Source organism: Pteropus medius, unplaced genomic scaffold, assembly GCF_902729225.1.
Source record: "Pteropus medius unplaced genomic scaffold, Ma_sr-lr_union100, whole genome shotgun sequence".
In the NCBI taxonomy this organism is placed as follows: Eukaryota; Metazoa; Chordata; class Mammalia; order Chiroptera; family Pteropodidae; genus Pteropus; species Pteropus medius.
Window position 1 is genome coordinate 2,081 of NW_024343578.1, and position 288,358 is coordinate 290,438.

A 288,358-nucleotide genomic window follows, 5' to 3' on the forward strand; every position below is an offset into this window, starting at 1 on the left:
CAGTGGATGCCTTCCACAGTACTGCCAAAGGACACGCTGGGGAAAGGGTGCCCCAGGCATGGGACACTGCCCAGAGCACACCCAGGCTGCAAGTTGGCAAGAGCAGAGTTCTCATCTCCAGAACACACTTCCTGATAAGATTGTCAGGTATGTCCCAGCAATTTGCTAATAACACAGATATACTACAGGCGCTTATGTGAATGTCTCAAATTTGTTTTAAAGAACTGATGCTTCCAGGTTAGCCTTTTCGTAATGTTACCCTCACTCACTTGTACCACCATCCCGAATGGGAATGAGGGGCTGGATCACAGCTGAGCATCGGGCTGTAGGCCCCATGGGGTGAGTGTAGCCAGCCTGCTTATGCCATGTGCGGTGGGAGGGAGAAGGGTAGGAAGGTTCCTCAGTTTGCTTTCTGCAACTCCCCTTTTCACGAGCTCTACAGGCATAAAGGGCTGGTGCCCTAGTGAGCTTGGGAGAAGCCACTTACTCTGTGGCTTTCCAGGATCCTGAAAGTGCATGGTGCTATTTCAAAGACTCTGAGAAGTCCTGCACTAAGGAAACTTGTTTACTCTTGACCCAGCACTTCTAAAACAGAGTGTGGAGTTGTTCCTTCTCTAAGAGTGTTTAGATGTTTCTGCAGTAAAAGGCTTCTAAGTTAACGCTAGTTTTGTCTGCTTTTGTTTCTCGTAAAGAAACTAGGAGCTGTAACATTAATTCATTTATTCGTGCAGCAAACACCCAGTGAAAGAAACAGATGATTGTTATTACGCTTTCCAGTGTTCAGTCAGCACTCCTTTGGTTCTAGGCACTGTGGCCCTGCCCTCCTAAAGGCCCTGTCTGGTCCCCACCCCACAGGGGTCTTTCCTTGAACCCCGCTTCTGCCCCTGGGCCCAAGGGCTCCTCTTAGCTAATACCACCCTTTCTCCAAACATCCCAGCCTGGGACTTCAAGGCCTCTCCTAGGTGCCCTCGGGGTACAAGTCCCCCATTCACACTCTGAACCTAGTCCTGGATGCCAGTGGGAGAAGGTGGAAGGTGACCTCAGGCTGACCTGTACTTTTTTTCCCCTGAGTCTCTGGGGACAGAGCCCCCCTTCACTGCATGGTCTATTGCTTACTTTGGTGGTGGCTGCTTCGTGTGAGGCATTGACGAGTCATTTGTCATGGCTTTTAGCCTTTGAGTGAGGCCAGCCCCAATGGCGGGGTTTGGGGCTCTATTGAGGGTATGTACATTGTGCCTTTAGAAAGCTTCAGAATTTGCAGGTTTTGTATCCTGAAGTAGGGTTTGGGGATTCAGTGGCATGGGTCCTCTTGGAGATTAAAATAGAGTTTAGAGTTCCCTCTGGTGGAACTATAACACTGTGTACTATGTTTATAGTACCCCTGGTTCCCTTCTGTCAAGACTCCTGGTCCTTGGAGACCAAGCATCGATGCTTCCTCCTCCAGGAAGCCTTCCCCTGACAGTCCAGGCAGGCTCCTGCAGTGCCCTTCCACCTCTATCTATATTTGCCTTTTGTGGTACTTTGTGAGCCAGGCCAGTGGGGACTCATGGGGTGGGAACCCCACCCCAGAATACTTTGCAGCTGCCAGGGCCTGTACCTTGGGGTGGGCCGAGCTCAGTGCCGCCCTTTCTCATTTGCAGGTTTTGGGGGCTACACGTCTTCTTGGACATAGTATGACTGAGAATCGAGTGAGGAAAGGCCATGAAGGTAGGAAGGATTGTTGCTTCAGTCATTATGATCCAGGGGGCAGGTGGCCCCTCAGCTTTCCCTGTCCTAGTTGCTTCCCGGCCTGCCAGCCTTTCTCTCCTCCCTGCCCAGACAAGGGGACAGATCTTAAAGTTTTTTTGACTGATAGTGCAGTCTTGCCTTATTTGTGCCTCCCTTTGGGCTCTGTGCTAGGAGGAATAATGAACAGATTGTAGGTTTCTTGAGGCAGGGGCAGTAGCATCTGATCTGCTAGATCTGGTAATACGTGGTAGGAGCTGAGTGATGGGGGCTTGGTTGGGACAGCAGAAAGTAGATGGAGAGAGAAAGAACAGGGGATGATTAAAGCCTCTGCTTCCAGGCTCAGCTCGGTGTTTGTCCGTATCAGGCTTCACCTCCTCCAGGAATTCTGTCTTGCTTTTGCTTTCCAAGTTCGATTAGGTGCCTAGTGGTTCCAGAACAACCCATGCTTCTTTCCACTGGTGCATTTCCCATGTTTCCCCCATTGTCCTCCTTGCTGCTTTTCTGTTGTGTTTTTCCTTGTTGCGTTCTCAGGGAGCTGAGAGCACCTAGAAGGCCAGGTCACTGCGGCTTATTCATTGTGTCCGCAGCCTTGGTGCCGGGCACACAGTAGGTGCTCAGTAAATGTGGAATGAATGAGTGATGGCCAGAGGAGCCAAATATGGCAGCAGATCCAAGGCAGTTGTGGGAACAAGAGGTGGGAGGAGGGGCAAATGCTCCATTAGTGAGGAACAGACAGACGCTGAGGGAGAGGGCATAGGATGGCTTTGGGGCCTGGTGGGATGCACGAGGCAGTGGGCTGGGAAGACCTGACCATCCATTAGGGCGGGGAGAGGGTGAAAATTCGGAGCTGTCTCCCTTCTATTAGAGCCTATTAGGACTTGTTTGGGAAGAGAGTTGTTCAGGGAGACAGGCGACTGTGCAGGATGAGAGGGGCCCTATGGGGCAGCTAAGCTCCGGTTCCATTAACATCCGCGTGGAGGTGAAATGGAGGTTATTAGGTGTCTCCGAAACTGCTGTCTCCTTTGTTTTTGAAGTTTGCTGCCTGATTTTCTTTTGGTGTGTGCCAGCGTGGGCCCGAGGAGACACGGGGTTTAAGATGGGAGATGTTGATGCAGAGAGAGTTTGGAATTTAAAAAGCAGCAGAAAAAGTACTCCTGGAATTCAGACAGCATTTGTCACAGTGATAATGCCTGTTTTCCAAACAAAAGTCCCTCTGTGGCAAGGTCTTGGGACGTCTGGGTCTCCTTCCCAGCTCCTCTCTCGCGTGGCTGGGTGGTGTTTACTTACATCAGGACACGGAGGGTTCACGGGCTCCTGCTGGCAAGGCCGGGCTGGGGTGAATTATTCCTGCTGTTCCTCAGCTCGTCTGGAGCCGGCTGACCCCTCCTGACCTCGTAGCCTTCAGTCCAGCTGTGGCGCCTCAGTCTGGACACATCAGTCTCTCCAGGAAACACGTGGCCAGCATGTCGCTTCCGCCCCCCAGGCATGTGAAAGGTAGTCAGCATGACCTCGCGGGCCCCAACAAACACGTGCCCACATGACGGGGATGCAGAGTACTGGGTGCCCCTTGGCCTCTGACCCCAGGCTCCTCACCTGGAGAGGAATATGGTTCCTGCAGTTTAGAGAGGATTCAGGAAGGAGCCCTGGGGTAGAATGGCATGGAGGCTGCCCTCGGCAGAGAAGAAGAGACAGTGGTTGGGAGGGACCACACCTCAGGAATGGGAGAGGACCCCCTGTAGTGTGAAGAGAGTTCATCATAACTATGAGAAAGCCAAGGAGGTGGTGCGGGCAGGGGAGGAGCATGTCTATGCTCAGCTGGCCTGCTGGAATCCTGGCTCTGCTCTCAAAACCTTTGTCCTCAGTTTCTGCACCTGTAAATGGGGGATATTATCATGCCCACTTGCAGGGTGATTTTTATGAGTTACTTAGATAACATGACATGACAGAGTTGACATCTAAAAATAACCAGTGACCATTCTCATTATATTATTGTATGGATAGATTCTAAAAACTTCTAGTGAAATTCCAGGGCTGGTTCTAGAGGTTTTACTCATAAGAACGTGCTGCGTGGGGCCTGTTCCCAGAGTTTTGGGGCCACTGAGTGGGAGCCCTGACTGAAGGCGTTTTGGCATTTGCTCATCCATAAGAAGGTAGTGCAGTTGGAGGGAAACCCGAGTGGAAAGAACTTGGCCTTCAGAGTCAGACCGAGGCCTCCCCCCTGGAAATTGGGCACCTGGCTTTCAGTCCCCTCATTTGTCCAGTGAGTGTGATCACGCTCATCTCTCGGGGGCTTTGCAAGAATGAGATGTGGGTTCTACCTAAGGCCTGCTGTCTTTTCCTTTCGTCTGCAGGGTGTTCTGTGCTTGCCCGCCTTCCAGGCCACGGGCCTGGGGCTCTGTGGGGCAGTCCGATCTGGCTACTTAGAGCTGACTTTCTCTGAGGGACTGAGCCTGGCACCCCTGAGGAGGTAGCCATTGCACAGTGGGCTCAGAACTTTTCCAAGTATGAGTAGAGCACGAAGCTAGGTCCTCTGAGCAGGGCGCAGAGCACAGGGGAGACTGTCAGCCTATACCCCACCGCTGTCTGGCGCCTGGGGCCAAGCACGTTCAGCAGCGATGTTTTTATCCATGCTCAGCCTCTGAGGAGCCAAACCCCCTCTCCTTGTCTGCTGCTGGTGAGAGGGTCAAACAATTATGGGTCTCCTCATTTCCAAACCCATTGGGAAATTAAGTCGCATCTCCATCAGAGTACTATTAGTAATTTTCAAGAAAGAAGTAATTGAAAAGAAAGTTTTTAATACCCTCACCAAATTGGCATGGGGGCATGGGAGCCAAGGGGGCTTCTCCCCACCTCACCCATGGACCCTCTGCCCTATGCCCTGCTGGCCCTCTCTCCAGCAGCCCCCTCCTGGCCGTGACCCCTGGCTTGGGTCACCCCACTTCACCTAAGCTCTACAGCCCTGGCCCCCACTCAGGGAGCTGTGTGACCTTCAAGTGCTTCTCTGCTCTAGAAGAGGAGATTGTCCAGTACCACTTTTGTGGACTTTAGGAGGTGTGAGGGAGGCAATATCTAGGAAGTGCTGGGCCCTGGCTCAGGCACATCAAAAGACTTAATGCCTAGTGGCTGTCATCCTCCTGCTGAGGCTAGTATCACTGCCATTCGTTGCTGCCTCTGTCGTGCTGCTGTGTGCTCCTCAGGGCTCAGTCCATGCCCATCCTGACATTCCTGGAACCTAGAGCTATCCAGACTCTTCTCTAATCTCTTTACTCCAGTCTGAACCATGTACTTGGCACATTTTTTTTAAAAATTAAAAGCTGCAGCATCAGTGGTGGTAGAATAACAATATTATTTTGATATTACTCACATCTCCTTTGAGCATGGACTCTGCCAGCCTCTGTGCTCAGCGCTCCCGTGCATTCTTCCATCCACTTCTCATAGCTGCCTTTGCAGTGGATGCATTTATCCCCACTTTACAGAGGAGGACCCTGAGGCTCAGAGAGGTGAAGGCCTACCGAGCTTAGCATGTGGGGGCTCTCCGTGATAGGGTTGGGTGCTGTTGTTGGGCCTGTTTCACTGCACGTAAGAAGACGTGTGTTTAGGCTGCTGGAGGATGGAGACCAGGAGACCTGCCTCTTCACCCTCAGCCACTGCTGTGAACAGATGGGCTCCGTCTATGCAGTGACTTGTTGAGCAATGAGGGAACCTGCCCTCCCCTGTCTTTGGACTCAGGCCAACCTGGTCACTTAGCTGCGTGACCTGAGCACTCTGTCACTCCGTGTCCCTCTATGCCTCAGTTTCCTTCCATATGGCATGGAGATCCTCTAGGCTTGTCATGAAGTTGAAATAACACTAGCAGTTTGGATGATGCTTTGGCATGGGAGAGTTCTGAGTGGCAACTGCCACCAGGAGGCCCAGTGGCCCCTTCCTCATCCCTGGGAGGGTGGGGCTCTCCCTTGTTCAGAGGCATGGAGGCCAGCAGATCTGTCAGCCCCTCCTCTGCCTGCTGACTGTGGCTAGAAGAGATCATCCCTTGCATAGGGACCCACAGATCCTGCTCAGGCCTATGGCCAGTGTGCCAGGACATCAGGGCCTCCACAGAGGCCTCCCACACACATATGCTGGGCCCAGTGGCTGCAGCCTCTCATGCCCAGCCCATTCTGCTTTGCCTGGATAGGCCTGGCTCTGGGGAGGAGGCGGGGCTCTGGAAAGGTGGGCCAGGGACATTTGACAGATGGGTAATGTACCTGGGGAGCTGAGCAGGCATCCCCATTCTTTTAGCCATTTATTCAGTCAGGAAATTTGAGAGCTTCTTCTAGGCTGGTGGGCCTTATCCTTATGGCTTCTCAGTGATGAGATATAACAAGGTTCCTCACTGAGAAGTGACCCAACAGTACGACACTCTGTGACAGAAAGTACCTCTTCTCTCTCCCAGAGGCCACCGCCTGCCTGCCCCCAGGGTCCACTCTGACTTTGGGTCCCTACATGGCACTCAGCTTGGTGTTTGGTGCTGGTACCCATAGCCAGTGTTGATCGAATGAACAGGTGGATCCATGGATGGAGGAATGAAGGAAAATCAGGAGAGGCTCCTGGGCCTTTTCACTCAGCACTGCGAGCTTCCTCAGTAACCTGGACAAAAACAAGCATACACCCCACTTGTTGGTGAGCCCATACCCAGTGCTGGGCAACCAGTGCTGCCTGAGTCCAGTGGGCACTTCCTGCTGTAGAGCAAAAGATTCTAGGACTCACTGGATGCCTGGGGCCTAGGGGCACCTCAGAACTTCAGGGCCCATTGCATTTGGCCCCATCTCTGGGAACCTGTCTCTGCAAGAGTCCCCTACAGGCCCTAGAAACCTGGCCCAGCCCTTCCAGCCACTGGGGGATCACCCAAGCTTGTGTTGGGTGACTCAAGTTTAATACCAAGATCTGCTGCTGCCAAGGCAGTTGTAAACCATGTGGACTCTGAACTCTGGAGCGCACCTTCTAGGAAATGATTTCCCTGAGGCAGAGGAGGCAAGCTCAGAGATTTGCCCCTGCCTGGGTGTGTACATACGAGCAAGTACATGTGTGTACTGCTGTGTGAGAGTTTGTGTGTGTATATGGTGTGCATGTTGTCTGTGGCAGTGTTATTGTGTCATTGTGCATGCATCTGTGTGTGAGTGCATTTCTGATTGTGCATGGATTTTAAGTACATAGGAGTGTGTGGAAGTTTGAGTGCATAAATACCGTGTGCGCACGGCACGAGTGCACGTGAGTGCACAGCCTCTAGCAGTCCACATGGCTGGACAGGTCCTGGCTGATGAGTGGGTGCCTGTGGTTCCTGCAGGAGAGGGAGCTGCCTGGAGTAGCTGATTTGAAATGAGCTTGGCCCGGGTCTTAGAAACCGGGGAGGGTGGGTGCTCAAGACTTGGCTAGAAGCCCTGAGAGCTTGTCCTTTGATATTTGATCTCTTGGTGGGGCTTGACTGATTTGCTAGGAGCACTACTGGTGTCTGTGAGTCACTGGGGCCCTGTAACCCAATGCCAGTGCAGGGGCTTTTCTTTCTCTGGGTTGGGAGCCTCTACTGCCCACTCCCAGCCCCAAGTTGTCTGAGAATGGAGCTGAGAACATTTTCTATGCCTTTCCAATTCAAGCAGGCTCTGCTGCCCAGGCCATGGTCCTTGTGGTCTGACTCCAGGCACCACTCACTCTGTATTCTCGTTGGGGCCAAATTTACATAGAATACATTGTTTGGTGTCCCCTGGAATTATGCAACTTTGTGGTTCCATATGCGGTTCCATGACCCTTGACTTCCATGTTCCCAGCCCCTGCCCTGCAAACACTCATCATTTGTGCTCCTGATCACCAGCTTCCCATTGGTGCTCACGACTTCATTCTCTCCGGGCCTTTACCTGGCCAACTCCTCCTGGAATGCCTTCTCCACCCCACCACCTCCCCCTCCACGCCCCACCTCAGGTCCTCATGGGCACAGATCCAGTGTCGGTGATGGTTTACCTGTCTGTCTTAATTTGACCAGGGGGAGGCACTAGGAATGGAGAGCAGCCTTTACTTGGGTCTGGGCCAGGTTTCTGGTTCAGATATAAAGGCACCCGAGAGTGTTTGTGAATGACGGAGCAACACCAGGAAAGTTCCCGACACTTGGAATATCTGGAGGGTGGCAATGTGCTGCCCGCTTCCTGGTGGGCAGATTTGAGGCAGGAATGGTACAAGGTGGGACCTGGGTCCAAATTCTGCTTGTCCCTCTTCTGCTCTGTGGTCTAAGGCAATGCCGTGAACCTCTGGGAACCCTCGGTCACCTCATCATGAAAACGATGGGGCTAGGAGCCTTCAGAGTGTGGTGTGCGTCAGGAAAGGTCACTCTTGGAATCTACTCAGCAGTGTGCTGGGTGCCTGGTGAGTGTTCTATAAAAATAAAAATAACAACAACAACAACCACCACCACCACCACAACAACTGTAGCTGTGCCGGATTGGATGGAAAGAGACCTCCTCTGTGAGCCCACCACACCAGTGCACATCCCGTAGACACCAAGTCTGATTTAACTCTCTGGAGCCCAGACGCTGGTTATGACTTCCATCTCTGCCATGCCTGCCCAGGCCCAGAGCCCACCAGGAACCCTTGTTTTGCCTGGCCGCATGTGGCTCTGTGGCAGCAAATCAGAGAGTCTTTTGGAAAGCATGCCTGAATGAACACAAAAGGGCAGCCATCTGATCCTGACAAGGAGTGCCACTGATGGGCTCTGCGTGAGTCCTGGCTCCACGAGGTCTCCATGTGTGCTCTGAGTGAGAAGGCAGGCGGATGCAGAGGGTGGTGGTTTCCAGCCTCCAGACCAGCCCTCAGGCAGAGTGTTGGCTCCTGCACTGCTCCTCTCAGCGTGCATTGGCCACTCAGTGAATGTTAATGGGTGCCTCGATGTTCAGTGCTCTGCTAGACTCAGGAGATGGAGCTGTGCAGTGGACAGCACTGGACTCGAGCTGACTCTTGCTTTGCCCCACACCAGCTCTGTGACCTTGGGGAGATGGTGCCATATTTCTGAGCCTGGGCTTTCATGTTTGTAAGATGACCAGATCAGGCTGGGTATTTTCTAAGGGACCTTCCTTCTAACTTTGAGTCCTGTGAATCCAAGGGGTAAGTCAAGGGTCTTTCCCTTTCTCAAAGATGTTTGTATTCTCCTCGAGAAGACAGGATGTGTGCTGCTGGAAGCCATGTGCTCTGGAATAACTGCGTGTAGCTCACATGGCGACTCTGTCTGGGAGACTGAGTCTTTGGGCGGGTGCTGGGCCATCGTGGGGAGCCTTCTGCCCACCCCAGCGGTAAGCAGCCTGATGCAGACCTTCTGTGCAGTCAGCTGCTCAGCCAAGCACCCAGTCTTCTTCCTTCCAGAGGGCCTGCTGGGCTTCCTGGCCAGGCCTTCTCAGAGTTAGGAGCGAGGAAGCCATGTGGACCATGGCCACATGGCCAGAGTGGACCATATGTCCCTGTGGCCCTGCTCACCTCCCTCCCCGTTGTTTGCTCCTGGAGGAGGGCCTCCACGTTGTTTAGGGACTGCACACTCATATTTATACCTCTGGTGCTTGGATTTTTACACTGTCTCTTTCCTGCTTTCCCTGCTGTCCGGCCACCCTTGTTTCAAAATAGCGAATGTGTCAAATGCTCTGTGGTAATGCCACTCCCTTGCTTAGACACTTCATTGCCCCCATACACAGATGAAAGGGGGTTTGCCTCCCTGTAAGGACAGTTTGATCGAAAGAAGCTCTCTGATGTTCTACATGAGAAGGACCCCAAGGACTGCTGGGAGAATGTGCTGTGATTGATTAGCAATGTCTGCCACTGCCCAGGACAGGGGTTGGTACTGTTGGTCTTGTGCAAACCTTAGTATGGGATAATGTTCAAATTCTCTGTCAACACCCAAGGCCTCCCTCCTCTGGGGATGGCTTCCCTTCCCTTTCCCACTCCTTTCCCAGCTCACAGAGACTCACGTTCTGTTCTACAGTTAAGTGCCGTCCTTTATTTTTGACTTCCGCAAAGCAAAGCTTTCTGAGGGTACAGACCACATGCAGTTTAGTACCACAGGAGCTGGTGTGGTGCCTAGCACCCAGGGTGTACTTAGTAAATGAGCAAGTGTTTTACTGGAGACAAGTGGCCAGTTTCAGGCTGAGCTGCAGGAAAGAGCCGTCCTGAGTGCCCCAAGGCTCAGCACAGCGGAGTCTCCCAGCTCTGGGTACCTAACACCTGGTGCTTGATGGGGAGAGGACATTAATATCTTCTGCTGTGGACAAATGATATAGGGTATATTTTTATTAATTATAAATAAATAATCCATGCACTAAGTAATAATATGGAAAGTTTAGGAAAGTATAAGTGAAGAAGGACACTGCCATCAATCAGGCAACTAAGGGTGACAGGTACTTTTCCTTCCAGGACCTTTCCTCCAGTTATGATATCTTACTGCATTTGCCACTTTGCATCCTGGATTTCTTTCACTTGGTATTTTAACATGATCCCTTTTCATGGTATTAAATAAGTCTGTAAATATTATTTCAATGGCGAATATTTTATCATTTGGACATGCGGTGATTGCTTAACCAGCCTCGTATTTTGGATCTTTTGGATTGTTTTCACTATTTTGGCATTCTGCATTTTCCTGTGACATGCAGCTTTGTAGGTAACAGCTGTCAAAGTCTCCCTGTGGGGTAGATTACTCAAAGTGGAATAAGTAGGTCAGAGTGGAAACTCTGATAAGGCCTGAATAAAGTGTCTGTCTTAGGGTACTTTTGGGGAAAAGGTGAGAGAGATGGTTTTAGAGTATAGACCCATAGAGTCGGTTATAGAGTTAGGATATCAGTGTTCCCAAGGGCAGGAGACTTTCTGAGACTCTGCTTTTCTGAAAAAGGCAAGGTAAAGCCTGCAGCTTGTGTAGGAAGGAATTATGTATGGCTTTGCATCGCCTGTGGTGATAGTTCCGGCAGAGGATGCTGCTTGTCAAATGGGAAAGTCAATGTGTCTCATTCGGGCTGCTCAGCTTGACATGCTGACCGGTTCCCTTCTCCTGCTTCCAGATGTTGTGCCAGCCCCCTACTGGTGTCTGCTGCTGCCCTCAACCCTAGCAGGGTGCCCTCTGTGTCAGGTGGGATGTTGGTTGGTGCTAAAGAGATGATGAACACCACTCATTCATTGTGTATCCTCTGGGAGCTTCCCATACACAGTACTTGCCTTCAGGTAGCTCCTAGTTGGCATGGGGTTGGGGGAAGGGGCTGCATCAGCAGAACTGCACATGCAGGGCCATGAATACTGTGATGCTGGAGGCGCAGTTTGGGGCTCAAAGTGGGGCTTCTGCCTTCGTGGAGAAGAGGATGAGTTTGGGCTGGGTGGGTGTTGGAGGACCATTGGGGTTTGCTGGGGCTGGGCTTCTGACCAGAGGGGCCTCACCTTCCTTCTTTCTTCGCCTCCTGCCCCATTCTTCCCTCTTTTCTTCCCTCCCTCCCATCATCTACCACCCTTCACTTATAAGCGTCCTAATTTTGAGGTGACTGGCAGCCTCACTGGTACTTCTAAATGATCTAAATCTAAATCTGACGATTTAGAAGAGCATCATAAGCTCCACTGACATTGAGTATAGGCTTAGGGCTCCCCTTCTGTCTGACCAGCTCTTAACCTTTAGCCAGCCTATACCAGGCCCTCAAGAATTATCTGAGAAATAGGAGTGAAAGGTGCGTTAGTGAGAAATTTGGCAACTGTCGGGTGCATTTGAGGTAAAAACTATACCTCTTTTTTTTTTTTTATAACGGCTTTACTGAGATACACTTCACATATCATAAAACTCTTTTAAGTGTACAATTCAGTGATTTTTAGAATATTCACAAAGTTGTACAATCATCACCACCATGTAATTTTAGAACATTTTCATCACCCCCCCCAAAAAAAACCCAGGCCCAGTTAGCAGTCACTCTCCTTTCCCTGGCAACCACTAATCCACTTTCTAAGATGATACCTTTTAGTGTGTATTTATTTGCAGAAATTCCTAGATGAATGGTCAAGTATCGATAACCCTTAGGTCAGTCCTATACTGTGTTTTAAAACTCAGGAAACAAAATGAAAAAAACTCTATCCCTGATTCTGTTGAAAGTCTAGTACACTGGACCCTCACCTTTGCATGGGAAGGGGCAGCAGCCAAGGTGGAGCAGTGGCCACTGCCTTCCATAGTGGACCTGTGGCCTCCAGTTTGCCAAAGTTCTTACTGCTCTCTGTTGTTGCCTTTGGCCCTGCATGATCCTGGAGGCACAGGAATTGGCCTTCCTTCTCCTAGTCCTTTGCCCCCTCCAGCAGATGGCACATTGTCAGCTATCTGACCTTTCCACTTTAGACCCTATTCCACCCACTGCTCACCATCAGGTCTCCCATGAGAATTCACCTAATTCTTGCCAGGTGTAAAAGCTCTTTTCCTAGCGGTGGGTCTGTGTGGGAGGTGCAAGAACCATCCTCCACACCCAGCTCTATGCCTGGAAATGCCGACCCCTCGCCAGGACTGGCAGGCACTGGCACGTGGGTGTGCCAGGACCTAGCTGTCCTGCCAGCTTCCCTGCCTGCCACCTCACCTCCCTTTCCATGACAGGTCTTCCACTCCGTGCTAATTTAAGCTTTGTGTAGACATGAGCCTGCTCGCCATCTCAAGCCGTTTAACCTGCTGTGATTGAAGCTGTGGCAATTAAATTTTAATTGAGATGCACGCTGCTTAAGCAGACATAAGACAGCTACAGCTATTGCTAATTAATTTTCTTCCAAAATGACAACATTTAATAATTACGCTCCGTGACGCTCGTGTTATTTATATACTCTACCTCTCCCGGTGCTGTTCAGTGGTTTCCAGCCAGAGGTGGTTGGTGGTGTTCTCATGCATGCCTGCCATGACGGCTTCACTTGTGAACAGAAGGTTATGCTCCACAAATGGGCAAAATGCAATTCATGGTGCTTGGAGGAGCGGGCTGGTGTCCGCCTCAGGAGTGGGAGCACCTTGCTCCCCTGTACACTCCCAGCAGAGTGCCCAGGGTCTCTCACCGGCTTCTCTGATCCTCTGAGGCTGGAGAGCAAAAAGGGTGAGAGCCTGCCATCTGGAATATCCCATAGCCCTGGGTTGTAAGTGTCAACTTTGGCAAGTTGCCTCAGCTGCCTCACCTGCGAAGTGGGAATAATCGTCCCTCCATGAGACTGGACAGGTCATATATGCCACGCTGGCACATGGCATGGCCCCAGTGAGTGCAGGCTGTGCTGTGGTTGAGATGGGGCATGCTGGCCCATGGAATAACAGACCTGACCCTCCTCCTGGGCTCCTGTCACTTTGTGTTCCATGGCCCATAACCCCTGCATCTTTAATGTTCTCACCCAAGCAGGTATAAACTTCTGTCCTTGGCTCAGCTCTGCTTCGTGGCTAGGACTGTCCTGTCAGCAAGACAGGGCTCCAGCAAGCCCTCTGAGATGGGGGCCGAACTGAGTGCTGGTTTTCCAGCAATGGCAGCTCCTATACCCAGGCCACCCCCATCAGGTGCCCAGGCAGGGTGGAGGATGGTATGGTTGTGGGGTGGGGAGAGAAGGAAATAGCATCGAGTGCCTACTGGGCACTAGTCTTGACACATGTGGACACATTGAATCTTCCCAATTCAGGTTACGTTATACACAATTTCCAAATGGGAAAAAAGGCTCAGAAACGTTGCATTATACGGCTCGTAAGAGGAACTATTTGCCTTGGAATCCAGTCTGTCTGACTGCAAGCCTGACTCCTACTCTGTAGCCTGAGGCCCTGAGGAGGGGACCAGGTGGGGTCAGCCTTTGAGAAGGTTGGACAGGTACGTGGGATTGGGGGTCATGGTTTCTAGAACCCAGGGCTCTGGGCCAGGACAATCTCTGTGGGTCGTGGAGATGCCGGTGAAAGCTGGGGTGCCACTCCTAAGAAACATCCTGGCGGTCATGTGCATGTGTTGTGACCCAGTTATGGGGTTCCCTCATCTGCCTCCTGAGGCACTTGGCATGCTAGGATGTCAGCCATGCTCTTTGCCCTTTCTGGGATGGGAAAGGCCCTGGAGGCCTGCGGCTAAGTCCCATGGGCTCACCTGACACAGGGGGTATGGCGAAGAGGGCTGGGGGATTTGGGACTGGGCAGTCAGGTGGCATGAGGCAGGTCGGAGTAGGCTCTAGACCCCAACCCCTTTCATTTCCTTGTCTTTGCTTCTACCCTGAGCCCTGGATGGGCTGGGCAGAGAGGGCCAGGGCTGTGAGTAGGAGGTGAATTCTGGTCCAGCCTTGCTGTACTGCTTCAGGAACGTGTGTTACCTCTCTCAGCTATAGGTCCTCATCTATAAGATGAGGGATTGGGTGAGAAGCTCTCTCCATAGGTCCCTTCAGTTGAAAAATATTAGGCAGCGAGCCGGGAGTGTGACGTTGAAGACAGAGGGAGTCACGGGGCCAGATGACGGAGTCGTGAGCCCAGTGTGTTCTAGACTAGGAGAGAGATTCGTGTATTTACTGCTTCAGAAAACTTGAAGGAGGCCTCTTGTGTGAGCCCGCCCAGCCAAGGAGTCTGTGCTGAGGGTTCAGAAGTGACCAAGACACAGTCCTGGCCCCAGGGTGCTTTTCTGGGAAAGTTGGTCCCCAGTCAGGCTCCCAGGTGTATGTCTACTGGAGGCCTGCCTGCTACCTGCTGGCTTCCCAATGAAGGCTGATGGGAGTGGGGAGAGCCCTGGCCTACCTGCTCGCCCCAGCGTGTTTGGTGGCTAGAATTTTTCCTCTGGGTTCCCAGCAGACTCCTGGCCCGTTGTAGGCCCGGAGCCTCTTCCCATGTCCTAGACATGCTTGTGTGAGGTTGGGGAGTGGATTCTGATGGGTGTTGGGTGAGTCTTGATGTTGGAAACAGGCTGGGTCCTGTGAGCGAGAGAGTGGGAAGCAGAGGGTGTGGCCGGAGTCCTGGACTTACCACTGGGCTTCGATCCTCCATCCAGCCTGCCTCCGTGTGAGCAGGAAGCTGTGAGGTCCAGAGGAAGTGGTCGGGTGTGGGGGCTGCAGAGGCCTGGGGCTGACAGGGTGGAGGCATCTTGGCTGGCTTTCTCCCCACAGGGGCCAGAAGGGCTGGTGGGAGGTATACAGGCAGGTTCTAACTGGTTGGGGCCTCTGGGGCTATGTAGGAGGCTGGGGCCTGGGGTCTGTATCAGGGGCCCTGAGCAAAGACAGGACTCCTCTGCCCAGAGCCAGGGCTTCTACCTCCTCTCATAGCCAGAAGGCTTTCTCCTCCAGAGGGACCCCATGCTGCCTCCTCCCCAGCAGTGAGCAGAAGCACTGTTGTTGTCAGGGAGGGACTGGGACATCCAACCCTGGGGACAGCACTGTCAGTGTTGTGTATGTGTGTACGTGTGCGTGTGTGTATATAAGTGGGGATGTGTGAGTGTAAAGGAGTGTGACTTCCTGAGTGGGTGAGTGAGTGTATATCAGTATGTGAGCATGAGACAATGTGTGAGTGTGAATGAACGTGTGCCTGTGAGTCTGTGTGAGTGTGTAAGTGACAGTGCGAGTGTATAAGCATGTTTGGGAGTTTATCAGTGTGTGTTTGAGTGAATGCGAGAGCAGAAGTTTGCATGTGAGTTATAGATTGTGTAAGTGAGAATGTGTGAGGCAGTGTGTGTGGGGGGTGAGTGAGCACTGGAATGAGATGAAGGAAGGGGGAGATTCGCACAGTTGCCTCAGTGCTTGTGGCCCAGTGCCTGTCGTGGGTTTGGGGCTGCTGGTACGTGTCCCACAGGGTGTGTCTGAGATGGGTCAGGGGCCGGGAGGCACTCTGGGATCTGCTGGGCCGTGCCCCCACCATGTGGACCCACAGACCTGTGCCTTGCACAGCCTGGGGAAGAACGAGGCAGGGGTGCGAGGCAGAGGCGCCCAGCAGCAGCAGGAGATAAAACCTGTTGGTCTTGGCAGACATTTCCTCCAAGTGGACACCCTGCATGGGGCAGTAGTGGTGAGTGTATCTGGGTGTAGATTGGGGTGTGTGAGCCCGATATGGACACAGTGGAGACTCCTGAGGTACAGAAGCTGCTGGGGAGCCATGGGCGGCAGACAGCTCCCACCAGTGGAGCCCGGGCTTGGCCAGGAGTGCCAGAAGCGCTGAATATCGGCTTGGCCTCAAGCAGCGGCTGGCATGGTTCTAATGGTGCAAGACTCAGAGGTGGGAAGGTCTCCAGGTGCCCACTGCAAACAGAGCTGCCACCACCACCCCACCAATGGGCTCTCCTCCTCCCATACCTCATGGCCTCCAGAGCGAGACTTCCCCTGTTGAGTGAAAGATCCCTCTAAGGGCTTGGTCTTCAAAGCCAGGGCTGTGAAGTTGCCCCTGTCCTGGCCTCCTCCCGGGTCGTGAGGTGCTCATTTCTTTGGCAGACCTTCGGGCTCCTGGTTGCTCCTCAGTCTCTCAGAACTTACAATTATCCAGTCACAACAGCACCTCTCCTGTGACTCAGGCCGTCCCCTTATCGGTCCTAATTCAATCTTTGCAGTTCATGGGTCGCCCACACAGACGGAGAAAATAATTCGGGGAGCGAAGTGAGTTGTCTGCCAGGTTCCCAGGACAGGTGACGTAAGTGCTGGGCCAAGTCCTGGTCTCTGTGGTCCCTCTCAGGGAAGGTGGTTACAGCACCAGTGAAAGGCCCAGGCCTGGCACTCTGCTCAGGTTCTGAGGGGTCTGGGAGTAGATGGGTGGGGACCCAGATTGTACATGTGACCAGTGGGATGGGGTCAGGGGATTAAGTCACCTCGGGACATGTCTACCTGTGTTTAGTGGGAATACAGCAAGCTGGTGGCATGGCCAGGTGGGCCTTCTGCAGGGGGCTTCCAGGTGAGATGCTGGAGAGCCTGGCATCCCTCACCACACAAGGCCTCTGGCCTGCTTATCCTCCTTTTGGGAGCTGTCACAGGGAAGCTACCAGGTACGGCGGGAAACACCAGAGGCTTTGTGAGATATGCTCCTGGTTATGCCAGTGGAAGAGTTAGGATGAACCAGAGGAGGGGCATAGCCCTAGGTCCAGAACCAGGTCTGGGCACCTGGGGCCACCAGCCTTGCCTGAGCTGGTGGATACTTCAGGGGAAATGGAAGATGGAGAATCCGCGTTAAGAGGCCCCAGAGTGACTGTACCCGAAGCCAGGCTCTCAGGGCAGCAGAAGGCACAGGGAAGAGCGTAAACTCCCCCTCCTCACACACGCTTGCCACTCCCTGGGTAAAATAAGAGCGAAGGCACTGTCTGCTGTGCGCCAGCATGTGCCAGCGCTGTGTGAGTACTATATGCGCTGGCTGTGTAAGTTACTCGCAGACATACAGACAGACATACCTCCACCCTATGAAATCAGTACCGTTTTTCTTCCATTTTACAAATCAGGGAACTGTAGTTCAGGAAAGTGAGCCATTTTCTGAAGGTTCTATCTAGAAAGGCTGGCTAGTCCAATAGTCTCCTAAGACAAATTATGACCTGTGAATCCTATTGGCCATGGGTCTTGCCCAGGGGTGAGATCCCCACCAAGGCTGAGCAGTGGGGCCAGGACCTTCTACAGCCAGTTCCTGGCTTAGCAGGCTTCTTGGGCAGCCTTGAAAACTGCAGGCATTGAGGTCTAGCACACTGGTGCTTGGGAGAAAAGTGCCATAAAGTCTGAACACTGGACTTGGAGAAGGCATTGGGACTGACTAACCCGGAACCATGCCTGGGCCATCTGGAGCCATTGCCTGGAGGGCCCAGGCCCAATGTGTCTGCCATTCTCCCTGCCCATCAAGAAGATTTAGACTTTTGTGGTTCAGTCACAATCATGGCTCACACTCACTGAGGGCTTTCTCTGTGCTGGGTATATCATGTCTATTATCGCCATGTCCATTATCTAACTCACTGTTTACATGGGGAAAACGGACACACAGAGAAGTTAATTAGCTTGCCCATGGCACACAGCAAATAAGGGGCAGGACTGTGTTAGACTCTCAGGCAGCCTGAGCCCTAATCCTCGCTCTTAACCACTCTGTAGTCCTGCCTCCCCAGGCCGGGACCTGCCCCTCATGCTCTGTTCTCCTTACCAAACCTTGCGGAGGTCCGAAAGTGTAGATATATGTGAGTGTGTTTGAGTGGGGGTGTGTGTTTGTGTCATGGGTGTGCTTGTGTTTAGGGAAACAGGGAAGGAAAACAACACATGCATCTCTTCTCAGCCCAGTAGACATCACTGCATGGTGAAGGAATGTGGATTCAGCCAAACATTTTTTTTCTTCATAGTACGTAAACACTTGGATTTCTTAGTTCTCGGAAAGGCTTCTATTACTCAGGCCTTACTTAGCAGTTATCACTGAAAGGGGAAGTCTGGTGTGAAAACACACACACACACACACACACACATGCACACACACACACACACAGACATTCACACACACACATGCATACGCGGACACCCTTTAACAGCTGGAAGGACGGTCCTTGAATTCAGATGAGGCAGACGTGTTGAGACCAAGTTCTGGTTGCTGGGCTCCGGCTAGGAGATTGGAAGCCACGCCAGCCACATGCTGTCTCCTGTTCTTTCCTTTTGATAAGCAGAGACAGCCATCTCTATGACACACAGTGCCCTGGCTGTCTGTCCCATTGCTGGATGTGAAGGAAGTAAGGAGGAGGAAAGAAAGGAATAATAGAAAGAGTAAGAGATAAGGGAGAAGGTAAAGACACATCACAGACAAATGACAGCTCAAGGCAGACCCTGTGGAGGTCTTTCCAGGGGTAGCTGCTATTCACTCTACTTCCCCTGAAGGAGTAGGAAGTTTCTAGCAGGCAAGTGGTGTGGGATCTGAGAGGATAATGGGATGAAGGGAGGCCCAGGTACCCCATGGAACAGATAGTATCACTGTCAACTACAGACAGAAAACTACAGCTCTGGGAGATTAAGCCTCCTGCCAGGGTCTCTCAGCTGATGGCAGTGCCTGTCCTGGGAGCCTCATCTGCCTGACACCAGCCAAGCTGTCACCTCTCAGTAGGAGGACACTGTTCCTTTGGTCCAGGCACCCACAACCCTCTCAGATGGTCTCCATTAGGGGAGCGAGCCTCTAATGCATGCTTTTGAGTGGGGAGTGAGACTTCAGCACTCTGGATATTAGATGACCCTGCCCTTCCTTCAGCAGAGGTTACAATGACAGTGACTTGCTGGTAGACTTGCCTTCCAGCCCACCCTCACAGCCCATGCCTCTTTCAGGGTTCAGAAACTGCAAGGTCAGGGGCTTCACCCAGTACAGGTAAAGTAGGGGCTTGTGCAGGACCTAAGAGCCATCTGGAATGTGCCATTGGTTTGCCAATGATCACATTGATCATATAGCTCCTTTGCTTAAAGGCCTTCATTGGCTCCCCAGTTCCCTCAGAATAAAACCCATACTCCTGGCCTGGCACAGCCTCTCTCTCCCTGTGGCCCTGCTCTTCTCTTCAGCTGTCCCCTGCCACCTGCACATCTCGACACCCAGTCTCACCTTTCCCAGCCGCAGCCTGTCAGCTTTGCTGTGAGTGCCCTGAGGGCAGTCTCCACGGGTGGCAGGTTCCAAGGATCCTCTTTGTGTCCCCAAGACCTGGCCCACAGACCCAGAAATGTGCCGAGAACAGAGCTGGCAGCCAGGCCTTGGCTTCTTCCTGGTTCTTCTCCAGTGTCCTGTGAGCCAAGCCCATGGGGTTAGTGGTCTAGCTCTGCTGGAGGCTTGTCTCTCAGCCCCTGATTTCCTTAGCACTGGCTTCCTCTCCCTAGTCCTGCTCTGCTCGGTATTCTCCTTCGCTTGGGACCTAGTATGTAAACCCCAGCTCGCAGAGGCTTGGAAGTTGTCTCATCTGACATGCACATGTTAGAGATGTGGAAACCAAGGCTCTGAGAGGGAGGTAGATTCTCCAGGCAGTTCATAGCAGAGAAGGCTCACAGAGCCCAGTTCCCCTGTCCCAGTTGAAGGCCTGTGTCAAGCTCTTTGGAGGGTTTCTGATGCATTTCTGGGCAACACAATCTCCGGAGGCTATCGCCGTGACCCCTATCCCACCTCTTCCCAGAGTGGTCAGGCTGTTGGCTGCATTGTGGCGTCCCCAGCTGTCTTGGGTCCTGGAGCTGGCTCACCTTCTGCCCTGAGGCACCCAAGTCCTGAGTGGCTTCAACGTGTCACTCACATGTCTCTTGCACTTGGCATAAGCTTCTCTTTGCACAGTTTCCTCATCTGGAAAAGGAGACACTAGCTGTGCCCCCTTTGGGCTGTCGGGAAAATGAGATGAGAGGATAGAAGGTAAGCGCCCAGCAGAAGCTAGGTGTTCAGGGGCTGCCACTGGCCTGGCCTCCCCCAACCTGCCCGCCGTCATTGGGGGTCAGTCTGTTGCATGGGGAGGAATGCCTGTGGTAAATGGCCTGCGAAGAGGTGGACTCCTCAGAAGAACAGGGCTGGGGCTTTGGAGCCAAACCCGACCATGCTGCCACTATCTCTGTGACTCTGGGCCATAACCGTTAGCCTCTAAAATGGGGATCATAATAGTACCATCCTCACAGGAAGTCGAAATGCAAAGGAGGTTGACATGAGATGACATAGGAGGGACTCCTGTGGGAAGTGGCCCACTAGGTATTTAACCCTCCACCTCAGTTTTCCTCTAGATATCTCAAAGATGTCATTTTAACTAAGCCTCGTGGAACTGGAGAAACAGACCCCAGACAGATAGCCTCTTAGCGGTGGCATTTCAGACACTGAGGAGGAGTTAAAGAAAGACGGTGGCCTATTGGAAGGAGCACTCATGCTTGCATCAGGAGTTCTGGGTTTGTGTGTGACGTCACTTCAGCACGTGGATGGAGCTCTCTGAGTACAGCTTTTCCCTCTGAAGGGTATATGGCATCTGCCTTGCAGGTGCCCGGTAGCTACGGACGGATGGACACTTGGTCACTGGAGGCAAGAACAGCGCTCTCAGCTTTATTATTGGGGGCTCTCCTTCCACTCCTAATGATTCTGCCATTCTGCGAGGAGTGTGAATGCATTCCTAGAAGTCATTATTTTTCTTGGGGTTCCCTCATCTGGTTTGGGAGAGGTGATAAAGCATGTCCAGTCCCCTTTCAGGAAGGAAGCAGATGTTTTTTTCCTTCATGTCAGCTCCTGCTTTCTCTTCCCCAAATCATCTCCACTCTTGCCTTTTCTGAATCTTCTGCTTCCTTTCTGAGCCTTCCACATCTGTCACTCTGTGGCCATTCTCTCTCCTGGAAACAAGGAGGGGAAGGTGGACAGGGGCCCACAGGGCCCGCCTCCACCTCGGAGAGTCTCGCACAGGCCCTCCCAGACCTGGTTGCGCTATAGCCCTCATGAGGCCTGGATCCTAGGCAGGGGTGGTTCAGAGGCACTGGCCCTGGTGCTCTGGCCAAGCAAAAGGAAGAATAAAACAGCATAATTCTCAGCTTTTAAGCATTTTCTCTGGGGATGACTAGAGTCAGCCTTGGTGGGAGGGGCGGTGTGGAAGGAGTGGTTATCCATTCACGTTGTGGGGAGACTGACGTTTTGAGAGCTTTTTGAAAATATTTTCGATAATTTAAATTTGGTGCTCTCCAAGATTTGGGGCCAGCCTGGGCCAAGGCCTCTGGGCTACAGCCTCATCAGGAGGGGATCCGCCAGCCCAGTTTCCTGGCCTCCAAAGGGGAGGGTCCTCACTTAGGATGTGGAATCATCCCTGCTGGATGCTGGACCCAGTGGGGGCTGTGGAAGCTGGTCAGACCAAGGGCTGCATCTCCACTGCCTCACTTCTCTCAGTCTTGGCTTCTGCTCTGAAAAGAGGGAGGTGGTGACAGTTCGGAGTGAAATTGGAGGGAGGAGAGCTTGCTCTGGTGGGCGCTGAAGGGAGGGGTCTGCTCTGTGGGCTGTCGAGTCGGGTGGGCCACCTTCCTCCTTCGCCCTGCTGGGGTCGGTGACCTGGGAGCGGCGACCCCCATTCCAAGGCCTGGGGGGCTCCCCTGAGAACTGGCAGAGGACACGGTCACTTTTTCCTATACCAGTTTCCTTAATGGCCAGAAGCAAGGCTAGACTTGTAGTTTCTCCTGTTATTTTCTCTACAGTCATTAATAAATAGCATTTTAATGGAAAAAACAGTATAAACTTTTACATTAAAGATCATTGCCAAAACCCTGCATTATCCCAAATCCCGTCATACTAACAAGAGCTTTTTTAACCCTATAAATTGTCTTCCCCATGCACATATGTTCTCCTTATTTTAATTATAATGTGCATTCTGCATTGTTTTATTTTTACTTACCTTTCATGTTAAATATTTCTGTATTTCTACGTCTTCATAACAGTGACCTAAAATAGCTGCAGTACTGTCCCATTGTGTTGCTGTAATACTGATATATTACATGTGATTTCCCTCCTGTTAATATGGATATTGCTGCCGGGATTTGCAAGTGTAGCTATTCCTGCAATGAACATTCCGTCTCGCTGTCCCTTCTGACTTGTGACAGTATCAGTGAGACAGGCTGGGGACTTAGCAGATGGTGGCGGGTTTCCGGTAGTCATTTGGGTAGTTGGAGTTCTGCTCTCTGGTTCATTCTAAAACCAGACCATCTCCTTTGGTTTATGCCTGTTGTGTCTGAAGTGCTGTACTCGTGCATTCATTTGTAATAATCCTGGAATATAATTTTTAGCTCCATTTTCCACTTAGAAATTCTGAAGTGTGCGGAAGCTGAGTCGCTTTGCCTGCAGTTTCCAGCAAGAGGCCAATCCAGGCCTCAGATTCAGTATTTCATCATACTGCCTCTCCTTATAGCAAAAGATAGTGAGCTCCCCATCCCTGGGGGTTATTCAAGCAGAACTCGGATGACAAAGTGTCTTGAATACTCTAGATCAACATTTCTCAACCGTGGCACCTTCGATATTTTGGCTGAGTAAGCCTCTGTTGTGGAGGCTGTCCTGGTTGTTGTAGGGTGTCCAACAGCATCCCTGGTCTCTGCCCACCAGTTGCTAGTAGCACAATCTGGAAACAATAAAAAAATGTTCTAACATTGCCAAATGTCTTCTTGGGGCAAATTTGCCACTCAGTTGAAAATAGCTGCTGTAGAGGATTCTTGAGTAGGATGAGAGGTTGACTTCTGGATGGATCTCTTAGGATCTCTGGGACCTCCATGAGGACCCTGCCTGATGGGATCCTTTGGTGAACTGTGTCCCCGTCAGCAGGTGGTTTACTGTGTGTAGTGACATCGTGGACAGAGGCACTGGATCCAGGAGCTGGAGAACTGCCTCTTCGAATGGGCAGACTTGAAGTTGGGGAGCAAAGCCTTGCAATCATTAGATGTGCCCTGGATGGGGGAAGCCCAGCTCCCAGTAATGACTGAAGGTGACAGTCGGTGACCAGGGGGCACCTAAACCTGTTAACCCCTTCTGTGGCTTCTCGCTAGTTTGGAGGACTCCATTTGAGGAAGTCCTGTGTCACCATGGCCTGTCACATGGGAAGGGGACATCCGTGAGCACCTTCCCAGGGACAGTCTTGGTTGGGGAGCCCAGAAGCAGGGCTCACCTGTGGCACCCCCATCACAAGTCAGACCTGCAGGGGAGTGGCAGGAAGACTGTGACCTGCAGGGCTGGGGCTGCGGCTGCGGCTGCGGCTGCGTGTCCACTCAGGCTTTAGAGAGTACTCATTTCCTCTCCGGAAGCCTTCCAAAGGCCCAAGGAACAAAGGGGCTTGCTTGAGTGTGTCTTGGAGAGCTTCATCGAAAGGAGGGAAGGACAACCAGCAGCACACACTACAAAGCCACTTAATTTTGCATATGGTGTCATGCCAAGAAACGCTGAAGTGCAGGAACAAGCAGAGAGACGTGTTCCTTTTATCAGGAGGGTGTGGACCTGCAGTTAGAGCCAAGGACAGCCATCAGCAAAAAGGTTGTGGGTTGTTGGCACTCCGTCCCCTCAGTTTCTCCCTTTACTCCCCTCCCTCCTCCTCCCTCTACTTAGGGAAAGGAACCTTTAATGCGATAACCACTTAAGGCCTGACCTTATTCTAGGGTAGTTTGCATTTTAATAGGCTGTTCTTGAAAACTAAAAAGTTTCAAAGAAGTGACTCTCTAATGGTAGAATTTCAGATAATGAGTAGGGATTATTTTTTTTAGCCATTGAGTTCTGTCTGGCACCTTCTAAGATATGAGCAACCAGCTAGGCTGCTCTCTTTTTGTTAGGTTCTCAGAGTCAATTAAATAACCGTTACTTGCTATCTACTGTGTGGCAGCCACTAGCGGGCATGGTGTGGGGACAGTCCAGGAGACAACTTATTCAGAACACTGGGTTCACTCTGATGACTCTCACCGAATGCATTTTTATGGGACATCGACTATGTGACTGGTGGTGTGTCGGGATGGGAGTGGCCCAGGGCGCAGATGGTTATGTGGATTTTAAAGGTCTCCCTGAAGGCTGTGCTGTGGACACCCAGGCTGACGTGGAGCCTGCAGGAGCACCATACCAGCATGGGGTGGGAGCGCTGGGAAACATTCATGGGGCAGGTGACACCAGCCTTAGCTTTAAAGGTGTAAGCAGGAGTTCATCAGGGAGGGGTAGGGGGACAGGTGTTTCTGGGGGAGTCTGAGCACACAGAGGCCTTCAAGTAGTGTCTGGGGGTCGCAGGCTTCTGGACCTACCCCTGTGTAGAGGGCGAGATGTGAGTTGGTGGCATTGAGGCCAAGGAGGCAGGGAGGACCCAGGCCTTGGGGGTTTGCTGTGCCCAGGTGTGAGTTTGGATATTTTCTCATAGACACTGGGGACCACCAAGGGTGAATGCTCATTTTCAGCTGGACACTGACCTCCAAGACTCAGAGCCACAAGGCCTCTCGCTTGCCCTGCCTCTTGCTTGCTGCCCAGACACTGCCCTCCATCTGCTGTGGTCCCCTCTGCTTTAGCAGACCATTCTGGACATGACATGTCCTCATTTGGAAAATGCTATTCACCCCTTCCTCCAAGAAGCCTTCCCTGACCTCCCTCAGGCTAGCCGAGGTCCCCTACAGCTCCCTGAGCTTAATTCTCTATTAGGAAGCTTATTCTGAGTCATCATTGTTTATTTCTCTTGCCGACTGTCTCCCTCCTTGGGCTGGGAGCTCTGGGAGAGTAGTGATGTGTTTAATTCACCTCTGACGTCAAGGTGGCAGTCGTAGGCTTAGCAGACAGTAGGCCCTCAGGAATGTGTGCCACCTGAAGGAAGAATGCTTGATCCAAGTCATGGAGCCCTTAGAACTTCCCCAGCCTCTCCTAGAGGAAGATGCCCAGGCTACAGCTAACCCGCACAGGGCTAGGTTGGGTGTCAGGTTACTAGGCTTGGGGGCCCAGACACCTGGTTTAGGCTAGGTCAGTGACTGCCAGGAGACAGGAAGGGCATATGAGGGCACATGGGCTTCTGGGCACATAAGAAAAAGAGCGAGGCCTGAGGGAAGCTGGACTGTGCAGGGTTGAGGCTCACCAGGGGACAGCTTAGCAGGCAGGCCTGGAGTACCCTTCTCCCACCTCATGCCAGCCAAAGGCAGGACACTCCTATTGGCTTCACTCACCAGGGTGGTTCTGGCCATTGGTTGCTGGCGAAGTTCGAGTAAAGAAGCCTGGCAAAGGCACAGACAGAAGGGCTGGGTGTGGGCATCACCTGGAAGGTGTGGGGAGAGCCGTAGCTGGGCAAGTCAGAGCAGGGTGCTGCACAAACCGAACCAGGATGCTAGGCCACCCACAGGCCTAGTTCACCCTAGAGCCTTGAGAGGCAGAGCAGCAGCCCCGAATCTGCAGGCAGCCCTCCCCACCCCTGCCCTGCCTCTACCCCAGGCTCAGCACCACCCATGAAGAGGGTGACCTCAGACCTTGGAGATTATTGGTGCTCAGTATACAGTTGCTGGATCATGGATGCAGGTGGCTTGAGTCCATTTGCTTGGATCCTGTCTGTGCTCCCCACATGCCAGAATTCCCGCTTCTACTAATTCTGACATGACACGCACTCCCTGGGGGTCTGGGCTGCTCATGTCACAGGTGGGGTACTGAGCACAGAGATGGGGAATACCTTCCTAGATTTGCACATTGAGTCAGGATGCAGTTGCTGCTGGGTGGTGGGGTGGTAATGTGGTCAGCTGAGATCAGTTGGCTGAGGCACAAACTAGTAAGAAGCTTGGGGAGCAGCCCCTTGGCAAGGGACTGCTCTTTATCTGAACGGGATGGCCGAGGGCTGGACGAGATGACTTCTGGAGGTCTCCTCGAGAGACCCTTTTCTGGTGCTAGACTCTCAGATCAGGGGAGAAGATCGAAGTGGTTAGGAAGACGTAGTTTTGAGCTCTAGAGTGGTTCTTTGCAAGGCAGCCTCATGATCTCAAGGGTCCTTAGCAGAGTTGAAGCAGAGAACTCAAACCAAGGTTTTCTCACCTTTGGGTGGGCTCAGTGAGTCCCAGAGCACACCCTGAGTTCTGAGGGGCAGCAGTGGAGGAGGGGGAGCCTCTGCTCCTTGCAGCAACCCAGAACTGCCTCCGCTGCCCAGATGGGGTCCAGACTGCCCAGCCCCCTCTTCAGAAGAGCCTCTGTGATTTGGGTCACTTGTGCCAAGATGTTTGAAGAAGATTTGATTTGGGTCTTCAAGCCTCTACTTCCTACCTGGGCAAAGGCGTGGGTCCCTATGATCCCCGAGAGGCTGCGGTCTGGGTGATGACCGGAAGGGTTTGGGAAACCCACTTACCTGCACCATGCCTTTGACTCTCAAAAGTTACTCCCCAGGCCGCATTTCCGCTAGCCTTTTTGAGAGCCTAGTGGCTTAAAGTGCATCTTTTAAGCAACAAGCACTTGAGTTTTTATTATCTTGAAAATGGTGGGTGCCTACAGCACAATAGGCGCTCAGTAATTTATAAACTTGAGTATAAGTACTGCGTATAGCAATCTTTGCTCTCAAGGAATTTACATTTTAAGGGAAGGGCTGCATTCATATACCAGTAGCAATTTTACTCTGAAGACCTTCTTCATAGTAGTGCTGGCAACCCCTGCCTGAGGCAGACATTATGACTTGATTACAGCACCCCGCTCCAAGCCAGCCTATGCTCATCCTCTTTCTGGCCCTCAGACCACCCCCCCACCCCCAACCCCTTGTCCAGAATGCTAATCGTCACAGGAGCCATCCTGACCTTGTGGGGATGGGGGCTTGAGGGGAGGTTAAGAGGAGAGGAGGATTGTAGGCTTAAGAGTCAGAGAGCATTTGTGCAGAGTCATCAAATGATGACTGAGCCTGTGTCTGGGTCGAGCGTAATAGGGACCAGACATGTAAGCAGGTACTTTACAGTGCTGTGGAGCTTGACCTCAGGGGGCTTGAGATGGGACTACCCCTAACCTGGCCCCGTGGGAAGGTCAGCAAGGAGGGCTTTGGGAAAATTTCATTGCAGGCAGAGGGAACAGTGTGACTACAGTGGGTGACATGTTAAAGAGCATGCTTGGGTAGGGAATTGGGTGGGCCTAGGATGGGGGGAGTGAGCCTGGCGGGGCAGGTGGGGGCAGATCCCAAGGTGAGATTTGGACCTCATTCTGTAGGCACATCCCTGTTTTTCTTGTTCTTTTTTTCCCCTCAGAGCCTCCTTAGGGATTTTCTCCACTCACTGGGCCTCTGTCCTTACTCCTCTCCCACCTCCCCAGTCTTGGATTAAGGGGCCCCTTGCAGGGGCCTTGGTGCCCCAGTTCCTGTGTGCCAAGCCTGTTCCCGGCCATGCCTTGCCCAGCCCTGGGCCCCTGCCGAGGCCTTCCCACTGCAGCCTACCCAGGGCGGTCTGTTTTCCCTCCTTGGGGCAGAGGCGAAGCTTGTTTTTCCTCCCCGCTCAGGAATCGCGCCTCAGAAACACACAATGCAGCTGTTAAAATATCTGGGTCTGGCTGGGCAGCCACACAGTGGCCCCTTGTTCGCCTCGCAGAAGGCGGCCTCCTGGAGGAGCCAAGCTGGGAGCGTGCCGCTGCTGGAAGTGTGCTGGTGCAGGGGTGGGGGTGGGAGGGTCAGGAGACCTCAACCTTGGGGGCTTCTGCAGCTTTGGGACTCTCCAAGGAGGAAGGGGATGGACAGTGGGCATTGCGATTGAGCAGGATGGCATGTTCCAAAAAGGTACTAACCTGAGACTTTCCACTTTAAACTCCAGTCAGAGGCACTTGAGTGGTTGGGGGAGGGGCAGGAAGGAAATTGGAGAGGAAGGGGCTGTGACAGGCCAAATTGTCCAGTCTCCAGCAGGCCTCCTGTTGTTGAGGTGGCCCCCCAGCACTGCCTGGGACAGGTCTTCTTGCCCCAGTGGGCAGGCAGGTGGCAGTCTTGCCCAGGCTGCATCAATGATAATGTTGGAGCTTGGCACTAGTTCGTGCCAGGCCTGAGCTTTCAGTCCTCGCCATTGTCATCCCCATAGTACAGATGAGGAAACCGAGGCTCTGGGAGAAGTTGGTTCTTGTGGACTACTCTAGAAGGAGCTGGAATTAGAATGTGGGCCTTCATTCTCTCCAGAGTCTGCACTCACCATGCTCCCTCGGAAGATGCCAGCTGCTGACGTGCCAGGAGTGTTGTAACATTTCAGAAGCAGCACCAAGGAGCTCTGAATAAAACTCTGGGAGGGAAGGCATTAGGGCAGGCTTGCTGGGTTTTAAAGCATGGCTTCCTTGGGTAGAGCAGAGATGAAAGAATGTTCTGGGCAGTAAAGCATGGGGCTGCAAAGGTAGGAAGGATGAGATGGCCTAGTGTTTTCAGGGAAAAAACCTGAGTACAAGCGAATGGAAGTCATGATGCCATCCAAAGTGTCAATCACGATGTAGCTCTTACGTACACTCCTAGAAAAAAAAAAATGCATCCTACCCAGCTCTAGCCTTCCTGATACCCATCTCCTCTTATCTGGGGCTGCCTGCTGCAGGAAGGCCTGCATTTCCCATCGGGCCAAGCTGGCTGCTGTTCCGGCCCAGCAATTCAGTGAATTAGGGTTAATTATGTTTTCCTGCACACCAGCAAGCCCAGGGGCTGGGCAAATGTGGAAGTTTTATACATTCAGGGAGTGATAAAGAAGCAGGTCTCGCCACAGCAGGAGGGTGAGGGTTTTGCCCCCACCTTCCAGGCCTCTTGTCTGAAGCTCCTGGAAGCACCTGGAAGTAGCTTGGATTGTGAGAGCCAGGAGGCTGTGTTGTGCTGCAGAAGCATGTCCAAGACCAGGAGACGAGGAGGTGCATTCTTTCTAAACCTCAGTCTCCCCCAGCCTGCTCTTCCCTGAGACCCTGTCAGCCTCACAGCTCCCCTTGAACTTGGTGTATCTCTCAGTCTATTCTCCCTGTGGGAACACTCTTTTTCTCCTTCCAGAATATTCCAAGGGTACATGCTCATGCATCCCTTCCCGTAGAGTACCCTTCCCTTGCCTCTGCAGGCCAAGTTCAGGGGTCTTTTATTCCCTGTCCTGAAGCCACGGGGCAGATCAGATAGTCATCTGGAAGCTCCTTTGGACCTTTGCAGTCAGTAGCCCTCACTCACTGAGCTCCCATGGGCATAAAGTCTCTGCTACTTATTTGATATTTAGCATATACTGCTCTAGCCTTCGATGAACTCTATAAACTGTATCTTTTGACACCCCTATAATATTCCTTGCATGTGGGCAGGCATCTGTATACTTAAAGAATTTGGTCGTGGTGGAAAATGTAGAAAATGTATGAGCTTCAAATCCAATGGACCTGCATTGGAACACCAGCACTGCCACATGTTAGTTCTGTGACTTTGGGTGGGTTGCTTACTCTTTCTGGGCTTGTTTTACTATAAAGTTAGGATCATGATTTTGGCCCTTTGGGGTGGTAATGATGGCAGGCAGTGTGACATGAGGAGAGGAGCCGGCCTGATGTGGGCACCTACAGGTGCTTAAAGATTCTGATCTTTTCTTTTTCTGATAATGAAGCTCCCAGTCCCAGGAAGGGGGCATCCAAGGAATGATGGAGCCATCTGAGGGGACCCTTCTTCTGAGTCGTATAGGATTAAAGGCCCCACATGGTATACCATGGAGAGTGTCAGAAGAACTCCGTTCTTTTCTGAAATTGTCTCCCTTCATCGTCCACACTGGTCAGCAGGCGGGCAGTAGGCCAGTGCCAAGCCCACGCAGAGACAGGAGTTTGAGTCGGGGAAGGAGTGGCTACTGTGTGCCAGGGCCTCATTCACTAGCTGCATCTGAGGTTCCCGATTACCTCGGAAGGGAGCATAAACCACCCCATCACTGTCCACGGGCTGAGGGTGGCTCGTACCTCATAGCCTGGCCTTCTTCCCCATATGTGACGAGGCCAGGATCCCAAAGATCTTCTACAGGCACTAGTTCCCCTCCTGAATTTTCCTCCTCCCCGGTGGCTGTAGGAATGGCCAGGGTTGCACAAGGGGGGGCCAGCCGAGGCTGGAGCTGTGTGGTTCCCCTCTTAGTGTTGGGTCACCAGAAGAGAGAGGGGCCAGGGGACAAGGCTGTGACAGGGCTGCTCTCCTCACCCCACTCTGGTGGTGGGAGGTCAGTTACAGGTTGAGAGCCCTGCCTGGCCCCAGGCCTTGAGCCCCTTGTTATCGCCTGGATTTCCTCGGAGTGGGTGTGCCGCTGGGCCCCGGGTGCAGCCGTCTCACGTAGGCCTTGGTTTCACCTATGGAGCCAAGGCAGGTGGACAGAGAAGTTGGAAACAGGTGCAGCCTGGGGCTGCGTGCAGCCCCACACAGGCCCGTGTAGCCTGCAGAAGCCTTGGACTTCCAGCTGGAAACTGGCCCAGCTGGAGAACAGTGCCTGCCTGCAGAGGTTCTCCTCACTGGCCAACTCTGGGTCAAACTCTGCCAGTGTTTGGGGGGCTGCTGCTGTGATATGTGTTAATGACTGTGTTGGGAAGGTTGACTGTCTTCTCAACCACCCTGGGAGGTCAGGAGGATGCTCCATGTTATAGGGGGCGAAATGGAGGCTCAGAGAGGGGAAGGAACATGGCCAAAGACATACAGCTGATGTGGACTGCACTGGTCCTAGCATAAACATGTCTCTCACTTGGGAGAATAAAATATATACATATTTAAAAATAGAATTATTTTGTCCCAGTCATGAAGGGCAAGCAGACCATCCCTAGCTTAATGTACCCCAGGGCTACATTACCTCACCCACTTCCCTTTCTCAGATGGAAGAGAGAGTGTCAATTATGATCCAGGCAGAGCAGTGGGGCTGAGCCAAAGCACATGTCTGGCGCCCTCATGCCTTCGACACAGGGAGTCACACGGCGCACCCCACCCCGCCCCCTGCAGCTTTTATGTGCTGGCCTTTGCACTGCGATGTTGGAGCCGTAGGTCAGGAGCACCCTTTAAAATGTCCATGCTACAGATGCCAACATCAAGGTGATGAGAGATGAAATGATTGGCACTTGGTTACTTAGGAAGGATACAGGATGAGCCGTTGGGACCTTGGGGCCAGCAGAGAGATTGAGAAAGAGAGAGAGAGAGAGGGAGGGAATCCTGCTCTGTTTTCATGAGGTTATAATTATCATTACCTTTAATCTGTGTTGTGTTGGCAATGTGTTTCACTCTGGGAACTTTTCACATGTTTTATTTCATTTGATCTTAAAAATAATTCTGTGATCAAGGCAGGGCAGATATTTATCTCTAGTGTATGTGTGTGTGTGTATCTTTGTACACATACATGTGCATGTGAGTGTGTGCATCTCTTATGTAACTGTGCATATATACACATGTGTCTATGTATGTATGGTATGTGACCATGTATGCATGTGTGATAGTGTGTATGTGTGCCCAAGAGCACACCCGTGACTGTATCATGTGAGCTTGTGTGTATGATCTGAGTGTGTGTGCATGTGCATGCACATGTGTGGCTGTGTATATGGTTGTATGTTCTATGTGCTCTGTGCGTGCCATGCATGCCTGTGCATATGGGGCTTGGGCACACGTGCCACATTGCTGAGAACTGAGAGGAGGAGGTGAGAATACCATGGCCCCAGCGTATCTGGAATTGCTGGGAGGCGAGGTTTCATCTGTCTCCTGGAGATTGATTTCGCCCTGGGAAGATGCTCTAATTCCTGTGACTCACTCATTAGAGGAGTTCAAAGCAACCAGGTGGCGGGGGGTGTCTGCGATTGCAGGTTTCAGAGTGGTTCTCTTATTCTGCTCTGATAATTAATTTATTCTTCAAGTCAGTTTTTTTTTTTTTTTTTATCAGAGTTCTTAACCTTTTCCGTGCCATGGACCCATCCTCAGAATAATGCAGTAAATACCTAGAATAAAATATGTAGGATTACAAAAGAAACCAGTTGTACTGACTATGGTGATGAAATGTTAAAGGCACCAGTGCAGTGCTGTGGTAACACATGTGCTTATGTGCTGGTACAGCTGGCAAGGTCAGGGGCTCTGATGACGACCTTTCATGCAACGCTGTGGTGAGCAGAGCCATTTCTGTGATACGGCGTGGACACATCTGTGACTTGTGCTCATGGCAGGCTCACAGGCACTGTGGCTTAATGCCCACATTCATGCCTGAAGGAGACAGCAACTTCCAGTTCCAAGTGAATGAAGATAAAAATGTATTTTTTTCCATTCAAGTTATATAGACTTGCTGTAATTGGAACTTATAAATTATTTGTTCCATATGGGGGTGTCTGGAAATGACCTTATGAGCACCTCATGCAGTTTTTCTTAAACCTGCCTGTGTATCAGAAATACTCATGGGACTTTAAAAAAAAGTGGCTATTTTGTTCCCCACCCTCCATCTAGATCCATAGAATCAGAATCTCCAAGAGAAGGCCCAGGAATGCCTCCAGAGGTTCATGGTGCTGCCGGTGCCCCCAGGGGTGCCAAGGCCCAGAAGGGCAGGCGACTTGTGCGTAGTTCTCTGATGGAGAGGGGGCTCCTGCTGGCTCTGGGTCCATGCTTCTCCTTCCCTAAGTAGAGACCCAGAAGTGTGATCATGTCTCCTCTTGTGAGTTTGGATGTGCTAGAGCAGTGTGAGTGTCCTAAGTAAAGTTGGAGTGCTGACTCTCCTCCCCCCGGAAGTCCCCTTCTGTCCTGCAGCCTTTTGTGGAGTCTGTGGGAAATACCCTGCATAGACCATCAGACCCCCCAGCTGAGGTCTGAGAACCCTGAGCCCAGACCCCCTGCTGTCCCCAGGTGGCCTCTGGGGGCCCAGGTAAGGCTGTCAAGGAGGCTGAGACATCTGCCTCTGATCAGTGGAACTTCAGAGAGTGAAAGTGGCTGCCTGGGACCCTTGGCGCCTGGTGTTTACCCAGAAATTGCACTAATCCTGCTAATTCCTATGATTTACACAGCCTCTTGGGTCTGTCTGCTGCCTTCTTCCCCTGGGAGGGGAGGGGTGGGGAGGGCAGTGGCTGATCTGTAGAATATGAAGCCTGTGGCGTGGGGGCATTGCAGGGGCCTTCCCTGGCTGGGTCAGCTCCCCTCAGGCCTTCACGGAACCCCAGGTGCTTCCGTGTGCACATCTGTTCCTGGGCTGCAGAAAGCAATCTGGGTAGTGGGAATCTGAATAAATACCCTTCCTCACCATACTCTGTTTACCTGGTCCTCTGGTGGCCTTGCCTTGAGACTTCGGAGTAGTAGTATGGCCAAGGACCTGGCCCTAGACCTAGCCTTTCCCTCTGTGGAAACTGGCCTCAGGCAGCTCACTTCCTCTTCTATAAGAATCCTCTCTAAGGGATGCTGACATCACTCTGACAGCACAACAGGGCAGGGTGGCGATGTCGGCATGAGGGAGCTGCAGCTGTATTCCCCAGGAACACCCACAGCCTTTTTTCACTCTTCTTCCCAGTCTCGTCTTGTCCCTTAACAGAAATTGACACAGTCCCTTCCTGACCATCTTTCTTTCCTTAGTATCCCTAATGCTAAAGTCTTAGGGTTCTGAATTGTTGGCCTCAGTTTCCTTATCTGCATTTGAGGACACCTCCCAGGAGTCTGGGTTTGGTCACATGTGCCAACCCTGTGGGGGTGCCTTGAGTCCTCTGCTTGTTTCTCATCCATTGAGCCCCATGCCCTCCAAATGCAGGCTGGTTCCCTGTGCCACCTCATCCCATCAGCAGGGGGCCTGAGCACCTTCTCAGCTGGGCCTGGGGACCAAGGATTGCATGGCTCAGCCCTCCCTGGAGGGGTCCCAGTTGAGCAGGGAGCCAGATGGGTGCATAGCAGATTATGACCAAGCTGTGCAAGAGGTGCCGTGATGGTGGGGGCGAGTCCAAACTCAGGGGAAAGACACCCAATTCATTTGGGGGCGGGTGTGGAGCCTACCCAGCTCCCAGCCTAGTGCAATGTGAGGCATGAAGCTGCTTGTCTGTAAAGAATTAAGGAATAAAAGTGAATGAATGTACAACTGCACGCTCCTCCCCTGCCCAACCCCGATAAGCCTCAGCAGACAGATGCCACCTGCAGGGCCATGGTGCTTGTAAGCAGCCCCAGACAGAGCTTCAGCTTTTGGCCAGCCCTTGGCTTGGTGGTCTGCGTACACCAATCTCACTGCCTTGGGTATGGCACTAGGACAAGGCCATGCCAAATCCTGCTTCTGGGGCTTCCTGGGCCCCTAGCACAGTGTACCCCATAAATGAAGAGTCCAACACTCAATTACTTCAATGCCTACCAGGGGATTCTGGGGCAAGTCCCTTTGTACTGCAGGATCCTCACTGGAGGGACAGCTCACTCTGATGCTCCAGGGTACACATTTGGGGCCAGACAGCCTGAGTTCAAGGCCTGAGTATCTTTGGGCAAGTTACTCAGCCTCTCTGAGCATTGATATCTTCCTCTAGAAAATATTGTGAGGATTAAATGATATCACATTGGTAAAGTATTTGGCACCTGGTAAACGCTTATTAAAGTTTTGTTGTTCCAGCTGATATTTTGATTTTTGTTTTTACTCGTAAATTCAAGGTGTGTTTCAAAGTTAGGCCTAAATTCCTTCACCTGAGCTCTTGGGAGGAAAACTCAGGCTGTTCACAGAATCACTTGTATTTCTAAGAGCTGTGATGTCCTGCCACAAAGGTCCTCTTGTAGCTCTCTTTGACAGGCATTCCTGAGCAGTTGTTTTATGCCAGCCTGAGTGGGGAGCAGCTCCTGACCTGGAGGTGATAACGAATGCAATAAGGGGGTGTCTGGTTGCTGCAGGGGTCCGGAAGTGGGAGTGACCATTACTGGAGGAGAGCGGAGGGCTTCCTGGAGGAGGTGACATCCGAATGGCATCTTGAAGGAAGTGTAGGAATCCATCATACACGGAAAGGGCAAAGGGTCACTGGTGGGTGGCATGACTTGAGCAGAAGCCCTGGGAGCATACAAGGGAGCTCGTGTGAAGAGGAGGTGGGAAGAGGAGGCCACAGGTAGACACAGGAAGACTTTACCTGAAGGCCAAGGGGGCTCAGCAAGGCCTTGGTCAGGGGAGGGATGCAGCGAGATGTGGTTTTGAGGAAGCTGCCTGGCTGTTGAGCAGAGAACTACCTGGAGGAGAACCATAAGTGGTGCAGAAGTTACCCAGGACCCACCCAGAAGGGAAGAATACCTGGTACAGAGCAGCCAGCTGGGAGAGGCAGAACTGGTGAGGTGCTTTGGGGGTAAACTGTTGGCAGTTGCCGCCGATCAGATGTGGGGGGAGAATGGGGGAAAGAGGAAGGTGACCCAAAGGTGCAGCTCAAGTAGCTGGGAGGGAGATTAGTTCCCATGGCCAGGCTAAGGGAGCAGAGAAGATGGAGCAGGTCTGGGCTATTCAAAGAGTCTTAAAAAACAGATTATACAAATAGGCTTTAAGGATCAGGCAATGATTCCTGAATCTTGAGGCCAAAGGAAACCCCGTAACTTGTCAAAATCCTCAAGAAGACTTCTCTGTCCCACATCTGCCTTGGCTTTTCCAGAGACAGAGTTTTGAAGATTGTGGAAAGAGTATGGGCCAGTGTGTGCAGACAAAACTGGGAGGTTCAGAACTTGGGCTGTTCGCTTGGCTGGCCAGCAGGACTGTGGACCGTGTTTCATATATCACACCTATCATTCTCATGGACTCCAGCTTTCTACTTGGAAGGACACCAGAGTACTGTGCTAATTTAGTAAAATGAGATTCTGGGGCCTACAGATGTAGATTTAACCTTGAGGGCCCTGGGATAGAAGTGATCACTGCCTTTGGTTCCTGTCACGCTGCGATCCACAAGTTCTCTGCCGGAGCATTCCCTTCCCACAGGCACGAAAATGCATCTACTTCCCCTCTGAAACAGCCACCACAGACCTCCTTGACTCTCTCCAGTCATTGCTCCCCATTTTTTTTTTTGTTGCTTCTTTCGTAGCAAAGATTCCTGAGAGAGAGCCTCTGTTTCCACTTTCTTCCCACTCTCTCCCTGACCCCCACCCAGGCCCTAGTCACCACTATGTGACTACACCATCTCAGCTCTCAGACCTCATCTTCTCAGTCTCTAGTAGCTTGTGATGGAGCTGATTGTTCCTCTTCTTTAAGGCATTTCTTTCTTGCGTTGGCTTCCAGGACCCCCACACTCTCCTGGTGCGTGTTTTCTTTTTCCTCCTCTCCTCCCCTCATTGGCCTTTCCTGCTCACTCTCCTTGGTTGGTTTCTCCTCTTTTTTTCTGACCTGAAAATGTTGGAATGCCCCTGTGGCTGCCATTTTCCCATCTCTAGCTTCCACCCCCTGAGCTCTAACCTGCAGTTCAGCAGTTTCTGCACGTCTTAATCGGCATCTCGAACTTAACATGGCCCAAACCGAGCTCCTGATTTCTGCCCTCGGATCTACTTCTCACCCACTGTGCTCCATCTCCGCAAATGGCACCACCATCCATGCATCCAGGTGCTCAGTCAAAATTAGGAGCCATCTTTGACATCTTCCTTCTTTTAAAAAAAAAGTCTTTCAAATTTCTGCTCTGTAATGTTTGATACACTTTCTGAATTAGCAGTATCTGCAAGTGAGGAAGCGTATCAGTGAAACGCTTGCCGTGACCCACCACCAGCTGGAGACGGAGTGTTGCCCGTGCCCTGCGTCTCCGGGTGCTCCTCCCTCAATCATGACGACTCCTCTTTCCATCACAGCCCACATCCAAGCCCTAGCAAGTTCTGTCAGCTCTTCTTTCAGAGTGCGTCCACGTTCCACCACTGCCCCTTACCCGAGCCACCATCGTACCTCCCTGGGTCACTGCAGTAGTGCCTCTTCCCCCCAAATCCATTTTCCTCACAACAGCAGAACAACCCCTTTACACTGAGTGGTGTCATGTCCCCTCTTCACTCAAAACCCTCCCGGGCCACCCAACTCCTTGCTGCTCCTCAAATAAGCCAGCCTTCTCCCAACTGGGCTTCTGCCCTCTGGCTGCCCTGGGCCTCCTGAGACCTTCCTGTGGTGTGTGGCATCCTATCTTGACCTCAACGAGGCGAGCCCCTCCCCCACTGCTCAAACTTGCCACTCTTTTTTCTCTTCCATGCTACTTCTCACTAACTGAAACTGAATATACATTTATTTCCTCCCTTATTTATTATCTATCTTTTAAGTAGAATGTAAACTCCGTGGGTTGTATCTTCAGCACCAGGCACGATGCCTGCTACCTAATAGGGACTTAAGACTCTATTGACATGCAAGTGAATAAATTATGAAAAACGTGTTGAATGAAGGAGTGCATGAACATACACATGAATAAATGAAAGATGGAGGCTGGTGAGCAGGGAAGGGACAGGAAAACGATGGCTTTTCTTTTAGGACCCTTAGTCGTTTTCACTCTATTTTATCTTTCTGTGATACCTACTTGGAGAAGCCTGTGATTCTCACTTCATTTCTCAATGCCGTTCTTTTTGCTACTCACCACTCACAGCAGTAGGAACTTGTTGCTTAGGTTTTTAAAAATCTGGAGTAAAAGATAATGAAAATGCGCAGCTGTTGTCCGTGAGGTCGTTCAAAAGACCAGATGAATCTCAGAACTAATAATTCTCAAAATTAATTAAACCCTCCTTCCCAATTATGAGAGAATTGAGTTGGTTGCTTCAGCCACACACGGCGGCGGGGAATCTGGGTCGGCGTTCCCGGCTGGGTCTGGGGGCAGCGTTGGTGAGTGTCTTTGTCTTCTCCTTAGGGCTGCCACCCAGGACTATGAGCGGCTAAGATGGAGACGTCCACGTCAGCCACTGCCGCGGAGAAGAAAGAAGCCGAAAGTGGGATCCTGGAGGGCGCTGCGTTCCCCGACCCGGGCAGGAAGGCCTCTGCTCTGGCGGTGGCTACGGTGGCGGCGGCGGCGGCGGCAGCTGCCCAAGGAGGTACTTTCCGTTTTGCACACTTGGTGGGCAGCAGGGGTCTTTTTCATTAGCCCGTTAGGATTTAATTGGACTGGTGGCCGATGTCATCGGGCAAGCATGCTGGGTTTATGGGGGGTGAAGGGGAGGGCGCCCCTGCTCTAGGGGATCCCGGGCACTGTGACGGATGCTTGCGGGTTTTCCCAGAGGTCTGGTCACCTCCAACCTCCAGGTTCCCCAGGGTTGGCCTGGCTCAGACTCCAGCAGGAGGGTCTGAGAGCTGGAGAGGGAAGGGAAGCGAAGGGAGGCGTGGTGGCTGGCACGTTCGATCGGCACATCTGAGATGTTCCAGAGACACTGCTTCTTGCCTCTGGCCCGCCAGGGACTATTTTGGAAAGTAATTGTCTCCTGATCCCTTTTGGCTGTAATTAAAGGGTCAGGTACAGAATTTAGTATCCTTAGGTGAATTTCTGGCCAACTTAATTATAACAGAAGGACTACACTGAGCCACAGCCTCTCATTTTACTGCCCCAAAGAGAAATACTCTACGGTTTCCACTGGTCTGTGCCAGCAACCCGGTGGGAAAGTTTGGCGGGAAGGCGAGACCTCCCCTTGTGTCTGCGCAGTCCATCTGGAGGCCACAAAACTATTTCTGTCTCTGAGGAGTGGAGAGACTTAGATTTCTTTTCTTTCTCTTTTTATTCAAGTGCATTTAGTCATGCCCTGTTGCTCTTGCTGTCTGAGCACAGTCCCGGGAGCAGCGGGAAATCGCCTTGCCTTGGGTGGGGCGAGTGTGTGAGCGTGGGCGCCATCTCATCCTTTGATGTGAACAGAGATCACGGTAGGGGGCTATTCAAGTGCACAGCGCCATTCAGTAAGTCGGGCGGGGCTAAGGTTCTGCGCTTCTAACCAGTGCCCATGATGCAGGTGCTGCTGCTGTCCACAGGCCGTGCTAGGCACAGCTTGGGGCCAGAGCCCAGGGAATTGGAATGACACTCAGACTGGGTAGGAGTCGGTGTCTCCCAAAGTGAACTAGAGGACCTCTAGTTCGTTGTTGCCACATTTATTTTTATTCCCCGCTGTGATTCTCAGTCAGAGGTCATTATCAGGCTGTGTGGCCCAGGTCAGGAGAGGGATATCCAAGGCCGACCTTGTGCTTCCGCAGGGAGGCAGGCGTTTGATTTCCTGACCTGGGTGACACCTCTTGACCCCTGTCCTGCTTGAAGGCAGGCTCTTTGGGTCTACTCTCTGAGGAAGAGTGAGCGGCGGGTAGAAGAAGGAGCCAAAGCCCAGTGTGGTGTCCCACGAAGGGTGGTGTCAAGACCCAGACATGAGGGGAGGGGAGGCCAGGGGTAGGAGTCTAGTCCTCGCTTGGCTGTGTCTGCACATGGTCTGTTCCTTCCCCTGGGTCAGGGCCTACGCTAGCCTGTGGCAACTCCTCAAGCTGTCTCTCTGCCTGACACACAGATGCATGAGCGTTTAGGCCCGAGGGAGCTCCGGCAAGCTGGCTCAGTGTGTCTCTGGCTCTGGCCTGCCCCAGGCCCTCAGCTGTTTCTACCTGGGCCTGGGTCTGTCTCTCTGGAACCACCAGTGGATCATGAACTGCCACATGGTGCAATTTACTGCTGTGTCATTGTAGCAGAGAACAGACTTAGGCAGTAATTAGATAGTAATTGGGGGCGGAGGGGAAGCCCCTCTAGCATCACACCTGTTTGTCACCAGTGGTGCGATAATGACAGAGGCTTGAGGGGTTCTCGATCTAGGGAAGGGGTGTGGACAGTGGGCCTAAACTTGGAGTGTAGCAGCTCCGTGGAGGCATTCATCCTGCTCCACCCCATTCCTACTCTCACCCATGTGTGCTGTCTTGCCCATTCCCACAGGCCTCCGTCCCCTCATTGCCCGCCCTAGTTGCCCCCATGTAGGTGGCTTGTGTCCTTGGAGCCTTTGAGTCGAGTGCAGCTGCTGCTGGAGTGCCTCCTCGCAGTTCCTCTCCCTCCGCCCCCCACTGAGTAGCTTATCAGAGAAGGACCCTCCTGGAGTTAGTTAGGGGAGAGCGGGTGTTCCTGTAGGGAGCAAAGCAGGGGCATCTCGGAGCAGGTCCCCTGGTGCTGGTGGACTGTGATGATGGCATTCTGCCAGTGGAGTGAGGGAGGCCCGGTGGTATAACCCATAAGACACCCATGGGTCCTAGTTCTAACAACATCCCTGGGTCCCAGAGTGGCAAGCCATTCCCCCCTCAGGGCCTCATTGTTGTCAGGGCATTTGACAGATGTTATCCAAAGTCTTTATAATCTCATCACATTGAATCTTTATTACAGCCTACTGAAGGTGGCAGAGGTGCTATGAGCGACTGATAGTATCTGAAGTCTCACTCAGGTGTCTGACAGACACTGATCTCAAGCACAGTAGGAATGAGCAAGAGCATGAGAGTCCAGAGTGAGGAGAGGGGATGTAAGAGAAGCAGGCATCCCCAGTGGCAAAGCTTGGGAAGCCCAGGCGGGAGCTCCTGGCTGTTAGGTTGGAGCAGCAAACATGTCTCATTCGTGAGCAGTTGGATCCTGAGCCTCTCCTTTGACATCTTCCATTTTGTATATGAGACTAAGATGGCGGTGGAAGGTGGGGGGTGGGGAAGGGACTTGCCCAAGGCCACCAGCTGCCTTAAGAGAGAGGGGGGTCTGGGTGAGAGTCTTTTTCTGGTATTTGCTTTAAGATTGTGATTTTAGATTGTTTATGGGTGATTTGGGCCCTGAAGCCCAGCCCACTGACAGATACTCTATGGTAAGCATCTAGTCCGTGCACCAGCCTTGGACAGGTCTCATCTGTCATCGTGCCTCAGCTCCCTCGTCTGCCCAAGGGCTAACAGCACCTGCTCTCTTCCATACAGCCAGATCTGTGGGACTGTGACTTATTTGCAGAGGGACCTCGAAAATCACCTGGCTCAGCTGGCCTCTGTTACTTGACCTCCCGTAGGCATCACAAAGCTGAACCTGCTAGGGCTGGGTGTTTCCACTCAGAGTTACTGCTTCCCTGAACCAGGATCTGTGTCACGAATACCTTTGCATAGCAGAGGCAGGCTGTACCAAAGGGAAAAGCCATACTGTGGTCAGACTGGGGAATGGTTAGTTGAATCACCTGGCGGGAGCATCTCATGACGGCAGAACTGTGGCCGGTAGTTTTTTTTTCCCAGCCTTGTTAGCTGTTGTGCTAACACTTTGGAGGCCATAAAGTTTTAAAAACACATTTTGGCCCAGAATTTTTTTTTCCCTTTAATTTTTAAAATGGTGTAATTTTAAAGGCAATTTGATTCAGATGTTTCTCATTGCTTTACACTGAAGCTGCCCAAATGCTGTCCTATTTTCCTCCTCAACAGTGGCATTTTTTTCCCACGAAAAATATTTCTGAACCTCTCTGTGTGCCTCAGCTAAGCACCAGGAACCCAGCCACTCCAAGCCTCCAGGCTGGGACAATCAGAAAGGCTGGAGCCATAAAACTCCAAGCTGAGTCTGATCCAGTGAGCTTTGCTTGTCTCTGAAGTCACATAGCCATGCAGGCTTTAGAAACCCTGTGATGTGCCAACACCTAACTCTTACACTGAGCAACACTGTGTGCTGGGTCAGGGCCCTCCCAGCGTGGTCCCCCACTGGCAGCACCAGCATCCCTGGGAATTATTAGAAATGCAAATTCTTGGGCCCCGTTCCAGACCTCCTGCAGCAGAGCTTCTGGGAGTGGGACCCAGCAAGGTGGGGGTGATTCTGATGCATTCCTAAGTGTTGGGTGCTCTGTGTTCCAGCTGCATGAGCTAGGGTGAGTTTTTTCATAAGTAAAGTATGGATCATGCATGGATCTGCTATGTAGAAGTTACAGGAGACATATAATGTGCTCCCACCTGCCTGGTGTAGGACACCTCATAGCTGCTCTTGCTGTGCAGTGCCGAATAGTAGTAAGAAGCAGACCAGTCCTGCAACCAGGTTGCCTGGTTAATGCCCAGCTCTGCTTCTCCTGGGCAGGTCTGTGCCTCACTTTTTTCATCTGTAAAGTGGACATAATAACAGAACCTACTCCATAGTGTTGTAATAATTACTTGAGTTAGCACATGTCGTGCGCTGGGCACGAGTTAGCTCTATGTGAGGTCCAATTTAACCATTTGCTTTAGTAACTATTACCAGTTTTCCTTTCCTAGGTCTGTAGGCTGTGACTTAGAAAGTCTCCTCTTCATTGCTAACTGTTGCTAGCTGACCCATTGAGGCCAGACAGGTAGGTAGGAAGCTCAGATTTCTGGTGTCTTTTCACTTGAGAGTGGTGGAGGGAGCCCTGGGCTGGAGATCAGACCTGGGTTCCGGTCCTTCTTTTCCTCAGTGTCAGAGGCTGTCCTGCCTAGGTGTCTAGGACCTTAGCATGTCCCTGGCCTCCTTAACTCAGCCTTCTCCCTGACACCCTGGAGAATGGGACCAGAGGTTACCGAAGCTAGCCTCGCCTTGGAATTTCATGAGATGCCTGTAATAAACACAGACTCCCAGGCTTCCGCGAACCTGCAGAAACAGAATCTCCTGGGCGGAGGCCTGGGCATATATATGTCTAACAGGCTTCCCAGGGCACTGGGTACAGCTGGTTCAAGGCATGGACTGGGTCCCTGGAGGTGATTATGACCCAAGCATTAATGAGGGGTAAGTACTGCATAACTCTCAGCACAGTGCTCCGTTGCTGCAGGAGGCCTCCATGCCACCTAAACTCATATCAGCCACCCCTTTATCTGGTTCACTGGCCCTGCTGACTTCTTTGAAATTTTCTTTGAGGTTCATTTTTGCTTAGTGGGGAGGTAGACGTATCTGTCCTGTAATGCTGTACAAATACTGGAATATGTAAACGAGTCAGGCTGTGAGCATCCTTTCTGAGAAGCCCAGAGCTAGGAAATTTCCCCAGAACACATGGACTTTACCATGTCCTATGTTGATCATTACCTCCGAGACCCTGGTGTCTTTGCCTTCTCCGTTTCTATGCCACCTCCTGCCCCTCACTATATGGCAGAGCATCGTTTGTTTATCACTGTGGGTGCCGTCCCCCCCAAGCAATGCAGACACCTGGTAAATCAATGTTGAATGAAGAGATGGGTCTGATGCTATCATGCCAGGTGTTTGCTTGGTGGGCTGGTGCAGGCAGCTGCCTCTGTTGGTGCTGAGGTCCCCCGGTATGAGGGTCATTTGGGGCTGGTCTGCTCCTTGGCCCCAGCTTTCGTCCCGAGGTCCCTGGCACTTACTAAGTGGGCCAGCCTCCTCGGCTTACCTGAGCTGCTTGGCTAGAGCCACACACTTTTGCCTTGGGCCCAAAGTTCACTCAAGTGTGACTAAGTGGGCAATTTTTCTTGTTTAAGTGATTTTCAGGATTGCTGTGGATGCTGCTTCCGAGCTTGTTTTAACAGCCTGGCCGCACTGAACAGCCAGTTCCCATCAGACTTTTCGGAGAGCAGAGCTCAGCTTTCCGAAGCGGGATGTAGTATGACCACCCAGGCATTTTTCTGGGTGGGTTTGAATGACTCTTGATGACACCTTGGCATGGTCTTGGGTGCTGGGGTGTCCTGGAGGGTGAGGGCTCGAGGCTCCTTTTGGTCCATAGCGGGATACAGCAGAAAAGACCTGAGCTCTTTTCAGCTCCCCACTTGTTAGCTGTGTGTTCTGGGACAGGGCAGTTCACTTCTCTGAAGTCTGTAAAATGGAGATAATTTCTGACTATGGTGAGGAGGAATAGGAGAGTGTCTGTAGAGTGGCTGGCAGAGTGCCTGCATAGAGACGAAGTAAATGTTAGTGACATAAATCTGAGTGAGCATTCCTCCTGCATATCATAGTCTCATGCACGACGCCGAGATCTCACGCCCTAAACACCACTTAAAGCTGCCGTCCATAGTCAGATGGGATGCCCCACTTGGCCCCACCACGACAGCCTCTCCCTGCCCTGTGCAGTGTTTGAGGCTCAGCTCAGGGATGGTGCTCAGGCAGACAGCCCCTGCCCTGGCCTGGCTCTCCTGTTTGGTTGTGGTCGCTGGCACACACGTTTGCACTTGAGACCCACATTTGTGTTTTCTGGCTGGCGCACGTGAGCTGGCAAGCTGTGCCCACACCAGGCGAAAATACCAAGGGCAGAGCTGTGGCTCCTGCTCTTGTTCTCTCCCTGGGGCCTAGGCCACGCCCAACAGACACATTTCTTGTGGTTCATTGTGCATGTTAAACCATTGCAGCGTTGGGGAGAGCTCTAAAGTTATTCTCAATTACAGTAGGCCCCCCCCTTCCCCCTCCCCCTCCTTATCTGCGGTTTCTCTTTCTGTGGTTTCAGTTACCCACGGTCAACCTCAGTCTGAAAATATTAAATGGAAAATTCCAAAAATAAGCAAACAGGTTTTAAATTGTGCGTTGTTCTGAGTAGCGTGATGAAGTCTGGTGTCGTCCCGCTCTATCCTGCCTGAGATGTGAATGGTCCTTTTGTCTAGCGTCTCCACACTATACATGTTCTCTGCCTGTTAGTCACTTAGGAGCCATTTGGGTTATCAGATTGGTTATTGGAAAGAGAGACCACATTCACATAATCTTTATTACAGAATATAGTTATAATTATTTTATTTTATTATTAGTTGTTGTTAATCTCTTACTGTACCTAGTTTATAAATTTAACTTTATCGTAAGTATGTATGTATGGGAAAAAGCATAATATTTATAAGGTTCAGTGCTATTTGCAGGTTCAGCCATCCACTGGGGGTCTTGGAATGTATCCCTCGTGGGTAAGTAGTGATGACTTTCTAGAACTGGAAGAAGCTTTAGAGATTATCTAGTTTGACTCTATTCTTTTTACAGATGTGGAAACTGAGGTCCAGAAATGTGAAGCACGAATGGTAACCTAGTGATGCCAGTGGGACTAGAGGCGATTCCCTAGGAATTGCCCATGGGCTGGGACACAGCTGCCCCCAGCCCTGTCCCCCTCCTGGCCCAAACTCCAGCTTCCCAAATTGATAGTGTTTATGTCAGAAACATTTTCCAATGTTTGGTTCTGTCAAAACTAATTTTAGCATTTCTAAAGCTTGGTAAAAATATAGCCTCATTACTTTGATGTCAGTGCATAGTTTACTATTAGTATATTCTGGGGTTTATCATTTTAGTCATGTTTAACACGGCTGCACCAGGCAAGCACTATTAAATCTGGCTTATTTTACATTCCTGTCCGGAATTATTTATTTGTAACAATTTCCTCTCTATCAAAAAACACAGCTAATGCTGTGTTTTAATGTGTTATTTACACACAAAATAACCTATTTACAACTCAGTATGCGCCGGAGGGAGAATGGATGGGCCCCAGTTTCCTGCGTTCTGTTATATCGGAGTTTAACAATCTGGTTTGCTAATAGAACCATTTATCATTGGTGAGTGTGTGTGTGTGTGGGGAGGGGGTGGATAATTTATTTTATGTTAGTGACCAGGTCTCACCGCCTCTGATCTCGAGAACATTTTGAAGATATTGAAGTCAGGCCTGGTGTTCGGGGTGAATGTGGGACACCTGGAGGCATCCAGTGACCAAGGAAGAGTAGAGCACTACCAGGACACGTGGGAGAAGGTGACGAATCTGACCCAGGGAGCTGAGCCTTTAGGGATGTGTAGGATCTCACCAGGTAGAAAGAAGGAAGGGTGGGTGGACGTTGGCGTGGGGAGCAGCAGGGTGGCCCCCTGGGGGGTACAGAGACTTAGGGTTCAGCGAGTTGGCCCTTGTGGCCCCAGTTTGGGTGTATAGATGGGGCCCGAGAGGGACTCTAGCCTTGGGGGCCCATGGAGCTTTCGGAACCCCTCCCCAGTCTTCCTTCCACAGACATCAGGGAAACATCCTCAAGTTTAAGGCAGACTCTTGCCATGTCAGTCAGCTTGAAAGTTCAATTTGTAGTGGTAAGGGTCTTAGGCAGAGAGGCCGGAGACAAGGAGTCCGGGGAGAGGCCCCTGTGTCTGGCAGCCAGGTGTGGCAGGGATGGGCTGGACCTGTGAGACTGGGTAGGGAAGGAGAAGGCATCCTGATTGCCCTGAAGTAAGGCCCAAGGGTGGCTGGGGATCCCAGGTGTGGCCATTTGACCATGTAGACTGAAGTCTGTGGATCTGTTGGAGCCTCTTTTTTTTCTGCACACTGATGGGAAAGGCAGTGTGTATGACTGAAACCACTGCCCTCTCTGAAGCCCTGTACCAGCACCTACGGGGCAGATGGGGAGGGTGAAGGGAGGCATCCAAGAAACAAGAGCCATAGTCCCTGTCCCCAAGAGCTTGTGGCTCCATGAGAGAAACCAGACATCCCGCTTGGGATGCTGATGAGGCTACTGCTGGATACCTGGGGTAATCAGGGAAACTGCAGGAAAGAAGCACAGCTGAAAAGGCTCTAAAGACTGAGTAGGGCCCTAGTGAGGCCACTGCTTGCAGCCATGTTCCCTCTCTGACCAGTCGGGGTCCTGTAGAGCACAGCCTCACACTCAGATCAGATGGTTGGAAAGAAGTTTCTGAAGAGGTATTTGCAAAGTGTGGTAGGACTGAGGACAAGCTACAGGGGATGGTGCATGGAATGACTACTTCTGGGCAGCCAGCCAAGTCCACTGGCTAGTTAGGCTCAGGTTTGGGCAGATGAGGTTTGAATCCTTGCTCTGCCACTTCCCAGTTATGTATCCTTTGCTGATCTGAACCCTAGTGTCCTAATCTTAACAATGGACAAAATACTTATCTTTTGGGGCTATGATTATAGATAAACAGTGTAAAGAATTTAGATAGTACCTGTATTATAGTAGTTACTGCTCTTAGTATTATTATTGTTATTATTATGATTATTCTAGAACTTTTTTCAAGAGTGGTGCATTTGCTTCCAATAGATATATATATTGTTTTTTTATTTTTTAATTTTAATTAGTTTCAAGTATACAGTACATTGGTTAGACATCTATATAGTTCGTAAAATGATCCCAATTGCTCCCTCCCTCCCATGACCCTCTATCTAGCCAATGTATTAATGCTAACTGCATTCCCTACGCCGTGCTCCTCATCCCTGTGACCATCCATCAGCTACTAATTTGTACTTCTTTAATCCTTCACCCCATTCTCCCAGCCCCCAAACTCCCTCCCCTCTGTCCGTCTTCAATTGTCCACTATATTTATGAGTCTGTTTTTGATTAGTTTGTTCTTTTTATTCCTTAGATTCCACATATAAGTGAAGTCATATAGTGTTTATCTTTCTCTGTCTGACTTAGATACCTTCTGGGTCCATCAAAGCAGTATCTTTTTCCAACTCCTTCCTTTTAATCTGTGTGTGTCTTTTAATCTGAAGTGAGTCTCTTGTAGGTAGCATGTAGGGATCTTGTGTTCTTGTCCATTCATCTACTCTATCTTTTAGTTGGAGCACTTAATTCTTTTTCATTTGAGGTACTTATTGATAGGAATGTAGTTGTTACCGTTCTTTACTCCTGTTTTTGATATGTGTTTTTTCTTCTTAAAGAAGTGCCTCCAAGATTTCCTGTAATACTGGCTTGGTGGTGATAAATTCCTTTAGCTTATTTTTGTCTGGGAAGCTCTTTATCTGTCCTTCAACTCTAAATGATAGCTTTGCTGGATAAATTATTCTTGGTTGTAGATCCTGGGTCTTTATCACGTTGAATATTTTGTGCCAAGCCCTTCTGTCCTGCATAGTTTCTTTGGAGAAATCAGCTGCCAGTCTTATGGGTGTTCCCTTGTAGGTAACTATCTGCTTTTCTCTTGCTGCTTTTAGGATTTTTTTCCTTTGTATTTAACCTTTAGCATTTAAATTATGATGTGTCTTGGTGTGGACCTCTTTGGATTCCTGGTTTTTAGGGTTCTCTGAGCTTCCTGAGGTTGTATGTCCGTTTCATTCACCAGGTTAGGGAAGTTTTCCATCATTATTTCTTCATATAGCTGTTCAATATCTTGAGTTCCTTCAGGTACGCCAATCAGACGGATATTTTGATCTTTTGTAGTGTCCCATATGCTCCTTAAATTATTTTTATAGTCATGGCATCCTTTCTCTTTTGCCATTCTGATTGAGTGTCCTTGGTTTCCCGTGCTCTAGGTCAGTCATTTGATCCTCTTCTTTATTCAGTCTGTTTATTCTTTTGTTTATTCCATTTAATAAACTGCTCGTCTCAGATAATGTGTTCTTCATTTCAGACTGGTTCCCTTTTATAATTTCCATTTCCATTTTTATGTTTTTTATCTCTTTGTTAGAGTTCTCACTGAATTTGACTAAAAGTTAATTGAGCATCTTTATAACCAGGGTTTTGAACTCTGCATCTGTTAGATTACTTGACTCCATTATTTCTGGATCTCTGTTCTCTTCTCTCATATGGTTTCTGCTTCTTTGTCTTCCCATTTTGGCTGCCTTTCCATGTCTGTTTCTATGTACTAAGCAAAGTTCCTAAGTCTCCCAGTCTTATTAGTGTGGATTTGTGTAGTAAGTGTCCAGTGGCACAGTCCTGAAAGGGGCTCAACTACAGGCCAAATTTAGCCCCAGCCTCTGCCCCTCTGGAGTCACCTTTAAGATTCAGCAAGCAATCCACAGATACTGTGCTTATAGTTGCCTCAAAAGGCCACACCAGAAACCGAGGCCAGCTACCTCTAGTGTCAGTCTAGGTACTGCTTAGCAAGGAGCACCGGACTCGCAGAGGACACAACTGGATGCGGCTTAGGTGGGGCCACGAGTTGAGGGAGGTGGGGTTTCAGGGAATCCTCTGGGCAGAGTGACCTCTGTTATCCAGTTTGATGACGTCATGGTTATGGCGGCGCTGAATCCGAGCATTGGGAGCCGGGAGGGCTCAACAGGGCACAACGGATACCGCTGGCACTTCTGTACAGAGCGAGTCTCCCCTAGGCCCTCACTCTGACAACATCTCCCTGTAAGTCCCTAGTGCCCCTGCGTGCATCTGAATTGGCACTGGTGCTCAGAGTGAGCAGGTCTGTCACTGAGGAAATCCCCTTGCAGACGTGGCCCCTTCAAGAGGCGTCTGCCACTGCCGCAGCTTCAGCCTCTGTCTCACTCAGCCTCTTGGGACTAGGCAGCCCCGTGTCCTCGCCCTCTCCTACCTTTTGCCATTGCAGGGTGATTTCTTGAATTTATCTCTAGTTGTATGGCTTGTTCATCTAGATCCCAGGTGATTTTCCTTGGTGCTGCTCCTTGTTTCCATCACAACTTTGATTTGGTTGCCAGAGGGATGAACAGAGCCTCTATCATCTACACCATTTTTCCCCCTCTCTCTGCTTCCAGTAGATATTTGAGAGTGAATGAATGAATGAATGAATGCACAGGACCCTGAGTTCTTCACAAAGAATTGCAGTTTGCCCATGATGTGCAAAGGGGAACAGTGTGAGCAAAGGTCCTAGGACCTGAGAACGGCTGAAGGCAGCTGGCTCTGTCAGCCCTCTGCAGAGGGGGTCGCCTCACTCCTCAGCCCCAGCACAGGCACTGTCTTGGGGCTCGGAAGCCCGATGAGGCTGTATCCAGAGGCCCGTCCTGGGTCTGTGCCCTCCAGCTGCTGCACAGCCACATGTGGACGCTGGAGGCCCTTGCCCACCTGGCCCTGGGTGAATATGACTTGTTTGGACGCCCCTCAAGGTTTAGCTGGCCTCTCTTCCTGGGTGGGTATGGAGGGGAGGGGCCTAGAAGGCCTCTGTCTTGAGGGACTACCCTGGAATCTTCTTCTACAACTGTGTCTTGGCCCTGCTCCCAATGGGTGTGGACCACTGGCTTATGTTTGTAGGGACTGGGAAGTCTGAAACCCAGACACTAGACATGAGGCCTCTGGTCTGGGAGGGTCATTTCAGTGTCTGATTTTTCATCCCATTTTGAGCAGCAGTATTTGAGATGCAGGGTTTGGGTTTGGCGTGGTGCTAGGCAGTGGACACCAGACACAATCTTTACACCTTCTTCAGTACCTGTCATTCTGGAAATAGAGGGACATCCAGGGGAAGAAGCATGCAGGGCAGAAGAGGCGGTTCTACATGGTGTGATGTGGTGAGGGCGGCTAGGGAAGGAAATCACTACCCCGATAGCTGAGTGCCTGAAATTTACCTTTTAGCTGTCACCTTGGGATTGTGCAGAGATTCACATTGTCCTACATCTCTCTTTGTGACCTAGGTTACCATGTGCTAGGTTACCATGTGCCAGCCTTCAGGCACTGGAATACCTGGTGTTGGGGGAGCTGAGCTGACCCAGGGGAGAAGGTCAGAAAGGGAAGCTCAAATTGCCAAAGATGTACTTTGCTGCCTCTTCAAGTTCTGAGGCTGAATGTGGTTAGGACCTTTGTCTCATTTCTGGTCCCTAGATTCTGGACACTGGTCACATCCCTCTAGGCTGTGTTGGTGACAAGGAAAGTAGCAGGTGCTTTCAGTTAGAGGCAGACAGTTGGAGGTCCACATCCAGGTTTGAGCACAGGCTACCCTTGCATCATCTGTAAAATGAGGGTGAAGAAGCTTACCTGGCCAGCTCTGTGGAGGGTGAAGGTCCGGCATGTGGGTGACCAGGGGCTGCTGTCATCATTCTTATTGGCTAGTGAGCAGCCCGCAGCAACTCCTGGCTGTGTCATTGGCTGCCAGAGCAGTGTGGAGCTTTCCAGCTGACCACAGCCTACAGCAGCACTAGCATACCTGGCCCGCAGCTTTCCCAGCTGACTGGGAAAGGGAGGCAAGGCTAGCAGCTCCACTCCTAGCTGAGAGCTGAGTTCATTTGTATGAACATATTTTCAATACTAAGAGAATTGAAAATATGTTCATACAAAAACTTGTATACAGATATTTATAGCAACATCATTCATAATAGCTCCAAGCTGGGAATAACCCAAATGTGCATTAGCTAATGAATAGATACACAAAATGCAGTATATCCACACAATGGAATATTATTTGGCCATAAAAAGGAATAAAATACTGATACATGTTTTAACATGTATGAAGCTTGATAACATGCTTAGTGAAAGAAGCCGAACTCAGGAGGCCACACTCTCTATGACTTCATTTCTATGAACAATCCAAAATAGGCAAACCCAGAGAGACAGAAAATAGATTAGTGGTTGCCAGGGGCTGACGGGAGTATAGGGCCTGGGGAGTGATTGCTAATGGGTATGGAGTTCCTTTTGGGGGACGATGAAACGCTCTGTAATTAGATAGTGGTGATGGCTGCACAACCCCATGCATATACTAAAAACCACTGAATTATATACTTTAAAGGGGTAATGTTATGGTATGTGACATATCTCAATTTTAAAAAAGAAGGAAAGGAGGGCGGAGGGAAGGAAGCAGGACGAAGGAAGGAAAGGAGGGTTAAGGTGAATGAGGAAGTTAGAGAGGGCAAGGAGTGATGGCCTGTGGCATCTGGTCCTGGTCTCATTCTCTGGAAACCCCAGCATGAGTCCCCAGGCTGTCCCCAAGCTCCATGAGCATCACTGCCCCCTGGGGGGAACCTGACTTCCCCTGGCCAATGAGCAACTTCCCCAGCCAATTCTATAGGCTTCAGAAACTCTAAAAATAACTGGAGTGGAAGGAGGGTGTTTAATGACAAAGTAAATAATTACATTAAGGGTGCGAGTGTGGAGGGGAGCTAAGTAAATCACTTTAGAAAGAGCACCAGCCTTCAGCTAACTTCCAGCCCTTTATCACCAGATTATGTCCTCCCTTGGTCTCCACATAATTGATCGTGGCAGGCATCGTTGGCTCTGCAGCATCGGGGGCTGCCCAGGTCAGGCAGGGTGGAGAAAGATGGCCTGCCATTATGCCAGGGAGACTCCAGCAGCCCCACCAACTACTCCACATGCGGGCGGGGGAGCCCCTGGGTGTCTGTTGCTGAAAATCAGATGTTTTGCTGGGAAGAGCCAAGGCTCTGTGATGCCCTCAGCTGGACAGGGCCAGATTCTTCAGTGTTTCTGAGTGGGAGGGGCCTCAAGGGCCATCTGGTCCACTGAGGCCCAGAAAGGGGAAAAGTCTTGCCAAGGCCACACAGTGAGCAGCATATGAGGGATCCCAGTAAGGAGCAGATCTGGGACTCCCAAGCAAGGGCACTCTCTCTGCCCCAGGGTAGATTGCCCAGGAGGAGTGGGTCTTATTGCTCAGTGGTATTCCCAGCCCATGTGTGGTGTCACGGGCCTTTTTCAGAGCTGCATATGCAGAGGGCAGGTGCCAGGCAGATTGCATCTGCTGAGAAGTGGCAGAGTTGGCACAATTAGGGTTGCAGGTGTCTGTGTACCCTCCCACCTCCCCTGTCCTGGCAAGGGGCCCCCAGTTTGCCCCTTCCCTTCACTATCCTCCTGCTCTCTATACCATGGCCTCACTTTGTCCTCAGAGAGTCCCAGCTGTTGGCTTTAGGAGACGTCCGTCCTCTCCCCAGGCCCGTGCCTACCCCTTAGGCCGGCTCTCAGCTAGAGGCCATGGAGGACAGACAGGCAACCAGACTTAATGTCATTCCCCAAGAGGACCATGTGCGATGTATGAGGATACAGGAAGATGGCAGTACTTTGACCTGAAGGGGTGGCTCTTCTATATAGAAACTGAGCCAGGATGCTTGGTTGCAAGTGATAGAAACCCACTTAGACCCTCTTAAATTACCTGGAGTTCTTAGCCTCCATAAAGGTGAAGCCATGACTAGCTATACTTGAGACCCCGATGATGTCACTGGGATACTGTTTCTCTCTTTCAGCACTCTTGGTTGGCTTTCTACTTGATGGGTATCCAGGGAGCAAAGAGTTGCTACAAGTGAATGTGAGCCAGATACCCCTGAGCTCTGATGGAGAAGCATCTCCTTCCAGGTGATTCCAGCAAAAGTTCAGGGGTCTTCTCATTGGCCCAGCCTGGGTCCCCGGCATCCTGTGAGCCAGTCACTCTGACCAGGCTGTGTGGTATACACATGGCCTCACAGATATCCCTGCGGTGGGGAGAGGGTCAGCCTCCGTGACCTGTAGGGACTGTGCTTGGAAGGGCGGGCCCCATGCAATGCTGGGCAGGCCAAATAAAAATGTCCACCTCACTGCAGCCAGTTGATGGGAGGAATGGAAGGATATCCAAGATGTCCATGCCCCTGTAGACACTTGCTGGTGGATGATGGACTCAGAGCTCTGGCTCTTCGGAAGCAGAAAGCACTCCTATGCTTATTTTGTCCCTCCTTTGGGCTGCACCTGGAGTCACCAGGCCTGTCCTTTTCCCTCCTTCATTATCCTTTTGAGCTTCCCATGAAGGAACACAAAGTTCCCCCGAGAAGTACCAGGTGAGAACCTTAGAGAGGAAATGCCAGAACATTCCACAGGTAGCACCATAAGAAGGGGTCCTCAAAGAAGGAGGGACATGTTGGTCTACGGCCATGCTACCCTGAACAAGATTGATCCCATCTGATCTGGGAAGCTAAGCAGAGTCTGGCCTGGTTAGTACTTGGATGGGAGACCATCTAGGAAGACTAGGTGCTGTAGGTATAAAAAATAAAAAAATAAGGGATTGTAAGATGACAAGGTCCTTGCATTGCAATCTGTCAGGTCAACCAAGGGTTGCCTTGCCTAGAAAAATGAAATAAAAAAGAAGGAGGGACACGTGGGAGAGGTCCTGAGGAGGAAACATGAGTGCAGGCCTGAGGTGAGGATGAGATGGCTCGTGTCGGGGGCAGGGACTAGAGCACCTGCTTGAGAGGAGGTTTCACACCAAAGTTAGGAGGAGAGATGTGGTTGGAAAGGGAGCTTCGAACAGTTTTGGGGGGTCCTTAGACAGGCTGCCCGGGAATTTGGACTATGGGAAGTAGGAAACCATAGAAGAGCATCAAGCAGGGGAGGGACATTTAGAATAACTTTGTTTTGTTGTTGTTGTTGTTGTTGTTGTTGTTGTTGTTTGGATTGACGTATATTCTGTGACTTGAAGCCTTCCATCTCCAAAATGAAATGCAAGTGATTCCTGCTGGATTTCTCTATGCTTCAGGAACTCTTTCTTCCTTCTTTCTTCTCTCTCTCCCTCTTGGCCTCTCTTCTGCCTTTCCACAGATCTTTATTGAAGGCCTAGTGTGTGCCGAGGGATGTTCTAGTCACTAGGTCACAGCAGGGAACATACAGGCAAGGTCCACTTCTCCTGGAGAGACAAGCAAGCACTCAGATGAATGACCATGCCGGGGAGAATGTAAAATGTTTCTCTAGTTGGGGAGGCAGGGGCTTGGCAATGTCTCCTAGGGTTGTTAAAACCTCTGCCTCTTTCAGGTGTGCTGGCAAGGCAGCATGGAAACTGCTTCCTCAGCTGGGGGAGGACAAGGGGCTGATGAGCTGGCTCAGGTCGTCCCTGTGCCGCAGGGCAATCACGCATGTGTGCCATAGCCCAGTTCCATCTTCCCTGTGTAGAGAGATTGGGGTTCACTAGCAGCAGCTGGAGTAGAGCCCAGCAGAGCCCAGCAGAGCTAGGCTCTGGACTGCTGGCGCTGGGGTTCCAGCTGCTATGGGAGTGGGGGCAGTTCCTCGGGTCCTGATCTTTCACAGAGACGGGCTTGCCTTCCCTCCTAGGGGTCATGGTTGGGACTGAAGTAGAGGCCCACAACAGAGCCATCCTCAAAAAGGCTGGGAAGAGTTGGCCCTGGGCCCAGTGTGGGAACCTCAGGCCCTTCTCTCTGTCTCTGAAGTTGTCACCCCACAGTCGGCCTCTGGGGCATTTCTTACTCTTGGAGAGACACTGGAGGGACCCCATGCTCTCCAGTTCTTCAGTCCCCTTTCTTATTGTTCCATTCTTGACATGCAGCCCCTGTCCTCTCTCTTCATTTCTGGAACATTCCCCCCTGGGTCGGCCCGCCTAGGTCTGTGCCTCAGGTCTGGCACAGGTGGGCCGTCCCCTAACCCCGGCCTGTCTATAAGTCCTATTTTCTACTCTTATGTGTCAGTAAAGTTGAGAGTCCTCTGTCTGTAGCAAAAGCAGGTGAGGCTGAAATAAATGGTCTTGTAATAGATAGCCAGGCCCTGACTGAGGGTGTGGGAACCTGTAGACACTTGCTTGTGGATGATGGACTCAGAACTCTGAGTGGCAGTGTTGTGACTATGTTACAGAGCCTTTATGGGCCTTATTCCATAGGGCGAGGGGATGCACGATGAACTCTGAGTAGGAGACATGGGTCCTCTGTTCCTTGTGGTGTTAGTCCCAGGGGCACCGTAAGGCCCCGAGGAGGCCTACAGCAGTCATTGGGTGACATCTATAAGAGAGTTCTGGGGGAATTCCCAGTGTGCTATGGTATATAAAGCATTAGAACCCTCCTGTTGATGCCTCGGGCATCACTAACACTGACCTGATGTCCTGGCTGGGCTATGGTTGGTCAACGTGTTTTTGTGTGTGTATATCCTTAAGGAGCAATTGGAAGCGTTTGGGATCTTAAAATAACAAAATGAAACAAAAAACAGAGTCAATGTTTTCCTGTGCTGTGATTCTAGGAGCTTCATCGCTTTGGGAGTGGGGCGTGGACAAGAGCGGCCTTTGAAAGTTCTTCCTCAGGGAGGTGAGGTGGAGTGGGCTCACATGGAGGCACAGCTCACGTATCCTTGAGCTCTCACATTTCAGAGATGTGCCAGCTACACGCAAGGAACAGCCTGATCCCTCAGCTGAGTTATGTCTCGGGAGGGAGAGAACCAAGCTCAGGGTCAGAATGAGACAGCAATATGCAAGCATTTTGCAGCTGGTGGCTGCCCGGTACAGATGGATGCCCCACCTTTACACCCGAGACCTCACACATCTGCTGCACCATTCTCTTGCTGTGGTCTTATTCATACAGCTGCCTCTGGCCCTTCGTCTTCCAGGTCTCCACCCCCCAGGTGCCCCTTCCTGTACCCCCACCTTCACTTTCCAGTCTTTACTGCCTCTTGCATTTCTTGAGTGCAGTCTCATCCTCTCCAGGTCACCAGGCTGTGCCAGCCCTGTGGGCCACCTCATCCTGACAAGAAGGTCGCCCCAGCTTCCTGGCTGTCCATTGGCAGTCTCAGACTGTGCCCTGATCTGAGACCACATGCACACATGGCATCTTAGTTCTTATCCCCAGAAGCAAGCTCTGAGATGAGGGTTCCATTGAGTATGATTTATTTACAGATGTGAGCAGGGGACTGGGCAGGCGAGACAGGAGAGGGAAGGCACCAGTGTAGGACACCTTCCCAAGCCAGTTAACACCAAGAGCTGCTGGAGTTACATCCCACAGGGAAACTCTGTGACCCAGTGTGATCTGTCCCGCCCAAGGGGAAGGGAGCCCAAGCTAAACACCCACTCCTATTAGGCTTTGCTGGAGGGCTGCTCTGGCATTTCCAGCCAGTCACACTATAGGGCAGAGTGGGCTTTGGAGGCAGAGAAAACTCTGAGGTGCTACTGTTTGGAAGATGGGTGTGTGTGCACAAAAGTGGTGAGGGTGTGGAACAGAGTGGGAACCAGTAGCATTTGCTACACAGGTAGGTCGCGGTTTCTGGGGGGTTATGAATCCTTTTCTATGTCCCTCTCTGTGATTTTATCATTTGAGGTGAATTCTGATGGCTGAAGGATACCTGAATGTGGTACAGTGGATACTCCCCAGGGAGGAGGCAAACAACCTGGCTGTTGTCAGACACCTGTTCTCAGTGGAAATGAGTTTATCAGATTCTGTGTTGAGAGTAAGGTTTGACAGGGAAGAGAATAAGAGGACAGGACAGAGGCTGCTGTGTGGAGAAGGGGCCAGAGACAGACAGGCATGGGGGTCCTGAAGGTCCCCTTGGCACATCCTCGGACATAAGGGCCCGCATCCTGCCTTCCTGAGGACGGTCAATGCCAGCAGCCCAGAGACCCAAGGGGCAGGAATGGTTCTCCCAGCCTGGCCTTCCGGAATGGAGGAGACCCTCGGCCCCAAGCCCCAGGGATGAGCCGGATTTATAACCAGTCACTAAAAATATATATAGCAAAATGAAAGCTTCTGCTGTTGAGCAGGCTCTCTCTGGCTGTTGTAAAGATAAGTAACAGCAGTTAGAAGGCCACTTAAACCCTTACCTTTGGGGGATGAAGGGGTCTCTGCAGACAGTAAGTCTTTATCGAGAAATGTTTACTCATAAAAAAGCACAACGAAGCCTGGGAGAGAAGGCATCTCTGCCTTTATTGAGCTGCAGTCCATCTGTAACAGGAGCTGCAAATCACCATGTCCAAAAATTGGGAGTGGGAGCGAGAGTTAAACCTGACTGTTGCCTTCCATACAGCCACCCCGTAGCCCCGTACCCACATCAGTAGAGGGGACCATCTGTGATGACTCCCTGGCACCATGAGCCAAGTCCCCGGTCTGTGGGCACGCAAGGCCCCTGTCCACCTCTCCGGCTTCATAGTGTCCCTCCCACGGGTGCCTGTGTGCCTTTGAACAGCATTCTTCTCTATCGCCCTCTTCTGCTCTCCGACCAGGCCAGCCCCTGCTCGTCCTTTCAGGGTCATTTGCAAATGCCCTGTAGTTCCCTAGATACCCAGCCCCATAGCAGTTATGGTTCTACTAGAGGAGCAGAGCCATGTGAGTGACACGGAGCAAGGGTTGTGATGGGACCAACCCGCACCCAGCTGTGGGACCCCTGAAGTCTCTGGAAGGCTGCAGTCTCTGCATCTGGCGTTGGGCCAAAGTTGCTATAGGTCAGCGCGTCTACAGTGGGAGAGAAGGCTGGGAGTGACTAGAGGGAGAGTGTGGACCAACTGGAGGCGTGGGGACAGTTAGAGCTCGCGTCTGTCTCCCTCTGCTACCTCCCGACCTTACACGGACATAACCAGGAGCTGCAGAAGAAACCTTCCCCTTGGAGCTATGTTCTCTCCTGGCCCAGGGGCTCTGTGGCACCAGAAAAGCCAGCTCTGCTCATGTCTTGGGGTTGGGGGTGGGGGGCACAGATCAGCAGTGATGTGTGGGAGCTGAGAGTAGCATGTGTGCTGCCCTACACTGAGGTTTCCCCAACTTTTGCTCTCTTAAAAATGACTGAAAACCCCAAAAAACTTTCACTTATGTGGATTATATTTATCAATATCTACCTTACTAGAAATTTAAAGTGAGAAAATTTTTAAATATTTTAATTTTTAATTCATTTGAAAATAATGATAAATCCATTGTTGTATGAAAAATAACTTTTCCGAAGTAAAAAAACAGAGTGAGAAAATGGGATTACACTTTTGTATATCTCCTTAATTTCTGGTTTAATGGAGGACAGCTGGATTCTCATATCTGCTTCTGTGCTCAATCTGTTGCAATATGTTTTTTTGGTTGAAATATGTAGAGGAAATCTGGCCTTACATAAGATACTGAGTTAGAAAAGGGAGGGATTAAAATATCCTTTTAAAAATTAAAAAGCTATTTTGGTTAATTGTCGATATTCTTCTTTGATACTACATCAAAACTGACATGTGGTTGTTTCTTAAATAAGTAACATGGCATCTGAAACCATATCAAAGACCTTTCTGTATTCTGTTCATTAAAATCCATTGGTAAAATCCCATTTCTTGCACTTTGGATAGATATTTTTTACCCCTGAATTATTTTGTATCATCATTCTCTAGTCACTTGAAAATACTGCTTACAGAGTGGTAGGGCTTTCTAAATGTACAGTGAGAGCAGAGAGACAAATCGAGTCTTGGTATTATTATGAAAATGCTGGGACTTTGCCCTGCCCTAGAAGTGAACCTCTGCTTTACATCACTCTGCCTCTAAACCTCACACAGATTTCAACTGTGCCCAGCCCTAACCTGGAACCATACCGAGAAGGGAGCTCTTGGAAATGAAGTGTCAGCTTAGTTCCATTGCCACAGTACAAAGCTACCCCCAGTACCTCCATAGGGTCTCTCTCAGAGCTACCCCTGCACCCCCTTGGACACACCGGTGCTCTGGGTACACTTTCTTGCCCTGTCCCCCTTCCCAGCTTCATTCCTTGGCAGAGCTGTCTGCTCCCTGTTCATCAGGACTATGTCCCATCCCTTCACCCTGATGGCTCCGTGACGTCCCTGTGTTCTCCATGCTGCTCAGTATAGTGGGTGGTCTTCATGCCTCTCTTTACAGTCTCATCAGTGCTTTCTGCCCACCCGCTTCCCTGGCTTCTGGATACTGCAGCTTCTGCGTGTTCTTCCCCCTTGCCTCTCCCTTGACCCAAGGTCCCAGGGGCTTGTCCTCAGCTCTCATCTCCTTGGAGCCACCTTCACAGCCCTCTCGTACTTACCTGGGGGGCTTGACCTTCTCAGCCGTCTCTGTCTCGTGACTCTCACACTCATCTCATCTGCTCCAGATCCACTTACTCAATGGCCTACCTGATATTCATGGGCCTTTTGACTCCCCGTATCTTGGCTGAATGCATAATGCTTCCTCTTGTTAACCTAAAAATAAAAGACTTTTCAAAGTGAAAAGCAACAAGCATTTGAGATCAAAGAATAGCTATTTGGGAAGCATTAATTCAGGCAGAAGCCCAATAATGTTCTGATTAGGAGACAAAGGCAAGGGGCATTTGTGAGAAAGGGAAGGGGAACAATGTTAGCAATAGAAGGAAGGCATTTCTATTGGTGCAGATAATATAGCAGTGACATTAATTTCAAAGGATGTTTTTTAATTTTCAGTCTAGTAGCCATCATTCTTGATATTCTTGCAAACAATTCTTTGGGACACATGTTGCTTTAGGCCCAGTCCAAAGTTTATTTTGCCCAGTTTTAACATTGTAAAGGTTTGAGGCATAAAACATGCAAGCCAGTTTCTTTGGCATGGCAGCTCCAGCCCCATTTAAAGTGGCTATGTTTATTAATTTTTGTATTTTCGACCTACTCTCAGACCACGTGTCCCCCTCCAAGGCCTCCTCTGAGGAGACAACATCATCACCCCTTCTCTCATATATGATAGAAACTTGAGACCTGTGCTCCCAGATGACACTAGATTCGGGTGCCATGGGACCTACTTTGCCTGCACCTTCCTAAGGCCTGTGCCCCACTCTTCCGCATGAGGCCCAAAGGAGGCCTGGCCTTGCTCACTGGGTCCCACGAGCAAAGAGAAGACAGAAGCCTGTGCTCCTTCCTTGCCCGAGTGCCTTCCCAGGTATCCTGCTGTTGGTTCAAGTGGCCACTTGGCCCCATGCCTGCACCTGGCAGAGGTCAGAGCCCAGCCCCTTGTAGAGAGGTGATGAGAAGAACCAGAAAACTCCAAAGAGCCCTGTCATCCATTCCCATGAGGATGGCAGTGCCTCCTCCAGTCCTGGAGGATGGTGGAGGCTGACAGCACCCGCCCTGGAATGGACAGGCCTGAGTCTGATATCACAGCTGTCATTTGATACATTCAGAGTTTTCTCTCCTTCCAAGTGGAAAATAGCCCTACATCTCTAAGCAGCTCCCCAGAAGGAGTGTGTGCGGGGGAGGCAGCAAAGCAAAAAATGAGGATGTGTGCTGACCTTTCCAACTGGCTAGATCCTCAGGTGTTGCCGAATGTCTTGGACATTCAGTGCAGACGAAGCCAAGACCCAGGCCAGGCTCTGACATTGGCCGACTTCTTACAGGGTACGGGCTTTGCAGCTGGTGAGTCAGCGTGTCTTTTGTGGCAAGACCAGCGGGGTCCACTAACACACTGTGTTTATCGCCCCTCCTCCCTCCCACACTCCTAGCCCAAACACAAGCACTTCTGAGCCTCCTGAGTTTTCTGGGCTTTCAGGCCAGTCTCTGCAGGGGACCTCTCCTAACCCGACATCTTCCTCTTGGTCTCTGCCTCTTCAAATCCCAAAGCTCCTTAATTAGCCAATTCTGTTTAATTCAAAAAGCATTTCGACGTTTATGGAAGGCCTACTGGTTAGCATGTTGCCAAGGCCACCCGGCTATTAAGTGGTTCAGCCAGGACTTGAACTTGAGTCTGTCTGAGCCCCAAGTGCAGACGCCTCTTTCTTCATAGTGCTGCCTCCCTCCTCCCATCTTCTTATTGATAATCTGCGTATCTGGAGTAGCCACAATACGCTGCCCTCTTTAACTTATACCTACTTCAGGTTTATGTGCTAAAAGACATGTAAATCTGTTAGAATTGTTTCTAAACCAAGACTCTAGGGCCACTGAGTAAGGCCCCGAGGGGCCCTTCTACTTACTGCAAGGCCTCTGAAGCATAGGCGAGGGGCTTCTTGTCCTTTCTGGGTTCCTGGCTGGAGTTGGTAGAGACCGAGGAGTGAGTGGCCTCCAGACAGGGAGGTTTGTGCTGAACTTTAAAAATATTGATAGTAGATAATTCAGAGTGATAGGACACTGGTAATAGAGAATGCTTTTATATTATCCATCCGCCCCCTCCTATTTTTCTCCCTTTGCCATTGTTTTGCCAGTAGCTGAGCCCCAATAGCAGCCTTGGTCTCAGGAATAGTAAGTCTGAGAGGATTTGTGACAGGCAGCTTCTTCATCTAGTTGCAGGCATTCGCCAGTCATTGTGTCAGTCACTGTGCAAATACCTCGCCATCTGAGCTCACGGGGAGCTCAGCAGCCAGGAGGAGGGACTGACAAGCATAGGTTAGCTGCTCAGTATGGTAAGAACTTCAGGAGAGTTAGTTCCAGATGTTTCTTCCTGCCCCTGGAGGTGAGAGGCAGGGAAGGCTTCCTGAAGGAGGCATGCCTGAGCTGGGTTTTGAGGGATGAATAGGAGTTTACTATGCAGAAAAGTGGGGCACAGAGAACAGAACATACACAGGCATAGGGAAGGGTGGCAGCTGAGAATGTGTGAATCTGGGGACTGTTGACTGCTTTGCTGGAGGAGACCTTCTCCAGCAGCTTCTCCTGAAGCATCACACCCTAGATGAAAGAAAGTTCTAGTCTGGACCCTTTTGCCCTCTGTCTGGTTTTCTCAGCTCAGTCTGAATTCCCTCTAGCTCCCTTAGATTCAGAACAGTGGAATGAGGGTGGGTTTTTGGAACAATTTCTCTTCCCATCGCCCATCCAGGCCCCGCTTTCTCATCTAATCTAAACTCTCAGCTGTTGCCCTCATATTTGCTGAATTCACAGCAACTTGGCTCTGGGGCCCCTATTAGGGGGACTGTGTGCTTTCATCCCTGCTGGACGCCCTGGAAGCCCGAGAGGGTTAAACCACCAAACCAGCTGGTGAGCATTAGTCCCCCTCTCCAGGCGATAACGTCAGAGGCTGATGCAGGAGAAAGAGAAGCTGGTGGCAGAAGCAGGCAGAGAGCTGCCTTGAGGCTCCCCGGGGGTGGGCTCCTGGCCTGGGACCCTGCCCCGGCAACCCCCAGGTAGGCTGGCTGTGATTGTACGGGGCTCAGGAGCACCCAGGGGATGGTCTCTGGACAGTGTACGTATACGTGTGGTGCTGTGTGTGTCTGCATTTCTTTGTGAGAGTTCCCTTTCCGCAGTGGCAAAAACTTCAGTGGAAAAGGAAAGGGTGTGTGTGCTGGCGGAGAGCAGCTTCTCTTTCGAGTGGGGAGGGGATGGATTTTTCCTTCAATGAACACTTGAGTGTCCCCACTGGTGAGGGGCCTGTGCCTTGTTGGCAGCGGAGCAGGAGGGGAGGATGGCCCGCCTTGTGGCTTCGGGGGCTTGGAGAGGGGGCTCCATCTGCCGGGCTGTGCAAAATGAGTAGCCAAAGGAGCAGTGTGCCGAGGTGGCTACTATAGTGTGCAGTCTGTGACCGGGAGGCCTTTCAAAGGGGATGCCCTATGCCAACTCAGTGACTAGTGTGTGGCCTCCCTGTGGTTTCGGTCGCCTGGCCAAGACCCAGGAGCCTGCCTGCCTTCTCTTCCCTGGGAAATGGAAAAAGTGTGTGCGAGGGCCTGGAACACCAAACCCGGTCAACCTGCTCCTTCCTGACGGGCGGCCTGTCTTGGCGGGGCTGGCAGAGCTGCCACTGGGATGTGAGAGGAACAGTGTTTTCTGGGGACATCTGTGCAAGAGAGATTCACTAAGTTGCAGAAACACAGATGCACCCAGTGGTTCACTGGCTCCTGGACTTCATGGATCGAGGTACTATGTAGGCATGGTATGTGATGTCTTTAACTATTTTGACTTGATGTTGAGGAAAAAATATCCAAATTAGGGATAGGCCTGTGTCTGAGCTGAGCAACGCAGTGAGTGAACTTCCACTGTGGAAGAAACTAGCAAATCTGGCAGACAGTTAGGTGGACCTAGAAGGGAATCTCAGCTCTGGGGAGGGTGATTGGTCTCGCTGTGGCCTAGGCTGTCACACCAACGGAGGGGCTGGTAACCAGCGTCCCGTGGTGCATCCGACCACAGGCCCAGCCTCACAGGCATGTAGTAGGGTCTAACTGGACGCCTGTTAGAGCTGGACATGAGGATATGGAGGAGAGGGTATGGGTGGGCCTGGGAGGGGCACACACTCTCAGTGGGGCCTCAGGCTAACTCTCCTTCCCTCATTCTTCCTCTTTGATTAAGTTGTACGCTATCACATCTACTTAGAAAGATGCCTTTTCTGTTTTTCCCCAACCATTCCTTTACATGGTTATGCAAGTCTCTGCCACGACCCCAGAGGCAGATGCAGTCCCATTTTAAAGACAGGAAAACTGAGGCTCTTCACTGTTGGGTGACCTGTCCAGGGCCACCCAGCTGGACAACAGTGCGGCTGGGTCACGCTGAGTCTCCCCGGGCCAGGTCACGATCCACAGTACCAAGTAGGTGTTCTTGTTGGGCTGTGACTCCACAGGGCACTGGGGAGAGTGGCCTCAGGGAAGCGGGCTGCTGGTCCATGGATGTTTGCTGTATCCCACGCCTCTGATTTGCAGAGGAGGCTGCTATGGCTAAGGCCTGGCTGAGTACATATTCACACTGTGCCACTGACCAGCTGGATGGGTTCCCAAGCAAGAGGCTTCACCTCTCTGGAGCACAGTGCCCAATCTGTAAAGCACCCACCTGATGGGTGCACAGATTATTGCAGGGGTTCAGTGAGTCGTTCTAATTGAAGCACTGAGAACAGTGCCTGGCAGGCGATAAGCTCACAGGAAGTGTTCATGGGAGCAACCTTCCAGAGTGTCACTGGTCCCACACCGTGCTGTGGGTTCAACACCCTGCACACAGTAGGTGTTCAAAGCGACATGGGGAAGGGGGAAGGGTTTGGGTTGTGGCTTAAGGCACGTGAACAAAGTGGCTTTTGGGAAACACATTATTAGCAAGCAGCCTGATGGGTTGCAGGATTCCAGAACCTTTGTGTTTCCCCAACTCCTGAGACTATCCCTGTCTCGGGGACTCCTTGAGTCCATTTGCCACGATTAACACCAAGAGAGATGGTGTTCCGCCCATGGCCCCCTCCACCCCAGTATATAGTAAAGGTCATAAGGCCAGCAAATGGGAGCATTTATGCAATTTACATGTTCACTATTTTTCTGATTATTAAACCAATCTAAAAATTTGATTAATGCAGAAAATCACAGTAAACATCATCACATTTTCCCCTGATTGTTCCTTCCATCATTCACATGTTAGCATATTTCTTTCCTGTTCTTTCTTACTATGCAATAATTTTTTTTTAATGCTAGGTTCAATTAAGGAAATTAAAACTAAACAAAACAAAATGACTCTCTAGGCTTATAGAATTCAAAGCCTCAGAGGAAATGGCACTAATGAAACCAAAATGGCTAATTTCCTGTTTGATTTTATTTTAAATATACTCCAAACCCATCTTTAACCTCTTACCCTGGCTCTTCTGCAGGTTCTCCCAGTTTCCCCCCTACCCACGTAGGCATCTCCACGGAGTGGTCTAACACTGGCAGGCCAAAAGGATATTTGGGAGACACTTGGACAGGTGTATGCAGAGTCTGCAGTAGAAGAAAGAGGCAGATGAAGGGCAGGCAGATGTCTGGGGGGGAACCCATGCCTGTCCCCACTGGTGGCCTTGTTTCCAAGATGAGGCAGCGTTTGACACGGAGCAGGCTGCACACTGTCTTTGATATGCCGTTTGGTCCCTGGACTTAATGAGTTCTGCAGGGACGCTCTGCTGTAGCTAAAGATCATTTACCTGAATTGCTTTTTAATTTCTGCCGTGGGAAGCTGCCCCTGGCGCAGTATAATTACATTATAATTTACAGCAATCCCAAATCTATAAATTTAGCCATACTGGTGGGTGAAGCGACTGGAGCTGTGTGGGGTCTGGGGGAGAGAGGACCCTCACCATCATTAAATTGGCCTCTGTTTCTAGATTCAGGTTCCGATCACTGGGCAGGCATGGGAGAGTCAGACAGGGGGACACTTCTTGCCTAGTAGATGCTGAGGTTTGCTTTAACACCAAGGAACATTCAGTCTGGATCTGGATTGAGAACTCGTGCTTAATTTAACATTCCTGTGATCTGCCTGCTTGTGGCAGTTCTGCTGTGGGACTGGGGAGCACACGGAAGTGGGTGGCTTGAGGACATCTATGGGGCACCTGGAATTTGGAGGCAGGCTTCAGAATGCTTCCCTGGATTCTCTTAACAAAAGACTGCCGCCTTCCTACCCTTATGGGCTCTGGAGAGGAGAGATAAGGCTCAGCTTAGGGTCCAGGGTATGTTAGTTGGTTGGTTGGTTGAAACACTCCTGTGTGGCATCTTATGGAGCACATGGAAGCTAAGCCCTGCAGGATTCCCATAGACGGGGATGTCGATGGTGCAGGCAAAGAGAGGGGCTTTCCTCTCTGCACCCACCTTGCTGAGACCCATCGTCTGCATCCACAGAAGGATTTACATGTGTGGTGTCCCTTAGCTTTCCATGTTGCTATGTAATTTGTCCCATTCTTATAAAACCACACAGAGATCAAGACATCACATTTTCTGTGCATAAAGGCAGTTAGTTAATTAATGGAATTCTGTGATGGATTAACTTTTTATAATCAAGAAAAATTGTCCTTTCTGATTTATCAGCTATAGTAATCTAAATGTTCTTATTTTGGGTGATTTACATTGAGATGACTATTTCTTTTTAAATAAACGTGGGAGGCCATAGCGTAGCAAAAACAGTAGTGGAACTTTGATTCAGAGAGGTTAACTCACTTACCCCAAGTTACACAGCTGGTAGGAGGGGATAAGTCACAGAAACAAGAACGATGTGAATGTGAACACTGAGTTCACTGTACGGTTGTCACGTGAGTGAGTATAAGGCACTACAGGGTCATAGAGGGTGGAATGGGGAAGGAAAATACAGTTTCTCTTTCTCTGGAGCCCAGAGGTGGGATGCTAGGGGCAGTGGATATTTATCTTGATGGTTATCCGCTTCCCCAAAGGTCCTGTGGCGGGTGGAGGTCCCAAGAGTGTGGAGACCCCCTATCACGTGAGTTGTCCACTTGCCCTCCACAAAAGGGGTGCTCTTCAGTCCTGCCTTCTGCGCTTTGGCTCTTGCGCTCATGAACACTAGGGCTTCAGAGTAACCCTCCAAATCCTTGCCTCTTACAATACCCCTCACTCTCTCTCTGACTGAAAACTCCCCTTTCTCCCCTGCAGGCCTATATCAGCACCTTTCAAACTAACTCTGAGGTGTTTTATGTGGTCTTGGAGAATTCGGGCTCAACCTGGAGGACCTTGTTGTAAGGGAAGACATCCCCACAACAAGGTGTCCAAACCACAGTGAGACACTAGGACTTAAAGTTCCTTGTTAGCAACACCACCTGAGAGGGACTTCCCTGTGGCATTTATCACACTGGAGCCCATGGGCCTCTGGCACCACACAAGTGTGATTTGGGAGTTTAGGGAGAATTTAAGCCACAGCGTACACTTGAAAGAATTTATTTCAAAGGAGCCTGTTCATCACTTAGGTTAGAAACTCAGGACCACAGGATAAAGCCCAAGACCTGGCCCTTCCCATCTCTGTAGACACTCCAGGTGTCCACATTAAAACACCTCTCACTTGAGAATAGCTGTGCAGCAACTTTAGCTGCAATGCCCCCGTCCCTATCCTTTTCCCACTTCCTCCAGGAAGCCTTCCTTAATTACAGCCCTTTTCCACATGCCCCTCCCTGGTGCATCCTGCTGCGCTCAGAGCTCTGTGTGTCTCCTATCTAATGATTTATCTGCCCCATTAGTCTGTGCTTCACTGGGCAGGGCCTAGGCCTGCCTGCCAGGAAATGTTTGGATAACCAGCAGAAGATCACAGGGACACCTCTTCCTTGTCTGCTGGTTCACAGATGTCCCTGCACGAGCCTCAGTGGCTCAGAGCTTTGCACTCCAGCTGTGGACCAGCAGTGTCCCAGCGAGGGACAGGATGCCGGGGATGAGAACCTCACAAGCCCTCACTGCTGGGCACCATGGGAGGCGGTTGGGTGACGGCTGCCTTTGTTGTGACAGAGCAGAGCCTTGGGCCACAGCCAGACTCTGTCCAGAGACAGCTGCGATGCTTGCAGCCAGTCCAGCGGGGAGGGCTGGGAGGGAGCTGTGGCTGGTATGCACCTGCATGCACCCTACTTAGCAAATTCAGCTTGTGTGTATATGAGACAGAAAGAGATTGAGACAGAAGGAGATGGAATGCATGCATTTGAACAGTGCCCTTGCCCACTCTTCTGCTGCTTGAGGGTGCCAGAGCTGGCTTGGAATGGAGGTGGGAGCAAGCATCACTGGTCTCCGTCAGGTTACGTTCACTCCTGTCTCCTGTATCATGAGCTCCTGAGCTAGAACTTTTATTTCTGGTGTTTCCGCCCTCAGAGTTTACATACATGGGCCTCTGAACACTTCCAGCTCTCGCAGTAGTTTCTTGGATGGGGGCAGCTTGTGTCTCCACAGAGCAGCCCCCTGAACTAGACTCATGAGGAAGCAGGTCCTCCTCCACATGGGGCCTCCCTGAGGTGTGCAAGATGATTTGGGCTGATGGAGATTTTTGTCTAAAGTACAGACTTCAGCCTCTAATCTCTACAAAAGATGGGAATCCCCTGTATTCCATTTTATAGGTTAGAGACCTGAGAACGGGAAGAGCAGGTGCTCCCAGTCACACAGATGAGAGAGGTGGGTTTGGACCCCAGCCTGTCGGATTGCAAAGCCTGTGGCTTCTCTACTCCGAACCTTTGCAGCCCATTTCAGATCAGCCCAGGCAGCTTTCCCCGGCTTCCTCTTCCCTCTGTCCTCTCTTCAAACTCTGGGCACATTCCATTTGCACGGCACCTCCCTACACACCTCAGGAACATGAACTGCTGGGGCTCCCAGGACTGGTGAGCTCCCACCATCTTGTCTCATCCTGAGCCATCTTGCTGTCTCATCCTGGGTCCATGAGGGACCGCTGTGTCCCCAGCTCCTAGAACAGCCTGGCACTGTATGTGTCAATAAATGTTTGTTGAGTGAATCGATGATCAGATGAGTGCTTCAGGGACTCATCTAGAGCCAGCCCAGAAACGCAAACCTGCAGCAAAATTGTCCTCACCCCACTGCCATCTTCTTTCAGGATGGTAGGCTGGCCCAAATGCAAGTTTCTGGTACTTCTTGCTAAGTAGTGAATCCAGCCCAACTGAGCCAGGGGCCCTGCTTGGGAGCAGGTGATTAAGAGTCAGTGAGATTCACACCCACCGCAATGGCCAATAAAAAAAATATATATATAATAAGTGTTGGTGAGCATGTGGAGAAATTGGAGCCCTTATGGTGGTAGGAATGTAAAATGGTGCAGTGCTATGGAAGACACTATGGGGATTCCTCAAAAATATTAAACATAAAATTACCACATGATTCAGCGATTTCACTTCTGGGTATATACCCAAAAGAATTGAAAAGAAGGACTTGAACAGATATATGTTCACTCATGTTCATAGCAGCATTGTTCACAATGGCCAAAAGATGGAAGGAACCCAACTGTCCATCAGCAGATGAATGGATAAACATGTGGCATATACACATAATGGAATATTACTTAGCCTTAAAAAGGAAGGAAATTCTGACACATGCTATAACATAGATGAACCTTGAGGACAATATGCTAAGCAAAAAAACTACTCGCAAAAAGAAAGGTACTGTATGATTCCACTTATATGAGGCACCTGGAGTAGTCACATTCATAGGAACAGAAAATGAAACGGTCATTGCCAGGGGCTGGGGAGCGGGAACCAACAGTTAGTGTTTAACGGGGACAGTTTCAGTTTGAGGATGGAAACGGTTTTGGAGACCGATGGTGATGATGGTTGCACAACTGTTGAATGTACTTAATGCCACTGAACTGTACACTTAAAAATAGTTGAAATGATGAATTTTATATTATGAATATTTTACTATAGTTTTAAAATTAAATAATTTAAAAAGTCAGTGGGGAGCAGGCCCAAGGACACATGGACTTTTAAAGCTGCTACGGGCCTTGGGACCATGGTCTGAGCTCCCCCTCGCTTTGCAGATGAGGGGAGCACGTAGGGCGCTGCCCCATGCTATCTGCGGAACTGCCGATTTGGACTTGAGGCCTCTCTTCCCTGAGAAAGTGACTGTGAGGCCAGCCTCTTGTCTCAACCCCTGGCCCCGAGACTTCCAGACAGACGCTAAGGGTGGAGGCTGGGGAAAATATGTCGGTTTGAGAAATTTAAATCTGATTTTGTCTTCTCTGTGAAAAGAATTAAAATCCAGCATAAGCTTATTACAGGCGGGCTGAGGTTATTTTGGGAAGTAGCAATTAAAGGTTTTATACTTTTCCTCTCCCTTTTGCCCTTGCAGCCTGCACAGGTCTGTAAAGCTATTAAACCTTCACCTAGCCCACAGCCCAGAGGAATCTGCCCTGCCCCGTTTCTCCTCCAATTCCATGCCATGGGAAAGAAAAGAAAGTTAAATTTATATTAATTACAGCCAAATCCGCTCAGTAAGCACTTGCTGAATATGCTTGGAGATGAGGTTTAAAGCTCTCCTCCAAACAAAACGGTAAAATGAAAGGAATAATTTATTTGGTCAGACACTATAATTTGCCACGTTATTACACTTCTCTTGTTACTAAAATGGATTCTCGGCTGAGACCATGACTTCCAGCTCCCAGAAAATCATTGTCCACAGTCAGTATTCCTCACAACCTTCCCAGAAGGTCTGCCTCGGCCCCGCTTCTGTACACGTGCACACATTTATACACACCCCTTACACATGCTCATAGTCATGCACTTAAACACACATGCACACTGATAGTCACACACACAAATATCTGTAATCACACACGCCGTCACCTACACACACACCACACACTTACACACATCTTCCACACACTCTTACAGTCACATGCACTTAAACATACATAGACCACACTTTCACATAGTCATACATATGGATATAGTTGTGAAAAACAGACTGCTTCAAAGCAGGTTACTAGTTTAGTAAACTCTGTGTATGTGTTTTACAGAGTGGGTCCATTGTGGTAGTATCTGATCATATTTCTGGCCACAGTTCATGTCTCTATGATGCCAGTTTACTCAAAAGTAGTTTAATGATTAAGACCTCAGGCCTAGGAGTTGGACAGTAGTAGGACTGAGTTCCAGCCCAGCCACTTACCAGCTGTGTGGCACTTAGTAAGCCCCAGCCTCAATTTCTCATCTCTAAATAGGGATAACAAAGGTTGACTTCACAAGATGCATACGAGGAATAAGACTGGGCACAGTTAACTGTTTCCTAGGAGGTCCTTATCCCCTTTGGCTGATACCGCCATCCCACCATGCCTGGCATCCCATCTTTTTACCATGTGCTGCCTTGGCTGGGGCTGTGGGTCAGGACCTGGGGTGGAGGAGACCCTGCCTGAACTAGGGTAGCTGTAGGAGGGGGCCGTGTGGGCTGGCGATCCTACAGGCTCACCAGGACCCTTTCCTTTGCAGGACTCCCCGGGCTTTGGGATGCCCAGAGGCAAGTGTGGGGTCAAGTCTCCGTGAGCCTGACCCCTCTGGGTCAGTACTGTGCTGGGCACTCAGATGCAAGGGGGCTTAGCAAGCAGTGGGCACGTCTCAAGGTGAATTTGCCTGTTTGTGTGCCTGTGATCACACATACATGATTACAAGAGGTGACTTTTGAGCAGAAGAGCTTTGGGTGAAAATCGTGGCAGGTGTCACTGTTTGCTGTTGACTGGATAGGATTTTGGTGGTGGTAGGTGGTGGCCTTTCTAACAGGCCACATGACCCCGGGCAGGTCATGAACCCATCTCTGTCTTTGGTCTGAGTACCTGCCATCCTGGGGATCCAGTGTTCAGTGGGCTCCTTGGTGCAGCCATGTGGGCTGTGCATTGATACCATCGGGTAGAGTTGTGTCATTCAGATCCTGTCTCTGTCTCTATTTTACTGTCTCACTCTCTGCCTTTATATTCTGTATCTCTCTCTCTCTGCCTTTTTTCTGTTTAGTCTCTTCGAGTCGCTGCTATTCGGCTTTTTTTCTGCAGTTTCTTCTTCTCTCTCATTCTCTTTGTTTGCCTCTGGCCTCTCTCCTGTGTTTGTCTCTGCACACCAAGACCTGTCCTGGATGGCAGTGGGCCCCTGCTTTGATGCCTGGCCACCTCTGCCGGGCCCGGGAGCAGAATTTTGAAGTTCCTCGAGGGCGTTTAGTCCAGGCCCCTGGTCATTGCTTTTATTGTGGAGTAGGCTAGTGCTCCTCCCAAGAAAGCCTTCATGGCGCAGTGGCTGCCCTCCAGTGAGGGAACAGGTGCCCAGGGGCAGCCTTAGTGTCCAGGAAAGCACCTGGGTTTTCCTGAGAGAAAGGCCACATGCATCACAAGCCAGACAGGCCCATCATACCCAGGAAGAAAAGGCTTGCCTGAGTATTTCTGTTCCATTTTCTTGGTTGGGGGTGGTCAGCAAAGTGACAGTTTCCATTCTGAGAGCATCTTTAGTGTCCCAGAACCTGTGAAAAGAGCTTTGCGTATATTGTTTCTGATTGTCACAGCCCCTGATGATGGCATGTGTCATTGTCCTATTTCGTAGTGGAAGCGAGAGGTGGTACATGCTCTGGGGGCTGGGAGGACAGATTTGAATCCCATTCGGACCCTTACTAAGTCCCTCTCCAGGCCCCACTGTTTTCCTTTGTAAATGGGGTTAATCGTGATTTCCACCTCATAGGGCTATTGTGGGAATTAAATGAGGTCATGCTTAGAAAGTGCCTCTGCGTAGTAAGGATTTGCTAAATGCTGCTGAAATCAGAAATGTTCTGAATATTATTGCCCAAAGTCTCAGCCTGTGAAGCAGCCAGTGGGATTGGCCCATGCTGGGCTGCGTCTGCGGGGCACCTTGAAACATTACGCCCCACCCAGGCACACAGCGAGTTCTTTAGTTAGCTCTTTCAACCAACAGTAAAAAACTGGGAACATCGTGTGGTATTTGCTTGGTGATCAGAGAGTCAGCTTGGATTGGGTCCCCAGTCCATGCCCACTTGGCCCAGGGTGGGCCAGCTAGTCCCACAGGAGTGGGGGCTCTGAGGCCTTCTCCAGGTGGTGGGATGAGTCTGCCTGCCAGAGGCGGTCGGCTCTGTGAGCGCTGGGAATGCAAGCTTTCGTTGCCTTTGCCTCCAAGGCGCTTGGGGCAGACAGCAGTGTTCAAACAGGAAACTTGGCCCTTTGGGGCTGGCTTTTGTGTCTTCTTTTAAAGGAGAAAGCGTGTCTACCTTCCAGTTCTTGCCCAGGCCTGAGCTGATCAACCCCTGCCCTGCCCCTGGGGTATGCCTGGCTGTGGCTCCCTGTAGAGCATGTTTCAGCAGTTGGAAAGTAAATGGCTTTCTTCTTTGAAGGGAGCTGGACCTGGGCTGGAGGACTGCTTTGCCCCTCCTGGCTGTGTGACCTGAGTAAGTCACTTCTCTTATTGGGCCTCAGGCTGCTGAGTCTTTGAGAGGACACCTGGCTGTGTTAGGTAACGGCGGACCCAGGAGGAGGGATCTGCCGCTGGGCAGCAGCAGGCAGGTTAGAGGCTCCATGTCATAATCCTTTAAGACCAGGGCAGCTGGAAAAAACTCCTCCCTGAGAGATGGCGATGTGATAGTGCGTGCTCAGAAACTGTGTCATATAAGGTTTTAGGAGCCTGGGCTTGCATCCCTGGCTGGGTGACCTTGGGCAAGTCACTACACCTCTGTGAGAGCATTTTCCCCTCTGCAGAACACACAATCTGGCCACTTTTATAGGGTTGTCATGGGATTGACTTGAAGTCTTGTCTCCACCATGGATAAGCAGATCCCCTCAAGCACACTGCTTCCCTTGAGTCTTTTCTTTCTGTGGCTATTGATGCTCAGATGTCATAGCTGCCACCTCCCTCCTCAGAGGTCACCTCCCTCTACCCCACTGGTCACCAATGGGGAAGCTGATGCCTGCCAGGGCTCCTGGGCTAGGAGGATCCCTTAGCTCCCCAAACCTCCTCATGGCAGTTAGGAAACATACAGGCCATTTAGGGACACTTGGCATTTGAATTTAAGAATCTCTTTCACCAGAATCCACAGACCAAGGTTTAAAATTCAGTTGGAAACGAATCCCCAGGCCTCCCAAAGTCATCTTAGTGCAGTTCTTAAAACTCGTAACCCTCACATAAGGGGTCTGTAGTTGGCTGGTCTGGCTCTGCTGAAGTCAACAGCTTGTTGGCCTGTCCCTAAGTCTGGTTTCCAAGTGACCTGTGAATGCCTCTGCACAGCTCTGGGGGTGCTCACTGCCCCAGAGCATCATGCTTCGGATCCCCTGCGTAATGTACAACGGTGTTTTAAAGACCAAGTTTTAATATCATTCAGATATGGCAAGGCCAACAATCAGGAGGCAACTGGCACTGAAAAGGTAGGTTGCTACTCCCAGGTCCCAGGAGGTGAGGGACGCCACACCATGCGGGGCCACACAGGGAAGTGCCAGGCTGGTCAGGAGGCAGGAGCCTTGACTGTGGTTTTTATGGTAAGGAATGGATGAGACAAGGTAAGCAGGTTTAGGATTGGCTAGTTTGAATAATTTCAGTAGGCTTTGGGGCACAGGGCTGTCTCTGTCTGGTACACAGCCTTGGGATGAGTAGGGCCAGGAAATATTGCCTTCTGAAGTATAAGAGCTAGATGGAGTAGGAGGTTTAGATTGTGGGCTTTGGATTGGTTGGTTTGCACATGAAAGGCATGTTCTCCTGCTAGTTTTTGCTATCTTTAAGGATTGGCTATCCCTGGAATGGGCAGTCTCTCCTCAGTGAAGCCCAGATGTCAAGTCAGCACATCGAGAATACAGAAAATAAGAAAATTTAGTGAATACAAATAATCAGGAGTTGTGAGATGGGTTCAGGTTCCTACAGACCCCTTTGCTCACAGACCTTTTCCTGGCCTCCTTTGCAGACTGTTTCTGGTGACTCTGTTTCTTGCCACGCAGTCATTGCTACCAGTTGTGCAAGTCATCACCAGTTTTCTGTAGGAGATTGTGTACAAGGCATTTTCTTGATGGTATCCTATTTCCTGGGCTGAGAGGTCATATGTAAAGAAAGATCTTGCCGTGCAGTCCTCACATGGGCTTTTTAGTGACCCTCTGTCTCAGGTTTTCTTGGTTAAACTTACACAGGTTTTCAGCTAGTTTTCCACTAGTCGCAGTGGCACTTGGCTGCAGTTGTGACCAGGCAGGCTTTTTGGATAAACATGATAATTTTGACAGTGACTGTGGTTTTTGATGAACATACCATACCAATGAGAAGCAAATCTCTCCAAGAAAGGGAAGGTGATCGTCAAGTGGTGGTGGCCAGGATCTGGGAATGGCATGAGTGGGATTGATGGTGACCTTTTAGCTGCAGGTAGCTATGACAGAATGAGAGTACTGCCAGGAGTCAGAAATGGAGGCTGGCCTCCAATGGTAGCTGTGACACACGTTCGCTGGGAAAAGGACTTGGCGCATCAGTTTCTCCATCTGTCATGAGGATAATGACACCAACCGTGCAGGGTTACCGTAAGTGTTAAAGAAGACCAGTAACATGCCTGGTGTGTGGCGGATCCAGCTGTGCCTCCTCAGCAGGTGTTGGCATGTTCCCAGCATGGACACACCCCTCCTCTGGGCAGGCCTGAGGCCTCGCTGGCCAGCAGCAGCCACACGCTGAGCTGCTCCATGCCATCACACTCTCCTTTGCACATGTGTTGTCTATTTGGTCTGATCCACATCTCTGAGGAAACGTCACTGTGCCTATTTATCAGACAAAGAAGATGAGGCAGGAAAGGGAAGCCAAGGCAGAGTCTCACAAAGCTGCCCAGGAGCTGATTTCAAACAACACAAGGCTATGATGGGAGCTGATCAGATGTAGCCTTAGAGAAATATTGACTTGAACATTGGTGCAATGCATAGATGACTATTTTGGATGGGCCTGCCCATGAGGTGACACCTGTGAGGTGTCAGCTGAGGCCTTCCAGGCCCCAGCTAGACGGGCTCCAGACTGGTTTGACCTTATGTGTAATGGGGGTCTGAAAGGACTTCATCCTGGCTTGTTTTTATTTGGAAAAAACAGATTTTACACACACACACACACACACACACACACACACACACACACACACAATATCAATGGCAGTGTGTGTGTATATATACATATATGTATATATAAATTATTTTTTTAACGCATACACAAAAATTAACTAATGCCCATACCTCCACACACCTTGCCATTTTCTGCTTTGTTTTTGATCAGTGGCGTATCAAAGTGGAGGAATGTTCAGGGTAGAGAATTCAGAAACAAACATCAAATTGTCGAAAAATCAGTGTACTTTTTAATATTACCATGCCCTGGCAATTGTAAACAATGTCAGTGATAAAGCAGTCCCCGCTGGGGTGGATCTCAGACTAACTGCAGGGCACTCCCCCATTTAGACCTCACTCTGCCCCACTGCGACTCCATTACCCGCTCCTATTCCCCCTCAGTCCCCAGGTAACCTCAGTCCAGAGGATTTCGTGTTTCTCATCCCCAGGCATGTTTTTATATTTTTACTGTATATATACATATCCACATACAGTGTGTTTTCTTACTGTGTGTCTAGATATATTTTCTTGCACATAATATTATGTTTTTGAGATGCATCCATGTCACTACCTAAAGCTCTCATTTGCTCATTGAAAGCTCTGGGTACTACTACACAATGAATGAATATCCTACAATCGATTTATCTACTTTTCTTTTGAGGTTATTTAGGTGGTTTACAATTTTTTTATGACTGTAAACATTATTGCTGTGGATGGAGCCTGTCTCCTGTGTACACACGTACAAGGAGTTCTTCAGGGCAGGGTTTATGAAATCAGTTCTGTGGGTAACAAATGGCATTTGGAAAGATGAAACAGAAAATATCAATGCATTGCAAGCAGTAAAGTCGTGCGTCTGTGTGTGCGCACATGCGTGCACGTGCGTGTGTGTGTGCATGTGCGCGCTCACTTAAAGACTACAGTGCCATGTAAAATGTATTTCTCTGCGTCGTGTGGAACAGGTTGAAAGCCCCGGTGTATTTATGGGAGCAGGGTTGCTGGGTTGTGGGGCACCTACATTTTCAGCTTTATTAGATGCTGCCAAATTGCTCTCCAAAGTGACTGGGCACATTTACTCCTCACTTTTCAAACAGCGATTTACCTTATTAAACTTTTTTTCTTGGCCATCTAATAAATGCGGATGATTTTATTTTAATTTGCACCCCTTCATCTGACTACTGGACGTTTGGGTTCTTCTCTGGCCGGCCTATTCATCTGCTTTGCTCAGCTTTCTCCAGGGTATCTCCTTTCTTCTTTTTATTTTTTAAAGAGATACTAATCATTTCATGTTTAGGTGTGTTATAAATAATTTCTCCCAGTCTTTGGTTGGCTATTATTCTTATATATGGTATGATTTACTGGGACAAAAGTTGTACAGTTTAACATAATAAGTGTTTCATTCTTTTCCTTTATGGCATTTTATTTGTGTCTTGTTTAAGAGGTCTTTCCTTACTTTGAGGTTCTAAAGATATTTTCCTAAAAATGATACAAGTGTACTTTTACATACAGTTTTTTAATCTAGCTCAGATTGTTTTGTCATTGACATGGCGTAGGGATAAATTTGTCTATGTGGATAATCAGTTGTCCGCCTGGAAGTTATTCCATTTTTTATTTTTTAAATGCCAAAGCTGTCACATGTCAGTTTTCCTTATACACATGTAGGTCTGTTTCTGGCCTCTCTACTTTGTTCATTGGGCCATTGGTTTCTCTATGTGCCATTACACACTGCCTGAGTTACTATCAGTTATGTTAAGTGTAATATAGAGCAAATCCCCTCATCTGATCTTGTTGGAGGACTGTCTTGGCTCTTCTTTGGCTTTGGTTCTACCTTGAGAATTTGGGGATCAACTTTTTAGATTCCATAAAAATCCCCGTTGGGATTTTGAATGGAATTAAATTGATTTGAATGGATTGGATTTTAATTGAATCAATTTGATATAATTTGGGGAAGATTGCCATCTTCGTCATACTGAATTTTCCCCACCTGTGATTATGGTCTTTACTTAATGCCCCTTTTATGTCTTTTAGTTGAGTTTTATAATTTGTATCATAAAGCTCTTCCACATTTTTTTGTTGAACTTATTCCTCAGTGCCCTATAGTTTTGCTGCTCTTGTAAATATATATCTAAAAATGATAGTTTCCAATTCTTTATTGCTGGTATTTGGGAATGTACCTACATTTTATATGTCGATCCTACTTCCAGCAGCCTTGTTGATATCTCATTAAATGTATCCACATAGATTTTATAGATATTTTATTTTGTCATGTCATTTACAAATTCTGAAGGTTTTTTCCTCCCTTTCCAATTCTTATATCTTTATTTCTTTTTTGCCTCATATGTGCTGGAATAGCACTGTCCAATAGCACAATCACAATATGAATGCGAGTAACATGTTATTTAAAAATTTCCAATAGCCACATTTTAAAAAGCAAAAAGATATAGGTAGAATTAATTTTAATAATATTCAGAAGTCTAGTGAGTGGGCTGGGCATCCTTTTCTTGTTCCTGACTTGGGAATAATTTTGAAATATTACCATAAGAATAATGTTTAATGGTTTTTGGTAAATTTCTTATATTAGATTTAAAATTTCCTTTTTGTCCCTATTTTGTTAAGGCCCCTTAATTGTGAATGGATGTTGAATTTTATCAGTGCTTTTCTGTAAATATTGAGACAATCATAAAATTTCTTCTTTATCCTCTTATTGGGATGACTTTTATATTAATAGATTTCTGTTGTCACATCATTGATTCTTGGGTTAAACCCACCTGAGTTTACATTGTTGGATTGCATTGGTAATATTTTCATTAAAACGTTTGCATTCATGTTCAGCAATGAGATTCGCTTATAAATTTACTCTCCTGTTCTTATTTAGTTGAAATATCCACCATGTTAGCTGTATACCCCTTTCTCAATATTCAAGTATTTGTATATGTTAAGGATTATCTTAAGATATTTGTATATGTTAACATATTTGTATACATTTGCATATGCTCACATTTGTACATGTCAAATATATGTTAACGATTGTCTTCAAATGTTTGTATATGTTAGAGATTATCTATTCTTTAAAGGTCTGGAGAGCCAAACTGCAAGGCCACCTCAGCCTGGTTTTGTTTGTTAAAGTTATGTTTGTTTATTTTTAATGGTTAGAGGTAGTTCCAACTCTCCATTTCTTTTTTGAGTTGTCTTTCATTAAATCCATCAATCCATCTCTCTAGGAATGGGCCTGTTTCTCCTGTTATCAAATTTATTGGCAGCATTTGTATTTATGTCCTTCTCTTTATTCGTAATGATGTTTATTTGTGCTTTCTCTGTTTTCAATTGGTTTTAAGTGAGATTTGTTGGCTTTTTAGTCCTTTCAAGTTGCTCGATTATTTTGTTTTTGTTTGTTTCCTATCTCATTGATTTCTTCTCATATCCCATATACTTATTTTTTTCTTTAGGTTTGTACCGGTGTTATTTTCCAAATTCCTTGAATTAGGCACTAATGATTGATTTTTTTTATCCTTCCTTCTTTTCTGTTCTCCCCAATGAAAGCATATGTCATTAAGTCTTGCTTCAGTTACACCCCACGGGTTCTGGTATATAGCTATTTTATTTTATTTTTAAATCTTAGTTTTTCTTCAGTTTTGGAAAGTTTTCATCTGTCACCTCTTCAAATTATGTTTTTCTCTCTATTCTCTTCATTCTCTCCTTCTGGAACTTTCTCATTCTATCCTCCATGTCTCTTCAACTTTTTTTTTATTACCCATCTTTGTTATCTTTCCGTTACACATTTATTCATCTTAAGCTGACTTTGATGTTCTTTGTGGTATCTGCTGACTCTTGGTCATGGGTGTGTGTGTGTGTGTGCAGGTACATTTTTTTAATTTCGGATTGTGAATAGAGATTTATCTGTAGGAAGTCTGTGGCCTAAGTTGTTTTCCATATGGCTCTGCCAGACTCCTCAGGACTAACACAGGTGTTAATCCTTTGTATTTTTTTTTTTTTTTATAGCTTGGAGGTTCCTGGACTCCATGGGTACTGTAAATATTAACCATCCCAATGAGAGGGCAGGCAGGTGGTTACAGATACTCAGAGGAGACTTTTAAAAACCCTCCGCCCATTTCCCAGGCACAAGTATAATTACTCAGGCATGCTTGCTGTGACCCTGTGCAGGTGGGCACGGAAGATTGTCCAGCCTGTAATCCTCCGGTGATCGTGACTGCACATGGGGGTGGGTTTCAGTTCTCACTTCTCATTTTTTACGGGCTCCAGGTCTCCCAGTCTCCCGGTCTCCTGTTTTCTCTCCGCATGGTTGCTAAAACAGACCACTGGGTTACAGTGAGAGGCCCACTCCTGGGTCACCCAGCATCAGCTCACATGAGCTGCTTTAGTCTTCAGGTTTCTTCTTGGTATTTTGCCCCAGGTGGTCTTTCTTTTCTTGTCAGCCCAAATGTGCATCTAAATAGATATGCATTGTATTTATTGAACTGGGGAGCTTTTAGCTTACCTTATCAGGTCACTATGCTGTTCTTCATATGCAAAATTAAAGGTAGAAAATGAGGTTGAGGGCGCAATAAACCCAAGGGAAAGAGCTGTAATTATCATCCACTCCAGGCAAAAGACCCATGAAGTGGTCAGTTTTCAGGGGAGCAAATCCTTGGTATCTGCTTTATTCCAAAATCTACTGGCTAGGTCACAGGCCTTCTTGGATTGAGACCAAGGCTCCTTCCTACATGTCACACTGAGGAAGCCTAATGTTTCAGGTTGTGATAGGGCCTGGTGAAAATAGGGGAGGGCCCATTGCATCTCATTTCAACCTCGTCCTTGCTGAGTCATCTTTGCAGGTCATGTGATCCTTCCGTGAGTGCATCCTTCTCTATAAACTAATAATTTTGTGGTAGTGATTCCCCGACACTGAATTCAGGGGCTTACGGTGCTGACTTCTTGATGATTACTTCCTGAATTTCCTGTGTCCTCATTCAAACAATATTTACTGAGTGTCTGCTGTGTGCCAAGTCCTGTTCTAGTCACTGTTTAAAACATTTCTTCATTACCTTTGGTTTGCCAGGTGCAGGGAAGCCAGAGAAGAACTGACTTGCCTCCCAGCCTGTCCTAGGTGTTGTGGGGTCAGTGACATCCCTAGAAATCCCGTGCAAAGCAGCGTGCAGCACGTGTGCTAACAAGAAGGGCCAGCTGGAGTCTTCCAGTCCTGGGTGGGGAGAAGGGGTCCGATGAATAGGAGTTCCTGTGACAAAGCCAGTCAGGAGAGAGAGAGGAGAGGGAGGGAGTGTATGTAGAAGTAATGTGTGTGTGTGTGTGGTGGTGGTGGTGGTGGTGGTGGTGGTAGGAGTGGTGATGATGCTGCTGCTGGTGGGATCTGGGAAAGATAAATATAACCCCCTCCCTCTCCTTTGCTCCAGTTTACCCTTTTATCAGGGACAGTTGGAGGTATTTGGCTTTTTGTTAAGTTTTTTTTATTGTTGTTGTTGTTTTGTTTTACTGTTTTAAATAGCGTAACTTTAATGATTCAAAATTCACTCGTTACAAAAGTAAAAACATCTCCCTCCCAACCCTGTCTCCTAGCCAGCCAACTAGTTGCAGTCCCTGGAGACAACCGACATCTCCAGTTTCTCACATATCCTTTGCGAGATATTCTAGCTGTATACACGTAAATAATACATATATTTGTGAATATTTATATATGTGTGCCTATCTATAAATTCACACACACACATACATATATATGTTTTTTAATGCAATTGTCGGCATCTTGCTATTTTGGTTTGACAATGTATCTTGGAAATTGGTCCATATGAGGACCGAAGTGCTTCTTCATTTGTTTTTATGGCTGTTTGGTATTCCATTATATGGATGGACCGTAATTCATGTAACGAGTCCCCCTCTGATGGATATTTAGATTTCCAATCTTCTGCTATTTTCGAACAATGCTGTAAGAACTCGTCTTGTTCCTGTTACTTCACATATTTGAACATATTTTTAGGATATAGAATGCAGTTTACAGGGAGCTCCTAACTTCTGAAGTAATAACCAGTGGTCCAGGTCAAAGCTGCTTGGTGTGGGACGGGCCTTGGCCTCCTGAGCGGCCTGTGGGCTGAACTTACAGTTAGAGGAATTTTCCTAAGACCTTCATCCGCAGACATGCAAGTACAGTTTCTGAATGAGTGAATGAAAATGCTTATACCTAAGAGAAATTAGTTAGTAGAAGGCATAGGAAATAGTCTTGTCAGTTTTAGAGATTATCTGCAAATGAATTCAGGGCCTTCTAATTGTATTTTAAATGAATATATTCTATGAGAACTGCTTCATGAGACTTTCAGTGGTCCAGGCAGAAATCTGGTTGAGATTCATTCAATGTTGGCTCACCAAATTAAAGACGAGATATATGATGCATTGAAATAATGTGAGTGTCAAATTTGGTAGAAAGTTCATTTTTGACCTAACATAAGAAAAGACATTTTTGTTATTAGCTGCTGCGTGTACCTTTAAATAGAGGCCTGGCTTTCGTTCTTATATTCCAGGGTGCAGTGACAGTGAATGATAGCATTTACTGAGCTTGTGGTCTGGGCCAGCCTTGTTTCCTCTTTGCTCTTTTCTGGGATGCTCTCATCCAGTCCTCCCAACAACCCTGTCATCACCCCTGCTTTATAGACAGACACCTGTGGCTCAGGCGGTGATGTAACTTTCCCAAAGTCCCACAGCCAAGATTTATACCCAGGTTTCTGGCTGTGCTGTGGAAAGCTGGGCTCCTCACCACGACTCCCCAAGCCTGCTCAGAACCGCGGCAGCAGGACCTATCTGAGATGCAAGGTGGCAGGTTTTACTAGGATCTGTCTTTCCTTATAGCCATGCCAAATCCATATTTTGCTGTCAGTAAAAATAATTTTAGACAAGGCATCAGAGCTTTCGTTTCAGGACACTAGGTATCCTGTTTCTTCTAGGAGAACACTTTGAAAAGGAAATAAATACAACACCCCCATGTCAGTTAGGGTCAGCATAGCGAGGTGACAGGAGGGCCGTGATACTGAGGGTCCTTGCTCACGGTCCAAGGGCAGCAAGGGGCTTTAGCAGGGAGGAGCAGCACAGCTCTTCTGGAGCCTGCCATGTGATTTCAGGCTGGACCTGTTTCCCACTCTGTGACATGAAGGCTAGGGTCCTATCTGATGTCACAGAAGAGCCCGTGTCTTTGCTGGCAGGGCGTGCTTGCCATTTCCCCCAGCTCTGAATCAGCTGTCAGTACACATGTTCTGTCAAGAGCCAGATAGTAAATATTTTAATCTTTGCAGGCCATACACATGGTCTCTCTCACAACTACTCACCTCTGCAGCATGGGCAGTGCGTGATCCAGCAAAGTTGTGTGTCAATAAAACAGGGTGGATGGGGGAAGATTTGGCCCTCAGGCTGGAGTTTACAATCCCTGCTCTAATTGACTAATGACATTAGACTCAATCTACATAAAACTGGGGACTGCAGCCCTGCTTGGCTACAAACTCTATTTCCTATGTCTCTGTGGTAGGTCTCCACCCTCTGCCCAGACCCTTCACTACCAAGTGCAGTGGGAGAGCACTAGCTGAGGAGGCAGAAGACCTACCTCTCTAACTGATTATATAGCCTGGAGCAGCCATTGTTGCTCCGAGCCTCATTTTCCCCACCTATAAAATGGAAAGGTTGACCGATTTCCCGAAGATTCCTCTGAGCTCCAAAATGTTCCGATTTTAGTTAGAAGGGAAATGAATACTCTCTTCCCTGGAGGTTGTGGGTTTAGATTGTGTCTTTGGTCACCAAGACAAAATGCTAAGGGTAATTTTGTGTTGTATTCTATACCCCAAGAGAGACACCCCATCTTAACACTCCTAAACCTTTAGGAGCCAATTGGGTAGAGACAGTTCTTGGTGACTCCTTGGCCCACATAGTGTCATGAAAGATTTCTTGGTGGTCCCTGGTGAGGAACATGTGATTCCTCTCTCCTGTTCTCCACCCCGAATTACCGCCTGCATAACCTGGCAAGGAGAGCAAGTGAGAAAAAATGGGGGAAAGAGATGCTTTGGCGTTGCAAACAGTGCCAGGCTTCATCATCCCTAGTACCTGTCTTTTGGTTGTTCCTGCTGCACTAGGAGGAAACATCTCACTCGAGAAGCCAGATAAATCAGGCCTGTTCGTGCGTTCCCCGTTCAGCTGGGGCCCGGCAACGCCCACGCTGGCCCGGCCTTCTGCCGGTGCTCACACACTGCAGCTGCCAGTTGGCTGGGGTCGGCTGCCTGTCTTGTCCTCAGACACCCCACCCAGCCCTGGGTGGCCTGGGGACGGGAGGCGCACTCCCTGGGAGAGCTGGAAAGTTGTTGGGCGCTCCAGTCGGCTTCTTGTGCTGACTTGGCCGATTCTACCGCTAATGAACTTGGGACAATGATCGGACCCTGGAAGCTTTAGTTTCCTGAATTGAATCATGGAATGAGTGATACCTGCAGGAATATCTAGATTTTGGTGGTAAATCATGCACGTAGTAAATATTTATTAGGTTGCAGGCACTGTGCCAGCATATATATATAATAGTACGAGAGAGGTTGTTACTGAGGTGTTGTTCCTAATTGCCAGGCACCACCAGGCTGCATATCACACAGATGAACACATATGACTCTCACAACCCTCTCCATTGTACAGACGGGAAAACAAAGGCTTAGGGGTATTATCTAAGGTCACACAGCTGGTTAGAGACAGAGCCAGGATCTGGGCCTGGCTGATGCCAGAGTGGGTGTCATTGGGTGACTACACCTTTCCCCGGGTCCACTAGGGGATGTCCTTGGTGGGGGCCCAAGCATGGACTAGACCCACCTGGGTGCTGTTATTTCAGGCATGTGCACAGTTTAGATTGTCTCCAGTTGGCAGTTTACTTTCTTGCTGTGGGCCGACCTCCTTCCGCCTTCTCGAAAGCCCCTCATTTGGGCCATTCCTCTGGATCTGTAGACAGAGCCAAACTGTGGCTCTGGACCTTCCATGCTGCAGCCATTGGCAGAGAAAGGTTGGGTTCTGAGCTCCATTTCTGGCTATTCCACAGAGCTGCTCAGAAAAGGTTTTCCAAAAACCTTCGTGAGCCTCAGCCATGACTAGCTGGGTCTGGGAGAGGCCCTGGCCTATGTACTGTTCAAGAGAGTGCTCTCCAAGGGCTCTTCATGGCTGCTGGGCCTCTGGCTTCCAGGAGGCTTGGTGCAGGCTGAGTGCAGTCCAGGTGATAGGACTGCGCTTGTTCTTCAGGCCATGAGAGGCCAGCACCTCCCCAAGACTATCTCCTGATACCCCTGGTCACACCAAGGCACCTGTCCTGCCCACCCGTTCTAGGCCACCCTATTGTGGTAGTCAAGAGGGAGGAACAGCAGCACTGTTGGTCCCCTGAAGGGTCTGACCCTAGGAAAGCAGTGGCCCAGGCTTGGAGCCAGACCATCAGGGGCGTGGTCCTTGGCCCTCCCGCTTTAAAGTTGGTGAGCTTGGGCAAGTTACTTCATTTCTCCGTTCTTACCTAGAAGATCCATGTCCATCACTGCGTCTTAGAGTTGCTGTGCAGGTGGAGGGGTCCATGGTCTCAGGAGTGATGGACCACATCTCCAGTCTAGGCCTTGCACAGAGCCAGTGCTGCAGAAGTGTCTGTTCCCAGCTCTGATCCATAGACCTAGCTCCTTGGAACAGACGCGGGTGTCAGCTCTCTCCGCAGCTCCTCGCAGGCTTGACATGTGGCCAGGGCTCAGCCTGCTTCTGTTTAGTCTCCAGATGTGGGGTGGTGATGGTTACAGCACCCTGACTGTCAATGCTTCTGGGGGACTCTGGACAGGTAGAGTGGCCAGCTGTCCTGATTTGCCTAGGCCTGATGGCATTCCTGGGACAGTTCCGGGCAAACCGGGATGAGTTGGCTACCCTATGGCAGGCTGGCCCTGGGTCAGGGTTGGTTGCTTTTAGGCCCAGTGTGCACAGTGCTGAGGACTCACACTGCTGTTAGGGGCCCACAAAAATGTTTTTGTTTTTTTTAAAATAAGAAATCTGGATTATATTCATCTTTAAACCAAGACATTTGTAAAATAGAAATGTTAATATGTTTTATGGAGGAAGAAGTCTGCAAAGGCTTAAGTGCTCCTGAGGGTCATAATGCTGCCATGGGGAAGATGCTGCCCCCCGAGCCCCCCGTCCTCCAGATCTCTGTCGGAGGACCAGGAAGAAGAGGAGATGGCAAAAGAGAAAGAGCAAGGCGCACGCGGCCTCCAGGCACCCAGGCAGCGGGGTTGCCTCAGAGGTTCCAGTGGTTGCGGAAAGGAACCTGCCAATTCTAGAACTTTGAGTGGGAAATTGATGATAGGGGGTGCGGTAACCAGGCATATCAGTGTTGAAAGCTGCTGAGCCCTCCCCAGTGAGCTGGGAGAGTCTGGTCCTTAGATGCTCCTGCTTGGCTGCGTGGGGGACAGGGGTGGGAGTTCCTGTTTGGAGCCAGGCGGTTGATTTGATCCAGCTGAGGCAAGGACCCAGCTTGGAGGCTTAGAAGGCAACTGGGTCCTGGCCAACTCCCCTCCCCCAACACATGTTGCTCCAAAGCCCAGAAAGGGGGAAACCCAGTGAGGGGGGTGCAGCAGATGTCGCAGCCCTGCACCGTGCTTCTTGTTTATCTTTTATTAATGACAGGCGCTTAGGAGGAGGCAGTGCTCAGAGCAGCCCTTATAACAAGCCAGCGGCCAGAGAGGCTTTCCTCAGAAACTAGGGGAAGAGGGAAAGGCGTGAATAATCCTGGCTGCATCTTGATGGAGCTTGTCGGGCAGACAGCTCAGGGCACACCTGAGCAAGGCTTCGGGACTCCTGGCTTCAGAACTTGGAAGGAAAGCTTTCTCAGCTCCAGACCCAGTCTTACAGAGCCGCCTGGTGGAACAGCCCTGGAAAAGAGAGGACTGGTCCCTGGCCTATGGTTTGCACCAGTGAGGACTAGGAGTTCCTACATCAAGAATTCCTTGATGTCTAGAGTTATGCAGCCCCACCCCTGTCTCATCTGGAGAGGTCCAGACTGGAGAGGTCCAGAGCAGTAACGGTCACACAGTGAGTCAGCAGCAGGGTGGGACCCAGCACCCTGACTCTGGTCCGGGTTTGTCTCTCATTCTCCAGCCTTTCATTTAATTTTGGCTGGAGGCAGGGTATTCAGGACAGAGAAGTTAGGTCTGTATTTCATTGTTCATCCTATTCTTGGCAACTTTTGCAGAGAGACCTGGCAGGAAGAGGACACTGGGGAGGGAAGATCTGAAGGAGAAAGAAGTCTCCTTGGCTCCTTTGCCTTTTCTGCTAAACGTGGTGGCAGTTCTGCATTTCGACTAAAAATAGCTAGTCCTCTGACAAGGCCACCCACACCGATGAAGTGGGGACTGGGGAAAACAAGATGTGGGCCTTGGGTCGAACCCCGTATATGGAGAAAGCTCACAGGTGGACACATTCACTGTGAGAGAGGGTGCTGTCTCTGAAGACCTGAGTGGCACACCTACCTTTGGGTGACAGTGACAGGACTGAATTCTCAGTTAGGTGTTGCTCTAAGTTGCTTTAAGAGTAGTTGGATGATAGGTAAATGGTTAAATGAAATGTGGTCTATACATACAATGGAACATTATTCAGCCATAAAAAGGAAGGAGATTCTGACATATGCCACAACATGATTGAACCTTGAGGACGTTGTGCTGAGTGAAACAAGCCAGTCACAAAAGACAAAGATTGCATGATTCTAGCTATATGAGTTACCTAAAATAGTCAAATTCATAGAAACAGAGAGTAGAATGGTGGTTGCCAGGGACTGGAGCATGGGGGAATGGGGAATTATTGTTTAATTGGTGCGAAGTTTCAGTTCAGGAAGATGGAAGCAGTTCTGGAGATGGATGGTGGTGATGGTTGCACAAGAATGTGAATGTACTTAACGTTACTGAACTGTGTACTCAAAAGTGGTTAAAATGGTAAATTTCATGTTATATGTATTTTACGACAGTTAAAAAAATGATTAAACAAGAGTTAGCCCCTCTCCTTGACACCCCTATGGAAAATGACTGGTATCAGGTGTTTGTATTTTATGCCGTTAGTGCTGCTGATGATAATTAGATTCTTCTGCAGAGAAACTAAACTGACTCTCTTGGGCAACCAGGACAGATCATGTGGGTGCTGGGCTCCAGAGCCAAGACTCATGCACTCTGGCATTTAGGGATCCCTAGTGGAATAGCTTAAGCTTCCACTGGACAAGCCTCAGACAGCCGTGCAGAACTTCCCAACAGGTTTCTAGTCTCTCATCTTTAACAATGAATGGATGTCCAAGGTTTAACTGACATCTGAAGAAAGCCAACTACATGGGAGAGCAATGCCAACATAGACAATGGGCAAAGTATAGTCCCCAAAGAAACAGAATTCAAGAAGAGATGAAAATGTAAGCGGAAAAATAGCTTTCCTGTTGGTATCCTCAGAAAGATAAAGCATTATATCCATAAAACAAGAACAGGATGCCATGAAATAAGAATATTCGGAGACTAAAAAAGAGCTTTATATTAAAAATATGATGGTAGAAATAAAAAGTTCATTAAAGGGATGGAAGGTGACACATAAAACTTGGAAAAAAAGAATACAAAGGCAAAGGCAAAGAGAAGCTAGAATATTAAGGCAGGTGATTGAGTGTATAATTAATGGAAGTTCCAAAAACTGAAACAGAAAACAGATGAGAGAAAATTATAAAAGAATTAATACAAGAAAATTGCCCATATCAGAAGGACAAAAATTCTCACATTAAAATAATCCTCAGTGTGCCTAGCACTTAAAAAAATCCCATTTAGGTTGGTGAAATTTCAGATAACTAAAAATGAAGAAACATTTCTAAAAATTTCTAGAGAATGGGAAAAAACCCAGGTGATCTACCACGGTGGGAGGATTAAACCGTACCACCGTCTTCATCAGCAGCAGCCCACACACGCAGACAGTGAGTGCCCTGGCAGGCATGCATGAAATTATCAGAGTGTCAGCCTGTCACTCAGGGGAAGGTTGTTTCCAGTCATGCAGGAAGGAATCAAAACTTTTACCTCTCACACATCTTTCTTAGACAGTTACTCAAGGATCCTCTGATGTAAAGTAAGGGAGTAGACGAAGGAAGGGAAGACCTGGGACCCCAGCGGGGAGACTGGCAGAGAGGGAGTGATGGCAAGGCCCTAGCTGTGTAGCCACCTCCTGAATCAGTGCAGACACACAGGGGATGAGGGACCCAGGGGAGCTGGAGAAAGACATCGGCAGAGATTCTACGTGCCAGGAAGTACTGAAGGTCGTGTCATCACTACACCAGAATGAAGGAGTGGCCTTACACACAACTCCGTGTGTGTTGGGAAGGTTTAAATGAATTGAGTTGTCCTCCATATAAATGACTGATATATCAGAAACACCGAGCTCATATGATTAAAGAATTAAAACATGATGTTTTAATGTATTCCGTTTATAGATCACATAGCTTTTGGAGGAACTAAAAGTAGAAAAATTTTAAAGAGTTAAAAGTAGGAGCCTTCTGAGCACAGGGAGTAAATTGTTGCTTTTCATTATAATCCTGTGTTATTTTTTTAAAAATCATGCAGAATTGCCTAGATTTTTTTTTCAAAAAGCCAAAAAATGAGTCACGAAAATTAAAACGAGACAACGTGAATGGGCCACAGTCTACCATGGGAACTCGTTGGGATAGACCCAGAGCCCCAGGGTGGCCGCGGAACCACTGGCTTGAGCCTGTTGATGAGACTTGGCTGGGGGGCTGGGCGACCTCCCCAGAGAGGAATTTTTGGTTCTGTTAGCTTGCTCTGTTTGGGTTTACTTTTTTGGAAAACAAGGATGCAAAAACACAGCCAATGGGCCCCAGGTGAGTTCAGAGCCAGTGGAATGGTAGTGGTCTTTGCATTTGGAGAGGCCCCGTGAGCACTGTTGCCTGAGTTTTATGTACCTGGCTCCTCTTCTGAGATGCAGCCTTGCCCAGGAAGCCTTTATTGGGTAGGAGCTTTTTAGACAGTCCTGGGAAGACCCACAGATAGGCTAGGCCTGCTTTGTCCTTGGGGACTATCTTGAGCTGAACTAAGCGTAAGGGGAGGCGGAGTGAGCGGCCCTGTGTGGACGTCCTCATACAGTTCCAGAGCGTGGAGGGCAGCGAGTGCCAACAGGGCAGTGGCAGTGGGCAGCAGGCTAAGCCATCTCAGTCCCTGTTGCCATGGAGGTCTTATGCCTACCTCTGGGAGGGAAATGGACAATCTACAAGTAAATGCATATGAGACAATTCCAGTGAGGGCTGTGCAGAAAGAAAGAGAGTAGGATTTGAGAGAGTGACAAGGAACCTCTCCCCACTGGCCGTCCAGGAAGGCCTTCCTGAGGAAGCAACATTCAAGGGCGGAGAGCCGTCTTGGAATGAGCTTTAGGAAGAGGGTTTGCTGAGAATCTCTGTGGGGATGGGCTAAGCTGAGCAGAGGCCCCCCAATATGTCCAGTGAGAGGGCAGGCTGGTCAAGGTAGAGGAGCACCATTGCATCACATCGGAGAGCAATACACTGGTCAGTTCAAGAGTGAGCTAAGATTGGAAAGGAGGTCAGTGGGGGCCTGAGGAGCCTAGAACCCCACTCTGAGGAGTCCTAGAGGAAGAGGCCCCAGTCCCGGAGTGGGCGGGTAAGGTTCTGCAGGGAGTCTTGGCAGTTCTGGGCTTTGAGCCCAATGTCCCAGGAGCCTGGAGGACATTCTCCTGCATGAAGAACACTTGATGGCAAATCCCGAGCTTGGATTCCTACAGGGGACCTAACAGAGGAGAAGTGCAGACCAGAGTACGTGCAGTTGTGCCTACTCTGCCCAGGCCGACAGAAAACAGACACAGACACAGGAAAGCCCTTTCCTGTGCAGGGAGCATCCTATGGGGCCCCATTCGTAGGGCCAGCTCTGTGCTGAGCCCGGCTGGGGCCACTGCAGGCCAGAAGAGGTGCTAAAACCCTCCCTGCTCCTGCCAACCCTCGACCGGCACTGCCAAGTCAGAGCCAGGTCTCCCACCAGCATCCCAGCCTCAGACGACATGTTGTGTGGGCACCAATGAAGTCAACACAGGACTGAAGGATGAGTGCGTTTCTGAGGAATGGTGTTGGGAGCCGGCGTCATTGTAAACATGCACAGCAGACGCAGCTTTTCCAAGACTGATTTGAGGAAGGCTTTTCTGCCTGCAGACACCTCTCTGCCTCCCCAGCCCATTTGGGGCTGAAGCCTGGAATTCCACCATTACAAATTCATTCCTTTGGTTTGGAATACAAACATCCCATTGAGGAGGTAACCCTTGAGCTCACGGTACTGAGCAGCCTTGGCAGGGCACCAGGGCTTTGGCCACTCCACGGAACAGCCAGCCAGCGCTGTGTGCAGTGCACCACGCTCGCTCTGGGTGTGCAAAGCTGGATCAGACTCTGAGGTATAATGAGTGCTGTGAGAGAGAAGAAGCCAGAGCGGGAGGAGTAAGGAGAAGACTGCTTGGAATGGAAAATGCACAGGCTGAGGGCCTTCTAGCCTGGCCTCCTCCTCGTTGTGTGCCCTCAGAAAAATCTCAAGTTCCTTGCCTCTCTGTGCCCCACTTGTGCTCACTCAGAGGGGCTGGATGGCACCTTCTTTGCAAGGTGGTCAAGAGCCACCACTGACCTGGCCCATGGAGGGTGTTCAGTAACATGGGATGGTATGCCATGCCTGTGGCTTTCTGGAGAAGTGACATGGATTAAGCCAAAGCTGAAAGGATGGCCGGATGATTCCCAGGAGGACAAAGAAGGCACAAGTGTGGAGACTCAGGGCTGCTGAGATCAGGGTAGTTTGATCCAGGATAGAAGCCGGAGATTTGAGTTCAGAAAATGACCTGCCATCTGGTCAGCAGAGACTGAGGCCTGGGGGAGGACAGGAGAGAATGTATGAGAGTGGCGAGGAGTCCTGGAAGGAGATGGAGGAGCAATTTTGTGGCTCAGTTCCACCATCAGGTCTAGGTAGAAAATCCCCGCCGTAGCCTGGCTCGGGTCGCGGGCAGGCAAGGCCCAGGAGGACCCAGGCCCGGGTACTGGGAACACTGAGACCATTCTCCAAGAACTGGCACGGAACTGCAGGGCTATGGTTTCTGGCTGTTAGTGCTTTTGTTCGTTAAAGTATGTTGAGTCAGTAGGCCTTTGTCTAGCTAAGAAAAGACAGGAGAACCTTAAGGTGGCATTGTCGTGTCTTTCTACATTGTCCGATAAGTTTACCCTGTGCTACTCCAAGTGGTTGAAATCGGGAGGGAGAGGACCACGTTTTCTGCACGCGTGTGCTGAGCCCGTCTCCGTGTCTCCCCAGGAGTCGAGGGCTCCCTTCTGGGCCACTTGCTGTGATCCTCCCTCCCAGCATCTGTGAGAGATGCTGGGTTGTGCCATGGTCACAGGCGTGGCTGTCACGGGCCCGAGGTCCAGGGGCTGCAGTTGCACAGCTGTGATGGTGGTGGGGACAAGCTCATTTGTGACAGAGAAGACAAACGGGCACTTCCCGTCCGTGGTGGCTGGTGGCTTTTCCTGAGCCTGTTTCTGACTACTGCTTCATTTAGTCAGCATTTACTGAGTGCCTTTTGTGTACCAGGGGCTACACTGGGGAGTAAGACAGATTCCTGCCCTCTGAGTGCTCACAGTCTGGTAGAAACAAACTAGTCAGGTGTGTAGACAGTTGCAGTGTAGGAAGGTAAGAGCAAAGGGCTGCCCGGGGGAGGTGGGGTGGACCCTGGAGTCAAGGAAGACTTCCTAGAGGAGGTAGAGCCCCAGCTGAGTCTCAGGTCGACGAGGAGTTTCCCAAAGTATTCCAGGCAAAGAGGATAACAGGTATGAAGGCCTAGGCACAAGCCAGCGTCCCTGCACGTCTGCAGGAATCCTCCTTGTCCTTTTGGTCCTCCTCAGGCCCTACCTCCAGGGAGACCTGCCTATCGGCTTCTTCTGGGCCTTCTCTGAGGGCTGGAGGGTGTGTCACAATTGCCATATAGTCCCGTTTCAGTGGGAGTTCCAAGGGGTACTGTTCTCAGTGTCATCACTGAGTGTGTGGCTCTCTCCTCCCCCACAGATTATGACGGTCAGATGAAACCAGAGTCTTGAGCAGCCATGGGAATCCCAAGGAGTTACAGCTGCATAATGGGCTATTTTTCATGTCACCCATTAGCTTGATCTCCATTGTGAATGATCTCAGTTTTTCCATTTATAATGTTGGGACACATCTGAGGATGAGAAGAAACCAGAAGGAAGGCATGTCTCCCAGAATTGACTTTTTGAGTGACTGGCTGTTTGTTTAGTCAGGGGCAGGGGTGGAAGTGTAGGCCTGGAATGAGGCTTAAAAGGCTGAGAGGTCTCAGATGATGCTGATGCAGCGGGCTTGGGACCACACTTGGACATCCCCTGGCTTAGCCCCATGCTGGATACTCAGGAACTCCAGGGCCTGCAAGGGGTAAGTCCCTATCGTGGGCTGGGAGGAGCAATGCCCACAGCTCCTCTAGGAGCAGGTTCTCCTCGAGGCCATCAGCAAATGGCCCTGACTTCCTCATATGTGAGGAGCTTTATTGATGCTGGAATTTTTGAAAACACAGCACACCAGGAGAGGAAAGCATAGTACCCAGCAGACATGCAAACTCACATAGATAAATGGTTCACATCTGATTAGGAAGGTCCCACAGCAATGAATTTGTGCAGACACCACTCTTGTGAGAATGTGGGTCCCTGGGACCTCCTGGAGGGGTTCTTATCTCCAAGCTGCCACTGGCAGTGGCCCTCAGCCTGGTCCACTGTGGTTGCTCTCATCCTCAGAGTTATCTTCAAAGCCAGTGAGTGAGCCAGTCCAGGAAACTGGTCACAGCCACATTCATTTTTTACTCAAATGGCCTATCCAGCCAGGTCATCGTCAGCACATGTCCCAGATGAAGGCTGTGTCTCTAGCGGTCTCAGATTTACAGAATGGGTAGGGAGAAATGAAAGACACCCTCAGAGTGCTACTCTTTTCCCATCGCTAAGGATATTCTCAGGGTTTGGAACCAGTCCCCAAAGTGTGGGGTTCCCAAAAGGTTGTTCCCAAAGGCAGTGTCCTGGGAAGGGATGAGGTCTCCCAGGCAGGTTGTTGTGACAGCAATACTGTAAACTAACATTTCTTACGGTTCTAGGCACTGCTCTGTTTTACATGCATTCACATATTTAATCCTTCCCACTGCCCTAGAAAATAGTCTCATGATCTTCACTGGACAGTTGAACAAATGGAGACTGAAGAGTTTGTGCGACTGGCCTCAGGGTCCCACAGCAGTAAGTGGTGGTGCCAGACTTCCAACTCTGGCCATCTGACCCCAGACCTCCTCTCTTAACCCCTTTGCTAGACTACCTCTCCTCTCATTAAGGTATGCATATATTCTATAACGCTCATTCAAGGAAAGCGAGGTCCATTCTTTAAAACAACACCAGCCACCATTTGTGCAATGCCTACTTTGACCTGCTTTGTCTCAGATCTTCTTGATAGTAGCAAGGTCATTGTACTTGTTCCCTCTCCATTTTACAAAGGGGAGATTGAGGCCTGAGGAGGTGGGTTATTTAAACAGGGCTGCAACTTGAACTCAATCCTGGGTTGATGACTCCAGAGGCTGGGCTGTCCCTGCCACCCATGCAACTTGTTTTCTGCCACTTTAGGCTGAGAAGCTCGAGGAACGTCCTCTTCCCCTTTCTGCTCCCTTTGCTTCCTTGGGGCTCCTCTTGTGACATTGCCCCGAAGTGTTTGAGGGCATGGGGATGCCTGCCTCAAGCATCTCAGATTGTGATGCTGGCTCTGGTGGTTGCCTCCTGGAGTTGGAGCCATCATTGCTGCTCAGCTCATTACCCACTGTTGCACCTTTCCCGCTCCTTCCCTCTGGGCCCCAAGTCAGAATTTAGGCCACTCACATGCCACAGGTTTCGGAAGGCTGTTCCTGGGCCAGGATGCAGGATGGCCCTTGGGTAAGGTGGGCTGGGGAGAGATTTGGACCATCAGAGGTCTCATTCTAAAATGGACTCCACCCGAACTCCCTCCCCCAAACAGGTTTCTCCTGCCCTTGGGCTGTGCAGTGCCTGGGCCTGGCTTTGGCCCAGGTCTAGCCACTGTGTGAGGAAACTGGCCCAGCTGTCCATGGGATACCTTCCCACCACTAGCACCAAGAATTCCCAGGACCTTCTAATCCCTGGGGTCTTGCAAGCCCAAGCCCTATGTCATTATACCTGCCTGTTCCTTGCTCACCCATTATTCTTTAGGCCAGTGTTTTCCTGGGCTGCTTCTATTGGCTGTCTCTGCACTTCTCAGGGGCATCTGAAGAAGCCTCGGTGGCTGGCAGAATGGAGATAAAAATCCAGACAGATAGGCCCCTGATGGGTAACTCCAACCGTTGGCGAGTTGGCGGACCTGGCTCATTTTCAGGCCCAGAGGGAATAAGCTGTCTTTGAGTTGACAAAGACAGCCCCCAGGAGCCCTTTGATTTACATTGAGGTGGGAGCTGCCTGGGCAGGCAGAGGTAATAAATATGTGAACTGGGGGCCTGGGGGCTGCTAAAGATGGGGTGGGAGAAGGCTGAGAGGGAAAGCTCATCCCTCCGTGCCTTCTGGCAGCGCTAGTCTGAAGACCAGGAGACAACTTCATGATGCACTCCAAGATGTGCTGTGAATCTTAGTCCTTGAAGCTGCTGATGGTCTTCTGTGGGCACCTGCAAAAGTCCAGAAGATCTGAGCTAAATGACTGTGGAGGAGAGGAAAGAGAAGAATGAAGTAGGGGTGAGAGGTAGAGACAGAGAGAGGAGGAAATGCCCTGACTATAGAGCTTCCATCTACCCACACATCCACACATAGATACACATGCATGCACGTACATACACATGCATGCATGCACACACACACATGCATGCATAGCAAGATGCACACACACACACACACACACACACACACACACACACACACACACATCCTTCCATCCACACACATATCCACCCACCCACCCAGCCTCCTATTCATCCACCTATCTATCAATTCACCCTATACACCTACTTCTCCAACACATTTTTTATCAATCATCTATTATGTTCCAGCCATTTCTATCCAGGTCTTACCTTCTTAATGTAGCCCCCAGTGGACCAATAATCCCCTCGCCATGTCCTGATTTCTTTTTGCACTCACACATGATCATAACCTTTGGCCTTTGCAGATTCTCCTTACCATTTACTTATGCTTCTACTTGTTCCTTGGTGGGACTCACGCAGAGATTGTTAGGCCCTTCACTCAGAGTCATGTTGCTTCTAATTCTCTTAGAGCTCTTCTTGGAGGAGTTGGCCAAAGCATCTTTTGTGGGAGGGTTACTATAGACACAAATTCCTTGAGATTGGGATTGCCTGGTGTCTGTCTAGAATGTCGAAGTGGGAAGGGAGTCACATTGGTGAGCACCTGCCAAGTCCTCTGGGCAGGTGGAGTGGTGCAGAGCACGGTGATGTAGAAAGAGCCCATGTTTGGAGTCAGGCAAGGGTTGGATTGATTCCTGGGGCTGATGAGCTTGAATAAGTCTCTTTTCCTTCCTGAGGTTCAGCGTCTTTATTTGTCAAGAAACAAGACATAAACAAATCTGTGCAAATTCAGTGTGCATGCAGGCACTGCACGTGGTCCCTCACATGTGGTTGGTGGGTGATGCCTTCTCTCACCACACCTTACCATAGATTGGCAACTGCTCAAGGCCTCCTCTGACACCCCACCTCCACCTTGTAGAGCTGGAATGGGCAGAGCCAGATTAAGCTTTCTGAGGACGTAGGACTCTTGGGCCAGGACCAAGCCATGAGCAGCATTGGGCAGCCTCTGGCTTTTCTGCCCACGGCCCTCTTCTGGTTCTACCCTTGTCTCATCATATCTTGCTGCCGTCCCTCTTGGGCCCTATAGTCCCCTGGGATGGTCGGGGGCAGAGAGATGCTGCTGAGTTGCTGGAGTGCAGGATGTCTTGAATCCAGCCTGTTGCCTTGCTGTGGGCCCTCTGGTTCAGGCCCTCTGTGTAGCCCAGTGGCCAGCGGGTTGGTTCCCAATACCTGGGAGGTGGCAGAGGTGAGCTGGGAATGAGAGGACTAGGAGGTGAGGGCAGGAGGCTCAGCTCTGGGGAAGGCACGCAGTGCTAGGAGCCACAGGCACTTAATCAACTGAATTCCCTCTGGCCCCTCCCTGACTCCATTTATTACCTATTAAATAATTATCTCATTTGGAAAGTGTTTCTTAATGTAGGGCAGACTCCACCCTGAGGCATGGGTTTTGCAATGGATCATCTCCTGCGTATTCTAGGCTCAGGCAGGACTGGAGTGTGCTTGCCCTGACTGTGCCTCTGCACCAGGCTTTGCCAAGGCACCACAGAGTGGGGCGTCGCCGCCCCACACCTCAGGATGTCCTGGCTTAATAGCCTCATTACAAGGATGTTTTTCGACAGTCTTCTAAAGGCTTGCCCGAGGCTGGGCCTCCCAAGTTACTTGGTATTTTCTGGGACACTGCCCCTGCATCCCCCAAACATCTGGCAATGTCAGAGATAGGAGGGGTCTTTGTCCTTTTTATAGGTGAGGCCACTCAGGCTCAAAGAGGGTAGGGGTCACCCTGAGGTCACACATTAAGTTGGTTATAAAAGCAGAAGCCCAGGCCTTCTGCCTGAGAATCCGGAGCTCTCTGCTCTCTTTATTCCACCCTTCCTTCATCTTGGAATGTCGTGGGCACCTGGATGTGGCCCTTCCCTGCTCATACGAAGGGGCTGTTTTCCTGAAACCGGAGCTAGGAAGCTGTGTTGGCTGAGTGAATGAGTGATGAATGAGGCAGCTAAGCCTCACAACAACCTCATAGATTATCCCCTTTTTTCGTTATTAAAAAGTTATACATGCTTTCTAGAACATGTGCAAACAGCACTGAAGCACATATAGAAATGCAAGTCTCTCCCTACCCTGTCTGCTCCCAGAGGTCATTTCTTTGGCCAGGCAGACCAGCTGCAGTGTGGAGGACGGATGGGGGGATTGATGCGGTTTGGCGAGGATTATTAAGGTCCTCTAGGCAGGGGGCAGTGGGAAAGGACCAAGCTCATCTCCTGATCTTTAGCTGAAAATAAGGCTGAGTGGTCAGCCTGTGGCCAGGAATTTCTGTCTTCTTCAACTCCACAAGATGCCCCGAGGTATGGCTTTGGTCCCAGTGCCACCAAGAGCTGTGTGACCACTGGCTCTTCACATCCCGCCTTGCCTAACCTGGGCTCTTTTGCTGCACAGTGGGGCTCATCGCCTTTGCCTCACCTTCGTTGCAGGTCCTGAGTCACTTGAGCCCCCAGCTCAGGCCCGGGAGCTGCCTGTGCTCAAGCCGCTGTCAGTGTCCCTTAGAGAAGCTCAAAATCCTCCCCTCAGACTGGGCCCATGTTAGGACTCTGGGAGTGGAACTCAGCAGCAGTCACTGTGATCTGGAGTGGTCAGGGGCACTCTGGACAGGTGGCCAGCTTGCAGGATGATGGTCAAGGATGAATGTGGAGGGACCCAAGGTGGGCATTTAAGGCAGCCATCCTGGTGGGTGGAAGACGTGTGAGAGCATGGGTATAACTGGTTTGCGTCGGGGAAGGGTCTTGTGGAAGAGGCATGTGCAGGAGGGCCAGCATGGAGCCTGGCCTAGCCTGCTGTTAATAAGGAGTCAGCGAGGGCTCTGGAGCAGTGGAGGGCCATCACAGGTGCCAGACGCATGGGTATGAGGAAAGAGTCAGGCTTTGTCTCTCAGTTCCCTGCGGCCATGGTGGAATTACTCCACTTCCAATCCTGTAGGGGTTAATGTCCCTACTGTCCTGGACTGTCCTGAAACTTCAAGCCGATTCATTATGGCCCCTGATGCAAGACCCACAGGCGGTGAGTGTGCAATGATGCTGGTGATGTAACTGATACAAATGATGATGAATCAGGCTGAGGGCTGGATGACTGGGCCCTCAAAATCTTGGAGCCCTGGGACCTGTACCCCAATAATAACTGTCATTTATTGTGCAACAGCTGTGTGATGGATGATGAGTTAAAGCTCTAAATTCATCTCTGCACAAGAGGCTTCATCATCCTTATTGTACAAATGAGGAACCTGTTGTTCCTAATGTCCCCGAGGGCACATAGCCTGTGAGTGATGCAGCCTGGATGCCATCCCAGGGCTTTCTGTGTTCCTCAGATCCTGTCCTTCCAGGCTTCAACGATGCCTATAGAACACTGCAGTGGACATAGAATCCTCCATATGTAGTGAATGCCAAAGTGAGTATAAAACACAGAATGTACTAGCTGGCTGCAGAAGCCTGGGAGGCTTCCTGTAGGTGTTCTCTGGGGCATTTCCCTTGCTCCAGGCCTTGCCTCTCTGTGATTCAGCTCTAGGTGAAATGAGCTTGGGAGGGGATTCTGGTGCTGGGCTAAAGCTGGAGCAAACCAGCCTGTAGCCATCTGGGTTCCTGTCAAGTCCTTTTGCTCACTTACCTGCTTTTTAAGGCAGTCGTGTTGTTCAGTCTCTAAGTCCGGCCGAGTCTCAGGCCCCTTGGGTTCATGGACACAGTGGATTGAGGATGCCATGGCAGGATTAGCTCTCACTCCTTGATGACATTCTCTTGCCTTGCTCACCTTGGGGAAACCTGGGCCTGCTAAGTTGAGCCCTTTTGTTAATAGAGATGAAAAAGGCATAGCCTGCAGGCCCTGCGCTGCCCACCCTGGAAAGGTGACTTGCCTACCTGCACGGTAAGCACCAAGATGCTCACTAGCTGGCCCGTCCATCCCACAGACTCATTACTGCACGCCCACAGAGGAATTGCAGAGCCAGGCAAGGATTGTGTCTGCGGGCTTCAGCAGCTTGGCGGATTTCAATGAGATGATCGCTTGTCATTTTTTATTAATGAGCGAGTGCCTGATTCATTATACATCTGAGGGGTGAGCCACCCCAGATGGGGAGAAGGACTCGGAGACACGCAGCTGCCACAGAAGGGGTGATGTGGCCCCGTGAGCAAGTCTTTTCTTTCTCTTTCTCCCCAAAGTAAACAAGTAAGAAAAGGCACTCGTCTGGGCAGGCAAGGCTCTAGCGACCTGCTGCATTATGGCAATGGGGAGGTGGTCTGGTGGCTGGATGATCCCTTAACCCAGGACTGCGGCTCTTGAGGAGTTTTCTGTGACTACTCTTCCCTGTTCTCCCCTGTCCAGAGTCTCTTGCTCACCTGTACCTTGGGGAGTAAGCAGGAGGAAGCCAAGTCCCCCAGTCTAGGACTCTAGATGAAGGGAAGTCATGGAGAGAGCAGATGTCTATGCAGGAGACCTCAGAGGTGACCTGGACTGAACTTCGGGTGAACTCTGGCTCCCAAAGGCATTATTAAACATGGAGCAAATGCCTTCATAGGGGATGCCTCCTAACAGAAGGACATAATTTACCCACCCGTCTGCCAGTGCACCACTGTATGCCAGGCCTTGTGCAAGGTGCTAAGGACAAGGCAGTCCTCGCTCTCTGGGAGTTCCTAAGAGTCCTGGGTCTGTCCTGTCATCCAGCCGGCCATGGGATTTCAGGCAGTCCTGTTTCCTTACCTGTGTGCTGAGCAGTGTCTGCTCATCTGCCTCTTCCATTGGATGGATTGGCAAAAGCTGAGAGAACCGGAAGCCCTTTTGCAGCTGTGATGAGTCTACCATAAGCACTTAGCGTGCAGGTGGGCTGGCCAAGGGTGCCTTTCCCAGCAGGTGGGGCCTAGCTCTTGTGTTTCAGGTATTTAAGGAGATGCACACTATCTTATTCATCATTGCTTCACCAGTGCCCTTGCTGAGCAGGAACTCCACAATTCTGAGTAAATGAGGGGATTTTTAACAATCCAGATGAAGTGTATGGTCCGGCCTTGACTCAGAGAAGGGCTCCACTTGGTCCAAGACAGCAGCGGACTGAGGCCTGACCTAGAGCTGATGAGGCACTTTGTAGGTCATTTGCACTCTCTGGAAGCATGAAGCTGTAGTCTATGTGTCCCCTTCCCTCCCCACCCAGAGGTAAGAGAGGCCACTCCTGGCCCCCTCAGTTGCTTGTGGGTATGAAGTATGAGAGTGCTTCATGAGAGCTCTGCCACTTTCTAGCTGTTTTCATCAGTGAGCCTCAGTTTTCATCAGTGTTAACAGAATTTGCTTCCTCGGGTTATAAGATGACGGGAACTGTATAAGGAGCCTTTGCCGTGGCTGGGCCACCAGAGATCCTGGCTTAGACCACTTGCAGCTTGGCCTTATTAAAGAAGAGGAAGTCTTCTTGCCTCAGGTCAGCAGACCAGTGAGAAGACTACATGCCCGTTGGTGGGTCAAGAGGGGCCGTTGGGAGACCTTGGAAGCACAGGCCTGTTTTGAGTTCCCCTGAGAGAGCTGTCACTGGTACTTTTCCTGCAGCCACCCGCCACCACTCTGCACCCCCAAACCCTCCATGGCCCCAGCCAACACCTGCATTGTCTGAGGACTGTCTGGCCCAGCAGTGCCTGCCCCTTCCCGCCCAACCCTGAGATTACACAACCCCGGCCATGGAATCCAAGCCATCTCTGCTTTTATGATGAGCATCTGCTTTACTTCAAGTGCTAGGACTTACCATGAATAACACACAAGTCTTTATTCTGTTTTAATCAGATGCTTAATGGCTTTTAGTCTGCTTAATTGCTAACATTGTATTTTTAAGATATAGGTTTTCACTGCAAGTATGCGCTATTTTAGCCACATGGTAGGTTACCTTGGAAATTACAGGCTAACCGGGAAACCTACTAAGGGCTAACCTGGGAACCCACCCACTGTACATTATTTCGTATGGGAAAAATGTGTCTGAGCTCCAAATCATTGATTTATGAAATACTGAACTTTGAGAACAGAGCTCATTTGTAAGTGGAACAGCCTGCATTCAGAATAAAATAAAGGGTCTGATGTGTCATATCCCTCGAATGTACACATAAGCCCTGGGGAGGCCCAGCTGGGAAGGTTTATGCTCAGAGGACAGTGGATTTAGAAGGGCCCAGGAGGGGCCAAGAGCAGGAAAGAGGGTGCGTGGTAGGCCTGCAGGCATATTAGATCAGTGAAAAGGCCAGTTTGGCAGAAAAATGGCCTGTATGTGGGGGGCAACTAGAGAATTAGATTTCCAAGGATGGTAACTAGATTTGGATGTCATCTACTGGGCTTTGGGGGAGCCAGAGTTTTAGGATGTGGAGTACTAGTGTCAGAGTGAGAGCCTGTTGGAAGAAGCTCCATGAGAGTGGAGTAGGTTTGGGAGGCCAGCTGGGGACCCTGGTGGGCTGCTGGAGTCCTCCTTCACAGGACCTGCACACGCTTCCAGGGAACGTGGCTCTGGTAGGCCGGGGAGAGCACAGAGGCTGGCTGCAGCCATGGGTTTGTTGCTAGACTATGTCTGTTTTCCACCTGCTATCTCTGGTATGGATGAGTTCCTCCCGGGACAAAGCAGCTCAAAATGTTCATTTGGGCCTGTGAGCCCTGCTCTGTGTAGACCCAGATGTATCTGAAAGTCTGAGGGGGAGAAGGGGGGAGGGGGCAGGGGCTAGTTAGCTAGACTTTCTTAGTTAGCTAGACTTTCCGGAGGCAGCTCTACCCTGTCTTACCTGGGAAGGTCATTAGACAGAGCATGGCTTTTGTGCTCTCTGTAAGTGACACTTGTAAGTCACAGAAAGGGATTTCTTTAAAGCCCTCTGGGCCTGGTGGAAAGAGTCATGAGTCATGGCTACGTATGGAAGGCCTGAAGAGGGGGAGTGGCAAACACCTCGGGAAGGCTTGTCTCTGGAGATGGTTGTGGGTCCCAGAAAGCAGCCCTTTCTGTGGGGCTTTCATTGTTAGGGTTGACCGGGAGCAGTCTCTTCCATATCAATAATGACTCCTCTGGGCCCCGAACACTCTCCTGAGGAAACTGAGGGGCAGGAAGGGCAAAGACATCTTGGGATTCGGCCACTCTCGCTGCTGTCTGTGTGTAGTATGAGGGACGGGGTGGGGAGGTGGGGAGGCTGGAGTAGAGACAGCTTGAGCTTCTAGAATGCTTCAAAGTGTCACTGTAGTACTTTTGGAAGTTCCAGAACGGCCACGTGCCCTAAATTGAGAAGAACTCACTGAGTGAACTCACAGCGGGCAAATAGCTGCTAGGCTAGTCCTCAACTCTGTCGTTTGGCCCCTGCCCCCACCCACACTCTCCTGTCAGAAGGGTCAGCATTCTGAACTGAAGGAGCTGGGAGAGGAGCTCCGTGCCATCCTCACCACCAGGGGGAAGTGTCTATTCCAGGCAAGGGTTCTCTCAGGACAGGGACAAAGGCTTTCTTCCACCAGCTTCCAGCCTCCCTGGGCCTTGTGTTCCCCTGAGGCTGAGGCAAAGTGTGGGTCACTTCCCTTGTTTTCTTTTTGTGGGCTTTGCGGTGCCATCTGAGGCAGTACCACCCAGAAGGGGTCTGCTTTTTCTTTTTGCTGACCCAGGAGATTTGGGGATGAGCTTTTTGTGTAATCGACCGAGACAAACCTCTGACCCTTTCCAACACCACAAGTAGCATCTGGTTTGGCCATCTTCTCCCCCACCCTCCCGTCCCAGGAAGCAGCCTTGACTCAGCTCAAGGACCGCTGCTTGGAGTGTGGAGGAAGTGTGCAGGGTTTGAGCAGTGTTGGCCCAGAGTCTGGAGAGCTGGGTGCCGCCCATGCCTGCTAATGTAGCCCCTTTATGAGTGCAAGGCCGCGCCATGTGCTCTGCTCCTGGTGTCAGTTGCTCAGTGTGTCTCGGGGAGGGCGGACCCCCTCTCTACAGAGGAGTGGTGGAGCTGATGGGCGGGCAGGCTGAGCCATGCCCCATGCCCTATGCCTGTGGGCAGCACTGCCTGAACTGTGAGAAGGGGGTGCACTTGGTGTGTATGGGCCTAACTCCTTGCTCCTCATGCTGAGGGGTCTGTACACAGTTTCTTTGAGATCCAAGGGAGGCCACAGGGGGTCCAACTTTCCTTCATGGGGGGGGACCAACAGGCTTTGCCCGCTCTGTAGGACACGTGTCTTGCTTTGGGGCAAGTTGTGCTCCTGAAGGTGTCTGTGGAAGGCCATGAGGAGACAGGCAGGGCTGGACAGTCAGATGATGTCAAGTAGGGACATGGAATTGGGGAACTCTAACAAAGAGTGAGACCAGGATAGGTCAGAGCGTAGGAAAAGGGGTGGTTGGTTCTGGAGTCGTCGTCCTCCAGGTCTGTCCATTCCCCTACTTCCTGTCCTGGGGTAAATCTCAAACATCTTATACTTAAGTTCAATCCTTTACTTTAGGCAGGATCTCCTTTTTGGAGACAGAATGGCTGCTTTTCACATTTTTGATGCCTTGAGATCAAATGGGGAAAAACTATAGAGAATGTCATTGGGAGTGAAAAAGGGTGAAGATGATAATGATATTGACCCCTCCTCACCCTAGTATGCCTCTCCCCACTCTGTTAGCAGAAAAAAACAATTCTGCACATGGCAAATGGGGTTGCATGGGACCAGTGGTCCTGGCAGATCTGCATGCCTAAAACCACAAAGGTTCACCCTTCTGTTTGGTGGGAACTCCTTGTCCCAAGATATGTGCCATGTCCTCATCCTGTAGAAGGGAAAGGACAAGGACAGGTGGGGAGTGATTGTCCACAGCCTGAAAAGGATGCTACATTCAAACAATTGAAACTCTTCATGAGATTTCGGCTGGTTGGAGGTGGGGTCAGAACCTCCTGTGACCCCTGCATGTGAGGGGCCACGCTGCCTGAGGGAACTCTGCTCCCTGGCCCCGTGGCTCTAAGTTTCCATAGGGGAGCTGCAGCAAGCCAGGGAACCTTCCAGAGAAGGAATGGGACAGTGGCCTTTTCCACAACCTCACTAAACACCTTGGGCAAGTCACCCCACCTTCCTAGGCCTCAGTTTCCCCTTCTTACCCAGCAAGCCCTCTGGTCCAGATGGCCCCCCAGAGCCTGCCCAGCTTGCAATCCCCTTCTTGGGGTTGCAAAACCCTAAGCTTGAGGCATCATGCCACCCAAGCTCCGGACCCTTGCCCTGGGACAGCCCCTGCCTCATGGAGGACAAACACAGGGGCAGCTCCTCTCAACAGGAAGGGTTCATGTGGCTCCCAGCCTGGGAAAGTCACCCGTGGACAGGAGCGCACACCAGCAGCAGCCAGATCCCCCAAGTCAAGCCAGTCTGTGCATTAGCGCGTTCTAAACCCTCCGCCACCCGGTCATAAATGATTCATGCAGCCCCGCCTCCCTCCCAGCGGCCACTTGATGTTCCCTCCCGCTGCTCCATCCCGCGGCTCCTCGGGCGGCCTCTGAGCCAGGCAGTGCCCTCCCAGCCCTGCCGCCCCTCCAGGCTGCGTCCCTCCTCCCTCCAGGCCGGCGGGGTAAGTTAAGGAGAAAGGCAGCCTTTCCTGCGACACTTCAAGTGGAAATGAGGAGGCGGCCGCTCTTGTCTGCACAGGCCTGGCCTGCTGCTTTCTCCCGTTCCCTTCCTTGTGTCTGCCGAGCTCTAAGTTTGAAGCCATGAGAATTAGTAGGCGCAAGGCAGGGGGGTCCCTGCTGGAGTGGGGAGGGGGGAGGAGGAGAAAAGGTGGGGGAGGGCGCGAAAAAAAGGGTGGACAGACTACTGTCTGGGGGAGGAGAGAGGGGATTTGAAGGAGGACCGAGGCCCTGAAGAGAAAACAGCGTGAAAGAAGTTCAGTGACTCCTGCTTCGTGATGGGGATGGGCGGGGGAGGCTGCCAGGGAGGGGACGGTAGGAGAATTCACATCCTCGATGCTAGGATTTCTTCCCTGCTTCCTCCTCCAGACAGACATACTTGGAGCCCCTCAAACTCTCTGGGTGCCAGCAAGAACTTTGAACTGGGAGTATCTTCTGAGATCTGGCAAAGCTGAGCTTCTGAGAGCTCCGACTCGCCACTTCAATTCCCAGTGGTCTTAGAAGCAAGGAGGACTCGCAGACAAGAATCTTTATTGTCTGCTGAGCAGAGCGACTCTGAGTTACTTAGAAAAATGTGTGTGTTAAAACTGAGCTTCTCTGGGGAAGATGCTGTTTTCACATGAGGAATGAATTTGGAGAAAGTTGAGTTTAGGAGAGAAGGAAACAAAATCATATTTAAAAAGAATGTTCTAGAGGCTTGGCAAAATCTAGAAGACACTTTTTTTTTTCATTGTTCCTTTTCTTTTTAAACATCCTTTCGATTCTTCTTTCGTCTGGCTTCCTAAAAGCCCTTACCTGGCCTGGCCTTCAAGGCCCAAGGAAAGAGGGCCCCAGGGGTCCTAAATGTTGGAGTCTTATTCCAGTGGGGAGTACAGGGGGTGCTGCTTCTAAGGCCTTGTTAGCTGCTCCTTGGTGTAGAGGAAATTGGACCCTCATGGGAGGGACTGGCAGGAACTGAGGCCCCTGATCCCTGTCCTTGTTTGGGTTGGTCCCTGGGACATTTGTGTTTTCTCCTTTGACAACTGGAAACAAAGTTAGGTAAAGTGAGAGGCCTTCCCGATGGCTGCCTTTAGGGGAAATGGTGACAGCAACCATGTATCAAATCAGCGTGTAACTGCTAAAGGAGAAATGGCTAGAAACCCACAGGTAGTGGATAGCACGGAAATAGTGGCTGTCAGCTAGAAAGACGCTCTTCGGTATTATAGAGGGCATCCGTTCCCGGCAGAGGGAGCAGCATGTCACCATCCTCTAAGGGGGAAGGAGTAAATATGCTCCAGGAAGAGAAGAAAAGTCACTGTCCCTGTAACGAGGCAGGGCAGGGAGATGGGTAGAGGCGAGATGAGAGGAGACAAGCTGCCTGATACCATAGCTCACGAGGGTTGGGGCCCGATCCTCAGAGCGGCGGGAAGGACATGACCACGTGGCAGTGTGGGAACATCCCTTTTATCTGCTCTGTTGAGACAGGACTGGAAGGACAACATCAGAAGGCCACAGAAAGGATCGTAACAGAGATGAAACAGATGAGAGTGGCCTGGCCTTAGAGTGGGGACAGGAAGGGGACCAGCACTTCCTCCATCCAACTGTTTGTGAGACTGGGCAGAGCTGTGGTCAGGGGACTGGCCCTGGATGACAGTGCTCATGAATTTGAGTACAAAGTGCCATTTGGTATAATGGACACAGCTCAGTCTTGGCCATTTGTGGTTTTTAAACAAATCATGATCCCCACCTTCCAAACAATTTAGTCTTTTTTCCGGCCAGCCCCATCACAAACTTTTGAAGCATGAAATGAATTTTGCTGGCCCCTGCCAATAGGATCTTTTCCCTAGATAATGGATTTTATGAAATGGCTATAATCCTCCCAAGTAATGAGCAAAAGCTACATTCTCCAGTTGGACCCAGCATTCCTCTTCCTGATTTATGATATATTGGTTAAAATAGTAAACTGATAGCAGTTGCAAAATGGTCATCAATCACCAGGCAGTGTTGCTTAAACTATAGAAAGGTTTCTAGAAGTGAAATGCTGGAAGCCAGCGAAGGAACAATTTGGCAATCCCAGAGGCATAAAGCACCAGTGAAATCAAATCTGTGTGTTTGTACTTTGAAGTCAGAGGAATGGAGTGGCTAAGGAAGGAAGGAAGTACAAGTCAGCCCATTCCCAAAGGTCAAGGGATGACCCTCCTGGGCTCTCTCTGCTTGGTTCTCTTTCTAGACCATTTTGTAAAATTTTCCAAATCTTAAAATGTGTAAGTATGTTAGGCTAATAATGTGTAGTATTGAGTTTTAAAGCAAAGTCTATCAAAAATGTAAGTGGCATCTGTGTGCTTTAGCTAGGATCAAATTGCAGAGCCGTCGAGTATTGGTGCTGGAGAGACTAATGTTCTTAGGGGGGAAAAACTAGGTTTCCAGCATGATTTTCATGAAATTGTCTCTTTCAGTGAGTTATTCATAGCTGTATATTGTATCATTAGTTCAATTGGAAAACTTTTCCTTTATTGAGTGACTGAAAGAATGAATGAATGGTGAAGAACTTTAGTGACTGCGTGTAGGCAAGCTCCCCATTTTATGGGTGAGGAAACCGAGTGCCGTGAGAGGGGAGAGTGACTTGGCTTAGGTCTCATAGGGAACTGGTGAAATTGACTTGCAATGACATCTACTGAAACTTGAATTTCACAGATAGCACTGACTCCCAGCTATGTCAGCTCAGTGCCAGGTCATCACTGGAGGGCAGGTGTAGGGTCAGAAGCCTTTGACACCTGTGGCAAGATTGTGTGGATGCTTCTGGCTCTCCAGCTGCTGAGATGGCCCACTGACCCTTGATTCCAACAAGTGTCTGTGCCACATGCCAGCTCTAGACCCAGCTCTAGGACCCAATCTTGCCGGAGGGCAACCCTAGCTCCTGGGAGGAGCCAGAGCCAGCAGCCGCAGAGCCTAGAGTGGGACTGCTGTCTTCGCCATTTTGGGCATGTGATTTTCCACAAATCGTACAACCCCCTTGACCTCATCTTCCTCCTCTGTCACCCGAAACCCCTCCTGTGGAGTCTGGTGAACAGCAGGCAGGCAGTAGTGCAAACCCCATGCTTACTTCTCGGTTCATTGAGAAGCTGGCAGGCACCAGCTCTGGGCCAAGCCCCGGGCCTGCGCAGAAACTCAGAGTTCAACAAGCAATGGTTAGAAAGGCAGGGGCTGCTCGGGATTTTGGACACAGCTGTCAACCGCTGTCTTTGAGACCAGGATTCCCAAATTGAGGAAAGCAAATCTGAGACTTGGAGAAGTGGATTGGAAAGAATGAGTCATGACTACACCAGTCACGAACCAGCAGGAAAACAGGCACTCATCTGCTCAACTCTGTCCTCCTCCAGGCCAGGGCCACTGGGCTTTAACACTCCCTCATGCAGCCGTCCCAGCACTGATTGTCAAGGCTGGCCTGTGCTATCAGGTATCCCTGATGTGGACGCCTTCAGAACCTTCCTTATCCCAAGGTCATGGCTTTCTTCTCAAAAATGGAGTACCCTGCACACCCCGCACCTGCACTGAGTTGGGTGTGGTGGGTGCGCCATGGGCGTTTGTTCCGGGATGCACGCGAAGTGGGCTGGATCCTTGGAAATGAGGTGATATTTTCACTCCCGGATCCTTGCAGGGCTGGAAAGCAGAGTCCTGGGCCAGAGCCCCCACACACCCAGGCCTCCTCCATGTTCCCTCTCCCTATTGCCTCTCTATCCTGACACCCATCAAGACAGAAACTTTTCTCTCCTCTGTGCACCTGAGCTGTCAGAAGGTGAGTGCTAATCACAGCCGATTGTGCTCTTATAGGTGCAGGTTTGCAAAGGACGTCTTTTGTTCTTGTTAGAGTAGCTAACCTCTAAATCTATTTAATACCCCTTCCCCGGTTGTCCATCATTATGACACATGATTTTCCAAAGGATTTACTATTAGTTAGCAGCACAGGGCTTTCTCCCTGGGGTAGCAGCTACTTGCAGTGAAGAAAATGCATGTTCAATGTAGCAATTTGTCTTTTTTTATATATTTATTATAAGAGTAAATGAGTTATTGTTGGAGACTTCAATATTATTGCAAATTAGGTGCTGCACACGGAGCTGAGCCCATTTATTATGTTTCTCGACTCCCACACAAGCACACCAGTTCAGGAATCAGTTGAAAGTCCTGGCCCTTCCCAGGGTGAGCACAGGGGGACATGCAGACTGGCTACAACATCACACTATGCCACAGGAAAAAGAGTTGCACAGGTGGGAAAGGGAGCACAAAGTTTGTCATTGTGCCAGGCGGTCAAGGGTAGGGGGCTGATGGCTGGGATCAACAGACTGGAGGCAGCCGTACCGGTGTGACCCTAGTCTGTGAAACCTACTCCATGACCTGCTCTAAGCCCATGCTGTCATCCAGAGCTGAGGTTGGAGATCTGTGCCCAGAGTAGTCCCTCAGCCATGACATTGCTCCCAAGGTGCTGGCAGTCTCAGCTGCAGAGGCTGGGTCTGGGTTCTGATATAAGGTGAGCCCGAGAGATAAAGGTGTCTGGACCCCTGCTGAGGTGTTGCTGCTGCCTGGTCCAGTCTGTCAGTCACTTCCCCAGTCCAGGCAAGGGTGGACACAGGGGCTGCAGGATGCATGTAAGAGAGTTGAGTCCTTGTTCTCCAGTGATGAAGTCCAGATGGGAGAGTGAGCAGGCCTTGTGGGGTCAGTGCCAAGGAGGGGTGGGTGGAGTTCTTGACATATAGCCATGCCCTGAGACCAGAGGGCCTGCAGAGAAGGTCAGTGGTCAGGAACACAGGCTCGATGTCCTGGTTCTCTGTCACCTCCTATTTGCATGACCGTGGACAAGATGCTCAGCCTTGCTCTGAACTTCAGTTTCTCTTCTGTAAAATGAGGCTGATAATCCATAGGTGTCATTAGGATTAAGTAAATCCACATTTGTGAAACATTCAGCACAGTACGTGGCTCATAGGAAGGGCCCAGAAATGTTACTTGTTCATTTATTACTGAACTTTTTGGAACAGGATGGGCTAAACCTTAAACATTAATTATTTCTCTCAGTTGATAGCAGTAATACATGTGATTGACAGATAAGAAGTACCACCTAGAAAGAGCCAGTGGTAAAATTTTGGAATATGTGCTCTTAGAAATTATAACCGAGATGTTTAAAAGACATTTTAAACTCATTTAAAAGTAACAGTAACCCACTTCATGTCAGTGAAAATAAGCCATTTTTTTTTTTATGAAAAATACCTTCCAAAACAACAACAAAATTAGAAGACTGGCATTGTTTTCAATTTTCAAACCTCTTTACTGTCTGGCCTCATAGAAGGTAGCATTCTCTTATCTTTTCTGCATTTGTTCTGCTCCATGAGAGCTTCTGAAAACCCCTACTGTCCACTCCTGGAAGAATAAGAATGAAAAAGGCAGACAGCTTCTTAAAGATAGTTTTGACTGATGGGCCCCCTGAAAGGGTCCTGAGATTCTCAACAGTCCTCGGTCTATACTTCAGTCCCCTGTATAATGCTTGCAGAGTGTTTTTGACCTTCCCACCTGAGGCTGGGTTGTGTGCATTGGCTCAGTGGGCCCTTCAACTGGCCACATCCGTGTCAGCAAGTTTCCCTCCCCATCACTATGAAACAGGACCCACACAAAATCTTGCTTATTTGTAGAATGTATGGTATGACCACTGACAGCATTTTCGTGCCTCCTTGCAGTCACCTGTGGGGTAGACTGCCCAGTTCCTCAGCTGGCACAGCACTTTGTCCCGGTCACACAGGTCTCTGTGTCCAGAGGTTGCTCCAGGAAGGAGTCGTGTCCCCAAGGTCCAGGGTCCTCTATTGGCCTAGCTCATCCTATAGTCCACTGTCTGCAGACCCTGACCATAGGGAAAGCACCCAGTTCCTGCCTGTCCTCACCCCAGATGGCTCCTGGCTTGTAGGCCCAGCTGGCACCCCAAGGGCCAGAGTGATGGCACTAAACTACATGGTGCTTCCTTTTCAGAACTGCCCCTCAGGCCAACAGAGCCCAGTTTGTGAAGGCTCAGTGGGTCTGTGCAAGAGCCCCTGTTTGTCTTGTTTTTGGCCTGATTTCTCAACTGGCTGGCCAGTCCTTTTCAAAAATTGGCCAGGGTATTTCAAAACTTTATTTCTTCAAAGAGAAAAATTCCTGGACCTGTGGCAAGGAAAAAAAGTTCTAATCATAATTGAAATGACCAATAATTAAAGTGGAATAGTAAGAGTTTGGAAATATTGAAACTCATCAGACACAGTGCAGCTTCCCCATTAGGAGAAAGGCTAATGGTGGGGAGGCCGGGGATCCGCGGCCTCTAGATATGTATGGAGGGCAGGCTGTGCTGACTTCTCCCTGCGTCAGCATTTGGGGAAGACGGATGTGCCCAGAAGCAGGCCTCACTTCTGTCTGTGTGAGTGAGGCCCACGTCGAACGTCTGAGAGTGGCATCTATCATCTGTGACCTGTAGCATTTGTACTTGTTGTTTATAGTCTCTTGGCATGCATTGTTTTCTCCGGGCTGAAATATAGCACGCTAATGAGGTATCTCTCTGCTCGGGAGGATGTAGGTGGCTCCGAAAGACACCCCGGCAGCATGCTGACTAGTTTGTCAACAGCTGCGAGCTGTGGCAGCAGCTGTCCCAGCAAAGGAGAAAAAGGAGTGGAGATGCCAGAAGAAGTTGCAGCTAGGGGCTTGGGGGGATTGGTGCTAGGGAACCTCAGCTCAGTCAAGGGTCTGGCCTATAAGTGACTGTCTAGGGATATTTGTTTCTAAGACTGTGGGCCCTGGGGCCAGTCATTATAAGTGTAGTTCAGGATTATCAGACAGTCCCTGGTTTGGGTCCTAGTTTCCTCACTTTTGACCTGAAGCTCTGCTCTGGAGCCTGTGTCCTTCTCCATGAAGTGGGAAGTGATGCCCACTGTTGTAGTGTTAAGTGTTATGAGACTTGTCTGTGCTGGGTAAATGGCCGCAGGGTGGTACCTGTGGTGCCTGTGCCCAGCATTGCGGCTAACTGTCCACACAGGCACCCCTGCTAAGCTGGGACCTGGAGACAGGCATACACCATACCTGTCAAAATGCATTTATGAGCAGAGCGGAGGCTGATTCACTATTGTCAGCTATTTACGGGCTCTAACAAACCCCGTGTGGGCTCAGAAGCCTGGAGAAGTAGACCAACTTTAGAGGAAAAGCCTGAGAAATGACTCAAGCTGGGCATCTTAGCTTGAGGATTCCTGCACTGTGTGCTGCTCACTCAGAAGGAGGTCTATAAGGAAGGAGCTATAGAGCAAAGTTCTTTTTGTGGGAAAATGGCCCAGTCAGTGAAGGGGCCAGGCTTGGAATGGATTTAAAAGCAGTTTTCAAGAGAGAGTGTTTTCTCAGATTAGAAGAGATGGGATAGATGCAGTGTGTCCTGCGTGTAGCAACCACCAAGAGTAATAATAACAGCTACTCCTGTTTATTGATTGCTGGCTATGGCCTAAGCCCTCTGCAGACTCTATATCTCTTCTTTTTCTCACAACGATCCTACGATAGGTGTGCTATTACCTATAAATTCTGTGCAATCGGTCACAATCCAAATCCTAGGAGGACTCTAATGGAATTCTCCAAGCTGAGTGTAACATTCGCATGGAAAAGAAAATGACCCCAAAGAGCCAAGACGGTGATGGGGGTTTTGCAAGAGAAGACAGTGATGGGGGTGGGAGGTTGAAAGAATTTTACATGGAAATTCACGATATCTGATTCTGCCATTAACGTTTTACTTTCCATCTGTCTATACCTCTCTCCATCCTTGGCTCCATTTGATTTTTGATGCATCTCAAAGTAGATTGCAGCCATCAGTAAAATTGTAAACTTTCGTATGAAAAAGATGCCATCAACCAAGTTGAGACACATGACAGACTAGGAGAAAGCATGTCCCACATATGGAATATACCTGAAGGACAGAAATCTTGACAAAACAAAGAAAAACAATGTCCAGTTTTTAAAAATTAGATAAAATGTTAAAATAGTCAATTAATAGAAGATTTATAAATATAATTTAAACATAAGAAACATCCCTCAACCTTCTTAGTACTCAGAGAGTACTAAGTATATCAGATTGGCAAATACTTAAAAATCAGCACTGTATATTCTTAATAAAGGACAGGAGCAGGGGGAATGGGCACTCTCCTAGGTTGCTGGTGGAGTGTCAGCTGAGCATGGGGTCTGCAGGGCATTTGGCAGTATGTAATCAGAATTTTCCCTTCTCACGCTCTACCTGAAAAAACAGTTGCACATGGACCCAATGAGGCATGCAAAGAAAGATCCCTGTAGCATTGTTTATAACAAAAAATTGAAAACAACCTAAACAATCCAGAAATGGTTCAAAGAAACGATGGCATTTCCATCTTGAGGAATAATATGCAACAGCTAAAAGTGAGTTGGATGTATTCGTTCTGACATGGACGATCACTAAGAATCATTGTTAAATGAAGCATATACAGAATGCATCTATTACTTGTGCAGTAAAGAGTTCAGAAACTTATAAAAATAACAGCCAACATTTATTGGGTCCTTGCTGTTCCAGATTCTATCTATCATCACTAGTCCTCAAACTAAGTCTATGTAGTACTATTATTCCCATTTTACAGGTGAGAAAAGTGAGGTGAGGCTTGCTAGGATCCCATCCAAACTCTGCCAGCCTTCAAAGCTGTTGCTATTTCTGCAACTCATTCGCTTTGTCCAGATGTGAGAAAATGGCACCTGTACATAGTAACTGCTCAGGAAACTTAATTCTCTCCCCACATCCAGTTTCCAGTCATTGTGATTCATTCAAATACTGTAATATCTAAAAGAATATACAGTTGCAGATCAGACACACCATTCAGTGGCAAGCTGGGAGGAGAAGGTAGAGGAAATGTCAGGGGCAGTATACTTGGAAAAGGGGCGAGTGTTCCTGGGGCTGTCCTCCTTCCTGGGGCTGTCTGGAAGTAACCTAGGATGCCCTACTTACTGTTTGTGTAAGAACAGCATTTCTCCTTTAGAAAGCTAACTCCTCAGGATAGTGTAATGGAAGGCTCCTTTCCCTGGTGTCCTGCTAGCCGTGCTCTGACTTGGAGGCTCACCAAACACCAAACTGGGGCAGAGCATTGGTCACACAGCCGTGCCCGTCAAAGCTCACAAGCACATCCCTGCTGCAAAGATTCTTGAGATCAAATCTCATCTGCAGTCTCATTTATATTTTCTTTTGTTTCCCTTGCCCAAGGAGACATATCCTATATATATATAGGATATATCCTATATATATATGTATATGTATCTCTCGCTAAGAGTAATGTCAGAGTTTACAAAGAGTTTTATGGTTTCAGGTCTTAATTTTAGTCTTTAATCCATTTTGAGTTTATTCTTGTATATGATATAAGAACGTGTTTTTTTTTCCATTACTTTTATTTTTTGAAATGTATCTCTCCAGTTTTCCCAACATCATTTATTGAAGAGACTGTTTTTACTGCACTGTATATTCTTACCTACTCTGTCATAGATTAATTCACCATATAGGCTTGGGTTTATTTCTTGTCTCTCTGTTCTATTCCATTAATCTATATGTCTGTCTTTGTGTCAGTAACATGCTGTTTGATTACTATAGCCTTGTAGTATAGTTTGTTATCAGGTAGTGTGTTACCTCCTACTTTGTTTTTTCTCAAGATTGCTTTGGCTATTCGGGGTCTTTCGTGGTTTCCTGTACACTTTAGGATTATTCATTCCAGTTCTCTGAAAAGTGCTACTGGTATTTTGATAGGAATTGAATTAAATCTGTAGTTTACTTTGGGTAGTATGGACATTTTAATGATGCGAATTTTTCCTCTTCATGAGACTGGTGTAAGTGTTCATAGATAAACAAATGGATAAAGAAAATATGGTACATATATACAATGGAATATTATTCAATCATAAAAAGAAAAAATCTTATCACTTGTGAGAACATGGATGGACCTAGAGAGTATTATGCTAAGTGAAATAAGCCAGACAGAGAAAGACATAGCGCATGATTTCACTTATATGTGGAATCTGAAAAACAAAATAAATAAACAAACAAAACAAACAACTTCATAGATACAGAGAACAAATTGATGGTCATCTGATGTGAGGGGGATGAGGGGGTGGGCAAAAAAGGGGAAGGGATTGAGAAGTACAAATTGTCAGTTATAAAAATAGTCACAGGGATGTAATGTACAGCACAGGGAATATAGTCTGTGATATTGTTATAACTATGTATGGTGTCAGGTAGGTACTAGACTTATTGGGGAGATCACCTCGTAAGTTATATAAATGTCTAATCATTATGTTGTACACCTGAAACTAATATTGTATTAAGTATTGAAACTAATAAGTATTGTATGCCAACTGTAACTGAAAAAGAAATTTAAAAGAAATCTCATCTGCAAAGATACATGAGGTCAAATCTTATCAGAAAGAAGATTAAAATCCCTTCATATGGTTTAAATATTCATCAGAGAAACAAGATTAGTAGAGGAGGACCTTCTGAGGGTTTGTAGCTGGTTGGAGAGGAATGGGGTGGAGGGATATGGGCGGGCCAGATGGCAGAGGTAGCACCTTCTTAGGAGTGGCCTTTCTCCATGGGGCCTCTGTGTGCCAGTCCTGGGCAGCGAGCAGGGAGGAACAAGGCTCTGCTGAGCTGAGCTGAAGCAGGCCCTGGAAGGCACCTGAGGACAGGTTGGGGCAGGCCAGTGTCTAAGGCAGCCACCTGTCTTCCCGCCGAGATAGCGACTCACTCAGTGGAGGTTTATGCTTTAAGGCCTGTTTATATCCCCCATTCCATGGCCTTATGTTTAATTGTAGATTCATTATTTGGTGTTCTTTCTCTTAAAGAGGCCCCCCTAAAATCACATAAGCTTCAGGCCACCTGGACCTTTCAGTCACACAGCAGGCAGCAGTGTGTTGGAGGGCAAGAGGTCTGATAAGGCCTAGCGTGGCATGGACGTGTAACTTGGGAGGTGCTTAACCCACCCCCACTTCCCTGTGACTGTGGAGACTGCTTCTCCAGCAAGCTCAGAGACGGAGGCTTACTCCTGACCATTGCCGGCCCTGTGCCAAGCCCTGCTGATAACTCGCGCATCCTACCATGTCAGTCTGAACTTCCTGAAACTAGACTGCAGAAAAATCAGGTGGAAAAATCCTGTTACTTATTGGTATCTCTAGGGCCTCGCACACAAACACTCAAGAAAGTTTTTCAGTAAACGATTTCGATGAGGTTTAAAAATGGCCATGCATCCTTCAAAAGTTAAAATACAACAAACATTCAGTAAACTGCACACATCTTAAGTGTACAGGTTGGTGAAGTTTCATTTGAACACAGATATATAACCAGTACCCAGATCAAGAAACTTACCGTGGTCAGCATCCTGGAGCCCCTTGTGCTTTCCAGTCTCCGCCTTCTGGACAGCCATACTCAGCCTCTGATCGTGTTATTCAGCTTGTGTTCTTTATATAAATGGAATTGTGCAGTGTGTGCACTTTTGTGTCTGGCTTCTGTCTTATGTTTGGGGGATTCATTCATGTTGTTACATGCAGTTGTGGTTTGTTCATTCTCATTGTCATTTGTTCATTCTCATTGTCGAATAGTATTTATTCGTTTTTTTTTTGTGTGTGAATACAGCGCAATATACTGATCTGTTCTGGTGTGTGTTGATGGACATTTGGGTCGTTCCAGTTTGGGGTTATTCTGTGCTGCTTATGAACATCCTTGTACAGTCTTGGTGAAGATATGTGTGCATTTCTGCTGGAAACATACCCAGGAGTGAGGCTGTGGGATCTTAGGTGTGTGTGTGGTCAGCTCTAATAAATGCTGCCAGCTGTTCAGAGTCATTATACCAGCCGCCTTGGTTTTGATACTGGAATTTGCTATTAAAAGGTTATTTGTTTATCTTTTTAAAAGAAATTATTTTATATTAACATCTAGGAAAAACCGTTCAGATTGAGATGGATACATAAAAGTGTTGGTTGAGCCTGGGTCCCTGTTGGGAAATTAAAGAATTGTGAACTTCAGAAAAATAGACCTTGAAGGGAATAGTCACTCACACACTGACTCACCTATTAGTTCTTCCTTCAGCCGTAAATACTTACTGTGGCTTCCTCCCTCCAGGAGCCGGGTGAGAAAAAAAAAGAAAGACAGAATCCTTTCTCCTTATATTCTAGTCAGATGTATTAGTTACTTCTTGTGGCCAATAATGGCTCTAACCGAGGAAGACCATCTCTTTATACAAATAATTAGATGCAAGAAAAGCTACATAAGCAGAATCATGGATGTAGTAAAGTCACTTTATAGTGTTTGAAGACGTGGCTGAGTAAAGGGGAATGTTTAAGTAAATTAATGCCCTTCTATGGAAGGAGACAGTATGGATACACTAAAATGGTATTTATGAAGAATCTTAATGACAGTACAATTTAAAAACTAAAAGCAGAATAAAGCATTAGATAGATAGATAGATAGATAGATAGATATACTGTATGAAAATTATTTTTAAAACGCATGTCCTGCAGCAAAAAGAAAAAAGCAAACTTGGTTTAATTTTTCTGGTTTTAAAAAAATCTTTCTTCTGCTGGAAGCCTTCTGAGTTCCCCCACTTCTGACTCAGGTCTGCCCTGTCAGTACCCACCCAAGTCTGGATGCAGCCACGGAGTGTATGTCTGGCACTGTTACCTCCCAGATCTCAGTGGTAGATCTGGTTCCTTGCCCAGCAAAGAGAGACTTCACTTTCTATGGCCTCTCGTACCCAGCTCCTGCCTCTCTGCAGCCGGCTTTGGCTTGGGCTAGAGGCCTTTAGCCAGGCACTGCCCAGCCTGGAGGAGTTCACAGAGCAATGGAGGAAATGGGAAAAGATCGGGTGTTAGAGAGACTCTTAGTGAAAAGACTGAGTGACAGGAAGGGCTGGAGGATCAGCTGCAGCCAGGCCTGGCGGGGCCGTGATGCTGGTAGAGGTGCGGGTGGGGTCAGGTTGGTTTTAGCATTCTTGCTCTGGTGAAGATGGAGGAAGAGGCTGGCCAGGAGGCTGTTGCAGACTCTCTTCAGGCAGGAGATAAGGGCTATGCAGGGGTGTGTCAGGGAATCAGTAGGCTGGAAGGAGGAGGGCTTCGTACACGATGGACGGCACCCTAGCCAGGCAGCTAGTCCACCTCTGGCTGCAGCACTGTCTCAGGCTGGACGCCTAGGAGATTATCAGGCTTCAGTCCCTTAACAGCTGGCTGTCACCCCACAGTAACCCATAATTACTACTTAAGAGTTTGTGGATGAAGACCAGTAGATTCCAATTTAGTGTGTTAAACTCTGCTGCTCTAATGGGGAGCTTTTAACCCACTCTGCCACGTGAGAGGGACCCTTCAGCCAGTGGAGCAAACCAGTAATTTTCTTTAGCATCTAGCTGAGCTTCCACAGTCAGCTGTATTTTAGCATTTAGGATTTTAAATGCCAGTTAAAATGTTCACATGGAGAGATGTGTGTGTATTTTCATCTTCGTCTGCATGTCGTGCTGGAGACAAGGGGAGGAATAAATTGGAGCTTGCAAAGCTGCAGTTCACTGTGCCCAGCTGCCCACACAGCATTCGACAGGCTGGATGTCCCCGATTCTGAACCTGCATCCCACTAGAAGCTCTTACAGGAGAAGAAAGGGGTTCTTTAAGGACCTGAGTGTGAGGGATGGGAAAGCAGGACGTTTCTCTTTACAAACAGGGAATGCTCGCCAGCTGAGTCCTCTGTCCGCATGCTTGGATCCTCATTGTGTTTTACAGGAATTTCTAGCGCCCAGCCATGGGGGTTTTGCTAATTGGGAATTTTAATTAGAGAATTGGACAAACTTAATTACTTTTCACTCAGATTTAAAGCAAGGGACTGATGAACTTTTTCCCCATCGTTTCCAGCCTGGGAAGGGCCACCTTATCTAAGTCAGGCTCTGCGGTTTTGTCCCTGTTGTCGGAAATCTCTCCTCCCACCGCACCCTCTGTCCCTCTTTCCCTCCTTCACAGACTCCAGCCCTCTTCTCTCCTCTACCCGGGGCCCCCAGCTCTGCCCTCAGGAGGGGAAACCAGGTCACATATGTGGTTATTCGCAAAAACACACAAACCTTGTTTTGCCTCACTAAGAGGCAAAGCTTGTGGTTTTTCTGTCCAAGCCCTGGGACATCCCAGGCAGCAGGAATAAACCAGAAAAAGCAGGTAAGAACTGAATTATTTGCATATGAAAGATTATAAAAGGCTAAATTATATCTTTCTCAAGCAAAATTTGATTTGTACTAGTTTTGAAAAATTTTGGTGTTTGAAGTGGAGTTGAGCTTAATTTGGAGTTGAATCATCGTTTTTATCGGTCCTTATACATAGGACCCAGCCCAGCTTCCACCTGACTTTATGAGCAGAAATAGAGGTATTTCTACCCTAGGGAGCAAAATATTTCTCTTTATTCATTCTTTTTTTTAATGAAGTTTATTGCGGTAACATTGGTTAATACAATTATATAATTTTCAGGTGTGCATTATAATTTGACATCATATAGTCTATGGTGCGTTTACCACCCAAAGTCCAGTTTCCTTCAGCTACCATATATTTGATCCCCTTTACCCACTTCACCCTCCCCCTACCCACTATATTCGACCCCATTTAACCGTCTACCTCCCCCACTCCTCTCCCATCCCCTACCCTCTAGTAACCACTAGTCTGTAGTCCATGTCATGAGTCTCTGTTTGTTTGTCCTGTTCATTTGTTGCTTATAAGTGATAAGCAACATATAAGTGATATTATGTGATTTTCAACTTTTTCTGTCTGGCTTATTTCGCTTAGCATGATTATCTCAAGTTCCATCCATGTTGTCGCAAATGGCTGTATTTCATCTCTTCTTATGGCTGGGTAATATCCCGTTGTGTATAGGTCCCACAGCTTCTTTAGCCAATCCTCTATCGTAGGACACTTTGGTTGCTTCCATGTCCTGGCCACTGTGAATAATGCTGCTATGAACATTGATGTGCAAATATCTTTTTAGATATGATTTTTTAAGTCTTTGGGATAAATACCCAGTAGAGGGATTGCTGGATTCTTTATTTATTCTTAAAGGCAGCACCTCATGGTGGAAAAAGCTATCTGTGTGACCCCGATAACATGACCTCTCAGAGTCTCAGTTTCTGCATCCGTAAAATGGGGGATGAGGCACTAACCATATAGGATGTTCAGTAGGATTATCTGAGGAGGTCCATGTGTTAGGTACACAGAGGTCCCACTAGTATTGTCACTTCCTCTCTGAATACTTTGAATGTGATGCTTTCAGGAAAGGCAGCTTGAATTCAGAGCTTTTGGGCCCTATTCCCCAATGGCCTGTTGAAATTATACATGCCACACCCAAGAAGTGCTGAGGTTGGGACAGTGTTCAGCCTCAGGAAGTCCCACCCCTCCCGCCTTCCCCAGGCCTCCCTGGATGTGGGAGGGCAGGTAGGAGAGAGAATGGGCAAATGGGGGGAGGGAGGGCAGATGGAATTGGCAGCACAACCCTGTGGAGTGGCAAGAGAGCTGGGGCTCCCAGTGACCCAGAATCCAAAGATAGCTCTCAATGGACCAGGTCATTGAGACAGAATGTAACGAGGGACCAATAGAGCCCTACCGGTTAATTCCAGAACACACTGTTGTTCAAGTATAGAGAAAGAGAGATACAGCTTGGAAATCAAACAAGTCAACCTACTTCAGGGGTTTTACCTGATGAGTCTATAGCCAGCCTCTGGATGAATGTGGCTGCCCACAGTCACTGTGGCCCTGGGGTGCACCTGCCCCTGGATGGACGGAGGTGAGACAGCCCTGGACTTCATTCCAGGAGACGTGACAGCTTCAAAGAAGCCCAGGGTCAGATGGTCCGATGAGGGCAGGCAGGGTCGGGCATTGTAGGCCGAGAACTCCCAGCAGATCTGTCTCCAGGATGCCTCACCCAAAGGAAAGGGGTGAAGGCCTCAAAGGAGAATGGTATTCAGGGTGGAAGGCACTGAGCTAGGAGGTGAGGGAGTCCTGCCCCTCATCCAGTCTCGCCTTTGGAATGCAGGTGTTCCTGACGTCCTGGATGCTCCGTGAACTTTAGAAGCGTAGCTGGAGGAAAGAAAAGCAAGCCAGAGAGAGAGGGCAGGGGCTTCAGTCACAGTGCAGGGCCACTGTGCAGGGCCCCTGAAGGAAGATCTGGCCCAGCTGTCTTTGAGGGTGAAGGGTCTGGGCCCTCCCTGCTCTGTCTGTCATGTCCTTTGGTTATCTGTCCCTTTCCATACAGCAGGGACTTCCAAGACATTCCCTCGTGGGTCCTATTGACATTCTTTGCTTTACTCTAGACCTTTTTTCTCCCCTCTAGGACAGAGATACCTGGTCTGACCTCACACCCAGTCTCACATCTGGTCTTAACTGGATCTTTGTTTCTTCATTTTTCTTTTTCTAAGTCAGGTTTATTAAGCTATAATTTACATGCAGTAAAATTCACCCTTTTGAGGCGTTTAGTCCCATAAATTTTAACAAATGTGTATAGGAGTACAACCACCATAACAATCAAGCTATAGAACAGTTCCCTGTCCCCCAAAGGTTCATCCTGCCCTTTTCAGTCTCTCTCCTACTCTTTACCCACAGCCCCTGGCACCTTCTGTTATGTTTTCTCTCCCTATAATTTCACCTTTTCCAGAATATCACATAAATGGCCTCATAAAATATGTTTAGCTGGAGCTTCTGAGGGAGAAAGAACAGGGTGGGTGCCTTCAGTTCCTGCAAGGGCATCAGCCTTCTGTTTGCACCTGCTCTAATGAAGAAGTCCACACTCCTATCAGGCCTAGAGGAAGATGACCTTGAATGCCAGCCTCGCGGTAAAGGAAGGTATGATGTTCATAGATATTTACTGAGCACTTGCAACATTTACTCCTTAAATCCCCACAATGCTCATAGGAGAAGTATCATTATGATCCCATTTAACAGATTCAGGAAACAGAGGCTCAGAGAGGTTCAGTAGCTCACTAAGGTTGCACAGCTAAGAGTTGAGTCCAATTTTATCATCTTCACCATTTTGTGTGGTTCCTGAGCTGAGTCTTGGACAAATATTACTTCCCAGTGGCAGGTATGGTTCTGTCACCTAGTGGGCTGTGGGAGTAGAAGGCCCTTAGACCATGTCTCTAGTCTCTTTTTCTCAAGGAGGTTTTCTTCCAGGTAAAAGAATCTGTGCTTTGGACCCTCCCTAGGTGATGCATGTATTGAGGCATGATTTTTAGCAGTGGGATTCGCACCCTTCTATAGGCCACCCCTGTGTTTTCGTGTCATACGTTTGTAAGGCTACCACCTGAGATTCAAAGACCATGGGCAGCTCACAGCAAGCAGCCTAGTGCTGGGCTCACAGCCACCCAGCACAGGTGTTCCTCACTGAGATCATGAGCTCATCCACTGCCCCACTGCTCAGGCCCCACCAGTCCGCATGGGGTGAGGCAAAGGCCAGGGCTGCCGAGAGGGCAAAGCTGTCTACACAGATGGTGGAGTGGACAGACAGGCCAACAGAGGCTGACTGCTGCGTGTGCTGGCCAAGGGGGAGGGCTCAGGTAAAGGACAGTAGTGCAGTACTGGGACCAAGTGCCACTAAACCTTATGGGTAATGGGTTTTTCATCCCCTGGGTAATAGGAGACACCAAAAAATGAGGACATTACTTAGTGAGTCCCTCACCTCCCTGGCCCCATTCAGCAGACTCGGAGAAGGACATTGCCCAGCATCGAGCTGTGTGTGGATTTAATGGGGTTTCCAGCTAAACCTTCCATCAAATTTATGGCTGTGCCTGTCTCCTGACCTTCCCCCTCTCACACATTCTTTTCGGAAATGAAGCTGTGTGCAGGCTGTGAGGTGTCATTTCCCCCACTTTAGAGATATACAGCTATGGGTCTGGGTTGAGATGGTGGATTTAATCAGGCCGGTCTCTGCGGTTCACCCGCCCCTAAGCCAAGTGACATTAGAACAACCATCAGGGTCCATCTGGAGTGGGCAGCAGTCAGCAAGTGCTAATCCTGACAGCCACATGCCCAGGCCCAAAACTTCTCCCACCTCCCTGTTGGAGCAAGGCCAGATATCTGCTCACCTCACCAGGCTGGAAGGAGAGGTCACTGCACCATATTTTCCCCAACCTCATCGCTATTATCAGCCAAGGTGCCTGGACTCTAGCCCCCATACTATTCCTCAGCAACCTGTGTCCATTTCTGGCTCTCCTTCTTGGAGGAAAGCCTGTTCTCTAAATGTACCCTGCCACCTCTCTGACCATCCAAATCTGACTGCCTTTCAGGGCTAGCTTAAATGTCACCGCCTCCAGGAAGCCATCCTTGATGCCTCCCTCCCCAGCAGGGAACTGTGAGAGTACCAGAAGTAAAAGCCACAGGCGCTGCCCCCACAGCCTACTGCCTGTGAGAGTTTGTGGCCCCAAGCAGACAGGCCTCCCGAGGGCAAGCCTGGCTCTGTTGAGCCTGGTCAACAGAAGATACCCATTATAATGGACTCTGTTATTGTCATCGCCATAGAGCTATGTTGTCAGACCCCCTCCTCAGAGAGTAAAGATGTGGTCACATTGCCAGCCCCTCTGGGCTTTGTGAATGGATGCCACCACAAATGGGGCAGGCTGGAGTCTCAAAGACAGCCTCTCACAACCAAGGTACCAGCCACAATGTGTCTGGGTTCTGGGATAATTGGCCCGCAGGCGGCACCCCTGTTCCTGTCTGCTCCAGCCTCAGACACACTGGCCAGGCCTTTCCAACCAGCCCAGTCCCCTCCTGCCCCTTGGCTGGGTAGGCGGCCTCTCCTGCTCCTCTCTGTTCTCTTCGTGGGGGAGAATGTGTTCCCTTCCTGGCTCATGTTTGTCTCACTGGCTGCCTCAGAAGGCTGTGGTGGAGGCCATAGCAACAGGCAGTGTCCAGTGCCCACTTGGACAAACGGAACACATGAGGTGGCTACAGGCACTGGAGGGCATCTAACAGGGTGGGCAGTGGCTCAGGCTTGAGGTCTCAGGAACAATTAAAAATAAAATCATCTCTGCTCCCTGCAAGCTGAGGGCTTCTGTACTTTGAGTTGGAGGAGAAAGAATTAGGTGGCGCCGAACCCTACTTGGTTATGTGAGGGAGGGGTGCTTTAGACATGGGCCAGCCATCGTTATTAGCATTCAGGCCATCATTGTTATCACATAGCACCCTGAGCTAATAGAATAAAACTGTACTTTTCCCACTCTGTGGTTCTAAGAAAACAAAACAAGGAAACCACTTCTGTTTATTGAGTGCCTGTTGACTGCCAGATCTTCTTACGTCAGTTAGCACGTGCTCTTCACACCAACCGCACGAGGAAGGCTTCCCTATTCCCATTTTGCCAATGAGCTTATGAAGGAGAGTGACGGAGTCAGACTTGCGTTTTGGAAAGCTCACTCTGGCCTTCCTGAGGGGCACAGAAGGGTTGGGGCAGAAATGGTGAGGCACGGGGGCTGCTTAGGAGGCAGCTGGGACTTAGACAAGGACAAAGAGGCCTAGAGTAGGGCCGTGGTGGCAGATGTGCTGGCCCCGAGCCACGTCAGCTATGTGGACTTGAGGGCAAGGTGGAAGTCAGGATGATGCTGGCTGAGTGGATAGCAGTGCCCTCCTGCAAGAGAGGGGCTGTAGGGCCAGATGCCCATATCTTCTTGTCGGATGTGTCATATCCAAGATGCCCGGGGCTTGTGCGAGGGACCGTCAGAGCAATCCAGTGCTCAGAAGAGAGATCTGGGCCCAAGACACAGCTCCAGAAACACATGGTGAAATACATGCACCCTACACACCCACATTTTTTTTCTGTAGGCACCAGTGACACTCTAGGAAGAGGCCTGGCCTCTCAAACAAATCTCAGAAGCTGGTCCTGATACATTCCTGTGGTCATTGAAAGCAGGTAGCTAGATGCTGTCTGAAAATGCCCACATTTGTAAGTGGTGGACAGCCACCAAAGAGTCCTCCAAGGGCCCCTATGCCAGGGTGAGGGGCATCCTATTTTGTATACACAAAGCTCAGGGGCAACCTGGGAATATCCTCCCAGTGAACCTGAGTTGATGCTCAAATTAGATCAGTTCCAGCCAAAGCATCTAGCCTATGATTATCACCCTCTCGAAGTGCTCTTTTCCTTGCCAGGTTAGATGTTGGATTTCCCAAGGCTTGTAATCAACGGCAGAGAGAACTCTGCACAGCCAGCTCCCTGGCGCTGGGCAGCCCAGGAAGGCCGCTGTTTGAGGTTAGCCTTGAGTCAACTCGTGCCATGTACTTGGGAGCATTTCAAAGGAGGCGGGTGCACACACAAATCATTATGAGGCTAATCAGAAGTGTGGGTATTTAGTGGGATGTGTACACAGCAATCATTGTTGCAAGGGCCCTTCTCCCACAGAGGCCATTATCCTGAGCAGGGTGCTGTTTGCCTGGTTTTGTCTGGGCCACAATTTGCATTCACTTGATGGATTGTCAGGGTCGGGGGTCTCTTCCTCGGGAAACAGTAGAGTAGCTGCAACAAACCCTTAAGAGGAAGGGGAGTATTAATACCAGCATTTGCCCAGGTCCTTGACAGGGCCCAATCCTAGTGTGGTACTAGATCAATGTGACAGGCGGCTAAGGAGCTTTGAAAGTGCATTCACAGACCCCTTTTATTGCTCACTCAGGGACCCAACAAGTCCACTCCGAGATGGGGAGAGGCCAGGCAGCAGCAGCTTAGACACGGCTAGCAGGACCTGGCCTGCAGGCTCCTGCTTTTTTGCCAGCTACCGTGGCCTGGGGCTCAGTTCAAGTTTACCGAAGTGATTTGAAGTGGCCTTTCTCCAGTCCAGCCCTGCATGGGCCCCCTTAAGTCCCTGCCCTGTCACCTGCCTTCGTTCTGTCTTGAAAAGAAAGTTCCAGAGGGAGAAGGGAGTGGGGCACGGGTAGAAAGGAGTAGGTGTTTGCCCACGGGATAGGGGGAAGGCCCCTCTTGGCCTGGGTAAACACTTTAAGCTGCCAAAATGCCCTGCAGACCAGCGTTGTTGCTGTCTTTTTTTGGCAAGGTAGGAAATGTTTAAATTTTATTTTGGGTGCTTTCTGAGGCATCAGTGAGGCCTAGTGACTCCATTTGCTCCCTTGATGTGATCATTTCCGAGCATTAGAAGCAACACCCGAGGCTCCAAATCTCTCTTTTAGAGCAGCATTGTCATCAGTTTTATCTTCTTCTTTTTCCTTGCTTATTTTTACTTTAGATACAAAAGATCTGTGCTGTGTGACTCAGGAGGTGGGCAGCAGCTAGAGACAGACCGTGAGGCCATGCTTCCCCGAGAAGCCCGCTGTTCAGTATAGACATGCACCTACAGTTGCAGTTTGGTTTGGGTATGGTGGGTGGTGAGGTTTTTTGGATTACGATCTTCTTTAGTCACAGTCAGAACTATGTGACGCAAGTTTACTATCATCGGTGACACCAGTTTTTCTTCAGTGGGCCTCTATTCAAAGTTGCCACTTGTAGGGTCTAGTCAGGGCCAGAAATCACTGCCAGGGTCAGGATGTCACTGAGAGGTGTTCTAGGTGACCCAAACAAGCCAGTGTTGGCTGAGACCTCAGTAGCAAATTTTTTTTCAAGGGACCCCAAAAATTCACAGACTTGTCAGTTAGCAGTGGCTTAATGTTCCTTGTTCTCTTCATTAATGGTTAAAATGGAAATGGTTGATCTGCCAGCCAAGCACCAGGCAGGGACCAAGTGTCCCTTCTCCCCAGGGTGGGGAGGGTGCAGTGAAGAGGGCCCAGGCCAGATGGTTGTGAGGACTTGGTCCAGAAAAGGGATGCTCCCTGGGTGAGGTCAGTAGGTCACGTGCCAGTGGTACCCCAGGGGAACAGAATGCATTTTGTACCTGATCCTCAGGGAGGAGGAAAATGGGGAGGAGGGGCACGGAGAAAAGGCCTCTTTGGGCCCTTTTCTAGTCCTGCCTATCAAAAAAGCCTGTTGAAAAAAGTTGGAAGGTATGTGGGGCTAGTGTAGCCTGTTAAGATGTTTTAAGGAAGCTTAAATGGCTGTCTCATGTGTATTTCCTACCAACTCGTAAGCCACCTCGAGCCAGTCCTCAGAAGGTGGTTGGGAGGTATACATCTTGGCAGGTTTACCTTCACTCAAGGTAAACACGAGAAGTCAAAACGATGTGCATGTAAAACATAAAATGGGAAAAATTTTAGAAAAACAGTCTTCAGGATCTGGGGCCAGGCACTGGATTTTGACACCAAAAGCATGGTCCATGAGAAAGAAAAATTGGTAAATTGGACCTCACCAAAATTACAAAATTTTGCTTTTTGACTTTGTTAAGAGGATGAAAAGACAGCCCACAGAGAAAATATATGCAAACCACATATCTGACAAAGGACTAGTATCTAAAATAAACAAAGCGCACGCAAAACAACAGTGAAAAAAGAAACAACCCAATTAGAAAATGGGTAACAGACATGGAAGAGACATTTCACCAAAGAGGATATCTATAGATGGCAATTGAGCTCATGAAAAGATGTTTAATTTAATTAGCTGTTAGGGAACACAAGCTAAAGCCACAATGAGATACTACTGCACACCGATCAGAACAGTTAAAATAAAAAATTAGTGACAACACCAAATGCAGGAGAGGATGCAGAGAAACTGAATCACTTGCTGGTAGGAAAGTAAAATGGTGTGGCCACTCTAGAAAACAGCCTGGCAGTTTCTTATCAAATTAAACCTGCAAATACCATATGACCTAGCAATTTCATTCTTGGGCATTTATCCTAGAGAAATGTACATTTCAGTTCACAGAACAACCCGTGCATGAATGTTTACAGCAACTTTATTTGTAATAACCAAAAAATGGAAACAGTCCAGATGTCCTTCAGTGGTCGAATGGTTACACAAACAGTGCTATGCCCATACCGTGGAATACTAGTCAGCGGTAAAAAGGAACAAACTCTCAATACGTACACCAACTTTGATGAATCTCTAGGAAATTATGCTGAGTGAAAAAGCCAGTCCCACAAGGTTACAAACTGTAATTTTAGATAAAATTTTTGAAATGATTAAATTCAGAGAATAGATTACCAGGGGTCAAAAGCAGTGTGTGGTGGGCAGGGAGTTTGGAACAAGAAGGTGGCAGATGTGGTTATGAGAGGGCACATGAAGCATCCTTGTGCTGATGAAAATGTCCAGCCCTTTACTGAGGTGGTGGGTACAGAACCCGTCTGCAGGCACGTACACACACACATGAGCACAGGCTTCCCGAGAAGATATTGCGGGTTTGGTTCCAGACCACCGATAAAGTGAGTTTTGGCAATAAAGCAAGTCATGTTTTTTTGTTTGTTTTTTCGCTTGTGGAGGGCCTTCCCTTCAATTCGCAAAAAAAGCGCAATATCTATGGAATTCAAAAAGCGAAGTACAATAAAATGAGTTATGCTCCTACAAGCGAAACTGGGAAAATCAGAACAAGATAGGATTATGTCAACGGCAGTATCCTGGTTCCAACGTTTCGTTAAGAGTTTTGTAAGATATCGTTAGGGAAACTCAGTAAAGAATACACAGACTCTCTATTATCTCTTACAACTGCATTTGAATCCAAAACGATCTCAAAATAAAAAAAAAAAGTATTTAAAAATGCAATGTGGATTAAGTCATGTGTCTTCACTAGCTCCTCCCCAAGTAAACAAGCTGTATGTTTCACAGAGGGTCAGGCCTCCCTTGGGACATCTGCGCTTGCAGGAGTCTGGTGAGCAATACGGCTGGGGTCAGAGGTCCTGAACTGCTTGGCTTCCGGAAGCTGGCAGCCGGGTAGTAGGGAGGAGCAATGACAGGCATCCTCTGCTTCTCTTCTAGATATTTTAACCTCCTGTCATGTGCTTCTTGGGGATAACTTTCTCCTACTGTCTTCCCAGCATCGTGTCCATTTGTTCATTCACTGATGAACACATTTGTCGGCAGAGATTTCTGGAAGACCCACTAGGCACAGGCATGGGGCTCTCGGAAATGGAAAGACAAGCTGTCTGGCTGCAGGGAGCTGATAGGGTGGTGGAGGAGCGGGCAAAACAGCACAAATGCTACACACTAATGTGCTGTGAAGAGATCAGCAGGCAGCCTCAACCAGGAACGGGGTGCCAGGGGGAAAGGAAGGGAAAAGGAGGAAATAAGGAAGTCTTTCTGGAGGAGGTGGTGTTGACTGCCTTGAAGAACAAGTGTTCTTCGAGAAATTCTTCGAGAGGTGATACAGCCTAGTAGGTAATAGTTGACTGCCTGGGTTTGAGTTCTGGCTCTGCCTAACCTCTCCCTTCCTTAGTTTCCTTTTCTGTGAAATGAGGACAAGGATGGGGCCTGCCTTGTAGGGTTGGTTCTGAGGAGTAAAGGAATTGCCTTTGTAAGTGCCTGGTCTATAGCGAGTGCTATGTGTTTGATAAATAAAATAAAACAAATAGTTGAAAGGATTTGCAGAACGTGATTGATGCCTGGGCCAGAGAGGGAGGGAGAGCATGTCCTAGAAGGCTTTGCAGCTGTGGGCTGGGGTCCAGGTGCCTTTCCATTTCAGGGAGTGGTGGGGAGCTCATGTTCCTGAATTGGTGAGAGTGGAAGAGCCACCCTAGCTTTTTTTTTTTTTTAAACCATGGAGAGCACTGTTCTCTTCCTTGTGACTGGCCCCTCCTCTGCGCACCCTGACTGCATTTGAAAAGTATCAGAAAGGGACTTTTGCTGGGAACAGAGACCTGTGGAATTGGGAGAAACTGGCCTTCTGGACTAGGGACCCCTGTTTCCACTCTACCCTCCATGCGTGACCAGCGCAGACCCCACTGAGGCACAGTGGGTGAAGCCCCGCCCAAACGCTGCAGGACTGTTTGCCTTGTGACCTCCTGCTTGGCTATGCAGATTGTTGTCATCTCCTTGGACTACTGACTCCAACACTCTGAATAGGTGTTCATTAAAAGTATTGTCCTGTTGTCCCCTACCCCCTACCTCCCAGTAAGAGTTGAGCTGTTGAGAGGAGGGAAGGGAAGATGTGCTCTCTTTGCTCAAGTCACAAGGCTGTCCTCTCCTTGTTTTTGACCTGAGTCACAAGAAGATATTCCTGTGGGCTAGAGTCTCCCAGGTCTGGTAGAGCTGTGACCTGGGCCAGAGAACCATATGGTCCATTCAGTGTTAGTTTTGCTAGGCAGAGCAGAGGCTCTATTTGCACATCAGGAAAGTGGGTACATAAAGTCTGCTTTCTGTCTCAGTTAGCAAGGGGCCCCAGCAAGGGAGTTCTAGTGCGGCCTGCCAACTTGGCACCATTAATGTTTGTGGCAGAGGACATTATCCCCCGCATTTACTGCTGCCTCCTGACCACTCCCCTGGGTCCTGGAACCCACACATCTGTGCCGAAAGGCTTTCCCTTGGTTCTGCCCTAGCAGCAGACTAGGATGCCAGGGAGTTAGCACCCCAAGTCAACAACCTTACTTAACAAATGGCTCTGGCAGAATTGGTGTGTCACAGCCCTGGCCACAGGCTCCCAGGTATCTCTGTGGTGTTAAGCCCAGTTGCCCAGAATGGTAGAGAGTGTGCTGATGTTCCTGGTTAGCCACCCTCCTTCCCTTGCATGCCCCAGCTACCCTACAGTTGGCCTGTCACCTCCAAAATAAACCCCTTGCACTGCGTCCCCAACCCCAGGTCTGCTTCTGGGGCATCCAGACCATATGGGATTGCTGCCATGTTTCCAGCAGACACTGTGGACTTGAAGGTGGAACAGCCCAGCACTAACCGTGCAGCAAGCTTGTCTCCATGCCTCAGTCTCCTCCTGTGCAAAAGGGAGGTGGCAACCCCTGCTTAGGCGAGCCCCTGTCGCCTGGCACGCGGGTGTTAGTTTTTTGACTCAAGTGTCTTGGAGCGACCATCTTAGCTATCTCAGTCACTCAGTCTGTCCCCCAGGAAGGCTGAGTTGCCACAGCAAGTGGGAGCTTCTATTTCCTGTTTCTACTTTAGTTTGTTCTTGCTCATGAACAGAAGTAGGGGGAGAAGTGTGGGCTCAAGGTGAATAAGCAAACCCAGCTCCCCGAGAAAGGAAGAGTTGTTTTCAAAATCTGGTGGCCCTGCCTTGGCTCCCCTCCCCCACCTGGGGCATGTGTGTGGCTCCGGGACAATTAGAATTCTTGCTGGGTGCCCACAGCCTTCACAGCCCCCGCTGCAGAGCCTGCCTTGAAGGATCTTCTGAGAACTGGTTCCTTTCTGGGAGCGTTTATAAGAGATTTCTCATGGCTCAGTTCCCCCATAGAAAAGCGGGAATTGTAAGTCTTACGTAGTGCGAAAAAGAAAGTAAAGGGAGTGAGTCAGAGGCAGACAAGAATAGGTTAACAGTATTCATGGCAGTGTCTTGGGAGGAATTACCAAAAATGAAAGAAGAAAAGCTAAGCACAAAACCAACCAAAAAGAAAAGAGGAAAACTCGAAGCAGACTAAGAAAAGATGGACAGGAAACATCCAAACTCCCCAGCTCAAACAGCTGAACAGGAGGCAGCCAGTTTTCTGGGTCTCTGGGTGCATTCGGCCCCCTTTATGGGCCTGTCTGGGGGAATATTTTGCAAAGCTGTTTATTTTGCATAAGCCCAAGTAATGGTCGGCCTGAAGGGGGAAAGAATTGTGTGGGGCTGACAGCAGCGTGATTTAACGATGAGCCACCTGACCCCCTGCACCTCTCAGCCTCCCTGCAGAATAAATTCACATTCTTTTGCAGCCGCTGCATGTTAATCACTGGGGAAGGCCAAGGCCCGAGGGAGGCCCACTGAGGGAGGCCCACCGTGGGGACAGAAGTCTTAAAAGGAGTGGCAGGGGTCCTCCTGGGGCTTTGTGGCAGCTGGAGCTGCATTTGGGGAGCACACTCGTCTTTCCTTTCTCTTTATCGCCCTTATGAAAATCCAACTCACTGGAAAGGGAGTGGGTCTTATTCTTGACTTTAATTTGCCTTCCTAGTTCTTCCCAAGCATTTGCTTGTCTGTCAAAGCTGTGTACTTTTTGAATGCAAAACTCATTTGTTTATTTTTTTTTAATGTAATTTTAGTACCCTTAGAAAGGAGAGCACCCCGGAGCCCACACCGGACTGCCAGGTTGACAGAGGGGCTTGGTTTTAACTGTGCCCTCGAGGCCTTAAACCTCTAGCTATCAAAAGTGCCTGCTCTGTTCCTTCATGCATTTCGTTCCCTTCCTATCATTCTCTTTCTAGAACACCAGTGCTGAATCAACCCTTACTGCTAGGGCGTGGGTCTAGGGGTCCACTGACATCACTTTTTGATGGTTCTAAATCAATGCTTGACAAGGCATGGAGAGGGAGGAGCCTCCGCTTTGTCAAGAGAGCTGCAAATGCGAGAGGCATGCAGAGGCATCAGCTGGTTTCGAGCCCACACACAAATAGGTCCCCACTCCCCCCAGTTTGCCTCTTTCTTCCAGTGTAAGCACAGTTTTCCTGCTTTCTAGTGCTCAATGGGCACCTCCCTAGGGACATGGCTGACAGTGAGGGAAGCAGCTTCCCAGCTGGGCTTTGGACACAAGTCTGTGGACATCTCACAAACAACTCCCCCGACCCCCAGGCCAACCTGAGCTTCTCTGCTGCACGCCAGCAGTTCTCCCCTCCTGGGAAACTGGAAGGGAAAAGCCAACAATGATGGGGAAAAAAAGCAAGAAAACTGAAAATGCAACTTGGCTGTGATATGGAGCAGAAAAGTTTTGCTTGGACTTGGCATTGAATGAATTTACAGAAGGAATGGTCACGTGGTTAGAGGGGAGGGAGGGGAAGTCAAGTATTTTCTTTTTAGACTGAGGTAAAAATTTGATCCCTGAGAAATTCGTATTTCTGTGAGAGAGAGTAGACCTCATGGAAGATGGTAGGTCTGGGAGATGGAAGGCAGACCTGCTTTTAATTACTGTCTTCCCCAGTCATACATCCTTCCTGTTCTCTTTTTAAAAATGAAGGATTTTAAAAAGAGACAGCAGTCTTCCTGTGGCTGCTAAGATTTTCCAACTCTGACTCCTCTTTCGTCACCTCCAGATGAGACAGACAAATGGGGTTCTTCCCTCCCACTATACAGTGAGGAAACTGAGATCAGGAGAACGCACACAAGTGAACAGTAGGTGTCTGAACTGTGTGCAGGTTCTAGGGTTGTGTGTGGTTCCTATCAAGCTAAGGGTTACAACGTCCAGTTTTTCCTGTGTCTATCTTTCCCTGTGTGGGTCTGGACAGCTAGTTTCTCACCTGCCTCATTGGTCAGTGCATCTCTCAGCTTAGGTGCAGCTCAGATTTCTCCCTTCCTTCCTCCCCACCCTGTCCCTGACTGAGGACTGCTTGGAGGTAGCCCCCCACCTCTACCTTAGTCCTAGTCCCAGACTTCACTGAGCCAAGGTTCAGTGAAAGAGACTATGGAAATAGTCTGGGATGGGATGTCAGAAGGCCGTTTGGGGTTCTGAGGGAACCCAGAAGGCATGTCTTCCCTACCTGGGAGTGGGTGGGGTCAGGCAGGGCCCTGGCAGAGGAGGAATGGGATCTTGAGGCGTATTAGCCAGGCCAACAGAGTTGGGTAAGGCTTGTATTTACAGAGACAGGGAGTTGGCCTTCCCTGCAGAAGGATGAAACCGAGGTGGGAGCTGCCAGCGCCATGGTCACAGCAGTCAAAGTTTCTGGGGCAAAAACGACACCACCACCAACTGGCGTTTTGTTGTAAAGGTGAGAGTGTTAACAGGTCTCCACTTCCTCTGAAACACATATATACAAAACTCCTGAAGCCTTGTCCTTTTTTCTGTCTTTCTTGAGGAATCCCCCCAGCTTGGATATTAATCACTCAAGCAGCACCAAAAGTTAACTCTTGATGAGGTTTGTTTATTCATTTTTACCCTCTATGTTTCTAGAAGCGGACTCCAAAACGTGTGTAGTGTAATCGGGTCAACTAAAAAGAAGAGGTGGTCAGAGTAAAGGAAAAATGGGAATCATAAAATGAAAATCAACAAGTCAAAGTGGGGCCTGTGCTTGAGGGGGCTAGGGAGGAAGGCGTCCTCCCTTCTGGCCTGTGTGAGTGAGAGGGAGGACAGAGGGATGGGAGGGCCTCTATCCACTGTCCCGTGGGTAGATGCCCCAGAAATGTTCTGTGGGAGAAAAGAAGCCTCCCCCTTTAGGTTGCCCCAAATATCGGGGCTCTCCCTCTAAACACTTCCCCATTGACACCCCATGGCGTACCTCTCAATCTCAATACATCCAGACTTCCTGATTCTGTCTGCGTCAGCCTCAGAAGGAGGATGATCCCTGAGTTTATTCCCTATAGGGGAAATAGGGCTCCATCTTTTGGGTCCTAAATCTCTCTCTGTCTGGAAGTTGTGTGGGTTCTGCTCCCTCACTCTGCTCAGGTTACTCACAGTTTTAGCGAATCATGTCTTCTCTCAGCTTTGACTCCCCATGCTGAGGAACCTGCATACTTCCACTTTCCTAATAAGTGGTAAAAATAACGGTGAGGAAAAAAAAAAGCCAATCGAAATATTATTTTTGTTAGGAGGGCACAGGGTTTCGAGGGGAAAGCTTCTGCTGGCTGTCCTTTCGGATGACACCTGCCCGATATTTTATGAGCCTTTCTCGACAGAGCTGCTGGCTTCTGTTGTCTGTGGGGAATAGTCTCACCAACCTGAAACCGCTTACCTATATCACAACTAAGGACACTTTATATTACATGCTCAGACACACATCTCACAGCCCTCTGAATTCTGGGGGAAAACAAAAACAAAAATAAAACGAGCAAAGGAAATTGGCTGTCTTAGGCTTCGTCATTAACATATGTGATCTCGTGAAGGCAGGTGACGGCTCACAGCCTCAGTTTCCCTGTTAGTACAATAATGGGTTTGACTGACAATCTCTTAGGTCGAACCGATAGTATCTTTGATCCTATACATATATGACTTGATCATCTCTTTAGGGCCCTAAAATTTTATGAGCCTTTCTCACCCAGTTTCATGAAATCATTCACTAATTCCACGCAGCAGAGTGATATTTTATTATGCACTTGATGTCAATGTCATGTCCAATTAGACCTCTCTTGGTGCCAACCCTTGGTAATTCCACCTTCCCACCTTCCTCTATGTTCCCAGTGAGGACCTGTTGTCTTTTCTTATTGTTATTGTGTGATTCAGTTGCCATCCACACCTCCCCCCACCCTTACAAATGAGAGTAAAATGCGTGGGCATAGTACACAGCTATATAGTAGATTTTTAAAAACAAAAACAAAATTATTGTAAAGAAAATCATTCCAACCCTGTGAGTTGGGGATTTTATTTTCTGTTTGCTGTGTTTATAGAGAAAAATAAATATCTCTGTCAACATTTGTTGCTTTTACAGTGAAAAATAAATATCTAAATAAATATCAAGTGTTATAAAATTGGAGCAGTTACAGAAGTCAGTTCAAATGATTGTAAGCGAGGGCTTCCCTAACTCGGGGCATGCATGCCCGTATTTACTCTTCACTGTGATGTGCTTGTCTTTCTCTCCCAGAGGAGCACAGAGCCCAGCTTTAGGGATGGGGGAGGGCGGGAATAAACATGTACAGGGCATCCACTATAGGCTGACACTTTACATAGAGAGCCTCATTTTATCATCACCCAACAACCCTGGGTGGTAAGAATTACTACCAGTTTTTAGATGAGGAAGCTGAGGCTCAGAGAGGTAAAATAACCTTGCCCAAATGACTCAGGCACCAGTTGGTATAGCTGGATCTTTCTGGATGAAAGAGCAATGCAGGTACACGTGCCCAGGCACACTTTTCTAAACCCAGAGCCCGAGCGGTTGGTACCTCTAGACCCGGGGCAGACTGGAAGGCTCTGTGATGAGAAGGGCAAGCATTCTTCTCTCTACTCCCTCTGATAGGATGCCTGGCTGCTCATACATTTACATCTCTCCACTGAACACTGGGGCCTTCCCTGGCACCTCTTCCAGATGCAAGCGTCCCACCCCTTCCAGGACTGCTCTTTCCTTGTGCTCATTGTGAGTGAAACTGCAGCTGGGCCTCATGTGTGCATGTGAGTTTTCCAAGCGGGTATGTTGGTGGAGATGGTGGGAGATGGCTTTTGCAGATCCCTGTATCCATGTAATACTGAAGCAAACACCCCAGGGTAGGGGAGAGAACACATTTTCTTGCTTTAGGGGTTTTGCTTCTGAGCTTCCTTTTTTGGAGAAATTCTCTGTCTCTCTCTCTCTCTCTCTCTCTCTCTCTCTCTCTCTCTCTCTCTCTCTCTCTCCCCTCCTCCACTCCCTCCTCCCCTCCCCCCCTCTCTCCCCACTCCCTCCTCCATACTCCTCATCGCCACCACCACCACCACACAGGCTCACTACTCGCCAGGCTGTAGCTGTGGAAGGCGAGTACTGGAGGATGGGTGGATGGACAGTCCCAGCATGCTCCCGGCTGGGCTAGGGTGGGATCACCACCTTTCCAGGGGTCTGGGTGGCCTTGTTGGCTGTGTCGGTACAAAATGCTGTGAAGTGAGGGCAACTGCGTGAGCCGCACCAGAGACTCAGGAGGCTGGACACTTGTAGCCCATGGACTCCCTTTTTGCTCAGCCTCAGCCTGGACCTCTAAGAGGGCCTCAGTTTCCCATTTGCTGAATAGAAAAGCCAGTGCCTAGCTTGCCCCTCTCTTGTGGCTGCTGTGAGGGTTAAATGAGGTGCTGGGTGAAAATACGCTTGAGAAATGAGGTTGGCACAGTGAGTACAAATGCAGGCTGTTTTTCTTACTGGTGTCCAAGCCAGGTGTGGGCCTGCAGTAAAATGTAAATGGCTCTGTGAAGAGACAGTGGCCCTTTGTGGGAATGTGCCCAGGGCTCTCCAGCATCTCATCTTGCTGAACAGACTACTGAGCTCTATTCCCAGCTCTTGCTTCCCTCGGTGTGGAGCGGGTACCCCAGCACTTGCATTTCTACCCTGCTCCCTGGGGCCACGCTGAGAACCACAGTGGGAAGTGTGCTTTGCTTTGAGTTCTGAGTTGGGCAGGTTCTCCAGAGAGCCAGATGCAGAATGGGCCCCAGCTTGTTTGTTGGCCTCCTAGCTGTACGAATCCGTGTGTGTCCTGGCTGCTGCTCTCGCCTTTTCCTTTCCTGCCTTTTCTCATTCCTTCTTAACAGAATATATCCCTTAGACCAGTACTTCTCAAACTTCCACGTACAATATAATCACCCCAGGATCTTGCTAAAATTCAGCTCCTGGATCTGCAGGTCGATGGGGCCCAAGATTCTCCATTTCAAATGCACACCAGCTGATGCCAAGGCTGTTGGTGCCTGGGCCACACTTTGAGTAGCAAGGCCCAAGACAGGCAATTTCCAAATATTAAAGTCATTTCTATTTGGTGAACTCAATTGTCATTTTCTCCATGAACTCTCAAAAAAACTCATCAACTAGCTTGGTGACCCCTGAGCGTGGTATCTGAACATTTACTGCCTCGGTTTCCTCTCTGTACAGTAGGGATGATAAACCTGGCCCCATGCAGGGTGTGTAGATTAAAAGATGAAGGGACAATGCCCACTTCCTTTGAGGCTCTGGATAAACATTATTTGTCATCTTTCCTCCTACTGTCTTTTACTTTCATAGCCCTTCTTGAAAGAGCTAAGGGATGTGAGTGGCCATAGTTGTATAAAAAAAATTGGAAATCAGCGCTGTTGAGTGGTTTGCTCAGGACGGTAGGGGAGGCCCGGGTGACCCTCTCCCTGCTGATCCCCAAGTTCAGGTTCAGCATTGTGCCTTGAAGGTGAAGAGTGAAGACCCACCAGAGCATCTGTTTGGTCACTCATGTGTCTTTGAACTTTTCAAGAATTTGAAGTCATTTTTACTTTTTTAGGTAAAAAGGGAAAATAGCCTCTTTTCTGGTGGGTATAAATCTTAGCTCTGGGGGTTTGTACCAGCACGAGTTCTTTCTCACACACCCACACACTTACTCTCACTCTCACTCAAATCAGTAAACATTTTTTTAAATGTGTATTTTCTTTCAAAATAAAGCCACTTAAGCTTTACCAAAACGACCCGCTGACATGAAATTCACATTTGGCAAACCTCTGTCATCTGTGTTTCACTGAATGTGGACTATTGTAAATTAAGTGAAGTCGCAATGAGGTTTTACCCCCAAATGGTTATGGAAGTGGAGCTGCTGCTAAGCAAAAGATAAATTATGGCTGGATGTAAAGAGGCATCATTTAAAAAGTGTCAGGATACAATTGGGTTCTTAAAAACCATGCAGAGCTGCTAAATTCACATGAAAATTGAGTGGCTCAGGATTGCCCAGGGTGACAGCGTCCTTGGCATTGATTTATCCCATCTGTTTGGCCAACCCATTACTTCAGGCGTCTGATAGAGAGGCTGCATCCGCCGGGGAGGGTCTTCATGTCCCCGGCGCCCAGCTAGACCTCTGGTGAGCTCGGGTGAACAAGGGGGTCTGCACAGGCCCCTGGGAGAAAGATAACAGACGCGGAACCCGACTTCAGAAAGTGAGCATGCCCTTTCTCATTATTTATGATAAAATCCTTGCAGTATCATCTCGAAAGATGACTGCAGACTTCATGTAACTACTTCCCCTTTATCGAACTGTTGGGTTGCCCACAATTGTTTGGCATCATCAGTTCTACTGTGATCATGGTCTCTGTGCCAGCACTTTTCTCCACTTAGGTTTTGGCCCCGGAGTTAGATTAAAAAGGTGAGGTTGTGAGTCAAAGGGTATGATCCTTGAGATGTATTACCAAATTATTTCCAGCAGTTTCCAGTGGAGTGTTTCACCAGCACTGGCTATTCTCATTAAGAAAAAAATCCTGTTAATTTTTTTCAGGTAGAAAATGGATTGTTTAATTTTCAGGAAATCAAGATGTTTTTGTCTAAAAAAAAGAAGAAGGAAGTCCTTGCTTCAGGAAGCGTTCACGGGGGGTTGTGGAGACCCAATTTGGCAGTGCCTTGCTAAAGCCAGCGCTAGCCCACAAGAGCCCGTCGTATACATCTCCCAACTCCAAGTTCAGTGATCGCTGCTTCGTAACTTGAAATCGGCCATGGTGAGAGCATTTACACAATGGAAATTGACAGATGCCACAAACTAGGGCTCCCACCTCCCACCAAGAATTGATTGCTTACATCTATCAGCGCACTGCAGCCTAACCCTCGGTTATGGAGGGCTTGCTGAGAAAACACATGATCATTCTACATAGAGAAGAAATTAGTGCTGGTTAATAGTAATTGACACTCTGTGATCAAGGACCGTATCTTTGTAGCACTCCTAGCCCTAAGTGGGAGAGAAAGCCTTCCACTCAGGCTTGAGTATATTCCAGGAAGACTTTGAGGAAGAATTAAGCTTAAGCCAGGTCTCTGAGTGTGCAAAATAAGGAGGAAGGAGGAGTGAAGGCTGGGAGATACTGGGTGTTCACGGAGCTGTCAGGAGGCCTGCATTTCTTGTCATAGGTGATGGCTAAAATTACAGTTCTCGCTGGTACCATGAACCTGAGCTGTGACATTAACCAGAGCCCCGCCAGTCCTGGCATCTGGTTCCTATTTCATCAGAGGTTGAAGTTCACCCTCAGCCATCTACAGCATGCATGCATTTCAAAGGAAAAGCTTAATTGGTCCCCAATGCTGGGCTTTTTTTCATCTACCAAAGAGAAATGTGTTTTGTTGCCTCGTAGATGGAGGAAGACAGGTGGAGCTTGTGTGAGTGTGTTTGGAAGTTGTAGAAGTTGTTCGTTTCGAGACTGTGTAATAAATGGTTCAAGCTGAGGCAGGGGAGGGAAGTGATACTCAAGAAATGGATGGCAAAGGCAGGATTTATTGAGGCCAGTTATCCATGGCAGAATTAGGGGCCAGACAGCCACGGGGGAAATATTCAGATTTTGGGTTGGTTTGCTTTAGTTTATAAAGGCAATTCGGAAAATATCTTTAAACTGCACACCCACTGCCTTTTGGTAGTGGGTGCTGGTGGTGCTCTTCCTTAGTGAGAGAGATGGGATCCAACTCTCAGTGCCAACAGACTGTTCCTAGAAGCTTCTGCCTTAGAACCTTTAACTTCGGCGCAACCCCAGAAGACAGGTTGGCTGAGGATGCATGAGAAAAATCAGCCAGCCTCTGAGATACTCAGCCCTTGTTGGTGCTTTGCTTCATTTTGTGTCTTAATTTCTGCAGTGGGTGCTGTATAGAGTATAACAGAGTCTTTGTCCACACACGAGACACGCAAAGACCCACACAGCAGACATTAACAGAGCTGGCAATAATGACCAAGTGAAGGTGAGCCTCCAGGACCCCAGAACACTCCCTGCCCCGCCCCCACCTCCTATTGATCCTACATTTGTTCCTCTCAAAGTATCCAGAGGGATAATGACAGAAGAAGCTATGAGAATGGACTGGTAGGAGATGTTCCAAAGGAGACAAACAGAGTCTGACTCAGGAGACTTCACATGGGCCAGGGAAGTCAGGGCTCACTGAAGCAGGTGGGTGTGCAGGGGTTGGTGGGAGATGAGCTTGGGGAGAGTTTGGTGGGTAGGTAGTAGTAGAGCACTGGGGTGGGGGCAAGCATGGAGTGTGACACAGGGGCGGGGAGGAAGCTGCCCTCCTCAGCTCACCTTAGTCGTGTTCAGTCTGTGAGGATAGCCATGGGCAATGGGCACGGCTCTGTAAATGGTGCCAGGAGTGATGGGGAGGACAGATGGAGGTCTTGTCTGCCTTGAGTTTTGGAACTAGGATTTTCTATAAGTGAGCATTTTGGGAACACCATCCTTACCTGTAGGATGCTGAGATGGTTGAGTGAGTTTCTTGTAGGTAGAAGTTATTCATTCATTCATTCATAAATTCATTTTTTCTTCTTAAGCTCTTGAACACTACCTTGCCTGCTATATCGCAGCCCCAGACTATTCTTCCACCTAGATGCTCATTTCAAACATGACTCAAATGGATGGAAATGGCAAGGCCCTGGGCTCTGAGAGCATGTCGGTTACTGGCTCTCTGTGTGACCTTGTGACCTCTGGGTTCTGGTTCTCTCACTGTCAGATATACAACTGCATATCTGCCTGGCCCTTGGTGCAAGACAGTATGTCTGTGTGCATGTGCATGAGCAAAGGAGTGGCCTGCCAAAGAAAGACTGGGCTGTGACCCAGGACTCGGCTTCCGGGAGGAAGTGCAGCTGTTCTCAGTGTCCGCTGCCCATTACAATCCCCCGGGAGCTTTTAAAAACACGAATGCTTCAGAGTCCGTCCTAGAGATTGTCTCAGTTGATCACAGCTGGGCTGGGACTTGGCCTTTTCAATTCCCTGGTGTTTCTAATATGCTTCCAGGGCCTGCAATCCCTGTGGTTGAGGAACGGGGCTGGGGGTGGGCGATGGCACCCCCGCTGTCGGCCCCCCTGCCTGGGCCTCTGGCCCCGCGGGGAGAGAAGTCTGATGGCAGCATGGGGCAGGGATATGGAAGGACGGAGAGCGCCTGAGCTGCAGGCTTTCCCTCAGCCATTAAAGTTTATCGTTGCCACGGACAGTGATTGAAAAAGGCTTTTTGCAGGACTGAAATGTGAGCAATGAAACTTGCCAGTTGATACCGACACAGGGCACTTATCTCATAAAAATATCCTCCGTGTCAAAAGGTTTCAGTAAATGTGCCTGGAAGTATTAGCAGTCATTTCTGCCTGCCTTGGCTCCCTGGGGCTTGCATGAGGGGCTGTAAAAGGGGGCTCTTAGTTCCTGCAAAGGAGGAGTGAGGTGGGAGGGAAAGAAGGAGGAGGGAAGAGGAAGCTCAAACCTGCCTGCTGCTAATGGAGAAAGTGCTGGATCCTCAGTGTGGCATCCCACAGTTTAAGGGGGTGGGTACCTGTCCATTGTGCATCCTCCAAGTTACAACCTTTGAGGGTGGGAGGGCTGTTTATCTGAGGGGCAGATGTGCCTACAGCCAACGAAGGCATAAGGTTACATTTCTGTGATCTCACTGCCTGCTCCCAATGGCCCTACAAAGGAAGGAAATTACATAAGAGGAAACTGAGGCTCAGAAATGTTAAATGACCAAGGTCACACGGCTAGTAAGTGGCAGAGCCAGGATTAGGAAACCAAGCCAGCCTCTACTCAGACACTCAGAGCCTGGGATGACTTCCCACTCCGTTTGGGAGCTGGGGTGCTGCCGAAGTCTACACTGATTTTGGCAAACCTCTCTCTGCCTGCTGCCCTGGCTGCTCTAGGGCTGGGCTTGGGGTGCAGCTCGGGCAGAGGGAAGGTTTTTTGCCTGCGTCTGGAGGGCTTTTCTGCAGGAACATAGGTTTTCAAGATGGACTTAGTCTTCTGCCCCTTCTGTTCCACTAGAGACCCAAAATAGACGTGAAGACACAGCAAGTGCTTGTTAATTGGGTGTTAGCTGCCTTCCCGGAGTTACCAGTGACTGATGAGGTAGTGGGCTGTACCACCCCCGTCCCAGTCCAAGTTTCTATCCAGGTGGCCACTACACCCAGTTCATCCTGCCCTGCCCTTTGCTGAGTTCTGACTACCTACCGAGTCTACTGTCAATCTGGACGGATGTGTGCAGACCAGAGGAGAGCTAGTGCTTCTCTCTGAGAAGGCACACTGTGCCAACCGCAGGCAGAGCCATGTGCCTGCTCAGCCTCTTGTAGCAGCACCCACATGGGGGCAAGGTCAGGGCCCTGGCTCCAGCAGCATGGTGGGAACAGGTGAGTTCTGGGCCACGTGTCCAGCGGGAAGTCAGGGGCTTAGGCATGACTCGGGCTCCTGAACTCTGAACTGGGTTGGGGGCACCATATGTCTATAGCGGTTTCCCCTGTCCCTGCCTGCACCCATGTGTGGTGATAAGGCTCACTGCAGTAGAACTGAGCTCAGGAGTGCCGGGAGTATACTGCAGGGTCACCCCTCCTCCTGCACTGGATGCCAGGCAGCTGGATCTGGAGCAGGGCACCCAGGCCCTGAGTTTGCTGGCCAGGCCAGCAGCTCACAGATTACACTTCAGTGTCAGAAGGCCAGAGGGGCCAGTTGAGCACAAGACAGCTCCAACAGGAGCCCTGTTTCCCAGGTTCTGCCTCCTGCTTTGCACACTCACCTCATATAGTCATTCTCACCTGGGGTTCTAGCCACCACCCAGCGTCACCCAGACCACAGCCTACCCTAAAATCTGTCCCCTGCTCTGGCCTCATTTCTACAGCCAGTCCCTGCATGTGGCCGCTGATGCTGCACGGGCATCTCAAACTCAACAGGTCAGAAACCACCCATTTTCAGACCCTCAAAACAGCCTTTCTCTCCTGTGTCCCCTCTCATACATGGGAACACCAACACCCACCTAAGCCCCAAGTAAGCACCCCACCCAGGGTGCTTGACCAGGCCAGCCTCACTCTTCACTCACCCCCACACCCACTCAGCACCAAGTCCTGCTGGCCCTGTATCCTGCATGGTTGTGATCCATTCCCTCTGCCCCCACCACCCTGGCGGAGGCCCTCTAGCTCTTACCCCCATCGCTCCAAGGTAAGATCTGCATCTTAATTTACTTCCTCTCCCCAGCATCATCCCCACACCCCATCCCCACACCCTTGGAAGTAAAATGCAGTTCAGACCCTGTCACTCCCTTGCATAAAATCTCCTAATGCCTCTCCATCACCAGCCGGCTAATGTCTGTTGATGTCCCTAATGTCATGTAAGATGTGGAACGCCCCAACCCCGCACACTGCCCCAGTCCCACCCTTTACTTATGCCCTGCCAACTATGCTGTCACAGCACAGAGCACTCTGCTGTTTCTCATCTCTGTGCCTTCCTGGCTCTCTCCTCTGCTCACCTGTGTGTTTCCTGCTGGCCAAGAGTGAGACCAGGGTCAGAGTATTTTCCTCTCTGAAGACTGTGCAGTGGAGAAGACTGAGCTGGGGGCTGGGTGATCCCTGAGCAGAAGGGCCTCTCTTGGAAAGACCCCATGGTGCTGACGTACATTACCATGGGAAATGCATTTTCCACAGCCAGGGGTTTGTGCTTCTCCATTTCCCAGCCAGCCACATTGTAATAAGAAAGCAGTCATCAGGATGGGCGGGGTGAGAAAATGGTTAAGCTCAGGCTCTAGAATCACAGACAAGGGTTCAAATCCTTCCTTGCCAGTTACTTGCTGTGTGATCTTGGACAAGTTCCATATTCTTCAAGTCTTGGTTTTCTCATCTGTAAAATGGTGCTAGTGGCAGTGCCCACCCACACAGGGTTGATGTGAAGAGCAAAGAAACGTGAATATCAAGTGCATAGGATTCCGCCTGGCATAGGCACTCAGAACAAGTCTCGTCATTGTATGTCATTCAGTAGACGCTCTGAACATTTCACCATTGGACTGTTCGGCATGGAAAAATAGTCCCGTTAGGGTAGTGAACAATACAGATGTGGAGTTCGCTGCCCTCCTGGAGGGCATTTATTGATCTTCTTTCATGTTTGTGGGGTGGAAGGTGGCTAGAAGGCTGCATGGACAGCTTCGCAGCCTGACCCACAGCCCTGTGGGGTAAGCAGAGACCATCTGTCCAGTGGTGATTGAGGAGGCCCTTCGAGCCCCAGTCCGGTGGTCTGTCCACTCAGCCTCCACTCGGCTTCGGCCTGAGTAGTATGGGAGTGGGAGCAGGGCTGCCTAGGACCAGCCAGAGCATGGAGCATGGACATGGGTTTTCAGGGTAACATCTGTGTGCACTTGGGTAGAACAAGGAAGTGACATTCCACCTTCCCACTGGTTGGCAGCCCTGTGGGGACACCTTTCCAGAACGCTTACATGGCGTGGAGCATGTGGTCTGCTCCACCTTGAGGGCCTATGCTTTGTAGATGGTTCACCATGTTTGCCTCTCAGCACCTGGAAAGGGAAGAGAAGCCAGGGCCCTTGGGTTAAGGCTCCACACATTCCAGGACTGTGAGGTGGGAGGGCCCTGTGGATTTGGAAGAAGGCACTGTTTCTGCTTCCAAGGTGGGAAGGTCCCTTGACCCAGATCTGGCCACTGCTGTAGCTCCTGGCCCCAGCCCCTCCCACCACACATGGCGTTGACCCTGAAGATGTGGTTCAGGGAAACCGATGTTATGGGAACAGCTCCTGGCTCTGACTGGTGTCGCTCTAGCCTGGAGGCAGATTCAGGGTGGGTGGTTTGGTTTGGGAATCTTCCCTTGCCCAAAAGGAAGGTGGAATCAACTGCTGGGTAGAGCACTACATGGCTTGTGGCTGGTGGGCAGACTGTTTGCAGAAGCGAGATGCAGGCCGACTGGGATTTCAGGTTAGTGCCAAGTCACCCTCCTCCTTTGCCCTGAAAGTGCATCTCTGACCAGTGAGGAGAATCAGGGTACATTGTCATCCACGGCTTGTGCTGAAGACCTAACTCCAGAATGGCTGTGAGGGTCCCCCAGCTCCGGTCCTGAGTCACCAGAAACCACAGGATTGCAGCAGGATCATTGTCATTACTTCTTGGGAATAAACTCACCCTCTGCCTTTGGCTGGTGATGAGGGTCCCACAGGGTGGTCACCTAGAGGTCCCTTCCAGACTCGGGGTGCTCCTCCCAGCCAGGCTGGACCCTGCCGTCCTCTTCTTAAATATGGCTCTACCATCCCCCTAGTCTAAGATTGGCTCCCCTCCCCAGCAGCCCTTCCAGTGGTTACTCTCTCTGGCCAGCCCTATCCATGTCTGTTCCAGCTCCCTCTGCATGTGTTTCTGTCCATTTCCATGAATTCTCTCTTCCAAAGTGCCATCTGGAGGGAAAGAGTGTGAAATGCTCAAGGAGCCTGCAGTAGGGACATGGATTTCATCGCCCCAAACCCGGGAACCCAGTGCCAGAGGTGTAAAAATACAAACATCCATTTATGGCGGGACTGCCGTTAGATTGTGCACGCCACCTCGTTTAAACCCATTTGACACATGAGGATCCCGGCTCGTCCCAGGCCGCCACCTGTTCACACAACCCTGTGGACAGCAGAACCTTGTGAAATAGCTCATGACTTTAGTGATAGCGACAGTTTCTCCATGCTGAGGTGTGCACGAGCTAGCTGTGTGTGGGGCTCTTCATCCCATTTCCTCTGGGTCTCCACAGAGCCCCTGATGGCATCTGCACTTTCCCCATGCTATGGTTTCTTCCCTCCAGCTGTCCTGTTCCAACCTAGATCCCCATAGGATATCTGGTTGACCTCAGCCAGTGGGACCTTTGCCCATCCCAGAAATTTGTAATGCTAACAAGGAGTTTGGGGTCTCTCAGTAGCCAGCAGGCCTGAGGCAGAGTGATTGCAGGGCCTGAGGCCACCCCATTCTTGTGCAGGGTTTGTAAGGCTTCTCATCCTAATCAAGGCCTGGGCTTTAATTTATGCAAATGGGGGAGGGATGGTGGCAGGGAGTCACAAACATCCATCACCCCATTTCCCAGCACTAGTCATTCATCAGCGGGGCCTTAAAGATAATACACTTTTTGTTTAAGGCAATTACTTAATCTTGACAAACTCCTGTGTTAAGCAGGGCTATTAGTGGGGCCCATCATTAATCAGCACAAAACCAGGTGGGTGCTTTTTCTGAACTGCAGTTGCTCTTGGGGACCTGGGGTGGGCCCTTTGCCATCCTCACCACCCTAATTATACAAGCAGCATGCTAACAAGGAGCACCCCGCATGTGTTACGGGGGCACTGAGCCATGGGCGGCATAGGGGCCCATTTTTAACGCCAGTCGGCACGTTTTCCGAGCCAGGCAGAATGATCCATGGGGGTTATTAGCAGGCACCAGGAACACAGCTGGGGAAAACAGATAACCCACCTCCCGAGGGTCCCTCCTGGACTTGCCTCCAACTTGCTGGATCCCTGGGTAGCACTTACAAGCTGCTGTGTGAAATGCCTTTTTCCTTTGGGGGGTCATCATCACTTTTGGAAAGGCTATGAACAAAGTGGGAATACCAGTCCAGCCCTGTGTCTCCTGGAGTGTGCTGGCTCTCTGACTCCTCCTTGCCAGGTCACATGTACTTCTCCCTCGTCCATCACACACCTGTGGCTCTGAACACACTGAAGCCTGTCCCTTGAGAGGGAACTGGGCACGCAGGACCAGGCTCTAGGCCTCCTCAGCCTCACACTTTATCTTCATAATCCTAAAAGAAGTCTCATTGCCCTGTCTCACCTGTAAGAACCTGTCTGAATTTCCTGAGATGGCTCTGAACCCTGGTAATGACACTGATTATCCTTGTGACTAACCCCAGCTAGGTTGCTGAACTTCTCTGTGCCTCAGTTTCCTCATCTGTAAAATAGGGATGAAAGTAATAACGTTCCCCATCAAGCGCTATGAGGGTTAAATCAGTTAACAAACGTTACATGTTCAGGAAAGCTCGGCATGTTGGAAGCCTGGGCATTTGCTGTTAGAACCACTTCCGTTGGAAGTCTGAGGGTCCAGCTGATGAGCCGAGCACGCTGCACTATTTCTACTACTGCTGCTCTGTTTACTACTATTGCTCTGTCTATGATTGCTCTGTCTGCTACTAACGCCCTACTCAGTTTGCTACCACCATGGCTGCTACTACTAGGCTGTCTACTATCACTCCTCTGTCTTTTACTACTGCTCTGTCTACTACTACCATGTCTTCTACTGCTCTGTCTGCTACTACTGCTCTATCTAGTACTATTCTGCTACTACTGCTGTCTAATACTTCTCTGTCTGCTATCACTACTTTCTGTACTGTTGCTTATTCCTGCTCTATTACCACTCTGTCGGCTACTATAGCTCTTGTTTACTACTGGCCTGTCTGCTACTGCTCTGCCTGATCCTGTGGTCATGTGCTGCTTAACGGTGGGGATATGTTCTGAGAAATGCATCATTAGGCAATTTCACGCACTTACACAAACCTAGATGGCACAGGCTACTACACACCTAGGCTGTACAGTGTAGCCTCCTGCTCCTTGGCTACAAACCTGTATGGCATGCTGCTGTGCTGAATACCGTAGGCAGCTATAACACAATGGTGACTATTTGTATATCTAAACTATAAAAAGTACAGTAATAATAAGATATAAAGATAAAAAAATGGCACACCTGTATAGGGCACTTACCATGAGCGGAGCTTGCAAGACTGGAAGTAGCTCTGGGTGGGTCAGTGAGTGAGTGTGAAGGCCTAGGACACTACCGTAGACTATTGTAGGTTTCATAAACACCGTACACTTAAGCTACACTAAATTTATAAAACAACATGAGATTAAATCGAGCACAAGAAAAAGTGATGCTGTGAACATGAGACATCTGTCTGTTTTATGCTCGGCATAAAACACAGCATACTGTTTTACAGCAAGCTTTTTTTATAAGTAGAAAGAGTACACTCTAAAATAACATTAGTAAGTGTAATATAGTAAATACGTAGATTGGTAATATAGTCATTTATTATTATCAAGTATTATGTACTGTATATAGTTGTATGGGCTATATATTTATATATGACTGGCAGCCCCGGTTTGTTTACACTAGCATCACCACAAACACGAGAGTAATGCATTGTGCGATCACATTACAATAGCTTCAATGATACTGGGTGATAGGAATTTTTCAGCTCCATTATAATCTTATGGGACCACCATCATACATGCCATCCGTCACTGACAGAAACATTGTGATGCAGAACGTGACTCTTGCCTCTTACACATCGTTTGCCACTACTACTCTATCTACTACTACTGCTCTTTGAACCACTACTCTGTGCAGCAAGACTTCTCTCCTAGGTCCTAAATTAATGTATACAGGATGTCTGTAGCTCTCGGCCACCCGTGTTATCCTCAGTCTCTTTTCCAGTAGTGAGAAGATTCACTTACTCGTTCACCCACTCATTCATTCACTTACTCAGTGAGCACATATTCCTCACTCCCTCCGTGCCAGGTACTGGACTGGCTTGGAAGAAATGGTGCAGCAGGCATATCATCTGCCCGAATTGGAGACGGGGCAGAAGGAAGGTCCAGGAAGTATCCTAGAGGAGGCACGTGTGAACTGGACTTGTTTATGAGTTGGTGTGAAAAGAAGGACGTGGGCATGGTGAGGAGCGGCTTTCTAGGCTGGGAGGTGTGAAAGAAAGAGGGCTTTCTGGGATCTGATCCTGGGCAGTTTGTGGGCAGGATCAGGAGACTGCTGGGAATAGTCTGGGCTTTGTACTCCCTTCCGCAGGCAACGACAGGACCTGGGGACTGACTGCCTGTCAAGGAATCAGGGTCCTCTTCTGGGTTCCCTTTGCTGGGGCAGAGCTGGGCCTGCAGAGCAGGGCCATTGCCCACATCACCCTGAATAAGTGAATGGGCCAGGCCACTCTTGGGTTTGTGGAAGTAAAGCTCTGGTTTCTCTGGCCCTGAAATACATTATGTGTGGGAGTTGGCCCCTAGATTTTAAACCCTGTTTATTTTAAAGGCAGTAGATTCCGTCTGTTTTTAATTCACACACTTAGCTCATCAAAATATTGTTTTGCAAGAGATTTTTTTTGATGTCCAGGAAGCCTTTGGGTTTTTTTTCTTCTCTCTTGCCTCTTACACAGTCTCATTCTAGGAAACAAGATTCTGGGCCCTGCTCACTGCCAGCGGGTTTAGTCATGAGGCCGTGTTTTCTGTGTCTCAGTTTTGCCACCAACGAGAGAGGGGGAATAGGCTTTTCCCAGGGTTTCTGTGGACTGGCCTTCATTCCTGCCGGGTGGACCACCAGTGTCTCAGAACACCACACACGCCTCTTCTTTCCACCAGCAGCAGTGGAGGGTCATGGGCTGGAGTGTGGGGAGGGGTGGTGGGAAAGGCGGCGTGTGTTCTGTCCAGAATTACATGGAGCTAGTGCTGTTCAGGGAGCCAGGCTTCTGGAAATGTCATACAGCTTGGCCCTGCTCTGCACACCCCCTGCATGGGCTTTGCTTTCTAGGAACCCTCTTATCTGTCAAAAGGTCTCAGAAGTCCACACGCCCACTGCCTTGTTTTGGAGCATCTCCCCAACCCTGTGGGGAAGGCAGTGGGCAGCATCCAGGGCAGAATCAGAGTGGCATTGCTGACACATTCCGCTCTGCCCTGACAGTCAGACATCAGTACTGATAACTGGTTAGGCCTGTGGTGTTTTGGAAGACAGCCACTCTCTACACATGGCTACTGAGCTCTTCAAATGTAGCTGCTTTGAACTGAGATATGCTGTAAATATAAACTACACAACCAATTTTGAGGACGTAATACAAATTAAAGAATATAAAACATCTTGTTAATAATTTTTGTATTGGTTAGATGTTGAAATGATAATATTTTTGATGTTCTAGGCTACTGAAATCGTTATTAAAATTATTACCTATTTCTTTTTAGTTCTTGTTTAATGCGGCTACTAGGAAATTTAAGATAACACATGTGGCCCGCATGGTAGGCACTAAGAGAAGAGACTAGTTTGGGGTAGAGACTGTTTTAAGGAAAAGATCTCTTTGAGTAACATGATCACTAGGACCTTACTGACAAGGGGCTCCAGAGAAGTGGTCCTTAAGAGGCCCACTTCAGTGAAGGAATGAAAAGCATTTTGCAATTAGCTGTTGACTGCAGAAAGTAAGTAAGTGAGGCTACAGTGCTCAGAGATGCTTGAAAGCTGTTCGAGTCCATGCTTGGTTTTGAATCTCATTGACTGCCTTTGGCCAGCTCTGCCTCAAAGCACACCCTCGAGTAAGGGCTGCCTTAGCCAGCCCAGGAAAGCATCAGCAGTGCCTGGTAGGGACTGATGTTTGCGGCCTCATCAAGAGCCGAGTGACCACAGGTTCTCTTGGCACTCTTGGCACTCTAGGAAGGGTGTGCAGCATGATTGAAGCACCGGATTGGGGAAACCTCTTGCTAGAGCTCTGCAGGAAAGGAGCTGGATGCTGCTGAAGAAAGCAGAGTGGCAAGTGATACCTTGGGGACCCGTGGGCACCAAACAGAAGAGTGACTTAGACTCTCCTTGGGAGGGCTGAATATCCCCTGACCCTCATGACAAGTGGGCTTTTCAGACACTGACAGGACAGCATTGAAGCTGCCAACTGACAGTGTTGCTGGTACAAGGTGGCAGATGGATCTGTCAAGGGCAACGAAACACAGGGGAATGTCCATACAGAGTAAGTGTGTAGTGTTGGGTTCACACTGGAATGCCTGCATCTGTCCCAGGCCACCTGGTCCTCCTAGCTTTTGTAACAGGTGGAAGGAGAACTGGGACATGGGCACCAGCTTATGGGTCACTCTTCTTCAGGTCCTTGGCCTGGATTTGTGTTTCTACAAGGTCCTTTGGAGGCCTGAAGGGCAGTGGTCACCAAACTTTTTGGTACCAGGGACTGGTGCTCCTATGAAACTCTAATGCCTGATGACCTGAGGTGGAGCTGAGACAGTGATGCTAGTGCTGGGGAGCAGCTGCAAATACAGATGAAGCTTCGCTCACTCACCTGCTGCTCATCTCCTGTTGTGTGGCCAATTTGTAACAGGACATGGTCCATGGCTTGGGGGTTGGGGACCTCTGCTGCAGGGGACACCTATGAAATCACAATCTCCTGGACCTCAAATCTATTGTAGATAGATTTGCTCACTACTTTCTTTGGAACAGAGTCTGTGGCCAAGACACTTTTCAAACTTAATCAGGCTCGACCTTCTCTAAGGTTTCTTCTGCTCCCGAGATTTTCTAATGTGGGACCCCACTTGTCTACCCTAACCATTTGGCAGCCCGTCACATTCCTTACAATGGCAATCATCTCCCCATGGTCTCTCTGAAGTTTCCCCCAATCTCCCACCCTAGCCAAAGGGGCAGGGGGTCCGTGGTGATGGCCATTCCGGCACTCCTGGGCCCTCTTGTGTGTCAGACTCTGCACAAGCCCTTGATACACGTCCTCTCGTCTCTGCTGTACAGTCTCCCTCTGATGTGGTCCTGTCACTACCCTAATTTTATGGATGGGGAAACCAAGGCACAGGAAGGTTGAGTGAATTAGCGGTGGCGCCAGGCTTGGCCACAGTGTCGGCTCCAGCTTCAGTGCTGTCCACCATGACCTTACAGCCCCTAGTCCAGGGCCCATCTACTTCCTGTAGCCTATTTCCCTTATCTTAGCTCCACCATCTGAGTATGTCTCAGTCAGCTCATGTTGTATAACAAAAATACCATAGGCTGGGGTCTTTAAACGACAGACATTTCTCACAGCTCTGGAGGGTGGAAAGGCTGAGATCAAAGCATCAGCAGATTCAGTGTCCGGTTCCTGGTTCATAGAAGGCTGACTTCTCTCTGTGTCCTCATATGATGGAAGGGGATAGGGAGCTCTCTGGGTCCCTTTTATTTATAAGGGCACTAATCTCATTCATGAGGGCTCCACCCTCATGTCCTAATCACCTCCCAAACACCCCACCTCCAAACACCATCCTACCAGGTATTAGGATTTCAACATATGAATTTTAGGGGGGACGTAAACATTCAGTCTATAGCAGAGTGCACAGATCCCAGGACTACTCATGATCTTGTGCAGCGAGGGCCATATGGTACTGAAATCTGGCCTCCCTCTGACATTTGGCCAAGCATGTTGCCTTTGGAGTGTGCACATCCCTCTGCATCCCTACCCATACCCTGCCCCGGAGACCAGCCTCAAGGCCCTGCCCCTGTGTGGAGTGGCTGTGCTGGCCCCAGCTCCATGCTCTCTCTCTCTCTCCAGCAGCTAGTTTGTCATATTTTGTCAAGCAACACCTTTTTCTAAAGCCCAGCCCAAGGCTCTGGGGTAGGCAGTGTGCACTGGCAGGCCCAGGCTAGGCCCTGGTCCTGCCAAGCTCTGTGTGGGGGCAGGTCTGACTGTGCAAGCAAGCAGCCTGGGCCTCAGCCCACCGGACACCAGCCAGCTTGTGGTGTTGGAATTTCCTGTCTGATTTTCATTTCCCCCCTCCCCCCTCCCAAGTGAGACAGAAACACTTTTTAATTGTACGCTGTGAAGTGCCATTCAGGATATTATTATTCTTATTAAGTGCTTCCTGTGGGGCGGTGCCTGGGCATCAGAAAGGGCCTCTGGAAGCAGCCCGTCCAGGGCTTATTATTGGGAATAATAGTGCCATTTGCAGGAGGCCTGGAAGCAGACTTGCCTGACCACTGAGAATGAGTCTTTCCTGGACTCCCCTTCATTTTTATGCCTCTGAGTTCTGATGCTTGGGCCAGGGACTTTGTTACCACTGGGGGAGGCCTCTGCCATCTGAGTCCCCATGTCTAAAGAGTTGGCCTTTGAAATCATCCAGGTTTCAAAGTGGACTGAGGCCACACTAAACCTCAGTGTGCCATCTCCTGTGGCTTTTCCTAGCCCTGACATGCACCTTTATTCTTGTAGCATGGAAAAGCACAGACACTAAGATGCCTTGAAAGCCTGCATTCTTCGTGATGCTCAGGCCCCCCCATGTCCACTACTTAGAAGCCCTGGTACGTGGAACGGCGTGGTAGTCACAGGGATTCAAATATCACACTCAAGGATGTCTCTATCATCAGCCATGTTGAGTTTCTCCAGCTGCACACATTCTCCAGCTGCACACATTCTCCAGCTAGTGCAGTGCATTGCAGGCACGAATATGAGGAATAATCTCCTTATTTACTGGTACAAAGGGGAACTCTGGCGCTGTAGTGGGTGCTGGAAATGTAAAAAGGTAAGATAGGCCAATGATTCTTCGAGTGTGGTCCCTGAGAAGCATTGTCAGCATCACCTGAGCACTGATTATAAATGCAGACTCTCAGGCCCACTGATGTCAGAAATCTGGGAGTAGAGCCCAGCGGTGATATTTTAACAAAGCCTGCAGGTGATTCTTGGGTCTGAGAAGCACTGATATTAGTGCCTTAGGTGCTCATAGTATGCCTTTTTCATGTGTGCATATCATTTAATCCCCTGATGACCCCAGGAAGAGATGTTTCTAGTCCCTTATGTAGAAGAGAGGCCACATGGTTGGGCCAGGATTCACACTCCACACAGCTCTGTGCCAGGACACGAGTCTTCTGGACTCTGTCGACACTGCCTCTGACTCTGAAGAACCAGTCATCCTCCCCTTTCCCTCCAGCTCTCCTAGTATTGGCCCCTTCAGGGCCCAGCTCCAAAGCCGCCTCCTCCAAAGAGCTTGACCAGCTGCTGCAGGCTTCGTGGAAACCTCTTGTCCCTGACTTCAAGGTCGTTCTGGCAGCCGGTACCCTTAGGACCCTGTGAATCACACAGGGTCAGACACTGCAGCTTTGCAGACAGCCTCCATAGAGGAGCCCTGGCACAAGAATTGTGCCTCTTGTTCTCTGGGGCCTCCAGAGCACTCGATCAGGGTCCTCCTCCACTGACTGCATAGGGAAGCCTTAGGTGGTGCAGGGGTTGGGGGGAGGGTGTGTGTGTGACCTCCAGCCTCTGGGCTATAGCAGGCCGGGGACTGAGATCTGTGCCCTGGGTGGTCAGCAGCCCCGCTGTGGATTCCGGAGAAGGCTGAGGAGCTGGATCGGGGGCGTCCGCAGCCTGTGCCAGTCAGGGCCTTGTTAGAGGGACATGTCTGAATGACATCATGTCCCCAGGTCAGCCCCATGCTGCTAAGGGCAAGAGTATCTGGTCTCTTCTTTGTAGCTAGTGTTGTCATTTCTGTTATATTCTGAGAAGCCTTAGCTCCAGCTTCCTCGAGGAGCAGGCCTGGGATCCGCACAGGAGTGGGAGAGAGCGAAGAGTCCAGCCCTGTGGAATTCATGATGAGCCAGCTTCACTGGCTGAAACAGAGACCTTAGCCAAGCAGACAACTAGCTAGTGTCCACCTGAAGAGCTGGTTCATCTTTTGGGTCATCAGGGCACAAAATAGAGGTACCAATCATCATCCCTTCCCCACGCAGTTAACATTTTTTATTTTGCAAAGCACCTTCACATTCCCATTCTCTGAAGTGTTAACCAGCTTCATTGGCTAACAGGCATCCAGGATGGAATGGAAAGTAGCAATCTCTCTCTGTTGGAACGGGCTAGTCCTCCCAGAGGTGCACTTGTCCAGGCCATCTGTCCCCCTCGCTTCCTGGAGGGGAGAGCTGGATTTGGTTTAAGGCAGTTGGATCATTAACGGGATCCTAGCCTCTGAACCACTGCCCTCCAGCACATGGGAAGTGGCACCTGCCTGAGACCTTGTCACACCCTCTTCTGCCTTGAGTTTCTTTGCCCCTGACTTTCTGGAGCTGCGTCACCTCTGCAGTGTAGGGTGATGTGGCTAAAGGCAGATGAGGAGGGGATGTTTTTTGTTTTTTTTTTAAACCATCCTTTTAAACAAAATTCACAATGATGTTCACTGGAACTACCAGGCCACCTGTGAGTCCCCTCACCTGTTTGTTTTTTCCTGGCCAGTATGGGCACAGACACTAGGGAAAGAACAGTGGTGAAAACTGGAGTTCAGAGTAGCCGGTCTGAGTCTCCCGTGGGATGGGGGTGTCAGCTAGCAGGGATTTATTCAAAGAAGACTTCTCCTGCAATGCCCCAACACCATAACCTGTCATTTCTGCCTATCCTCACTCTGTACAACAGTGAGTTAGGGGTACCGAGTATGCATGGAATACATATCTAGCCGTAGATGCCACATCTGAGTTCCCATCAGATGTATCTCGGTGTCCCTTACTCCAGGGATCAGAGAAAAGGCCCCGTCATGACCAGAGCACTGAGGCCTTGTCCACATCTCCTCTGAGGTTCACAGCGATGGGGAAAGGAAGTGTACCCCTTACTGAGCTCCCGCTCTGTGTCAGACGCTACAGCATGCTGCACAGTAGTCAGGCAGGTGTCCTTCCTGCTTCACAGATGGAGACAGTGAAGCTCTCTGACTACTTGTCACTTGCTATGAAGTGACAAAACCAGGATTCACACCCAGGTCTGTCTGGTTTATGGCTCACTTGCTTCCAACTCCTATCCCAAACTCCTCAGACCATAGGGACAGGTCATCACCCTTAGGACTGTCATTTGACTCATGTGCAACTCAGGAGCAAGCCAATTTCAATCCAGCTATAAACTTCACTGTTCTTGACTTCAAGCTCTCCTGTCTGCCATTTTTCCTCTCCTCCACACTAGCACCTTCCTTCTTCAAAGGTATGGGTGTCTCTTGCTGCCTGGGTCCTTCCGTTAGGAGGAAAGCCACCTGGTGAATCATCTACACTTTAGTGTGAATTTTTTTCTGTGACTTTCCCAAGATTTGTTTGCTTTTAAGAAAAATAATGAGATGGCTACACTGGATATTACTTTAGATGCAAGAAATTTAAAAGGAAACGAACATGATCAATTAGTCATTAATGGGGTATCTCAAGCAAGAGTCCCACTTGCTTGAGAGAAATTGGGGCCAAGAAATTCTTCCCTCGTCCCCCAGCTATGCCAGATTGGAATGCCTGTTTCAGCATATCAGAGGCCACCTGAAGCCCATCAAAGTGTCCACGATACAGCCACAACATTGACTCCTGCACCGTGACGCTGGGGATGGACCAACTGCCCAAGAAGGATAGGGATCCATGCCCTGCTCTGTCCCCTTGCCTCCCTTCTAGGGCCCCACAGACTGCACTAAGATGGGTTTGTGCCTCATCATAAATCAAACCTGTATCGTGGCAGGAGATACGGGCCTCCTTCCAGAGATACTTGCCTGTACCATCTCTCGGTCAATGACGGGGCAAGGCAGCTCTTCTTTCAGAAACTTGTTTCTTCCCTGGTTCTTAGCCAAGACTTCTGAGCTAAGCCCCTCTTACAGTCTTAGTGGAAGAGACCACAGTACCTGGAGACCATGCTGGACAGCCCAGAGGGCTAGTGTGTCCCCAACATGTCCAAGTCTCTCCTGGAAGATGATTGCTTTCACCTCGCTGGTCCCTCTAGCTGTGAGCTAGCCTCTCAGGCCCCCGTCCGAGCTCAGCCCTCAGGGCAGCGCCTCCATGTTGTAGCAACACATGACTTCATCTGAGTAGAATGTTTCTGGCTGCTGACGCAGCTGCCTGGTCATGTTTCGATGACCCATTTTTCCCGATTCTTTGAGCCCTCTGCTGACCCCACCCCATCCTTTCCAGCAGAAATTAACCAGAGTTATTAATGGAACATTGAGCCTGGCTTCCAGAGGAGGCCCCCTTTGCCCCTTCCCAGTGCCCTACTCACTCACACAGGGAGATCCTTATACAGGGACACTGCCCATGCAAATGTCGCCTCACCCCTGAGACCACCAGCCAAGGAGCATTATACATTTAAACCTTTGCACAGAAAAATTTGGGGGTTAAAAAAAAGCCATCTTGCATGCCACCACCATCCTCAGTTTCTCAGATTATTGGTCTTTCTGTGTAAGATCAAAAACAAATGTTCGTTTTTTTCAGAGGGGGTTGGGTGATCCATAGAAAATTCCCATCTTAGAGTTTCTTCCTCAGAAACTTAAAAAGAAAGCCACTTCTTTGAAATAGCATATGGTGTGTGTGTGTGTTTTCCCTTCTGCCGGAAGGACATGATTTAGTTTGGATTTTTGTTTAACTTGAAAAAAGAGCCCACAATGAAAACAATGTGTGGAAAGATCTCCTTCAACATGTCACTGAAGGCAGCTCTTGTTCTTCATGTTCATCTTCATGTTCCATGGGTGCTGCCTATGGCCTCTGGGCAGAGCGATTTCTCACAGGAGCCCACAGCGGAGTTTTCTCCTCTCTGGGCCTGGCCAAGGGGCCCCAAGCAAAGCACCTACCTCTGAACGTTTCCTTCAGGGGTGTGTGGGGACACTCCTTGCTGGTCTGAAAAGTCTTGAGACCTCAGATGACCCAGGGTCAGTCTTCATCCTCAGCTTACCTAGGGTGCAGAGTTGGTCCCAGAGACGGTTTGGGGGTGGTGTCCTACAAGTGGGCTTGGGTGACTGGACCTGCAGCTGGTGGGCTGAGCACATGTAGAAGGGCCACTGTGTCAGTGAGTTGTACAGATAGGGCCATAAAGGCACAACAGTGTCTGCTCCCAGAACCTCTTCTGTGGCCTGCTGAGGGATCCTGCCCGAAGCCTCAGTGTGTCGCTGGCTGGGATAAGCATAACTCTTTCTCTGGGGAGTGGGTGACCATTCACAAACAGCACGATAGTTCTGGTAGAAAGGAAATTAGAGCTCATCTAATCCTTTTTGTACAGATGAGTAATGTGAGACCCAGAAAGGGGATGTAATTTTTCCAAAGTCCCATGGCCACCTAGTGGCAGAGCCAATGTGGGATTCCTGGCCAGTGCAGACCCCTGCCCCACAACTCCTGGCCCTACTGGTGTGGCCTTTTGAAAAGTGTCACCAGAGCATTTGACTCCCTGCTCAGAACCCCTCCTCCCACCGGCTTCTTCCCTAATCGCCCAGAAAAAAAAAAATTCCGAAGTCCTTCGCACATCCTGACCAGTGTTATAGGACCTTCCCTTTTGTCTCTCCTGCCTCCATCCTTTCTTGGAGCCAAAGTTGCTGAGCTCTTCCTGACTCCAGGACTTTGCACGTGCCCTTACCCCTGCCAGATGCACCCTCTCCTGCAGAGAGCCCACCCTACATCCCAGTCTCTCTGTCTCTTGCCCGGCCTGGTTTCCTTCTTAGCGCCATCACTCTCTGACATTAAGTTATAAATGTATTTGCTGGTTTGTTCACTGCTTGTCTCCTCTTGGTTAAGGAAGCTCTTTAGTTCTATGAAGGTGGCAGTGCGGGCTGTCAATATACTGCTCCTAGGACCTAGAACAGCTACATAGCATGCCCTTGATACAAGGTGAATGAATGAAGGAAGGAAGGCACCAACGAACAAATGAATGACTTTTCATTCCTACAGTGACTGCTGCCCAGACTTAGCCCCAGTGATGTGAATGGACTGAATTGCCTCTTTGAGGGTGGCCGGAGGAGTCTGGAAATCACCTGCTAGCTGATCGCAGGCACGTCTGCTGCCATGTTGGATGCGTGTGCTGAGAGGACCTGTTGCTGCGGGCCCGCTGTGTGCTGGATGCTGGGCTGGGCTTTGGGAAAACACCTGGGGCTTCATGGCGGAGAGAGAATGAAGCCACAGACTGCCTGATCGTTGCTCTCCTAAAAGCAGATACACCACTCAGAGCCTCAATGTTCTTTCCTGGAAAATGGGGATAAGAACAGAGTTTATGGTAACCCTCAATGAGGTGCGATAAGCAAAGCCCCACGAGGCAGCAGACTTCACTAAAGACAAGCACCCTGTACTTCCTGACCTGGGAGGGACTTGGCCACACTCAGGCCACTGTGAAACCCCTAACATCAGTGCCTGGACCGGAGAAAACTCTAATGTGTGTTCCAGGCTCCTCCTGAGGACTCCAACTGGGTGAGGGTGAGGGGTACAAGTGTGTGGCCAGAGCCTTTACTGCCTGCCCATTCCATGAGTATCAGCTGCTTAAAGGGCAGCAGGGGCTGTGGGAGGTCTTGACCTGCCGCTCGGACTTGAGGAAGAGAAAGCCACTTCTCCTGGTAACCTCCACGGCCTTCACCCCATGGACTGCACAGAAAAGAGGGAGCAGCCACCGCTACAGCAGGACCTTGTGGGTGGCTGTCCCTTATGCTTCTTCCAGAAGCCTCAGGCTCCTCCTCTCCCAACGCACACACACATGCACACACACGTGCACATGCGCACATGTGTGGGCAACCAGGTCTTATGGGGCAGCCAGGTCAGCCTCGATGCCACCTTCATTTCATGTTTACCTGATAAGCTATCATGAGCACTTCATTCCTGTAGATGTTATAGCTCTCTAGACCTGGATAAAGTGGCATTGATCCTGCACAGAGCAATGTCTGTGCTCACAGCTGGTTAGGCAGGGGCCCAGTTGGTTGGGGTGGGGTCTGGGCTCTGATTGAACCCTGCAGGTTCAACACTGGGGAGAAAAGGAGCACATGGGGGATGACCAGTGGGAAGACCAGGAGTTCTGCGGTGAATGCAGCCTGGGGTTGCTATGAAGACCTAGGAGTTGATATGCAAAGCACTTAGAGCAGGGCCTGCTACTGTGTGTGCATGTGGGACAAGAAGACTCGGGCATCCCGCTTGCACCCAAGGGCTGCCTCTCAGTGTTTATTCATGCTGGGCAGAGGGAAAAGCCATGACCAGCTCCTCTCTGAGATTCTCCTCCTGGCTCTGTCAATTTTTTTGGCCCTGTGACTGAGCTGAAATCACCCGTGGCCTCCATTTCCTCATCTGTGAAATGGGTGCAGTAACACCCACCCTGGCTACTTCAGGGGGCTTTTAGATATTCAGGGAAACATTCAGAAATACGCAAAAGCAAACCATGTTTATTTGTTAACAATATTGTAATCCTGTTTTCCTGGTCACACTAAAAAAACTGTAAAGGCCCTTTCCTGTACCTCCGGGGAGGTGAGCACTATTTCCCTGCTGATCTCCCCGCCTCCCCAACCCCAGGAGTTCCGGACAGTCCAGTCTGTCTCCTGTGTGGAAGCTGGCCAGTGCTGGCCCTCCATTTCGGAGGCCAGTTCCGTTCAGGGCCCAAGGTTTGTGGAGTCTGTGTTTGGCATATTGATTTAATCAGGGCGAGATTTGCTTTCTTTGTTTCCAGCCCCCATGGAAGATGCCAGTATTGTGGAATTATGAAAATAAATTGAATGTGGAAAAATTAAGATTAAAATGTCAGGAGAAAAGTTTCCTGTTTTTAAGAATTCATAGCATTTAAACCAAGTGTTCACTAAAGGATGAATAGATAACCAAAATGTGGAATATCCAGAAGGCGTATTCAGCCCTAAAGGAAATTCAGACACAAGGTATAATGGACGAACCTTGAGGACATGATAATAAGTGAAATAAGCCAGTCACAAGAGGACAAATACTGTGTGGTTTCACTTTTGTGAGGCACATTCATAGATAGAAAGTAGAATGGTGGTTGCCGGGGTGGGGGTGGGGGGACACGGGGCGGGCCGATGAGGAGTTTGTGTTTAATGGGGACAGAGTTTCAGTTTGGGAAGATGAAATAAGTACTGTGGATGGATGGTGGTGACAGCTGCACAATGATGTGAATGTACTTAACTACTGTACACTTAAAAATGGTTAAAATGGTAAATTTTCTGTTATGTATATTTTCCACACTAAAAAAGAAAAGAAAAGAATTCATAGTGTTTACAATAAGATACTGGAATCTGTTTGCACAGAAACAGCAGCATCATTTGTAGGCCTGGCAGGCAGCTGACTGTGCGCATGTAAAACAAACCATTCACATTTCTTTAAACTAGTCAGCAATTCACACTCACCACTGATTCCCATTGGCCCCGCGGCCTTTCTCCTGAGTGAGAGTCGACTGAGAAATCTCTACTTTTTAGCCTTTTTCCCAGTCTAACTACTTTTTAAAGAGCCTTGTTTTCCTAGAGCCTATAATTACGTTTGTCTCCAGGGTACCCAGGAGTTTTTTTTTTTCTTTTTAATAAGCAAAGAGCATCCTACAATTATCATGATGATTTGTTGAGGGCAGGCCAAGTGCAGACAGGGGCTGACTCACCTCTGGAAACCGATGCTCGTGAGTTGATATTTGCATCTTGGAGGCATTGCCAGCACACTTCGGGTCAGTAATTATTATTAAGAGCAGGAGAATTAACAGACCCACAAAGGTGTCCGCTGGCTGCAGCCGGAACAGGCCCTGGCTTCACAGATGGTTCTAGGTAAATATTGCCAGCCCGTGTGGATGCCGTAACCCCGGGCTGCTGGAGCCACACGCAGCCGAGGCCGGGATGGGCAGAAGCCTGTCGGCTCTGTCAGCCCTGATTTGCGGCCGAGCCTGTAATCTCCCTGAGTTCAAAGAGTGCTTAGCTGCTTGTCTTTGTCAAGAGCGCGGTTGGGGATCTTTTATGTGAAAGATGTAGGGTTCTCAGGCTGACTTTGATTATTTATTCATCCCCCTTCGTGGGTGTGTGATAGCCAGGGCACCTCAGAGCCCCCTGTCCTGACTGCTCTTGCTCTGAAATTCATTGAGCTTTAAAGCCCTTTGAAAATTGCTTTTCGAGGGAGGGGAAAAGGTTCTGAAGTCCTTTTTCTCTTTCCCTCTGCACAGTGCCGCAGCACCTTTTGCCACCGTTCCATGCTCCCTTACCGATTGACATGAGACACCAGGAAGGAAGGTACCATTACGAGCCTCACTCTGTCCATGGCATGCACGGGTAAGTTCTGCTCTCCTCCCGTCTCCCCAGCATGTGAGTCACTTGCCACTGGGGAGGCTGGGCTGCCAGCCTCAGCCACCTCTCCTGCCTCTGTTTTTCTTTTTGGAGTTCCTGATCCGCATCGTCCTGAGCAGTCGCCTTTGCCACCCAAGAGTGCACTCATTCAGGACCCTGTGTGAATGTGTGGGTGGGATGTGCACACCTAGCTCCCCTCTGGTTATTTGAGAAGGAAGCACTGCTATCTCACACATCACCACTTCCAAGGCTTCAGACTCTCCCGGTGTACCCATAAGCACCTTGGGTCCTTTACTCACCCATACAGGGGAACCCCTCCAAGGCCAGAGGTCCCATGCAAGTACGGTGACCTTCGTTATATTTTGTCCCAGCATAATAATTCATAGTGCTCCTTGTACTCTCTCAACTGTCTCAATTTGGACACTAAATTACAGGGTCGACCTACCGATAAGGACGAGCTCGAGGTTATACTTTGGGGTCTCATCCTACTCCCTGCTTTGAGACCCCCACGTAGAAGGGTATGTCACCAGTGCTGTCTCACTAAACCTAACCCTGCTCCTCTTCATTCCTACCTGGGGCCTTGAAGCTCATAGCTGATGTCGCTTTTCTTTGTCTTTATGACTTGAAGAACTGTGCCCTTGTTCTCCCATTCATATGCTTCCAGAAGAGGCCCAAACCTTCCCCTCACCATCTCTGCTACTCCCCACACCTGCCAAGCAGGGGACCTACTATGAAGAGTCAGTTGGCCCTGTGCCCGTCTTGACCCAGACATGTCATCTGTCCAAGTTCTTGTTTGTGTTTCCAGCATACATGACCCTGTCACATGTCACTGTGCCTCAGCTCCTGCTGCCCAGCCCGCCTAGAACGCCCCCTCCTCCTGGCCACCTCCTATAGATCCTCTAAGCCTCAGCTCAGGAGCCGCCACCTCCTGGAAGTGCTGAGATCCCCCACACTGAGTGGGACCTTTCCCGAATTCCCATCCCACCACCGCTCAGAAATGATGTTTCACACCTGTGTCCCAGCAGGCTCTGTGCTGCCCTCTCGTTTCTGTATTGACAATGTCTGACATGTAGTAAGTGCACGATCTTGTTTGCTGAGTGCATAGCCCTCTTCACACATTCCACTCACTGAAGACAAATCCTCCTGCCTCTCCCAGCTCCCATTCAAATGAAGTCAGTAAATACTTGCTGGGCACTCACTGTGTTCAAGGCAAACACTGTGCCTGGTCAAGAGGCAGGTGATTGAGAAGGCATCCAAGCCCTCAAGTGACTCCTATTTCTGGGCACCCATTGCCTCCCCATGGCAGAGCAAATCTAAGACTTTTATTTTCTTTTTAAAATATCTTTTACTTTGAAATAATTTCAGGCATATAAAAATAGTTGGGAAAATAGTACAAAGATTTCCATTATACCCTGCACCCAGTTCCTCAAATGTTAACATCTTAACGGAACCAAAACACTGATACATTGTTATTAACTAACTTATAAATCTTACCCAGATCTGGCCAGTTGCCTACTAATGTCTTTTTTCTCCCATTCAAGATCCAGCCTTTGCATTTAGTCGTCTTGTCTTTAATCGAGGACAGTTGCTCAGTCTCTCTTGTCTTTAGTGACCTTGACGCTTTTGAAGAGGACAGGCCAGTTACTGTATAAAATGTCCTCAATTTGGGTTTGCCTAATGATGCCTCATGATTAAGTTCGGAATTTATCTGAATTTATTACTTGGAGAATAGTAATAAAAGTGGTGTTGTGCCCTTCTAGTACATTGTGTCAGAGGCACATCATGGCACTACTTCTCATCACTGGAGATTAATTTTAATCACTTGATTCAGTGAGTTTCTCAGCTTTAAAGTTGGTCTCTTTGTAATTAACGATTGTGGGGTGATACTTTGGTAATATGTGAATATCTTGTTTCTCATCATATATTCATCCACTAATTTTAACATCCATTGTTGGCTCTTGTCAGAAACAGGAACTACTAGCATTTACCAAGTGGTGCTTTTCTATTTCCATCGTTCCTTCCACACTTATCCATTGGACTTTTACTATAAGGAAGAGCTGTCCCTTCCCCTCCATTTCTTCATTTCTTTATTTCAAATAAATGCATAGATATTTGTGTTATTCTATGCGTATACTCTGTGGTTATCACTGTTTGTTGTATTGTTCAAATTGTCCCAGATTTGGATATTTTTCTCCCATGTCTTTTGACATGTTGGGAACCTTTCATTGTATTTCGGTTCATGTAGCTGGTTCCCACTTGAGTAGGACCTGCTGCTGGTGGCCTCGTGCCCACTTTAGCCCTCTGCCCACCTCCTGGGGCCCTCTAGCTGCAGGTGGCTGAGACCACAGCTGCAGGTGGCTGAGACCACAGCTCCAGTGGTTTCTGGGAGGTTGATACATTTAGAGCTAACAGATCACTGAAAATTGCTCAGTTGGTGGTATCTGAGAATCCTAAGCCCATTAATGGAGCTGAGTCCCTATCTAGAATGGGAGAGGGAAATGCTGATTTTCTTCTCTTGAGAAATGTTTGGCTGGTTCAGCAACACAGATCCTGGGCACAGCAGGCCTGCAGCAAAGTGCTCCCTACAAGGGGCCCAATGCTGGTCGGAAACAGAGACGTAGGCAATGCTGAGAGCTCCCTGGAGGGAGAGCCTGTGCAGGTTTGTATCACTCTGCAGGTGATTATCTGGATTGTATCACTCTACAGGTGATTATCATATCTCCTCACATACCTAGGGGCAATGACAGAGATATAGGAAGACCCCACCATTGGTGAATGCTATTTTTCAGATTAACTCTGACCTTATGACTGTTGTGAACACTTTATGTGTTTCCTCTCACTTAATCTTCTCAACAACCCTATATGATGTGCATTTCATGTCATCCCATTTTACAGATGAAGGAGCCGAGGCAGCAGAGAGGTTAAATAACTAAGCATCAAGGTCATCCACTTAAGGATTAGGAGAATTAGAAGCCTGATTACAGCTCCCTGAGCCCAGACCCTCAATCGCATGCTGGCCTGTCTCCTGGGAGCACTTTTATGACCGGAGAACCCTAAAGGGGTCCAGCCCACTCTTTCTTGAAAGCACATTCTGCCCGCTGTTAGGGCACGCACCCAGCTTACTTGTTCCCCAGGCCTCTGAACCAGCAATGTCAGTGTCCCTGGGGGGCCATTAGGAATGCAGGTTTTCAGGCCTTGGCCCAGACATGCTGAGTCAGACAATCTGGGTAGGACCCATGATCCATATTTACTATGCCCTCCAGGTGATACTGCTACAAGCTCAGATTTGAGCTGCTCTAGCTGCAGAAAGAGCTTGTTGCTGAATGAGGTGGCCCTTAGTGCTACCCCTCCCTGTGATAGTAGGGATCTGTGGCCAAGAAGCCACCCCTGAGTTCTCTCCAGGCTTTGCCACTCACTACTCTGTGTGGGACGCAGGTCATGTCCCCTCTCTGGGTCTGCTTTCTTCCTGGCCAGCGAGGAATGGAGTGTGGCCAGAGCACTTGGAGAAGTAGAAGGTGACGGTGGCAGGTAGCAGGGGAGGTCTGACTAGGCCATTGGGCCTGTGTAAATGGTCTTGTCACTCACTGGCCTGGATGGCTCTTTCACTAGACTCGATAACTGAAGGGAAGTGTATTAGTTTCCTGTTACTCCTATAACAAATTACCTCGAACTTAGTGGGTTAAAACAATATATATTTATTCTCATGCAGTTCTGGAGGCCAGGAGTCTGAAGTAGTTCTTATGGGTCTAAAATGAAGGTGTTGGCAGAGCTGGCTCTTTCTGGAGGCTCCAGGAGAGAATTCATTTCCTTGGCTCAGGACCCCTCCCCCACCTTTTTATCACATCGCCTTTTCTCCCCATGCTTTGTTCTCACGTGGCCTTCCTCCTCTTCTGTGGTAGTTTGCTCCCTCTGCCTCTCTTATAAGGACACCTATGATTGCTTTAAGGGACCACCAGATAATCCAGGATATTCTTCCTTTCTCAAGGTGCTTAACTCAACCACATCTACGATGTCCCTTTTCCCATAAAGGGTACATTCACAAATCCCAGGGATTAGGACCTGGAACTTGCTGGGGGTTGTTATTTAGCCCATTTGGGATCACCAAGTCCCAGTGGCAAGACTGGCATCACAAAGTAGAATATAATAAAGGGTGTCAGTAATTTGTACAGAGCCTGCAGCAGGCCAGGCTCTTCCATGGAGCCTGGTATTTCACCTCCCAATTGCCCTGTGAGATGGAGTTATAATCTGCAACTTACAGATGCCGAGGCCCAGAGAAGTGCACTGACTTTCATGGGTCATCCCTGTATGTCGGGTGTGCTTGCTCCTGCACGAGGTTCCCCTCCCTAGCCAAGCTAGGGCTCGTCTGGTTAACACCCCAGTGACGGGCAGCAGCAGCGTTCCCAAAGCCCCACATCTTGCTGGGCTTGGGCTTCCAGTGGCTCTACCTTATCAGGACAGCTGGTCCCCACCCAGTCCACAGGAGGGCAAGGCAAGTTCTGGAAAGCCCACTCCTTCACCCCTGCCCTCAGTGTCCAGGTGGGAGAAATAGTACAAAGCCGAGGAGAAAAACGGCCCCTATTTCTGTGGCTCCTGTGATTAATGTGGTCAGAGCCTGGTGGAGCACCCGCTCCGTCAAGCCCCTGCTACAGACCACTTCTCCTTGCCGCCACCAAATGTGTCTAATTACATAAGACGTTGCGTAGCAAATGAGGTGCGATGTCGTCTCCTGTCAGCCCTAGTCGGAGCCTCTGCCTGCTGCTTCATGCACAGGGCCTCTGCTCAGGCGCCTGGGACCCTGACCCAGTGGCTCTCATGGTCTGGTGATTGAGCTTCAGTGCTCGGGGCTCTGGGCGCAGTGCTCCACCACGGGCCTCCTCAGCCCTGTCCTGGCCCGCTGGAGCATGGCTGTCATGGGCCCTGCCAGGCTACCTGGGCTTGAACCCCAGTGCTGAAATCACTAGCCTTGGAGGACTGACCAACCTGAAGGAATAAACCTCAGTTTTCTCACGTGTAAAAGGGCACGATAAGGTTACCTGCCCCATCTACTAAGTTACTTTGAGAATGGAGTTGAGTAATATAAGTAAAGCTCTTAGAAGAGTTTGGAAACATTCAATTGATGTTAACAATGATTATTATTACTGTTGTTATTCCACTTGCCTTGAAGGCCAAGGGATCTTCGTGACAGAGGCAGGACATAGCATGTCCTTGGAAGAGGCTACTGTTGGGTGACTGTGACAGAAGAAGGTGGGAAATGGGGCTGAAGAAGTACTCCTGGGGATGGAAAAGAGAGTCTTTTTTTCCCCAGTTGAGGAATTTGGACTTTATCCTTTTGGCAACCAGGAGCAGAGGGAGCAGTGAGATTTATTTTCAGGGTAACTGGAGGAGCAGTTAAAGATGGACAGAAGGCGGGACATTAGCTGTCATCATGGTCCTCAGCAGGAGAGGAGCAGGGCCAGGGCTGACTTCACACTGCTCCAAATAGGCAGCTACACATGGGAGGAGCAGGGGTGGAGCTCAGCGCGTGGACACCCAGCCAGCACAGCACAGCTGGACGGCTTCCCCGTCTCCAGAACCACCCATTCTAGTCACCTGGAGGTACAAACCACAACAGGACCTGCAGAGCTCGCTAGTGCTCAGATGGCTCCGGAAGGATAAATGGCTCTGCTCATGGACTCCTGGCACAGCATGTTTCATCTCTGTAAACCATAGGTTATGGGGAGACAAGTGGGTGAGGGGGTTGTTTGTGCTGCTCAGGCAGAGTTCTCTTTTGACCCACTCTCCCCAGAGGACATGCTCTTGAGGTTCTGGGAATTCTTTCTTGAGGGCGAGAAGAGAAGGCCCTGTAGTCTCTCTCCCTTTCCTGGTGACTGCTAGCAAGAAAGAGGAGCACTTCGGACATGCTCCTCGCCCCTGTCCCCTTGGAAACTAGCTCGCTGGGTGTTGTGGGGACTAAGGCTGAAACATGGCAAGGCCCCCAGTTGGAGCTCCCCGGTTCCTCTGTGTGAGCAGTCTAACAAGCAGGAGCATGGGCTGCCTGGGGCCAGGATGAATGCATGTGTTTTGGTGGGCAAGGTAGAAACTCGGGTTCCTGATTCAGGAGGCTGGGACTGACCTTCAACTCACCATTTTCTTGTGGGCTCCTTCCCACCCCAGCCCTGTCCTGGGGCTTCAGAGAGGACCAATTCCAGCTGCTTCCAGCCTAGAGGGTTACAGAGACCACCTTGTGCAGCACTTCTCAAACCTTGCTGCAAAACTGAACTGGGGTGTGTCTTAAAGATGCACGTTCCTAGGCCCCGACTCCAGAAGTTCCAGTTCTTTCAGACTAGGGTGAAGTCTTAGAATCTGCTCGTTTACAAGCACCCACAGGCCCAGAGTCTGGGGACCACCACAGGCCACCTTGCTTATTTTATGCTCAAAAAAGCAAGCCCAGAGATGTGTGTTGGCTTTCCAGAGTCATGGAACCAACAGGCTGAAGGGCCTTTTCCTTCAATGATGACGATTCCGAGATACGGGGTGTTAAAACCCCCCTGGCTCCTTTTCATCACCTATTCACAGACCCAGCGCCCACAAATTAATCTAAATCTATTCATATTCTCAGCTGGCAGAAGGAAGTGAGCATATTGGGTGGGGGCTAGAGGGTGAGTGGACAGCTACAACATTTCAACCATGGAAAGGATCTCCCTCCTCTTACCAGGTTCTCTATACCTGGCCACTGACGTCCCTGACCCTCAGCTGCACTGCTCCAGTGGTCACGGCCAAGGCCCTCCTGCACAGAGAAGGAGAGAGGAGGGAGCCTCTTGTTAGGGACAGATGGCTCTGGGGCTAAGCTATCAGTTCCTGTAAAGTCAACATGCTGGCCCAGGTACTTTAAGGAAAGAGAGGGAATGCCAGCTGGTGGGTGTGAGGGCCCCCGCCTCCCACCATTATCTGCACACTTTGTCACACATGCAAATTACCCAGAGTACCCTGAGAGAGCCGTTAAGGATGTCTGAGCGCCACCTCGTCCTGGCGACTGCATGTTAATGGAGACGTTTAGCCCCTCCGCTGGTATGCTTCACTTAAGAAAGTAGTTTCTTTGCTGTTGCTGGCTGAGCTCATGAACTTCTAGTCCGGGGGGATTTGAAGATGAATTTTTCCAAGGTCAGTGTCCCATAAAGCCTACACTAGTTCATTGTGAGATTAATAAACACACACCTCCAACTCACCTGCACTGTCCTGGGCTCTGACAGCTTTGCCCTCAGCCAGTCACCAAGGCAAAGCAGACAGATACATGGATATTTTCTTCTTGGTTCTTGGTACAACACATCAGGTTCACGGTTCATAGAGGACTGACTCCGTTTGTGTTTCACAAAGAACTTTCTCCTCCCTGGGCAAACATGCGTGCTTCTTTTCAGGAACTCGTGGAAAGACGAGACTTCCGAAAGACAGGTCTACTTGTCTGGCCCCTGAGCCAAGAGGCTGGGTGGGCCTGGGGTCTCCCACCAAGTGCCTTGTCCCTCCTCCCCACTTGGGTCCTTGCTCCCTTTCTTTCTCCAGGGAGTGCTCCTTAAAACCTACCATGGCTGACCACTTCTTTAGAGCAATTGGATGGCAGGTAGACATGGAGCCCAGAAAACTCTGGCACCAGGAGTTTGTAGTGCAGCACACCAACCTCTCATAGCTATCTGAGGACTGAATGACAAATAGATGTGAAGCCTTGGCTCATGTGATGCAGTGGCCCTTAGAGACCCCTTCAGACTAGTCTTTTCTCCTCTCTGGGCAGTCACAGCATCTTGGGTTCAGCCCTCTGGATTATGTTACCTAATCTTCGTCAACACCCTATAAGGAAAGCAGCATTGTTACTCCCACTTGTTAAGTGGGGAAATCGAGGCACGATGAGGTTGGCTGCTTGCTCCAGTGACATTCTCCAACTAAGCAGCACAGATGGGATTTGAACCTGGGCATTTTGACCCCAGAGGCCCACTCTCCGCCCCGACTGCTCTGCTAAAGACTCTCTCAATGCGGAGAGCCTCAGATTCTCAGCTCCAGGAAGGTGTTCTGCAGCGTGGTACAGACAGCTCATTTATAATGGAGTCTGGCCTGTAAAAGTTTAATGAAAAGCATGTCTGATAAGGCAGCCTGCTCTTTGATCTTGGCTGAATGCTGGCCCCTCGCAGAAGAGGAGCTGCCTGGCTCTGGGCTTAAGAGAGAGCCCGTGTGGTCAGCTGAGGGCAGGAAGGGCCCAGGAGTGAAGCACATCATGATGCGCAGAGATGAGGCGGGTTTGCCACAGGGAGAGCATGCAGGGCTGCCTGGTGGAAAGGTCCCTCAGGGCTGGAGGTGATCCCCTGGGTCCTCTCCTGTCCTCCATCGTCTTGGGCATTTCCCATCGCACACCCCCTGGATGCAGGCAGAACAGGATGGGGCAGAGTTTAAGTCCTGCCTCTGTCACTCATGCCCTCTTCATTCTGTGAGCCTCGGTTTCTTTGTCTCTAAAATGGGGATGCAACAGTACCCCCCACATGGGTGGTTGTGAGGATTAGACGAGTAAGTAAAGCGCATAGAACAGCTTCTGGAACATACTGAGTGCTGGACAATCATGTGCTTTTCTCACTCTCATGTGGACACTAAAAGGAAACCCACATTTTGTTCCAGGCACTCTTGGATTCAGGGTGGATGGTATCATATCCAGTGTTCCCAACACCCTGTGAGGTGGCTCATATTCTCCACAAGTCATAAAAAGAAAACTGGAGGTTACCAGAATTTAAGAGCTTTCCACAATCACTCAGCTAGCTAGTAAGCGAGCTCGGACCCCTACGCTTGAGTTCTTCTCTATGCCATGATTATCCATGGAGAGGAAGGGGCATCTCGCCACAGGTCTTGGGGCTACAGTGTCTAATCTTGACTGACAAGCATAGGAAAGGCACAATAATTAACCCAAATGAATTAATCACTAATAATAAAATTTCAGTTGTGGTGGGGTAGGTTGCCCTTCAGGGTGGGTCGACCTCTCCCACTGCACATGTTCAGGTTGTCCATTCTAAGTGGAAGCCGATGCCAGGGCCAGAGACGCATTTATTTACTCAGCCTGAGTCACTGTTGCTGTTTATCTACAGCCCAGGTGCTATCCTCTGGGTCACTCCTGCCGGCCTGCATCAACGTTTGTTGCGGGAATGCAGGAGCAATGCCCTGCATGACTCCTGTCGCTGTCCAAGCCTCCATCACTGCAGCCATCTTGCTGCATCGATAACGTGTCCCGGTGCCCATGGAGAAGAAATATGTTGGGCACAGTGGGAGCCACTCCCTCACCCTCTCCTTCCAGGAGCTGCATTTCTGAAATGTGAACTTGACCTGTCCCGCCTAAGCAAAGGAGAGAAAGATTAGTTGTTGCTTAACTCATGGGGGAAGGTTTATTTGATGAGACTCACCCAGTGCCTATGTGTGCCAGCCTTGTGTCAGGTTGTTTGGGATACAGGCCCAAGGGGGTACAGTCTTGCTGTCCACGTAGATCTTATGGTCTATGAGGGGCAGGGGGAGAAACTGGGCAGTTACAGGGCGGTACGCTGGAAGAGGTTTGCAGGAGAGCCCCGAGCACTAGGTAACCAAGAATGGAAAAGCATTTATTAGCAGAAAGGCCCAGGAGGCCTGCCTCTCCCCATCCCACCCCCAGCCCGCCAGGGGGCTTCACCACCTTCGTGGAGTTGCCCCTGTTCCAGTGAGGCATTTCGCTCCCAGGCAGCCACCAATGCCAACATGAAAGAGGGGCCCTCTTCACACACAGTAATGGACTCAAAAGCTTGGTAAAAATCGGCAGCACACCCAGCCCCAAGAAGACGTTTATCTAAACTATTCAGGATTATCCATCTAGTTTTGACAGGCATCCAGGAAAGGAAATTCCACATACCACTTTGGCAGGCTGGCCGGAGGAGCTGAGGAATTCTCCCCGGCGGGGAGAGCGGGGCAAGTTCCCTGTGCATAGCCTCCACCCCAGGCCTTTCCTCGGTGCTTAAACCCAGACCCCTAGTGAAGTCTAATGAAACCCTTCCTTCTACTAAAGATGTCCCCGACCCCCAAGACCCCATGTCTCATTCCCACCCAGGGCTCTACTTCCAGGGCCCTCGCGTTTACCCCGTGATATGACAGCCCTCATAAAGCCATAACTTACTGGAAGATTCTGCTCAGCTGTGCTCAGCCAGGGGCGGCTCCTCTTGCAGACAAAGGCTCCTCCTACCCTGAGGTCAACCCATACCACAGGTCACCTGGAGAGGGCTAATCCATGCCGGCTCCCCCATAACCCTCCCCCGGGGCCAGCTGTGTTTTTGCCTGCCTGCCCCTCCCCTCTGCCGCCCCCACTCCCGGGACATGACACATGGCTCAAATCCGAGGCCTCTCACCCAGCCCAGCTCTGTACCAGCCATCGTTCTCTAGGAAAAAAGTCTCCTTGATCCTTCCCTTTTATTTTTTATGCTTTTGGGTTTTTATGTTTGAAAAGCTGATACCTTCCTATCTTCTTGCTCCAAAGGGAAAAAAATGTGATAAAGGGTGGGCAATTGAATTAACCCCCGTTGCCTGTGTGGCTAGAGCTTAACCAAGTCCATCTGTATGGCCTCCTTTGTAGGCGCAATTTTATAACCTAATTTCCCTACGAAAACATCAGTGTTTACTTAGTAAGAAATCTGCTCTTTGTCAGCTGAAAACAGTGATTTCTTTATTACTGCTCTGCGTAGGGAGTGACAGCTGAAAGCTGGCGCTCAGCTAGGTCTGGCGGAGTGTGCAGGTCTGTAATGGAACGGGGTAAGCGGAGGGGCGAATGGATTGCGTGTGTACACCGATGTGTGTCAGTTGCAGAGCAGGCCTGACGGATGGGCTGGGACCGGCCAGGAGGGAGTCTTGGCAACAGACAGATGGAGTGGCCAAGGTGAGCTCACTGAGTGACCAGGGAGACAACCACTGAACCTCACTTGCTTTCCAGCAACCCACACAAGTCCTGCACTCCCAGCCCTGTGGCCACTCCACTCTCCACACCAGAATCCCATCCACTCAGCCAACTGCTAAGCAGAGGCCAGCTTTCACCCAGCCACGCCTTTTTGAAAACTTAGTCTTATAAAATATCAAAGACATACGAAGAATAGCAAACGCACAGTTAAGATGTAAAGACATATACCTGGATGCCCTACCCAGCCCGAGGATTGGGGATGTGGCAGCACCTTCGAGGTTCCATGTGCCCCTCTGCTATCCTCCTGGGCCCCGCTATTCCACGTATTCTGGAGTTTGGAGTTTCTCATCCCCTGGCATCTGTAACATCTACCTTGCAGGTGACTCCTCCAACAGTACTTTGTTCGGTTTTGCATTGTGTGCTTTATATAAACGGAATTGTCACAGATGTATTCTTTGGGACCTGCTTTTCGCACCGGGAATTATGTTCCAGAGATTCACCCATTAATGCGTGGGGCCCTTCGTTTATTAATTCTCACTGCTCTGTGTTGACAGGCATCTGGGATGCATCTGTCTTTGCTGTTTTAAACATTATTGCAGCGAATGCTCCCGTATCATCCTCCAGGCCCCGGGCACAGCCCATTCTTCCCAATGAATGTTTGCCTGGGAATGAGATTGCTGAGTCACAGGCTGTTCATGTTTTACCCCTCCTAGGTGTTGCTGGACTTTTGCCAGGTGGTTTCGCTGCCCTCACTCACACCAGCCTGGGTTGAGGACTCAGCTTGCTCCACCTCCTTGTTCCTAGGGTGATATCATCAACATTTAAATTTTTGCCCAAATGGTATCCCCTGGTGATTCTAGTTTTCTGTTTCCCTTATTACTAATGAAGCTGAGCATCCTTTCATATGTTAATTGGCCAATAATGTTTCATTCTTGGGAAATACCTGTTCAGGGATTTTGCCCATTTTTCTATGGAATTGTCATTTTCCTATAGATTTGAACAAGCATTTTATATAGAAAGGCTACTCATGCCATGGTTAGTTATATGTGTTGTCGGTAGCCTCTCCCAGTCTGTGCCTGGTTTCTTCATTCCCTGGATGAAGGAAAGTCCTTGTAACGTAGCTCAGGTTTTTTATATCTCCTGTATGGTTTTCGCCACACGTTATCTTCCCCCGCAGCTGTCTGGTCAGAGCTGCAGCCCATGGATTCTGTTAGCTGTTCCCCATTAGGACCTGCCCTTTGTTCAGCTATTCTGTCTTCGAACACCAGGCCTGCACCTCTCACTGCCTTTTTTTCATTTCCATATAGCAGTCTAGGCCCAAGTCAGATGCCACCCCCTTCAGGAAGCCTTCTCGGATAGCCCCGGCAGAGTGGATGAATTCTTTCCCTCCCACCCTTCTTTCTGCTTTAGCACCTTGTGTTCTCTTTACAGGCTGTAGTCAGTGTTCACAGTCCCTCCACGACCCCGCAGGTCCAAGCATGGTGACTTTGTCAAGGCACCATGTGAACCATGAACTGGGTGGGTTGTAATTTTCTGAGCACATGGCTGGATCTGGGGCACTCTGCTTGGCAGCCTCACCCTGGCAGCTTGTCATTGCCACAGCCTCACGGACACTCATGTGCTCTGCTGACGTCTGTGCACGTGTAGCTTCAGGGTGGACCCTGGAAATGTTAGGGTTCATCATACCTGGTGCAGCAATTGACAGTCGGGTTTGTGACCACCTACCCCACTTCTTGAGTGTGGGGTCCTGGCTGAGTCTTCCTCAGACCCCCAGCGCACCACCCAGTGCCATCAGAAGCCCATGCTCAGTGAACATTGGCTGATGGAGGGAACGATGCATGAACACATGAACAAATCAGTGAATGTCTAGACACGGTGGCCCTGGCTCCTGTTCATGGTTGTCCTATTTGCTGGTTTATAGAGCCTGCTCCAGTTTGGGCAGGGGCAGTTCTCCGGTGCTTTCCAAAAGAATTCCCTGTACATCTCTTTACAGGGGCAACCCCCTTGAGTGTATTTTGAAAAGGACATGATTTCTAGAACTTTTCAAATTAACATATGGAAAATGTGGGAGCAAGCTTGCCAATGTATAGTTTCACATACCAAAAACAAACCCCCCAAAAGACAGAAAAGCAAAATAACAAAACTAAACTAAACCAAAACCTTTGGAGAGGAGATTGAACTCCACCCAGAGGAGCCTGATAGAGCTCCGTCTAGGCCTGAGGCAGTGAACCCTAGTCTGCTCTGCAGGGCTGCCCTGGTGGAAGCAGACATGTGCCTGCCCAGCGCTGGCAGTAGGAATCCCAGTTTTGGTGGGAGAGTAGCTCAGAGTGGCAAGACCAGCTTTAGGGAATTCATTTTTCTTCTAGCATCTCAGTGGGCCTGGGGCCACTTGCGCAGTGTTTCTGAGAAAATGGGCGCCTGGCCCCAAGCAGCTCAGCAATAGCAGAGAGGTCATGGCCATCCCACTCGGAGCCCGCCAACCCCACCCATGGCCCTGTGATCCTGGTGGGTGGTAGCATCTCAGCCCGAAGGCAGGACCGGTGCGTGTGAGGAAGCCATCCTTGGGGTAGAGGGGTTGGCGTGTTGGGGCTGTGTTTGGGGCGCATTCAGCTATGAGGAGTCAGTGACCGTGTAATCTGGGCGGCAGGCAGGAAGGCACGCTCCAGAGCCCTGTGCACACGAGGTGGGTGGAGCAGAGTGCTCAGATGCCCTCCCAGCGTGGAAGGGCGTTTCCCTTCCCTGCCAGCCTGCCACTGATGGAGCATCCATGGGGGCTGGGCTGTCCCAAGAACTAGACAGGCCCTGCTCTCTAAGAGCTGGCAGTGTCAGAAGATTGGTGACAGTAATAATGATGGCGATGCCCAAGCCTTCTGGGGGCCTTCTCTACACCAGCAGCACGTGCTTACGTACTATAGTAGCTCCTAACAAGTTACTGCAAACTTGGTGGCTTAAAACAACAGAAAATTATTCCCTCATAGTTCTATTGGTTAGGAGTATAAAATCAGTATTGCCGGGCCCCAGTGGGAAACAAAGGGCTCGCTCTTTCCGGAGTCTGGCCCTGCTAATCTACGCAGGAGGTCTTTACATGAAGCCAGCAGGAGGGGCGTCTTCGGGTTGCCAGGGTCCTTCCTCCAGCTCCCGACTCCCAAGGGGCAGAGCCTGCCCCCAACACTCATGCTGAGTCTGGATGAGTCAGCACCCCTCAGTTCTGCATTGTCTGCTTTTCCAAACAGGCACCAGGGGTGGGGTACAGGGCCCCAATCCCTGCACTTCCGTCCCCTCTCCTCATTGCATTAAGGAGCATGTTGGTTCCTGCCCCTACACCTTGGCTCTGGCTGCGTTTTGGGTCAGACGCCCTCCTTTCTCCCATCGAGCGAAGTCTTACTTTTCCCTCCGGCCCATGGAAGCCACGCACCCTCTAGGAACATGTCCCCGTCATTCCCACTCCCAGGGATGGTGCCTGTCTCCGAGGGTCTAGGCATGCTCCCTCAGGCCCAGCCAGTGTTGCGAGGGCTCCCCACAGCCTGCACCTCACCCCCAGCATTCCTTTCCCTTTGTTTGGTATGTCAGCATGAGGACCAGGTGAGGCAATGTCTGCAAAAGGACACCAAGCTCCACTTCTCGAGAGCAGAGATAGCTGAGGCAGAAGCTTGCCACTCGGCGGACTGTGAGAGATGTCACAGTACCGAGTCCGACTTCACAGAAAGGCCAGAGTCCATTCTGGCTCATCTACTTAACAGCTCTGCAGCCTTGACAAGTCTCGTTACTATCCTGGGCCTCAGTTTCCTTCTCTTTAAAATGGAGGTACTAAAACCTGCCTTGCAAAGTCATTGGATGTGTTGTATGCAGTCGGCGTCCAGCGAATGTTGGGGACCTAGTCAGCAGCAGCAGCAGCAGCAGCTTCCCTGCTGTAGTAGCTCCCCCACTGCAGCATCTAGTTAGGCTAGAACAACAGCCACCCAGTTAGGTCTCTGCTTGCTTTGTCCATTCTCACTTTCTCCTTTTCCTTTTTAGTTCCCTTGGCCATCACCCTGGTCTTTGAGCCTGGCCCTAAAATCTTGTGCAGGGGCTTTGCAGGACCCCTACCAACAGGGAGGAAGGAAAAGAAGGAAGAGGAAAGACTCTGCTAAGGAGTAGCCCTTTCCTGGGCCTGCCCCCAGCCTTCGGAGAGTCAGAGCCAGGCCCAGCCAGCAGGCCAGCGCCCACATTGGGAGGAAGCACGGGAGTCCTCTACTGCAACAGAATAGGCCTAGCAAGGGCCCTGTGCAATGCGCTGCTGCCTGTCACCAACATGTTCACACACACACATATTCATACACACACACACACACACACACACATTAACGGAGTATATTTGGCTGTTTCTCTCAACCTAGAGCCCCCTGCTTGTGCCTCGTGTCCACATACAGAAGGGCCAGCACAGCTGCCCTCGCCATTCTCAGCAGGGGCCCTCCCCTTCAGTCCTGCAGGCAGCAGGGTGGATCTGCCCAAGGAACTGTGGCTCAAGTCTGCCTTGCAGAATGCCAGGTCCAGGATCACTCCGGGAAAGGGAGGCCATCTTCGTCAAGGCTCGCCTTGCTAGACCTTGGCAGTCTCCTGAGAGAAAAACTCACCTCAAACTGGTTTAAACAAACAAGCAAACAAACAAATGTATTGGCTCAGATAGTGAAAAGGCCAAGGGTACTCGCTGCTGCTGAAGCTGGATCCATATCCAGGGACCCAATTCAAGAAACATCTCTCAGCTCTGATGTTCTGTGTATCATCTTCAGTCTTGGCCTCTCCCCCTAAAGCCCAGCAGCTCCACACTTGCATCCTACCTGCTTAACAACCCCTGTGGACAGAGAGCACTTTTTTCCTAGCGTCCAGCCAAAGCTGCTGTCTTGAGTACGTGCCCATCTCTGAACCAATCATGGTGCCTAGGGATAGGGCATGCTTTGATCAGCTGGACTCGGATCACATGCCCCTCCAACCCCTCCCACACCCCCAACAGAAGGGGCATGGATCCGGTACAGATCCAGCTCAAACTCCCTGTGGGCTGTGCTCCAGCCCCTCATGCATAACCTTCACACACCAGCCTTTCTTTGCACATGCTGCTTCTTTATTTGTGATGCACTATCTCATAAACTCCTCTTCATCCTTCCGAACCCAGCCCGAATTTCACCTTCTCTGAGAAGCCCTCTGTCACACTTAAAGGCAATTTGGGAATTTGTTCCTATGCTGGAGCCTTTATCAGACTGCCTGCTGCTTACCTGACCTGTGGGTCTGCATCTTCAGAGCTTCCTACAGGTCTCTGGGCACAGAGTAAGTAGGTGGGACAATTTTGTTGGGAATATGAACAAATATACTAAGAAATAACTGGTAGAATTAGGCTCAGATGAGCTCAGAACAGGACTGAAGGGAAGAATAGTGTCCAAGCTATGCAGCTTGCAAAATGGCTGACTGCCAGTCTGGTCGATTGTGGCCTACAAGTGTATGAGTTTGCATGCATGTGTATCTACAACATAGAAAACTGACCGTCTTTCAAAATGAGCTTACACAGCTGACTCCTCCTCCTATCCTCAGGGCCACCTCCTTGAATCTCTGCCCGGTTGCCAGAATTCAAGGCCTGGACAGGCCACAGCTGAGACCAGGGTCGGGCCCCACAGTGAATGGTGTGGAAGTAGAAGAAGAAAAAGAAGTTTGCAGTTGTGGGTGGGGGGATGTCCTAAATCTGGGCTCATATTTCCCTAGCACATGCCTTCCCTGGTGAGGTCCCATGGCATGGTAGTCAGTTCACTAGGGCTGGCAGCACCCAACTTGACAGGGGACTCTTGGTGGAGCCCTGGGATGGGACCAAACATCCAAGAAAAAGAAGCTTTGGTCCCCGGAGGACCCGCTTTGTATGTTGGCAATTTTGGTATGATTTCAGGGCTGCTGGGAAGCCCCTGGTCCCCCAATGCATTAATAATGCTTGGAATTCTGCCATTTGAGATTCGTTCTTTTCGCTTTGTTTGATGTGTCAGAATGACATCTCTTGGAACATCCGTGCCCCTGGATCCTTATCAGTCATTCACAACACAGTGTGAGGAAGTAGTTCCAACTCCTCCTGAGAATTGGATTGGATTATGCGTGGTGATGGGGTGAAGTAGGGATGAAGATAAAAAGGGAACTGAAACACGGGGAGAAAGCTGTCCCATTCTCAGGTGCCGCCCCTCCCCAATCATGCACCTGCCTAAGCCCGGCCCACAAAGAACCCCAGTCATCAAGAACACTCTCTTCTCTGTTGAGGGGACAGGCTCAGGCACAGGCTCAGGCCCAGACCCACCTGGGTTGGTTATGACTCCACTTCCTGCTACCTTGGGCAAGGGACCTAGCCTTTCTGGCCATGTTCTCATCTGTAAATGGCATAAAGCACCTACTTTGTGAATTACTTATTAAGGTTAAAGAAAGGAAATACATGCATATTGCCTATTATGGCTGGCACACAGTCAGCCTGTCTGAAGGAGATGCCAGGTAATGGCACAGCCCAGTGGTGCTGTGCAGAGGGGACATCTAGGAAGGCTTTCCAGAGGAGATGCCTGGGCAGGCGTCTGTGGCTGTGTTGGTGGCTGGGCCTATTGTCTTGGGTACTAGGTGCCCAGGTCAGTAGATGCTCCATACCCCAAGTTGACTTGTTGCTGAGAAGGGAAAGAAATCCGTGCTTGTTAACCCCCTACCAAGTGCCCAATTCTGGTCTTTTTGTGCCAACCTGGTGAGGTGCCAGAGAGGGGCAGCCTCCTGGCCAAGGCTTCTCAGCTAAGCAGAAGGGATCCAGGTTGGTGAGGGAACCAGTGCTCTGGAAAAGGCAGGCAGTGCCCAGGTGCCGGTTCCTGCCCCACCACTTCCAGGCCCTGAATGCCTCTCACACCCCCCAGAATCCAGTCCTGCTTCACGCTTACAGAGAGGAGCATTTGGTTCTGCTTCATCAGGGAGGCTCTTTCGGCCTGGATGCCACCCCTGCAAGGCCCAGCACCAGCAGCCTCCCCAGCATCGGGAAGAGCAAGGGCTTATCCTGTGTACCTTTCATTAGCTCTGTGAACTGACTCATCTCACCACAACCCCTATAGAATCTGTCTCGGAGTACGGCAGTGGCTTCCTGCCCTGTCACACCAAAGGAACAGGGTCCTCTGGTGGGGTGGCGTGGTGCCTGGGATGAGGGCAGCACTATCCTGCAAGTGAGGCCAGGCCGACTTGGGTTGAATCCTGGTTTGTGTCTCTCTGACCACAAGGCATGGAGGGGTGACTTCCCTCTCTGGACCCCAAATCCTCCTTGTTGGTGCTAGAGTTTTCACGTATCTTCCTTGTGGCCTTGCAGCCATACTTCCTTCATGGAATGCTGTCCCAAAGTCAGCCAGGACCCCCTGCAAGGGGCTCCTGGGCCTCCCCAGTGAGCCCAGGGCCTGAGACAGGAGGAGGTGCCCCGGGGGTCACCGAGGAGGTCTTGTGGCCTGAGCTTAGAGAGAGGACAAAGAATTAGCCTGACAAGGTATAGGGTGCAAGAAGGCACTGAGACCAAGAATTAGCGTGGGCAGAAGTACAGCAGTGTGGAAGTGGCCTGGGAGGTTTGTTGGAGCTGCACATCCACTGCAATCTCTGTCTGCAAAGGCTAGAAAATAATATAGCAGAATGCTTACACCCAGGCCGAGAAGCAGCCTCCAAGCGGGGAGCTTGTTAACCTAGATGTTAAGACATCTGGATACCACCTGTTTGGGTCCTGGTTTGCATTCTTTTGGAATCCTGATCTTTTCCTTCACAGCTGTTGCTGTGGCTGAGCACTTCACACCAGTGACAGTCTAACTGAAGCCCAAAATTCTCCACTTTCATGGCCTCCTGATTCCTCTTTTTCTCATTTCTGTTAGGAATATGAGCTCTTTGCGTCTTACCCCTGGCATTAGTATTTTAATGTTCGGTTTTTCATACGTTTGTAGAATGCATGCATTCATTCATTTAACAAAGATTGATTTGTTATTACTATGTGTCTAGCCCTGAGCAGGCACTGGGGAAGCAATAGTGACAACTTGCACAGATGTGTGGCCTGCTGAGCCCTCAGTCCAGCAAATCCAGTCATGTGTGCAGAGACTTCCATCTCCAGCACAAGACTGGCAGGAAGGGATGGCCACACCAGCACACAGTAGTTTGCAACCTTCATTCACTGGCTGATATATCAGAGTTCAGATCCTATACCAAAGGATGTTGGCATATAAAATAAAATCAAAGGTTGCCTGTTTGGTTCTGCTGCTTGGTGGGGTTCCCTGTGTGTCCTCTTCAGCAAGCCATACCTTCTTAGAACACTTCCCTTTGTCTCTGCAGGCCTCCTGCCCTGAGCGGCAGCCCTGTCATCTCTGATATCTCATTGATCCGGCTTTCTCCACACCCCGCTGGCCCTGGGGAGTCCCCCTTCAATGCCCCCCACCCGTATGTGAGCCCCCACATGGAGCATTACCTTCGCGCCATGCACAGCAGCCCCACGCTCCCCACGATCTCTGCGTCCAGGGGCCTCAGCCCCGCTGATGGTGAGTAATAACTATGTCTGGTGTCAGATGGGTACTAAATTGATCACAGTATATAAATGTCTAATCACTATGTTATATACCTGAAACTAATATAACATTGCATGTCAACTGTAATCGAAAACTTTTTTAAGTTAAAAAAAATGACCAGGTGCATCTTCTCAAAATCTGCCCACTGAAACCTTCCCTCTCAGCCCAGAGTCAGTGCCAGGCTAGGGGATATGTGCAGTATGCACTCATGAGCCCTCGGGCAGAGGCTCCTGGAAACATGGTCCCCATGAATCCCTTGTCACCACCTGCATCTTCACCAAAGGGAATGTGTCCTCTCCCAGCTCGTGGATGTGACCATGAGCTGAAGCCAAGGCCTAGATCTGAGAAGACTTAGCCTGGAGTTTTGCAGTGAAAAGGATTCCAGCCTCCAGATGTCAGAAAGGCTTCCTGAAGCATCGGGCTCTTCTCCTGGCCACGAGGTTTGCATTTTGCCTGCTCTTCACTAAAGAAAAACCAGACAAGGCAAATGGTTGCAGCTATGGGACCTGAAAAATGGCCCAACAGAATGTGGCATCATTGCGAAATGGCCCCTTGGGGTTGGAACCCAGCCTGAGCTCTGCGTGGGTACCCTCAGTGACTGACCAAGCTGGGGTGCCCTAATGGGTTGTGCTGCCTTTACATTGAGCCACTATCTCCTGAAAAGTGGGCCTGTGCTTCTCCACGCCACTCCTGACGACCCGGCCAGCGGTGGGCTGGCCTAGAGCATGAGGATTCAGGCCAGGATCCAAACACTGCCCTGGCTCTGAAAGTCACACATGGTATAGGGGACTTAATGGTGCCCAAGAGGATAAGTCCACATCCTAATCCCCAAACCTGAGTGCTGCCTTGTTTGGAAAAAGGGCCTTTGTAGATGTGATTACATTAGGAATTTTGAGATGAGATCATCCTGGATTGTTTGCTCAGGCCTTAAGTCCAATGACAAGTGACCTTATAAGACACACAGATGACTGATCTCGGAAGCTAAGCAGGGTCAAGCCTGGTTAGTACTTGGATGGAAGACCACCCAGGAAGACCAGGTGCTATAGGCGTAAAAAATTAAAAATAAGGGATTGTAAGCTGACAAGGTCCTTGCAGTCTGTGAGGTCAACCAAGGGTTGCCTTGCCTAAAAAAAATTAAAAAATAAATAAAGACACACAGATAAGAGAGAAGACAACACAAAGATGGGAGGGATGTGGCCACAAGCCAAGGAAGCCACCATCCTCAGAAGCTAGAAATCACAAGGAACAGTTTTCTTCTAAAGCCTCTGGAAGGAGTGTGGCCTTGCTGACACCTTGATTTTGGGCTTCTGGCCTCCAGAACTGCGAGGGAATAAAGTTCTGTTGTATTAACAGCACTAATTTGTCACAGCAGCCCTTGGAAACAAATACACATGGTGATGGGCTTACTCGAGAGGAGGCAGAATCTGGTGGCTCCTCGGCCTGGGCCAGAGTGGGCCCCGCACAGTGTCTGTAGGGGGAACAAGGAACAGAGTGCTCTCCTGAAGATCTTATGAAGCAAGGACACTGTAGCTTCAGCTGACAGTGGCATAGCCCGTGAAGAGCTAAGTGGCGAGACACGGCTGCCCGTAAAGGAGAGATTTGGGTTGACCAAGCAATGATGTTATGCCTAATTTCAATATGAACATCCTTGATTGTGGCTCCTACCATCCCCACTTATCCTGCCCAACTTCATGAGACAACAGGCATAGGTTCAGCACTGGAGGGGGCGGGCTTGCCTAATTTGCATGGCCCTGACCCCTGCAGGGAGAGGACCAGATACCCCAAGGCCTTACTGGTCCTGACCCAAGCTCCCAAATGACTGAAGATAATGTTCAGGCTCATACAGCAGCTCTGTCAACTGTGCCAGCCCAGTGCCTGCCCGCATGAGGCCCGGAAATTTGATCAGCAACCCAAGGCAGCATCTGCCAGACTATGTGTGCTGAGGATGAATGGACACTCCAGGGAAGGCTTCAGGGAGGAGGTGGCAGGCAAGGAGGGAAGGAGAGGGCATTTCAGCTGTTCCCAGGGCAGGCATTGGCCATGGGGTGTCAGCCTAGCTGGAGGCCAGGGCTCTCTCTAGAGCAGTGGTGCCCAAACTTTTTGGTACCAGGGACTGATGCTCCTGATGATCTGAGGTGGGGCTGAGGCAGTGATGCTAACTAACATTGTGAGTGGCTGCAAATACAGATAAAGCTTTGTTTCACTTGTCCACCGCTCACCTCCTGCTGTACAGCCTGGTTCCTAATAGGCATCACACTAGTACTGGTTTGTGGCCCTGGGGGTTGGGGACCCGCCACCCCCCCGCCACCCTCCCAGCCCCCGTCCCACTCTAGAGAACATAGCAGGAGGCAGGGAGGAGGAGGTGGAGGAAGAGGTCAGAATTCCATTGACTAGCTTCTTTCTGACTAGTGCTCGTGAGATCTCCTTTGGTGTTTGCAAGACTGATAGTGGAGAGGCCGTGGAGCGCAGGGCTTAGGAACTTGGGCTCTAGATTCAAACTACCTGCTGTGTTACCTTGGCAAGATCTCTAAGTACAGAGTCCTCATGTGCTAAGGGAAGGGTAATGGTGTCCCTCAGCTCACAGCATTGTAGTGACAGTGAAATTAGAGAATGACTGTGATTCCTTCAGCACTGTTCCTGCACAGACCCATCTAACGCTGTGTACAATGTTGGCTGCCACTGTCAATTTTAATAGTAATTTGAGTGGTGGGTATTATCGCCTCATTTTACAAATGGAAGACTGAGCCACCTCAGACATGTGACACTTTCTCAATTTTGCACTGCTGGTAAAAGCCGGGGCTCGCAATGGGCGTGAGTGGTTTCCAAGCTCTATCCTTTCCCTGCCACCACAGCCCTGAGGGCCTAGAGAGCTGAAGTGTGTCCTCCCTGCCTGTGCTGAAGCCCTGGCAGGGCCAAGTGAGGGCTGGAGGCAGACTGCCCGGGTTCTGCAGCTGCCAGGGAGGGAGCGGTAGACTGTGGCCGGCGAGGAGCTTTCTCTGGCCAGATCAGGCGAGCTCTCGGCCGTGATCTCATCTTGAATGTTCAGGTAAGACTGACAGGGCCCAACTCTCCGGCCACCATGGAATCTGTTTGTAGATTCTTTTTCTTTTGAAGCCTCTGCTGGACCATGGACCCTGTTGGACTGGAGCTATGGGCTTCTGTGGGGCCTGGAGAGGAGGAAGAGAGCAGTGTTTACAGCTTTGGCAAAATGGAGGAATGCAGGGGGGAGGCCGGGGTCCAGCCTCCCCATCAGCAGAAGCACGCTCCACCCCTACCCCCTACCCTCCACAGTCTGTTCAGTGTGGACATGGGGATGGGGGATGGGAGACACAGGGGCCCAGGGGACAGAGGATGGACTAGAGGGCACTGAGGGGGACTCCTCAGGCTAGATGCGTGTTTTTCTTCTCTTTTGCCAGATTCTGATGGCTTCTTTCTCTCTCCCTCCTTCTTGCCCACAGTGGCCCATGAGCACCTTAAGGAGAGGGGACTGTTTGGCCTCCCACCTACGGGCACCAACCCCTCAGACTATTACCACCAGATGACCTTCATGGCGGGCCATCCCACACCATATGGGGACCTGCTGATGCAGCCTGGGGGTGCCACTGGTGCACCCCATCTCCATGACTACCTCAATCCAGTGGATGGTGAGTGCTGGGGGCAGGGAGTGGGACAGGGAATGGGGCTGACAATACCTCCCTGGAGCTGAGGAAGGCGCTTGCGGCTCCTTTGGGGATGAGGAGCCCTAAGGAGGGATCCGAGTTTGCCCCAATCCCTGCCACAAATGCTGTTCACAGAGGGCCTAGTCTGAACCACACACAAATGCTCAGTGATCCACCATGGACCAGGAAGTGTTTTAGGAATTGCAGACACACCAGGGAACAAAACTCTCTCATCTCTGCTTTCATGGAACTTACAGCATAGTAGAGAGATACAAACAAAGCCGGGAAGAGGTTAGGGAGCGCTGGGGTGGACAGGGGGTGCAATCTTAAATGAAGAAATTGAGGAATCTTCACTGGGAAGGCGACATTCAAAAAAAGAACTGAAAGAGGTCAGCTGTGCAGAAATATTTGGGAAGAGCGATCCAGGCAGAGGAGAAAGCAGGTACGCAGGGCCTGAGGCAGCAGCATGCCTACTGAGCTCAAGAAATATCCAGGAGGCCAGTGTGCCTAGCACCCAAGAGTCAGGGCCGGAGTTCTAGTTTTGGTCCTACAGGCCAGTCAAGGCTTGGTAAGACTTTGGTCATCATGGGGATTGAGATGGGGCCCTTGGAGCCAGTCGGACAGAGGAGCAATGAGATCTGACTTATTTTTAAAAGGAATCCTACTCTGGCTGCTAATCTGAGAATAGACTTAGGAGCAAGGTGGAAGCAGGGTGTCAGGTTAGTAGAGGTGGGAGAGATAATCATGTTTCAGGTAGATTTTGAAGGCAGAGCCACAATATTTGTTGCCAGATCAAATGTGGAGTTAGGGAGAAAAAACGGTATCAAAGACAACCCCAGGGTCTTTGGCCTGAGCCACTGGAAGACGCAGGTGTCAACTAAGCCGGGGGCTATGGGCAGGGCATGTTTGGTGGGTGGGAGATCAGGTGTTCTGTGTAAATAAAAATTCTTGGTGCCCATTAGATTCCAAATTCTTCCCTCCCACCAAATACCATCCTCACCACTGCTTTCACAGAGGCACCTGTGGCCTCCTAACCATGAGCCCTTGGGGTTAGCATGGAGCCCCTGTTTGTGTGGGGGAGGCTAAGCATACCCCCCGCAGGTCAGTGCCATTCTACCTTCTGGTCCTGGAGCCCAGCCCTATTTGGGATACCCCAGATAGGCTAGGAAGTAGAGCTGGAAACCACAGCAAAGGGTAGGCAGGTGATTCCTGCAGATTCACTCTCCTCAAGCCCTGCCTGGGACAGCTTTCTCACTCCTCGATGGCAGGGAGTAGAGGCCTGGTCCCATAGGGAAGTCCTGGTGCCTGCTAGGCTGCAGGCAGTCCTGTGGGGTAAGGCAGGCTAAAGACACAGCGTGGGTGGGCCCCTGCACCCCTCAGCCCTCTCCCATCTCTCCAGTACTCTGCCCTAGGCTTCCTGTCCATACAGCCACTGCAATTCCTTCTTATTGGCTGGAGCAAAGCTGAGCCCCTCACTTCCCAAGGCTTGGCTGAGATCTTGCCTCCTCCAGGAAGTCTCTCCAGATGCCCTACATTGGCCATTGGCTCCTACTTTTGTGTGTGTCTGTCTCTCTCTCTCTCTCTCTCTCTCTTCTCTTCTACTGCTCAATGTGATGCATACAATTTCTTTCATTACAGGAGCCAGCTTGTGTGGTTCCTGAGCCCCTTGGGCATTCCTGTTCCCCCACAAGAGTGTTGCTGAGGAAGAGCACTGCAGCCTCCCAACACTGCTCTCGTGGGTATTGTCCCATGCCATTAGGGGAGCCCAGAGCACAACGAGGGCCATGACCAGAATTTGCTCCCTCGGTCTGTCTCCTCCTCCCTGACCCCTTCCCCAGGATGGTGTTTAGTGCAGCACTGGGCACCCCTGTAGGCTGTGAAATCAGGCCTGTCGGCCCCCTAAGCGCACTCACATCCACGTGCTCCCCTTGTCTCCTTCTCATAACATCCCTACGGGTGCTCCCACAGGGAGAAGGAGGGGTGTCAGCAGGTGGTGAGGATAGGGCTCAGGTGAGGTCATGTACACATGACTTGTTAAAGCTAGAAACTAGATAACCACCACAATACGATGCAGAAAGGTTGCCGACGTTCCAATAGCCACATCCAAATGTGAGATGCCCTGAAATGGGGCCCACCTTCCAGGGCCTCAGGATGTGTGGCACCTGGCCGGCTGGGCAGTGGGCAGACACAGAGGAACTATGGCCAAGGGGGGGAGGGTCTGGTCAGGCATGTGTCCCCAGAGGGCAAGAGAGGCCAAAACGGCAAACGTGAGCACCTGCCATGTGAGAATAGGAACTGCCTCTATCCTGTGCCTTCATGCACATGCTCCCATATGACTCTCCTCAGCCACCTGCTGTGGCTGGAATTACTATTCCTACTTTAGGATGAACAACCTGGGGTTCCTAACATCGAGTGGCTTGCTCAGGTTTCAAGTCAGGGTTCCAAGTCCCACTCTGTTTGTCACATCATCGGCTCTTTCCCCAGCACACTGCCTCCAGGCAACATAGCACATCTAAGCAGTCTCGTGAACCATGGCCTCAGGGATGGCCCACAGCCTAGAGCATCAAGGCCAGAGCTAGGGTGCTTGTAGGGGTGACAGCAGCAGAGAGGTTTTGCAGTGAGCTATGGGCAGATCTAGACCAGGGCCTGCCTGTGGCATGTCCTTGCTGTGATAGCTGGGCCTGGAGGTGTTGGTGGGACTGATCAGGGTCTGGATGGCAATATCCAGCCCTGCACACTGTGTGAACTAAGTACACTGAATAAGATCTCATGTGTGAACTTGCTTCAGTGCCTGGCATACAGTAACTGCTCAATTAACACTAGTTCCAGTCTCTTTCCACCATTATCCTTTTCCCCCTTTCAGATCTTCCACTTCCTGCAGGATTTTGTCTCTCATTTATCAGCACTACTGTCTATCCCATGCTTAGGCCCAGTGCCACAGTCCTCTTAGACACCTTTTCCTCGCCACTGCCCATCCATTCATCTGTCCCCCAGGGCAGCCAAGTCTGCCTTGTCAGTCATCCTGGCCATCTAATTATTTGCCACACTCCCAGCTCTGCCTCTCAGCTCAGGCTCTTTGCCTACCTCTCGTTGATCATTTGTCCTGTTGGCCATTCTACAGTCAGCCCCTAGGGCTCCCATCATCCTCAAAGTAAAATTCAAATTATTACATGGGTAGAGTGGCCTTCTACTCCAGCCTTGTCTTTCCCAATTTGCACATGGCACTCCCACCACCCCGTTGCATCTGCAGGCTCCTGGACCACTCCCTGGGCTCCAGCCTACAACGCCCTTTCCTGCAGGCTCAGGATTGGCCTGGCTCAATCCTGCAATGGGTCCCAGCACTCAGATCGGTCCACACGTCTCCCGAGCACTACCCCAATCTTGCCCCAGCCCAGCCGCTCAGCTTCCTAGGGGCTCCTGCATGTCTGCGCCCACCTGTAGGACCTGAGGCTCTCAGACTGTCACTGGATGGGACTTGTATATCTACATATTTATATTCTAGGTCCAGGTTCCTGGCCGCCAAGGAGCAGGCCTCTGTGTTTGTGGGGCGAGTGAGTGAATGAGTGGCGGTCACAAAAGAACCTGGAGTAGAAAGATGCAAACTTATTAGGGAAAAAACTGTGCTGGGCCACCTGCCAGCTTGCAGGGAGCCTGGAAAGGGGCTAGACACAGGGAAGCTTTGTGTTCTGGGGCACTCAGCACTTGACTGCATCTGGAGGCTGAGCATCTGAGAACCAGGAAGGCGGAAGAGTGAGGAGGTGAGCTCACCAGTGGGCCTGAGAGCTCCCAGCTCACGTCAGTTGCGGCCGATTAACTCATCACACCCACCGCGACCCTTTCTGCACTTCTGTCTCAGGAATACCATTGGCTTCAGAGTACAGAGGATGACATCGCTGTGTCCAGAGCTGGCTTGAGCAGACATATCAGCTTCTCAGGATAAGGCATGGGTGGTGGTGGCTGTGGGGGTTTCTGAGCCCTCATGGATTTTAGTTATAGACAATTTATTTTCCTTTGTTCCCAATCAGTTACGAACGAGGAAATCAGAGTAGTCCAGTGTGACCTCCTGTATTTGTCATTCCTTAATACGGTTCTTTTCAAACTAGTTGAAACTAGACCTAGAGAACCTTTGCTTCCACGTTTTAAAATGATTTAGGCATTTCTGTTCAGGTCTGATGCCTATGTGGATGAGCTGGTTATTTGCAGCCCTGAGACACTCTAGGGCTCCTAGCCCAGGCCTGTGCCTAGCTGAGCACAGACCTGCTTGGGGTGTCCCCGTCCCCACCTCTCCTGTGATCCGAGGGAGCCAGGAAAGCCCTCTCACTTAGGTGTTCTCCAATGGTCCCATCTGCACAGGTCCAGAGAGAGACCTCCCCGAAAGCTTCAGTCCACCCAGTGAGTGGATCTTCCCATCGTTTCTTTTTGCTCAGACTCTCACAGAGAAAATTGTATAGTCTTGGGGCCCAGGCAGCCCAGCTCAGGAGACCTCGTGTGGAAGGGCCCTGAGACTCTCTGAGGACATGTGTGTTCTTGTTAGGAGCCACTCATAAACAAGACCATGACATGTAAGCTCTGTGCAGGTGCAGGGGGTCTCAAGAGCTTGTGGGAAGTCAGGGAGACCATGTCTGTGTGTGTGAATGTGTGTGACACATTCTCACACTTTCTCTTTCTCCCATTCAGTCTGAGGGTACTTATTGAGCATCTACTATGTGCCGAGCATGGTTCTAGGTGCTAGGGACACAGTAGTGTGCAGCCTGCTGAGTTCTGTCTTCATGGTGCTTACTCACTGGTGGGATTGCTCTGTGTAAGCTCCTTAGCAGAACGGGGGATACCATCCTGAGGCCACCCCACCTGCCCCAACCTTCTTTCTCAGCACTTTCTTCTATTTACATTCCAAGTGGAGGCAGAGCTGTGAGACAGAGAGAAGTTTCCAGAGGCTTTGAATGTCAAACTGGGGTGTGGAAACTGGGTCTGCCAGGCTGAGGTGGCCTAGGAAGAGGGTTTGTAGGGAAGGCCACCAGGGTCAACCTCCAGCAGAGCAATGTCTCCAGTTCACTCATTGGCAGGCCACAAGCAGAATTTGTAACTTAGGCAAGGGCCATCTGCACAATCCTTTATTTAATATTATAGTTTTAATAGACTCACCCTTTAGGATTAAAAAAATGGAACTTTGTATCTTTTCTGAAATGAGAACCCTGGTAATATCTGAGGAAGATGTCCCTGTCTCTGTCTCCATCAAGCCTGAAATAATCTCATTTGGATCGTGTCTATATCCTATGTGTGTGGGCGGGGGGAGGCGGGGCACCAGGTGGTGGAGGAGGAAAGGCTGGAAGGCCAAGAGGCCTCTGATGGGGCTCTTGTTCAGTTTAAAAGCCAAACCCAGTCCTCCCAGGGTAGCAGGCCAGGTTGTGGGCAGGACAAAGGGCCTTCCCCGTGAAAGCCCACCCTCCCTCTGCTGGGAGCTTGGCCTGCTGGTGGTCGATGAAGGCTCACTGTGTCTTGTTCTTAAAGGAGGCTGATTTATAGCAGGAAGAGTGAGGAGTGATGCTGCTTTGGAAGGTAATAGATAACCAGTCAGGGAATCCAAGGTTATCATTCTGCCTAGTGGTCCTCTGGAGAGTAGGGAATTCACTGGTTGTCACTGGAGCCTTAAAATGGAATTTTCTTGTGTTACGCTGTTGAATATTGGTGATTTAACAGCAGAACTGTAGCAGCCACAGCTGCACCCCCTCCCGTTCCTACCACATTGAGAAGATTGAAATGTTTCCGATTGAAATGTTGTCTGTTTACAGCTCATATTTCCTCTGAGCTGTATATTTTATTGTCATATTGACACTAATTTGACTCGGATGTCACCTCCGTTCTGACGCCCAGTTCTTTATGCTGCCTGCGGGTCTATGCGGGGGAGGGTTCAGAAGCCAATTACATTGATCAGACCACAGAGAGGCGGGAGGAGCTTATGGAGGGGCAGCCAGTCAGTCAGGGAGTCTGTGCCCAGCTGCAGACAGGAGGGGAGATTGAGGCAGGGGAGACTCAGCCACAATCCCTAGAGGGTCAGGGCTGGTGGATACAGGCACAGGCTAAGGTGCACACCAGTCACCTGGTAAACCTGCGCAAAAAGTCCTTTGAGACAAGAGCCATGAACCCACTTTACAGATGAGAAAGCTGAGGCCAGAGCTCTAAGTTTCTTTGTTTTCATCACAGAAGTAGGAAATGGTGCTAGTCAGCCTCAGTCCCAAGCCTCAGGGCTCAAAAGCCTAGGCGCTCTCTACTCTCTCATAATAGGGGGATGAGGAGGTGTGGACAGCTAAGTGTGGGGTTGGTTAAGGTCCTCAGGCTGAATATCCTTAGAATATCTCCTTGGTGAGCCCATAAAATATCTGGGTGAGGGGCTGGACCATGCAGGGTTACTCCCTAACCTCTGAGGATTCAGGGTCCGTGAGCCCTGCTACAAGGCTGTGTCCCACTGTCCCCAGGGAGAGTGTGTCCCAGCCCCATGCTGAGGACAGCAGCATATGACACAAACACACAAACACACACAAAAACTCCTCAGATTTAGTACTCCAGGAAACAGCTCCCTCAGTTGCTGGTGCCAGGTCCTGCAGAGCCAGGCTCCCTACATCCCTCTGGCTAGATTCCTCCACAGGAGGTCCATCCAGAGCTGTGGATGATAGGCTGGTCAGTAGCCCATAGCCACCTGGAGGTAGGTGCTGTTAGCCCATCTTCCAGGTGAGGAACCAGCTCAAAAAGGTTTAGCAACTCCCCCAAAGCCACCCAGTTCAAAGCCATCAGGCAGGGTCAAACCTGGATCTGTCTGGGTCCAAAGCCTGTTCTTGCATCTGCTGCCCTTCCCGGTGACCCCAGGAAAGCAACCACCCCCTGTCCCCTGAGACTCTGGGATTACCCAAGATAATCCAGCATAGGTGGCACCTAGCGAATCATGATGGTGCGGCAGCCACCATTTTCACCTCTCACCTGGATGTTGAGCTCCAGGAGGGCAGGGCCAAGGGACCTCCTTGCTTGCAGTCCCCACGGCATCCCCCGAGTGCCAGGCATGCCGTCAACACTGCACAAGGCTCTGATGGGTGAATGAGCAAACACATGAATGCGCAAAAGAGCTAGAGAATGAAGCAAGATCCAGGAGCAAGTGGCAACAAGAACGGGTAGTATTGGGCATGTGCCCAGGTGAAGGCAGGCTGGTCACCTAGTGGCTGCCAAACGTCAGGACAGGCCCACCCTCAGATGGATGAATGCAACGGCTCTGCCAGTCCCTGTCGTAAATCACAGGAGAAGCCACGGGAAATGAGTGCCAGGCTTTTCTTTCTATTTAGTAATTTATCAAGGGAAGAGGCACATTAATAAACATATTTCCCTTGAGGGGCAGGAATAACAGAGATGAATACCACTGTCAGATTTGGCCTGCTTCTTCTTGTTAGGGGCGCAAGAGAGGGGTGGGATCCAAATGTTAGCAACAAGATCCTTTTGTAAAATTGTATCGCAAAGATGTATTTCTGACTTTACGTGATGTTAGATCTCCTCCTCACCCGCCCCTGCCCCACCCCCATGCGCATTTCTCTATTTGCCGCGAAGTCTATAAGTAACAGCAGTCTTTTGGAAGATTCATTTTTGCATTTCACTTTGAATTCCCTTTGAAGTGAGGATTGACAAGGCATAAACTCAGTAAATAAGCACTAAGAAGCTTAGAAGATGCCCGAATGGACAAATGAGTGCGCGTGTAGTGACAGGTGTACTGCTGTGTGGCCCAGTCATCTTTTCTAGACTTGCTGTCCTTTGCTCCAGTATTAACTCTAGGCTCACCCACTTAGCCCCTCAATCCTCTTAGCCCCTAAAGAAGCTACATCAATTTACAATTTCATTGTGGAAACTCTGCTGGGTTTTAGGCGCTGTGTTTTAGGCACTATCCTTGGGTGCTCTCTGTGTGTCCTCATGACAACCCAGCAAACCAAGCTGTGCAGCCCCCATTGTCCAGATGGGTAAAGAGAGGCCCAGGGAAACTATGTAACATACTCGAAGGCAGTGTGGCCAGCCAGCACAGGCTGTATGCCCTGATGGGGTGTGTGTGCGTGAGTGTGTCCTGAGAGCCTTCCCCAAGACGCTTCTCCTCCCCACCCCGAGCTGAAGCAGTGCATGGGTGGTTTGGATGGCCATCAGCCTGCCTTCCTATTTCTCCATTAAGGCTATGTAGCCTTGGGCAAGGTACTTGTTTTGTCATTTGTGAAATGAGGATAATGATTGCCCCTTCCTTATAGGGCAGTTGTGAAGATTAAACTGCTTAATACTTTAACGTGCTTAGAACAGTACTTAGCACCTGTGAGGCATTCAGTAAATACTGACGTGAAAAGATAGGTATGTACAGAAAAATCATAGTCTATATATAGGGTTTGGTACCATCGGCGGTTTCAGGCATCCACTGGGGGTCTTAAAATGTATCTCCCGAGAGTAAAAGGAGACTACTGTCCATACATAACTGCAGGAAGGGAGGAAGTCCTGCCCCAGGCCGGGGCTCCCTGCACCCCAGGGCTCTCCGGCAGTTGCTCCAGACTGCTCCTCTTGCAGCCCCCACCCCAATCTACTCTCCGGGTCTCTCCTCTGGACAAAACAGTGGCCTATAAATGGTCTGATAACATCACTGGACAACTCTCCACATGCCAAGGTTTCTGCCCTGTCTGGACCTTCCCTGACCCCAAGTTTCTTCTTGTAAAGGGGTCTGTTAGTGCGGACCTCCAGGGCTGTGGTGAGGAGGAAATGAGGGAATGCACGAGAAGCGCCTGGCACATAGCAGGGCCACATAAATGCTCCACATTGCATTTCGAATACCGGCCTGGAACAGCCTCTCTCTGTCCCGCCGGCCCCTGCCCACTCGTCCTCCCTTCAATAGCCTTCAGGTTCCCTTTGGGCTGGAAGGGTTGCCTGTAAACAACTCTAGTGACTACTTAAACACACCCTCTGCTACACACAACCTGGCCCAGCTCACCTCCGTGCCTCTGCTTGGCTGTTTCTGGGCTTGCAATGCCCGCCTTCCTCTCTTCTGCCTGCTCAGACCCGCTCAGACTCCATAGGTCCCCTCCTCCAGAGAGACAGCAGGCTGCCCTGGCCACACAGTCACCCAGTGGAATTCTCTATAGCAATTAAAAAGAGCCAGTTACTGCCACGCACTGCAGCACTGAGAAATCTTACAAACTATAACCTTAGATGAAGAAGCTGAATAAGAAAGGATTTCCATTTCCGTAATAAGCAAATACTCAAAAACAGGAAGCCAAGATAATGGCTGCCCTTCGGATGGGTTCGGAAGTGGGGAGGGCTTCTGGGCACTCACTGTGCTCTGTTTCTTGACCTGGTGCTGGCTTCACGGATGGGTTCATTACTGGTTTGTGCACTTCTCTGTCATGCCTTAAGCATGACTGGACCCAGCCCTGGTCTCTGCATATCGAATAGGAAAAGTGCTAACATATGTTCAGTGCTTATATTCACTCATTCAAGCACCTGACCTGTGCCTCTCAAATGCTCACCATATCTGTGTGGACCAGTCTTATTTTATAGATGAGCAAACTGAGACTGAGAAAGGTTATGTTGCTTGCCCAAGAGCACATGACAGAGTTCCAGTTTCCCTTACACCATCCTCACAGGCTCTTCCTGTCCCCCATCTGCCAATCTCCTTTCCCCCACTCCATCTCCCATATAGACACCGTACTGATGTGAGTTTGGTTGGTCGTCCCACAGTGTCACGTTTCTCCAGCCCACGGGTGACACCGCGCCTGAGCCGAAAGCGAGCGCTGTCCATCTCCCCACTCTCGGACGCCAGCCTCGACCTACAAAGGATGATCCGGACCTCGCCCAACTCACTGGTGGCCTACATCAACAACTCGCGCAGCAGCTCAGCAGCCAGTGGCTCCTACGGGCACCTGTCGGCGGGCACTCTCAGGTGAGCCCAGCCTGCAGGAAGAGGGCCGAGGGTTGGTAGCCGGGCTGAGGAGACCAGTGGGAAGGGTCCATGCTTTTGAACCGAGGAGACAGTTCTTATTGCAGTTGTGAATCAGCATACTTGCCTCTTTTTATGAATTCAAACCAAGAACGTGAAAATTGAAATGTGCCAATATTTGAGTATGTCCTCATGTGCTCCTCATTCATGCCCCAAACACAATTTCTGATGTGAAATGTGAAACGTAAGACTTACCGGGCCTGTCATGAGATTCGATCATGAAATCAAAGGTGACTTTCCTAGTATTTCAGTGGGTGTCATGGAGCAGCCAAGCCATTGACCAGCATTGGGGGCCACACACAGTGTGGCACTGACTTGGGCCATGCAAGTCTGCGACCGGCAGCAGTCTTCCCACTGTGGTCACACCATGGCACACCCAAACCTCATCAACACCGTTGACCCCTGCCCCCTCTGTGCAGCCCTTGACTGTTTTAAGGACTCAGAGCCCAACCGACTTGATTAAAACCCATGTTCTTCCCCTGACTGTCCTGAAAGAGGCCGGAAGCTGTTTGGACTGTCAAGAGAGCTTGGCCAAAGGACTCAGAAGTAGAAGTGATAACAAATCTCTTAGTTATCTTTTGCTGTATAACAAATTGCTTCTAAACTTAGCACTTTAAAACAAGCATTTATCATCTCACACCATCTCTGAGGATCTCCCATGAAGCCACAATCAAGATGTCAGACAGGGCTGTAGTCCCCTGAAGACCACTGGGCCTGGGGTTCTTTTACCAAGATAGCCAGTCACATGGCTGTTGGCAGGAGCTTTAGTTTTTTATTATGGGAGCCTCTCCATAAGGCTGCTTGAGTGTCCTCACAACATGGCATTCAGTTTCCCCCACCCACAGTGCCCTGAATGAACCCTCAGAGCGAGTGATCGGAGAGAGAGCAAGGAGGAGGCCACAGCATCTTTTAAGGCTCAGAGGTCACCATTATTGCCTCAGCATCCTGTTCTTGAAAGAGCGGCGTATATGAGGTAGCATGATAGAGCCTAGAAGTGTGGTAGAAGTTAAAGAAGCAAAAAGAGCTGGAGGGCTCATGGCACACTTCCTGGATGAGGAGGCATTAGAACAGGCCTCAGAGGCCAAATGGGGTTCAAATAGAGAGCAGCGATGCAAGGGTGCATCTCAGGTCAGAGTGATGAAGGGCCAGCGTGTAGAGGTGAGATGAAGCCTGGTACCTCCTATGGGCCAACCCTGGGGCAGTGTCTGGGGGCAAAACACAGAAGATGAGGCCTGAGATGGCAGGCGGTGGGGAGCAACTGCTGGTTCCTGAATGAGGTAAAGCAATGATGAGGTTCTCTCTGCCTATGAAGTGTTAGCCTAATGGAGCCCTGCTCCCCACCCCTCCTTAGCCTGGGCTCCATCACCATATCTGCTCTTCTTTGCAGCCCAGCCTTCACCTTCCCCCATCCCATCAACCCCGTGGCCTACCAGCAGATCCTGAGCCAGCAGAGGGGCCTAGGCTCGGCCTTCGGACACACGCCACCCCTGATCCAGCCCTCACCCACCTTCCTGGCCCAGCAGCCTATAGCCCTCACCTCCATCAATGCCACGCCCACTCAGATCAGCAGCAGCAGCAGCAACTGTCTGAGTGACACCAACCAGGTGGGTGGGTACAGAGAGTAGGGGTTGGACCACCAGATACTCTTTCGAACCCCTCAAGGGCTAATCATTGCCTTCTCACACTGAGAACTTGTGGAAGGACTCTGTGTAGTTCTGGCTGGTGGGATGCATTCTGGGCAGAGGCCATGTGATTGAAAGGGCCTTGAACTGGATGCTGGGTCAGGAGATCTGAGCTGGATCTTAATACCACCCCAATCACCGTGGGCTAGCACCCGGCCTCAGCTCTATGGTCACCTGGCCAATAAACACAATGAGTAGATGGAAAACCCTAGAATTCACCGAGTCTGGCACAATGTAGGTTGTCCATACACAGCATATGAAATGGATGGACTAATGGATAATAATGTAGTACAGTTTCGTTTTACAGCATGGGTTACCAAAGGCCATCTCATTTGACCTTTTGAAAGAGCCTTTGTCAAGACTGGGCATATTCACTCAGTGTCTGGCACACAGTAGGTGTTGTTAGTATTTTGTGGATGAACGAAGTCCTATTTTGCAGATAAGGAAAAGGAGTTATAGAGACAGTATTGGATAGCGGGAAGGGCACAAGCTTTGGAATTGATTAGACTGTGTTTTGGACCCTACTTTCCTGAAAGCTTTTTCAGCATGAGCTAATGCATCTGCATAGTGGAGTCTGCCACCTACATTGGGTCATTGTACATATATACAAGTTCGTGTGTGCACAGAACCCCATGTAGACCCAGATCTTGGTTAGTACTCACAATGATGGTTCTTGAGGGGAAGTGACTGCCCAGGCCACCCACTTGGCAGAGCAGAGCCTAGATATGACCGTGTGCTGACAGGGAGGAAGACCAGATGCCACAATATTCTAGAGCAGCACCTCTTCCAGGATGTCCTCCCTCTCCATCCCAGGTCTCCAAGCTGCCGCCTAGCTCCTCCCTTCAGACGGTAGCTGTCGGTTTTGATCACACAACCTGATCCTGCAGCTCTGGTTCCCTTGTTCTGAGTAACTGGCCCTTTTCAGAACCTGCTCCCTGGGCTGGGCAGGCCGCTGCCCTGGAGGGCTGAGAAGTTGAGGCTGTCAGGTCAGGAGTGAGGGTACCCAGCATTTTCCAGAGAGACGGCCTGTCCCACTTCCGTGGATGGTGGGGATGGAGGTGCTGACAGGCTGAGCTCTGGGCTCTCTCTTGGCCGTGCCCCTGGCTAGAGGACTGAGCTCAGAGGACTCAGTTTCTCAAACTTCAAACACGAGGGTTGGCCTAGATGTCTAGTCTGTGTGGGGAGGGTCCCAGAGGTAAAGCCCAAACACAATGTACTCTCTGAAAGTGACACACTCTCCTATGCAACCTCCCTCAGAACAAGCAGAACAGCGAGTCGGCTGTGAGCAGCACCGTCAACCCTATCGTCATTCATAAGCGCAGCAAGGTCAAGACTGAGGCTGAGGGCCTGCGGCCAGCCTCCCCGTTGACTCTGACACAGGTAACCTGCTGGCCATCCTTACCCTTCTCAGGCTGGAGCCAGGCCTTGTCTCCTCTGGGACAGCTGACTTGGGATCGAGACCCTTTTGGTGAATGGATGAACAGATGGCTGCCTGCATGAACGAATGAGCAAATGAGTGAACCGGAGAGGGCAGAGTGCACCAGAGCTTTGTCCCCAGCACCCTGCACATTATGTGCTATCAAACACGTGCTGAATAAAAAAGAGAAAGAAAAAAGGGAGGGAAGGAGAGAGGGAGGAAGGGAGAGAAATAATGAGTGTGTGTGTGTGTGTGTGTGTATGTGTGTGTGTGTGTGTACACACGCATCTCTCTGGGGCTGCAGCCATCTCTCCACCCAAACCTTACCCTCATGCAGCACAAGTCCTAGTCAAACTGAGTTGTTCACATCACCTGAATGGCTCAGGCTCCTATCTAGTTGCTACCTCTCCCTAGAACTCTGTCCCCTACGCCATCCTTTTTGCTGACACTTCAGCCTTTCCTGACTCTCCTGGATAATAGGGCTTGCAGCTGTGCAGACACCCATTCTAGCCTCTGGGTCACTTTGTCTGCCTCCTGCACAGCACTGTGAGCTTTGAAGAGGCGGCACTTTGGGAGAAGTGCCTGGTTCGGTTCCAGGTCACCAGGGTTTGCACAGGGACTGGCATACAGTAGCTGTGAAATCATTTTTTCTAAGGACTCAGTGCACATTTGAAGGGATGAATGGTACGGTGCTGAGGGAAGAAAGGGAAGTGATTCTCAGTGGGAAGGTGAGGAACGGAACAGCCCACAGTCCTGGATGGCTCTGCCATAGACTGAGATCCTTGTGCAGGTCCCTCTGTAAATCTTGGAGCAGAGCCCTGTCATGGGAAGGGCTAGATGTGAATGCTGACCTCAAGGGCAAGCCTCTTGCCCCGCCCTCCCCCGCCCCCAGGCTTCTTATGGTGTCCTGGTCTCCATTGTTACTGCAGAATCACCAGTTTTGACACCAAAGATGCTCAGGGCCTCCTGTCCCCAACTCCCCTGCATCTGCCACACCATCTTTTATCAAACCTGTAAACCATCAGGCATGCTCCAGGCACTTAATTTTTATGAAATATTGGGTCCTGTTATTATCAGGCAAACAGAGAAGCTGGTGACAGATTCTTCTCCTCTCGCTGACGCCAAAGCATCTCAGCATGATGCATGGTTTCCACAAGGCCAGCCATCATCAGGGGCTGTTGAAATTGATGAGGATGGCACATATCCTAGGGAGATAAGCACACAAGAGCAGTGGAGATGGGGCTGAGGCTGTGCCGAGCACCAGGGGGCCCTCTGCCCCACTTCTACCAGCCCACGGAGCCCCACAAAACCCTCCTTGCCTGGCTTGGCTCTTCATTTGTGTCAGTAGAAGTAAAGTTGTTTATTGTGAGGAGGTTGTCACCGTGTCGCTCAGTGTCCTGATTCAGTGACCGGACTCATTTGCACGGTGCATGGGCATGCTTTCCCTTGGCAGAAAGTACAGCACAATGACTCCCTCCTCTCTGCCTAAGCCCTTAAACTCGTGGGCTAGGATGACACCCGGCTCGATCTGGAGGCCTGAGCGTACCCACTGCCCCTACACTGTCCTCCAGCAGCTTCTTCAAGTCTTCTTTGAAATCAGCAGGGCGTGCAACTTATAGAAATAGTAAGTCCATGTCCAGTTTTCCTGAAAGTGCAGAATGGGCATTGAGAGGCCCCAGCCCCCAGCCCTCCCTTTGCTCAAGATTTGGGCAGAGGCCCTTCTGCACCTTCCATTTAATGGGACCCAGTGCTGCCCGGGGACTTCTTGGACAACACATCATCGTTTCCCTTTTCAGAACACATGTGTTAATGGAAAGGTACGCTCGAAATCAACCAGAGGTCCCCTCCTGTAGGAGTCTTTTGCAGTTCCAGTGGAAAATCTGTCAGGAGTGTGAGTCCGGCCAGTACCAGGAGTCATGAGGCTCATTTCTGCCCCTAGAAATGAACTCAGCATTAGGAGTGAGGCTCATGTGGGAGCTGTGGCCTCTGCTTCGCTGAATGTCTGGAGCCTCTGGGGGCTCTTGACTGTGGGGAGAGGTTGTCCCCCTTAGCCTGAGCTGTAAATGTTTGCCCAAAAGGCTTTTTTGAAAGACAGAACATTCCCGCCATTTTATAGATAGTCTGAAATGTAAAGCAAGTCATTCTGACATCTGCCTCCTTGCCTAGCTTTGCTCTGAGTCTGCCTAGCAGGCCAGTGATATACTGGGGAGTCCTTGACATCCTCTGGAGGTCCTCGCTGGGCCTTCCTCCCAACCTGGGACATCCGTGCCCTTCCCTCCCCCTAGCTCCTGATACCTCCAGCATGTTCCCGTGTTCCCTGCTTGGAGGCTGCCCCTGGCCAGCTCTGTGTCAGCATTAGCTGGGATGAAGCAGCCCCGTGGGGTTGATTCTCAGTCTGTTGCTGGTTTTGGAGTAAAAGGTTTTGTCCTCTTTGAAAGGAATCCCAAGCACCTGTGATCAAGTGAAGGCCTATCTCAGGGACCTTTCTTTTGCCACCTCAGAAGGGGTACACGTGAGCCCTATCATCCTCAGGAGACTCAAGTTTAGATCTAGGCTTCCACTCACTATGTGTCCTGGGGAGGGTGAGTCAGCCCCTCCCTGAACCTGTTTTTCCAACTGCAGCACAAGAATACAAGCACCCACATTGTAGGGCTGTTAGAGGGGAGACTGCTTCTGGGAGAATATGCCTGCAGAGCATTTGTCTAGAGTGCTGTCCTGGGCGCGAACTCAGGGTGCGCTGTGTGCCCTGGGAGGAGGAGCAGTGCGAGAGTGAGAGGTCTGAAGGACCAGGCCAGATGCATGATGGGTTTCTCTTGCCCCCAGTGGGGAGGGAGCAGCCCCATACGCACTATGAATAAAAATGCCGTATCCCCAAGCCATTGGAGCCCAACCCAGCTCCCTCCAGGGGAAACCAAACCAAATAATCAAGTCACTGCCCTGCTTTCTCCTGTTTTCTTTGCCTTATCAGTTGACCCAGGATGTGATGGGACACCTTGGTGATAATAAGCTGGAATTAGAGAGGAAAGAGGAGCCCCAGGATGGCTGTGTGAAGGGAGAGTAATGGGTGGGAGCCAGCTGAGGAGAGGGGCTGAGAAATCTCATGAGTGTGTGTGTGCGTGTATGTGTGCATGTGTATGTGTGCATGCATGTGTGTCCACACCTGTACCAGCCCAGTGTCCTTGGCATAATCTGCCTAGGGCTGCCTTAGGGCCAGGTGGCTGGACAAAGCTCACATGGGTTTCTGTGCCCTGCTCCTCCCGCAGGAACAGCTGGCTGACCTCAAGGAAGACCTAGACAGGGACGACTGTAAGCAGGAGGCCGAAGTGGTCATCTATGAGACCAACTGCCACTGGGAGGACTGCACCAAGGAGTATGACACCCAGGAGCAGCTGGTGCATGTAAGCCTCTAAACTGCAGTGCCAACCCAGGGCAAAGCCCAGACCACATGGAGCCCCCAGCCTTCCAGACCTCTGTTGGAGAGAAAGGGCTCTAGGAGATGCCCTGGGCCACATCCTGTGCAAGTGGGAGGCGTGATTATTTACCTGTGCTCTGCCTATTTCTAAAAGGGAGCTTACGAATACATATGGAGTATAATAAGAGATTAAAATAAAAATAAGAAAATGAGAAAATTAGAGGAAAAGGAACAAAAAAGATGCCAGGAGTCAAGTTAGTATGAAAATACCCAAGTCCTCTGAGCTATACTTCACATATAAATCTATTTTCTGAGCTTTCTAGCAAACAATGCAAAGAGGAAAATAAGATTAGTTAAACCAGCCGGCGTCCATAAGGTAATAACAAACCTGACCCTGAAACCTAAAAGAAGTTTCTCCCATGGAGGAAGGAGTCGGTGATTTCCTCCTGGAGACCATTCTCAGAGACCCAGTACACACAGGTGCAGATGGGTGTTTATACCCATATTAGAGCAAGGGCTGCTTAAAAATGCCTGGGTACTGACAGATCAAGAGACCAGAGGAAGCCACGGAAGTTGGGCGTGCCCTTCAGGTTATGTCATTGGTCCCCACTGTAAACTCTTCTACAGCAGCATCCATTGCGACTGTAGTCGGGGGCAGTTTATGCAGTGGGAAGAGCAGGAACGGGGGCTCAGCATGGGAGGCACCTGTCTTTGAACCTGGCTCCACTACAGCAAGCTGAGTTCTGAACAAGTCACTTAACTTCTGTGATCCTCAGTTTCTTCTCATGTAGAAGAGGAGGGAATCCTATCCCACAGGAGGGTAGAGATTGAATGTGATACCAACATAAGCACTTAGCAAAGAGCGAGCAGCATTCCATACATGGTAGCTCCCTCCTTCCTCCTTCTCCCTGTTCCCCCTGCCAGTCTTGAGTATTTCTAAGTCCAGAAAAGAATTTAAATTCAAGAATAAGCCCCCATTCCATCTCAACACACACTCCTTTGTTAAGGAGTATCTGTAAAGATGAACTCTACAGTAAATTAGCATTTCAAATGCTGGGTAGACTAGAGACACAGACACACAGACACACAGACACACAGACACACACAATACCGACAGACACACACACACAGACACACTGGCTACTAATACACACACACACACACTGCATAAAAATTATTCCCATCCAGAAGCCACCACAAACAAGATTCCTTCTCCCCAGCACTGTGAACTCAGCATTTAGAACATCACCCACTCCCTCTGCTTCTGCTATTTGTGTGACTTGCTCTCCAATACTGTAGGTTTCTTTTGTGTTTTGGTTTTTCTTTTCCCATTTTCAGCCTAAAATTTCCCAGCAAACCATTGCAGCTGACATAGAACCTGTGAAGCGAGGTCTTCTCTAATCCCTCTGGAATCTAACATAATTTTCCAACCTGTACCACCTCCTTGGGTCAGTGAGTCCAAGATGGAGAAGGGGCATGGGAGCTATGAGTTGTAGGACAGATCAGATTCCATTGGAAGACAAGAGAAGGGACAGCATCCAGGCCCGGGAGAGGGCCCAGGCAGAGGAGTGGAGACCAGGACCTAAGCGACGTGCTCAGTGATGAGTGGGCCCATCCCGAAGAGTAGGGAGGGAATTCCTCCAATAAAGGCAGAGAGGTCCAGTGTGGGAAGGAAGGCTTCAGCTGCAGGCTTCTATCTGTGCCCAAGACTGTCACTGCAGATATAGGTGATTGCCTCCATTTGACCCTGAAAAGGGCAGGCTCCTGTGAGAGGGGAGCCAGGCCCCTCTGCCCAGCTCTGTCTCTCTGCTCCCTGGGAAAATAAATGGTGGCCAGCACCCAAGCGAACTGGAGCCTCCCAGTCGATTATTAACAATTTGTTGCTAAGTAAACCAATTAGCAAAAAAATGAAAGACGTTGTCAGGACACATTTCTATCATTTGAAAAGCTTTAAAAATCGAAAGTGAGGCTAATATGATAAGATTTCCCTGGAAGTTCAAAATGTAGGTTTCACTTGCTGCAACCCTGGCATTTGCATGCATGACATTTGGGCCCATTACTCACAGTATGAGGGCCAGTGGTTTTCTGTGTTTCAGAGTGAGGTGCTGCCAGTGCCTAGATGCTCAGCTCTCAGACAGCCTTGGAGGCTGCAAAGATCTATAGTAGCACCGTCCAGTAGGAGGACACTGCAAGCCACGATGCCAGTCACATGTGTGATTTTACATTATGTAGGAGCACATGTAAAAAAGAAATTAATTTTAATAATATATTTAACCTAATATATCTAAAATATTATCATTTCAACATGTAATCAATATAAAACAAAATATTGAAATATTTTACTTCTTTTCTTTTTCCATTCTCAGTCTTCGAAACAGATATGTTTACACTTACAGCCCATCCCAGTTGGGAGCACCCACATTTCAAAGACTCAAAGCACAAGTGACAAGTAGCTACTGTACTGGGCAGCACAGGTCAAGAGGTTGTGGGAGGAAGTGAAAGTGGACAGGGAACTGAGAACAGAGAGAATGGGATGAGGCTAGAGAGAATGGGTCTCCAAGACCTGAACATTCTGCCCTTCTCATCACCCTGTGAAGTGGATCCAGAGTGACTCACAACTCGCACACCGGCAGGACACTACCTTGAACAAAGAGGGAGATGGAAGGGGAAGGATGGGACCTAGACGGGACTTCAGGAGGCTCCCTGGTGGCCTTTAGAGAGAAGCCCCAGTGGAAGAGGACTCTTTCACTTTACTGTGTAGAGTGACTAATACCACCTATTTCTACTCCCTGGGTAAATAAGCAACCCAAAAGATTAGGGACTAAGTCCTGGAGGCCCCACACACGTATCAACACACCCCAAGTTCAGGGGCAGTAATGCCCCCGCTCCAGTGAGGACTGAAGCCTTCAGTTAAATAATCGATGCAAGTGACTAAAATCCAAAGGGTCTACCTGGGGCTGCTTGCTCTACCTGTGACAGAAAGCCTCACTGGCCTGTGGCTCCACATCACAGGAGAAACTACTCCAGGCGTCACACAGGTGTTAGACCAGGACAAAGGCCAGAAGATGTGGGTGCAAGGAGTGGGAAAAATAGAAAAGTTAGCCTCCATATTCTTGGCCAGGGCAGTGCTGGCTGGGACGGGTCTGAGAACCACCTTCCAGAGAAGGCCGTTTGCCATAAATTCCAAGATTCGTCTGAGATGGATCCACTTGCCTGACAAGCAGGGCTCGCACTGCCAGGCTGCCGGGTCAGTTGCACTGTCTTTGGCTATCCTGCTTACTCTCCTGGGCCATTTTGTCTCAGGTGCAGCATTGCACAGTGCCCAGAGCCCATTGACAGGGTCAGAATCTCACTTACTGCCCAGGCACTGGGCGATTTAATAATCTGGACCTTTGTGAAAAGGGTTATTGCAAGGGTCCCCACCCGCCAGGCCGCGGACTGGTACCGGTCTGTGGCCTGTTAGGAATCAGGCTGCACCGCAGGAGGTGAGTGGTGGGTGAGTGAGTGAAGCTTCATCTGTATTTGCAGCCGCTCCCAGCACTAGCATCACTGCCTCAGCTCCACCTCAGATCATCGGGCATTAGAATCTCATAGGAGCACCGGTCCCTGGTGCCAAAAAAGTTGGGAACCACTGAGTTATTGTCAAAAATAGAGATGAGGATGCATTTACATTTCTATTATAATAAAAAATTTAATTTAAAAATCTCTGGAACAATAGGGACAAGCTCAGGAGAGGCTTCTCATGTACCCACTATGCGCATGCCTGCCTCGCTGCAGTTAATTAGTGCCTACTGTGTGCAGCCCAGGAGCATATACCAGAGCCTAGAGCCCAGTCCAGGGTGAGCGGGATGCCTTTGACCATCATAGATGGTCACTTTGATAACTAATTGGAAAATGCAAGAGAGACATTAGCACACAGTACATCTTCACTTAGTGGCCGCTAATGATAACTCATGAGGAGGTGTGGCTTGGCATAGAGATGTGGTCTTGTTGGGTGGGTGGTCTGCACATAGTGGGTGGTGGTCTGTGGGGAGGGTGGTGGTCTGTACACACTAGGTCGGGGGCCGGGCTCACTTCTATGGACTTGTTCCTGGCAGCATATCAACAATGAGCACATCCACGGGGAGAAGAAGGAGTTTGTGTGCCGCTGGCAGGCCTGCACGCGGGAGCAGAAGCCCTTCAAGGCGCAGTACATGCTGGTGGTGCACATGCGCCGGCACACAGGCGAGAAGCCCCACAAGTGCACAGTAAGTGGGCCCTCGGAAACAGCCCTGCCTCATGCAGTGTCTATAGGGCCAGCCTCACTGGCCAGGTGGGTGGGTCATGGCTGACCACAGGAAACCTGGGTGGAATGGGCCACAGCAGCGGCCCTGGGACAGGCCTTGCCCATGGGTCATCAGTCTGCTCCTTCCCTAGGCCTTCTGCTTGTCTTGGTCCTCAAGGCCCCTTGGCTGTCTGTTGTCCCAGAACTTTGACTTACTCTCTTTCAGGGAGTATAACTACAGTAGGGATGTGCTGGTTTTCTATGTGACTGTGAACACCAAAGCACAGCTGTACTTCCACAGTTCACGTGGCTGGGTGACCTCAGAAAGAGGAGCTGGCTTGATAGCACACTGAAGTCTGGCCCCCGCAGAGAAAAGCTCCACTGGTGACTTGCAGCTTCAGCAATGATGGGTTAAAAAATCTCTATGGATGAGTTAAAAAAAAGAAGAAGAAATGAACACAAGACATTTTAGAAAACCTCCCTTATGGAGTCAACAGGATCTGTGGCTGAAATTAGTGAGACCCTTTTTTTAACACACAGAAACTGATCTTTCTTTAAAAGTGGAGCTGGTCTAGTGATGCACTGATGTGGACCTATTTTCAGTTCTTTTGTGTATGTACCTAGGATAGAATTGCTGGGTCATATGATAACTCCTACGTTTAACTTTCTGAGGACTAGCCAGGCTGATTTACAAAAAGGCTGCATGATTTTATATTTTCACCAGCAATGTGTGAGGGTTCTGATTTCTCCACAACCTTGTTGGCACATGGGCTGTCTTTTGGTCATAGTTGTCATAGTGGATGCGAAGTGGCATCTCATTATGGTTTTGATTAGCATTTCCCTAATGACAGATGATGTTGAGTATCTTTTCATGTGCTTATCAGCCTTTTAATATACCTTCTTTGGAGAAATGTCTACTCAAATATTTTGCCCATTTTTAAATCGAGTTATTTGTCTTTATTGTTCAATTGTAGCGGTTTTCTAGACCCTTATCATATATGTGCCTCACAAATATTTTCTCTCATTCTGTGGGTTTTCTTTTCATTTTCTTGATAGTTCCTTTGAAGCACAAAAGTTTTAAATTTTGACAAAATCCAATTTTTTAATTGCTTGAGCTTTCGGCGTCATATCTAAGAAACCATTGCCTAATCTAAGGTCACGAAGATTTACCCCTATGTTTTTTTCTGAGTTTTATAGTTTATAAATATATAGTTTTATTTACATATATATAAATTTAATATGTACACATAATCTTATAGGGTAACTCTTTCATTTGGGTCTTTAAACCATATGGAGTCAATTTTTTTATATGGTGTGAGATAAGGGTCCAACTTCATTCTTTGGCATATGGTTTTGCAGTTGTCCCAATCCTATTTGTTAAAGAGACAGTTCTTTCTTCATTGAATGGTCTTGGTACCCTTGCCGAAAATGATTTAGCCCTATATATATGAGTTTGTTTTTGAACTCTTACTCTATTTCATTGACCTCCACGTCTGTCCTTATGCCAGTAGCACACAATCTTGATTACCATAATTATATAGTAAGTTTTGAAATTGGGTGGTGTCAGTCCTCCAAATTTGTCCTCCTTTTGCAAGATTGTGTTGGCTTTTCTGCATCCTTTGCAGGAAGTTATTTTCTTAACATCCTGAGTTGTAGCAAACCATAGCCCTCTGATATGAGCTGTGAATTGCAAAACAGATAAAAGGCATTTGGAGCCAAGTGCACTCAGTCAGACTGGTCAGGAATAAAGGGGAGGATGCTGAGACCGAGACAGCTCCTGCTGGGGTTCACATGTCATTCTGAGGGCAATTTCCAAAAGCACATTGGGTGCAACTGCAGTATCTTTAAAATAGGTGCAGAATCTCCTACAATAACCCTTCTTCTCTCCCTCTCTCTCCGCCACTCTCTCATGCCTTTCTTCCTTTTTTTCTTGCCAAAAATGTTTCTTTTCATTGGGCAGTAAATACTAGGGACACAGAAATGAGCAAGACCTAAAAGATCTTGCTCTCATGGAGCTTGTATCCTAGTGGGAAGCCAGATAACAAAAATATTAAGATCATTATAAATTGTGTGAGGGAGCATAAAGGGAAAAAGGTAATTATTATGATTGATAATATTAGAGAAATGCTCTCAGAGGAGATTACCTAAAAAATTGAGAAGAAGTGAGCCACTCCAGGGCCAGGGAAGGTGGGGGTAGGGGAAAAGCTCTAGCCAAAGGGGACCATGTGGGCAAAGGCCTCACACCTGGAAGAACTCAGTGGGGTCAGGGAACTCAAAGGAGATCAGCACAACCAGAGAGAAGGTGAGGGCGGCTGGCTTACTCAAGGCCGTGGAGGACTCTGGATTTTTTTTCAGCGCATTTTGATGCGCAGAAAAGTTCTAATCAGGGAGGGACATTAGGAAACAGTTAGAAATAATAGATTCAAAGTTTTTAATGATATGGGAAGATTCTCAAAGTGTGCTGTTGATTTTAACAAACAGAATACCTAACTAAATAATATGTTCCCAATTTTGGTTTAAAAAAGTGTGGGGATAAATTGCAAAGCCACCAGAATGAGACTTAATTGGATGTCAGCTGTAGCTGTCCTGCATGCAATGGTTTTCATTTTCTTCTCTGTAGTTTTCAGTCCTTTCCAAGTTTTCTAGAGTGGTCATGTGTCAATTTCATGTTCAGAGAGGAAAGTAGATGTTATTATTGAAGTACACACTCCTGGGTGCACCGGTGAGATGGAGCAGATGGGGGGCTGGGGAAGAGGCAGTATCCGGCCCGAGATCAGGCTCCTGCATTGGGTCTGAGGCACCTTTACTGACCAAACCCGCCTCTTCCCAGTTTGAGGGCTGCTCAAAGGCCTACTCTCGCCTGGAGAACCTGAAGACGCATCTGCGATCCCACACCGGGGAGAAGCCATATGTGTGTGAGCACGAGGGCTGCAACAAGGCCTTCTCCAACGCCTCCGACCGCGCCAAGCACCAGAACCGCACCCACTCCAATGAGGTACCCGAGTGGGGTGTGCACAGGGTGTGTGCATGGCCCACTGACAGATGCATAAATGCATCACCCCATGGCTTCTAGACATCTGTAGGCTAGGTGGCCAGCTGCCAGGTGCCCCTCCTCACCACTGACCCGCTGTCTGAGCTCAGCACCCAGTGGCAGGTTGCTGCTCCCACAGCCTAGGCAGCTGGCTAGGACATGCACTAACTTCTAGTCCTAGTCCTGGTCCTGGTTCTGCTGAATCTGTGAGCCCCTTGCTGATGGGACACTATACCCACCTCCCAGTCCCAGTCCAACTGATCAAATACTGTCACTCAGGTAGACTCAGGAAAGAACATTTCTAAAAGCTTAGATACACTTTGGACCCCAAAGAGATTTGCCCCAAATGCTTATAAGAAGTTAGAGGAATTCGTAAAGGTATCTGAACCCCTCAGAGTCTCTACAGACAAGAGCTGGACTTGGAGAAGGGTGTGTGTGTGTGTGTTAGTAAGTGTATGCATGCAGACATGGCGCATATGTGTATGTATTATGTGGACGTATGTGGGTATGTATTTGTAAACATATGTATATATGTGATTGTACATGTACACGTGCATGTGTGTATGTGTGTGCTTGTATGTATTGAGTGTGTGTAGATGCGTGTGTAAGGATGTATACACATGTGAATGTGCATGTATGTGCGTGAGCATGTATGTATGTGGGTGTGGAGGGAGTGTATATGAGCTTAGGACTGAGGTTCAGAAATCCTGGATTCTCATTCCGGGTGACTTGGAACCAGCTTCTTTGTCTCTCCGAATGTGTCTTTCCTCATCAGAGAGCTCAGGGTTCTAATGCTGTCTCACAGGTGTAACAGGTAATACACTCACTACTGATATCAAAAATCTCAGTGCCCTGGTCACAGGGGAGGCAACATTGTATTCACGCCAGGCTCTGTGTCCCCAGTCTCTGATCTATGTCCCCAGTTTGTGGAGGAGTCTCCCTTAACCATGTGCTTACCCACTGGAAAAGGTGGCAGGCAAAGTTGGTGGGGCGGGTTCCTGCTGCCCTGGGGCTGGTGTGGTTCTATCCAGAGAGCATGGCTGCAAACAGGCTGAACACCTTCTGACTGCCAGTTAGGCTCTGCTGAAGGAAGTGGCATGGCTTCAGGAGAATGAGGAATGTGCCCAGTCTGAGTTTGTCTTCATGTCCCATCCATCATGCTGCCTGCTTCTCTTCCCAGAAACCCTATATCTGCAAGATCCCAGGCTGTACCAAGCGATACACGGACCCAAGTTCTCTCCGGAAGCATGTGAAAACAGTGCACGGCCCAGATGCTCATGTCACCAAGAAGCAGCGCAACGATGTGCACCTCCGGGCCCCGCTGCTCAAGGAGAATGGGGACAATGAGGCCAGCACCGAGCCCAGTGGCCGGGGCTCTGAGGAGAGCGCTGAGGCCAGCAGCACCAGCCAGGCCGTGGAGGACTGCCTTCACGTCAAAGCCATCAAGACCGAGAGCTCCGGGGTAAGCAGAGTTGGGCAGCAGAGGCCCAAGTCCATGCCCTGCAGAGGCCAAACCCAGCAGGCAAGGGCAGTTCCATAGCCCGACCTGGGGCCCAGAGCCCCAACTGCTGCTGTGGGCTGTACCCCAGGCTCCCCTACTATAAGTGCGCAATGTTGTCCCTCCTCTCTCCGGTTGGATTTTTCCTCCCTTCACCACCTTGGGCCTCCCATAGAACCTGCCTTGTGCCAGGTCCCATTCTGTTGGACAGGGTATAAGTAATGGGGGTGTCTGCTCCCATGTGATCAGTCTTTGACGGGACATGGGTGGTTCCTGGTGTCTGCCTTTCCAACCAGCACCAGTCACCCCAGCTGATCCCCTTTCCTCTGTCCTGTCTCTGAGTCCTTGCCCCTCTGGTCTCTACTCCTTTTGTTCTAACCACCTGTTCTTTGTCTCCACCTCTTTTTCCCGACTGTACCTCCCCTAAGGATAGACGGTACTGAGGTGAGCAGAGAGGTCGGTGGGGGTGTGGGCGGGCAGGCGTGAGTGAGGGTGGGCTGGGTGCCTGTCCAGGATGCAGGAAGGTGGGTTTGGATAGGTAAACAGCAGGCGCTGCAGGTGGGACCATCGGAACGGGCAAAGGCTGGCAGCAGGAGTCAAGCTGGCAGGTGCGGGAGCAAGTGGTGGAGACCAAGATGACATGGGGGACAAGGCAGAGTGGAGGTGTGAGTTAGGGCTTTCAGGGATGGAAGAACTGACCTGTAGAGGGTCTTCAGTGCCGGACTGAGGAATGTCGGGTGGTACATGAGCAGAATGGAGCATTGCAGCTTCCTAAGGAAAGGTACAGAATTGGGGACATTCAGCCTAGAAATGAGACCAGAAGTGCCACATCCAACATAAGCCTCATTTGGGCTCAGATCCCGGGTTCTGTGGAGTTCTGCACTGTCCACATGTGCCATGAGCTCCCAGCCCCACCTCCACCCTGACCCAGAGGGAGGGCTGATTTGGTGGCCATTTAGGCAAGGGCTGCATCCAGCAGTTCTGCCTCCCTGCTCGTCCTTTCCCTTTGCAACAACCTGCCCCTGGCCTGTTGAGAAGGCATCGAATCAGTAGGCTTTCATTGTTCCTTGCTTCACTGTGGGCACATCACAGTTGTTGGGAATGCTTAAGTACCTTTTTTCATGTCAACCTCATGCGACTGTGGCAGCCTCTTTGGGCACAGCTTCAAAGTGGCCACATGTTGAAAGCTCAGCCGGTAGGGCTCTGGCCCAGATGCCATATGGGAGAGCTTAGGAGCACGGGGTGGGGTTAAGAGGGGCTGACAGTAACTGGATGTCTTCTATATGCCAGATGCTTTCCATCCATCCACTAACACTGTCCCACAGGCAGTTCAGGTCCATCGTATAGTTGGAGAAGCTGAGGTTTAGACAAGCAATGCTCTGAATGCTCCTCCATACAGGAGCTTCGGTCCAGCCCCCGGGTGTGCAAGGGTGCATAGTGATTGCGGAGCCAGGTGGGTTCTCACACCTCTGAGTCCGCACCTTCTCACCACATCCCCTGCAGCTGTGTCAGTCCAGCCCTGGGGCCCAGTCGTCCTGCAGCAGCGAGCCCTCTCCCTTGGGCAGTGCCCCCAACAATGACAGCGGTGTGGACATGCCTGGGAGCCTGGGAGACCTGACAGCTCTAGATGACACGCCCCCGGGGGCCGACACTTCAGCCCTGGCCAACCCCTCCACTGGTGGCCTGCAGCTGCGCCAACACCTGACCGCCATGCACCGGTTAGAGCAGCTCAAGAAGGAGAAGCTCAAGTCACTCAAGGATTCCTGCTCATGGGCCGGGCCGGCTCCACACACCCGGAACACCAAGCTGCCTCCCCTCCCGGGAAGTGGTGAGTGGGGGCCCTGGTATGTGGGCCGGGCAGGAGAGAGCCTGGGGCAGCACCCACTAGGTTCATGCCCATCAAACATCATGTGTCCTCTCACTGGATGCCCACAATAGGATAGCTCTTACCAGCCCATTGCACAGATTAGGAAACTGAGGTCCAGAGAGGTAAAAGTGCCTCACTCAGATCAATAGCAGAGCTGAGACTTAAGTCAGGCTTGAGTAGCTGCAAAGCCCATGCTATTTCAACTACACCATGCTGCATTCTTTAACCCCCTAAAAACAGGCAGACCCCACTCACATCATCGTCTTCCCCGTAAGTCATTCAGTCACTTATCAGGCACCTGCTCTGGGCACTATCACAAATGCCCCAGGCAGGAGTGATATAATGCCAGTCCCTGTGGTTAGAAGGAGCAGATAGTGAAAAGGCCATGCCACTGGAGTTACAGTCACCCAAAGAATGAGCCAAATAGCACTGAGGACAGAGCTCGGTGTAGAGCTATACATAGGAGGAAGAAAGCATGTCAACTGGGGAAGGGAAGGGAGGACTTCATGAAGGAGGCAGCCCTGTGTTCAGCCTCAGGAGGTGTTGATCAAGCCTTTGAGATATAAGGAAGTTTCACCAAGCACTTCTTGTGTGCTGCCCCTGTGCCAAGCAGTATGCTGGTAGGCACCAGGCACACTGGGGCACTAAGCATCTAGGCTGCCCTCCAGGGACTGACAGCCCAGTGTGGACAATAGGACTGGATTATTGAGACATGGACACTGTACCATCCAGCTCTCTCCTGAAGGGAGGACTTGTTGACCCAGCTGTTGAAGGAACTGCTAGCAGATGGCCTTCAACTCTCAGCCTCTTACAGAGATCACCAGGACTGCTGACAGCTGCTTCATCCAAGGTCATCTCTTCCCAGGGTGGCTAACATCCAATGACTGATCACTGCAGGGGTGTAAAGGCCTTTTGAGGCCCAAAGCTCCCCCTGAGGTCAGCAGGTGCTGTTGTTGGGCCTGCATCACTGCTCATTTCTCCCTACCCATTCTACTGTCTTTCCTCCCTTCTGTGGATATGGGTCTCTGGGCCCTCCCAAAAAACAGCCTGCTCAGTAAACCCAGTCCTAGGGAGCCCAACTGGCAGCCCCCATTCACAGATGGTAATGGTACAGGGAGGCTGTGGCCAGGGCCCTCCAGGGCTCTTCTCAATAACTCAGTCAGTCCTATGGAGAGGACATTGTATCCACAGCTGGAAAAAAACCGGGACCGGATGTAATGAGAATTCAGGGCCGCCAGACAATGCGAGAGCCAAGACAGGGAGGGGTCAGGCCTTCTGGCTTCCACTTGCCTATCCTTAGCAATAAGGGTCACCATGTATTCACTTACTGTTCCTTCTTCCTCCTTCCATTCAGAAATCACTAATTGAGTGTCTCCTCTGTCTTAGGCCCTGTTCAAGGGCTCCAGGTTCTAGGGCTTCAGGTATGCAGACTGTCTGGTCACAGCAGGCAGAGCACCCCATCCCTAACCCCAGTCCCCCAGCCCCCACCGTGCTGACCCTTCTCTTTTCCGACAGGTTCCATCCTGGAAAACTTCAGCAGCGGCGGGGGCGGCAGGCCGGTAGGACTGCTGCCAAACCCACGGCTGTCGGAGCTGTCTGCAGGCGAGGTGACCATGTTGAGCCACCTACAAGAGCGCCGCGACAGCTCCACCAGCACGGTCAGCTCGGCCTACACCGTGAGTCGCCGCTCCTCCGGCATCTCGCCGTACTTCTCCAGCCGCCGCTCGAGCGAGGCCTCACCTCTGGGCGCAGGTCGCCCGCATCATGCCAGCTCTGCCGACTCCTACGACCCCATCTCCACCGATGCGTCACGGCGCTCAAGTGAGGCCAGCCAGTGCAGCGGCGGCGGCGCAGGGCCGCTCAGCCTGACTCCGGCGCAGCAGTACAGCCTGCGGCCAAGTATGCAGCGGCCACAGGCGGGCCGCCCCCCACGCCGCTGCCAGGCCTGGAGCGCGGGAGTCTACGGGCCCGGCTGGCACTGCTGGATATGCCCGAGCGTGCCTTGGGACCCCGGAGAGGCAGCGGCGGGCCGGTCTATGGCCATGCGGGGCCTGCGCCCGCCTTCCCTCACGAGGCTCCGGGAGGCGGGGCGCGGCGGGCCAGCGACCCAGTGAGGCGGCCCGACGCCCTGGCTCCCCCACGGGTGCAGCGCTTCCACAGTGCCCACGATGTGAACCCCACACCGCTGCCACTCTGTGCCCCCGAGAGGCGCAGCCTCCGCCTGCAGGGTCCCATTAGCACCGACGGCAGCCTGACCCGCAGTGTCTACTCCCCCCGGCCGCCCAGCATCAGCGAGAACACGGTGATGGAGGCCATGGTGGCAGGGACAGACAGTGCAGGGCCTGAGGGCAACCTCGTGCTGCCCGAGGACGACCTTGTGCTGCCCGATGACGTGGTGCAGTACATCAAGGCGCATGCCAGTGGCGCCTTGGATGAGAGTGCCCCGCAGGTATATCCTCCGGAAAGCACTTGCTTCTCTGAGCACTCCAAATTGCCTAGCCCGGGGCTGCACGGCCAGCGCAGGATGGTGGCTCCGGACTCCAACATGGGCCCCTCTGCCCAGGTGCTGGGAGACTGCCAGCTGGGCTATGCGGCCTCCTCTAGCCTAAACAAAAACAGCATGCCTGTGCAGTGGAATGAGGTGAGCTCTGGCACCATGGACGTCCTGGCCACGCAGGTGAAGCCTCCAGCTTTTCCACAGGGCAACCTGGCTGTGGTACAGCAGAAGCCAACCTTCAGCCAGTACCCAGGTTATAGTCCACAAGGCCTGCAGCCGAGCCCTGGGGTCCTGGAGAGCACACAGTCACACCTTCAGTCTTGCAGTGGAGCCCCCTCCACATCCAGGGTAAATTATATGCAGCAGCTGCGGCAGCCAGGAACGGGTGGCCAGTGTTCCAGTATGACCACCACTCTGAGCCCTCATACCACCTACGGTCAAGCCCACCCCCAGCTGAGCTCCAGTACCATGGGTAGGGCCCTGAACCAGTTCCCCCCATCTTGCAGCAACCTGTCAGCCAAGCCAGGCCACCTGGGGCTCCCCCAGCAAATGGAAGTTGCTCCCGACCCTACCATGGTGGGTAGCAGCCGCAGGGAATTTGGGGTTCCCAATTCCACCCTGGCTGGGATGGTGCCATCTCACCCAGCCCAGAGCTACCCACAGCAGAGCCATCACCTGACAACCTCCATGAACCAGGAGAGCTACCGCCAGGGCCCCAGCCATCTGCCTTCCCACCAGCCTGGCTTCATGGAGCTCCAGCAGGGCACAGTTGGGCTGGCTGGATCAAGCTTTGGCCTAGTGCAACCCCGGCCACCCCCTGAGCCCAGCCCTGCTGGCCGCCACCGTGCGGTACGTGCTGGGCAGCAGCTCGCCTATGCCAGGGCTACTGGCCATGCCATGGCTGCTGTGTCAGCCAACCAGGAGATGGCAGAGTCTGCGCCCAAGGGAGCGATGGCCACCATGGTGTCTCTGCCTCCTCAGCTGCCCCCACAGGACCCAGGTGAGGCCCAGGACCACAACATGCTCTACTACTATGGCCAGATCCACATGTATGAACAGAATGGAGGCCTAGAGAACCATGTAGGCTGCCAGGTTATGAGGCCCCAGCCACCGCAGCCACAGGCCTGCTCGGAGAGCATCCAGTCTCAGCCCTTGCCCTCACCAGGGGTCAACCAGGTATCCAGCACTGTGGACTCCCAGCTCCTGGAGGCCGCCCAGATTGATTTTGATGCCATCATGGATGACGGCGATCACGCCAGCTTGCTGTCGGGCACCCTGAGCCCCAGCCTCCTCCACAGCCTCTCCCAGAACTCCTCCCGCCTCACTACCCCCCGGAACTCCCTGACTCTGCCCTCCATCCCCACGGGCATCAGCAATATGGCCGTCGGGGACATGAGCTCTATGCTCACCAGCCTGGCCGAGGAGAGCAAGTTCCTGAACATGATGACCTAAGGCCCCAGCCCCTGGTGCTGAGTGGACCCAGAGGAACCATCCATTCCCAGAGCATAGGACTGTCGTCCCTTTCATCTTTTTCCAAAATAGTATTAATAGGTCCGAGGGAGTTTGCCAATTGCTGGTTCAGACCAGAAATGCTTTAAGGGCAAGTTTATGTGCATCTTGTCTGGCCTTCTTTTGGATTATTTTTCAGAACACTGAAAAAAATCTCAACAAGAAAAACTTGTTTACACAGTGCTTCCCACTTATGGTGTTTATAGGACCACTTTGCTCTGGCTCCTTTGCCTCTGTCATTTGGCTAATGAGGGATTGCATTGGCTAGGGCTTTCCAAGTACACAAGGAGAGAGGGTAGAAGAACCACATTTGGGTTTGGATCTGAAAGCCATAATGGATATTCTAATCCAGGAAGATAAGCTTCTCGTTCCAATGCCTACAAGGAAAAGGAATTGCTGGGCCACCAGAATTCTTTGAAGCTTAATTCTTGAGGCCTCTAACGTCCCTTGCCACAGAGGAAAAAAAAGATTTTACCTAGATGATTTGGAAGCACATCCTGATTCCAGGTTTGGTAGAACTGACATCTCTACCCTACAAAGCCAAGTTTGCAACTGGCAGACTGTCCAAGTGTATATGAATGAATAAAGTATGGGGATATTACCAGAATAAGGAAAGAAAAAATTGTAATACTAGGGGCATGCCCAAAAGCTACCCTGGCCTCTCCAGACCATGTTTACAGTGTTCATGCATGTAGAATGTAGCCCTTCCTGAAAAGGACACTTATTTCTAAATACCTCGGGGCTGCTGGAGCTGCTGTGGGTTAGGGATGGACCAAGGGGAGCCAAATGTGGGATGAGACCTCAAGAAGGTTAGAGTGCACGAGGTTCAGCCTCAGGCCACCCTGGAGGTTTCCTGTAGGAAGAGGAAGTCACATGTTTACCCAATCCTGTTTTTCCAATGCACTGTCCACCCACTTTACCACGGGAAACCCCAGGGCCCAGTAGCAGCCTCTGCTTATGTTCTTCCAGGCCATGTCCTCCACTCACCGGCAGCCCAGTGGTCTACTCCAAGCTGCAGCATGCAGTTCTAGTATCTTCTGGGTTCCCTTCCTTCTGCTCTCGTTCATTTTAGAGAATGATGGCATGCATGGTGTTTTCGCTGAAGGCAAGAGGGCAAAGGAGTTGATTCCTGGGACTCAAGGACCATCACTGAACTTTCCTGTTTGGTGTGACCGAGCCCCATCCCCAAATAGAATTTGGAACTGGTGTCAGAAGACATCATGTCTTAACATACTATAGGGTGAACTGGTGCATCTTCCCCACTACACACACACACACATACACACACCCTCGCCCCTTTTCCATGTGGAATTTGTGGCAACCTTGCCAAAACCAACTGTACCACTATGAGCTTGATACTGACTATCAAGGCAAGACAGGGCCATCACCTTACCTGGGCCCTTTGCCTCCCAGAACATCAAATGCTATGTTAGGGTCTAAAGTCAAGGCCAAGTCCAAATAACAGCCTTGGGGCAAGTCCAGGGGTCTGGGCTCTGTGGTGGTCATTTACTCCCTGAGCTAGGATTTCGCTAGCCATTCCCACACTGTATATAGTCTGTACAGAAGACATCATCCCTGAAAATATGCTAGGTGAATCATCCAGCCGAATTTGTATCTCCAAAGCATTTTTAGCTTTTTCTACATGCTATGAATTGAGATGACATGCTCAACTTGTAAATAAGTCTTTTTGTACATTAAAAAAAAGTAATTTTTTCATAATTTATTTTGTCTATCTGCTTCTTCTTTGACAGTAGTTAATGAGAACATGGGCAGTAAATTTGGTGCATTTGGACAGAAATTAGGCCGTATTTTTTCTTAGCAGTGTCAAAATTGACTATTCCACCATCGCCGAGAGATGTTTAATGCTAAGGCACTTACTGGCTGTTTGTTCGTTGTCTCTCTGGGGGTGGAGGGTGGGCAAGGTTTAGCATTTTAGTCAATATCTGGCTCTTCTTCCAGCAAGCTAGTCTGAACATCTAAGATGATGTGCCGAGAGCCATGCATACCAGATCCAGGTGTAATCCCAAACACTCCTCATGTCAGAATCCCCTCTTTGAGGGGAAATCTGATGAGCACATTTGAGTAGTTCAGGTGGGGGCTGGCAGACCCTCTATGCTCTGCTGCAGGCAAAAGGAGAGAGTCACAGCAGGCAGCTGGAGCCTCAGGATACCCAGCAACTGGCCTTGGGCTCATGGAGATGAACCATAAGCAGGGGCTCAGCCCTGGGAGGCGGCCCTGACAGATGCATAGGGAAGGCCCAGGTCTAGTAAGAGATCAATCAACCATTACAGAAATTGGGCCACTGCAGTGGAGCCAGCGAGTAGGGCATGAGGCCTGAGATGGCTCCTGAAACTGTAAGGAGTACAGGGAAGAGGGTTTTCAGGACTGGGTTAGAGGGAGTAGAAGGTACCTTCCATACTCCGTCCACCTCTCCATGAGAAAACCTTGGCACCCCGCTTGGAGCGTTTGAAGCCAAGCCACATGGAAGGTATTTAAACTCAAAACATTCTGTGGGATGTAACTAAGTGGACTGAGGAAGGGCTCTCCAGTAAATAAGCAAAGGAAACATCCAAGGAAAAGGAAATTAGCAGGTTTCCTTTCCTCAGCGCATTCCCAGAGTCTTTGCTGTGTGTCAGGGAGCCACCACTTCCCTGGGTGGTGTTTTCTGGGGGAAAGACTACAGCCAGAGTCCTACTCCTGGCCTCGCTTCTCCCAGAGGGAGGACTCACTTAGCTGTCTGCATGCTCAGGAAGAGGAACTAAGCATACCTGGTTCACCCTCTCCTCTGCCTCTCTCAAAGCCCGTCTTCGGGCTTTGTACCTTCTCTACTGCACCACATTAGGCCTCTGGAAGCATCTCTGCTCTGCTTCAGGGACAAAAGTTATTCGGTGCTGCCTGAGACTGGATGAGCCGCAGTATTAAGAAGCCCATGTTGGTCATTCAGTTCAGCCACATCTTCTTTATCAATTAACTATGGCCATAATCATGCTGTATAACGATATCCACGAAGCTTGAGCACCACGTAACAATAAGCATTTATTTAGCTCCTGAATCTGGGTCAACTGGGGGTTGGCCAATCCAGGCTGGGCTGGGCTGGGCAGCTGTATGGGTCAGCTGGGGGCAGCTAATCTAGCTGGCGTGGATGGGGCAGCTTGGATTCACTCCACGTGACTCATCTAACTCCAAGACCAGGATGCTGGCTTGGGCATTGCTTTCTTGTGGCAATGGCAGAAGCACAAGAGAGCAAGCCAAAAAATGTAGGTCCTCTTTAGGCCTATGCACAGAACCAGTATACCATCAGTTTCCCCTCATTCTTTTGGCCAAAGCAAGTCACATGGCCAAACTCATCATCAGTGACATTGATAAGTGTATTCCTTCAATGGGAGTGAGAGGAAGAAAGTGAATATTTCTCAACAACAATACATATAGACAAGATTCATGTCCCTCCCACATGTTGAATCTATTCAACCAAGATCCTCAAAGTCTATCCAGTCAATCATCAGTCTCAAGGTCTGGGATTTTGTGGTCTGCATCCATTCTGGATATGGTGGATATGGCTCTTCTTGACCCAGAGACTTAGGAGCTAAAAAGAGAAGTTTTCTGCCCTCCACGCACATACACCCAGCATACAGTGGTAGGACAGCTAGAATCGCTGCAGTTACCACTCCCATCTCAGTCAGTGGTCCACAGCATCTGAAATCCTGCGGGGCAAATGTTGCCAGCCCCTCTACTCTGGGTGGAATGTTCCTTGAGTAGCTGCAGTGCATTGTATTCTGCAGCTGTCACCGTTGGAGTGTTCTTCTTCCATCATTCCTTCAGCTTCTGAAGAGGGCATCGGAAAGTGTGCTGTCCTTGGCAGTAGAGTAACTCTTTCAACCTCTTCCTTCCAGAAAAAAGCTGGGAGCCTGAGGTCCTTTACATTTCAAACCGCCTCAATCCCCTTTACTTCACATTTACAATACATTTGCCCATTTAGCTCTCTTAGACATTGTGAGTTTTCTACATATTTGACTCCAATCTACTCTGGGCCAAAAGCCACACCCACAATTCCTTTGGTGACAGGCCTCTCTCTGTTTGATTACTGGTACCCCTTATCAGGCTATGTGGGGCCATGCCCTGAAGGTTTCTAGGCACACTGTTGTCACTGAGAGGACATTCTAAAGCCACCTTACTCTTTTCAGGGACCTTAAGGCAATGGACATTACAATAGAGGGGGCACATCCTTGATTTCATTTCCACTCTGAGGTTGAGTTTCACTAGTACTGCCCTGGATTGGGTCTTTGCACCCCAGGCCAAATATTAATTTGAAGATCTTTCAGTGACTAGAAAGACTGGAGATGAGAAATAACCTTATTTTCTAGATTCTGCATGCAAATTGGCTCGCTCCTTTCTAGATTCATCTTTTACTTGCAGTACCTTATCATATATAGCTCCAAGAAGCTCATGTTCATAATACCGTGCCTGGAAACCGGCCCGCCCAATTCTACAGATTCAAAGGTACATTTCCTCCGTCCTAAATTGCATTAGGCAATAATTGCACCAAATATTTCTTCACCACATAACACAGGTTGCCATTTTTCTTGTCATCTTTTTAACCTCTAAGTTTCCTCACTGCCCACTTCCAAACCTATGCTACGTGTGTTAGGAATTTGTTACAGCAGCCTCCCATTCCGGGGGCCATTTTCTGAATAAGTTCAATAATGCAACCTAATGAAAACCACAAAAGCTCAGAGCATACAACAACTAGCATTTATTTAACTCAGGAGTCCTCAAGTCTGCTGAGGGGAGCTTGCCTAGGGTGGGGGTGCTTAGGCAGCTTGTTCTGCTCCTGTGCCTCTTCCCCTGGGGACCAGCAGAGTCCTTAGACATATAATAGTGATGGCACAAGTACAACAGGTTAAGCAAAACACAGGAGACTTCTTAAAGCCTAGATTTGGAACAGAAAGCAAGTCACATAACTGAGTTCCAAATCAATAGAAGAGGGAAGTCCATTCTTTTCTAGAATTAGAGGAAACAAATATCTGAACAATGATCCAACCTACTGCACCCTCTAACTCAGCTTTGCTCATAATAAGACTGACATTGTACCCTCCATCTATCTCCTGAGTCTGTATCTTAGCTGGTTCTAATTCTAAAAGGGGAAGACAGTGGGGTCATTAAATGGTACCCTGTCACCAGTGATGTACCAAAGGCAGCTCCTGTGCCTATTACATGCATCTCTTCCAAACTCTATTCAGATATTTTATATTGATAACTTGAAGTTGGCCACGTTGAGAGAATTTACACCATGGGAGTCAGCACACACTACCAATCAGGATTTCCTTCCCCTCACCTGCAGGGAGCCTGGGAGCCTGTTGTTAATCATTTGCCACTGTACCTAATAACAACTCAAATTCTATGATTTGCCAATAGCTTGATATGCTCAGAGGTCTTTTCTAAGTTTATATGTCCACACAAACCATTTTGTGGAGATCTTGTGAGGTCAGAGTGTTGTGGGCACAGCTATCTTGGTCACCTAGTAGTTTTCAAGCTTTAAGAGTCATGCACTCTTTTGTTCAAAAGCAATTGGCTATATAAGGTCAAGTACACAGTTAAAAGAGGAGCTGAGATTGAATTAAACATGGCAGAGTGAGAGACATCTCCAGATCTCTCCCCTTAAACAACAACAAGCTGAACATCTAAAACTCAACAAAAAACACCCAAAGTATACACTAGCATGTCTGAGTGTGGGATCTGCGTGTAAGAGCTACCGCAGGTCAGAACCCCGGGTGTCGGGCAGTATACTGGGAGAAACAAAGAAGCTACCTCTCGCAGCCAGAGCTCCCTGTAGGAGGGTAAAGAGGGGGAGGGGAGAAAGTGCGACGACTTCTCTGAACAGCCCTGCTTGTGAGTACTGTGAGCTCCACGTGACTGGAGGCAGTGCTCAGTCATCAGGGCAGAAGGCAGAGAAATGGGGATAGCAGAAAAGCGGGGACAGCAGAGGAACAACAGTTGATTTTTACCAGCCACAGTTGAAAAACTGAGGCTGAGCCAGCAGACCCCATCCCCCAACCCAGGAGGGCCCTCTCCCCATAGCCTCTGAGATAGATCACTGAGGAGCCCCAGGGGAATCTGAGCAAATGCTACTGAAACTGTCGCTAACACTGACAGGAACTGAGACTGAGGGTAATGAGTGTGATTAAACATCTATAAGGGGAAAAAGGCATTATTAAGACTTTATATAAAGCAGAAATCCAAGAGGCTTAGACATCACCTACTAGAAACCAAAAGAAAAACACCTTTGCAAAAAGCTAGAGACCATTATATAATAAATATTTATGGGGAGTGGGGAAAAAAGCAGAACACGCTTCTATTAATGCCCAGGCAGAGAAATAGTCCATTAAACACCATGAACAACCAAGGTGACAAAGCATCTCAGAAAGAAAGAGAAAAATCTCCAGAAAATAAGCTTACAGATGTAGAAATATGAAACTTAAATGACAGAGAATTCAGGATGGTGCCTCAGAAAAAGTTCAATGATACGAAACAAATCATATCAAGAAGTTCAGGAATTGAAAAAACAACTAGATGAGCAGAATGAGTTCTTTAGCGAGGAGATTGAAACCTTCGAAAAGAACTGAATAGACCTTCTGGAGATAAAGAACACACTGTAAGAGTTGAAAAATGAAATAGCAAGCTTGGGAAATAGAGTCGAACAAATGGAGGAAAGGATCAGTGATATCGAAGACAGAAATCTAGAAATCATTAAGAAGGAAGAAGAGAGAAACCAAAGAATTAGCCGATACCATCAGGAGAAGAAACATAAGAATAACAGGAATTCTCGAAGGGGAGGAAAAAGAGCAGGGACTAGAAAACATTTTCAGACAAATAGTTGATGAGAATTTCCATAATCTAAGGAATGACCTAGAGCTTGGAATTCAGAAAGTCAATAGAACACCCAATTATTTCAACTCAAAAAGACCTTCTCCAAGACACATTGTATTAAAATTATGAAAAATCAATGACAAAAACAGTTCTCAGTGCAGCCAGGGAGAAGAAGATGGTAACTTAAAAATAAAGGAAAACCATTAGATTATTATTGGACTTCTCAGCACAAATCTTACAAGCCAGAAAGGAGTGGAATCAAATATGCAAACTATTAAATGAAAGGAACTACCAGCCAAGAATAATGTACCCAGCTAAGCTCTCCTTTAGATATGAAGGAGAAATTAAGAACTTTCCAGACATATAAAAATTGAGGGAATTCTCCACTACGAGGCCTGCATTACAGGAAATACTGAAAGGGGCCAGCTCACCTAAAAGAAAATGACCCCCCGAAAATACATAATTAGGAGAAAGGTGACTAGCAGGCTCATAAAAGCAGAGGAGTGCAACCCTTACTACAAACAGGGTATTATGTGCTTAAAATAAGAAGAGATTTGCTATAGCAAAATAGCAATGAATGTTCAGCACACATAAGGACAAATTGAGGCAACAATGACTGAAAGGGGAGGATTCAAAGGTCCAAATTCACAAAGGGGAATGGAGATAAAGTATGAGCAGAAGAAAAGGGACGATTGTATATATATATATAACTATCCTTTACATATTCGTAATGGTAACTACACGCCAAAGATTCAGAACCAAAGTATATAACCTAAAACAAGAAGACCCAGAGGCAAAACCCACAAAAGCCAACGAAAATAAAGAAAACAGAAACACAAGGACAAGGAAGCAATGGAAACACCGAGCTACCAGAAAGCAAAAGATAAAATGGCTATAAGAAGACCTCATATTTCAATAATCACCCTAAATGTAAATGGACTGAACTTACCAATGAAAAGCCACAGATTGTAGAATGGATCAAAAAACAAAACCCAACCATATGCTGCCTCCAGGAGACACATCTCAATTCCAAAGACAAATACAGACTCAGAGGGAAAGGATGGAAAATGATATTTCAAGCAAATGGCATTCAGAGAAAAGTGGGAGTAGTGGTACTAATATCGGAAGAAATATACTTCAAAATAAAAAAAGTAAAGAAAGATAGTGAGACACACTTCATAATGATAAAGGGAATCATGCACCAAGAAGAAATAACACTTATTAATATGCACCCAATCAGGGAGCCCCGAAATATGTAAAGCAATTACTAGGAGAACTAAAGGGAGAACCAGAACAAAACACTATCACAGTAGAGGACCTAAATACCCCACTGTCGGATGTGGACAGATCATCCAAACAGAAAATCGATAAGGAAATAATATCCTTAAATGATACATCAGACTAATTGGACATAATTGACATTTACAGAGCCTTTAATTCCAAAACAGCTGCTTATACATTCTTCTCTAGTGTACACGGAACATTCTCAAGGACTGACCACATGCTGGGACACAAAGATAGCCTCAACAAATATAAAAGGGTTTAAATCATACCAACCATATTCTCTGATCATAATGCTTTGAAACTAGAGATAAACTGCAAAAAGAAAGCAGAAAGAACCACAAATACATGGAGATTAAACAACATGCTACTGAAGAACAACTGTGTCAGAGTAGAAATAAAAAGAGATCAAGAGATACATTGAAACAAATGATAATGATAGTACAACATATCAAAACTTTTGAGACATGGCAAAAGCGGTCATAAGAGGAAAGTCCACATCATTACAGGCCTATCTCCAAAAACAAGAATGAGCCCAAATAAACAACCTAATGCTTCATCTTACGAAACTAGAAAAGGAAGAACAAATGAAGCCTAAAGTCAGCAGAAGGAAAGGAATACTCAAAATTAGAGCAGAAATAAGTGAAATTGAAAACAAAACAAAAAAAAAATAGAAAAAATAAATGCAAGAAAGAGCTGGTTCTTTGAGAGAGAAGGTTAATAAAATTGACAAACCCCTGGCTAGACTCACTAAAGAAAAAAAGAAAAGACATATAACAAAATCAAGGAAGAGGGGAAATTATGACTGACATGGCAGAAATACAAAGGATGATGCAAGAATATTATGAAAAGATATATAACATCAAATTTAATAACCTAGAAGAAATGGACCAGTACTTAGAAAAATACAACCTTCCTAGACTGAATTAAGAAGAACTGGAAAATCTAAATAGACTGATCGGCAGTATGGAAATTGAAACAATCATCAACAACCTACCAAAAGGTAAAAAAGTCCAGGACCAGACGGCTTCATCAGTGAATTCTACCAAACATTCGAAGAAGATTTAATACCTGTTCTCCTCAAACTCTTCCAAAAAGTCAAAGAGAAGGCAACTTCCCAACTGATTTTATGAGGCCAATATTACCCTGATACCAAAACCTGATAAAGATAACACAAAAAAAGAAAACTGTAGACCGACATCTCTCATGAATACAGATGTAAATAAGATACTAGCAAACCGAATACAGCAACATATTAAAAAGATTATACACTGCAGTCAAGTGGGTTTCAACCCAGAGGCACAAGGATGGTTCAACATATGCAAATCAATGTGATACACCACATAAACAAGTTAAAAAATAAGAATCATATGATCATATCAATAGATATAGAGAAAACCTTCAACAAGATACAGCACCCATTTATGACCAAAACACTTAACAAAATCGGTATAGAAGGAAAGTACCTTAACATAATAAAGGCCATCTGTGACAAGCCCTCAGCCAATATTATACTTAATGAAAAACTAAAAACCTTCCCTCTAAGATCAGGAACTAGGCAAGGCTGTCCACTATCGCCAGTGTTATCCAATATAACATTAAAGGTCCTAGCAAGTGCAATCAGACAAAAGAAAGATATAAAAGGCATCCAAATAGGAAACAAAAAAGTCAAACTGTCACTATTTGCGGATGACATGATTCTCTATACAGAAAACCCTAAAGACTCCACAAGAACACTACCAGAAACAATAAGCAAATACAGTAAAGTTTCTGAATACAAAATCAACATTCAAAAATCCATAGCGTTCACATACTCAAATAATGACGTGTCAGAAAAAGAAGTGGAAAAAATAATTCCTTTTGCAATTGCAACAAAAAGAATAAAATACCTAGCAATAAATCTAACAAAACATGTGAAGGACCTATATAATCAATACTATAAGACCCTATTAAAAGGAATCGAAAAAGATACAAAGAAATGGAAAGATATTCCGTGTTCTTGGACTGGAAGAATCAAGATAGTTAAAATGATCATATTACCTAAAGCATTATACACATTTAAGGCAATCCCCATCAAAAATCTCATTGGCATTATTTAAAGAAATGGAACAAAAAATCATCAGATTTGTATAGAAGCACAAAAGACCCCGAATTGCCAAAACCATCCTGAGAAAAAAGGAGAAAGATGGAGGCATCACTCTGCCTGACTTCAAATTATACTACAAAACGACAGTAATCAAAACGGCATGGTATTGGCAACAGAACAGACACTCAGACCAGTGGAACAGAATTGAGTGTCCAGAAGTAAACTCATATTTATATGGGCAAATAATTTTCAACAAAAAAGCCAAAAACAGTGGAGAAAGGAAAGCCTATTCAATAAATGGTGCTGGGAGAACTGGAAAGCCATCTGCAAAAGAATGAAACTAGACTGTTGTCTATCACCACACACCCAAATTAACTCAAAATGGATTAAGGACCTGAATATAAGACCTGAAACAATAAAATGCATAGAAGAAAACATAGGAACTAAACTCAAGGACCTTGGACTTAAAAAGGATTTTATGAATTTGACCTCAAAGACAAGAGAAGTAAAAGCTAAAATAAATGAATGGGACTTCATCAAACTAAAAAGCTTCCGCTCAGGAAAAAAAAATTGTCAACAAGGTAAAGAGACAACCATCCGAATGGGAAAATATATTTGCAAGCAATGTCTCTGGTAACGGCCTAATATCCAAAATATACAAAGAACTCATATGACTCAATAACAACAAAAAAAAACACAAATGATCCAATCAAAAAATGGGCAGAGGACCTGAAAGAGACACTTCTCCCTAGAGGACATACAAATGGCCAACAAATACATGAAAAGATGCTCAACATCACTAGCTATTAGGGAAATGCAAATCAAAACCACATCTGTTAGAATAGCTATAATCAACAGGACAAGTAATAACAAATGTTGGAGAGGATGCGGAGAAAAAGGAACCCTCATACACTGTTGGTGGGACTGCAAATTGGTACAGCCACTATGGAAAACAGTATAGAGGTTCCTCAAAAATCTAAGAATTGACCTACCATATAATCCAGCAATCTCTCTACTGGGCATTTACCCCAAAGACTTGAAAACCCATATCTGAAAAAATATTTTCACATCGATGTTCATCGCAGCACTATTCACAGTGGCCAGGACATGGAAGCAACCAAAGTGTCTTACGATAGATGAGTGGCTAAAGAAGCTGTGGTACATATATACAATGGAATATTACTCAGCCATAAGAAGAGATGAAATACTGCTGCTTGCAACAACATGGATGGACCTTGGAATAATCATACTAAGTGAAATAAGCCAGACAGAAAAAACTGAAAATCACATAATAACACTTTTTTGTGGGATATAAACCTAAAAGCAACAAATGAACAGTACAAACAGATTCATGGACAATGGACTAGTGGTTACCAGAGGGGAGGGGGGAGGTACACAAGGAAAAAAAAAATCAAATCATTTCTTCAATTAATCAATTAATTAATTAATTAAAAATCGATTAATTAAAAAAAGAGAGAGAGACAAAGAAAGACCCAAGAATTCCACTTCTGAGTATTTATCTGAAGAAATCCAAAACACTAATTCAAAAAGACATGTATCATCTGTATGTTCACTGCAGCGTTATTTACCATAGCTAAGATATGAAAGCAACCTAAGTGTCTTTCAATAGATGAATGGATAAAGGTGTACATATATTCAGTGCCATGTTATTCAGCCATAAAAAAGAATGAAATCTTGCCATCTGTAACCACATGGATGGACCTAGAGGGTATTATGCTGAGTGAAATAAGTCAGACAGAGAAAGACAAACACCACGATTTCACTTATATGTGGAATCTAAAATACAATATATAAACAAACAAAGAAAACAGAAACAAACTCATAGATACAGAGAACACTTTGATGGTTGCCAGATGGAGGGATTAAGGGATGGGTGAATGGGGGTAAGAGATTAAGAGGTACAAACTGGTAGTTAATAAAATAGTCATGGGGATGTAAAATATAGCATATGGTACATAGTCAATAATATTAAAATAACTATTTATGGTGTCAGATGGGTACTAGATTTATCAGGGTGATCACTTAGTAAATTATATAAATGTCTAATCGCTATGTTATACATCTGAAACTGATGTTATATTGCATGTTATATTTTTATATTGCATAGTTATATTGCATAACTATAATCGTAAAATAAAAAATTATATCAAAATTGTATATATTTAAGATGTACAACTTGATTTATGTATACATTGTGAAATAATCACCACAAACTAATTAACATATCATATCACAGTTATCATTCATCACTATTTTAGAGTCCCAAAAGCAAGAGATAAATCCAAACAATTTGCTTTAAGACAGTAAACTGAGACACATTAATTACTCTGGAAAAAAGGAATCTTAGAATATCCCTAGACCATTGACAGAATTTTGTAATGATTCTACCAAAAGTCTAAGACTAGTAACTTGTTTATTATAGGCATGAAAAGGTATCTCCAAATGTTCTAAATTGGTTAAAAAGACAATGAAATATCTTCACAAATGTGGTGAATACAGCAAATCCATTAAGGGCATCAATGAAAGAGAGAACATATGAGAGAATAGAGGCCAGGGGAAGATCAAAATCAACCATTAAAAGTAGCTTTTTATCTAGGATGTTGAAAAGGGGCACTATGTTAATGCGACTCAAATAAAAGTAGTTGCAATATTTTAATAGGGTAGGGCCAGGAAAAAATATACAGTCTATATTCTGCTATTAAGGGAACACACAAGGTATATAATTATATACCATATATAGAAAGAGAGAAATAATCTTTATAGGTAGGTAACCTATGGAATTACTCTGATCATTATTGCCTGTTTTAAATGACTGATTTCTGGGTACCAAGCAACTTCTCCACCTTGATTAAACCTGGAAGAAACTGCAAAGCCATCAAGGTCTTAGAGGTGAAAAGTGCCACATCATCCACAACGGGCTTTATTCAAAGACATGCAAGAAAGACCTTAAGATGTTACAAAGATCAAGGGGAAAAGGAGCAACAGTAAGTTACAGAAGAGCAGAGTAGAAATTTCTGCTGATGTTAATTTAAAAATAGAAAAAGAAATAGAGAACAAAAAAAGTAGTGGTATCAAACATTTTTTTAAGTGGTAATGTAATATGTAGAAAAAAGTACTATGGATTCCTAATAAAAAAATAATTCAAAAGGAAAATTATTATTAAGCTCGTGTGATATCTTAAAGCAGAAAGTTAAATGTATGTAAGAATTTATGAATCGAATACATCCTTTTATGTGGGGAAATGAAATTTGAGTATTAAAAAAATATTTGTTTTAAAGTCTGAATATCTATTTTTAAACATCTTGGGAAATGCACTTTCCAATACAGTAGCTATTAAATTTAAATTAAACATTAAATAAAATTAAAAATTCATTTCCTTGGTCATACTAGCCACATTTTTAGTGCTCAATAACCACATACGCCTAGTGACTGGCTACCATATTGGACAGCGCTGATTTGAGAACATTTCTATCATGGCAAAAAGCTTTCTTAGCACTAATCTAGAGAAAAGTGTTCTAAAAGGCTTTTTCAATGAAAAAATTACGATTCCATTTCTGTGAAAGGACCAGCCTGAAAGCAAGGGAACAATAACTTCTTACCATCATTCCAAATCCCTTATAATATTTTAACAGAAATTATTTTCAAACAACTGTAAAGAAAACCACATTTTACATTTGGAAATAGATCAGGTCAAAGTTATTTGGCTTACCTTCACAGAAATTTTTGATTTACATTCTACGAAAGAAAAAAAAGTTACTAAAACTATCAACCAAAAACAAAGGCAGTCACAAAAGAAAATTTTAATTAGCATTGTTTTAAGATTTTAAGTAGGAATATTAGTACCAAGAGCATTAACTTTAGGTATTGCCTGAGCATTCTTTTACAGTATAGTTCAAGTATTTCGATTTCATGTTTATTTTCCAAGGTAAAACTATGGACAGATTAGGGAAAAAGAAAATACATGTGAATGAGAAGACAACTAAAGTAAACTCTAACACAAAAAATGCCTTAAGCAACTGTGATCTTATTTTAAATTTAACTTTCTCAAACAATACATTCTTTACATGCACAAAACATAATTATGTTTCATCTGTATCACTGATTAGGCAATAAGGACATTTGTTACATGTAAATACAATGAAGAGATATATAACACATGAAATATACTGGGAGATTAAATTTTATGAATAAATACTGACAGTGGTAAGCAGTGATGGATTGACAACTTGATAAAAAATAAATTTGAGGAAGTTAGGGAGAAATATTTTTTTTTCAAAATACCATTTAAATATCACTCTACTACAAGCAAAAAGCCTGTTAAACTAGTATAAATTTTATGTAGGAATTTTAAAAGTTAACATTTTAGGTTTTGGTAACACAGCATACCATATGGAGACAATATTAGTTTGGTTTTTCCATCCAATAATTCAGTTTCAAGCGTTAAGCCATCTCTGCAAAATAAAAGAAAAAAAGTTGTAATTTTAAGAAAAGCAACATTTTAAACAGCCAGAAATGCTCATTTGAACCTTTAAAGTAAATCTGTTCTTTTGAATTCTTTTGAATTTATACAGGAATTTTGTAAATATTAAACCATTCTTTTAATTAAAAACATTTTTCAATCTAAGATAAAAATAAAAACTACAGGAAGAAAATTCTTGAAACTTTCTAGTAACACAAAGAATTTCTTACCTTTAATCTGAAATTTCATTTTGTTACTGGTAAGCAACAAATTAATGCAATGATCACACCATCATTTAACTTATAACTCCAGACTGAAAAAAAAATAATGCTGTTACCAAAACTCCTTACCTAAGTTAAAGGAGCAAAACATACCTATCATTTATTAGTTTCATAATGATCTCATGACTAACACATTCTATGGCATGCTAGAGCATTATTTGAAAATGAGCTATAACATTGCCACCAGGGTTATTCACTGCTTGAGTAGAGTTAGTTCTAATTTGAATATTGCAACTACTACACATTTACATTAGTGACACTTGTTACTATCACAACAACAAATCTATTTTAAACTTTGGTGGCTATATTTCATTTGTGCATGTCAAATCCAAGAGCACAAAGTAACAGCAAGTCATTGTCAATAAACTTGTAGGTGTGTTTAAGTCCCAATAAAAATTCTAAAAACAAAAATAGCAGTCAATTCACTGTTTTAGTTAAAATAGGAGAGAGGGATACAAACGTGACTTCTAAGAAACAATATTAAATCCAGCGGGCCAGTTAAGAGAAAGGCCTGATTATGTACACGAAATAGGAGGGGTAGCTCAATATATTTACTAAAAACTGGAAAGAACGGGTTTTAAGAGCTCCCCTGTAGCAAGGATACGAACAGTTTCTATTTACGTTGGTGAAACTAAAAAAGACCTTGAATGAAACAGCAAATTACTTGTGTTTAGCACTGCTGCACTGTAAATTTCTCCAGGTGCAGACTGTCTTATTTTTTATATCCCTAAATTCTAGAACAATATTTACTAAATGATGTGCAGTAATCTGAGTTTGGTGACTTTTCATTAAATATTAAATTTCCCAGTGATGAAAACCATGCAACAGTGCTTTTTATTTACTCAACCAGTAGTGAACGGAGGCCTATTTGGTGCCAGGAACTAGTAATAAAGGGATGGATTCACTGAGAAGCCGCAGTTCCTCGCACAGAGGGCGTTAAACTAATCTAGGCGCTCCGACAATCTGCAAAGACTGCAAAGACACGGTCTCAAAGAACCAGAGGCCTGCGCCACGATTTCTCCCGGGATGCCGCTAAGCTTTCTCTCTCCATCAGCCCTCACCGTTTATCTCCTCTCCTCTCCGCTTTCTCCACCCAGAGGTAAATAAGGGGGTGGAAAGAAGTTCACGACAGGTTTAATTAGAGGTATGAAGTGGAAAACCAAAGGCTGCGGGGAGGAAAGGACAACCCAGCCTCTCTGCCCCATCCATCTCAAGGAGCCCGGCACTGCCGCTTAGGGCGAGGCAGGCCTGGAAGGTTCTCCGAGAGGGACTCCCAAGGGTCTGACCCAGCCTCACCCCTATCTGCGGAGGCCCACCTTTTTTCGCCCCAGCTTACCCCAAGTTCATGGCCTGACCTCTCTCCACAGGACGCTCAAGCCCCTTGTGTACGTCTGTTGCCGCCGCCGATCAACAAACTCTATGTCAATTGGATGCAATGATGCCGGTGAACTGGAAGATCGGACCAATCAGTGCTGGGCTTACTGGTGTGCGCTCATCGGGGGCGGGGCTGCACGGATGACAGACTTCTTTTGGCAGGCCTGGGGCTCCTGGTCCAGACACTTGAATGGTGGAAGCCTTCGTGCCTCGGGATTGTATCCCCCCCAGAGTTCACAGGGAGTCCTCAGAGAAGTGCCTCAGTTCAAGTGGAGGGGACAATAGTAGGGAGAAACAAAAAACGTAAACATTTTTTAGGAAATTAACATTTTCTATGTTTTATATTTGGAAGAGAGGCTTATTTTAGTATAAAATAAGTGTGTGTGTGTGTGTGTGTGTGTGTGTGTGTGTGTGTGTGTGTGTGTGTGTGTTGGGGTGAGTTCTGGGGAGAAACACCTAGGGCGCATACAAGGATATGTCTTGTTTCCTGCCGTCACCTCACCATGAAGCCTAACACATTGTAGCTCTTTTTAAATAGCAGCAACAATCACAAGTACTCAATAAATTTAGCTCTTATGTGCCAGACATGGATCTAAGCGCCTTATGTCTATTATTTAAGTTTTACAACATTATCCTTGAGGCACAAGGAGGTTAAGCAACTTGTCGAAGGTCACTGACTATCAAGCGATTTAACCCCAGAGCCCATGTTCCAATTTAGTGTTATATGAATATAATGTATCCAACCTTCAAATCTCAAACTTCGCCTTCTCCACACAAAGCTCCCCTGGAATCCTCTAGCGGGTAAATCAGGAACTCATTCTCTGAAGTCCCCAATCGCTGTCCTTTCAATCAAGATACAAATAGATTTAAGATACTGTGCCAGAGTGTGCTTCAGAGGGGCAAACGGTTTGTATCATACACCTCCATAGCCACAGCACCTGGTGTAGACAGTAAATATTTCTCAAATGAATGAATAGCAAAAAATAAAAATGCCAACAACGTTATTAAATTTGACTGAATTAAATTTTATGATGAGGATGCCCCTAGATTACAATGCGGTTACTAAAAATTCACAATTTTTTTCATCTATCTGCTCTTAACGTGATTTTTACAAATTATAGTTGTAATAAATTAGGCACACTAAATTCTCTTGGTACATTTAGTGAAAACTCAAGGAGATCTTTCAATATTGGTGGATCCACGTAAGTGGATCAATATTCACTTACGTACCTGGCCTGTGGAGGATACACTTACATAAACATTTGTTAATTTACTTGACTGAATAAATGAACAGGTACCAATGCACATTTGATCCTGTGCTGTATTTTTAAATATCTATGCATAGAAAAGAAGGCTAAACATATTTAAAGCAATATATTGACAGGCGTATTTCTGGGAAGCAGAGTTGTATGACTCTTAAATTTTTATTTTGTTTCTAACTTACTATGAAAATGTTTAAATAAACAACAACAAAAAATCCCTGCAGAATAGTACAATAAATACCTATATATTTCCTACCTGGATTTGACAGTTGTTAATGTTTTGCTACATTTGCTTTCTCTCTCATCCTCTCCCTCTCTCTCACTCTCTCTCTCTCTTCACCCCCAACCCACAGGGAACAGCCATACATCCCCCCCAACACAAACACCCCCAATCTTTTTTTCCATCACTATTTGCAAGTAAGTTGCAGGCATTATAACACTTTATCCTTAAACATTAAAGCACGTATCCCTTAAGGATAAGCCCCTAAGGATAAGATGTTCTCCTGTGTAACTACGGCACTATTATTATATCCAAAAAAGTTAGCAATTTCGTAATAACATCAAATGTTATGTCCCTATTTATGCTCTGTTCCTATTTAATTTTTCCTACTTGTCCTAAGAATATCTTTTTGTTTAGAAATTGAGAGCCAATCAAGGATCACACATTATGTTTGACTGTTAAGGATCCTTTCTCTCTGTGTGTGTCTCTATCTCTCTCTCTCTCTACAGAAAAACAGTATGTTTATTAACAAATGCTTAACCTTTATCTTTTATTTTTTACTGTAGAAATATCCATAATAAAAGTTTCCATTTAAACCAGTCTCAAATGTACAATTCGGTGACACAATGTTGTGCATCACCAGTATCTATTTCCAAAACTTTTTCAAAACCCCACACAGAAACTCTGTACTTATTAAGCAATGATTTCCCATTCCTCCCTCCCCCAAAGCCCCTGGTAACCTCTCATTTCTGTCTCTTTATGAATTAGCCTATACTAGGTATTCCATATAAATGGAATCATACAATATTTGTCCTTTTTGTCTAGCTTCCTTCACCTAGCATAACGTTTAAGCTTCATCTATATTTTATGCATTAGAACTTCATCCCTGTTTATGGACAAATAATATTCCATTGTATGTATATACCACATTTGTTATCCATTTTTATGTTGATGGGCACTTGGATTGTTTACCCATTTTAGCTCTTGTGTTTAAGGCTGCAGTGAACTTTGGTGTATAAGAATCTGTTTGAATCCCTGTGCATTAGGGTTCTCCAGAAAAAAAGAACCAATAGTACGTGTGTGTGTGTAGAGAGAGATGTAAAAAAGAATATTTTCTTAAAGATAACATTAGGTTTTGAAATTTTTTACTAAAGAAAGTAAGAGGGGAAATAAAAAGGAAAGGCCTCAACAAAATATTAGGAACCAAATTCAGCTATCTATTAAAAATATCATACACCATGATCAAGTTGCATTTATTCCTAGGATGCATGGTTGGCACAATATCCACAAATCAATTAATGTGATACACCACATTAACAAATCAAAAGATAAAACCATATAATATTAATAGATCCAGAAAAGGTATTTGACAAAATCCAGCATCCATTTATGATAACTCTCAGCAAAGAAAGAATAGAGGGAACGTATTTCAACATAATAAAGGACTTATATGACAAACCTACAGCTAACATCATACTCAATGGGGAAAGGCTAAAAGTGTTTTCCTTAAGATCAGGAATGAGACAAGGACACTTTCACCACTCCTCTTCAACATTATTTTGAAAGTTTTAGCCACAGCAATAAGACAAGAAAGAGAAATAAAAGGTATCCGAATTGGAAAAGAAGAAATACAACTCTCATCATTTGCAGATGACATGATATTATACAGAGAGAATCCTAAAGATTCCACCAAAAATCTTAGAACTGATCGATGAATTCAATAAAGTAGCAGGATACAAAATAAATATTCAGAAGCCAGTGGCATTTTTATACACCAATGATGAACTTTCAGAAAGGGAAATTAAGAAAACAATTTCATTTACAATTATATCAAAAACAATAAAATACCTAAGAATCAAATTAACCAAGGAGGTAAAAGACCTGTTCTCAGAAAATTATAAGTCATTGAAAGAAATTGAAGAAGATACAAATAAATGGAAGCATATACCGTGCTAATGGATAGAAAGAATCAACATCATTAAAATGGCCATACTACCTAAAACAATCTATAGATTCAATGCAATCCTTATCAAAATACCAATGGCATTTTTCAGAGAGCTAGAACAAATAATCCTAAAATTTGTATAGAACCATGAAAGACCCCGAATAGCCATGGCAATCTTGAGAAAGAAGAACAAAGTTGAAGGTATCACACTACCTGATATCAAACTATACTACAAGCCTACAGTAATTCGAACAGCATGGTACTGGCATTAAAACAGATACATTGATCAATGGAACAAAATAGAGAGCCCAGAAATAAATCCACACCTATATGCTCACTTAGTATATGACAAAAGAGGCAAGAATATACAATGGAGTAAAGACAATCTCTTAAATAAATGATGCTGGGAAAATTGGACAGATACATGCAAAAAAAAGAAAAAAGGAAAAGAAACTGGATCGCCTTCTTACACCATACACAAGAACAGACTCAAAATAGATTAAAAACCTAAGTGTAAGACCTGAGAATCATAAAACTTCTAGAAGAAAACATAGGCAGTAAACTCTCTGATATTGCTAACAGTAATTTCTTTTCAAATATATCTCCTTGGGCAAGGGAAACAAAATAAAAAATAAACAAATGGGACTACATCAAACTAAAAAGTTTCGTACAGCAAAGGAAATCATCCACAAAATGAAAAGAAAACCAGCTGAATGGGAAAAGATATTTGCTTATGATACATCTGATAAGATGTTAACATCCAAAATATAGAAAGGACTCATACATCTCAACAACAACAAAACAATCCTATTAAAAATTGGGCAGAAGATCTGAACAGATATTTCTCCAAAGAGAAAATACAGATGGCCAATAGACATATAAAAAGATGCTCAAGGTCACTAATCATCAGAGAAATGCAAATTAAAACCACGATGAGATATCATCTCACACCTGTCAGAATGGCTATCATCAATAAATAAAAGAACAAGTGTTGGTGAGGATGTGGAGAAAAGGGAACCCTTATACACTGTTGGTGGGATTGCAAATTGGTACAGCCACTATGGAAAAGTCTGGAGGTTTCTCAAAAAATTAAAAATAGATATACCTTTTGACCCAGCAATTGCACTTCTGGGTATTTATCAAAAAAAAAAAAAAAAAACCAAAACAATAATTCATAAAGATCTATGCACCCCTATGTTCATGGCAGCACAATTTACAATAGCCAGATATGGAAGCAAACTAAATGCCCAACAACAAACAATTGGACAAAGAAGTTATGTTCACACATACAATGGAATATTACTCAGCCATTAAAAAAGGAAATCCAACCATTTGCAACAACGCGGATGGACCTAGAGGTTATTATGAAATAAGTCAGACAGAGAAAGTTAAATACCATATTTCACTTATATGTGGAATCTAAGGAACAAAAAGAACAAGCTAATCAAAAACAGACTCACAAAAATAGAGGACAATCTGGTGACAGCCAGAGGGGAGAGGGATTGAGGGGCTGGGAGAAAGGGGTGAAAAGTTAAAGAAGTACAAATTGTAGTTGATAGATGGTCATGGGGATGGGGAGCACAGCATAGGGAATTCAGTAAGCATTAATGTAATGGCTAGGTGGAGAGCCAGAGGAGAGAAAGAGCAATTAGGGGCATCGTTTTATAAACAATATAAATGTCTAACTAATGTACCGTGTACTTGAAACTAATAATAAAATTAAATTTAAAAAAAAAAAAGGAAAGAAAGAGAGCTTATAATTCATTTGGTTCTCTCTTACTCCCCTGAATTTAACTTTAATTAAGACAATTTTAAGGGTACTTCAGAGACCCTGCTAAGATAATAAATATATACATCTCGCTCATCACAAAGTAAACAAATATGATTATCATTATTTGAACTGTTTATGTCAGTAAAAAAGCAAGCATAATAAAAAATCTCTCTGTATGCTTTTATTTTTCTTAGCCATCTAAATCCCAAATGTGTAAATTATTTCTTTCTTTCAAGGCTGTTTTTCATTTCCATTTGAGTAAATATTTTTTGTCATGGAAATTGCTGCTTTAATCAAGTGCCTGATAGGATATCTTTAAGTTGAAATGGTGTTTTTATTTTGTTTCTGGGAGTTCGCATCAGCCTGCATCCAATCAGGAGAAAGAAGGCACACCGTAATTTAAACAAGTTTAATATAAAGAAATATCAACTATAACCAGGGACTAATGTAATGAGAGACTGGCTAGTAAGAAATAAAGAGAAATCTTAGAAAATATAGGAATAACAGATATAAGGAGCAGTTTAGTTAGAGCACCAAAGGAAGAGCCACCCCTGCTCCCCAGGACTGAGATCCAGACCTTACTGGAGGGCACGGCCCTGGCTTGTGCCAGGGGATTTTGCTGGAAATCCATCTTCTAGAGTACTGGAAGTACCTGTTCAAGGAAGTGTCTCACCAGAGGCACTCCACTACAAAACTACCTGAAGGGGGATTGCTGGGGGAAACTGCTGGTGGCAGTGCTGCTGGCCACTATACACTCTACAAGAGTTGAGTACTAGGGAGGCCTTACGTACTGGGGGCTGGCCACTGGAGAGGCTGCCCATGCTGCAAAAGCTGAGAACTCAGGGAAGCCTCATTTGCTGAGGAGCTGGTCTCTGAGGAGTCTGCCAAGTAAACACACTGGATTCAGGAACAGGAGGACTCTTTCCTCTTGCAATGTCTCTCCAGCCCCCTCTATTGAGAAAGCTTAACCTCCTGTCAGTTACAAAGTGAAAATACTTAAAGGGCCCAGATCCATTTTTACAGAATAGAAGTAAAGGATGAATTTAAAGCTGAGCCAAAAAAATCGATAACTGCAGAATTATATTTTTGATCTACCAAGACTTTCATTAATATCATAACTTTAATATCAATAGAATAGTTGTTTAACGAAGAGCTACATTGTAATAATGAGGCTCATTCCATGATCCGAGGGACATTAAATACTCATTGATTTATAGGTATAAATATAGCATATTCTGCTTGAGAAGGTTATGTATTTAAGGTGTTTTTACATTTTCTGTCCATTTCAGAGTTCATTTAACAGCACTCTCCTTATAATGTGCTATTTGTATAATCAATTTATAGTCTCAATAAAGACTGAGTATAAAAAGTTTACATATAGTAAAATGCACAGATCTTCAGTGTACAATTCAGAGTTTTGGTAAATGTATAGACCCATTTAACTACCCCTTCAATCAAGATATACAACATTTCTATCAATACTCATTTCTTTCTGTAGGCAATCACTATTCTGATTTCTATCACCATAGGTTAGTTTATCTTGTTCTAAAATGTCACATAAATGGAATCATGCAAGGTGTAGGCTTTTGAGTCTAGCCTCTTTGCTTAGCATAATATTTGTGAGTTCGTATTGTGTGAGTTTATCATGTGAACTCAGGAGTACAGTAGTTTTTTTCTTTTTTTGTTGCTAAGTAGTGTTCCAGTGTATGAATATATGACAAGCTGTTGGATATTTGGATCATTTCTAGTTTGGGGTTATTATGAAAAAAAGCCACTCTAAACATTCTTGCACAAGTCTCTTTGTAGACATACATTTGCATTTCTCATGTGCAAATACTTAAAAGAGGAATTGCTTAGTCACAGCGCAAGTGTTTTAAATTTTTTATTAGAAACTACCAGACTGTTTTCAAAAGAGTGTGCACCATTTCACACACCCAATGTATGAAGATGAGGGTTCCAGTAGCTTTACATCTTCATCAGCATTTGGTATTATCGGCTTTTAATTTTAGCTATTCTAGTGGATGTGAAATGGCATCTCATTGTGGTTTTAATTTGTGTTTCCCTGATGACTAATGATTTTAAATCTATTCATTCAGTTTTTATAGAATTTGCAAGAGGAGGCCCCACTATTGAGATCTTTCTTCCCTTCAGGTCCTTATAGGAGGTTCCATTAAATTCACCACTTTCAGGTCCACCTACCAGTACATCAGAGATATTTAAACATTTCTGTCTGATAGGGTATAGCAGTGCATCCTTCAGGCTGGATTTATATTAAAATATTAATATATCATGTATATCAAGGACCTACAGTTAGCCCAGGATCATTTTTGATTAACAGTAAAAACCACTGGCTTCAGAACTGTATAACTGTGAAGCCTATTGCTATCAGGACTACCTAGAACCCTTTTTCACAGTCATTGCCTAAGGACCCTGCTACCGATTTCTACAGTCTTCTTTTCAGAAGGACTTGGGCAGACTCACTTTTATAATATACAAATTAATTAAAACCTTGCCTTGAAAAAATGCATCCTAGGCTGATTTCAGCAGCTTAGCTTGAAACCGTTCAAAAACTTTTTCAGAAATTCATAAACTGGAAGACCTTCCTGCATCCTCCATTTGTGGAATTCACTTTATCTTTTTACACACCATCGCTGCCAAGCAGTGTTTGTGATTCATTTGTGAGTGTTGCTCTACAGAGCAAGTTAATTAGCAGTCTTCTCTGTCTCCAGGAGCAGATGATGCAAACCAAAGGACCAATACATTAGACAAAACAAAATTAAATTAAGTAAATTGTTCAGGTGTGAAGGGATGAAGGTCTTAATTGAGCAATTCTGAGAAACATCTTAAGAAATACTGAAAGAGCAGAAGAGAAACACACACACACACACACACACACACACACACACACACAACAGGAATAAGTCAATTAATGCTCCCTGACCTCAAATTCTTCATATAAAATATTAGACAAGCTGTCTAAGGGTCCTTTCACTTTGTAAATGATTACAAATGATCCAAAATCTCTTCCCACACCCACACCTCCACCCTAGTTAGGACCACTCTCATTTCTCCCCAGCAGTATTTCAACAGCCTCTTAACCGATCTTTATTTTGTAGCCAGAATGATTTCGAAAATGTGAGTCTGCTGAAGTCACTCTCCTGCTTAAAATTTCTCAATAATTTAAAAACTTTATTAAAAACAAAACAACAACTACAAAACTCTTTTGACGCTGATATAAAGTCTGAAAGATGTAACATATTCACCAGCCCCATTCAATCTTTTAAATTTCATCTTTTACCACTGGCTCTCAAACACCAAACCTTCCTACACTGATCTTTCACTTCCTCAAATGTAGCCACACTGACTCCTACCTCCACCATTACATAGTCATTTATAACACAGATTTTATTGAGTGCCTACTGTGTCCACAGAATTGTTTTCAGCACAAGGGATAAAATAATAACTGTAATGGACAAAATCCCTGCCCTCCCAGAGCCATTTCTTCTTCCTGGAAAGCAGTTCTTCAGGGACCCTCTTCACTCAGTAACTTGTCTCAGGCTCTCACTGAGATGTCACATCCTCCTGATAGGCTCTTCTTATTGCTCTCTCTCCCTCTTCTTGCCCTTTCCAGAGCACACCCGCTATTTTCCCCCACATAGCATTTGTTATCCTGTTTGAAATGGTTGTCCCTGCATCTCACTAAAGTATAATCTGTGAGACCATGGACATGCTGCCCTTGTTCATCATTCCCCCCATATGGTAAGTTCTTAAAAAAATATTTTTTTCATGTCATATTAAACACACACACACACACACACACACACACACACACACACACACACACAAAATTCCTCTTCATACTTCCAGTACAATTTGAAAAACATAATTGCAAGTATATATTTTCCCCAAACTCATTTCCCATAAAGAAAAGTGATACAGGCTTTTCATATGTATATTTTGTATTCTGTGAGCCCAGTTTATAAGGGTGATTTTTTTCACCTAATCTTGACACAGCAGATGGCAGTGTAGGTTCAGGTTCTTACACAATAATAACATGGACATGTTCACAGATAAAACTTACTTTAGCTGAAAATTGTGGTCTTAAGTAGTTAACACAGAAAAAGTAAAATTATAGTGTCTTGACTCTTCCTGGGCATTTAAAGACATATTTTCTAATTATAGTAAACTCATTAAAAATTCTTCATTAATAAAGTAAAAGCTAATTCTTAAACAGAAATAAGGAATTATCACCTCCAAAGAGATACGGAGCAACCCACATTCTCACAAGATTTGAGTGATTGTCTGACCTAATATTTCAAGTTTGACTCTGGCAAAAAAAAATCCCTTACATAAAATTACTTAAGAATCTTCATGTTTTGTTCCCATGGTGTAAGATTACTTTTTTTTTTTTTTTGCAAGACTTTTTAAAACACAAAGAGTTAAATTCAATCAATTTTATTTAAGAACTGCAGACGTGAAATTTTGCCAGTACATTTTGTTTGCATCTCTTCACTCCCCGCTAACCCCTGACTTCTTTTCTCAGATTCTTTTGAATTTACTGCTTTCAGCCCATTAGCAAGAACTAGAGATGCAGTACAGCAAGATGGAGGAGGGTACAGCTCTGATTAAACAGAACTAGATTCAAATTTCTGCTTTGCTTCTCACTGCCTGTGTAATTTGGGGGAAATTAATTGGCCTCCCTGAGTCTTAGTTTCTTTCCCAGTAAAAATGGAGATAATAATAGAATTTAGCATTTAGGGTTGTTGTGAAATATGTTCACAGTATTACCACAGATGACTGTTCTTGATGGCTCCACTCTCATTGTTCCCCTCCTGTCTCCCCTTTTATAGAATGAGTAAAAACACGCATCACCTCATATCTTTCCTTCCCTGCCTTTGGGGTGATGTGTCTCCAATATGCTGCCCTTCGCTAGGCCCTAATTTTTTTTCTTTCTTTCTCATTCTCTCTCCTATCCAGGAGCTCCACTTCTCTCTCATTTTGCTCACCATTACTTACCTTCATTTGCTCCTGACTTCCAAAGAAATTAGTGACAGACCTTGTTTACTACTTCCTTGCTGGAGACACAGCCATCTCCTCTTCGGATCCACCCACCTTTCCCCCAAGAAAGGCTCAGGAGAACTGAGAACTCTTTGCTTCAGCTAGAAGATTTCACCAGATGGGTTTTTTTCCCAAAGCTGACAATATTTGAAAATGGGCCACTTTAGAAAGATACTTGAAAATGCTAAATCACTGTAGAATTTTCATTCTCTTGAGGAGATTTTTATGATAGTTTAATTTTGTATTTTATTTTGTATATATTTTTGAAAGCTTCATTAATGTTTTTATAATACAAACTATATCACAGCAAGAATTGTCTAACTTTATTTTTATAGAGAATCATTGGATATGAACAAAAATTTTATTCATCATATTTTTTTGAACACAGAACAACAAAGCAACCAATTAGTTGATTATTTTACTTGTAATATATTGAAATAAGCTCTTATTTATTGAATACTTACTGTATATTAGGCATAGTACTAAGTGCCTTAAAAGCATTACCTCAAGTGTTTCTTAAAAAAAATAAAAACTCGACTGTAGATACTAGAATTATCTCCATATTACAGATGATAAAACTGAGACTTAGAGAAGTTATATAATTTAAGTCAAATAGTAAGTAAGTAAAGGTAAAACCAAAATAGTCTAATTCTAGAGTATAACCTCAATGTTACTATTGTTTATTGTTATTATTGAGATAGAATTGATGTATAAATTTATATTAGTTTCAGGTATACAATATAATGTTTTGATATATGTATAATTGCAAAACAAGCCCCACAATAAGTCTAGTTAACATCCATTACCACACGTAGTAACAATATTTTTCGTTTGATGAGCACTTTACAGAACTCATCAAATATACAACACAGTAGTTATTAATTATAGTCACCATGCTATATATTATATCCCAGGACTTATTTATCTTATAACTGGAAGTTAGTACCTTTTGACCACCTTCACCCATTTTGTTCAATGTTACTAGTAACTAGTCAGTATAAGGCAAATGTTCCTGGCAAAATTGGTGTTGATTTCTGAGTCAAATCCACAGTTCATTTTTCTAAAACTAGTTTTCAATTGTCTAAGAGCTTATTCATACATGAGTTTATCAGGTTTTATCATATAAAAATCATCTTTAAGTTCTCCTTTTCCCATCCTAACCCTAAGAAATCCATCTACAAACTCTATTGACTTTATCTCAGAAAAGTGTCTCAAGTGATTCCAATTTTCTACCCTTTCTTCTTCCTCACCCTATTCCAAGCTAATATCATCTTTGTTCCATGGATGACTGTAATAACATTCTAACTGAGTTCTGTTCTTTTGTTTTGTAAATATGCTATACTTTCCTATGTTTATTAACTGCTTCTTTCACTCCCATGTAAAATCCATGAGGGCAAAAACTGTTTTGTTCAGTACTCTATTTCCAGGACATAGAACATTGCCCGGACATGGTAAAGAGCTCAGTAAATATTTATTGGTTGGATGAATTTAACACTGGGCATATAAAGAAAGTGCATTCTTTATCCTCCTGGAATGTACTATATATTAGTGGAAACAGATACCTAAGCAAATATATATAACACAGTGTGATAAATGCTATGTAAAAAGGGCATACACAATATTTAGTTCATAGTGGTACAATAAGGCAGGGGAGCAATTCTACCTGGTAGAGTTGGGGGAAGATCTAGGGAAAGTTTACAGATGCTTTAAAAGATCTAGGTTAAAGAAGAGTTCACCATGTGGGAGATCAGAAAGAATACTTCAGTCAGAAGAAACAATGTTTGCAAAGACAGGAAGGTAGGTGCTGGTAAGTGCTGGTTAGTGGGATGGAGAGGAAGACTCTAAATATCTTGTTATGGTTAGAGCCAACGGTACATGTGGGGAAATGGCAGGGGGTGACAGTAGAAGGGGCCTTATTATGAAGGCATGACATATGCCACGCTAAGCAGCTCAAATTTTATTCTATAAATAATGAGGGCATTAATATGGTGGCTAAGTAGAGGGCCAAGGGAGGGAGGAAGCAATTGGGGGGATCATTTTATGAACATTATAGATGCCTAACCACTGTACTGTATACTTGAAACTAATTTAAATAATTAAATTTATTTTTAAAAATAAAAACAAAATAATGGAGGTATCATAAAAGAGATTGAAGCAGGGAAATAACAAAAAATTAATATTTTAGGGAAAAAAATAAGACTCCGATGAACTGAGAAGAATGGATAGCAAAAGCTTGAGACAAGTTGATCTGTTAGATTCCATTGCAAGACTTCCTTTTTTGGTCAGTATAGAGTAACTGGCATGGATTACCCTCCTACCTGAAACAACGACCAATAATATATATAAAACAATGGTTTGCAAAACCCTGGACATCAGGTAACGAAGGACAGAGATCCCTGTGAAACAGGAAACAAATGAGATGAGCCCTATGATTGATTGTCTCAGGTTACTGCCTTGAGAGAATTTCCAAACTGTGCTGCAAGGAAGGGAAACCAGGTGGGGCCCAGCTGTCTCTCTGATTGAGGAGACCGAGCTAAGTCTGGGGTGATCAGAACAACTGAGTTCATAAGACAGAAGAACAACAGAGAGGAGAGAGCTAATAGTGAGGGAGAGCCAGGAGATCTGCAGAGACTTCTCCTCCAGTATTCAGCAGAGTACTGATCAGCACATGTGTGAGGCCAAGGAAAGAATGGTTTAGAGAGAAAAGTGAAACAGGAAACAAATGAAATGAAGTAACTGATGCTCGCGCAAGACCAGGAGCTATATCTATTCCCACCAGCTAGACTAGAAAAAACAATAATTCATGGCATTGGGCAGATCAATCAGGAAGGTTTTATCCTTTGGGGAGTAATTTTCCCTAGTCTGTACTGCTCTGGACCTGCTAATCATACAGATTAGATTTGAAATGATCAAACTGCTTCCAATGTTACTTAACTGCATTCCAGAACAAAGCTCAAGAAGATTTATAGAAATACAAACATAATCAGTACACAACAAGGTAAAATTTACAATGTCTGGTATCCAATTAAAGATTACCAGGCATACAAAGAAGTAGAAAAACAAGGTCCATAATAATAATAATAATAATAATAATAATAATAATAATAATAAATCAATTGAAACTGACTGGGAACCCATATGGATGTTAGAATTAGCAGAGAAGGACATTTAAACAGTTATCATAACTGTATTGCATATATTTAAAAAATGAAGTAGAGATGCAGAAGATATAAAAAAGACCCAAAATGAATTTCTACAGTTGAAAAATACTATCAGGATTATCTGACCATTGGCTGAGAGTGTGGGGGTAGAAAGGAAGAGGGAGATTGGGTGTCATATGCTGCCAGCAACAAAAAGCAAGAAATAAAGATAGAAAGATGTGAATAGGACAGGGGGAAATTGAGTTTCAAGTTGATTGACTTTGAGGAGCTCCATGGTAGAACTCTGAGGAACTCTAATGTTTGAGGAGTTGATAGAAAAAGAGGAACTTACCAAAGCGATTGAAAAGGTGTGTTTCTGGAAAGAGAGGAAGAGCAGGTATAAGAGGCTTCATGGAATCTAAGACAGCCCCAATTTTCAAGGAGAAAATGGTTGGCGTGACTAATACTGCAGAAATCAAGTAGGAGAAAAGCTGAGAAGTGGCCAAAGTGTCCCCTGGACTCAGCAGGTAGATCACTGACAATCTCATTTATGTGGTGGAAAGGACCCTATCTATTTTGTTCCCAGTGCATATTCCATAGTTTCTGGAACAGAGTGGGTGCTCAGAACTGTCTGGTGAACGGATGGATGAATTCAATAAAAAGTTATGTAATTGTGAAAATCTTCACTTCTTTAAAATAACTTTTTTTCATCTCTTTCTCCTTGATTTAAACTGGCCTTGTACTTATTTGCTTCTTTTCTTTCCTTATCCTTCTGCATACTGCACAATAACTCCCTTAATCATTAAGTCCTAGGTCAGCATTAAACAATCTTAGGAACAAAGCTTCAAGTCTGTTGACCACAGAAACAGAGTTTCAGTCAAATTGAAGATAAGATCTTGATCTCAGTTGTGTTTTAGCTCCAGACCTATGAAGGCAAAACAACCTTCCAGCATCCCCTTGAAACCAGAGAGAATGACGCAATGACTGACATCAAGACCTGATACAATGATCAACTGCCTCCTGCCCAAACCCTGAACAATCAGAAGAGCCCAAGACCCAACTTTTTTAGCTATCATGACTAATGAGCTTTCCCCTATATAACCTCTCCCCTAGCAGTCATCGGGAAGCCAGGTCTTCGAGTGCTAGCTCATCTGTGTGTCCCGGTTTGGAGCCATTTCCATAAATAATAAACCTTTACTTTCTTGGTTGCAAACACCTGCTTGTGTCTCATTTTCTTTTGATGGGTTCAGGGAAAATGAACCCTTTTTATTTCACTAACAGTTATGAGGTACCTTGTGCCTGGCCGAGTCCCTTAGTGATCAAAATTGTAGCAGTTTAGTGGAATCAAAAGGGTAAAAGCTAGACTACAGTGGATTCAGTGAAGACTGGAAAATGAAAATGAAAAGGATGAAAAACTTTTATTTGGGAGTGGGGAGTGAAGATTTGAACAATATTGATAAATGTTTTAAATATTGAGGGAGAAAAAAATAATGTTTCAAAGCACATGCTCAGGAGTTGAATTGTCTGGGCCTAATGTTGTTTACTGAATTTACTCTAGTTTCTTAGCTTCTCTGAGCCTTATTTCCCTAATCTACAATAGTACTCCCTACCTCACAGGGCTGTTGTCAGGATTTAATGAAGTAACTCATGCAAAGTGTTTGGAAGTGTCCCTGGCTTAATGAATGCTAGCTGTGACTACAGAGAGAATAGAACCTTAAGAAACTGACAGGTGGAAGGTGACGAGTTTCCTTGATCAGGAAGGAGTCTGTCATTCTGAGACAGGAGTGGAGGAGGAAGGATGAGGTAGAGCTAGGTAAGCTCGAGAGAAATGAGGGAGTTCATGGGACTGGAGTTTTATATTTTAGGGATGTGGGGCTGAATTTTGATACAAGAGTCGTATTGAAGAGGAATTTTCATTCAAACGGCTAATCAGTTCTCTGTTCTGCTTCTGTAAATATGCTTGCTGCATGGGCTGTACTTGAAATTGACTAAAGACTCATCCTCTCTTTTTGTTTGATCTGTCTAAGCTACAAATGTAACTGTTTATACACCCTACACTTTGTAACATTTTATAACTGCTGGTAACACATTGCAACTCCTCCCCTTGTATCACAATGTAACTACCTGCAATCAAAGCAATTTCTGCCACTTTGTAGCAGCCTGAGTTCAAATTACCCAATCAGGCCATACCAAAAAGTGTCTATATAAGGAATTTTGCAACTGAGCTCCAGGCCCAGATCTTCAGAGCCCTAGCTTCTCTGGGACCTCCAGTGTAATAAACCTGAGTTCTCCAACTCTCTGGGTGCTGCTTGGTATCTCGCCAGTCTGATTTTGGATCTTTTCCACAACATTTCATAAAAGGAACCACACATCACAGCTCAGACATGGAAGATGAAGGAGGATTCAGAGAAGTGTGCTAGAGGGGTGGTTGGAAAATGGTGTAGCCTGGATCAGTTCGAAACAACAGGTGGAAGCAACCATTTAATTTGAACATTTGTTGGTTAAATGTAGCATGTCCCTCTAGCTACACTTTTGAAACTTCTTGCATTAATCCCTAGTCTTGAGAAGTACTGCAATATAGAAGTCTTTACATCTGAATATGGCAAAAAGAGGTGAGAAAGTTAACAGGATTCTCGGGCTGTAAGCAAAAGAAATGAACTCCAGCTAAATTAAGCAAAAGTCAAAATTTTTATAGTAGCTCACAGGATTTAAAGGAAAGTTAAAGAACCATGTCTCAGACACACAGGCCCAAAGACTGATCCAAGGCCCAATAGAACAAAAGCTGACAAGATCTCAGGCCTTCTCACCACCCAATGTTTGTCCTGTTGTGTAATCCCTTTAAGATTTAAATTTCTGGGAGAGATAAAGTCTGACTGGCTTGCCTTGAGGCACATGGTCACAATCAGATGGCTTTCTGAATGTGTGACTTTAATCACTCCCATCCATTCTTAGTAAAGAGGGATGGCTCCAGGAAAGTAACCTAGTGTTTTTCTTTTTCTTCTTTCCTTCTTTAATGAACACTTTATGTATCTGCTATGTATCAAGCACTTAAGACACAGGCAGGCAATAAAGAGGAAAATCAGATCAAGACTCTGCCTCCCTAAAGGGCAGGATTGTGGGAGATCAACATTAATTCAACATCTAACCTAATTATTATACAATTACAAACCAAAGAAATGCTCTGAAGGAAATGAGTGCCTCTAGGAGAGTGTATAACAAAGGAGCGTGATCTGGTCTGGGATCTAAGGGAAGAATTCCTGTGAGAAGAGATGCCAGAACTGAGATTTGAGGGATGAATGAAGAGCATGGCAAACAGTTCAAACAGCATGTGCAAAGGGGCTGTGGCTGCAAATGTAGCCGCCAGCCCCCGATAGACACACGGACCACCAGAAATCGGTGAGTTATAGGAAACAAACTCTTTATTCAGCCAGCTGGGTCTGTCAGGGGTACGCAGACCCCAAATCAAGCAGCCCCGAAATGTAGAGGTACAAGGTTTTTAAACCCTAAACCCCTATTCTTCATCCTATTTGAACACACGAGTCTATTTTTCTTCTTTTTACTAACTGTCAACCCACAGGTCAGTTGTGCAAGTGGGGGTACAGAAGCTAAAAGCTATTGTTAGAGTGTTATGTTTCCAGGGGTGATAGCCAAGCAGTAATTTTTCAGCCAGCACAGAAGAAGCCTGTGTTATACCCTGATAGCAGATCATCCTGAAAATGGGACTTTTTTTCTCAGCACCTGGCAAATTTGACTTAAGAAGAGGTTTCTAGAGGACTCTATCTGTTCCTATTTGTGATATTGGTGCACTTCAAATAATGAAAGAAAATTCAAAATGTGGCTTAATAAGATTGCCTACTTTTCTGAAAACACAGATGATTACAATTTTTTTTGTGTATTTTAGCTGTTACATATATAGAGGTTGAATATAAATTTTGCAATAAATTAAGTCAAATTTTATTAAGTCATAGCTTTCTATGGTATGATAATGAGGATCATGTTATATAACTCACAATAAGGAAAAAATATAGTTTAAAGTAAGTTTAAGTATTTTATTTTAAATGGGTTGTTCTCTGTAGAGAATAGTTATATGAAATTTGCATAAACTACAAGAGCCAAGATAGATGTTTTCATATCAGTGCTTGTAAGTTTTAACTAAATATGACACCTTATTACTTGTCTACTAAATAGAATTAAATGTTTATTCTAGACATAATTATTTGGCTTGAGCTTTAAATATTCTAGCAATATATTATTAACTGTAAGATAAAATAGTCATAAAACATATCAAATTTTGTAATTATTCTTTAGAAACATTTCTCATGTACAAATGCCTATTTCACATAAAAGCTGGTACACATAAGCATTTTTAATATTAGTATGAAATTTGAATACCACATTGGGTTTTATTTTTAAATTCATAGCATTTGGGGGAAAACCTTTGAAAAGTTATTCACCACCGCCATCCAGTTTAGAACACTGCAATCACTCCAAAGAGTCCCCTCTTTAAAGTTGGTGTTTTTCTTTTGAAACAAACATAATCTGAAACAAAGAGTAATTAGTAAATAGTCTAATAAATAACTAGACTATAAGATGTTTGTTGTTGATTAGGCAAGCCAATCAATCTGAAAAATTCAATTTCAAAAAATAAATGACACCCAATCCGCACTCTTTCCTCTACCCCCAGGCAACTGCTGATCTATTTTTTGTCCCTATAGAGAAGTTTTCGACCTACTTAAATTTAACTGAACCAGAGAAAAATGTGAAAGAAATTGTATATAGTGTGGTTTATTTAACATGTAGTCCATGGCACATAATAATGCTCAATAAATGGAGTCCATGATACATACCATGTATAAATGTCTGCTGAATGTATTGTACTTTTTAATATGTCTTCCCTTCCTGTATCAGTGTACAAAATACTATATCCTCTAGAGTTGCAAAGAAGAGAAATATGATCCAATTCTATCGTCTAGGTTTTGTTCAAATCTTCTTGAATAATGTTTTCACTGTCAATGAGAGCTCCCTGTGTCACCTCATCTGGAGGTATAAATATCACCAGCTTATAAAATAAAAAAGTCCTGAAGTTATCTCTTGTCAAGTTTGCATGAGACCATTCGGGTTTAATATTATTGCAACAACAAACAAAAGTAGTTTTATTTCATCATATACAGGTCCTTATTTCTCTTTCCTTGATAATTTTTTTCTTAGTACAAGAATTTGATGGCTTTTATTTTTGAGATTGGATTTTTTATATTGATTGGATTTCCAAATCAACAGTAAACAATTTTATCATCTAGTCATTTACACGTAATTCTCCACCCTCTACCTGCCCCCTGTTGCCACCCACCCCTGATCCAGGCTCTGGATGTTTCAAAGGAAATAAATGTAAATTTTAGAATTTGTTATTTAATTACATGGTATAGCACTAATTTTTAGAAGATGAGCTGATATGGAACTTTCACTATTAACTCATATTCAAGAATTTTGCTCTCTGCATCTTTCATAGATTTAGCTACTTATTTCAAAGCTATGAGACTATGAGCTCAAGGACCTACTATTATTCACAATTTTCTTTTCAGAAATATTGTTTGAATGAATTAGATATGGAAATAGGAGAACCATAACTTGAACCAAAAATGTTCTTTATTTATAGATTTAAAAGCATTGGTGAGACATAAAAATTTGTCCAGGATGCTAATTTATTAGTTGGATGGAAGGAAGCATGCATGAGAGGAGAGGGTGAGCAAGTGATGAACTTAATCACAACATTTGAGCTCTAGGATCCAACCATGTATAAGCCATCTTGATTTCTAATATTCTCGAATATTGAGACAACAAATTCCTCTTGCACTTGAGCTAATTTGGTTAGATTTCTGTTGCATGCATGCAAAACTATCCTCTATTTTACTTTTTCAAAAGAAGTTTATTATGATGAAATTTTCAAGCACACAAAAAAACATATAATGGATACAATAAATGAATGTCAGGGTATTCACATAAGAAGTAGAGCTTCACAAAGACTTCTGGAGTCTCCTGTGTGCTTATTTGAGGTCTCATCCCTCTCCTAACCCCCAACAAGGCCCACTATTTTGATTTTAATCATCTATTTTATTTATTTTTGCTTTTCATTATATCTTTACTCATACATATACATCCATTATAAACTAAATTGTATTCCCCCAAAATTCATATTTTGAAGTCCTAACCTCCAGTAACCCAGAATATGACTGTATTTGAAGATATAATCTTTAAAGAGATAAGTTAAAATGAGGTCATTAGGATTGGCCTTAACCCAACAGGACTGGTGTCCTTATAAGAAGAGAAGATTTGGACACAGACATGCACAGAGGTAGGAACGTGTGTAGACATAGGGAGAAGACAGCATCTACAAGCCAGAGAGAGTCTTCAGAAGAAACCAATCCAGCTCACACATTGATCTTGGATTTATAATCTCCATAATTGTGAGAAAATAAATTTCTATTATGTAATCTATCCAGTCTGTGGCAGCCCTGGCAAATTTATATAGTATCCTTAATAGTACATTGTTTAGTTCGATTTGTTCATGAACTTTGTATAAATGAATTTGTACTCTAGCAGTCTTCTATGGCTAGCTTTTTTCACTCAACGTCATGTTTGTAAGATTTATCCATATTGATGTGTTCATTCTTTCATTGCCGTAAACTTAATTATTTGAATATACCACGTTAAAAAAGTCCATTTACCTATAATGGAGAATTAGATTGTTTACATGATTTTTTGTCTGTTAGTTTTTATTTTTTTCTCTCATAAACAATGCTGCTATGAATAAATAATTTTAGAGAGGAGGTGGTCAAGATGGCATAAATGGTGGAGGCTTTATTGTGACCACACCAAAATTGTGACGAATTCATGGAGCAAACAATAAGCAGAGTCGCATGGTGTCTGGATGAAAAGAAGCCCTACAACTAGGAAGAGAATTAAGAAATCACCTTGGCATGGTAGAATGGGATGGAGATGCAAGGCTGCCCCGTTCCACACCAGCTGAGCAAGATAGAGGCTATGGCCAATGCAGCTGGCAGGTGCAGACATTCCTCTTAAAGGGGCCTCACTGCTACTGGACTTTCATGGTGATGGGCTCCCTTGCCCTGAGCTCCAGCGCTGGGGTGGCTACTCAGGGTGGGGGTGCATCAGGGACATGAGGCAGGGAGCACTGAATTGTAAAGCTTTGGGGCAAAGGCTGGAGGATTTTTTTCTCCCAGGCAGAAGTGCTGGTGGTATCCATTGATCCTTGGTTGACCCCACGTCCCCCTTCCAGTGTGCAGATGCAGATGCTGCCATAGCTGAAATGTCATCAAACTAGATAACAGAGCTTACATCAACAAGAGGATTCCCTGAAACTCCACCTCCCCCAAATTCGGGCCCTACCCAAGCCACATCCAGTATCCTCAGTGTGCCCTGTGCCTCTTGCTAAGCAGCTCCAAGCCCCACATTGGCGGCAGCCTGCATCAATTTCTGGCATGGCCTCTTGAGACAACTATAAGCACAGCATAGGTGGCAGTCATCTGTGGTTTGTTTGCTGATTTCTACCAGGTGGTCCCAGAGAGGCACAGGCTGGGGCAAAACTTGGCCTGCAGCTGGATCTCTCTCAGGACTGTGCCACTGGACCCCACAAAGCCACACTACTAAGACTGGGAGACTTAGGAACTTTACATAGTACATAGAAACAGACACAGAAAGACAGCCAAAATGGGAAGCCAAAGAAGCATGTCTCACATGAAAGAATAGAACAGAGATCCAGAAAAATATCTAAACAAAGTGGAGTCAAGGAATCTAAAAGCTGCAGAACACCAGTTATAAGGATGCTCAAAGAAGTTAGGGGAAGAATAGATAAACTCAGTGAGAACTTTAACAAAGAGATAAAAAAATACAAAATGGAGATGGAAATTATAATAGAGAACCAGTCAGAAATGAAGAATACAGTATCTAAGATGAAGAGCACATTAGAGGGAATCAACAGAGTGGCTGTAGAGGAGGATCAAATCACTGATATAAAGGATGGGGTAGTGGAGGACACCCGATCAGAACAGCAATAAGAAAAAAGAATCCAAAATAATAAAGATAATTTAAAGAGACTATGGGACAACGTTAAGTGTAACAACATTCGCATCATAAGGGTACCATAAGGAGAACAGAGAGAACAAGAAACTGAAAACCTATTCGAAGAAATAATAATAGAAAACTTCCCTAACCTGATGAAAGAAATAGACATACAACCCCAGAAAGCTCAAAGAGTCCTAGAAAGCTCAGAGTCCCAAAGAAGATGAACCCAAAGAGGCATACACCAAGACACATCATAATTAAAATGTGAAAGGTTAAATATAAAGAGAGAATCTTAAAAGCAGCAAGAGAAAAGCAGTTAGTTACCTACAAAGGAGCTCCCATAAAACTGGCATCTGATTTCTCAAGAGAAACTTTGCAGGACAGGAGGGCTTGGCATAAAATATTCCAAGTGATGAAAACCCAGTATCTACAAGATTGCTTTATCCAGCAAAGTTATCATTCAGTGTTGAACGACAGATAAAGAGTTTCCCAGATAAGAAAAAGCTAAAGGAATTTATCACCACCAAGCCCATATTACAGAAAATGTTGGAGAGACTTCTTTAAGAAGAAAAAATATATACCAAAAATATGAATAAAGGATGGCAATAACTACATATCTGTCAACAAGTTCTTCAAATGAAAAAGAATTAAGCGCTCCGATCAAAAGATATGGATAAATGTGGCTGAATGGAGAAGAAAACAAGACCCTTACATAGGCTGCCTACAAGAGACTCACTTAAGATTAAAAGATATATACAGACTAAAAGTAAAAGGATGAGAAAAGATATTGCATGATGGACCTAGAGGGTATTGTGCTGAATGGAGTAAGTCAGATAGAGAATGACAAATGCCATATGACTTCACGTACATGTGGAGTCTAAAGAACAAAAGAAACAAACAAACAAAAAACACCCAGAAACAAACTCACAGATACAGAGAACATTTAGGGTCACTAGATGGGAGGGAGGATGGGGAAAGAAATTAAGAAGTACAAATGCGTAGCTACAAAACAGTCATGGAGATACAAAGCATAGCATAAGGAATATAGTCAATAATATTGTAATAAATACGTATGGGGACAGAGGGGTATTAGATTTATTGGGATGATCATTTTGTGAGTTATATAAATCTGTAATCACTATGTTATTGTATACCTGAAACTAATTTAATATTGTATCTCAACTATAATTGAAAAATTAAAAAAAATTATAAATAAATAAATAAATTGATACTTGTTTCTGGTCATGCAGACTCAAAGTTGTCAGATAAGGCCAAATTGTTTTTAAAATTCTTTTCAATTATACTCCCACCAGCATTCCACAATCATTCCTGTTGTTTCAAATCCTTAGCAACATTTGGTATTTCAGATGTGTTAAGTTTTGTCAATCTAGAAGATATGTAATGATATCTCATTGGTTTTAATTGGCATTTTGCTGATTATTAATAAAGTTTTTCATTGTTTTATGTTTATTATTTGTATATTGTCTTCTGTGAAAGTGATTTATATTTTACTCTTTTCTACATTAGATTGTGTATTCTTTTATTGCTCACCTTTATATTGGGTCATCTTTTTCTTACTGACATATTCTTATATATATTCTGAATACTAATCCTTTGTGGCTTACATGCATTACACACATCTGGTCTCAGTTACCTATCTTTAACTTCTCTTTTGGTGTATTAACAAAAATTCTTAATCATAATGTAGTAAAATATGTAAATACTTTTCTTTATTATTTATACACTTTGTTTCTTACTTAAGAAAAATTTCCTTACCCCAGAAAGTTCCCAGTTGTGTCCTTTTTTTAAATTAAGAGAGACTTAATTTTTTAGAGCAGTTTTAAGTTTACAGCAAAGGAAAGTACAGAAATATCCCACCTACACCCTGTTCCCACACACGCATAGCCTCCCTACTATCATTATCCCCAACCAGAGTGGTGCATTTGTTACAACTGATGAACTTACACTGACACATCATTATCACCCAAAGCCCAGAGTTTACAGTAGGGTTCACTCTTGGTGTTGTACATTCTATGGGTCTAGCTGGACGTAAATGACATATAGCCATCATTATAATATCATGCAGAATATTTTAACTGCCCTGAAAATCCTTTTTGCTATACCTATTCATCTCTCCCTGCCCTCCAAATTGTGTTTTTCACATTAAAGTCTTTAATTCACCTGTAATTGTCTTTTGTGTGTGTGAGATCATTTTGAGATCTTTCTTTTACTGCTCTACAATGCCCCTTCTTTCACATATCAAGGTTCTGTATGTACGTGGGCCTTTTTTCTTTCCATCAACATATTTGCATACTTTGTGCTAATATCTCATTTTCTTAATGACTAAAGTTTTAAAATAGTCTTGATTTCCAGTATGGCAAGTATTTGCACTTTGATTTTCATCTCAAAAGGTCTTTTCTCTTCCATAGATATTTTAATATTAACTTGTCAAGTTCCTTGATTGGATTGGTACATTGAATCTGTACCTCAGTTTAGGAAGAACTGAAATCTTTGTGATACAGAGGCTTCCTATTTATGAACAGGGCATATCTCTTCATTTGAGTTATTTTTAAATGTCTTTCATAAAGTTTTGCAATTTCCTTTATGGAAGTCCTGAACATTTTTTACTAGATTTATTTTAAAATATCTCGTAGTTTTTGGCTTTGCAAATGATATATTTAGAGTTGCTTTTGCTTCCGTAAATAGTATATTTTAAAAAAACAATATTGAATGTTTATTACTCATATCTCTTTTATCAGTCTTATAAGTTATATCTCAACTTTATTAATTCAGTAATTTATAGATTTTCTTGGCTTTTCTATGTAAAAATGATATCATTTTCAAATAAACTTTTTTTCTTATCCAATCTTAGTGACTTTTATTTGTTTTTCATTTCACAACATTTTTTACTCTTTTGGTTAGGATCTCTGGTATAATGCTAAAGAGGAGTGGTGATAGTGAGTAGACTTGTCTTATTCTTGTTTTTAACAAGAATGCTCAAGATTTCACCATTATGTAGGATATTTGCTGTAGATATTTTGAGTTAACCTTTTACAGGTTAAGGAAGCTTACTTTCATTCTGAGGTTGATGAGAATTTTTTTGTGTTAAATTTTATTAAATATTTTTACTGACCCTATTAAGTTGATTTTATGAATTTTCTCTCTTTTAATCTATAAATGTCATTAAATACACTAAAATTTTTTCTAATGTCAGACCAATCTTACATTTCTTGGATAACCCACCTTGATCATGATGATAGTCTATGATTTAGTTTACCAATATTTTCAGGATTCTTGTTTTGATGTACGTGAATGTAATTGGCCTGGAACTTTCTATTTTTATATATTCCTTATTTTGTATTGATATTGAGGTGATGTTAAGTTTATAAAATGCTGTGGAACTTATTCTTTGTTTTATTCTTTGGAAGAATTTATGTAAGTTGGAATTATTTATTCACTGAACATTTTGATATGTGTATCTTTATGTTACCTATAACATTTAGAGTTAGGTATAGAAACAGACATATGAGGAATGACATTCGTAAAGCTGAATAATAAATCAGGATTGAAATAATTAATGTTAACAACTCAGCCTTTCTATAGTATTCATACCATGAAACTAACAAGAGAGAAAAAAGAAAGTAATTATGAATTATGAAAATCTTCTCTAAGCCTAATGCTTCTTTCGTGAGCATTTATGTAGAACAGAAAGACAAAACAGAAAAGCTTTGAACTTCCATTGAAAGAAAGAGAATCTTTATTTACAGAAGACAAATTGAAGCTGATTGCCACCTTTCTCCAGACATACATCTAACTCCTCTCTTTTGCCATCAGGTAGCACAGATTGAAGTGCACTGTCATTCTTTAGAATGCTGTGTTGCCATAGACACTGGCCAATTCTCAAATCCCCTTCATTTCACATATTTCCTTCACAAAAAGAGTGCTGATTGAGTTCAAACACATTTGTGCAAAAAAAAAAAAAAAAATGCATACATAGAAGGGAAACGAAATTAGATTCTGGCTGAGTTTCTTTCCTTCCTAAACCCCAACCTCCAGATTCTTTTCTTAGCTGGTGGAAAGAGCATCTTGCTTAATGGCAAAAAAATACATTTCACTACTAAACTCATTCAATAATTCTTGAGGTAAAACTCAGATAAAAAAGTAAGTATAGGCCACATAAAAATTTATTGAGAAGTTTTCTGTCACAGATTTCTTATTTAATTTGATAAGAAAAAATTCCAAGATGTCCTAAATTAAATGACAGACAAGAGTATTTAACCAGTTAATAGCTAGGGGCCAACTAACCACAGATTGCTCACATTTCTAAATGTATATTGCAGCTTTGAATGAAATTCTGTAGTGACCACCAAAAGCTACAGCATCCAGCATGTGAATCAACTTGCAGAACTGTTGCTTGTAACCAATCAAAAGTAGTAAGTATTTCTTACTTACAGATTGTGTACTTATCATAGAATTGTCCCTACTTCACCTTTTCCCACCCTTCCCCCCCCACCACCCTTATCTGTAAGCAACATAAATTCTTTTAAAGCAACTCACATCTTTATGCTTGCCTGCACATTTTTGTCTTTTCTGCCTGCCTTACTGCTGATGGTACAGACTGTATGCCCCAGAACCTGGTCCTTTTGTTACCAGAGAGTGGGGTTCCCCTCTCAACACATTGTCCAGGCTCTTGATGTCTTGAACAAAGAATTAAGCAACACACCGAAGTACAGCAGAAAAGAATAGCTTTATTGCAAGGAAAAGTAAAACAACAGTACACTTCCAGATATGGAAGCAGGCCCGAGCAACAGAAGGGTGGTTCAAAGGCTCAAGGGTGCAGTAACGATGTTTTTGGTGTTTTTATCCCTATTTACTGTGGGTGGTATTGTAGCCGCCAGCCCCCGAAAGACACACAGACCACCAGAAATCAGTAAGTTAAAGGAAACACGCTCTTTATTCAGCCAGCTGGGTCTGCCAGGGGTACGCAGACCCCAAATTAAGCAGCCCTGAAATGTAGAGGTACAGGGTTTTTAAGCCCTAAATCCCATTTCTCATTCTGTCTTAAACACAAAGGTCTATTTTTCTCCTATTCACTATCTGTCAACCCACAGTTCAGGTGATCAAGCAGGGGTACAGAAGCAGAAAGCTTATTGTTAGAATGTTATGTTCCCATGGGTTATAGCCTATGTTCCCATGGGCGATAGCCAAGCAGCAATTTTCAGCCAGCACAGTGGTTACTTTTCTTAGAGGAATGGACTTCCTTGATGGACAACTAAGATTGACAGGACTCAGTGATTCATTGTTTGCTTTCTGCGCATGTTCGTTCTCAGAATTCAGTCTGTTATAATGATATTAATGAACTTCTAGGCATATACATTTTATTATAACGATGGTATAATGAGGCTCAGGTGAGTTGAAGGTCACTGGGGTCGTCATTGCGCAGGTGCAAGTGACTGGCTTAAATTTTCTGCTTACTCGTTTCCTTGTTTGAGTTACTTTTAGTCCCAAAAACACCTTTCGGCTTGCTTAATTGTGGGTAGACTTGGGCTTACCCTTTCTCGAATAGGATGACCTCAGCATTTTGCAGGCAGACCTGAAACCCCCTAACTTTCCCGGCTAATCTTTTTCTAATGTTGCAGGAAGCGACACCCAGTGGAGGAATTTGGTCATCAGACAACTTTGTTAGAGGAAGGAGAGTTTATTAGGCCGGTGGAGCAAATGAGGCTCTAGACAGCACAGAAGCACAAGCTCCCACTGGTTAGATTTCTTACAGCTTATACACTCCTTCAGTGTCCATGCGAGGAGCACATGATTCCTTTGTCTGAGGGTCTACATGCACTTTCTAACTCAGGATAGGAGGGGAAGTTTCAGGTGGGGGCTGCAAGGGAGAAGAAATTTCCAGACCACTAGTCCTATCTATCGTTTCTGTGTAGGCGTGACAAATGTCCAGAAGGCCATTCAGATATCTATAGGTTAATGTGGTTAATCTATAACCCTTGAGTCGGTCATTTCTGTAAGCCCTTTCCTTTGCATTCCTCAGATGCTTCCTCTCTTACTAAGAGCCATGAACTCCTTATTAGTATGGCTGCTGAGGGGTGGGACATCTCTGCTTCCTGCAGAGGGTCTTAGTACCTGCCTATTGGGGTTTCATGGAGCTCTTTCTCTCTGTCTCAGTCAGAAAGGGGTCTTAGGTATCCTGCCAAAGTACCGCCTCTGTTCCTAAACAAGAAAAAAAGAAGATACAAACTTATTATTTAAATCATATATCTATTAATTTTCTATTACTGATTTGCCTATTAAGCAAGTAAAGGAAAAAAAGACTTGGTTAAAATATTTCTTAAAGAATAAAAAAACCTTTGGGTTAAAGGTTCCCTCCCCTCTTGGACTCTAAGGGCCTTGCCTGGCCTAAAGCCATTTCCGCTTACAATGGACCAATGATCCTTATCAATAGAGTACCTGAGTCACCAGTTTCAGGGTAATTATCTGGATTTGAGGGCAAGGCCTTTTTCCCAAAGAAAGAAAGAAAAGAAAAAGACTTAACTATGTTTACTTAAAAAAAAAAAAATTAAAAGTTCTATAAATACATTTTATAAATGAATGATGGCCCGTATCACTTTTCTTGCATTTGGCTCGATAAACCTTTTCTTTAAGAAAAGATTTCAGCCATGAAAGTTTTTGTTGAACATATCATATCACTCTTCATTTGCTGCACTTGTTGGGGGCTAAAAATATAATTAATACTTTTCCTCCCACCTTCTAAGTTCTTCTAGCTGGGTTAATAATCAAATTAACAGAGACAGATTAACAGGAGAAAATAAAAATTTTAATCCTTGCACATGGGGAATTCACATAAGCATGAAAATTCCAAAGACAATGATGCAACATTGGGTATATAAGACATTTCGGACAAAGGAGAAAAGAGGGGGAATGGGGTATTAGATTTCAGAAGTGAGAAAGGGTGATTTACAGGTACTTGAGGAAGAGCAGAACATACACAGCAGAGAAATTAACTCAGAAACAATGAGATACAGGAGGTGTCTAGCTAATAGGTGTCTGCCTGATGTCCTCTTATTACCATTTTTATTTCAAATTAGACTAAGGCAGCTTTCTAAGATTTCCTTTCTGAAGCAGTTTTCTCCAACTGAATCTCTTGGTCAGGAAAGTGGGGAAGGACCAAAGGTTCTTTCTGAGGCTTGTTTCTTAATAAACAGCTTAAAGTCAATAACCCAAAGGAGATTCAGGGTGGTAAAATTTTGGTTCCCTTTACACTGGATGGTATTATTAATAGTTCGCCTTGTATTAATGTTGCATATATAGATTAGAACTACTGTTGTTATATACTATTTCTATGTCTTTTCAATACTATTTAGTGATATAGACAAGAAGGATATCATTCCTATTTTACAAATTGGGGATCAGGCTCAGAATAGTCATGTATTTCCCAATGGGAATAAGTCTCTAGGTTTTCTAATGTTCATCTGGTTAAATCTATAATTCACCACGTATTTAAAAAAGGTATTAAAATTGTCCAGCTAGTGAATAGGTTGACTTCATTAATAACTAGGCCTTGCCTAGGAAAAAATTAGATCCTCAGAAAACAAAACCATCTTTATGCTATTTAAAATAATTATTTTTTCTCTTGGCTACAGAAGCAAAATGAGAAAAATATCATGAAACTGCCTGTCTTTGCCAATGGTGAGGTTGAATCTACTTAATATTGCACTATTATGTGAGACTTTTGTAATCTGTTAGATCAGTTTATAGATTTCCTGTTATGGGCTGAATTGTGTTCCCCAAAATTCATATGTTGAAGCCCTAACCCTCCATAACTCAGACTGTGGCAATATTTGGAAATAGGGCTTTTAAAGAGGTTCAAAAACTAAAATAAAGCTATTAGTGATTCAGGATAGGGCGAATTCCCCAAGCTGGGGAGACTCAAGCCTTGCACTCAGAAAGAATTGAGTTCTTAGTAAAGTATAAGAAAGCATTCAAACACACACCAAAGTTAGAGTCAAAAGAAAAGTTTATTAGAGAAGGGGTAATACTCCATAGACAAACCGTGGTCTCTTCTCAGAGACAGAGACCCTAAAGAAAGATTCAGAGGCCCGGAGACAATAGAGAGAAACAAGGACAGTGAGAGAGAGAGTAAAGGCACTGAGAGAGACCCCGAGTGTTTGGGGAATTCAGTTTCTATATTAGTCTTTAGTTCCTGTGAATTATAGTTTAAAAACTTTGTTTACCCATTTTCCTTTTATGTGGACATACAGCAAGGAAGGATAAGAATATGCAGCATGAAATGTTAAGAACACGTAGCGTAAAAGGCCTCCTGGCAGTTCCCAGCCTTTAATCCATGTTTTTCCCATGGTTTTAGCCTTAGGGAAAGAATGATTTTATTTTGTGTAGGGTTCTACTTAAAGATTCCGTTTTTCCTCTTTTCCCTTCAGGATATGGGGAAATGAGTTGTTAGCAATCCCAGAAATCTTTCTTTGTTCTGCAGGTTTCCTTGAGGTCTGGCTGCATGACTGATCAGCATATTGCAGTATCTGAAAATAGCTTTTTTTAACATTTTAGTTCTCTTGCCTCCTCCTTATACTATTAGGGTGGGCCGTACTTCAATGTGACTGGTGTCCTTATAAGAAGAGGAAATTTGCACACACAGAGAAACACCAGGGGTGTGTACACGCAGAGAGAAGATCATATGAGGACACAATGATAAGACACCATCAAGCAAACCAAGGAGAAAGGCCCCAGGGGAAACCAGATATGTGGACTTGTTGATTTTGGACTTCCAGCTGTGAGAAAATTAATTTCTGTTGGTTAGGGATCGCAGTCTGTGGTATTCTGTAATGGCCGCCCTAGCAAAGTATTACACTGACCTAGAAACATAGGATCTGAGGAGGAGGAAGGATCAGTCAATGAGAAGGATCCTTTGGCTCCTTTAGTTACTCAAGTCACAAACTGGGACTTTCAAAAAAGAGCTCTTCCACAAACTAAAAAACAAAGATTGGCATTTAACTATAAATACTCAAAGAATCATTTCATAAATAGCATTCTCTATTTTGGAAAAATGGCTTCAAATGTACTGCTCATTCCCAAACACTTGACTGAACTACATTATGTTAAAGCAAGGCAAGGCTTCAGCAGCATTTGCAAGTTAACAATGAGTTATAAACAGCCCTATATTCTTTTTCTGGGCCTTTCTCCAGAAGAAATTATTTAATTTAGAATTAATTTTTATATTCAAATAAATGTTTAATAAAGTGTTTTTTCTGTTTTTGAAACAGCACATTCACAGGAAAATATATTTTAGGTGCTACCTTTTTTTAAAGGATAATTTATTGATGTAAGATTCACATAACAAAATTAACCAGTTTGAAGTGAACAATCTTTGGGGATAACTCTGATAACTCTACAAATCCCTATCCTAGTGATCTATCCTATAGGGAAATTCAAAAACAAAATATGTTATCTCAAGATATTTTATTTTTTGTTCCTTAGACCACATAGTCTGCTTGCTCATCCTCTCAGCATTCCAAGGTAAATTAACCTCCTTGGAGCATGCCAGAAACATAAATAACAGGATTAGTAGTGTTGAATTTTTTTTCCTTTCAAAATAGCTTACTTGGGGTACAGTTTCCAATTTTGGTTTATCTGGAAATCATAAGACAGGATGGTAGCAGTATCTGTGTCAGAGGTGTGGCCACTTATTATATATCATTGCTGGGTTTTTAGAAAAACATTTTTAATGTGAAAAATGTTTATTCTCTTTAAATATCATAACATCCTCCCCACCCCCCCGCCATGACTCCCTGTAAAAAATTAAAGGAGCAAAGTGAAGGGAGAGGCTCTGATCTCCACTCACTTTTTAAAGATTTATACCAAGTTACCTTTTCCTAGAGCTATTTCTTAGAGGCATTGGAGCTGGCATTTGATATTCAGTTCCTCCAACAGATATTTGTCCAGCACTGCAGGAGGCTTGGGACTCAGTGGTGGACAAAGAAGCTTGGTGTCGTCTAGGGGTGGAGAACAGACAGTCTGGGAGGAGGACAGCCAATCAAACAGAAGACATTTTGCTTACCATTTAGTTCAAACCCCCTATTTTACAAGTATGGAAACAGTGCAGAGAAGAGAAGCTACTCATCTTTTTCTAGGAACTAACCCAGGACTAAACGTCTCGTTTCTTACTTCTCAATTCAGCATTAAAAAACCAAAATCTCCGTTATGCTTTCTTTCTGTCTTATTTGGAAAACCTGATCTTTGCTTTCAATTTCTTTTTTACTCATATAGAAGTTAGTTTGATTGTTTAAAAACCAGAGAAGAGTGCTGGCAATTGTGTAGGCTCTTTATCACGTGGGCTTCCCATGGTTTTCTCAGGGCATGCCAGCCCCAACTGGTTTGATCTGTGGACAGGACTCCTCTTCTGAGCCAACCCCTGGGATGAAGTCTGGAGTGGTTGGATGATGCACAAATGCTTCCAGCAGGCCCTGGGGTGACTTCGACCCCACTCCTTTGTTCTCAGACCAACCTTAAATCTGACACCTTCAGATTCACTTATGAACACAGCCTCTTTCTAAACCACAACTTCCTTCAAAGTCTGGCGAATTTTTATTACTTAACTGTTGGTTATGTGATGACATAAAGAAAATCATATTTTAGTTTTCATCATGAATCGAGTTCAGACCACGTAGCAATTGGTAATTCCTTGAATTTTTATTTCATGTGACATGAGTAAGACAAGGCCGGTTTTACATCTAAATAAATTGGGCAGCCACCAGCAGATCAGGGATTGAGGGATCTGGAATTACACGATTTTAGGGTTAGACAGAACCTTAAAAGGGTCACCCAGTTCAACAAAACACCCTTCTACCTCTTGAATTTCCTTTACTATTTCTCTGTTGTATGGATGTTCAGCTAGACTAGTGTCCATCCTTAATTGTTACTTTGAAACTGCTCCCAATTAGTTCATCAATGACTTTCATCTTAATCAGTTTCTCTTAGGCATTTGTCATTGTTAATTACTTTGTAAGCCTTTGGCTTCTATGACATAATTTGATTCCAATTTTCCTCCTACATCTTTGATCAGTGGTTTTCAATTAGGGATTGAAAACCCTGCAAGGGACATTTGGGAATGTTTGGAGACATTTTGGTTGTCATAAGGGAAGGGAGGTGCTATTGCCATCTACTGGGTAGAGGCCAGGGATGTTGTTAAACAAATGCACAGGACAGCCCCCTGTGACAAAGAACGATCAGGTCTCAAATGTCTATCAAGCTGAGGTTGAGAAATCTTGATCCTTGACTATTCTTTTTCTGTCTTTTTCATAAGGCCTTTTTTTTTTTCTTATCACCTCTTAAATTTTAAAATTGCCTAAGTTTCCCTCCTTGGCCTTTTTGCTTTGTTCTCTTGATGTATTCTCTCCAAGGCACACCATCCATTTCCATAACTTCTCTACCTCCCTATGCCATGTCATCAGCTCTAATATTCCTCTTGAACTTCAACCTATTAAGCAACTTTCAAGTAAGTATCTCTGTCTCTACATTCTGTAGACATTGCAGATTCAGCAGTGCACTAAACAAACTGATCATCTTCACTTCTTTTATTCCTATTTCTTTGTATAGGATATCTTCTCCTAATAGGTCCAAGATCTTTAGGGTTGGTTGTGAGGGCTCTCACCTCGTGTGTGGAATTTGGGTGTGCCTCTCAGAGGCTTGAGGATTCTCTCAAGCCACTGCCCAGAATGCCACTTGCTCCAGAATTAGCTGCTCCTCTTAGAACCAGAGACCTGGAATCATTTCCTAATGAAACCTGTGCATTTGGAAAAGATACTCTCGAGTGGCCACATACGCCTGCTCTTTATGACACTCTTACTCATACTATGGCCACCCAAGCCAACACTTGGTGTGCCTATCTGCATTTGGGAGAGATATGGCTTGAGCTGAGGTGCTGGCTTTATTGGCTTTTGTTGCTGCTGCTGTATACCCCAACCCAGTCTTCAAAGTCTCCTCAAAAGAGGACATACCTTCCCTCTGAGTTACATTTAGAGAGCAGTGCTCTTTGCTGGACTGGTGGGTCCCAGCATTATATCTTTCTAGATTCTCTCACATTGCCTGTCTACTACTAGGAGAGATGGATGCATGGGGAAGATTCTGGTTTGGACTGCCTCCTGGACCTACAATGAAGATTTCTTTCTACCTGTTTCCTCATGCAGAGGTCAGCACACATGGCTTTTCCCATCTTCATGATATTTCCTCTTTGGAGCCTCATTGTCCCATCTGCTCATCTCTATAGCCTTGATTAGGACCATCCCTGAGCTCAACCAGGCCATGTAAAGTAGACTGAACTTTGATCTCAGAGAGAAGAGTGACTCAAACTTGGTTTAAAATTGTCTTCTCTTTGTTGTACCACTGAGCCAGCAAATACCCAGTGCAAAGGACACACACTCAGGACCCAATGAATGGACACAGCTTCCCAATGCCTTCTCAAGTTCATAGAGGTGCCCCTTAAAAGTGGGGATCTTAGTATTTTGCATGGAGTGAGAAGTCAGTGGTGTGAAGAGCCCTAATCTCTGAGTTCACTATCATTTATCATTGATAATGTGGTCACATTAGCTCTCAAATGTCCACCCTTACCATATAAGGAAATCCCTTTTGTATTAGTATGTATTCCCCTGCTCTATTTCTTGTACCAGGGAGCCCACAGAAGGTCTAACCATGCCTATTTTAACTCCAGACAATCAGACACATTTCAAAAACTTGGAACTCAAAGGTGTAGGGACCTTAATTCCAGGATTTTCTCATTACAAGCAACAAAAAACTGATTGTAGTCAATTTAAGCAAAGCACAAAACAAAAACAAACCAGGACTTAATGGAAAGTTAACAGGATATAAATCTAGACAGGTCCTGGAATGGAATCTAGGGATCGGGAACCAGTGAACATTAGGGGGCACTGTTAAAATGGTTATGTTTCAGGTTTTTTCTGTCATTTTTTAGTTCATGATTCAGATTCTAAAGAAATCATAGAATTGGTCTTGCTTGAGTGGTGTGACCATACCTGGGCTAGGTGGGGCTGTGGTTGACAGTCATCAAAGACTGCTTTCGGTAAGTTTTGCATATTCAAAGGAAAACCAGGATGCCTGTTACCTAGCAGAGCATTAATGCTCATCAGGCAACACCATCAGATATTTACAGGGTTCCTTTCTTCCCAGGAGGCTGTGAGTGCAAAAGGATGAGCAGGTCCAGGAATTTGGTACAATTCCCTCCTAAGCAACTTTTTGCTCTGAAGGCCAATGTGTTGGGACAGGGGTGGTCAGAACTCAGGGTTTGGCCAAAATATCCTGTTCCATCACATTCTTCTAGATTACACTACATTTTGTAAACTCTTTTATTTATTGTAGGCCTGAAATGTAAAACCAATAAGTTGAAATTTATCTTCACAGTTATAGCACCCTTCAAAGCTGCAGATTCCCCCGACCCCCACCAAGATCAAAGCACTGGAATATATGTCAGGAAGGAAATCACTTAAGCTTAGTAATGCCCAGAGAAATAATTATGCACACGATGTATTAGAAAAAGCACTGGAACAAAGCAATTTTAAATCAGATGCAAAGGTAAAATAGAAATGATAAGTACAGAAAGCAGAATCTAGTAATTATAATTCCCTAGTCTCCTGATCAGTTGTCTGCTTATTCATTGATTGTCTCCTTTATTATTTATCAAGTGTTTACTCTGCATTAGTAATAGGTACAATCCCTGCCCATGTCGAGTTTGCACTCTAGCAGGAATCACCTTCTAGTGTTATGTTAATTTAGAAGAAAATGTATAGTTTGAATATTCAAATATTTCAGATATCCAAGTCACAAAACTATGCCAAAGTCCAAAGGAGAGTTTAAAAAGAATTTATATTTCACATTTGAGAATTAATATACAGTATTTTTTTCTTTTTTTTCCCTAGCTTTAACTTGTATGCCCATTTTTCCTAATTTAATTTCTTTTTCTCTAAAATAAACTGCAGAAATTAGGGAGAGGAAAGATTCTTAAAACATTTGGAGATGAGTCTGTTACCCTCAATTTGTAGTGAATAATTCTTTCAAGGAATTACATTGGAGCTAGCCACGAAAAAAAAAAAGCAGCTTTTCCTAATATTTGAAAGGCCATATTTATGCTTAAGAGTTTTTTTTGTTTTGTTTTTTTTTTTACCTTGAGCTATGCGAGGTTGGCTGTTAAATGCTCCATGTGGTTCAAAAAGAGATATTGGGAAGGTTTTGGAGCTATTTGCAGTAGTATCAACAACAAGCAGGATCAGAGGTTTGTAGGCTTCCTTTCCCCCCCGCCCCCACTCCCGCTCTGCAGCAGCCCCACCCCCCATCTCTGCTGAACTGCTCATCAGTGGGGCTGCTGCCCAGGGAGCATGACTCTGAGAGGGTAGAGATGCCCTCTATCATGGTCTTGTTTGCATCCCTAGCATTGAGCACTGGCTGGCAGAGTTGGCACTCAGTAAGTATTTAAAACATGAATGAATAAACATAAAAAGTTCTTTGAACAAGAGAAGAGAAAATTTAATCCCCCTAGATTACTAATCAGATATTTTTACAGTGCCTTTGACTGGTTAATTCGAAATTGCGTTTGAAATACTAAAGAACCAAGGCCCAATAAAAGCAGACAAGGACTTTGGGTGTCCAGAGATCTCAGTTTTCTGGGATTACCATTAAAAGTATGCTTCTATGATTACATTAAAAGTGAATATCAATGTTTATTTGGCCAGTGCTCTGATTTAATTACAAATTCTTCTTGATTTTGGGTTACATTTTGATTTACATAAGACAATTTGAAATCTAGGTGTGCATACTTGGAAGTTATTTTTGGATAATTTTTGGTACTTTAGATATTTTACAGATTAAGAAAGGTTTCTGACCCTAATAAGCTTAAGGGAGGTTTTCTTACATTGGTGATGGTAAATGACTTTCATCTCATTTGCCAGTTTTAATGGATTGATTTCCCTATAATGTCAGATTGAGAAGGATTCTGAGGCCAACCCAGAACCCTGTACGGAAGGTTACCACATGTGATTATCAGTGTCTTCCTTAGCTAATACATGTATGGGGATCATTTCCGTTTCTGTTCTATAAATAATAATATAAGATTAGAAATACCTCTTCTATGACTAGAGACTGAATACAGCCAAGGTCTGCAAACCAGGGGATGATTAGTAAATACATTAACATAGTCATTTTGAAGGACAGTTATCTGTTATCTTGATGGCAAATGGCCTGAAATAAAATTAGTGAGGAAGTCTGGTTTCTTGGTAGAAACATGAAGATCTAAATGAACACAAACACAAGAAGTCACTGATGAGTCTGCTGAACCTGGAAGAAAGGTTAATAAGCTTGGTGGGGGTAAGAGCCCAGGAAATGGTGCCAAATAACCACAGTTCAGCAGCTACTCATCAACTGGGTGTCTTTGGGCAACACAGCCTCTTTCTCTGGGACTATGTCCTCATCTCTAAGATATGGATAATAAAACCTGCTCTGTAGGTGATAATAAGTATATATACTACATATATGTATATATACTGTATATAAATAGATAGATAGATAGATACATACATAGATAAAGGGTCTGGATAGAGAGCTACTCAAACAAAAGCCATTTATCTATCTATCTATCTATCTATCTATCTATCTATCTATCTATCTATTTATTTATTTTGCCACAGAAGTATAAATTGCTGAATTTCTTTGAAGATTATCCTTTAAATTAGTTTAATGTGTTTATGTTTCAAGCATGTTTTTGGAAAAGTTTCTATTCTAAAAGATCAATGAATGTGTCAGCTATTGATTGCTTTGTAAATATTTAAATAAAGCAACATAAGTCCCATGCACTACCTGGCATGAACTTTGTTTGGCAACCCTATGTAAGAGGGTAATCTGGAGTAAGATATATTACCAATTAATCTGAATCTACTTATTTTTATCCTCTAGACTTGATACAAGCTGCCTATTGAGGCTTGCACTACCCAGTTAACCTCTTCAGCCAACCTCTTCAGCTGCCATAGTAGTAGGGTACTCAGATCAGAAGAAATCGTTCAGAACAGATGTATAACTCAAAAGACAGGCTCAAAAGACAGGGAAAGATGGTGTTTTCAGCCATCTTTCACCTGACTCCTGTAATTTTGGCTGCTCTTAGAAACAGATCTCTTTTAAATAGAAGTTGTTTTTTAGATCCAATTTAAGCTTAGACTTATCTCTGGAGAAGTCTCAACAAGGAGAACTATGCAAACATTGTTTATTAAATGAAACTGTTTTTTAGGTTCTTTTAGAATTTCTAAATGAAAATTCAGGTAGGAAATGATCATTATCAAAATGGTATATGTACAAAGAGATTTTATCTGTATTTACTCGCCTGTAGGAAAGCAGTCTGAATATCTGCTTCTGACTCCATGGGGACAGAAAGTAGGGCAGCAGGCGAAACTTTTATCATTTGCTCATAGTTTTAAAATATAAAAAAATTTTCATCTGGGCCCAAAAGGTAAAAGCTGCTTTTTAAAATAGTCCATTTGGATACAGGAAGATCTAAAAGACAAAACAGGCTTGTGTTTTGAGTTATTTAGACAACCTAAAAAAATTTATTGTGGAGAAAGTAAAAGGAAAACACACACATGCCCACACTGCTGATTGATGAGAAATCACGTACGCAAACATCTGGGAAAAGAAAGCTACCTAGAAATGTGAAATTCAAAAATTTCAAGAATCATTTCATAGCATTTGCAGGTTTAGGAGGCAATAGAGTTCAGTGATTACAAAGTTGGACTCCATTGGCTAACAGACTTGGATGCAAATCCTAGCGACGTCCCAGCTGTGTAACCTTGGAGAAGGTACTTCACTCTCTATGCCTCAGGTTCACCATCTGTAAATCCACAATAACGCCGCCACCACCTCATGTTTGGTGTGAGAATTGAGACAGCATTTGTAAAGTGCTAGGTATGGGGATTCATACAAAAGAAGGAGGTCAGTAATGTTAGCTTTGGTCATTTTAAAATTCTTAGGCTGGTGAGAATGACAGGAGACCCAGAGTTGTCACTGAGCAGAAGCATCAACACTTCCCAGGTGGTTCTGTTAGGTAGCTAGTCAGACATGAGCGACAAGGGGAACAATGGAATAGGGGATCAGCCTAGAGACCGCCCAAAGGACACCCTGATGGTAGTAGAATTCTGGGTATGCACGTGCACACTAGGCAAAGAATTATATAGCGGCCAAGTGTCAATCAAAATGACCTCAGGTGCCAATCACCTAGGAAAGCCTTTGGAACCACGTATCATGGCCCACATATAATGCAGACATTCCCACTTCTGGGCCCTTTTCGCCCTTCTGAGTCATTTTGTGTAGCTTTTTTGTGGCCTTTTTGTGTAGGTTATTGTGGTTATAGTGCTCTGTTACAACTCTCCATTGAAACCATGTGCCTCCTTGGGGCATGCTTTGTTTTCCTAAAATATACTTTTAATAAATCTTTTCTAAAGCTCACTGACCTAAAAAAATAATAAAAAATAAAAAATAAATCTCACTGACTTGTGATTCTTCACTACATCAATGAGGAAGAACCAAGGAAAAATGCTAACTACACTTTTGAACCGGTATCCCTCTCCACGCCTACTGTTGGGGCAACACCCAACTCCAATCAGCCCCGACAGTAACAGTTCCTGCATTGGAGGCGGTGAGAGGAGGAAAATGCCATCTTTCTGATTGAAAAGTTCCTTTTTCACAGATAGCTTTAAGGTACTGTTTTAGGAATACAGGTTTTGTTTTATTATTCTTAAATTGTGTAAGTTACATATAGCTTTGTATGTATGATATCTTTTATAACCTTTCAAAAGTAGGTCTTCATGTACTACATTTTAATACGTTAATTGCTTTAATAGTGATACATGTTCTCAGACATGCACGGTTCATACTTATTTTTTATAAATAAAATTAATGGCCAAGTCAGATAATATTTCATATGGTCTGCTTGGGTAGTGAAGCCTTTTTATTCCTCTTGAGATCCAGTAGGAGGTTAGTATTTGTCCCTTGTTTTTGTCACATCTGTCTTTCTGTGTTCAAATTTAACTAGATAAAATTTGAATATCTATATCAATTTAACTTAAAGGGCAAACATCAGATAGGGAGAAAACACATCCTCTACTTACATTGCAAAGGGTTGTATAATTAAGAGGCATCAGATAACTCTAGAACAATGGATTAATATCCTTGACATATGGCAATCGTTGTTGTACAACTTTATAAATTTGGTAAAAATCATAAGAATCATAAAAATTATTTTACTCATTGTAACAGTAAAAGAATTATTCTTTTAATGATGGGTAAATTTTATGATCTGTAAAACGTATCTTAATAAAACTGTAAAAAAACCCTTGATATATAAAGAACTACAAAACAATTGGGAAAAAAACAACTCCATAGCAAAACATAAAAGAGGGATAAGCACAGAAGAACAAGTATGGATGGCTAATAAAGATAAAAATAAGCTTGATTTCACCCAGCCTTTAGGAAACTATACTCTAACACAGCAGTGAAAGCACTTTTTATGCATTATTTGGACAATTTTTTATATGTCAATTCAAATCATATAAATTATTTGAGTAAGTAGTACATGTAAAGTGTACATGGATAAAAATGGAAGAGGATGTAAAAATGTACAGGGAAAGTTCCCTTTCACCTCTTTGTTCCAGATCTCTAGTTTCTTTTCCTCCAGTGCAGCCAATGTTATCAGTATCTTATGCAATTTTCCAGAGGCATTTAATGCACGTACGGGAAATGTGTATATTCACCATCACTGCTATGCACAAATAGCAGGGCACTGTATAAATGCTCTGCACATTGCTTTTTGCTCTTCCACTTTCAAGTGCTTCTGCAATGACTACCTAGAGAGCATTCTCCTCATTTTTTCTATAGCTATATAGAATTTCATCGTGCAGACATACAAATTTATTTAAAGGTTTTCTATTGGTGGAAATATTTTTTTCAGTATTTTTCCTTTAACATTGCACTGTACATACATTACTTCACATATGTGTGAGTATGTGTGTGGAGTAGATTCCTAGATGTAATTTTGACAAATACAGCAAAGCTTCTAGAGGTTGATAGCACATAGCATCAGTGAAGGTTTGGGGAAATGGATAGCTCACACACTGTTTTGCAGTAGCAAAAATTAGAAATATGCATATCTTTGACCTAGAAATTCTATTTCTAGGAATCTCCTCTACAGAAATTCTTACAGATGAACACAACATTATATGTTCCAGCATTGTTTTAAATGGAAAAACGTTAGAATCAACCTAAATATATATCAATCTTAGTAACAAAGTTATAGTACATCCATACTATGGAATATTATGGAAAGGTGAAAAGAAAGAAGTAGACCTTCATGAGTTGACATGAAAAAGCAGCCCTCTAATATGTGTTAATAAGAAAACCATGTTACATGAGTGGTATGGTCCCACATAAGACAGAAGGAGAAAATAGATCTACAGATCTAGATCCAGATACCACATATCCCCTCTCTCCCATCTTCCCTACTTCTCTCCTTTCTGTAAATGCAAAGAAAAAGATCTGGATGTACAGTATACATTAACATTTTGTATTAATTAGCTAAAGAGAAAAGAAAAGGATTGAAGAAGAATAAAAGGGGAATTTCTACTTTTATTTTTCTGTATTTGGAGCACATATTCACATATAACTCCTATAATTTTAAAAATATGCCATTTGTAAGTACAAATAAAAATTCTAATGAAAGGTATCAAGTACCACTCCAAGACTTTCTTTTTTTATTAATCATGAAAAATTTCAAGTATACATGAAGTACAGAAAATAATATAACAGACACTCATGGATTCACCATCCAAATTTAACAGATGTTAACATTTTGCCAAATTTGTTACAGATTTTGCTTTAAAAAAAAGAAAATGTTACTGCTATAGTTATAGCTCTGTGCCCTACTCCCTCAAGGTGGAAACTTTCTTAAAGTTATGTATCATTTAAAGTTTTTAGAACATAAATAAAGTGCCCTTAGATAATTTAAAAGAAAAAAGTTTTAAAAGTTAAGCTTAATTTCCCCACATTTTGTAGAAAACTTCCTGTAAGAGGGATTACAAATTGCATTTTTCTTTTTATTTTGAACTACTTGGAGAGTTTGTGCATTTCCCGTTCATCACTCCCCCCCCACCCCGCTCCCCCACCGTCTGGTCTCACTCTTATCTCCCCGAATGAGCATCTTCTCTGGGCTCTTTGTTTCCATCCTTTGCCCTCTGTTCCATCTTGACAGCTACTGCCAGACTATCTTCCTAAACCAGGGTTTCTCAACATAAGCATTCCTGATGTTTTGGGCTGGATACTTCTTTGCCATGGGGGCTGTCCTTTGCACTGCACTGTAAATGTTTGGCGGCATCCCTAGGCTCTACCCATTAGATGCCAGCAACACCTTCTCCAGCTTGGACAACAAAAAATGTCTCTGGACTTTGCCACATGCCCTCTGGAGGACAAAATTGTCCTGGTTGAGAACTACTGTCCTAACTGTGGCATTTGATATCACTTCCATGCTCAAATAGCCTCCTATTTGACTACAGCATTTTTAAACCCTCTCCCATCCCAACCTGATGTAATTCGTCCTTCATTTCCTGCTCATTTCTTACTTCTTCCCATCAGTTAGGTAGATTCTCTTCTTTGGGCTTTTGTGAGTGCTTTCCTGCATCTAATGGTTTCTTATCAGTTACTTTCTGCCTGTCCAACCCCTGTTTGCACTTCAAAATCAGACTTAAGTGCCATTTCTTCATAGAACATTTTCTGATGACTTTGGCTTCAACCGTGTCTTCTTGGAGGCAGTGAATCTTATGGTTCAGTGGATGGGCTTCAGAATCAGATGAATGTGGGGACAGCCCTGATGCTTCCACATGTAAATTGTGTGACTTGGACAAATAGTTTAGCCTCTCTGTGCCTTGTCTCCTTATTAATATAATGGGGACAACAATCTCTACCTTGCAGGGTAGTTGAGAGGATTAAATCCCATTTTGTAGACTCTGCCTGATGCCTGAGTATATATGTTATTTTATGACTTTTAAGTTGTTTCACATGTGTTTGTCTTAACAAAGAGAACAAACATTTTTAAAAAAGGGAATTATGTGCTAAACTTTTACTTTGTTATCCCACTGATAAATCCTTTGTAGATGCCCAATAGATATCATTGACTACATGGGAAAAATACTACTGTACAAATATATCAATTATAACATTGTTACTGTACTTACAGCCTTGACCACATAACCTGCTGCCTCAACCTTCCATTCCTTCCCAATGAATTTCAGAAGCATTAGGTTTATTACCTCAATTACTTTTAAAATAAACATACACCACCAGTTGGTTACTACTCTGTTGAAATGACTGAAATGATGTATTGCTCCAGTGATGAGTGAGGATGACTTGTGTCATAGCGCTCTTCGAAATACAGATGGAAATTATGATACTCAAAAGTTCTATGACATCTCTTTGGGATAATCCTCTGTTAAGGTGCTGGGTGTTGCTAGTAGTTTAAATTTCTTCTCCATCGGTCATAATGAAGAGCACAAGTTTAGAATTCAGACGATTGTAATCTCAATTCTGCTGCATACTAGCAGTTTGACTTTGGGGAAATTTTAAAATCTCTCTAAGCCTCAGTTTCTTTATCCGTAAAATGTAGGAAATAATAAACATACACCACCAGTTGGTTACTACTTCCTTATGAGACTGCAATGAGAGAATGCATCAACTCTTAGCACAGTGTTTGGCACATGCCAAGTGCATGGCAAATGTTAGCTACTCAGTCATTAATTTTTCTCTCCACAAAATTCAAGCACCAGCTATGCTCTAGGCCATGGGGAAAATAAAGGCCTTGCTGTCATGGAGTTTAATGTCCAGCATTTATTATTTTGAGTGTAGTAGATAGTGTGGTAGGGGCATTTTGAGTGTGGTAGGGGCATTTGATCATTAACCAATGTCACCATAAAAAAATTTAAATAAATAAGTGTGTAAGTAAGTAAGTAAATAAATAAAATGTAAGGGACATTTGATTATGTGGTAGTAGTAAAAGTCTTATTGGAAAAATTACCAACCAAAAAATTCAAACAAGAGACTTGAAAAATTAACAATGTTATTCTATGGTCATACAATGCTTGGAAATAAGTCTGATATGAATGTAGAGTCTTAACCTTCTAGAAAGCCTCAAGTATCATTTTTATTGTTATGGCAAATGAGTATAGTTGGTGGGTTTAGCAGTGACACGTGAGAGAACTTGCACACAGAACTACTGAGCCAGAGCCAGGGACTTAAACTATCCCATGTCCTGCCATATATACTTTCTAACCCACTTTGCTGCTCATGTTACATCTTGGGCCTGAGATACCTTCCATGGTGATGTGTATAAATTTAATTTTCTTTTTTGTAAGTTGGTTTTTAGAAACCAACTTCCAAAAGGATAATGATAAAGTAAGTCACTTTCTCTGCTGTTTTTAGCTTCACTTTAGAGGGGTAAATGGAGATTTCCAAGATATTTGTACTTATCACTCATTGGGGGAATTTTACAACTGATCTGTAGCATGAACATGAAGCCCTTTGCTTCTTGGCCTCTAAAACATATATCTTTGTACATGTTTCCCCAAATTTATTATAAAGGAAAACATGGAGTGAAAGAATTGATGATATATCACTCATTCTTTGGAGGCTAAAAGACTCCTGTAGAGCAAGAAGCAGTTCCCTGGGGCCTTCTCTGCCTTCTCTGGGCTGTTTTTCTACTCCATGATGGAGGTGACTTGTGGTGACATGACAACTGTAAGGTCCAGGGCTTTCTGACTCAGCATTTTAGGAAAGATTAACTGGGAAATTTTACTTCTAGGAGTTGATCTTAAGTAATTATTTAAGATTATTAATAATTATTAACAAATCAATAACTATATTAATAATTATATTAATAACGCTAGTTAATAATTATATTAAAATATAATTTATAATTATTTATACATTATTAATAATGTCCTTAATAATTATAGAGATGTAATACAATCTAGCTATAAACCTGTTCATTGCAATGTTGCTTATAATAAAAATGAAAACTTCCTAAGTACCCAACAACACAAGATTAGATAAGAAAACAGTGGTAAATCCGTATAGTGTAATATTCTGCAGGTGCTTAAAAAATGGGGAAGATATGGAAAGATGTTCAAGATATGGTAAGACAAAAAAAGCAGACTGTAAGCAGTAGGCCCAGTAAGATGTTATTTTAATAAAAGAAAATATCTCTGTGTTAGGTATATATGTATAAGAAATGACTGGAAGGATATTTAGAGTGGGTCCCTGTGTATATGGAGATTATGAGTAATTTGAATTTCTATCTTTTTGATTCTCTGTAGGCTCTGGAAATAACTAGTGGAAGTCATCGTTGGTATCTGTTATGGACTAAATTGTGTCTCATCTAAAATTCATGTGTTGAAGTTCTAACTCCAGCACCTCAGAATGGGATTGTATTTGGAGATAAGATCTTTAAAGAGATAATTAAGTTAAAATGAGGTTGTTAGGGTGAGTGTTAATCCCATATGACTGATGTCCTTAAAAGAAGAGGAAATTTAGACACAGACATGTGCAGAGGGAGCAGATGGCCATCTACAAGCAAAAGAGAGAAGGTCAGAAGAAAATGACCTCACTAACACCTTAATCTTGAATTTATAGCTTCCATAGCTGTGAGAAAATAAATTTATGTTGTTTAAGCCACCTAGTCTATGGTATTTTTTTATGGTAACTCTAACTAAATAATGTAGTACCCAACCCCCAACAATCTTCACATCTTTCTTCTTTTCTAATAGCACTCCAATTTGTTTAGGTGTCTGCCTTCCTCTGTGAGAAATGAGTCCAACCCATTCCCATGGCAATGGTGACAAGTCCATTCCCTTGCTAGTTACTGATTTAGATTATGCACATGTGACTCAATTCTGGCCAACTAGAAGTAAAAATTCTGGTGGGTTTCCATGTTTTCTTAGATGATGAGATACACCCTAAGGCAGAGTTCTCTGGTTTATATTTTTACTGGATATTGTCATATCTGCAATGAAGACTAGAACTGTGGCAGCCATCTTGGGATTGTGAGAGAAGCTAGCTTGAGGAGCCACCCTTCCTTGAAAAAGATAGAAAAGCAGAAAAATAGAAAGAATATGAATCCTTGATTATGTCTTGTAACCCCAAGTAAATCATCCTGGAGTCAACCACCTCCAGACTTGTTTAATGAGATTACAGTTTATTTTGTAAGCCAGTTGGAGTTTGGTCGTCTCTTACTTACAGCCCAAATCATCCTAATTGGTACAATTGAAACCTAGAACAAAACAGGTTAGAGAAAAATAGGTTCTATAAAAGCATGAACTCCTATATCTAATAAACTACTCCAGCATAAAACAGCTTTTCTTTGGCTACAGCCCAAGGTCCTAGTGAAGGACTCATTTTGTTCAGAATATGGACACCCATAGAATATACACTGGAATGCCTCCCTTTTCATGTTCCCTTGTCACTGAACACAGTGAGTACAAAAAGCCAAGGGCCATGTTGCATAGCAATCTCAAAGGATTATTTAACTGAAATAGCTGCCATATCCCAGCCAGTTAACTCATGAAATGCACAGCTCAAGACCCTGTTCTGGAGGGAAGCTGGGGGACTAGAAAGCATAAGGAATTAAGTGCTACCTGCAAAATGATTCTATTCATGGTAAGATAAGATGAATAAAGATTATGTATAAGTAGAAATAAATATAAATAAAGATAAATAAAGATTATGTATATGTAGAAAGGATAGAGCGTGCATACAGGGTTTGTTTTCATTGGAGAAGGGGAGGAAAGAACAAAGTCAAGACTGTTTCCTGGTCCCACATATTTATAAACCATTTGCTGTGTTTAGTCTTTCCATTTAGGTTCCTTTTCTAATTTCATCCCCTTAGATGGGGTAGTCTTTGTTAACTACTCCACCTAAAGTATGGTGCCCTATCTATTATTTCCTCAGTCTCTTCTATGCACTCATACTGCGTTGTTTTTCTTGATAGCATCCCTACATTGACACAATTTCTCTAGAGGAGATTCTTTCTTTCTCTCTCTCTCTCTCTCTCTCTGTCAATCTCTCTTTCTCTCTCCCTCAGCAGCACTGTGCAAATCAATCAATGATGTAGACCCTAGGAGACTTTGGAAGTTAACTGAAAAGTTTTCACTCTCCTGCTGGGAATAGACCTTAAAGAATTTCACACAGGCATAAAGATTTATATATAGTAGAGCATTCATTACAACATTGTTTGCAATAGAAAAAACTAGAAAACAACAGAAATGTCTATCAATAGGAAGCCATTACATAACTTATGGTACATCCATACTAGGAATTATATGTATTAGTTAATGTAATTAATATTAATATTAATATTAATAATAGTACCTAAGAGCTCTTAAATTATTATCTCTGTCTCATCATTTATTTACTCTAAAACTTTTATTATCCCTACTTCACAGATAAGTGAACTGAGGCACATAGAGGTTAAATGATTTGGGCAAGGTCAGACAACTAGGAACTGGCAGATTTAGGATTCATGACCAGTCTATTGCTAGCACATACACTTTTGACCACTCTTCCATATTGTCTTCCAAGAATTAAGATATTCATATATATATATGAATGTAATATATATGTATATATATGTGTATATATATGCTCATATTAAAAGAAACTTTTAGGAATTTTATTAGCTGAAGATAAAATGGGTCTAGAATGAATCTGTTCAAAAAACAAAAGATATTGATAAGTGAGTATATATGTGTGTTGCGTATTATCAGTGCTTAATTCTGAGGAGGAGGGGAAGTGGAGAAGGTAATGGGAACTTTCATATATACTCTTTATATTCTTAAGATGCTTGGGTCTTTTATAACAATAATGTTTTCGTGTATTAACCGAGTAATTAAAAAACAATTGTGCAACAACTAAAGCTACCACAAGAGGGCTCAATAGCTGCTTACCATGATCTCCCTCTAGAGTTGGTGCCAAGAGAGCTGTCCAGGTGCTGAAATGTGCGGGTTGAGTAGTTCAACTGGAGTGACACTAGGGGAACTAGAAAGCCTCTTGGAGCCTCCACTGCCAAACTCTGTAGATGAGAATCAGTTGGAGTATGGGACTGAACTGAAGTCTTTCATCCTCTGTGTAATTCCAGCATAAATCGGCTCTAACATGTCAAGGTAGGGTGGGCAAGTGGTAGTATTTCATTATGCTCCTCACCCAAGAAAACAGATGACATTTGCTATTAAAAACCTGGGAGAGATGGTCAGCTTGGAAATTTGGGGTGGAAGCTTCAGTTAGCAATAGAGACCAGGAATTCCTACCTAGTTCTAAAATAATTGGAAGAGGATATGGCCTAGAAAAAGAAGATATTTAAAAAAAAAGATTTTATTACCTTGAATTAATTTAAGAACCCAAACTTTAAACTTCTTTGTCATATAGTTTGTAAACAATGGCCAGGCCCCTTACTTTGCTGTTTTATGAGACTGTAAATGCAAATGTGGAAATAAGAACTTTGTAAAAATGAAAGCTTCTATAGTGTTCAAACTTGGTTAAGGATTAAAGAAATACATATGCGTATATATTGCTCCTGAGAGTTTAAATGGTCACAACCTTTTAGAGGGCATTTGGCAGAATCTATCAAAATATCAATGAATATTCTTTTTGGCCCAGTAATTCCACGTTAAGAATTTAACTTAGAGAAATGTTAGTAAGTATGCAGTATCTTTTCATTGCAATCATGCAGACATTATACCACTGTTTGTTGTGCTAAAAAACCTGGAACCAACCTAAATATTATTGGCAGGAGGTGGGTTAAGTTGTGGTTTAGCAATTAATATGCAGACAATAAAAATGTTGATTTATATGACTAGACAAGAAAAGAGGTCCATAATATTTTGTTGGATTAAAAAACATAGGGTAGATATGGGCAGTGAACACACAATGCAATACACACATATATATATGCCTTACTGTTAAATTGTACACCTGAAACTTACTAGATTTTGTTAACCAATGTCACCATAAAAAAATTAAAAAACATAGGGTAGAGAATGATATGCATAATATAATCTACTAAGGTAAAGAAATTTTCATATGTGTAGGTAGAAGAATATAGAAGGCCATACACTAAAATATTAACAGGAAGTTTTATTTAGAGACTGGGATGCCAGGGAAAAGGTAAGGGACTTTTCGCTTGCCGTTTGATAGACATTTGTATTATTATTTATATATACAATGAGCATGTACTATTTTATGCTTTTAAAAAGATAAAAAGGAATTATGTAAACCAAAATATTGAGGTAAGATATATTACTATTCTGCATTCTTTTAAAATTATTTTTTTTCAGTTGTGTATTTAATGACACTAGGAAATTTGATTCTCTTTAGTTTTTTTCCTTCTTTTGGTCTCCAGCAAGGATCTTTATCAAAAGGCTTTTTAAAAGTGAGATGGATATTACCCTAGAAATTTCTCACTAAGAATCAAATCATAAAAGTTCCTTGGCAACTCAATAGATTAGCTCACATGTCCATTCTGCAAGAGTCATGGTAAAAGACAGCTACTCGCTAAGGCTTCTTGGCTGTGAGGTTGCAGGTTTTGCTCTGCTGAATCCAAGGATCTGAGAAAACGGATTGGGTCTGTGCTAATTTATGAGTCATTTTAAACTTTTCTTATGCCAAATTCAATTAGTATTTATTAAACTCCTGACTTTGGAAGGGGAAGTGAGGTTTTAGGGGGCCAGAAATCTGTCTCTCATTGGAGAGTCCTGAACCAGCCATCGATGGAATCCTTTGTAAAGAGTCTAAATTATAGGGTGAGCATTGCGATAGATTTTTAAAAAATGGTTTGAGGCACCAGATTTATCAATGTTTGCAAATTGTACAATCACAGGACAATTCTTCTGACTTGTGTCAGTGTGTTTTTTGGGGGTTGGGGAGATGAATAATCAAAGGCCAAAATCCAGTAACAGGTCACAACTTCCATCTGCATGTGGGCAATTAGAAGTTTTCTAATAAGATATTAATATGGTTAAGCTGTCTTTCTGTACAATCTGTTTAGAATCATGTTTGGGACATCGAAAATTTTTAAATGTTAAAGCAAAAACTAGGGCCTTCACGTTTTAACAATTCTTCATCCTTACATTTTATGTGTTCAGTAAATCAAGTGTATTGTAGTTGATGTTTTGGCTGCATTAAATTGCTATTTAAATGGAAATGTAACAACTAATGGGACTAGAAAACATTAACAAGCCAAGTAGCATTCCATTCTGGAGTGCCAGGGAAGAGAGGGGATCAGGGCTCTGTTATTTATCTCTTCCCACCAGTAAAATTCTTTCTGGCTTATTTCAAAACAAGAAAAAAATGAAAGACAAGATTTACATACTTCTTTGTCCATTGAAGAACTGAATCTGCAGTGATTTTGTCCCTTCTGAGTGAGATCACTTGCCTTTCCTTAGAAGTGGCTTCAGAACAAAATGATAATAGTTCTCTTTTAATGGAACACTTACTATGTGCCAAACAGTTTTATCTCATTTACTCCTCACTACAATATCAGATAAATTCTATTTAGGAAATATCATTTATTCCCCTTTTGCAGATATGAAAACTGAGGATTAATTTATCCAAGCTTATACTACTGGTAACTAGAGGGGTAGCTTAATCACCACTTACTTAAGCAATTTAGATTTATTGACTGTCTAGAGTCTATGCTTTCCTTCTGGGAATTTTAGAATAAGAGAAACTTGCATGACCTACTTTTTCTTATTAGTTGATGATGTGCTTTGGGAGATAAATCACATATTGATGAAACAATGTGTAAAAAAGGGAGCATTAAATAGAATAGACATAAATCTAATATAAAAACTGAGAACAAGATAGTGTAAACTATCAGAGGCAGGCTAAGGCAAAGGCCAAAAAACTCTAGAGTGAAGTGTCTTATTGCTACACTTCATTGATTGTCACAACAAAATTCAAAGGACCAGGTAGCTTAAACAACAGAAATTTATTTTCTCACAGTTCTGGAGGCTGGAAGTCCAAGATCAAGGTGCTGGCAGAGTCAGATTCTCCTGAGGCCTCTCTTCTTGGCTTGTAGGCAAATATCTTCTCTCTGTATCCTCACATGGCCATTCCTCTATGCACCACACTCCTGGTGTCTCTTCCTCTTCTTCTAAGGACACATGTTATATTGGATTAGGGACCCATCCTTATGACCTCATTTAATTTCGATTACCTCTGTAGAGACACTATGTCCAAATACAGTCACATTGGAGATAAGAGTGTCAACAGATGAATTTTGTGGGGGACACAATTCAGTTCATAACCTGGTCAGTGTGAAGTGGTGCAGTCAGTAAAGGCTTTACAGCAGAAGAGGGCTGTGAAGGATCAATAAAGTATGGACAAATAGAGAAAATAATGAGGAAGGCATTTAAGGAATTGGTGCTGAAACAAGCAAAAGGCTAGTGAGAGAGTTTGAAGTGCAGAGTAGAAAAGAGAAAGAAATTTTCCAAGATGAAATTAGTAGTTTCCTTTTCGGATGAATGTTAATCTTTTCCTCATCTACTTAGAGTGGACTCAACACCTTTGGGAGAGGCAAGGGAGAGGAGAGCAATCAAGGCAACAGTTGGCCTCAACAGTTAGCAACCCAGGGAATGAAGCTTGGTTGCTTCCGAGTCACATGATCTTCATTCAGAGATACTTATGCCAAGGATTAATGAGATGTGCCCAAAAGTTCTTGATGGACACCTCTTTTTCCCCTTTTATTCCCAACCCAAAATCTTTTCTACATAACCTTAGCCCACATCCTCTGCTTGGATTGCTCCTAAAATTCCATTTCAGTTTCTCTCTTTTCTTGTAGTCTCAAAATCATAAAAAAAAAATACTCTTTCTTCATGATGCCTCTTCCTTGGCTGGGCTGAATTCTCATATTTATCAACTTTTACTGACTTAATTTATTCTGTTTCTACCAGCAAACATAAAAACAGTTTTAAACACACATATTCACATAATCACACCTTTCTGCATATAGAACCTCTTTCAAGTCTAAGTTCTCATCAATATCACTTGATTAAATAATTTTAATCAATCTACGTTAATATATTTTGCTACCTGATTATTATTGGTGTGATACAAGAGAGACAAAGGAATTGATCTAGAATCAGGGTTTGAGGCTTGGGGGAAGCAAAGAAACAGGGATGGCCTACTCAACAAGTAATGCTTATTAAGACACTGCTGTGTGGCGGGCACAGTGGTAGGAACTGGAGATCAGAAGAAAAGTGACAACGTATTTCAAGAAGTTTACTATCAATGGAGAGGAAACGGATGAATACAGAATAATTCTAATATGACATGTTAATTGCTGTATAATAGGTGGCATGAAGAGGGAAGTGAAAATATAAGTTTGAAACCTCTCGTACTTGACGTGTCTCTGCCACTTTCTAGTTTGGTGACCTTGGACAAGTTAGTGGAGATTAAATTTATCCTGTTTCCTATCTATTGTGGGAAAGATCATACCTATTATGCAGGGTTATTGTGTTAAATACTGTAGTGCCTAGTGCATGGTAGGTGCTCAGTAAGTTGCAATTATTATTATGTTCATTATAGTGATAGCATTTGTGATGTACAAAGTGTTACAGAGACTTGGTGGGAGTAGCAGTGAGGTCGGGGAGAGCTTGCTAAGGGAGATAGTTCTAGAATAGTGCCTGCATCTGCAAACCATCTGTCAGGAGTGTCAGGGAGGAGGCTTTGCTCTAGGAAAGTGTTTAATGAGATGACCTCAAAAAGCCTGTCCAAGTATAAGTTTTTATGAATATTAGGTCAGAGAATTCTCCATCTGGCAGAGACTTTTCAGGGGAGAGTGCTTGATAAACACTCCAGACAATGTATAATGAACTGATGAAGCTAAACTGGTACTCAATGTGCATAAATAAGGAATTCCTTTTCCTCTTTTATGCAGAAAGTGTAGTACATAAGTTTCTATCACTTTCTAGGATTTCTATAACCCCGTAGGTCAAGGGTTTTGTTTTCTTAGATTAAGATATTTATATCTTCTTTAGAGGGGCATCCATTTTCAATTAGATCTGATTTTAAACTTCTTGGAATGTTGGAACACAAGATAAATGATAGGTGCTTAGCAACTTAATATGGGCTTAGCAAATACTAAAAAACCGCACTAATACAATGATACTCTCTTCCCAAACATTTCTTATTTTAGTAACTATTAAAAGTAAAAATGTAATACTATGTTTTCTGGATGTCAAGCATCAATTTTTTTTTTTTTAAAGGAAAACATTCAGATGATTCCAAGCATATTCAGTCTCCCCAAGATGAGCCCTCTAGCTGTGCATGGAGTTGCTCAGTGATTCTCAGGCAATCTGGACTCATGGGAACAAATATGGACCTCATACACTCTCTTTTCATTTCCTCCATGATTCTAATTCCTACAGAGGCAGGCCCTGTGGAATGTTTTTCTTTGGCTTTGAATTCTCGAGGTAATGTGCATCAGTAAAGTGAAAAGTCGATATCCGTAGTTCAAGGGCAAAAGAGACCATAAGGTACTGAGAAAATTAGAGTCCTGCAACCCAAGAAGGCTGCCGTGTTGTGCTGGCATGTCAGGCCACAGCAGTGAAGTAAGCCAATTCTTGAGGAGAAAGCCACAGGAAGGGAATTAAAGCAACTCCAAAGCTCTTACTCAGCACATGCTGTTATTCATGCAGAAGTGCGGATACCACTAAGACTTAATGTGCTGACTCAGCATCAACCTACAATTCATATTATGAGAAATCCTTGAAATGGCTAACTCCTAAGGGATGAAACATCCATATTAGTTTGGGTAAGCACACCTAGATATGATTTTTTGCTATGGGCAGTGAAAAGGTGATTTGCCCAATCAAGGGCGCAGATGGAACTGAAGAAAATATTTCCACTTGCAAATTGTATACATGCTGTGGAGCCCTTGAGAGCACTAATGCTGGAGGCAAATGCCTTCTAGCTGTACCCTTGTGCAAAGGGTTTACCTTCTTTATGCCTCCCTCAGTTTATTTATCTGTAAAATGGGGAATAACTTGGGAGAATGAGGAAGACTTACTTTGTAGATGGCTTGGAGGATTAAATGACATAATGTATGTGATGTGTTTGCCCAGTGCTCTCACATTCTATGAGTACTCAAATGTTCATAGTAATCAAGATAATACCTCCTGGTGCCTTGTTTCCATTTGAAACGGTAATCTTGCAAGTTGTTCTTAATCAACTAGCTATTACCCCTCATATACAAACTTCTATAAAGATTATTTTTAAAAAAGTAAATATACAAAGAAAATTAGAAAATCTTTTTAGGAAATAAAACAGGAAATTCTTATTAGAATTCTGAAAAATATGATCAACATTACTCTGGTATCTTAAAATCAGGAAGTAACTTATGATTCTATTAATGATAATTGTGGGCACATTGAAATGCTGTGTGAAAGTCATTATGCTAAGGATTTGCTTGAAATTTCATTTAAAGTTCAAAATAATCATGTGAAATATGATATTATCCTTATTTCACTCTTTAAGGAACTGAGGCTTTGAGACATTAAGTAAATTTCCAAAAGACTGATAGCTAGCACACTAGTTATCTATGGCTGTGTAACAAATTACTCCAAAACTTTGTGTCTTAAAATAACAAACATTTGTTGAGTGAGCTATAGACTTTTGGTGCAAAAGTTAAGGGGGCGTCAAAAAACTCAGCAACAAAAATAAATATTTAAAATCAAAATTAATGCAAAAAAATCCAGGATTGAAAAGATACCAAGATTTTAAATAAAGACAGGATAAGCATTACTGATTTTTCCTTTTGCCTAAGGCTCCAATATGGCTTGCCATGGCACTCTTTGTTATCCTGCCTTGTTTGTTTCCCCATCTTTCAAATAACCACATATTCTCCAAGCTCCACCTCCTAATCTCAAATTTGTCTGTTTGTCTCCGTCTCCAAAGCCACTGTGCTAGTCCAAGCTATCTTCTCCCATTTGTGTTACTGAAATATTGCCCCCATATGTCCTTCCCATCTGGGCTCTGGGTTCCCCAGGAAGTAGACTCTGAGATGGAGATTTGCATGCAGGAAGTTTATTGGAGAATGCATGAGATCAATACAGAGGGGGAGTGAGGAAAGCAGGATTGAGCAGATGGAGAAGTTGAACTGTGATGCAGTCACAACAAAGCCCTCAGCTGATCCCACAGAAAGTTCTGGAATTGTTCTGAATTGCTGTGGCAAGGAATCTGGCCGTTATACCAATACCTGCTTCCTTTCCCATAAACACACATAGAGTTGTCATTGGATGCAAGCTGTCCCCCGCCCTCCATGGTCATGGAAGACCATGACCTTAGTTGAGGCAGTTTTCTTCAGCCAAAGTGAATTCCCAGGGAGGGATCAGCTGAGTGCTGTCAGTGACCACTGCCTGCAGAAGACAGGGGATTCAGAGCTTCAGTCTTGAAGAAGGGGAGGGGTATCTGGATGGCTTATCAGAGCATCCACTATCACCGTCAATCTATGCCCTCCAAAGGGCCTTCCCTTCAGCCATGAGAGAAGAAGCTAAGAGCTGTCTACCTCAAGCCAGGACTCTATCATTCTCAGCCTGGAATTCTCTCCCTACTCTGTTGTTTGCCTTCCCAAGTCCTACTCATTTTTCAGCTTAAATGATCTTTCTCATCTTGCATGATCCCCAATTGCTTCTGCTTTATATCAAAGCACCACAAAACTTAGTGGCTTAAAATAACAAGTATTTATCATTTCTCGTAATTCTGTGGATTGGCTGAAGTCATCTTCTGCTGGTCTCTCTTGGGCTCACTTATGTGATGGCAGTAACTAGCAGGTTGACTTGGGGCTGGGCTCAGCTGGATAGTAGGTGTCTCTATACATGGTCTTTCATCCCACAGTATAGTGGTTTCAGGATTCCAAGAGAGTGAGAATGGAGGCTGAATGCCTCTTGATGCCTAGGCTCTTGAACATGCATAATACCACTTCTGCCACATTCTATTGGTCAAGGCAAGTCACAAAGGCAGCCCAGATTCAAAGAGTAGGAAAGGAATCTCTGCCTGTTGGGAAGAGCCACAGTGGCTCTGTGGCCATATTTAATCTATCAGACCAACCTAAACTAAGTACTCTTGCTAATCTCTTTCCATCCGTGTCCTGCTTTTTCTTCGTAGTTCTTCTTGTCACAATTTACAATCATGTTTATTTGTGTTTTATTTTTTTGGTTGAATAAATGAATGCAAGTTCTATTTCGATCTAACATTCTATGACTACTATGGATTTTGATAGTCCAGAGTTATTACCAAAGCAGCATGGAAGTTAGTAAAAAGTGAGACTAATTCTATATATCTTAAAGTGATG

General features: G+C 46.8%; 1 protein-coding gene, 2 long non-coding RNA genes and 1 pseudogene across 4 annotated transcripts; 2 read left to right on the plus strand and 2 right to left on the minus strand.

Annotated features, from left to right (window-relative positions):
• The first annotated feature begins 37,831 nt into the window (after positions 1-37,831).
• Positions 37,832-216,010, plus strand: GLI2 (GLI family zinc finger 2). Its single transcript, XM_039867393.1, is given in 14 exon segments — positions 37,832-37,982; positions 161,641-161,746; positions 181,005-181,207; positions 184,693-184,878; positions 194,632-194,833; positions 196,278-196,494; positions 197,830-197,952; positions 201,253-201,387; positions 205,499-205,648; positions 208,496-208,660; positions 209,877-210,158; positions 211,698-212,022; positions 213,577-213,954; positions 213,957-216,010. Coding segments are annotated over 14 exon segments (4,677 nt in total).
• Positions 53,300-53,418, plus strand: LOC120606374 (uncharacterized; annotated as a pseudogene).
• On the minus strand, positions 165,437-172,068 carry LOC120606284 (uncharacterized). Of its 2 annotated transcripts, none has more exons than XR_005653854.1 (5): positions 171,906-172,068; positions 171,169-171,334; positions 168,467-168,527; positions 167,885-167,960; positions 165,437-167,457 (listed from the first exon to the last, which is right to left on the minus strand). It is a non-coding gene; the product is annotated as an uncharacterized LOC120606284 (long non-coding RNA). The 2 variants fall into 2 exon arrangements; XR_005653853.1 differs by having other exon boundaries at positions 168,967-171,334.
• A 12,050-nt stretch (positions 216,011-228,060) lies between the features above and the next one.
• On the minus strand, positions 228,061-232,490 carry LOC120606283 (uncharacterized). Its single transcript, XR_005653852.1, has 3 exons — positions 232,396-232,490; positions 230,706-230,770; positions 228,061-230,054 (listed from the first exon to the last, which is right to left on the minus strand). It is a non-coding gene; the product is annotated as an uncharacterized LOC120606283 (long non-coding RNA).
• Positions 232,491-288,358: the final 55,868 nt, after the last annotated feature.